Consider the following 283,828-nt stretch of genomic DNA (forward strand, 5'->3'; position numbering starts at 1 on the left):
TCATTCTTTTAAAACCTTTGAGTCACAGAGAGATGTATTTTCAAATGGTAACATAACCTGTGCACTAATCGAAATGTCCCCAATCCCAAAGACCTTACTAATGTCTACACTCTAATACCTGAGGCGTTATGAATGTGTTGTCTGATACAGCCAAAGGAATTGTGTAGATGTGATCAAATTAAGTTTTTGTTTGTTTGCACAGGGTCTCTTGGAATCCAGGCTGGACTGCCTGTATTGCTGAGGTCCTCCTGCTTCCAACTCTCAGCTGTTGAGGTCACAGGAGTATACTGAGGTTAAGGACTTTGAGGTGGGAGTGTCCTAAATTACCAGAGTAAATTAATGGACTCCCCGGTGTTCTAATAAAAGGGAGGCAAGCAATCCACCAACAGAGATGTGAGCATGCCTGATATCAAAGCTGTCAGGACCCTGCCAGCTTAAAAAAAAAAGGTTCTGGAACAAACTCTTCCTGTCCCAGGGTTTCAGCCTCATAGGATGAGTGGGTGGACGTGTTTTAAACCAAGATATGGCAATGTGCTATAGTAGCAATAGGGAAATTATACACAATAGAAACATAGTGTCAGGCCAAACTCCTGATGTACGGCATTCACTGGCGGGCCAGGGCCACAGGGGTCTGTGTGGGATTGGATAACCAACAGGGAAGTCCAGATGTCCTTCAAGGTGCTGACATCTGTTGGGGATGGGGACCAAGGCTGCCTTGTCACAACAACAAGCCATGGTCAAAGATAAAATCAAGCATGATCTCAAGTTCCCCATTCACCACTGACATCATCAGTTTATTTGGTACTTTTTTGTCAAACGAAAAATAAACAAGAGTCATAAAGGGACCTGAGTTTGTGAGAATAGCTTTTAATTTAAAACTATCAAAGCAATAAATTATCCATCTCTTTCCAACACAGGCAAGTGCTCTCCCAAACACTTGAAGTAATTTCCACACCAACCGTGACTAGTGCAAAATAAATAAATACCAACTCTTCCAGCAACCAGCAACAGCAACAACGCTGCTGGGCAGGCTCAACCTCTGCCAAAGCTGAGGAGCTCTGAGATCCACCCAGCCTTTACACACACACAGCTGTGGACAGATAACACGACACCCAGGGAGGGGAACTACAAGAGAATGTTGCCTGAGGTGAAAGTGGTATTCGAAAAGCCCTGCCACGGCTAACATCCTCAGCACCCTGAGGATGCTGGGAAAGCAGGCACCAATCCATAGGGCAGTTCCAAAGCCAGGGTAAAGGACAGCCACTGGAGATGCCCTGCTTTTGTCTCTAAACTGGGAAGATGTATTTTTTTTTTAAGCAGAAGAATCTTGTAATTGTTGGGGCATGTCCAGTGCCTCGTGTGTTTGTGTAGCTTCTTTGATTTGAAGCCTCTGTAGAAGTCTCTTCTTACACATGGGATGTCACTGCCTACCTCACACTGTAGCACTAATGGAAGAGCCATTAGCCACAGATCCAAATGATTCAGGAGCCACACAAAATCAGATGGCAACAGAGCAGAATTAATTTAAATGTGAAATTACCATTACGTTAATCAATGTATACCACATCATTTGCAATCAATATGATGAGTTAGTCATACTGTTTGTTGAAGCCTTCATGTTTTAGTGCAAATTTTATGCATGCAGGACAACTTTAGTATGGACTGGTCAAATCCCACCACCCTGGAGGGCTACAGTGTTCAACAAACTCTAAGGATGATTCATTGGTGTGCTGATTAAGTTTTGTTTGTTTGTTTTTGTTAATTTGACCCAAGCTAAGGTCATCTGGGAAGAAGGAACCTGAATTGAGAAAATGCTTCCATTAAGATTGACCTATGGGAGCCAGGCATTAGTGGCACACTCCTTTGATCCCAGCACTGGGGCAGAGGCAGGTGGATCTCTGTGAGTTCCAGGCCAGCCTGGTGTACAGAACGAGTTCCAGAACAGGCTCCAAAGCAATACAGAGAAACCTTGTCTTGAAACCCCCTCCCAAAAAAAATGATTAACCTGTGGGCAAGCATATGGGACATCCCCTCATTAATGATTGCTGTGTCCACTATGGGTGGTGCCACCTGTAGGCAGGTTGTCTTGCATTGTATAAGAAAGCAGGCTGAACAAGCCATGGAGAACAAGCCAGTGAATGGCACCCCTCCATGGCCTCTGTCCCAGTATTTGCCTTCAGGTTCTTGCCTTGAGTTCCTGCCCTGACTTCCCTTCATGGTGGACTGTGAGTTATAAGGTAAAATAAACCCTTTCCTCCCCAGGTTGCTTTTGGTCATGGTCTTTATTACACCAATGAAAAGCAAACTAGGACACGAGGAAATCCTGGCAGGATCAGGTAGACAGTTCTACCCACCAACTTATCAACACAGACCTTGTTCTGTCAGCTGGGAGTTTTACCCACAGGCAGAAGCACGTCTATCTAACCCATACTCTGTTCTGCCCAGTCTCCTGGCAGCCCCTCGAAGGCTCTAAATACCCACGGTGAGATTCAGCAGCCGTGGTGTCAATGACGACAAAGACAAACTTTCTAAATACCCTTCTTAGGACAGACAGCTTTGTCAGCACTTATCTGGGGGTGGGGCTGTCTTCAGGGGAATCAAAATTTTAAAACATTTTTCTTGTTAGACTGAGCTGAAGGTCAGTCGAGATTTTTCCAAGAGGGTATCATGAATGGATTGCTTTGGGGAGGAACAGTCACAGAGGGCCTCACAGACTGAAGGGTTGTGAGCTCAAACGTGGGAGAAATGGGATTACCAAAGAAAAACAGACCAGGAACAGAAATGGGGTGTATAACTAACAATGACAGGGTCCTACAAACAAATAAGCACAGACTTGACATCTAAATTCTGATTGCCCAGCTCATGTCTGATTCAGGTTATAATTACAGAAAAGTAAAACCCAAATGGTTTTAGGACCGACGGGCACTTCCAGTTACCAGGTCTAACCTCCTGATCCACAGACAAAGGCCCACAGAGATAAAATGACTCAGGCAGATCACACTATAAGTGTGTATTTCAGGTCATGGGAGCCCAGAGGGATTCAAGGGAGATAGCAGGCACATTTTCTTGTAGGTTTGGGAAAACAGACTAGGCAATTTCAAAGTACTGAAACAACATTCATACAAAATGTCACTAAAATATGATTCTTCCCAGATTCTTTCCATTTAGAAAAAAAAGAAAATCCCTTCTGTATCAAACTGGATTTCTGACTAGTTATTTGGTTATTTCAGACCAAGTGACAAAACAAAACTTTGATCTATTTTCCAAAGACACACTGGTAGTCTACACAAATGGATATCAAAAGATATTTACAGAAAGAAAGCTCTGTCCTTCACACAGATGCCTACACTCAGAGAGAGCCACACAAACACACCACCACATTCTCACACAGAAGACTCCTGGCAGGTGGGTCAGTAGACATAAACCACACACTGTTCCAGTTGCAGCCACACGCATGTCCTGTCTACACACATGTGTAAGGTAAGCAGTCCATCCCACTGCTACTCCAGAGAAGCCTGATTTGCATATACCAGGAGACAAACGCAAGCACATTTTTAACTAGAAAGCTGCTGCTCACTCCAGTACACCCAGCTCCCCATATGAATGAATAGAGCAAATACAAAACCTTGCCATGAAATAGCCCTTGTGTTTGTGAAGCGGGGGAGAGGCAGCCATACTACACTTTCTTGAAGTATGTCTCAGCATCAGAAGGGTTAATTTGCTCAGTCTACTTAATGAAATTAAGTGGTTTATAGTCTAATTTTTTTCTAAATTTTTAATGTGGATTTTACACCATTGATATTGCAAAGGTTTTATAAAAATTTTTATTTTTTTCAAAATATACATGCTATCTTTGACCACATTTGAGTTCAAACCTCAGAGAGCCCCTTATCACCACAAAAGGCCTTTGCTTTGTAACACTGCAAACCAGCCACTGATGATGTGTGTCATTATTCTATGACATGTGGCCCTCTAGGGAGTGGGTTTTGTAAGGCTGCTTAGTGTGGGAATTCCCACGGGGGTAGGGGGAAAGTTGGTCAGGGACATACAAAACAGACACTTAGGACCTTGAAGTCAAGCCTAGATGGGGCGTCAGTGGGACAGTATTGTAGAGAATTACTGCATCACAGGCTCCCTCCCTCTGCCATGTCACTTGTTCAAGGTGGAAAAAGCATCAGCAGAGTTGAGAAGGCAGGGATGCACTGCCCTGGCACCTACCATGTTCCTCCTCCTGCTCTCTGTGAAGGTTCCTCAGCACAGATCAAAGCCTGCTAAAAAAGAGATGTCTCACCTCATCACCATGTGGATGAGGAGAGTGAGGCACGGGAAGAGGAAAGATTTGCCAAGATCCATAGCCAGTTGAGGCAGCACCCAGGTTTCCAGGCCTCTGGCCCCAGGCTCCACAGCCCAGACTTATAGTACATATGACCTTCCTTGAGACAGGGCCACAGCTTAACAGAAAACCGGCTGTTCAAACTCACCACATCCTATCCCCAAGCCTCTGCTTTACTCAGCCCATGTTGGTTCTGCCTCTTTATTCTTCTGCAGTTTCTAGAAAGATCTTTTCAATCAAACAAGCACACATTGGGCAGACAGCAATAAATCCTTTTTCACTTCATTGACTAGTCTGAACTAGAAACTTCTGAGGCTGGAGTTTGGTGAAAAGCTCCAAAATGATAGAGAGCTCATTCCTCCCCATAGCACATCCAGAGCTTGGTTCTGGTCTCAGGCTGCAGCTAAGACACTGAAATGTCCAGGTGGAAGGGACAGCGGTCCAGATGTGTCTCTGCAGCTAACATCCTTAAAGTGCCCAAGGTCACACTATACGCCACAGCAGATAGGCAGTAAAGGCAAAGGTGAGACTGGCCCCAGAAATGTAGAGAAGTGAAAACCTAAGAAAGTTCAGGGACCAGAAAGTCAAGACAAAGCCAGGGCATTTAACATGATTCCAGGGAGTAAGCACAAGGCTAGAAACCAGTTACCTAACTATGAATAAACACGAAGCTTTGAGGAGCTACGCTGCTGAGGAAGAGAAGCCATCTGCCTTTGGCAAAGCACAATAGGACAAGACTTGGGCACCTGGCATTGATGTCAAATGGCATAGACCCACATGAATGCCAGACAGCACTTAGAGGCCACAACACAGCCCTTTGTACTTCTTAAAAATCCAAGTGGGGAACTAATTTTTTAACAACTGTTCCTGAGTTATAGGTTTGTGAAAATGTTTGCCTGCCTTTTCCAAATATGCTTAATGGCAACTACTTAGCCTTTGAACACCAACCCATCAGATTTCCAGTAGACTACAAAGGTCACACGTACACTCTCACACACATTCACACAGTGTATTATTAACTCTGATATGATTTAAATTAAAAATGGCTTCCATTGCAGATGTCCTAGTACACATAGCTAGGTCAGAAATTATTGTGGGAAATGAAAACATGATGTCACAAATAAAAACAAGCCCAGGTTTTGATTTCCTATTTGGGGGCATTTTTCACTGTAGGTGAGGCCTCACCACTGACCCGAAAAGTAGAAGAGGGAGGGACACTCTGTATCTGATGTGCTGGTGGCCAATGTCATTGCTTACATCACCCACTCCCTGAAAAATTACAAACTTCCCTACAACAGAGTATTGCCACCAACAGAAATTTCTTCCCAGTTCTTCTCCAAAAGGCGTCGAGTGGAGTGGCCCCAGTCTTGAAAGAAGCAATAAATAGCTATGTAGTCCTCTGTGTCCAGTTTTCCAGACTTTTTTTCCTTTATTTTTCTTTTTTTCCTTTTTTTTTTCTTTTTTTTTTGGCAAATTAAAAAGGTGTATGGCTTCTTCTAGCCAACTCTTGTGAGGTTTAGCTTGGTATCCTACGGTAAAAGTACATATATCCCAGGTCTTTGGGGGGCCTTTCTGAGGCACAAACTTTGTGGTCATTGTAGATCACCCACCTGAAAACAAAAACAGAAACATGCGGTGGGTTTGTGTCAGTAATGAGCATGGCAGAAAGAAGGCATTGTACACTATGGAGGGGCGCCTTAGAAAGTCACATGACCATGGCCCAACCATCACATAAAAGGAATAGAATTTTGATGAATAACTCTCCACACCCCAACTCTTTCTTTCTCCAGACAGGGTTTCTAACCCCAGACTAGCCTCAGATTTTATAGGTAGCCCAGGATACCCTTGAACTGTACACCATCCTTGGTTTATGTGGACCTGGGGACTGAGCCCAGGACCTTGTACCTGCTCAACAACAGTCCTCCAACGGAGTATACCCCTATCTCTGCTTTTTGGTTCTTGAATTCAATCAAAAACTAGTTACTAAAATGTATTGGAATTCTTCAAGTTGTTTAACTTTTCCATTCCATAATTCTTTTTGTGGAAACCCATAATCATCTTCAAAAAGCAATCCAAGAACTATATACAGTGATGTGTATTTAAGTCTTGGTATAGAACAGCCTACAATTCAGAAGTAAGCATGCCTCAGTGAACTATTAAATAACTGTAAATATTTCTTCAAAAAATGTTTAATAAAGCAAGAAAATAATCACAGTATAGTATGAAGATGAAATATGGACTAACTGCAATACAATATGGAGGGGACAAGCAGGTTATATTTAGTAATACATATGTATATACATATATGCATGCAACAGCAATTAATCAAAACAGAGGCCAAGAATTTGAAAGGAAGCCAAGAGGGGTATGTGGGAGGCTTTGGAGGGAGGAAAGGGAAGGGAAAATGTTGTAATTACGTTGTAATCTCAAAAAATTTAAATAAAAAAACATAAATTCTAAGGAAAAAAAACCCAAACAACCAAAAACAGGGTACAATTCCTTGCACATACTTTAAGGCTTCAAAAAGGTGAAAGTACATGTGCATAAATATGTATACATGTGAGTGTGTGTATGTATGTGTGCCCTCCCCAAATGATACCAACAACAAATTAAATAAATAGATAAATAAGTTGATAATGGCTATCCTTACACTTACAGCGGATATATTCTTTGCATTGTTTTGTACTGTGCTAATTTGTTACAATTATTTGTACTGATTTCTCTAATTAGGCCACTCCTTGAGGTCATCATGTATGTAAGTCCCTGTGTAAAAAACACATTGTCCATTTTCAGCACAAGGTGCATTTAGGTTGAACTACACTACTGATCAAGGGTCCCTCTTTCCCATAGTTCACAGCTGCTTGTCTCAAAACCCAGGAGTTTTAGAAAGGACTAGGTCTTTTGCTACAGACTGAACCCAAGATTTGAAAGGGCAGTCTCAACTGTTCATTGGATGAGGCTATGACATGGGAAGTTTGGGATAAGTCCCAGCCAATAGAAGTTGACAGTTGGGCAACTTGAAAAACCACAGTCTTATGCCAAATCAGTCCACCAGACATTTTTTTGCCTTTTCTCCATGCCGTATCCCCTTCTACAAACGATATGTTAAAAACTGCTCCATTTTCACTAGCCTCTTGAATTTGTTATTATCTTATTTAAAACCATAAACCTGTGTTCTCTGCTTGACTCTACTGACCACACTAAGAAGCTAAAACGAAAAAAACTGGAAAAAAAGAAGAAAAGAAAAACAATTGAATCTGGATGGGAACAAACCATCTAGGTCATGGGAGACACGTGTGAAATGTCAACACCCTACCTGCGTGGGCAAGCCTATATGTCATACCAGTGTCCATGTGATGTGAACAAGCCAGAAAGCCCACCACAGGCTATAACAGGGAATTGAAAGAAGGATACCCAAGAAGAAGGCATGAGGTTAGACCACCTCACTCCTACCTCATCACAAACCTTGATATTTGACTCAAGAAGCTAACTTATAGGTTGGCATGAACAAAATACCTAAGATTTGGGGCTGCCAGGTAGAATACAAGTTACCCAGCTGAATCAAGTAAACAACAAATAACTTATTCACATAAATATGTTCATGTAATATTGCAAATAGGCAATGTTAGAAGCACACTTATACTAAAAAGTGTTCATTTTCAAAACTTAAAGTAAACAGGCCATCTTTGTTCTCTTGTTTTGATGGCTAAATTCACTATTCTATGGAGGTTCCAAATACAGCCTACCTTATGCTATAGGTGCACCTTTATTTGGGGATGTCACCTTGGCACAATAAAGTGACTTTGAATACCAGTTCCAGCATACCTGACAACTAACTAACCTAAGTCCCAGGGTTTGCATTTGTAAAACAGTTAAGCATACAACGCATCAGGCATATGTGCATGCCTGTAATCCCATCACTCCACTGGGAGGCTAAGGCAGGAGGACTGTAAGGGGCCGTTTCCTGCATTATAATGGTGCCTGAAGACACCAAGATGTAAATTACTTCACAGGCGCTGGGTAATCTCCATTCCTTTGATCTCTGCCTATCCCGTGGCTCATTTTGGCCTGAGGAGCTAAAGCCATTCATAGGGTAACATGTCCCAGGCGGCTGGCCAGCCTTTATAAGGGATGGTTTTCTTGGTTTAGTGTCTCCGCTCTGGGAAGCTTATGCTCTTTCACTCTCAAGACGCATTAAAGCTTGTCTGCAGAAGGATCCGAGTGTCCCGTGTATGATTTCTTGCTGGCGAGAAATACAGAGCGCGCGGGACATCTGGTGCCGAAACCGGGAACATGTGAACATCTCCAGCACCGCTAACGAGGCGGATTCAGAACTGCAGGGTGGTAAATTCGGAGAGGTATGATTTTTCTGGACTTTGGCTTGGGAATGTTGCTATTTTGGGAGGTTAATATAGAGGCTTCTATGCTTTTACTAGGAGCTATTTTGACTTTTCTCACTGTTGTAGCAATCTTAAAGAAGTCCAGAATTACATATCAGAAACCGAATGTAGTGAGAGATGGGGCGCGCCTAACAATAAAATATAAGAAAAAAGGACCTCCCGGGATGTCTACTGACAAGGGAGTGTGTACAGCAACAAATAAGAAAAAAGGACCTCCTGGAATGTCTACTGACAAGGGAGTGAATAATTTGTTAGATGATTCTGTAAATAAGTTTAAAGCTGTAAATCTTGATAGCTCTAATGACGCTAAAAGCTCAAGAGATGGGGTTTTGGAAGGAACAGCTCAGCTGGATGAGGGAGAGACAGAGAAGGAGGGAGAGAGAATAGGGAATGGCCGGTCACACCCCGGTAAATTTAGGAGAGATGAGGACTCGAAACCTAGCCTCTGCCCTGCAACGAAACTGGAAGCCTTGGAGCTGAGCAGCTCAGACTCTGAGATTTTAGACTCTAGCAAGGAAGCAGAGCTAGAGAAAGAAGCAGCACGATACCACCCCGATAGATATCGGCTGCCAAAAATGCCAGCGGGTGTGCTTCCATCAGCACCCCCACTATTTGGTACCGACTCCTTTTTACCATCAGAGGAGCGGAGAAAATTACAGATGGCTTTCCCAGTCTTTGATAGGGGAAAAGGCCATGCCTACTATTCAACACTTCTTAAAGGCCTGGAATGCCTGGGGCTTTAAAGCCTCATAAACATTGACGCTCGGGCCAAGCGTCTCACCTCAAAACCTAAAAGGCCAAAAGGAAATGGTAAAATGGAAAGATATCTTAACTGATCTTTGGAAAGGCCCGGATCCTATTCTCATAAGATCCAGGGGAGCGATATTGTGTTTTCTCACAGGATGAAGAAAATCCCCTGTGGATCCCAGAAAGACTCAACCTGAAGAGCCTCTTCGGACCTTCAAAAGTCGGAACTCCACCCTCCCCCCGGGAATTGAGAGCCGCTATTGTTATCCAGATTAACTCCTGCCCTTGGCGGAGAGATTGTCACTGCTTAAGGGGTGGGGTGTGATTGTTTGATGCAGCCGCTTGCGGATTGCTGTTACTTTTGACTGGCATGTAAGCTCCAGGGCTCAAACCAAGAGACCGCCCAAGCGCTTATATTTTGGCTAACTATGCTTAAGCAATAGGCCGCCGGCCAGACAGCTCTTGCACACCCGGAGCCTAGGCTCATTGCACAGGGTAGAGTGTCTGGTCTGGGCAGCCCAATGAGGGATGCTGAGCAAAGGCATCGCACAGAGTTGCCTATTATGCAGGCTTCTCTGGGAGGTACGTTGACCTGCATAAGGGTTACCTGCCCTGAGACTCCCTTTCCCAGAAAAACGGCAGAGGACAGGTCGAGAGTACTTCGGGTCAAGCTAACAGCCTGATGGTGACTCCCGTACACAGTCTTAATGTTTGATTTTGGGAAGGTACAACCTCTACCTCTATCCCTCAACATATGGGTGACCTATTTGCTTGTAATAATATAAAGCCTTTTCATTAATTAATAAAAAAAGGGGGATATGTAAGGGGCCGTTTCCTGCATTATAATGGTGCCTGAAGACACCAAGATGTAAATTACTTCACAGGCGCTGGGTAATCTCCATTCCTTTGATCTCTGCCTATCCCGTGGCTCATTTTGGCCTGAGGAGCTAAAGCCATTCATAGGGTAACACGTCCCAGGTGGCTGGCCAGCCTTTATAAGGGATGGTTTTCTTGGTTTAGTGTCTCCGCTCTGGGAAGCTTATGCTCTTTCACTCTCAAGACGCATTAAAGCTTGTCTGCAGAAGGATCCGAGTGTCCCGTGTATGATTTCTTGCTGGCGAGAAATACAGAGCGCGTGGGACAGAGGACCTCAAGTTAAATACCAGCTAAGACTACAAAACAGGTTCTAGGGTGACCGGAGCTACAATAGAGACTCTAGTTTTAAAGGAGTGGGAGGGAGAAATAGAGAAAGAGGCAGAGAGAGAGACAGAGACAGAGACAGAGACAGAGACACTGTGTTGGTGCATACCTCTTCAAGACCAATGTGAGATGTTGAGCATGGTGGTACATAGTACACACCTTTAATCCTAGCACTTGGGAGGCAAATGCAAGCGGGAATTTTGAGACCAACCTGCTCTACATATCGAATTCCAGGCCAGCCAAGACTACATAGTGAGAGAGACCCCCATCTCAAAAAAAAAAAAAGGAAGGAAGGAAGGAAGGAAGGAAGGAAGGAAGAAAGAAAGAAAGAAAGAAAGAAAGAAAGAAAGAAAGAAAGAAAGAAAGAAAGAAAAAAGAAATGGAAAAAAATCAATGTAAGAACCAGAAATAACATAGACAACACTAGTACAATAGCTGAATCCAGAAGAGGCTCAACAACACAGCTATTTACTATCTTTCTAAAAAGACTCACCGTCCCTCCTTTTTGATATGGCAAACATAATGGCCACTCATTGTAGATGTTCCCATGTGACTGATGAATGCAAATAACTCGTACACTAGGGAAAAGAAAACAATTGGGTTACAAGGCAGCAGTTAAGAACACAAAATACTCCTGAGCATCACCTGGCTGTCCAGACTCACAATTCCAGTCAGTTAACTAGGCTGTGTTGATCACACGAATTCGTGTATGCACACTCGAGTGTGCACACACACTCATGCACTAACATTTGTACACACACACACACACACACACACACACACACACACACACACACACTGATTTGGAGTTCCACTAGCAAACAGGAATAAATTGTCAAAGCACAGGAAGCACTACTAGTGCTAAACTCAAATCCAGAAGCAGGGTTACCCCCACTCCCTCCTCCCCCATCTCCACCCCTACCTCCATCCTTGAGTCTGCAGCAAGCCTACGGGTCTGAAAGATGCATGACAGTGGAAAAGTTGTTCCATCTTTTTGAGTCTGCGTCAATCATTGAGTTTGAAGAAAACAGAAAAGGGAGGAAAGAAAAGGAGAGAGGAGAGGAGGAAAAATAGGAGAAGAGGGGGTTGGTTAAAGGAGAGAGGGAAGGCTGGAGGGCAGAATGGAGGAGGGGGAGAAGGAAGGACAAGGAAACTGAAACACCATCCACAGTGCAGAGCTTTGTGAAATCTAGAGTCAAATGTCATGAACTGCCAGGAATGTGAGGAAGACCACTGCTGTTAGCTTTAGAAAGGGCCAATGTATCACACAAGATGACTGACTAATGCTACAACCTATGGGTATCATAGGACATCAGCTTCCTGCTTTTCTGGAGATGTATGACCCCACAGAGAGAGCAAGGTTATGTTTATTCTCTTCTCAGTAACTACGGTCACCAAGCTCAGTGCTCTGATCAAGTTCTTGTTGAGTTCGTTTCTGTTGTGGAATATTATTTTAAGATGTGTTACATTTGTTTATGCTGTGTAATATTGATTTAATGATTCAAAGATGCGCTGCATTCTTTTATGCTGCGTTTCTTTACCTCTGTGCAGCTATGTTATTTTGCCTGTCTAAAATATCTGATTAGCCTAATAAAGATCTGAACAGTCAATAGCAAGGCAGGAGGAAAGGATAAGGCAGGGCTGGCAGACAAAGAGAATAAAGGGGAGGAGAAATCTGGGAAGAGAAGATCATGGAGGAGTAAGAAAAAGAAGAAGACATCAGGGGTCAGCTATCAAGCTACGCAGCAAGCCATGGAGTAAGAAGTAAAGAAAGGTATAGAGAAAAAATAGAGAAAGATAAAAGTCCAGAGGCAAAAGGTAGATGGGATAATTTAACTTAAGAAAAGCTGGCTAGGAATAAATCAAGCTAAGGCCAGGCATTCATAAATAAGAATAAGCCTCTGTGTGGTTTATTTTGGGATCTGGGTGGTGGGTCCCCAAAGAACAAAGAGCAAAAAAGAGTAACAAAAAACCAACTACAAGTTACAGTTCATGTTGCCTCTACTAATCCTAGACTTACACATCACAAAGTGAACTCCATGGACAAGTACCTGCCCACTCAGAAAACTGTTGCAGATTATGGTGAGATAGCTAGAAGGCAGAGCAAGCATTTACAGACTTTCACAGTCACAAGTTGGCAATATTCCTATGTGAATAAGAGATGTAAAAATTGGAATTGCATACCCATTTCTACTACTCAATTTTCATTATCTTTTTTCCAAAATAGAAGGTTCTGGACCCATCCTCATCTCAACCTCCTCTTCCCTACTCTCCCACTTGCTTTTTACCTGCTGACCAATTCTCCTTACCCAAGTACTTGTCCTGGACATGACCCCTTGCTTGCCTATATGCCACACTCATGGTCTATCTGTCCCATCTGCTTGCACCTTCTCGTCTCCTTACCTACCAAAGCCTGTAGCTTTTATATCTCATATTTACCCCCCCCCATTCAGACATCCTCTTTCTGGTTAATCTCACCCAGTCTCCTGGAGCAAATGCTATTGCTTTCATATTTTCATTTCTAGAATGCTAATCATTCATACATAGCACAAACTGTTTAGGAATGGGGGACCATGCCTGTAATTCCAGAATTCAGGGGGCTGAGGCAAGAGGATACAGAGTTTGAGATGAAACCCTAACTCAAAAAAAAAAACAAAAAACAAAAACAAAAAAGAAAAGAAAGAAAATGAAACAACAGCACAACTGTGAATTTTGTGCCTTGAGTATTTCCAGCAACCTTGCAGTGCCTACTTATCAGTTCCAAGACCATCCATAGATTTCTTAAGGCTTTCCACATGTAAGACCATGTCACCTTTTATTGAGTTGAGGAAGTTTCCTTCTGTCCCTAGTTGGTAGTTTCCCCTCAGCCTTACCATCTCAATTAATGGCAAGACTTTTCTTCTAATAACTTGTGTCAAAAATCTTGGTATCTCTCTTGCTCCTTATTAGCATCATCTCCTTCAAAATATATACAGAACCCAGTCATCATACCCTTCCCCACTCATGCTCTTAGGCCTGCGTCACCATTGCCCTTCTCAGGACTGGTTACAAATCTCTTAACTGATCTCTGTCGAGGTCCCATGTCTCTGACACTTGGAATACTCTCAGCATGGCTCCCAGAGTCTTTTACTTTACTTTCTCTTTTTTTAATGGAAGTCAAATTGTGGTCATTAGTCCTCCCAATGCCCTCTGGTGACTTCCTGCAGACCACAGTAACTTCTGATTCTTGCAACAGCCCACGAAATTTTCCCCCAACTTTTTCCCATCTTTCCCCATACTTCACTCTAGCTACTCTGGCCCCTAGTAGTGCCTTGAGCACACCAGTGAGCTCTGCCCTCAAGCCTCCACACCTACCATTCCTTCTAGCAACAACTTTGTCCTTCAATCCTCACATGACTCAAGGCCACAGGTAAGATGCCACCTCATCAAATACTCACCTACCTACCTCCTCATCTCACTCCTGTTGTTCCCTCATCCTGCCTTATCATCCAAACAACACAGAAGGCCAGATGCTGCCACATACTTATCATCTTCCAACTGTTAACCCAGTCTAAAACACAGCTTGACAAGGACAGAGAGTTCACAGTTTTTCTTAAAATATTCTAGGCACAGAATAAAGGTGACTTTAATGAGATAATTGAATGTTTTAATCAATAAGTGAAAAGGGTAATTGTTATTATAGCTTCCCACAGCTGTTTGGCCCCAAATAAATACACGGATGCTATATTAGTTATAAAACTGTTGGCCAGTGACTAGAGCTTCTTACTGGTTAGCTCTGTCTTAATTATAAACCCATTTCTATCAATCTATGTATTCCCACTTGGTCTTGGCTTACTGGAGAACGCCTGGCGCATACTATCCTCCAGGTCTACATGGTGACTGTGTGGCAGGTTCCATCTGCCTACCTTTCCCAGAATTCTCCTCCCCTAGTCCTGCCTATCTCCCTGACTTATTGGCCGAACAGTGTTTTATTCATCAACCAATAAGAGAAACATATATACAGAAGGACAACCCCATCAGGTAATTCTTCTCATGTCCACACTTGTTTCTATAGCTTTTTATATTGTATATTTTCTTAGAAAGCTTATGACAACATGTAAATTTGGGTGTAGACTGGTAGATCAATATTAACAGGAAATTAATCAACTGCTAAGGTTAGGCTGCTATCATACTGACTGGCTGAAATGGAATCCCAGTTTAGAAATCAGAAACCAGGCAAAACAGGTGTCATGGCAGTTATCATACCCTGAACTCAATTTTCAAAAGAGGGGTCCAGAAAATTTACATCTGTCTGCCTCCTCTGAGCTACCCTCCTACATAAAAACCCAGTCTGCCTCAGTAGGCAGGAAAGACTATGGGGGAAGCTTTCCTTAATGCCGAGCAGTTTTGCAGGCAAACATCCTTTGGAATAATTTCCTATCAAATCCCAAATCTTCAGCTGAAGAGACACAATGCTATTGTCCCCAAATGCAGCTCCCCCTATTTATGTTCATGAAGACAGGACACAGCTTCTCAAGGCTTACCCCTCCCAACACACACATACACACACACACACACACACACACACACACACACACACACACTGTTCAGTACATTAGAACACTGAAGGAGCCCTCCCCACCCCAAGTCAGGACCACTTCAATGTCAAGTGATTCATACACCCACAGAGCACAATACCCAGCTAGATAAAAATGCACCCAAATGTTATCAAAGAAGCCATGTATTAACTCCTGTCTTAGTTAGGTTTCTAATGCCATGATAAAACAACATGACCAAAAGTAACCTGGAATGAGAAGGATTTATTCTAGCTTATGATTTTCAGGTCACAGTCCATCATCAAAAGAAATCAGGGCAGTAACTCAAGGCAGGAACCTAGAGGCAGAAACTGAAGCAGAGGCCATGGAAGGGTGCTACTTACTGGCTTGTTCCTTATGGCTTACTTAGCCTGCTTTCTTATACCATCCAAGGCCACCTGCCCAGAGGTAGCAACGTCCACAGTGGGCTGGGCTCTCCCACATCAATCAAGAAAATGCAACACAAAGTTGCCTACGGGCCAATCCTATAGAGACATTTTCTCAATTAAGATTCTTTCTTCCCAAGTGACCCTAGCTTGTGAGTTACATAAAATTAGCCAGCACAATCCCCAGAGGCACTTTCCCCTCTTCAGTTAAGAACTAAATATATGTGTACACTTAGAATCATAAAAAATTAAAGTGTATCCACTCAAAATCTTAAAAATAAAAGTTTGAAGTTTAGCATGAATCTCTGGTCTCATAATTTAAATTAACCATGTTTATCAATATAAGCAACTCCCCCATGCATTATTCAAAACCTCCTGCTAGGGACTGATAGCAAAAGAGAGAATCCCTTTCAACACATTTGCAGAAGCTAAGCAGGCAAGGGTTGCCAATTTATATTGTTTCCAAAAAGACTGAAATGAGTAGAGCCAATGGGAAAGCTAGTTGGTTCTTCTCCAAGTCCCCTGAGATCCTGGCCCAAACAACAGCTCCATCCCTGGGCAGAGAGAAAAGGCAGCTTGAGTCAAAAATAAATGGTTCAGAAATGCTGGCTTTCAACTGAAAAATGTTCAAAACACCTGGAACAACTTGAGATGCCTGACCACTGCTATGTCTTCTATCCCTAGATAAGCATCTAAACAAACAGGCTCAAGCTACATGTGGAATAAGAACTCTTCTCCCCAACAAAACTTGGCTCTGCTTGAACTTTATGAACACTATCTCAGCCTTACAAGTAAGGAAGGGTAGTTTGTTTGTTTGTTTGTTTGTTTGTTTGTTTGTTTGTTTTTAAAATCACATGGTACCCCCCATCCAACCTAACACCAATTGTACTCTATTTGTGTTTACTATCACATGGTACCCCCCCATCTGACATAACACCAATTGTACTCTATACTATTGTTCTTCAAGAAAGCATCTGTCAGGAAAATTCCATGGAAGCTGAAAGGTAAAAGAGCATTTGAGTGTCATATGGAGAAAGGTCACCCAGAGATCACCCACATGATAGAGATGCATGAGTCAAAGCCCACCCTGGACCTGCTTTTGTTCTGGTGAGATGGGGAAGAAAGAAATGAGAGGATAGTGACACAGCTGTGAACATGACTGTCAGAATCTGATCAGCATGGGGTGAGGGAAACAACTCAGGATCACCCAAAGTGATAACATCCAAGCAAGTCTTCCTCCCCCAGTCTAAAGGGTCAACTTGGCTTGTCTCACCACTTACTGCTCAAGTCCCAAATTTAAGAAGTTACAGTTGCTGTCCTGTGGGACACATAAAGTCAAGGGTGCACAATCTGAGCACATCAGCCTTTGCCCTAACTCAGGCAAGCTTACCCTAACCTTTCTTTGCCAACTCTTTCTTAAGTAGCCCAGTATGCTGGGCTAGAGCTGTGACTCAGAAATAGAGCTCTTGCCTGGTGTGCACAACACCTTGGGTTCTACTCTGAGCACTGTACAATAGGAAGTAAAAACAAGTATCTTAGATATTTTTATGTGCTATACAGTGGTGATGTTCTACCATCAATCACCTAATCTGTGAGGTATGTCAATTTCAGATTCTTGAAAGCCATGACTTTGCCTTCTTGAAAATCATACTTGAACTACATGCTATTACCCCAATCAACCCCAGCTTTGGAACATTTTGACATGAACCCATTGTCATAGCAATTACTATATACAACAGGCACCAGTGTCTCCTATGGATATGAACCCAGTCTGCACTAAAAAGAAGGGGCTGGTAGACCATTCAGAGGCTGTGATGATCAATTGTTCACTCCCATTAGCTGTACTGTGGGGTGTAGGAAGCCGGTTCCTGCATTATCCATTACTATAATAGGTGCCGGAAGACACCAAGTTGTAAATTACTTCACAGGCGCTGGGTAATCTCCATTCCTTTGATCTCTGCCTATCCCGTGGCTCATTTTTGCCTGAGGAGCTGAAGCCATTCTTAGGGTAACACGTCCCAGGCGGCTGGTCAGCCTTTATATAGGGATGGTTTTCTTGGTTCAATGTCTCTGCTCTGGGAAGCTTATGCTCTCCTCTCAAGATGCATTAAAGCTTGTCTGCAGAAGGATCCGAGTGTCCCGTGTATGATTTCTTGCTGGCGAGAAATACAGAGCAAGCGCGGGACATATGGTGCCGAAACCCGGGAACATATGAACATCTCCAGCACCGCGGAGACCCCTTGGCTACAAGGCGGATTCAGAACTGCAGGATGGTAAATTCGGAGAGGTATGATTTTTCTGGACTTTGGCTTGGGAAAGAAGTCCAGAATTACATATCAGAAACCGAATGTAATGAGAGAAATTCGGAGAGGTATGATTTTTTCTGGACTTTGGCTTAGGAATGTTGCTATTGTGGGAGGTTAATATAGAGGCTTCTAGGAGCTATTTTGACTTTTCTCACTGTTGTAGCAATCTTAAAGAAGTCCAAAATTACATATCAGAAACCAAATGTGATGAGAGATGGGGCGCGCCTAACAATAAAATATAAGAAAAAAGGACCTCCTGGAATGTCTACTGACAAGGGAGTGTGTAAAGCTTTAAATCTTGATAGCTCTGATGACTCTAAAAGCTCAAGAGATAAAGTTTTAAAAGAAACAGCTCAGCTGGATGAGGGAGAGACAGAGAAGGAGGGAGAAAGAATGGGGAATGGCCGGTCACACCCCGGTAAATTTAGGAGAGATGAGGACTCGAAACCGAGCCTCTGCCCTGCAACGAAACTGGAAGCCTTGGAGCTGAGCAGCTCAGACTCTGAGATTTTAGACTCTAACAAGGAAGCAGAGCTAGAGAAAGAAGCAGCACGGCCAAAAATGCCAGCGGGTGTGCTTCCATCAGCACCCCCACTATTTGGTACCGACTCCTTCTTACCATCAGAGGAGCGGAGAAAATTGCAGATGGCTTTCCCAGTCTTTGATAGGGGAAAAGGCCATGCCTGCTATTCAACACTTCTTAAAGGCCTGGAATGCCTGGGGCTTTAAAGCCTCATTAACATTGACGCTCGGGCCAAGCGTCTCACCTCAAAACCAAAAAGGCCAAAAGAAAATGGTAAAATGAAAAGATATCTTAACTGATCTTTGGAAAGGCCCGGATCCTATTCTCATAAGATCCAGGGGAGCGATATTGTGTTTTCTCACAGGATGAAGAAAATCCTCTGTGGATCCCAGAAAGACTCACCCGAAGAGCCCCTGCAGACCTTCAAAAGTCGGAACTCCACCCTCTACCCCCGGGAGTTGAGAGCCGCTATTGTTATCCAGATTAACTCCTGTCCTTGGCGGAGAGATGGCCACTGCTTAAGGGGTGGGGGTGAGATTGTTTGATGCAGCCGCTTGCGGATTGCTGTTATTTTTGGCTGGTCTGTGAGAAAAGGGGTGGGGGTGAAATTGTTTGATGCAGCCGCTTGCGGATTGCTGTTACTTTTGACTGGCATGTAAGCTCCAGGGCTCAAACCAAGAGATCACCCAAGCGCTTATATTTTGGCTAAGCAATAGGCCGCCGGCCAGACAGCTCTTGCACACCCGGAGCCTAGGCTCACTGCACAGGGTAGAGTGTCTGGTCTGAGCAGCCCAAAGAGGGATGCTGAGCAAAGGCATCGCACAGAGTTGCCTATTATGCAGGCTTCTCTGGGAGGTATGTTGACCTGCATAAGGGTTACCTGCCCCGAGATTTCCCTTTCCCAGAAAAACGGCAGAGGACAGGTCGAGAGTACTTCGGGTCAAGCTAACAGCCTGATGGTGACTCCCGTACACAGTCTTAATGTTTGATTTTGGGAAGGTACAACCCCTGCCTCTATCCCTCAACATATGGGTGACCTATTTGCTTGTTATAATATAAAGCCTTTTCATTAATTAATAAAAAAGGGGGATATGTAGGAAGCCGGTTCCTGCATTATCCATTACTATAATAGGTGCCGGAAGACACCAAGTTGTAAATTACTTCACAGGCGCTGGGTAATCTCCATTCCTTTGATCTCTGCCTATCCCGTGGCTCATTTTTGCCTGAGGAGCTGAAGCCATTCTTAGGGTAACACGTCCCAGGCGGCTGGTCAGCCTTTATATAGGGATGGTTTTCTTGGTTTAGTCTCCGTTCTGGTCTCCACTCTGGTAAAATGCATTAAAGCTTGTCTGCAGAAGGATCCGAGTGTCCTGCGTGTATTTCTTGCTGGCGAGGAATACAGAGCGGGCGCGGGACAGTGGGGAACACCTTTGGCATTTGCAACCCAATGCTAACAAAGTCTTAGTTCAGAAACCAGGAACCCTGGCTACCTCAATCCAGTTGACACCAACCATTGCCTTTGAGACAGGGAATGGTGACACTATGGTAAACCTGGAGAGATCACTGGAGCCTTAGCTCATAACCTGTGACACCCTGAAAGTGTAGCACGTGGTCTTCCCTACACACTCACTCTCCCAACAGTCTTAGCCATGGAACCCAGGAGCATAAACGCCAGGTGCTTCTGCCATAATATCTCCAATAACAAGCCAGCTGAGCAAATGAGATTACTGCAGATCCCCCAAAAGGACAGGAGGTAAACTAACCTCAGGGTCTTAGTCTACTATTCACAAGAGCTCTGTGTTTTCCACACCTACCCATATGCTCTCCTAAGAGCTTCAGTGACCTGTACTTGTCACAGGCCTGGCCAGGCTGCCACACAACCAGAGTGTCTTTTCATGGCACTTCTGACAGCCCTTCTTCCCCACCAGCACTCTCAATTCTGCTGCAAGCCTTTATCATTTATCACAGAAGTAGCAACTAATATTCTAGGTATCAACGTCAGAATATTTGTTAGTATGAATTCGAATGTATATAGAATATATACTGGGTGCTTGGTATCCCCAAATAGGCCCCAGAGGAAGGAAATTCCATCTCAATGGGGCTGCAGCCTCCAGATCTCACACTACAGAGCCTTAGTTTTTCCCTTTGATATAACACTGAGAAGCCTAGACACAGGGGCGTGGAGGTGGAGAGGTGCTTGGTCCTGCCTCAATGAGATGATGGAACAGACTTACCCTTTCCAAGGAGCAAATGGCAGGTGGGGTGGGGGAGATTTGAGGGGAGAGGGAGGAGAGGATTGAGGGGAACTGGGATTGGAATATAAAAAATAAATTAATAAAAAAGCAAAGACAGAGAAAGAGAGACAGAGACAGAGACAGAGAGAAGTCTCTTTCAATCCATTAACAGCACCATGTTGCAGGTCACATCTCCCACCTGATTTGTGAGGCTCCCACTTTTCTCAAGATCTTATTGGCCTTCCTGGCTCTGAGAGATATGCATGCCCTAATGTCAGAGAGTTGTTAAATGTGCTTGTGGATACAAAGAAACTAGAAGACTTGTGGGATGAAGAGGCACTTTTAGAAAATTTTGAGAAGGAACTTTAGAGGACTTTTTAGAAAGAACTTTTGGAGACTTTTTAGAAGGAACTTTTAGAGAATTTTTAGAAAGAACATTTTTAGAATTTTTAAGGAGAGCCACTAAAGAGAACTTTAAGAGAGCCTTTAGAGAAAGAACTTTTGAGGAGACAACTCTTCGAGAGAAATCTTAAGAGAGCTTTTGAGAGAGAACATTTGGGAGAATTTTTTTTTGAAAAATAAAGAGTTGTGAGAATTATATGTGTATGATCTGATTCATTGGCCCTCAGATCAGACCTTTTAGCCAACCCAACCCACCTGCTGTAAGCCTCCTGCCTGAACCTGCCTATGGGGCCCTGCAGCTCTTATTACTGACACCCCGGTGAGAAGGAATTTCCTTTCTCTGGGGCCTATTTGAGACTACAAAGCACCCAGTATATATTCTATGTACAGTCAAATTTGTAGTAACAAATATTCTGGAGTTGATACCTAGAATATTAATTGCTGCTTCTGTAATAAATAATAAAGGCTGGCAGAATCTCACCCTTTTTCAGTTTATTTCTTAAAAAAGTGTGTAAATCTCTCTCCATGGGCAGTTTAAACTGTGGATAAATAAAAGTCTGAACATGACTTAAAGTAGAATAATTGATTAATACACTTCTGGGGTTATTTTGGATGAATCACACTACGGAAAAGGGGAGTGCTATGACTTCACAATGGTTCTACAGAGATGACAGTGACTATTCAAATGGCAGGTATCCCCAAGGCTTTGCAAGTGCAGTTTCCTCCAGCAGAATACATGATGATCTCGCTGGATCAGCCTAGTGATTTTGTCAATTGAGATCTCATCCTATGATCGCTGTGGTCTGTAGCACAACTCCATGGTCCAACCAAGTGTCTTAAAAGATACCTAAAAGAAATTTTATGGTGTCCTGCAAGGACAAAATTCAACTCCAGCAAGACCTGGGTATCCTTGCATGGCCCTAAGGTACAGTAAGACTGAGGGATTATGTGTCTGTCTTTTGTAATTATTGACCCCTCAGAAGAAAGGAAACCCTGAGGGTCAGAGCCCCTGCTGTCCCAGCCTAATGTTGTGGCAGCTTTTCAACAGCCTGATATTGAAGTCCATCCTTCTGCCAAAAGGGCTCAGCATCTCCAAAGGCCATCATGGACATTGATGAAGCAGTCAACCAATGGAGCAGAGTGTGGAACAAATTATGCTTTGAATCACTGAGAACGTGTCTATTAGAGCATCCTGTGTTTAGGAATTCTGGTTTCTGGAAAGAAACATAAAACCTTGTAGATGAATATGGGAGAACTGTTTCTTATCCTTTTCTTACTTAGGGGGAATGAAGAGTTTCAGCGGTAAATTCCCATTTTATAGAGGAAGGGGGGGAGGCATATTGAGGGGAATGAAAGAAGGAGGAAGAAGAGAAGAGATCATGTGGCCAGTGATGGGAGTGGGTGTTTCACAAATAGGGATTCACCTGGCAAAGGCCTGGAGCAGGCATGGAGAGAGGGTGGTGGCTGAGTGTGGTGCTGTGGTACAATGACAGACATCTAGGCGGCAGAAAGAAGGATGCAGAAGTATCAGATGTGGTAGGCTGGGTTGTGACTGTAGGACATGTTTAATGGCAGGATAAAGAGCCAAATGTCATCCCACAGGAAATAACAGCCCCAAAACAGGGTATCATGATAAACATGGATGATGGATCTGAACTTGTCCCCACCTCTGAAGAGCTGTCTGACCTTAGGTACTGTACCTACTCTTCTAACTCCATTTTCTCACATGTGAAACTGGCTATGGAAAGAATTTAAGGAGTGTTTATATACAAAGTGCTTACAACAGTTCCTGGCACTCAGCCACTACCTAGTAGTTGGCTCCGGAAAGATATAACACTAGTCTGTCTGTGGAATACCACTTCTAGTCATCTTGGAACAGCTCTTCAGGAAACTGCCAGCAGGCAGCCTGGAAATGGGAGAGTCATCATGGATCTAAGATTATTTTTCCATATTCAAAGCATTCCTCTATGAATATAAATGCTTCTTTTGGTCAAGCTGTCGTCCTTCATGAAGAAATGTCAGCCTCACTGGAAAGGACAAAGTTGGGTTGGACATGTAGCTCAATAGTAGAGTGCTTGCCTAGCCTAACCAATATCCAGCATACACAGAAAGGAATATACAAAGTCTAAACTGGTACCTAACACACATGCACACTCATGCACACACATACCCACAAACACACACACACACACACACACACACACACACACACACACACACACCAACACTTCTGTGGCATGGCATTACATTATCTGATTTTTATCAAACCATGGCAGGATACACCATTTATGAGATGTTAGCTCTGTGATTAAGTTGAATGATGTCAAAGTTCTGATACACAGAAGGTGAAGAAGGTGTAATCTAAAATAAATTCATGATTGCTGAGATGATGTCTTGGGCAGGACTTACTTCCAGATCCATCCTTGACTCTGGGCCCTTCAGGCTTGGCCTCGGACATGATGTTTGCATTGGCATTGTTCTCCATCTCAATCATGAAGTCACTGTCCTCTTCAAACTCTGGGTGGCTGAAGATCCAGTCCAGTGCCCTTTCCAGGTTATGATTCTGAAGAAAGGAAATCCACAATGCATCCAGAGTCCAGGCCTCATCATGTCTCAAACAATTGTACCAGGTGTCAAGCAGCTAGGCAGGAGGCCTGAATTAATTGGTCCTAAGCATCTCTGAGTGAGAAGCTCAGACTTTTGTCACTCTCCCACACATACCCTATGACAGCAGTGACCAGAAAATGAGCTCAAAGTCTCCACTTGTCTTAGCTCAGCATTATTGCAGGCTGGCGCCAAAGATGAGAATGCAAAGTGCCCAAGGCAAGGCAGTGTTTCTGCACAGCCCTTTCTACAGCCACAGTAATTATATATACTGTTCTCTCTACCATTGGCATCTTTGTAAGGTAAAGGTGACAATGTACACACTGCATTAGTGCCTCCTTGCCTTAAATACAGGAAGAATGCAGAACAAATGAATACCTTGGTTAATGGTTGCCTTAATGGAATCCCATATGGTTCAAATCAACTGGACATGAAGTAATTTCCACCTTCACATTTGTGACAAAGAATTTGTTTATATATAGAAACTTCAATAAAACAAAGTAGGGTTCATGAAAAGTACCCAAGTGAGAAAAAGTCTGGTTAAAACATTTTAAGAATTTTAAAAGAAAAATTTCCATGACCTGGTCAAGACTCACCTCAGCAAAGGGCCCTAGCAAGCAACCCAGTCAGATCAGGCAAAAGGACTTGGGAGCAGACAGCCACTCAGAATGAATTCTGATATGACAAGGGATGGTGGGTTTTAGCAAGAGTACTTCCCTGACCATTAAAAAATACCTACACCACCAACCCATTGTTGCATAGTCCCTCCTGTTGAATTGAGACATTCATAACTACAGAAGAAACTCCACTCTGCTGAGGAAAACAGTGGTAGAAAATCCCAAGGACTTTTTACAAGGATCTTCAAGACATATTTTTCCAAGATCTAGATATCAAAACAGCATAATTTCATCTTAAATACTTTCTTACCAAACCAGAACCTTAGCACCCTCTTTGCTCTGAAGCTGGCAAACTCCAAGCAGACCTGTGAGCCCTGCTATGGAACATTCAAGATGTTGGTCATATTGCTCCAGCTCCACACCCCCTCATGCCTAAGCTCACCACATGAGTACCTCATTCATTCAGTTTAGTTTTGTGTATACTACATGAAAAATCTTCATGAAGTGTGATGGGACACAGTCAAAAATAACTTGGAATGACCAAAGGACACTGGGAGGTCTCTGTTGCCAAGGACCAAACTGAAACCACCTCCAGCAAGGCCAGAATTCCCTAACTCATAGTCACCAATGCTCACCGTTGCTCGTAGGGCCTGCACTGCCTGATTGCGCTGAAATCCCATGGAGGTGATGATAGCTACAATTTCCTCAGGAGGTTGGTTGTCCAATCCAGTAGCACCATATACAGAGGCTCCAGCCCCTCCATACCCAGGTATGGCCAAGGGTTCAGCAAAATCTGAGAAAAATAACTGTACTAAAATTTTTCTGGCTTTTTGCCTTGAAAACAAACATTGTAGAAGAAATGTGGAAAAATATACAAAACTGTATAATCAAGGGATCCTAGAACCAGATCTGAGGCTAGACATACCAGTCGATTTAACAGCATTAGAAAGTCCAAAGACAGGTGATTTCCAAGCAGACTTTTCAGCAGGGAAAGACATGGCTATTTGCATACAAAACCATAAAGACAGAGGTTCCTCCTCATGTAACACAAAATCAACTCAAGCTGGATCATTGTCTTAAACACAGGAACTAAAAGTATTAATTTTAAAAATTAATTAAAATAATTTTAATTTTTTTTAATTAAAAGAGAAAACACAAGATTCAGTCTTTGTAACATTGGGTTAAGCAATGATCCCTTGTATATGACACAGAAAGTAGAATTCATAAAACAAAGTAGATGTATCATACCTCATCAAAATTGAAAAACTGTCTACTTGAAAGACATCATCAAAGAAGTGAAGACATAGAACAGAAAAATATCTCTGCAAATTATGTGTCTGACAACACTTAGGAGGCAGAGGCAGGTGGATCTCTGTGAATTTGAGGCCACCTTGGTCTACAGAGCGAGTGACAGGATAGGCTCCAAAGCTACACAGAGAAACCTGTCTTGAAAAACCAAAAAAGAAAAAAAAAATGTGTCTGAGAGGAAACCTGTATCTAAAATTTAAAAAGAACTCTTAGAACTTAACAATAAAAGGCAAAGAACTAATTATACCCACAGTGTTATTAGTCAGTAGGGAAATACCTCTTGAAATCACAGTGACCACCATGGTACACCCAGAAGCCACTATAACAAAACTGCTAATGGTGAGAATTCAGAGAAATTGAATCCTTCATTCATCATGGGTAAGAGTATGAAATGGTTCAGCCACTGGGTAAAATTGACAATTTTTAAAAAGTTAAATATAGAACTACATCAATTCTGCTCAAGAGAAACAAAATCATAAATCTATATATGCACAAAAGTTTATGTTTACAGCCCCATTAATAAACACCAAAGAGCAGAAAAAACCCAAATGACTGTCATCCTCTGATAAAAGGGCAGACTGTGGTATGGCTATACATGGAACACTACATGGCCATAAAAGGGAAGTGCTGTTCATGCTACAGCATAAGACCCCTAAATACATTATGAAAAGCGGTAGAAACCTGACACAAAAGGCCTCATGTTGTACAATTCCATTCATATGAATTATCAAAAATAGGCAAATTCATAACAATTGTAGGGTACCCAGAAAGTAGATTAGTGAAGATTAAGCACTGGAGAGAGTAAGAACATGGGAGAGGCAGTGTCTTAATTAGGGTTTCTATTGCTATGAAGAGACACCATGACCTCAGCAACTCTTATAAAGAGAACATTTAATTGGGGTGGCTTGCTTATAGTTCCAGGGATTCGGTCCATTATCATCATGGTGGAACATGGAGGCAATCAGGCAGACACAGTACCAGAACTGAAAGTGCTGTATCTTACAGGCAACAGAAGTAGACTGAGCCACTGGGCAGCTTCCTGAGCATAGGAAACCTCAGAGCCCACCCAGATAGTGACATACTTCCACCAACAAAGCCACACCTTCTAATAGTGCCACTCCCTATGAGATTATGGGGGCCAATTACAATCAAACCACCAAGATACCTCCTATCTAGCATTTCTTTTGTTATACAAAAATATTCTAGAATTAGACAGTTGCTTAATTGTAAAGTGACTAAAATCCATGTGAATGTACACTTCTGATAGGTGGATATATAAATGACATCTTCAGAAAGTAGACAAAAGAAGAAGCTGAGGAAAGGGCCTCCATTTCTTCAGTTTTCTATTTCAAGCTTAAAATAAACACCACATCTTTCTAATGATCTTTTGGTCAACGAAGTGTGGACACCTTTAAGGAGGAAGTTATTCCAAGAAAGCTGTTGTTTAAGAGATTAAGATTGTGACTTTGCCCAAACAGTAGCATGTTACCATCTGAAAACTCATCTTTGGGGACACATCCTTGGGGACATGAACTCCAAAGTACTCCCATATGGCCACCTACCAGGTTCCTCCATGTGCACGATAATCCAGTTGAAGGCCACCTCAGCTCCAGTGTTTCCAGTGAAGTACACAGCCTTCCGGCAGGCTTCCAAAGGAAAGCCCATCTCAGCCAGCTGCATCACGGAGGATTCATCAATGTCTGAGGCTACAGAGCACAGCAGGATATCCCACCATGAAAAACAGAATTTTCCACTTCCTCCTGTCTTCATTACTCTTCAACCCCTTATCTAATCTACAGACTACCTGAAGACAGATCCATTTTGTTGGGTCTTAATTTGACTTCTTTTTATGTCATCTAACTATTGAGCTATTCATGAGAAAAAAAATGGTATTATTACCTCAGTTTACAAATGAGGTAATTGAGGCCTATAGAATAAGAAACAAATTGTTCCAGGCCACACAGTCCTAAGCAGCAAAACCCCACAGGACTGCAAGCTTTCAAGCCTACACTAATCCTCCTGAGCAATAAGGGATACTTAAGCAGCATTTCATTGGTCTACATTTGTTGCTTACTCAACTTACAGACAGTTCCACCCAGGAACAACCACATATATCCAGGACAGAACAATGCTACTTTGCTGAACTACTACTTAAAAAAAAAAAAAAAAGTTACACTATGAGCTGAAGAGATGGCTCAGAAGTTAAGAGCACTTACTACTCTTCCAGAGGCCCCAGGTTTTTTCTGTTCCTAGCACTCATATGGTGGCTCACAACCCTCTCTAACCCTAGTTTCAGGGAATCTGACACCCTTTTCTGGCCTCTGTGGGCATCAGGCATTCACATGGTACACAGACATGCACACAGGCAAGACACCCATATGTATAAATAAAAATGAACAAATCTTTAAAACATATCATACTAGCAACAACTGTAAGACACCAAAAAACACTTTTAAAGATACCTACGGTCTATCAACTGGTTCATCAGGCGATCTGGAAATGAAAGAACAGATGATAAATAAGAGCTAGCCACCACCAATAGTTTTAGAAAAAAGAAACTGCATCAGTCCAGGATATTCCCAGACCCTCTCACTCCTGGTTACCCCACACACACTACCTGCAAAACAGTTCATTAATTACAGTAATGAGGGGAAACAGCAGATTTTGGGCAAATAAAACAAGAAGTTTTGACATCTCAGTGAGATAAATAATTTCAATCCTTGCATTTATTTCCAAGAGCAAGGTTTCTGGCCTGGACATGATTTATAGGGGAAGTATGAAAAGCCATCCTGGCTTCCCTACTGCTCACCACTACCTGTCTGTAAGCCCTTTCAGGAGCCTCTGCCACCAGGGCCCAAATCAATGACTCATAGTGTATGAGTCTGAAGTATACAGTTGCAGCCATGCTTCATTCCTATGTGTCTAGGTCAAAGACAGGGAGCAGTTTAATGGTGAAACAGTAACTCCTCCTGGCTGGAAGAGGGTGGTAAGGAAAGAGTATCCTTCCAGTAGGAAATGGTACCTTTTGAGTCATCAGGAATGACTATAGGGGGACTGATGTCTGGAAGCTCCTCTTCTCCTGGCTGTAAGCCCCTGGCTCTAAGATGGCTGATATCTAGTAGGTCTGGCATATCAATAGAAACATCTGCAAAACAAAAGATTATATTCACTGGACTCTCTAGAGCCCAAATCAGCTCATTATAAATCTGCATGTGTTCACTGCATGCATGTATCTTGGCAGCCTAAGGGACACAGAGCACAGCAGATTTGTCAAGCCACATGAAAGTTAATGGAGGGCTCAGGGAAAGGGCAGAGAGTGGTGGGACAAAGGCATCACACTGGACAGCAATAGGTCAGATAAGCCAGTGTTCACAGACTAGCAACCAGGCTATCTGTGGTCTGGACTCATTCCATTTTGTGTTTCTTAAAATATGGACATGATTTAAATTTAAAATTTAGACTTCTGGATTTCAAAAACCATGAAGCTGCAGCACATTCTCCCATGTAAACAGTCTGGGTTTCCCTTTAACTTCTATTTTGGACAATGGTGGCCTCTGTGACCATTTCACACTGACCCCACAGCTCTGGACTGTCCCAAACATGCACATCATGCATATGGGAGAGGATGTCTTTCTGAACTATGTTATTACACACAATGGAGCCCACCATGAGAGGAGGCTGTGTAGGCCTCTACCCGGCAGCTCTTCTTTCCTGCCTTTTGCTTCCCTATCCTTGTTGCACATTTGGGTTTGAAAACTCCTACCTAATACTTTTTTCAAATTGTGGCAGATACTGTAATGATTGTAAGTTATGAATTATAAAGCTCAAAAGAACTTGACTGAATCTTAAGTGTCTATCCCTGGACGCTCTGTGAGGAAAAACAAAACCCTCTCGGCTCAGTTGCTATTGCATTTGACTTACTCAAATGCAAGATTTACAAGCCGAATAGCATCTGAGATGCAGTGCTGCATCTATGCAAACAGGAACAGAAGTGGGTTCAACTACAATTTCAGGGTTATGTCCTTCAGGCCTGAAGGATAACTGCCTCCAAATGATTCCAGATATGTAAATCCTACTTAAGACAACCAAGCAGGCTGGGCATGGTAGCACATGCTGTAAACACAGAACTTGTGAAGTGGAAGCAGGTAGATCAGAAGTTCAAGGCTAGCCTCATCTACACAGTAAATTCAAGGCCATCCTGGGATACATGATATCCTGCCTCAAAAAATAAACAGATAAGTATAAATAAAACAATAACCCAAGAACAAAAGTTAAGTCTGAAAAGTTAAATTTTAAGGACGAGTAAAACTAAACACAAGGTCAGACTCACAGAATTGATACAACTGTTCCTCAAGAGAAAAGTCCAGGCCCTCCTTGTGACTCTTTTAAATTTAGTCAATAAAATTTGATTTCATTTTTGTTCCTTCACAAAAATTCCAAGAACAACAGTAAAAAGAAAGAAAACTGTCCAAAGCAATCCAAAATTTTCTATCTCAAATATCTAGTCTCTCCCAGAAGCCGGTAGAGAACAGAGTGGTCAGCTCCCTACCCTCAGACCCTCTCTGCTGCCTAAACTCTTCAGCAAGAAAGCCTAGGGTCTCCTGGGCCTTGGGAATGGCACAAAGGAAAAGCAAGCAGTCACTGTGTGCCCACCTGCATCAGGTTCCCTAGAAAATCACCCTGGATGGTTTTCCTCCTCTCTCCCTGTCCCTTGCACCAGTGTCTGGATGACTTTCAAGATTTGCAATGTCTCCTTTCAGAAGTTCATAAACACAAATCTGTAAGGGACTAGCAAACAGTTTGAAGTCCTTGCTTGAGAAGCTATACGGGGTGAAATACACGTTCTTCCACATCCTGGAACCACTTAAGACCCATCAATTCAACCCTGGTAGTGGAGGAAATGGCCTTTATATCTTGTCTGGAAAATAAGCTTCCACAATGACCAAGGGCAAGTCTGGGAAAGCCCAAACCACATCCTTCTTTCAACTGTGCAAGCAACTGTTTCCATATGTCTGTTAGTAACAGTTATATGACTTAGATGAATGTCAGTGGCACCTACTGAATCACAGAGGTGGGGCAGGCTGATGAGAAGAGCCTGTCCCCCAAGCTACCTGCTACTCCAAATGTGGTGTCTAGACTAGCAATGCCAACCCAAGGTTGTGAGTCCAGAAAAAAAGTGGGTTGGGTTAGAAACACAGTCTCTCAACCCACCCTGCATCTGCCAATTAGCATCCCCATGTTCCAATGACCCCAAGTGACAAATATGCACAGTAACATCTGGGATGTGCCATTGTGAGGACCGTGCTTTCCCTCTTACAACATGGTCCTTCCAGAGCTCAGTAGTGAAGGGGTGGTTAGCATGTGGCATTTCTTACTGTTGGTGTTTCTCATAGGCTGTGAGTCCCAAGAAAGGTAGAAATAACAGAGAAACAATGGAATGGGCATGATGGGGGCAGATATCCCCACAGCCTCTTTCACATGCCATGTCTTGTTAAGTGGCTCACTCTATAGTTTAAGCAAAAGCATGCAAAGGATACCTACCAAATTTTCTGGGAACCCAGTCAAGACCAAAAGTGAACTTCTTTATCTGCACTACCAAGTATTCAGGGAATGAGGCAAAGCGAGATGTTCTGGGAAACACAAGGGGAGGAGATCAATCAAACAAGGCAGAAAGAAAGGTGAATGCAGTCTACGGCAGGCAGGCAGCCTCGTCTGAGGCACCTGGCAATGCCTAGGACTGCCCTGTGAGGAGGAACTGGACAACAGTCAAGTACACAGCTACTCGCACGCTCACTCCAACCTCCTAGCCTCTCCACAAAAGAAAAGGCTGGATGTAGGACACAGTGAGCATGGAGTGCAGCTGTTTCACGGCAACAGCTTTGCTGCAACATTCTGGTAAGTGCTTTTCAACCATTTGCTTTCCCAGCATTCTTGCAGGGTTTCCATGTATGTACTTGCAGGTGTTCTCAGTTGCGCACGATCCATGTCTGTGACGTTCCCAGAGTAATGCAGAGAAGCCTTGCTTCACTGCAACTGAGAATCACTGCATCCCAGCAATGGGCTGGTACAAGGGAGGCTTGGCAGAATTGGGTTTAGGCTGCCCTTACAGAGCCTCCTTAAATACCTGAATCTCTGGCAGCAAGAGTCCTACAGACAGCTCTATTTTGGAGTAATTATCTAAACTATCCAAATCTAAGTCTTACTTTTAAAAAGGTTTTAGTTTATGTGTATGAGTGTTTGCCTGCATGTGTGCATATGCACTACACTCGTGCCTGGTGTCCGCAAAACAAGCAAAGGGGGTCATGTCCTCTGGAACTGGGGCTAAAGGGAGTTATGAGCCACCTTGTGCATCCTGGGAACCTCTGCAAAAGAAGCAAGTGTTCTTAGCTGCTGAAGTATCTCTTGAGTCCATTAAACCTTACACTTTAAAATTAATACATGTTAATTCTGAGTTCACTTTAAACTGAAAGACGAAATATCTGGGGCTTGGGCTTATCACTTTCGTGCATAGACTGACTATTCAATTTGTACATCAGAGTCGTGCCTTTGTTCCAGCTCATTCAGTCACCAGTCACCATCTTCCAGCATCTGCTTCTGTTTGGCTGTCTATTTAAACACAAAGTGAGCCACATCATTTCTCAGCCTTTTGGCTAAAATCAAGTATAGAAGCTGAGCCATGGCTGGTACAATGGGTCCATTTTAAAACAAAAGATTCTGAGCTACCTCCTCCAAAGCCCTCTTTTTGAGTTAGATCCATTGCCTTCTATTTGGAATACATCTTTTCCCAGAAGCTACAAAACAAATGTTAATGATTACTGCCCTCTACTGCAGAACAGTAGACACAGCACAGGGCTGACCATGGGCAAAGAGTAGAAAAGTGCAGCTTTGGGTCTTCAAATAGGCTCCTTAATTCACTCCAAACCTGGGTAAACCACAAGCCCCTCTGATACTTTGCCTGTATCTAGAAACAAACTTACTGGTGTATCTGCTGCCAGGGCTGTGCAGTGCTCACACTAGTGAAAACCTTTTGACCCAATAGACAATATTGTACTACAGAACTGAAGTGAATGCCGTCAGCCCTGAGGTCTTGGACACTGAACTGGTCCATCACTGGCCTGTATTTTCCCCTCAGACAAGTTACATAGCCTGCTGTGTCTCAAATTCTCCATCATGAAGACAGTAGAAGGGAACAGGCCATAACACAAGGCAGCCACGAGAGATTGGCCTTGCCAAGGAATTGATCTAGGATTGTTCTGGCTCTTGAAAAAAATTTATAGTCCCTCCAATCAGGTTCTCTGGTTGTCTGAGAAGCATCAATAAATATCATTTTCACTTCTGTGAGGCCAAGAGCTCCGGTTTATCATGAACAAAAATAACCTGCAACTATGGCATTTTCAACTAACACAAAAAAGTTATCTTTTAGCTGTAATGTGGGGTGGAGGGGAAGAGGAGAGAGAAAGAGAGAAACATGCTCATGTATATGGACACAGCATGAAGGTGTATGCCAAAGGCCAACACACCAGTATCTTCCTCTCTCACTCTCCATTTTGTTTTTATGAGGTAGTCTCCACTGGCCCCCAGGAATCTGCCTGTATCCACTTTCCCAGCACTGTGTTTGCAGAATGCACCACCGTGCTCGGCTTTTTACACAAGTACCATCGGACCAAATGCAGGCAGGCTCTCTCTCTCACACACAGGTAGGCTCTCTCTCCTCACTGACAGGCTCTCTCTCTCACACACAAAGTCTGTCTCTTTCTTTCTCTCTCTCTCTCTGTCTCTCTCTCTTTCACATGCACACACACACAAACACACACACACACACACAGAGAGAGAGAGAGAGAGAGAGAGAGAGAGAGAGAGAGAGAGAGAGAGAAACAGGCAGGCAGGCAGGCTCTCACTCTCAAGCAGCAGATTCTTTACTGACTGAGCCAATTCCCCTGCCCCAGACCTTTTCTTCTCATACTAACATAAAATCTGGGGAAATTTCACTAAATCAATGATATGAAAATTGTGACTCCAGGAGCCATGGCAGTTGCAGACTCTATGCTAAATAGCTGCATGAAAATTTGACTGGTGAAAACAGGGTTCAGGCAATGGACCAGTTTGAAGTTGGGACAGAGGATGGGGAAACATTGAAGACATGACTCTGCTCTGGGTAACTACCAACCTAAAATACAAGTCAGCAGAGTAGACTGTTAACCACATTTCAAATGTGAGTGTTTTCAAAACCCAGGTCTTAAACTCAATCTCACTTGCAATAACTGCTCCATATATGTCTGTTCAGTCTCATCTCAAGAGAGACAGAACATCAAGTTTACAGTTAAATCTAACAATGTCATAAACTGTGCTTTTATAAAAGAAGAAGAATAAATATAAATGAATTATTTTTGCATACTCCTGATATGGGATAATGTTCTTGTTCACTGTAAAGATTTGTCACTCATATTGCTTTAATAAAATACTGATTGGCCAGTAGTCAGGCAGGAAGTATAGGCAGGGGCTACCATACTAGGAGAATTCTGGGAAGAGGAAAAGCGGAGTCAGAGTTGCCAGTCAGGCAAAGAGGAAGCAAGATGAGAATTCCTACTGAGAAAAGGTACCAAGCCACGTGGCTAAACATAGATAAGAAGCATGGGTTAATTTAAGTTGTAAGAGTTTGTTAGTAATAAGCCTGAGCAATAGGCCAAACAGTTTATAATTAATATAAAAGCACCCCCCATGTGTTTATTTGTGGCTGAATGGCTACGGGATAGGGTGGTACACAAAATTCCGTCTACATACCCCTTTATTCCTAAACTTAATCTGTATAACTTTTCTTAGAAAGCTATGCATTTTTAATAAAGACTATCAGAATATAAATCCAAAAAATCTGTATAGATATACAATTTACCTTTTAAAAAAGTTGTGGTAAGCCGGGCGGTGGTGGCGCACACCTTTAGTCCCAGCACTCGGGAGGCAGAGGGAGGCAGATCTCTGTGAGCTCGAGACCAGCCTGGTCTACAAGAGCAGTTCCAAGACAGCCTCCAAAGCCACAGGAAAACCCTGTCTCAAAGAAAAAAAAAGTTGTGGTAATTAAATAAGTCAGAACACAGAAAATGCTCAGAATAGGACTTGGCACTACTGCTGGGTTAGCAGTTATCTAATGCGTATTAGCATTATATAACACATAAATTGTTAACTTATTACAACTAAGACTAAAATGGTATGAAGACATTTATTAAGAAAAAAATGAAAGCCGCAATGACCTGCTCCGTAATGTTGAAAACCTGCTAAGTAGAAAAGAGTACTAAAGAGTTCTAGTCCCTTTCTACTAAATGTGCCAAAAATATAACTAATCAACCACATGCAGACCACATGATCCAAGGCAAATAAACACACACACACACACACACACACACACACACACACACACACACACACGATAGACTACAATAATGACAATACTGACACCACCCATCCTGCTGCTACTGACAGGTACCATGCAAAGCACTTGCTCTGCTCAGCTCCTTGGACAACCTCAGTTCTATAAATAAAATACTTCTGTTATCCCTGCTTTAGAGATAGGCCAAGGTCTCATGGCAGCTGACCTGGAGAGTCTGCTCTGGAGTCCACACTATGCTCATTTCTCCCAAGTGACAAAGAGGAAACGGAAATCCCTCCACAGCCACACTGGCTCAAGGACAAGAGTTGCGTCTTGTCCACTCTCTGCCTTGGGTGAATGGATTTTCCAAACAATAGTCTTCCCAGACTTGGTGTGTCAGAATCATTTACACCAGTGGTTTGAAACCTTCCCAGGGCCTCCACTCTTTAATACAGTTCCCCATGTTGTGGTGACTCCCAACCACAAAATTATCTTTGTTGTACTTCATAACTGCAATTTTGATACTGTTATAAACTGCAATATAAACATCTGTGTTTTCCAAGTCTTAGGCAACCCTCGTGAAAGGGCTGTTTGACCTTCCAAAGGGGTCAAGACCCACAGGTTGAGAACCACTGACTTAAAGGATCATTTTATCTGGTTCATCCTGACCTACAGACCCACCAAGATCAACCCATTCTGTTTTTGTTTTTGTTTGTTTGTTTTGTAATGAGAGGTGTGTATGTAGTCTAGGCTGACCTTGATCTCTCTCTGTTGTCTAGGCTGCCCATGAACTCACTGTCCTCCTGCCTCAGCTTTCCAAGTTCCAGGATCATAGGCATGCACTACCACACATGGCCACCAAGGGTACCTTTTGCCTTTTTCTGGCTTTTTGCACTCTGGGTCTAACAAAAGGAAAGTTTACAACCTTACATTAACAAAATGTCAGTCGAGTCATGGCATACATTGCTAAAAATAAAAATGAAGAATTCCCAAAGTTCACTTGCTGGCTTTGCCAAATGCCAAAATTAGCATTTGAGATGTTATAAAGTATAATAGGAACAGTGAGCCTGTCTACATACAGACAGGAGCATAATTTGGTGGGTAACACAGGTAAACCTGGCTTAGGAATGCCATCCCTGAGCACAGCCAGACCAGCTCAGTCTCCCAAGCATGCCACTTGCCAATTGCTTCTCCTTTCACTGCCCCATATGTAAAGTGGGAGACTAAAGGAACCTACCTCACACCACTAAGAGCATATAAAATGTGAAAACTGGTGGGTAGGAGGCTGGGATACAGCAAGTTCCTATCTCAAAAAACAACAAAGATAATAATGAAAGAAACAGCTGGTGGCAAGTTCATCACAAGCTTCTCAGTAAATAGTAAATAGTGGGTATTTTAGCAGCTCTAGTCTTTCTTTCCCACAAGGACTGTTTCCTCAAATAATAACAATTGTTATGCAATACTAATTCTTTTTACACATGCAGGTTGAGGAATTGACTCTTTGGATAAACAGCTCGTCCCATAGGTTTGGGGGCCTGGGTTCAGATACCCAAAAACCATGTAGTGCTAGGCAGTGATACACTAAATCCTCCTAGTGCTACAGTGAGGAGGGAGGTGGAGACATAAGAATTCCTGACAGTTTGCAGGCCTACCTGCAATATGGCTGAAATATGCAGTGACAATAAAAAGAGAAGCCATGTGTCAACAAGGTAGAAGTGGGAGAAGGTTCTGACTTCCACATACACACTGAATAAGTGTGTATGTATATGCATGTACACACACACACACACAGCTACAAGCAGCAGATCACACAGTAATTATAAAGCTATCATATCATGAGACAACTCAGAAAAATTAGTAATTCTAATAGATTAAACCAATACAAAAGTTGTATTTAGTATTATAGTCTTGTGAATGAATTCGCTGTGTCTTGCTGTAGATTCTTCCCGTAGCTTATTCCTTTCTGCAACAAGCTTGGGATTTACTTCCCACAGTTCAGCACTATCTGATCATTTAATGGGAACAATTTCTCCCCTGCATTTGGAGTTTACTGATTATATTTCTTAGCTATGTTTGACACCTGTTTCCCACTATCAGGTCCTTGTTCCCCATCCTATGTGATTGCAAAGATCTGCCTTCCTGAAGTTATCCTTATCGACAAGCATTTGGTCAGTGCTTGGGGCCCAGGCAAAAGCATTCCATCTAAGACACTCCCAGATATCCAAGGACATAGAATTACTATACACCCAAAGTTGTTGATTCCTAGAAGGATAATAAAATAAATAAATAAATGAATAAATGAATAAATAAATAAATAAATAAATAAATAAATAAATAAATAAATATTCCCTGGTTTTACCTCCCTGGCAGACAGAGAAACGATAACCTAAACTAACCCTGCACTAAAAGATGGTCAAACTTCTTGTTGTATTAACTCAAGATTTTAGCACAGAGATTTGCTGCTCCCTCCTGTTTCCGCTGATAAGATAAAGACAAAGGCCATCAGCCCATTTGCTCATTCTCAGGGAAAAGTAAACTTTGCTGGAGACTCAAGCTGCCACAGAGCCCTGGAAAGTGCCAGGTTTTGTTTCTTGTGCAAATTAAACTTAGACCCTCTCCTTGACCTATAGCCCTAAGCAACTGGTGCTCTGTGTGTAAATCTTATCTGCCTTGTGGACCCTGAGAAACGCAAGCCTCTCACTGTATTGCAAAAAAATTACTGTTGCAAATGTGTACACTTTCCTGTACCCCCCAGAACTGGGGAGAGAAAGAGATGAAGAAGAAAGGAAAAAGAATAAAGGAACATGTAGAGAAGCAATTGTGTGGGAGTCAATTCTTCTTTCCATCGGAGGATTTTAGTGCCTTCCCTTATTTGTGGCTCCTTTTTTTGAACCCTGAAGAAACATTTTTAGAAGCTGGCCTTCTAAAGTTTTCGATAACACACCAGCAGTACCTGCACCAAAACTTACCTAATGATTGACAGCTGATAACAGAATGAATGGCTACTAATCCTCACCTCAATGTGGGGCTATTGATGGGTTTTGTTTTATTTTGTTTTGTTATTTTGATTTCTTTGATTTTGCTGAGGCCTATAGGGACTGGGTTTTGGAGTTGCTGTTGTTTTGGGGATTTTTTCACCCTATAGTTCAAATCCAGGGCCTCACACACAACAAGCAGGCACTCTTCCTCTGAGATGTATCTCTAACCCTTAGTTTTTGAAATAAGGCATTTTGTTTTTCTGTTTCTGGCATGTGAATTCTATTATGAATCAAAGCATGATCTCAAGGGTTCTGCAGACAGCAACTGATGGCAGGCTTTTCTGCCAATCAGGTTGCTGAAGGAAAAAAAAAAAAAAGTAGGCCACCATAGCTCTGCACTCTTCCCTCTGTCAACTCAGACCTCAGTCTCACCCTTGAAGAGGAGGCCAAAGAACATTCCACAGTAGTAAAATTCCAGACAAACTTCCCCGGGAGCTAAGAATATAGCTGACTGACAGCGTGCTTGTTCAGCATCTATGAAATCCTGGGTTTAATATCTAGCATGGAAAGGGGGTGTAGAGAAGGAGAAAGAAGACTTCTCAAAAGGCAGGGGGAGAACTGAATAGGCGTAGCTTTCAGCAACCCTTTATTCCATGTCTCTATAAGAACTGTTTCCCAACTCAAGTGGCAATATGAATAGTGTCAGCAAGGACAGACTGTATCAAATCATTAAGTGGAGAAAAAATTGCATGTACCTGACAGCCAGTTCACAATATGACCATGAGGTAACTCCTGACTTGATTTAATCAGCTCACCATGCAAATGCCCATGCCTATCTGGCATGCCCAAGACTCCCCTGAGAGGCACACAATCAACCAAGGCCTATGCTAAATCTTAACTGTAAAATTACAAGATAATGCAGTGGTATTTCCATATCGAAGGAGTAGTTTTGTGATTTCAGTTATCATTCTTGCCATGTGGAAGTAAAGGGTGTTTCTCAACCCTACTCTCATGGCAAAAGAAAAAAAAAGGCAATTTCAACTGCAGAATAAACCATAATTTTGCTTTAAGAAAAAGGAGGTGGACATTCCCTCACCCAACACATAACCCAAATCACAGGACTATCCTATTGGTCAGGCTCATCAAGTGAAGTGAATGACAGCTACAGGTGTATTTCACAATCCATCCCCCATCCCACCCTCATGAACAACATTCACTGACTCTCAGGACACCCAGCTCCCTCCCCTGCCTCAGCCAGGTCCCTCTTTCCCATTAACAGCCAGCCTTACTCACTTTACTCCTGCAGACTTTGCCTGCAGGGCACTGCTCCAGAAGTCATCCACATTGTCTGGTTCAGCAAAGGCCTGAAGGCAGGCACTGAATGGGATCTTGGCACGCACAAGCTCCGGAAGGGGTCTTCGATTTGCTTCTGCTTCCCTTCTCATCAATTCATAGGCGATCAGCTCATCTGAGGAAGAACAAGGAAGGAACCTGAAGTCTCTCCTGCACAGGAGTCACACCCCCTTGGGTAGCATGTTTCCTTGTAGGTCAAGGTTGCTGCCTGTCTGTCCCAGAGAAGCCTGCCCAAAGACCATTCACAAGACTAACAGGCTTTGTGGAGTCAGAAACACCTTTTAATTCTATGTTTGTTTGGTTGGTTTTGTGAGGAAGGGTTTCTCTGTGTAGCCCCGGCTGTCCTGGAACTCACTCTATAGTCCAGGCTGGCCCCACCTGCCTCAGCCTCCCAAGTGCTGGGATTAAAGGTGTGGACCTTTAATCCAACTATTACTTGTATATTTTTTTATTCTTGTTTATTTTTGCTATTTCATTTTGAGACAAACAAGAGGGAACCAAGCCCAAATTAGATCGTGCATGAGACATCAATGACTTGGGGACCTGCTGTTCCATTTTCCCACCCCACAGTGACCCACGTACTGCTCTTCTACAGACTTCACACCAGAGTGTTCTGCAGCTGTGAGGGAGCCAAGGGCTCTCCTCTCCCCAGGCCCTTCATTTCCCTGATGAAGAAACTGAGGCTAAAGGTCAAAACTAACTAATCATTGGCAAGCCTAGACTTAAAGACCTGGTCAACAAACACAGATAAGGCCCAAAAGGGATGTAAAATCCATGCAAGGGATCAGATTTTCCTAATGATTGGGGACTTGGGGTGGGGAGCTGTTGCCAACTTCAAATTGTCTGGAAAATGACATGACCAAGGAAAAGAGATAAAATCTGGAGTGTCACTGAGCTCCAGACAATGGCCAGATTTGGTGTCATGTGCTTCCTTGATTTGGTTCCTGTAGCAGCTGTGATTGTGGTCATGGGTTCCACAACGGCATGAGGTCAAGGGGAGTATATGTGTAAGCCTGCCCTTATCCACCAGCACCGTCATGGTACAACCAACACTGATGAAACATCATCCAATCAATCAACTGCCTGAAGGCCTCCTAGGGCAATAACACGGGGAAAGGAGTGAGTGTGCTGGTGACCCTTTAGGGCCAGAAATCTGCTCCCATTTTGACTCCAACTACAGTTAAAACATCACAGGTACTTTGTCATTTCTGGTTGACTGTTTCATAATAGCAACAACAATAACAATAATCCCACCAATAGATTGGCTTGTGCACATACATATTTCCTAAAACCCCTCCAGAAAGCTTTTAAAGGCCCTTCTTCGTCCATAGTCAGTTTACAGCATAGTACTTCTATCTAGCCTACAAATGTTAAATGTTACTAGAAATCCAGAAACTAAATTATAAATTTCTTTTCTTTTCTTAAAAAGATTATCACTCATATAGTACAGGGAATTAGGAATCACAGAACTTCGAAAGCTATTAAAATCCAAAGGGATTCATTCATTACCAACTAACTAGGGAAAGCAAGTGTTAAATGGGAGGGGGAGGGGGTCTTATGCTTCTACCTGACAATAAGAACTCTCACAAGAGGACTTGAGCCACAGCTGGTGTGGATGACACTTCTGCAGTGCCACCTGCTAGGCCTGAATGCTGTGGCTCCTACTAACCCTTAGCCCAGATTACTGGATGCTACTCACTCATCACAACTCTCCTCATTTTGCATTTAAAAAGGTCCCTCTGCCTCACCATCCTTGAAAACACACACGACTTCCTACAGAGCATGTGAATTCTCTTTGCATTGAGACTCTCAAACCAACATTAATTTTACAGAACACTCTTTGTCACCAAGGATGACAGAAGGGAACAGAGCTTGTAAGTGTGAGATGAGCAAGGAAAACCCATTGTTCCTTCTGATGACTCAGGTGATTGGCAACTTGACAGGCTCTCCCATCATCTAGAGTAAAGACTCCAAGCACAGCTATCAGGGATTATCTGGATTAGTTTCGCCCCTGACCATGCCTGTGAGGGACTATCTTGATTACTTTCATTGGAATGGGAAGATCCACACTAAAAATGAGTAGCCCCATCAGCATCCTGACTCCCAAGAAGAAGAAAGCAAGATGAACACAAGCAGTCATTTCCCTCTGCTTCCCAGCTGGAACATGACTTTCCTATCATGATGGATTATATGCTGTAACTTTGGCACAAAATAAACCCTCCCTCCCTCTGTTCCTCCTTCCCCTCCTCCTTCCCTCCCTCTCCCCCTTCATCACTTTCCAATATCATAATAAATTAACTTCCCCAAAAAGTAGCAATAGGCACTTGGAGAGGATTTTTTACAAGAATGGCAAGTAGCCCCAAAATGAGCAATCCACCAGCCATTTTGCCCTTTCCTTCTCTAAGACATGAACGCTAAGGAATACCATTCATCCATCCTGCCTGGGAAGAATCAGATCATGCTGAGAACATGAGAAGAAGCCATGCCCTGAAAGGCTACATGGTGGCACCTCTCCTGCCTTTCAAAGTCCAGTCATTCTCCTATCGGGCCTCACTGCTACAGAGTGGCCTGCCACAAGTAACTCCCAGGAGGCCTGCCATAAAGACAAAATAGAAAATGTGGTTGCTTCCCAAGACCTCTGATTCCAATTCTGATACCCAAAGATGCATTTCCATCAAACCTTATACCACAACGTATTAACAGTGGCACGAGAGCACCCCGCCCACATCACCACAAGCAGCACAACTGTGCCCACTGCAGCTAACCATGAGCCACGTTTCTGGGTTCTAACATAGCCCCTGTCCATAGCTCCTCCACAAAGCCTGCCACGATAAATTTAGCCTCCTCCACAGACAGTCACATAAGAACTTGGAAAAACATGAGAAGGGCTATGAAACCCAAACACATCATCAAAGTGAAACATCAAGCCCCATCCCAGTGATTAGGCACCTTATCGGCACCTTATCTCTGGTGCAGGTCTCCCCCCACAGGGAGACAATGTGGCTCTTTTCCCTTTTGGGACTAGTACCTTTGTTGGTTGCTGCCTCCATGGCCACAGGTAACTGCATCAGATAATCCACCCTCTCTGTGTAGCGGACCTTTCGGGTCTGACAGCACTGAATGCGCTCTTCCACCAAAAACCGGAAGACATCACTTGGGTTTTCTGAGCCAATTCGGTTCCTCTGAAGGTCAGATAACATCAGGTTAGCAGATGCAGGGGAATGAAGTCATGAATAAAAAACAGCAGTGTCAACTCTGATTCTGGCATCAAGATCTTGCTTTACGGAGCATTTTTTCTGAACATCAGAGTCAAACAGACTAAGACACTGTGATTTATATAGTGTCCCAAAATGAGGGGTTGAGTAAATAAATTCAAGTTCACCTGTGAAGTAATATTACAAAGTCTTTAAAACCATATAAGACAGATGGATATGGCTGGAATTAGAAGAGGGAAGAAAAATAAGTTAATAAAATAGAAAGAGGGGAAAATACTGTCTTAGGAAAACCAAGGTATGTTTGATACAATTTCAAATGCACTTAATGTAAACTATATGTAAATAAAGAAACCATGTTATATTAGGATACAGAAGGATATGGCAGCATCCTTCCAACAGGCTAAGGGAAACCACTACTCATAGCACAGAGAATTCACAGGATTGGGAAATTACTGAAGCTGCTATAGTGTTAAAGCAGCAGTTGCTGTTATGACAGCTCTGATTTCCTCCTCTAGGTTTTCTCCTTTTTCCATAAAGAACACTTTCATAACCAAGGAGGAAAGGCTACTGTTGTGTTTTGTTTGTTTTAAGCTGGATTATTCATGGTTTCCACGGGATTCAGCTCTGCTACACTGGAAGCAAGATCACTTGAGTGGTAGCTGGGTATCAAGTACCTGGAGGTGCTCTCAAGGGGCTCTATCCAGAGACCAAGCACACCCAGAACACACACAGCATGAAAGCCGTACAAAGCCAGCAGCATCTGGAATCCAAATGTAAGAGGCAGCCACATCAACTGCACAAAGTCAAGACAGCCACCAAGAGGCTCAGTGAGTGACTGATGTAAAAAGAAGGGCATTTGGTCAAGCCATCACCAGGGTAGCTGGTGCATTTCTGACCAACCTTCAGGATGCTCTCAAGACTTACCTCTACCAGATTGACCAAGTGCAAGAAAAACTCCTGGGCATCTTGTTGTCTATTAGAGGAGAATTCTGGGTGGCTCTTGCTGACAAAGGCCTTGAACATGCGTGGAGAGATCCCATTCTGCTGAGGCTAGAGTATAAAGGCAAAATTATCTTCTATAGGTGAAAACCTTCTACTATTATTCTGCTAAAGGCACATATTAACAAAAAGACTCGTGGTGACATAATGCTATACCCATAGCTAAAAGTATCACTCAGTCCACATCAGAGAAGCTTCTTGCAGTAGATGGTAATTTCCAGAGTCCCACAACTGGCCCATGGCAGAGAATGAGAGACTTTACAGAGTACCCAGTCCTAAATGGTAAGTCATTATCAAACTCTTCCCTTCAAAGCTCAAGGATCTATGCAGAAGAGGAAGCAAGAAAATTACATGAGTCAGAAGTAATGTATGACGCCAAAGAAACAGCATCTTCCAGGCACGACAGGACTGATGCACATACAAACTCACAAAGACTGTGGTAGCATGCACAGGACCTGCACAAGTTCAACCTAGATAAAATCCCAGCACTGAGAGAGGAAAGTGGACACATGATCCCACCTCTAACAAAGAAACGGTCTACAATGACACTTGCTGATGCAGAAAAATCAGTTCTCTTCAATGGAGCAGCACTGGATACATCAATAACACTCTAGGGCAGGCCCTATGGCCAGGAATAGTTGGCAACAGGAAACAAAGTTCATGTTTTGTTTTGTTGGTGGGTTTTTAATGGACTTTTTGTCTTGTTGTGTTTTGGATTTTTGTCTTACTGTGTTTTGTTTCTTTGGCTTTTTTGTTTTTTATTTTAGAGAAAGAAGAAAGAACATTTAGTTGGATAGGTGGGAAGGATCTGAGAAGTGTTAGAGGAGGAAAAAGAATATAAACAAAATACATTGTATGAAATAAGCATATAAATAAAAACACTAGATAAAAAAAGAGAATAAATCATCACATAGCCTGAATGGCAAGTGGATCTGATCTAACTGTGAATCCCACCTTTCAAATGAGGAAAAAGGTAAGCATGACAAGAGCCACCATTGATCATCTGGACATGTAGACATTGCTCTATAAACTTTATGAGAACAGGGCTGGCTCAGGTGACAAAGTGTTAATCTGGCATCCATGAAGCCTTGGCTTCCCTCCCCAGCACCCCAGAAAGCCGGTATGGTGATACATATCTGCAATCCCAGCACTCAGGAGGCAGAGGCAGAAAGGTCAGAAGTTCAGTGTCTTCCTTAGCTACACTGCAAGTTCAAGACTCACCTGGGATCCATGAGACTGTCTAAAAATATAGAGACACATATGTACACATATATGTGTGTGGATGTATATATAGATATAGACACACATACATAGTGAAAACTTATGTAAGAACAAATTAGAACTCTTCCTGAAGACTCAGAGCTCAGAACAGTGGATGGCCAATGCACCACTTCATCGACAGGCTTGAGGCCCATCCTTATAGGACGTGTGACACAGTGACCAAACCTCAGAAGGACTAGAGATGCACTATGGAGAGGAACTTTGGCAGAAGTGTAGAGGGGGAGCTCCTGGGGCTGTAGAGGTGAGTTAGTGGTTAAGAGCACTCACTGCTTTGCCAAAGGATCTGAGTTCAGTTCCCAGCACCAGTTCCCAGGCTTCAGGAGCTTCAGAGGCACACCTGTTCTCACAAAAATTGAATACTGATACCTGTCAGTGCTCAGAAGGTTTGTGGGAACGAATAATGCTTTCTCTCTACACATGGATGCAAATTTGATCTTTTTCTTTCTCTTTTTCTTTTTTAGTTTAGGTATATGTTCATATGTGTGCACAAATGTGTGAGCATGCACGTGGAAGCCAGCGGTCAATGTTGGCTGTCTCCCTCAGTCACCTCATCACCTTATTTTTTGAGACAGGATTTTTTACCAAACCTGAAGCTTATTCACCAGCTAAACTGCTGGCCAGTAAGAATCACCCTGGCTCTGCCTCCCCAAAACTGGGACTAGAAGTGAGTGCTGCCTCCTAGTGTTTTATTCCCAAAGCCCTACATCCAAGGTTGTTCTCTGACCACGAAATGCACAGGACACATGTCACGCTCTGCACACCCATGTTCACTCATAAACTGGACTCTGCAAATGACAGTTTCTAAAAAGCCAAAAAAAAAATTGAGCTAAGGAAGTCACATTTTCAATTTGGCAGTGGCCTAGTGACATCACCTAAGTGTTACTACAGCCCTAGCATGTAAAATAAGGACAGAGGATGCAACATGGCCTGCTGTCTTGGTTGTAAGCTGTCTCTTGACCACACCCTTTGTAAAAGGGTGGCCCAGGTCTCCAGAATAGCAACCACCCAGGGAGCCTGTGGTACGACCAGGGTACTGTACTTCTTTCTCCATCAGCAAGAGAAAAACAGACCAGCTAAAATTAGAGAGAGGACTCCAGAGCCCAGACTCTCCCAGATGCTTGCACGGCACCTTCTAATGCCATGCTTTCACACAGCCAGTGTCCACTCACTTCCCAGAGTCCAGTGCCTTAATTAATAAGCAAGCCGTGAGCTAGATGGATCTTCTGGCACATCAGAGCTATGCCTGAAGATATTTCTGACCACAGACTCAGCTCAACCTGTCACTAACACACACGTTTTCAAGACAGTTGCTGGTCAGTTTCAGCACTGTACAATATTTGGAGAAAGAACAGTTAGCATGATCACTCTGAGTAACTAACATGATAGGAACAATTCAGTGTGTGGAGTAACAGCAGCTCATACAAACATGAATGGCAAGTCCTGCTGGCAGCCTCGTCCTCCAGCAGCCACACCTCAAGCCCAATTGTGAAAGTGCTAACACTGAATCTTAAGCAGTCTTTCCTCCTCCTGTTTGTCTTATCCTCTGAGTTAAAACAACCAGATTGAAGTTGTAACACTGGGAATCTTTTTTATAGATGAAATGGTTTATTAGCCAAGACGTTATTGCAAATCTAGGATTTCCCTTGATCTGTAGCAGATGATTTAACCTTGGGATGTGTACCTGTCAGGAAAGAGCCAAGATACAGGACAAGAGGGAGAGGTGAAAAGTGAAACACCCACTCTATTACAAAGCTAGCAGGTCTTTGTTATGCAACAACTCAACACAGTGGAGGAGGGAACCTTGAGAAAGACTGTGCCTATGGTTTGACTTACTTAGAAACATTACTGTCTCGTACTTATGTGCAATGAAATGTGGTGGGTTTAGTTTCATGTTAAAGAAAGACAAGGATTACATTTGCCCAACAGAGGCAAATATAAATTAAAGAGCGCAAGCTCCATGCTTAAAGCTAAAATCCTATCACCTCAGTATGACAGAATGCTGGTTGCCTGGGGTGATACCAAAACCCACAATAGTGTCAAAATTATTTAATTTGGGAACCAAACTGTCCTGGACACAATTTCTCAGGATGCACAACTACTTCAAACATGCTATTTGCATGGGGGGAAAGCCTGAAAGGTTTCCACCTTTAAATTGTTTGAAAGCACTTGTCCAGCTCAAACAAGGATCTGAGTGTGATCCTCAGTAAAAATAAACAAGTAAAATAAATAAATATCAAGAGCAAACTCTTAAGGACAAGGTAGAACCCAAATCAAACATTGGGCTGGAGAGATGACTCAAAAGTTAAAAGTGCTTAGTGATCTTCCCAGGTTCAGTTCCCAGCACGCATATTGGGCCTTTCACAACCACCTAATTCCAGCTCCATGCAATCCAAAGCCCTCTTCTGGCCTCCACTGGCATCTGCACATATGTCTGTCTGTCTCTGTCTCTCTGTCTCTCTGTCTCTCTCTGTCTCTCTCTCTCTCTCTCACTCACTCACACACATACACACAAACATAAACACACAAATAAAAATAAAATATTCTTTTAAAGAAATTAAAATACTGGATGTGATTGTTGTTTTTTGTCAATATGACACAAACTTAGACATATCTGAGAAAATGCCTCTTCAAGAATAGCCCATAGGGAAGGGCCTAGGCCTGGCCCAGGATAATGTGGTAGACTTTGGAGAGCCCCTTTTGAGGGCCTTACCCTGCCTGGGGAGTGGAGGGGGGATGGCTAGGGGCAGGTGGGATGTTGGGGGGAGGGGAGGGAGAGGGAGAAGGGATTGACATCTGAAGCAAGCCTGTTCCTAATTTGAACTAATAAAATAAAATAAAAATTTTTTAAAAATTGGCCCATAGGTCCAAACCAAGCCCTCGGAATGTGGGTACCAACTAAGAGGCCAATACAGTCTATATGACCTCTAACAGTCGAGCCAGTCTTTAACCCTAGAGCACAAATAGACTTTGGGAGCCCATTCCCTATGGAGGGATACTATTGCAGCCCAGATACAGGAAGGAGGGCCTGGGCCCTCCCCCAAATGATGTGTCTCCCTGGGGAGGGGGTGGAGGGTAGGTTGGGGGGTTGGTCGGGAGCATGGGAGGATGGGAGGGCAAGGGAATGGGGAGATGGAAATGTAAATAAGAGTACTTCTAAAATAAAAAAATAAATAAAAATTAAATAAATAATAAAAATAAAAACAATGGCCCATAGGCAAACCTGTGGACCAGGCATTTTCTCAATTCTGATTAATAACGGGAGGACCACGCCCATTTTGGACCACCAGGGCAGGTGGTCCTGGAGTGTACAAGAAAGCAGGCTGAGCAAGCTATGAGCAAGCCATGAGCAAGCCAGTAAGCATTATTCCTCCATGGTCTCTGTATCAGCTCCTGACTCCAAGTTCCTGCCCTGTTTAATTCCCTCAGTAATGGACTATTAGCTGGAAATGTAAGGCAAAATAAACCCTTTCCTCCCCAAGTTCCTTTGGTCATGGAGTTTTAACACATCAATAGAAAATATAACTAAGACACTGGGAATCTTTTCTATAGATGAAACGGTTTATTAACAAAGACATTACTAAAAATCTAGGATTTCCCTTGGTCTGTAGCAGGTGATTTAACATCAGGATGTGTACCTAGCATGAAAGAGGTGAGATACAAGAAAAGAGGCAGAAGTGAGAGGTGGAAAGCTCGAAGGTAATCCGCATACTGGTAATCCGTCCCACCCAAGCAAATGCCGGAGCGGGATCACACAGCTGTCCAAAGCAGCTGCGCAGGCACCAGATGGCCTGGGGCAATTCCCACATCTACAGAATTCTACCTTTGCAAGACCTTTCTGCATGGATTTTTGTTTCCACCAAGGAAGAGCCTGGCCCCCAGCAAGCACAATGCGATGTGAGCTGTTGGCAGAGAGTAATTCCCTGCACTGTCAATAGAAGTAAATAAAGAGTTCTGCTGTGGGCTATTAGTCTATTTAATAAACTGCTTAAAATCAACATGCCCTGGACCACAAAACAAAACATATGCTCAATCCCTGTTCTTTCCTAAACGTCACAGGAGCCATAGCAGTGCTGAACCAAAAACTATTTCTACCCCCACCCCCAAGACAAGACCTTTTCTCTACCTCCAGGGAACACACTGGTGCTACACATGGCCAGGGTTTTATTCTTTTTAACTTTTGGGATTTATTTTTAGGTAAGGCTGTGGAATATTTCTTTATATTGAATGAATATGTGTCGCTATATGAATATATATGACTGGGTTAATAAAGAAGCTTACTGGGGTTAGGTTAGGCAAAAAGAGATCTCGAAGAAGAAAGGGAGAAGTCACAGATTCTCAAGACATGGAGAGAAGGAAATGAACTTGCTGTACTGAGAAAAAGTACGCAGGCACATGGCAGAGTGTAGATAAGAAATGTGGGTTAATTTAAAATGTAAGAGCTAGATAGTAACAAGCCTGAGCTATTGGCCAAGCGTTTATAATTAATAACAAGTTTCTGTGTGGTTATTTGAGAACTGGCTGGTGAGAAAGAAAAGTCTGCCTACTCAGGGCCTTGTTTAGGCCGGGTTGGCCTTGAGCTCACTTATATATCTTGAATGTATGATCACTCTGCCTCCACCTCCTTTGTTGTCAGAACATGGTCCAGCAATGGAGTCATGTGTTGAGAATTTTGAGTGCTTTCGAGAAAACTCCAAGAAAACATAACCTCATTTCCTCAAAACACGGAATTGTTCTTGGAATGTGCTTTCCTGTTCCTCCCAGGTGTAGCAGACAGGAGTGGATTTACTTCAGATTACTCATTATTGCTTACTGTTGTTTTTTAATTAAGTGTTTCAATGATTCTTTATATGCCTCTATGAAAAAACATGTTTTTGTCATATGTGGTCTGTCCTTGTGATTGTATACAGTTTGAACTCATAGGAACTTTACTCTTGTGATTTTGCTTAGCCCTCTGAGTATAAACTGTCTGATACTCTGAATAAAGGTAGCTATTGCATGAGACTTTAGTCTGCTCATTTATCGGCTCCATTCTCCCAGGTTGCACCTCCTATAGAACAATGACACTTAGTGATGGGATTACAGCCCTGCACCACCACACTCAGTCTATGCAAGGCTTCGTGCATGTTAGGCCAACACTCTACCAATTAAACACCCAAAACCCTTTAGGATGCTTTCTTCCATGCCACCAGGTCCTAATTTTACACTGCAGGGAAGTGTTTTCTAAGTCATCTAAGAGTCACAAACCCAAATGCCAGGAGCACTAAATAGGTCACAAGTCACTGGGATTGGAGTCAGCTGGGAATCATGTCTTTCCTCATAGTGGAGGGCTGTCAGTGGGCTCCAGCTGCCACTGAGGGGCTTGGGCTTGGATATTATGCATGAAGCAAGAAAACACACTCAGTCCAATGTGGTCCAAGTAAGGCCAGTCATACCTCAACCAGACAGAGCAGGGGTTCCCACCTGCCTGGCCAGCTGATAACAGCAACTGGATCTGATGCTGAAGAACAGATGGGGCTACAGGCAGCTGTTTGTGAGGTGAATAAACACTGTACCCTGGCCATCCCAAGAGCTACCTCTTCATCAGCGGTCAAGGACATCATGATAGTAGCAAAATTCAGTTTAACTTTTCCAGATACTACTCACCTGAAGAGTTTATATTTCCTCAAATAAGAAGATTCTAAAAGCACAATAATGGCCATAAACACATACAGATTTAACCATCAATAGGAAACTCCTGAAAGTATCCCAATTTCAGCCATCTGAAGGCAGTGGCTTGATGACCTGCCGGCAGTTGCACAGCCCTGCCGGACCAGGCTCCTTGTCTCCAGCAAACAAATCGGAGGCTGCCCCCACAGAGCTTGCCAAGGCCTAACACAGCCTAAACAACGTTCCAGAATAAAGAGATCAAAACACAATTTTGTTTTGTCAACCATCACTCCTTCAAAGTTTCATGGAAGAGAAAAGATTGGTGACTCCCTAGACAAACCTCCCCACCCAAACCCCCCTTCCCATGTGTCCCCAGTGAGGATTCCCCATGTCTTGGTGGATTTGCAGCCATTATCTTGCAATGTTGAGTAACAGGACAACCTGAGAAGGTGTACTCTCCCCTGTCCCACCCCCCTAGTCTCTCCAGGGCTCTCTAAGTCGAAACATCTGCTCCCTCCCTTCCCCCTTCCTAGCATACTTTCCTGACCCCATCTAGATACCTATGTGAATATACTCCTTCCATCCCCCACACACATCCCCCTTCTCTCCTTTGCCCACTTCCACCAGCAGCTGGCTCCATATGACCAAGTATGAACTCACTTTCCCCTCCTGCTCTTAAATTACCATATCAGTTAAGGACAGCTGACCTAACTGGGGAGCGCAGAGGTCAAACACTTGAGACCCAGCATGGAACAGGCCTGAGCACTAGAGTGCACAGGTGAATGGGGGTACTCTGAAGAGACAGTAGGGTGGAAAACAGATCTGAGTTTCACTCAGGACACTTGTGGCCATCAGTGTGAGGCATGCTGAATCCATCTACATAGACTGTGCACTACCAAGGGCACCCACCATTCGGAAGAAGCGGGCTGTAAGCAGTGCCCTCTGGGGCTAGTTAACAGTGAAGCCTGGAAGGAGATAACACCCCAGTGTGCACACAGAGACCCATCAAACCCATCCTTCACTTAGTCTACCTATTAGCAGCAAGCAGCCAACTGACTTTCCACCAGCAAGAACTTAAAAGAAACTCTTAATCCTAGGCTCTGAGGAGATGGCGAGAAACCCATGTGCTGTGGTTTAACAAAAGAGAACTTGTAGCAAGCATTGTGGAAACTGAAGCAGGAAGAGCAAGGGTTCAAGGCCAGCCTGGGAATCTGTTGTATAGCTCCTAATACTTTCTCCCAGTTGAAACATTCTCTCAAGAGATCATACACTCAGGAAGTTCAGGAAACTTACAAGACCCAGGAAGGTTCGAGACTTACAAGACCCTCCCTAAGGTGCATAAGCAATGAACCATCCGGAGGGAAAGGAAACTCTTCAGCAGAGCTGTCAGCAAATAGGACAGAGCTATAGGGATGCTGCCTTCTGAGTGATTGCCCATCCTGGGGTGGGCTGCCTTTGAGGAAGCCACACTCCTGTCAGTCATCTCTCATCCATGTTCCTCCCAGTACTCCCCAAGAAACTCGTTGGATTCCCAAACCAGACTTAGGTAAGCTATTATTGTGGCCCTACCTCCAGTGAGTACACACTATTCCTATCTCTGAAGAAAAAGTTATACAATGTGTACTGAGAGACTCCTTCAAGCAGGAAAAAAGGGCAACAGGGAGGGAGTGGGGTTGGAAGAGATGAAGAAATGGAAGGAGGGAGACAAGAGGACCTAGCAAGAACATCTGGAGCTTAAGACAAACACTGAGAGGCCCAAACTGGATAAGGGAGGGGGCAGTTTTTATGCTTCATGCCTCCAATCCCAGCTCTGCCTTAAGAAAATCATAAGTGAGGGCACAAATCACCATGTGTGACCCAAGTTAGTGGGAACTGATGCTATTTCCGTCCTGTTGTTTTTAGGAACACAGGGACAAAGCACCCACTCACAGCTACCCGGACAGCTCACTGAATTTCCAGCAGCCTTTTGCCAACACAGGAATCCCACATTGCTGACCCAAGTCCCACCCATTTATATGTCAACATGACACACAGCGACACATACCTTGTGCTCCTCCTTCATCACCTGCTCAATGAGCTCGGATTTCACAGGAGGCTTCGAGTACTGGCCAGAGAGGAGGCCATGCCCCAACTTAGTCCTAGCCAGGAGAGAGACAAACAATAAAGAGGCCACTGCTGTTTCCCACAGAGATGTGAAGGTCACCCATGAGTCCTTGTAGCGGGCTGCTCTAGATCCGGATTCCTCACAAACAGCTTGGTTTTTGCCTCTGCTTGATTCTGACTCCACTCTCAAAGTTTCCTCAGTACTTTATAACTTTATTAATCTCTTCTTACAAAGGTAATACACACCCATTCTAGAACACTTAAAAATACAGAAAATAAAGAAGAAAAAGGAATTGCCTTCAACTCAGCAGTAACCAATGCAAACACCCCACCCGAAACGTAAAGCACAGCGTTGGGCACTTACATCTGTGTGTTGAAGTCCTGCGTTGGATCTAACGGCGAGTAGTCAAATATCCTAGGGAGGTTTCCTACATACCTAAGAGACAACAGGACAGTCACCACAGAAACGGGACAACAGAAGCAAGCTGTCGCTCTGCAGACACCCACCCAAACAAAGTCTTTTCTGCGTTTCTGGCTCCACAGCATACTCATGAGCCATTCCCAAATCCATTGACAGGTTTTACCCTCCCCAGAGGCTCTGTGAAACAGCACCCTTCCCATGTGCCCATCTCCTCACCTGAGACACAAGCCTAAGATTTTGGAATTCTCCCAACAGCCCACCCATGCCATTCTGACACATCAGAAACCATGTCACCATAATAACCACCTCAAAAACAAATGGTATTCAGCAAATGGGGAGGTTAAGGCAAGACGGTTGCAAGTTCAAGGCCAACCTACTTGTGCTACACAGAAAGACCCTGTCCTGAAAAAAAAAAAAAAAAAAACAGGTAAGGTGACTAACAGCCTTCTTCAGCAAACATGAAGATCAGACTCCAAACTCTATGCCTGGCTTAGCTGTGGGCTTCCCTCTCTGTCCTTCCTTCGCTGAACCTTTTATGATTTTTGGTTTTGCCTGTGAATTTTGCCCTGTTATTTTATTGAAAGTTCCCATCCTCCATAATAGACCATTATGGCATAACATCAACAATATTCTGATTATGGGATTTTGCCATAAATCCTATATCCTTATGTTTTCTCACAATGATGCTCCTCCCCCAAGCCTGCCCATGCTTGTTGGTTAGAAATCTCTACTTCTCGTTGAAGTCATGGCCAAGTTCTTTATCATGTTTCCCATGGCCCATCTTATACCATCTTAGCAGGTGTTTATACATTTTCCTTTACTGTTATGAATTGGGCCAGTAATTTCAAAATGAAGGTAACAGCAATAACAACTACTCTAACTACCTTTCTTAAGATAAATCTCTCTTGATAAAATACTTCTGTGAGGCTGAGAAATTCTTCACTATATCCCATGACCCAGGGGTTGATATTGTCATTATCCCATGAGGGAGATAAGAACTTGAAGTGCAACTTTACTAGGTAGCATTTAAGCCACCCAGGCGTAGGCAATGGACACACACACACACACACACACACACACACACACACACACACACACACACACACACACACACACACGCCTGACTCCAAAGCTGAGTTCTGAAATTCTGCAGGCTGTCACTATTTGGCCTTAACCCTGACATCTAATATTAACACATAGTCACTCCCCCACTCCCACAGTTCATTTCCTAGTCACTCTCTCTGCTTTTTGTTTTTGTCTTGTTGTGAATTATTTGAAAGAGGGTATCACTCTACAGACTAGGCTGGCCTTTGTCTTCATGAAGTCTAACCTTGCCTACTTTTCTGATCTCATTTGTAAGCTCTCTCCCCTACCCATGATGCTCCGGCTTTTCACTGAGCACACCCATGCTTCAAGACCAGGCCATCTGCTGTTTCTTTCCCAGATGCTTGATAAGGCTTCCTCGGGTAGGTTGAAAGCTCCTTCCCAGGCTGGGCAAAAGGAAGAATGGCAGTTCAGCTTCCCTCTGACTGCTTAGCTTCTTAACCTCCATCACTAGCTGGAATCATACAGTTTACTTATATTCTTTGTTATTATCTGTGACTCCAGATTTCATACTAAAATGCAATCCGTGTGAAGACAGAGACTCTCAGCAGCACCTACAGTAAAAGAAGAGTTGTCTGACACAGGAAAGCATTGGTACCCATCTACTAACTTAATGGACTCATATGATCTGTAAACTGAAGGTCCCAGGAAAAAAAAGAAAAGCCATACCTGTGCAAAACACTCTACAAGAAAACGACTGAACTTGAAGATTACAGGGAGTTAAAATGTAGCAGACCAGAGCAAAATTATCTTAGGCTATTTTTAGTCCCTTTGAAAGTCGCTCATTGCCCACTCATGTAATGCATCTAACCTAATGTACTGTAACTGTTAAGGCCTTTAAAATGTTTAAAAATCTTTAAAAAGCTAAAGATGTCATCAGACAGTATCTGTAACTATGGCAGAGGCTCTCCTGCTTTGCTGCGACCTATCTACTTGTGGTTCTCAACAATGCATCCGGTAAATACTCCCATTTATGACCTTCTTCGTTCTGTAACTAATAAAATTTCATGTGACCAATCCACAGTGAGCATGTCTCTTGGGGCAACATGAATATGTGTTGTTAGCACATGCCACTCACATTTGACTTACGCACAAGCTAGCTCTATTCCTTTTGAGATGTAAGCTGTGCTTACACATTGAAACATCACATGGCTAACTTCAAAAAACGACTACCAATAACCAAACAGGAAATGCACTGCCAAGCCTCAATGCCTGTCCCCAAAGGACACATGTTGTTAAAGGATGGGTCCCCTGCCTGTGGCATTACTGAGAAGTGGTAGCACCTTTAAGAGGTGGGTCCTGGTGGGAAGAAGTTAGTCACTGGGAAAGTCCCTTCAGAGGAGGCAGTGGAACCTCTCCACACCACACAAAGCACCCCCAAAGTGAATGAATCTCCTCCAGCGCAAATTAGTACGACCATGTACCATGCCATCAAAGGCCCAAAGCAATGGGGCCGATTGGTCAAGAACAGAGACAATTTTAAATCTTGTATTCAATACCCAGGCATGAGTCAAACATTCATTAAAGAAAACAGGTACAAAGATAATTATTTGTCATACTTTACAATGTAGAAAAAAATTTCCTAGATAATAAAGCACTAAGAATGTTGAAATTTGAAAGAGCACAAGTGTCTTCTATTATAATTTAAAATAAATAATAACTATAGACCATGATCCAGAAGGGCATTTCACAAGCACGTCAAAAAGAAATCTTGGAGTATACATCATGTAAGACAAACTTACATTAGCCCATACCCAAGAGATGATAAAAGACAGAAACATGGGTAAGAATGTATAAAACTATGATGATACATGGCACGTGCCTCTGAAAAAGTTCTCCAAGCTAGAACTTCAAATTTTCTGCCACTCTTTCCATCCCTCCCACTCATCTGTTACCGTGTATGTATCTCCTCCAACTACCTTCTTCCTTTCCCCTTCATGGGATAGATCACCTTCATAACTACCTTCTTATGCTCATCTACCCAATCTTTGTGTGTTTGCTCAAGCCTGATGTAAGACTCCTGAGTTTACTTTTGAAGCACATACACCACAAACACACACACACACACACACACACACACACACACACATACAACATAGCTCATTCTTTACTGGACAGTGGAAAAGAACATGTGGGAAATTGACAATATATTTTCAAAGCCAGAAAACAGCAATGAATGGTTAAGTACTCAAATTCTGAGAGGAGAGGGGAGATTGTCTGACCTGATATACACTCAGTGAAGCACTATGTAACCACTAGGGCTTCAGCTCCATGTAGAAAAATACCACCTGGTGCTGCTCCCAGCATGCTCTCTGCTAGTCAGTGTATCTCAACATGAATGCCCTCTTCAGTACTTAACCCACCGCCGAAACCTACCCACTCGAGAATCCTGGGCTGCAAGGCTTCTTTTCCTAAGCACAACCCAATGCAGAAATTGCCCACAAACACGGCAATTATGTTGAGAAACACAGGGAAAGGAGCCACCTTCTGCCTGCAGAATTAGGAAGCACCTTAATTAGTGTGCCCAAAGAGTCTGCCTGAAGAGCCAAATTTTCCAACTCAGATAGATGATAGCTATCATGAAAACAATTAATTGGACACATGAAATGCCACATATAAGATGTGGTGATATCAAATCACTAAATAGTCTCTAGGAGTTTAATCAACTTACACCCTTTCCTTACTACAGACTCACACCTAAGCAGCCCAGGCCATCATCTTGGAACCACACTCCCAGTAACAAAAACTAATATCCTAAAATCCTCCACAAAATTCACCTCTGTAGAACAGATACTGACCACACAGGTCACTAGCTCTCTAGTGGCCCATCAACAGAAAGGATCTGGCAGGTGTCCTATGACGAGGGATGGCTGATATATTCTTGGCACACAGAGTATGGTCTAAGAGCCATGATGACTGACTGTGAGATGTCGCTCAATCTCTAAGCACTCTTCATCTCAGCTCATCCTGCAACACTGGATGACTACTCTCATGGGGCCTTGGGATGAGAAGTCACACTTCCAGTCTCCAAGGCAACAACAATGGACTCGCACAGAGAGACTGGCAGCACAGTGGTCCATCAGTAGTGGGGCACACTTACGCTCTCTGGAACTCTGGGATGCTAAAGATGGCCTGCATGACAGAACTGAGGTAGCAACTATTGCCCAGGTTCTTCAGGCCTGTGTACCCTGGTCCATACATCGGCTTCAGCTTAGTCCCCGATTCTTGGATCACTTCCCACTCACTGACTCTTGGCTTGATGTCATTGTCCCGGAGCCCATTCTCTGTCTGAGACATCATTAAAGAGAGAGAAAAGAAAAGGGCTTTAAATGGGAGTCACAATCAAAACTTATGTCTATGAATTAATTCTATGTAATGGTTATTTCTGCCATTTGCCTCTAATTACATGGAGAAAATGAATAATTATTTAAAAATATTAAGAGAGACAATGATGATTACATAAGAATGTAAATGTACTTAATGTCACAAGAAAGTATACTTTAAATTAGCTAAAAGGACATATATATATATATATATATTATATATATATAATATATATATATCCATAATGTTTTAAAACATGAAAAGGTTTTGGGTTTTGTTTTGTTTTTCAGGAAAGAAAAAGAACAAGAAGGAATGAGGCAGGAGGCATACAAAAAAAAAAAAAAAAGAGTCAACACATGAAAGAGGCAGCTTAAGCACTTCCAGAGCATGAGTCAAGTCCTGGGTCCCATCCCCAGCACTGCTGTGGAATATTATTTTAAGATGTGTTACATTCCTTTATGCTGTGGAATATTTATTTAGTGATGCAAAGCAGCTGTGTTCTTTTATGTCGCATTTGTTTAGCTCTGTGAAGCTGTCATACTTTGTCTGTCTAAAACACCTGATTGGTCCAATAAAGAACTGAATGGCCAATAGCAAAGGAGGAGAAAGGATAGGCGGGCTGGCAGGGAAAGAATAAATAGGAGAAGCAATCTGGGGAGAGAGGATGAAGTAGCAGGAAAAGGGGCCAGCCACCCAGCCGCACAGCCAGGCAGGGAATAAGAAGTAAGAAAAGATACACAGAAATAGAGAAAGGTATAAAAGCCAGAGGCAAAAGGTAGACAGGATAGTTTAAGTTAAGAAAAGCTGGCTAGAAAATAAGCCAAGCTAAGACTGGGCATTCATAAGAAAGAAAAGATTCTGTGTGTGTATTTATTTGGGAGCTGGGTTGCAGGTCCCCCAAAAGAACCAAAGAAAAAGTAAATAAAGCAACCAACCACACAGCACCACATAGCCTAGACATGGTGCACACTGGTAATCCCAAAACTCATGAGACAGGAAGATCCCAAGTTCATGGTCGTTTTCAAATACAAAGTGAGAGGCCACCTGAGGTCACCTGAGACTCACAAAAACTAAAAGCAGGCCAGGCGGTGGTGGTACATGCCTCCTAGCACTCGGGAGGCAGAGGCAGGCAGATCTCTGTGAGTTCAAGGCCAGCCTGGTCTCCAGAGTGAGTGCCAGGATAGGCTCCAAAGCTACACAGAGAAACCCTGTCTCAAAAAACCAAAATAAATAAATAAATAAATAAATAAATAAATTAAAATAAAAAAAACCTAAAAGCAAACAAACAAAACCTAGGTAGCAAGACAAGAGAACAATACAGGACTTTCTGTAAACGAAAAGGCAAGAAAGGGAGAGGGGAAGGTGAAATGAACAACTGGGGCTTTGGAGCACCTGAGAGAGGAAGGAAATGAAAGGGAGCACATAGACAGAGTGCTTGCCTGGGAGGGAGAGAATACAGCCCCACACTGAAACAGGCCTCACAGGCTAAACTACTCCATCATCGAGTTGAATGACATCAGGTTGAAACAAGCAGTGAAGCAAAGCTTCATTATTCTACCACTACCCAACAGCCCTCATCGCCTTTTGGAAATTAATTAAAGTAATGTAGGACACATATTATTTTAAAGCTCATCATCCCGTACTTTCTCCCTCTAGTGATAAAAAAGAGGGATTTATGCATCCACCCATCAAAGGAGACAAAATTTTTGCAAGTAAACCCCAAATAAACCAAAACTTGATAAACACCAAAATTCTAAGTTGGTAACCCAAATGAAATATAATAAACTAAATTCAACAAACTAATGCAACAATTAAAGCAAAATCTACAAAGATGCAGAATTAGTAGAAGTCTATATTAACTAAATGAAAGAACCCCCACACACACACCCATCACACAGTATAGAATTAGAGACAAAAGATTTCCTCACCCCGTTTGTATGAAGCATGTCGATCCCGAAGTGTGCTAAGTGTTTGGCCAAATGAGGATCCAAAACAGGTCCCTCTTCTTGAAAAGAATAAACATCTGGAGGGCAAAGAGAAAACAGCGCTAAGGTCTGTCCATGACATCCATGCAACACTAAGTATATGCTGACTGAGCCTACAGAGGAGCTGGGTGTACCAAAGATCAGCCCACAAAAAACAGACATAATAAATATACATATTTTATAAGCACAGAATTCTTTAGAAAGTCTCAAAGACTTAAGAAAAAATGGCTTTTCTAAAGCCAAGTGAGGGGAAAGAGCTGGAGGTAAGATAACTTCAAAGAGATAACTATGAACAACTAACTAACCTTTGGACTTTGTAACTAATACCCATGAAGGCATAATTCTAAGGTTGGGAAGCAGAGAGAAAAGGGGTGGTTAGAGAGTGACAGCCATCTGCCAGGGCAGAAGACCCATGGCATAGATGGAGTATACAGACCCTGAGGTGCAGCTGAAAGGTGAGATGTGGTCATACAGGCTTCTGTCTCTATCTTTGGGGGCTCTGTGCCTCTCCTTTCCCTTGGCCCCTCTCTCTTGCTGTAGTGTCTATGATTCACAGAGGTAGTGAGAGATGAAGTGAGAATGCAGACCCATGCAGCTTCCCAAGATGCACTCACCTATCAGTCCACATTAGAACTGAGAGGCAGGCATGCTCACTCTGTGACTCACACCAGAACTGAGGTGGGCAACATCCATCACCCATGACACCACTGAGAAAGTAGAGATGTACTCACTCAGAGCTTGTGCTCCGGGACTGAAGTGATATGCTCACTCTGAGGCCCACACTGGACCTGGAGAAATGGACACATGCTTACCCTAGGGTCTTACACATGTACTGAGGAGGCAAGTGACTGAAGTCTCAAATGCTATTCCCCTATGACTGGTGCTGGAGGGCGGTGATATTAATTCAAGATATTAGTATCCACAGGATAGCATAATGTTTTGGGTAAAGCCCTACCAAATGTATAGGGCCTGGACCAGGAGTCTGGCGCTCCTTGGAAATGAAGGGTCTGGGCCCCACCCCAGATTTGCCCAATCAAACTCTTATCACTGTTATCAATAAGACCCCAGAGACACAAAGTTTCAGAAGCTCTGTAGAGCCCTATCTGTCCTGAGAGAGCAATGCAAGGAGGGAGAAGAATGCCCATTTCCTGTGTCTCATGGAGAGCCTAATAAAGGATAAATGATTTGTCCTCACATCTCCCATGTGGCCCAGAACCCTGGTGTCTCACTCCTGTCCCATCCACTGCCTTCTATCTCAGTATATGCAAGCTATCTCAGGACATGGATGACGAAGCGCCATCCAGGTACATCCTAGGAATGGAGACCCCACACCACAGTCTCTTTCCTCCTAAATTTGGAAAATAAAATGCTATGAGAAAAGTAGATACAAAGACAATATTCTTTAGGACAGTCTCTTCAGTACTGCCTAAGGAGTTTTCTATTCCTGGGGCCACTATGGAGGACTGAGAGGGAGAGATGCTATGTAGATGCTATGATGCTAGGGTGATCCTCTGACCTACATCAAGCTAGGTGGAGACTCACTGCCGGGCAATGGTAATTGGCCTTCCTGTCACAAGCAGATTGGTAGTTGTAGAGATTTCTCTCCTACACTTTTTATTGTGGGTAGCAGCTTTCACTGATGCCTGCTTCACCATCATTCGAGTGTCCTCAAAAGCAAAATCAAAAGATGAAATCCCCCAACTCAGTTAAGACGGTTTCCAGAGACTAGTGGTCTATGAAGCCTGAGATACAATGGAGACTGTCTCTGTGTGAAACCTAAAAGATCAAAACAGGAAAAGACTTTATCACAGAGACAGAAGTAGAGAAGACTGTTAAAAACCCACGAAGGAAGAGAAAAGATTCTGGAAAAGAGTAAAAACAACAAGTTTCCAAAAGGCTTAAATTTAAAAAAAAAAAAATGCTTTCTGAGCTAACAATTTGAAACAAATACATTAACATTTTTAATCAATGCAGGAGAAGAAATAGAAACATATGAAATGCTTGCCAGAATGTGAAAATGACAGTCCTAAGGTACTTCTACTCTACTCTCTTCAACTGGTGAGACAGTTTTGAAAGCTTAAGTCACAGCTCTATTAGAAAACAATGAAACTCCTAGAATCACCTCCCACCCCACAGTGACAATGCCCTGATCCTGAAAGAAGTGAAAAATCACACGGCCTCCAATAGATTTCTCACATTAAGGAAATACCATTTCCTACCCCAGGTGGCTAAATGTCCAAAGATAGCACATGACTTGGTCAATATGATAACCATTTCTTTTGCCAATAACAAAACAATTCAGGGAGTTCAGTACCAGAAACTGAAAATGAACTTGATTTCCTGTGGCAATGATGAAGAACTGTACAAGTGATGCATAATGTACTCAGATGTGAATGCTGCTCCCAGATTTCCACTGGAAAAATCACTTGACCTCCCAATTCAGCTCAGCAAAACTGCCTTAGAACTATCATAGCATAGAAGTATTGCTGATCGGGATGCTCCCACATGAAAGGTTCAGGCATTATGCTGGCCTGTCTCTGTTACCTGTCGGAATCCGTTCAGGCAGTACCCAGTCAACCCAGGGGTCCATGAGAACTAAGTCTGCAAGCAGGTGCAGAGGACCTCTTTAAAAGACAGACCCCTGCCCATTTACTCTCTCTCTCTCTCTCTCTCTCTCTCTCTCTCTCTCTCTCTCCTCTCTCCCTCTCTCCTCTTCTCTCTCTATGCTCCCACTTACTCTGCTCTCTCTCTCTCTATGGCAACCAGCCATGGCGGTCAGCCATTAACCCTGTTTCTCTTCTCTCTTCGTCTCTTTACTCTGACGGGCCAATAATAAACTGCTTAATATGTCTCTTAGTCTCAAGTCTCATCCTGTGCCTCTTCCTTTTCTTCTTTATTTCTAATTTAAACAAAAATCTAACACCACACTCCTTGCTGTGGCCCAAAACCTGAGTAGAAGCTGCAGTGATGAAGCCCAGGGAGAGGCTCCTGGGACAGTCCAGACAGTGCTCAGTATTAGCTGAGGTGGGTTACCGTTCAATGATAAAGTAAGCCAAAGAGCCAGAGGGTTCAATCCGCATGGGAGGAAAAAAGGAGAAAGTTAGAGTAGGAATGCCCCATGCATGTGAGAAGCATGTTATAAAATAATTTCGAATGACAGAGAAGAAGCAGGCTAGTAGCAGAAATGGCCACTGGGACTGAGTGAAACAAGAAAGGGATCTGCAAGAAATAACCAAAACCTGAATAGAAAGATTTGTTTTACTTTTTCTCTCTATTTTCTCATATTGATTGTAGTATTTTAATTGAAAAATACACACATGGACTGGAGGTGTCTCGAAGTTGGTAGCATGATTACCCAGCATGCATAAAGTCTTAGGTTTGTCCCCCAGCACTGCAGAATCCAGGCCTAGCAACACAAACCTGTTAATCACAGCATTTAGGAGGAAGTGGCAGAAAAAGAGGCATCAGGAGTTCAAAGTCATCCTTAGCTATATAGCCAGCTCGGGTTACATGAGACTCTGTTTTGTTTTTAAGTTTATAAGTAATTCTCACAACTTAAAACAATTAGCTTACCTAGTATGTTCTTAGGATCCAGAGACCTCTAGTCAAACTTGTTCAGCCACATTGATTAACTCACTCATTCATTATAGTCAACAAACACAACTGAACACAAAATACACACATATAAGAAGGCACACTGCTGGGTGGGTAAGATAAGCAGGGCCATTGCTCTTGTGAATTTAAAGTCTAATATCCAAAACCGTCTTGGAAGTAATGCTAGACAGTGGTGAAGGACCACAGGCACCATCTTAGAGAAGGTTTCTTTGTGTGACCCACGCTCTGAACCTCAAGGAAGATCTCATGCTCACAAAGGAACAACCACATAGTTCCACTGCTGGGCCCCCAACTTAAGAGAGAGAAAACCAGAGACCATGTCAGCTACCAAGGAGGACAACAAAGGCTAAAAAAAAAATGCAAGCTGATCCACAGAGCCGTACCTCCCATCAAGAGCTACCTGTGTCCCACGGGCTATCTACCATCAACAGAAAAGAGAAATGACAGGCTGTTCCAGGAATTGCACTAGAAAAATAAACACAAAATGGGTGTACCCACAGCATATGGCCATCCCAGGGGTAAGCAAAACCTACACTGAAGTCAGGAAAGGAAGCCTGCTGAGATTAAGACATCACTCAATACAAATAAGGAGCGCCATTACTCTATGTGCTCACTGCACAAATCCTTACCGAGCAGCTACTATGTCCAGGGAGCTAGAAAAGATGGTAGAGCTAGAGAACACAAAGATGGTGTTCAAGCTCCGTTGTGTCCCCGACTACCTCAGTTACCTATCTGCCACAGGGTCCTATAAAAGCTCCCCTGGGAAACAGCACAAGGTGCTTCCAGCATCTCAGAAGAGGACAAGCCAGCTTAAAGCTAATATAAAGTAACCAAAGCCTTGATTCCAACCCTGCAGGCTGTGAGAAATGTAAAGGATGAAAAAAAGCCAGAGAAGGAAGGAAGGCCAAGGTGAGGAGCCATTCGGCTGGCACACCCAGTGAGATGAACCGGTTCACAGCTGCCTTGGGCATCTGGATAGTCTGTGTGCAGACATCCTGGCACAGAAGTACGTTCCCAGGTAAACAAATGGCTTCCGTGACTGGATTAAAACAACCCTTTTCCACCTCCAGGTCATCTTACCCCCTTCCTGACAAGAACCCTCCTGGCTTGGACAGCAGGGTGTCTCCTCCCACACGGGAGAGCTTGGTTTGTTTGTCTGGTAATCTGGTTCTTGTTTTGTTTGTACTGTACCCATGGGGACCCAAACTAGAATTGGATACAGGGTCCATTTTTGTGGAACATGCCATCACTTTGGCCTAGCCTGGTGGGTCAGGGCTTCTTGGGAAAGTGAAACCCTAAGCAGAGGCCTTAACAATGAAGAGGGTCTCACTGAGCAGGTACAATGTCACTGGGAACGGAACCAGGGTGGGCAGACCAGGACACCACTGGATATTTGAATGCACAACCTTAGATTCCATGTCCACCAAGCAATCTTCTAAATATAATTCAGCTCCCACAGGGAAGGAATGTACTGGTTGAGTTGACATAAACAGCCCACAGATTTGCAGTAGTGGCTCTCATTATGACCTAAGAACACATGCCCTGACTTTGAGACTTGGTCTTTTTCACAAATTAGCCTGAGGGACCTATTGAATAGAGAAAACCATTCCTCAGTCACTCCATCCTTCAGCAAGATTACCTGCCCCAGAGTGTATCCCATATCCCACAGTAGAGGCCCCCTATCCTTCTTGCTTCCATATCCTAAAGGGTCATTACTGAACCCTTAAGGAAACTTACACTGTTAGGGGTTTATTTGGCTTGTAAAGAAGTAGAAAGTTGCAGCTAACCACCTATTTTAAAAGATACAAGGGAAGCCACCTATTAAGAGGATATAAGGGAACAAGCATTGCTGCAAAGGAAATGAGTATGGGACTGAATCAAGACTTTATAAAAACCTATACCATACAACAGTGGTTCTCAGCCTTCCCGATGTGTGACCCTTTAATACAGTTCCTCATGTGGTGGTGACCCCCCCAACCATAAACTCATTTCATTGCTACTTCACACCTGTAATTTTGCTACTGTTATGAACCATAATGTAGATATCTGTGTTTTCTGATGGTGTTTGGCAACCCCTGTGAAAGGATCATTCACTCCCCTAGGGGGTCTCCACCCACAGGTTGAGAGCTGCTGCCATTCAACAGACACAAGAAATTAAGGTTGATCCTTTTCCAAAGTACGAATTCAGAAAGTCCCATATGGGGAACACAAGCAGTTTGCTAGACTACCCAGAGTTTCAGATTCTACATGGAAGACGTAAGAACATACATTCAAATGACCCTGGCTGTCCTGTAACCCCAGCCTTCAAAGTTCTCTAGTTCTCCACCTTAACAATAGCTGTGACAGGTAATAATGAGAAGAGTCCATAAGACCTAGTAAAAATGCCTACACATATACTGACAAGAGCCTAAGATGCTAAGCTCGGCAGTCTACAGCTATAATTGCAGACTTAGGAGGATCACGAGTTCAAAGACTTCCTGGGTTTCAGAGTGAGTTCATGGCCAGCCTTGACCATATATGCACCAAGACCTTGCATCAGAAAAAAAAAGTCTAAATTTTCATTAAAACACACACACACACACAAATAGCCAAGAATATAATGAAAAGCTAGGTGTGAGGTACATGCCTGTGACCCCAACACTCAAATTCAGAGGCCAGATGGTCAGGAGTTCAAGTTTAGCCAGGACCTTACCTCCAAAAAAAAAAATCAAAGAATATAATGAAAACTGACCTCAGTAGAAAAGCAAATTCACAAAGATGGCAGGTCAGCAAAAGTTTTTAATAATAACCAAATGTTGTGGGACAATTTGCACTGTGTAAAAACATATTGCTGTGATTGGTATAATAAAAAGCAGAATGTCCAGTAGCTAGGAAGAGGTTAGGTGGGACTTCCAGGGACAGAAAGGATTCAAAGAAGAAAGCCAGAAACTCAGAGACACCAAGGAAGCAGGATGGGTGGTACATGACAGAACATAGATTAACAGAAATGGGCTAAGTTATAAGAGCTAGTTAAAAACAAGCCTAATCTAAGGGCCAAGCTTTCATAATTAATAAATCTCCATGTCATTATTTGGGAGCTGACTGGCAGAACAGAGAAAGACCCATGTTACACCAAAGTCATGTAGGTTTTGTTGGAAGAGGTGTTCTCATACACCTCTAGTGTGTGAGAAATGGCACACTCTAGTTACACCTCTAGTGTGTGAGAAATGACACACTCTAGTTATACACCTCTAGTGTGTGAGAAATGACACTCTAGTTACACCTCTAGTGTGTGAAAAGTGACACACTCTAGTTACACCTTTAGTGTATGAGAAATGATACTCTAGTTACACATCTAGTGTGTGAGAAATGACACTAGTTACACCTCTAGTGTGTGAAAAGTGATACACTCTAGTTACACCTCTAGTGTATGAGAAATGACACACTCTAGTTACACCTCTAGTGTGTGAGAAATGACACACTCTAGTTACACCTCTAGTGTTATGCAAGGATAACAACTTAAAAAAGAGAAACTTGGGGCTGGGAAAACACCTTAGTTGGTAGGGTGCCTTCCACACAAGCATGAGGAGTGAGTTTGATCTTCAAATTCATGTTAGAAAGCCAAGCATGGTAGCATGGAGCTGTAATCCCAACAGTGGAGAAGTAGAAACAGACAGATGACTGAGTTCACTGGCTAGCAGCCTGGCCCAATCAGCATGCTCAAGGTCAAAGAGAGGTCATGTCATAAGAAAACAGCAATGGTGACTAGAGAAATACGCTCAAGAATGACCTCTGATCTCAACACACACACACACACACACACACACACACACACACACTACATCTGCACACATGAACCCAGACATTAAATAAATGTAAAATATACATACACAGGAGAATTAACCTGTGTTATCATGACAGATTCACTTAGAGGCTAATTATTTAAATACTCATCAATTGGTTAACAAAAATATTTGTGTCTAATATGCCTAAGATATTGTACTGAATTCAAAGATGAGTGAGGCGTAACCCTTATTTCAAACTACTAGTGTCAGAGTTCCGTTTTACACAAATCCAAGGAAGACTTAGGGTCACTCCAGGGTGAACGTTGACTTAGCAGAGCAGCAGGGGAGCCAGCTCTGGTGAACTGACTGTCCATTGCTTCACATAAGACCTTTTTATGGTTAAACAATTCGAACCTTAGCAGGTCAATTTCTGCATACCAAAACCTTTTCTGCAGTGTTTGAAGAAACCAAATGCTAAAGCAAGTCTCAGTCTTGGTTTGCCAAGTCCTCTGAATAACCAAGTTTTGCAAAGGCCTTGAACCCTTCAGGAAGAACTCAGATAAGATTCAAACACTTCAAACAAAAGGTATCAGTGACAAAGGCAACATCTCAAAAGGCAGTTCAAAGCCTAGGTGCTACCACTCCGGAATCCAAGCCAGAAGCCAAGCTCTGATGCCTTGCAGGATCTCCCACAACAGGTTAGAGTTGTAAAAACCCACTTTGCAGATAGGTGAAAAGTACTGGTGCTGTATTAGCCCCTTGTCAGTACTATGATGAAACGCCTGACAAAGGTGGGTTAAAGAAGAAAGGGAATCATGGAGGCAGGACTGTGAGGCAGCTGGTCACATGGCACCCACAGTCAGGTAGCAGGCAGGGATGAATGCTGATGTTCAACTTGCTTTCTCCTTGTTTTGTAGTTTGGGATCCATGGGGTGGTCCCATTCAGGGTCAGTCTTCCCAGTAAATTAACCCAAGCTAGAAAACCCTCACAAACATGCAATAGGGTCTGCCAGTTGACAAGAGAAACCTCAGTCAGATTGCTCTGAGAACCGGGTTTCTTATATACTGGTCTGTGCTGACCAGTTTTATGTCAACATGTGCTACAAACTGCAACATCACGTAGTAATTATACAGCCATCTCTCATGAGATAACTCAGAAGAGTTAAGGATTCTGCTGATGGATGAAACCAGCACAAAGGCTGTACTTGGTGTTATAATCTCATGAATGAATTGGCTGTTTATTGCTGTAGATTCTTCCTGTAGCTTATCCCTTCCTGTAGCAATCGTTTATTGAGAACAAATTTCTCCCATGCATTTGGAGTTTTACTGATTACACTCCCTAGCTATGTGTAAATACCTGTTCTCCATTAACAGGTCCTGGTTTACTGATTATATTCCTGAGCTCCTTGTTCCCCTCTCCATTGTAATTGCAGAGATCTGTCTTCCTACAGTTACCTTTATTGACAGGCATTTGGTCAGTGTTTAAGGCCCAGGCAAAAGCATCCCACCTAGGACATCCTCAGAATCCAAGGACATAGCACTACTACACTCTCAAATCTGTTGATTCATAGCTGCCTGGATGGATAGAAAAAATAAGCATGCCCTTGGCTTTTCCTCCCTGGCAGATAGAGAAGCGATAACCTAAACTAACCCTACACTAAAAGGTTCTCAAACTTCTTGTTGTACTAACTCAGCATTTTAGCTCAGAGATTTACTGCTTGTGTTTCCCCGGAGAAGATAAAGACATAGGTAATCAACCCACTTGCTCATCCTTAGGGAAAAGTAAACTTTCCTGGAGACCCATGCTGTCACGGAGCCGGAAAGGCACCAGGTTCTGTTTCTTGTGCAAATTAAACTTAGACCCTCTCTTTGACCTACAGCCCTAAGTAACTGATGCCAAAAGTTTCTCCTAGCAGTTTTAGTTTATTGCTCTGTGTATAAATCTTATCTGCCTTACTGACCCTGAGAAACTCAAGCTCACACTGTATTGTAAAAAGAATTACTATTGCAAATGGGCATATATACCTGTAACCCAAAAACTGGGGAGAGACAAACAGAAGAGAGAAACAAAGAAAGAAACAAAGAAACAGAGAGAGACAGGGAGAGAAAAAGAAGAATAAAGAACATGCAGAAGAGCAATTTTGTGTGAGTCAATTCCTTTTCCCCTCAGATTTTAGTTCCTTCACTTATTTTAGAAGCTGGACTTTTAAAGCTTTTGAGAAACTTGACACAAGTTAAGGTCATCTGAGAAGAAGGAGCCTCAATTGAGAAAATGCCTCCTTAAGATCAGGCTGCAGTCAAGCCTTAGGGTATTTTCTTAATTAGTGGCTGATGGGGGGGGGGCTCATCCCATCATGGGTGTTGCCATCCCTGGTTCTATAAGAAAGCAGGCTGAGCAAGCCATGAGGAGCAAGTCAGTCAGCAGCATCCCTCCATGGCTTCTGCATCAGTTCCTGCCTCCAGGTTCCTGTACTGACTTCCTCCAGTTATGAACCACTAGTGATGTAGAAATCCAAACCAAATTAACCCTTTTCTCTCTAACTTGCTTTTTGGTAATAGAGTTTCATCGTAGCAATAATAACCCAAAGACATGGCTCTATAAAATACTGCCCAAGATGGCACAGAACATAGGAAAGTCTAAACTGTAATGTTCTCTTCTGGTAGCAATTGCTTTTTAATAATGATAAAATAGAATGACCAAGGCAACTTACAGAAGGAAGAGTTTATTTGGATTTATGGTTATAGAGGACTTATCTGTAATAGTGTGGAGGCATGGCAACTCGTGTACAGAGCAGAAAACAAAGATCACGCCTCAACCTCACAGAGGAAGCTAAAAGAGTGAACTGCAAGTGAAGCAAGGCTATATACACTTTCAAAGCCCACCACCAGTGACATACTTCCTCTAGCAAGACTTTGTGTTCTATGCCATCACTTCTCCCAAACAGCATCAGCAACACAGGACCAAGTGTTCACATATTTGGTCTATTTCTCATTCAAATCAGCACAAAATCCTGCATTGAGAACCTTTCCACTGCCCCCCAAAGGACACAGAGGAGGCTTTTTGTATCAGGTACCCTCATTATTTAGTACTCATTAACTATCAGGCAGTACTGTTGGTTATAGTGTTGCCCATCACCTGTCAGTATTGCGGCAGTATTAAGCCTCCCTCCCCCCACCCAGTGCACAGCCTGAATTTCTCTTTAAATCCCAGAATACTCAGAATTAAACTTGATTTACAGAGCAACTCACTTAGATGGGAAATGTTTCATACCTGCAACTCATACATCTGCAACCACTTTTCTTTTGGATGGATAAATCTGGGGCCAGTCTAAACTACATAGTGAGTCTGAGGCCATCCAGATACAGAGTGAGACTGTCTCAAAAACAATAATAACAATAATTCCATGAAATTTGGAAGCGGTAACATTCTCCAAAATGTGAAACAAAAGAATCTTAACATGAAAAAAAGAAGAAAAGAAAAAAAAAAGAATCCTAACATGACCTAACAGCTAGCACTCAACCATAAAATGAATGGGAAACTAAACCTCTTCTCTAAGCTGTGATGATGGAAGAAGAATTAAGACACCTGTCTTCCCTCTTTCCTCTGCTTAGAGCAGAGAAGAAACAAACACAAAAACTGAAAAGATGGAGACACCAGGGCTGGATTCTGCTCCAGATGTGAGGTTAAAAACTGTTTGCATGATTACAAGATGACAGGTCCTCATAGCCACTGCTCATTGTTTAAGTGTTGTGTCTTGACATAGTAGTACTTCCCTTTCCCATCATAGAATGGTAGGAGGAGTGAATGAGAGGAGGTACAGATGTGGTCCAAAGCTAACCATTTAGAGAAGATGACTTGAGAGCAGAGAGAGACAGCATAGCTGGCTGTCCAGGCAGGAAGCTGGAGACATGAAGACATGAGAATCATCATTGCTGGGCCTCACGGCACAGGAAAATTTTTTTTATTTGTTTTATTTTCACATTTTCATCTATCTATCTCTATTTACTTGTGTTTATGTGTACACACACACACACACATGCATTTGCAGGTATACACTCTTGTATGCCACAGCACACATAAGAAGATCAAAGGACAGCATGTGGGAGCTATCTCTCTCCCTCCACCATGTGGGTCCCTGGAATCAAACTGTTTGGTAATCAAGTTATCAGGCTTAGTTGTAGCATCTTTACTACTGAGCCAGGTATCTCCCCAGCCCTACTGATTTCTCATAATATCATTCATCCCTAGCATTATGGTACTAATAATGTCCACAATGAATTCTAGGGTTGCCTTCTGCCCTCTTTTAATAGAGGATTCAATATGCACATTCACTTCCTAGACCCTATTTCCTGCTTGGGCCCCCTTAGCCCTGAGTTAAATGATGACAGCTAATTTTTATTCGCACCTTACTGAATGCTACTGGGCTTGATGCTTTAAGCTTGTGAATAAATGCAAGAGAAGTTCCATCAGCATCCCCAAGATGAGGAATCTCAAGTAATCATTCCGCAATTAGTAAGAGATGAAGCCCAGGTCCGGGCTGAGCTGAGAAATACAAGATGCCAGCCATGCAAATCCACACTCACCTGCCCCATCAGGTGTGATGGTGCCCAGCTTCACGGCCAGAGGATAGCCCATGTCTCTGAAATGCTCCAGTGCATGGCCATTGCCCCCAGAGCTGTCAAAAAACCACTTCCCACACAGAACAGAGCCGTCAGTCAGATTCAGCCAGAGGTTCTCCCGCAGGTCACACCGGGCACACTTCCAGCCACTAGAAAGTCACACAGAACAATCAGAACAGCTAACACATCAGCAAAAGATTGTCATGTGAAAAAATGAACAGCGCCTCCTACTGGCATCACTCCCCCCACCCCCAGGTTCCCACCCCCAGATATTATTGCTCCCCATCCAGAGCACAGGACCAGTGCGCTGACTGCCTACCACACTGGGCCAGAGACTATCAGCACCTCCAGCATGGCTCTTTAGAAAACTGGTCCATGATACAAAGGGCAAGAAAGAGGCCATGTCCTCCAAACTCCCACTTGCAGGACAGTGACTCCTAAACAGGGCACAAACATGGAGGATCCCATGTGGAAGACATTTCCAAAGCATTACCCATATGGTAAAACTAATGTGGATTAAAACTATGCCGTAGTCCAATTTGGGCATATCCCAGGAAGGCCCATACATTAAAGGTACAGTTTCTCAGTGTGGCATTATGAAGCCAGCAGAGTTTGCAAGTGGACATAATGTACCTGTAAAACAGTTGTCTAGATATTTACATCTGGGGTTGCAGATTATTGGTACAGTCAGCTTTGGCCAAAGAGGCTTCTCTTTGCAGTGGGCAGCAGGGACCATGGAGACTAATAAGTGGTCAACATGCTGAAAACAAGAGACTGCTGAATGCTCAGCCATACATGGGACATCCACATCACCTCCTCTAGGGAAGAATACTACAGAAAGAATATGAGAGGTGCATGTCCTGGAACTCTTTCTTCTGGGAATGACACAGCCACTGCACTCTTGGATTCATAGTTGCTGTGACTACAAGATTGGGTCCATTCCATCATGGAGTAGGAAGACACTCATGAGGCCTGCCCCTCCCTGAGAACTTATAGGTGATAGTTTCTCGGGAAGGGAAAAACGTTTTCTTCAATGGTGTACTCACTGGTAATGTGCCATTGCTCCCATAAATAACCCTTCACCTGTTCTCCTCTAAACAACCCTAATTAAACTTATGGAGTTCCAAAGAAGAGAGTCATTAAAATAGAAGGGACTAGTTTAGAAGAGGAAGGGGATCCGCAGGAGTGGTAAGAGGATGACAGAGGGTAACAGGAGTGAATGTAAGCAAAACAGTTACACATTATATATGAAAACATCAATAGTGCTGGCTAGTTTTTTATGTCAACCAACATAAGCTAGAGTTATTTTGGAAGAGGGAATGTAATTGAAAAAAGGCCTCCATAAGATTGGTCTACAGGCACATATAGAGCATATAAGGCAAAATGATGATTGATGTGGGAGGGCCTAACTCACTGTGCGTGGTGCCATCCCTGGGCAGGTGGTCCCGAGGTGTAGAAGAAAGCAGGCTGGGCAAGACTTGAGGAGCAAGCCAGTAAGCACTACTCCCCCATGGTCTCTGCTCCATTCCTGCCTCCAGGTTCCAGCCCTGCTTGTGTTTCTTCCCTGACTTTCCTCAGTGATGGACTGTTACCTGAAGTATAAGCTGAAATAAACCCTTTCCTCCACAAGCTGCTTTTGGTCATGGTGTTTTATCACAGCAATAGAAACTAAAACAACAATGAAACATGAATCCCATTATTATGTATAATTAATATACTTTGAAAAAATGTTTTAAAAGACATATAGCTGAAGAGAAAGTTTTGTGTTCATTGAGTGTACTTTTTATTTTTAAGATTTATTTACTTTTATTATTTTGTGTGTACAGTTGTTTTGCCTGCATGTATATAAGTGCACTGTGTATGTGCCAGTGAAGGCCAGAAGAAGGCACAAGATCCCCTAGAAATGGAGTTACAAACAGTTTCAAGCTGCCATGTGTGCACTGGGAACCAAACCCAGGTCTTCTGCAAGAGCAGCAAGCACTCTTAACCAAAACTAGCACTCCAGCCTCAATTGGGAAATACTTATAAAGAGAACATTAGAACTCAAGACATCCTTTTCTCTCTCCTTTCATCCCACCATGAGCTAAACAGCCTGCACCACCACGGGTACCACACCTGATGTGCCATGTCACTACTGACTAAAAGCAATGGGCCAACTAACCATGAGTGATACCTCCAAAACCATGAACCAAGACCAACTTTCCCCATTAATGGCTGACCTATCTCAAGTGTTTGCTATAAAAGATGACTTGCATATCCTACAATACTACAGTTTTAAATTAAGAAAATAAACGACCCAAAATGGAGACTAAATGTCAGTTATGGGTCAGATGGCTAGCAGAAAGTCCTATCATCTAATTTTAGAAAATTCTGCTCAATGTTAGTGTCACCATCCTTCTTTCTACAGAGGGAGGAAACGAGGCCCAAAATTGATGTGCTTTCTCCAAACCTACTTTCTTAAAACAGACAGCAGTGCAGTCACAGGTCAATGAAACTGGACATCCTTCTAAGTACTATCTGCTCCTTCCCCATGAGATCTGCCTTCAGAGATGCTACTAAGCCCCAAAGAGCATTCTAGCCTACTGGAGACAGTCCAACACTGTGTCAAGTCAAGCCCCCTAGAATGAACTCAGACACATAGATCTGGATGTGTGGACGCTGATCCCAGCAGAATGGGGTGACAAATAAGAAAGAGCAGAAGCCAGCAAAAATATGTCCCCAAGTAACCACAGTGGAGACCTGGAGCTCAGGCCTGATGAGGAACTCGGAAGATAAGTGTTCTCCAGAGGGGCAGGAGGCTGAGTGTTTATCCACCCACTCTACGGCCAGTGTGTGGTCCCAGAGGACAAGAACTTCAGTTTGCATGTCTGACCATCCCACATACTGCATAGCTGATGTTGCCAAGGACAAAGTCCCCGTGCAGAGCTGCATGTGTGTGCAAATACCAGCTTTGCTTCAGCGCAGGGCCTGGGCTCAAGGTTGAGAGAGCTCAGCACCTCCTGCAAAGGTACAGGCATACCAGGAAAGAAGTTTATTTTTATTGGGTTTTTTTCTTTCTTTCTTTTGTAAAATAGTTTTTAAAGTTATCATACAAAAGGGTGGGTCTCATTATGACATTGTATGCATGTGGGTCATTACAGTTTATTCTAATAAGTCTTCCTCCACAGGCCCCCTCACGTCCACGCTTCCCCCTCTGCTTCCGTATCATGTGTGTTCCATTGTTCTTTTCACTCCATCACTTAAGATCTCTTCCTGCCACCATGATCCCCTTCCAAGTTTCATACACAGATATACATGTGCATGTGTGTATATGTATGTAAACACTTAAACTTAAATCTAAGTCCATATATCAGAGAAAACAGGGATTTTGTCTTTTGGAATCTGACTTATTTCTGTCAACAATTTCCAGTTTTTATTGGATTTGTAATGAAAGGCATCTACTAAGAAAATATAAAACTGCTAATTCAGAGAAAAGGTAGAAATCAGATGTTTCTTTGACCAGTTTGGGGGACTAAAGTTCCATTTTGCTAGCAGACTCTCACCTGGGAGGAATCCTGACCCCATTGTCCAGCTGGGCGAGATTGTTGGCATACTTCGATACTGGTAGTTCATTTTCCCACGTGTCTGGATCCTGCTTTGTGTAAGGTGACTTGGAGCTGAGCACTGCATCACAAGCAATTGTTACCTATGAGACAAAGCCAGACAGGACACTGAAAACTCAGCTTCTAGAAGTGAACACAGAAGCTTATAAAGAAATGCAGCAGCCTCACTTCTGAAATTCAATTATACCACAGATAGGTTCATTCCCCTCGATCTGCCTAGATTTGACCCAGGCATGGGGCTGGGGTACTGATGATGACATGAGAGCAAGGAAGCAAATGGCATTCAGCAACTCAAGCTTAGTGTTCACACAGAATAATCCCTATCACTTAGCAATGGGGTGTAAGGGTGAAGGAGCAAGTTAGGAACAGGAATGCCCAGGATCTGCAGGAGGGCTGAGTTTCCTCCTCATGTACCAAGATATCCAATATCCTCAACTCACATGGCATGGGGTCAAGGGCACTTGAGTGGAATGCGTGCAGTACAGCTCCACTTCCTAGTCTAATGCAGAGATGATGCCTATGCTACATGTGTCCTCTCACAAGCAGAGGTGCGATGCCTAGCTTGATGCCTTCTGCTTTCTCTCAACACATGTGCCTAATGCTGCAAGCTATTCTCTAGCTCCCATAAGACTTGAATTCTGCTGGAAAGTAACAGTACAGCCACTTTGAAACCAGTCCTGTCATTCTTCAAATGATCAAACAGTTGCCCCAGGACCCAGCAGATCAACAGCTAGAGATACACCCAAGAGATGTGAAGCATTAGTTCCAAGAGGACGGATTAAGAGATAGCTGTAATAGCATTTCAGCTGTAAAGCAAAAGCAACCCAAATGTCTATCAGTGATAAATAGAATGAAAACAAAAATAAATGTAGTATGTTCACACGATAGGATTTTATTTGTCAATAAAAAGAAGCAGGATTCCAATATATGATGCAATGTGAATAAATCTGGAAAATGTATGCTGAGGGAAAGAAGCCAATCACATTCTATGGGGCCTCAGATAGCATAGCTGGGCATAAGTCGATTGTTAGACCTTTCAAAATGGGCACCCCTACTCTTTCTGTCATGTATACAACCCACAGTGAGTTATCCTGTCAGCCCTCACAATGCATCTCCCACCACCTGGCAGATTCCATGCTTGGACCCCGAAGCCTTAGCATCTCACCCTGGCAACCAACGTCCTCATTGCAGCTTCCCCTCACCTGCAGCAGCTTGTTTTCCCAGCTGCCTGGATCGCGTGCCATCCTCCTATGTGCTTTCTCCACACAGCACACACACATTATTGACAGGGGGTTTGACTTACAAAAGTCAGATAAAATCTTTTTTCTTTGAATATCTGCCCAGGAGACATCCAACAAAATTTCCTCAGGCCCCTGGGGCCACCATAAAAAAAACTAGCCTGGTGTCATAGTAAATCATCCTTTTCATGGGTCATGGCTGAAGTCAAATTGATGATCCTATAACTACACTGAGTTTGTTCCCCCTTGAGTTGATGCTGGAGTGAAGTGAGGAAGACCTGGACTCTACCTCAAATCTCAGAGACCTCAAATCCAGTGCTTCCCTGGAACTGGCTCAAACCGGGCCCTGGGAACTGACTGCTAAATTTTAAGAAATTCAGCATCCCTATGTTTGCCATGGTGCCATTCTCAATGGGCAAGGAAAGAGAAAAAAACTGAGTGCCTATCACCTAGTGACTGGGGGAAAAATGTGATGCTTGCATACAATGGAATACTATATATCCATGAAAAGTAATGAAATCCTGCCATTTGCAACAGCATAGATAAAAGTGAAGATGATTGTATCGAGTAAAATCAGCCAGGCACAGAAAGAAAGTACTACATGTTTAACAGTAGTGTATGAGGAATGAGTCTTCCTTTGTTTTTGAGTTTGGGGGAGGCTTTTGTTTGGTTTGGTGGTTTTTGGTTTGGGCTTGGGGTAGGTTTTTATTTGGTTTAGTGTTTTTTTGGCTTGTTTTTTGTTTGTTTGTTTGTCTGAGACAGGATGTTACTCTGTAGCCGTGAACTCCTAGCCATCTTCCTGCTTCAGCCTCCCCAGTGTGGAATTACAAGCATGATCACTTTGAGGCTCTTTCTTAATATTTACATTTTTTTCACATAAAAACCTTCATATAGAAAAGTGAATGAATAAAAATTTTCATGACATATATTTACAATATGCTTCTTTACTTCCTTTCCTACAGCAAAACCAGAATTGCTTTGAACTGAAGCAGTAAGAACTCTCAGCATTGGGGATGGAGAGATGGCTCAGGGTTAAGGACCCCAGTCCTTTCCCCAGCACCCAGATGGCAGCTCACAACCATCTATAACTCCAGTTCCAGGGGATCTGACACCTTCACACATACATGCAGGAAAAACAACAATACACATTAAATAAAAATAAAACACTTCGGCCGGGGGATGGTGGTGCTCGCCTTTAATCCCAGCACTTGGAAGGCAGAGGCAGGAGGATCTCTGTGAGTTCCAGACCAGACTGGTCTACAAGAGCTAGTTCCAGGACAGCCTCCAAAGCCACAGAGAAACCCTGTCTGGAAAAAAAATTGAAAATAATAATAAAAGCACTTCAGATTCTGACCATTTTATCCACTACTGTTATTTTACTCCTGGTAGCAGCCATGAGTCAACATTGGAAATCTGAGGAAGCAACAGTAATTCACTTCCACAAGCGTCGCTTAAGACCTCATGCGGAAAAGGATGCCTTACATTTAGTAAGTGGGAGGGCTGCAGCCGACAGATGAACAGCACTCTTATTTCTATGGTCTTAAATTTAGCTGCATGATATATCAGAAGAAAATAGGTTACACTAGAAACCCAGCCCCCCTGAACATGGAAACTCTAAGTCCAAACATCCCCTTTTGGCAGGAGCAACTGAGCAGTCAGTTCTCACTGGTCAGGGTCAGTTAGAAGGTTCTGGGACCCACAGGCCTGCCTTTGGTTCTAGTGGAGTTTGAAGAGGGTAAAATGAACTGGCATGTCTTAATTTAGCCCACCTTGCCCCACTGCTATGGGACAAGACTATAGAAAACAGTGGTATCCATGCACGAGGTGAAAAGGAAGGGGACAGAGTGTTGGAAGTCACGCAGGAAGTGAGGGAGAAGCAAGAAGGACATCTTGGGTCACAGGAGCCCTGTGACCTCTCTCTGAACTCCAGAATCAAAAGCAACAGGCATCTTGCCCATCCTGCCACCAACCCAGCACCCACTTCCTCCAGGAAAAGCAAGACCCTTCTGTGAAACTGACTCTGAGAAGAACACAAGAAAGAGGAAGGGAGTAGGGGTGGAGGAGCTCACTACCAAAACTACAAGAGTCATCTTGGTTCTTGGAGGAGCGAAGCAGAGGCAAGCGTGTCTCTCCCATGCTCCCCAGGCCGGGATGTCAAGCACCTGGTTCTTTTATAACTGCTGCTGCTTCTGCCATTCCAGCAGGCAAACTCTTCTAGTCTTCAAATGAAATCTTTCACAGAAGGGCAGCATGAAAACCTGGCATACACATTGTCATCCTTCCAACCAAAACACAGTCCCTCTCCAGCTGTCCCAGCACCTGTGAGGTACATTCTAGGACAATCCCAGCAACACACTGGCCAACTCATAGGAGCCAGCCCAGCCTAGAGAAGCCCAGCCTCATGGGCACCGAAAACCAAAGGGGGTAGCACAATAAAGAAAGGCCACTCTGTGGGACCTCAAAGGAGAAAGATACTCCTGTTCACACTGTTTTATTTATTTAGGGGTTTTGTTTTGTTTTTTGAGACAGGTCTCACTATGTGGCGCTGGGTGGCCTTGAATTATTTAGCCCAGGCTAGCTTCAACCTCACAGTTCTGCCTCAGCATCCTCAATGCTGGGATAACAATCATGTGCCACCACACCCAGCTTTTGCTCCATTTTATCCTCTTCTTCTGGACTGGCCTTCCCCACCCTACCCCATCCCCACACAGAACATACAGCCACATGCACACCCACACAGTCATGTGGGCACTCACTGACCAGGGCTGGCAACTCCTCGATGTTTGGAAGGGCTATTTCATAGTGGTCTGGGAATATAACAAGTTTGGCTTCATCTTCATATTCATAATCATCACTATTTAAATCATCATCCATATCTAGATCTGAGGAGAAAATAAAAACAAAGAAAAGAAGTGAGGACAGGGTGGCTCAACCCTCACAGGAAATCCACAGGGTTAAAACACCAAGGACAGGATCTGACCCTGACAGAACTGACCATCCTCCTGGCCCACACCAGGAGAAACAAGTCCTGCCATCTTTCCTAAGAGGTGTGTACTTGTTAATCAATGATGGGTCACATCATAAAGACACACAGAGTGGGCATACATGCTAAAAACTGAATGTACGGGCTTTAAAGAAACATGTTTCCACTATGATTTTAGGGCCATAACTTCACCAGAACAAAGAAACCAAAGTGTGTGTGTGTGTGTGTGTGTGTGTGTGTGTGTGTGTGTGTGTGTAAGCATGCATGTGTGCGAAGGCCAAAGGTCAACCTCAGGTATCATTCCTCAGGGGCCATCCACTTTGTATTTTGAGAGAAGGTCTCTCACTGGCATAGAGCTCACTGACTCAGTAAGACTGGCTGGTGAGCTCTAGAAACCTGCCTGTTTTGGCCTCAGTGCCAGAATTACAAGATATACCACCACACCCATTTGGAGGGAGGCTGTCTGGGGACCAATTCTGGTCCCTGTGCTTGCATAACAAAGGCTTTACTAGCTGAGCCATTTCCCCCACCCAAAAGCACATGGCTTTGAGAGTGGGTAAAGCTGGCTTTACTGCTGGCCCACACATTTAATACAACTTTAAGAAAACCATGAACTCTAACCTATGTACTTCTTTCATGTTCAGCATGGAAAGGGTAGTACTCCTCTTCCAAAGGAAAGAAATGACATGGTAGAGAAGAGGCCCAGCACAAGGTAGGTCTCCAAAAAACAGTAGCTGTTACTTAGAAATCTCCCTCATGGCCTCTTCCTTCTCTCTGTTCTCCCCATCTCTAATAGTGGTTGAAACCAGAAGAACCCATCATGTGAGCAGTCCTATTTTCCTAGAGAATTCTCTATAAGGAAAACAGGCCTCTCTGGGCCACCCCCTGCCAGGCCACCCTCTGTGCTTGCTTGTCTCATCCCTGGTAAAGGTTAGGTGACAGCTCAAGGAAATGTCTGGTCATAATATTTCCATGGATAGCACAGCCTTGCCCTCACAGGGATGCCAGCGTTCCAGGTCATGTTTGTATTTATATGTTTGGGACTATGGTGATGAAAAACAGTGAAGTGATGTTCCATACACATGCAAAGCCACACAAATAAATGGACTCTGTGGACAGAAGAAAATTACTGGGTTACACTGCAGCAGGCACCTGAGAAACAAGAGTTTAAATCCCATCACTACCTTTAACACTGCCCTACATCCATGTACAGCTCTGGCTTTCACTCTCAGAAGCAGGACCATGTCAAGGAAAAAATAAGACACAGCAAAAATATAACCCAAACATAATAAAAGACTCTAAATCCTAAGATTCACCAAAATAAAGACTAACTTAAGAAAAGGCAGTTTCAGAGGAGAGTCTACTTGTTTAGGAAACAATCAGGAAACTTATTTAAGGGGAATAATTTAAAAAAAAAAAAGACTGTTAGTGTCCAAAATTCCAGATATTTTTTCAGTTTATGTTTAAATATTTGAAAATGTTGGGAACTAATATAAAACACAAAATTCCTTTGTTTCATACACACTTTAAAAAAAAAAATAGTGTGCCTGCCTCTGACTGTAGTTCATCTGTGATGGTTTGAAAAAAAAAAAAGTGGCCACAAAAGGGAGTGGCTACTACATGGTATGGCCTTGTTGGAGCAGGGGTGACCTTGTTGGAGAAGTGTGTAACTTTGGGGCTGGGCTTTGAGGCCTCATATATGCTCATGCCATGCTCATTGTCTCAGTTCACTTACTATTACCTACAAATCAAGATGTAGAATTCTCAGCTCCTTCTCCAGCACCACGTCAGCCTGTATGCCACCATATCCCACCATGATGATAATGGACTGAACCTCTGAACTGTGAGCCACCCAATCAAATATTTTTCTTTATAAAAGTTTCTGTGGTCATAGTGTCTCTTCACAACAGTAGAAACCCTAACTAAGACACTGTGTCATAAAAGATTGAGGCTCCATCATCCATAACAAAAATTAAAACAAAAATATTCAATGAGAAACATGGCCAGTTCAATTTTACTCAATAGCATGGGACCCTCAAGGCAAGAGCAGGTTTCTACTATTCCCATGCACAAAAATTGGAAAGGAAGGAAGGGAAATGAGGAAACAAAAGTTTCAATGAATCGTTCCACTTCATGCTTCCTTTTTATTAACATATTATACATATAGCAGCTTTAAGAAACAGAGTGTAAATCTTAGGCTTTTGTGAATGGACTCCATACACACAAGATATTACCTGCTTCTCTCCTATAGAGAACACATTCAATTAATTCTACTTCAAAACCTGGATTTCATTAGTTCAACTAGGCTGGCTGGACAGTGTGTTCCTGGGATCCACTGCCCTCTCTGTGCTCCCTGCCCCCAGTGCTGAAATTACAGATGTGCCACCACACCTGATGTTTATTTGGTTGTAGTTGCCAAGGATCCAAACTCAAGCTCTCATGTGGGCATGGCAAGCCACAGTACCAACTGGGCCATCCCCATCCCCCAGTCTCTTTTCACTACTATAACAGAGAAAAGCTAGCTGGGTGTGGTGATGCACATAGTAGTTCCAGCTACTTAAGAGGCTGAAATGGGAAGACGACTTAAGCAGAGGAATTCCAGGCCAGCCTGGGCAATATGTGTCAAACAAACAAAAGGTTTAAATATGGATAAGAAAAAAGAAAGCCAGAATCAGGTCCTTCTTAGCATAAGAAATGAGCTACGGTCAGCCATGTGCAGTATGTTCTCCTAGACACTGCCAGGTTTCAGTCAAATATGTACATACGTGTATATTATACACACAAAAATCTGTGGCTTCATCCACATAAGTGCACACACATACATATATATATATATATATATATATATATATATATATATAAAGACATGCATGCATACATGCTCTTATGCACATGAATGTAATAGCATGTGCATTTGTTTTTACTAAAATGAAGTCACACTATGCAAACAGTTTTGAAATTCTTTTCAAATAATAACTGTAGCCATTCAATAGACACACACACACACATGGTCAGAAACATCAAATAATTTTGTATTGCTGAGAAAACCATAGCAGATGATTAAAACAAATCTTAGGCTAATTATGTGATTAAAAATCAGAAGTCATTTGCATAAGCAAAACTAGCTCTTCTTAATGAAGAATATCAAACAACACTACCAATCATTGTTGCAGGCAAGAACTACTGATGGGTGCTAAAATTAGTGGGCAAACCCAACAGGTAATACCTCAGGGAGGTTCCTGTGTGCACATTTTATTGTGTGTAGTTGTATGCGGCCATAATCCTTGTGCTAGGGAGGCATAGACATGAGGGTACCTGGGGCTTATTGACAGCCAGTCTAACTGAATTGCTGAGCTCCAAGTTCAGTGAGAGACCCCATCCCAAAAAAGTAAGATGGAGAGTGATGAACTCATCCACTAGGCTACATGGGGTGGGGTAAGGAGGAGATGACACAGAAACAGAGACAGTGAGACAGAATAAGACACAGAGAGACACATTCAGGAAGCACACAGAAAGAGACCAGAAGCAGGACTGTAATTCCTCTCTAGCTGCCATAATTGCTTCAAAGCCTGGGATTCCACTCTGTTCTCAAAGCACCATTCACTGTCAGGGAAATAGAAAGTGAAGGCAGTGTTTAACCCAGCATAGTTCATCCCTATCACCAGAGATAAGACAGAGAAAGACACAATATAACTGTTACCTAAAAATAACTTGGAATTCCTTCGTTTGGGTAAGGCTCCAGCAGATGCTGCTCTTACCTTCTGAAAAGAAAACAACAGATTATTAAAACATAGTCCATAAAACAGTCTGCTAACAAGATGTCTGACCCAGAGGTCCTCAGTTAAAGCCAAGAGGAAACTGGGCCTCCATCCTTATATGGACCATTCTCTTGGCCCTACGGATTATTTTCACTGAGTTATAAAGTAATCCCTCTTGAAAAGGGAAGTACAAACCAGAGGTGGAGATGAAGCTGGATTGTGAACTCTATGGTCAGGGCTCCCTCCTGGGAAAGCTGGAGTTCATGCTGAGGGATGGATGTGAGCCACCTGTCCCCATGCCTATACAAAGATTCTCAGCCCTTGGTCCTGGGTATATTCAGCACTAACTGTTTAAGGGTCTATTAGCTATTATATATAGTCACTGATATTCTGATCATCTGAAAATATAAATCGACTCATCTAAATGGTTTTTGGAGGACCACCATTGGGCAAGCTGCCATGTCAATCTCCACATGATCTCGGCCATTGGTGGGAGTCATCAAAAACAGTGAATTTCCATCAGACAGCTGGACAGTAGCAGTCAAACATAATTATAATAATTTTCTTTCACTCATCTATTTCCATACCATATACATACATACATACATACATACATACATGCATTCATGTGTGTACTCGCGCGTGCGTGCGTGCGTGCGTGTGTGTGTGTGTGTGTTTGTGTGTATACATATAATCTTCCTGGGTGTTAAGAAGAATTCAGATTCAGTAAATGCAGGGTTCATCCCCAGCACCTCTCCACACAGTCACATGAGTTAAGGCCATGCCATGTACTCAGTATTTGTTTTCTCCCTTCTTGTTTTGGGAGAAGTCTACTTTCCCATATTTTATTATTTGATCCTGAAAGCCAACTCATCTTTGCAATTCTCATACTGTTTTTATAGCTTCTACTATGGGTTTACAGTTCTCCTCAAACAATCTCAAAACACTCAGCTGAAAAACATGGCTCTCCAAACTCTAATGTCAACTGTGTGTATTCTGTTTTAGAATCCCTCTCCTCCTTAATCCCAGCGCCTCTGTCCCCTCCCTACTACTCACCTTCCTCAAAAAAAAAAAAAAAAAAAAAAGTGGGATAAAGCAAAACCTGGAACAGAGATTCACTTCACAATCCCAGGGTCACTTGTCTCTACAAACACTGTAGATTCTTGTCTCTACAGATGTCCCTCTCTATTTCTGCATGATGGAAGAGGAAAATGAAAAAGAGGGTCTACATGGAAACTGGCTGGAATATGTGTCTCTCCCTAATGGTAGGTTCAAATCTCAGACTCAGATTAGAAACACCCCCTGGGGGTGGGGGGTACAATAGGACTTCCAACTGAAGACCTTTGCTCCTGATCCTATGACAGAGCTCAAGCACTAAAACTCCTCCCTTAGCAAACAAACACTGTGCCTGTTTGTCAGGTTGCGTGTGAGAGCAAATGGAACAAACACAGAGTCTTCTCCTGAAAAGCTCACCAACACAGAAGATAACTGAATGCAGGCAGAAAGCAGAATGGGATCTGAGAAGTACTAAGAGAAGTCCAAGAGAGAATATAATTAGTGGAGATGCTTGGTTTATCTGGAGGTTGAGGCATGATCAGGACTGATCATGTAAGAAAAGCATTGGTCCTCAAATATAAAAGATACTTAGTATGGGATAGATCGTAAATGAATAAATAATTAATGGATGGATAGATGGACAGGTGTGTGGATTCATAAATGGATAGGTGGGTGGGTGGTGGGCAGATGGATAAACAGATGAATGGATGGAAGGATGGGTGTATGAATGGATAGACTGGCAGATGGGTGGGTGGGTGTTTGGGTGGGTGGATGGATAAACAGATAGATGGACAGATGGATGAATAGGCAGGTGGATAGAATAAGGCCTAAGTGGATGAATGGATACTTTTAACTGCAGAGAATACAAAAGGTAAAAGGGAAGTAAGGAAAGAAGTAAAGAAAACACGTATATGTAGAGAACACATGCACATAGGCAGTAAATTGTGGTACATTCCAGAAATAGCTATGTGGAAAATACAAATTTGATGCAGTAAGAAAGGTTTGAAAAGGCTGTGGGGCCCAATTATGAGCACCGTGTAATCACACTAAAGAGTTTGGACTTCCGGCTGAAGGCAGGTCAGATGGCACAGGTAACAGTGGTATCCACTTAGAAAGACCACAGGGTAGGTGTAATACAGCCTGGGTGGTAGTGAAAGCTACGTCTAAAGGAAGGTGAATCAGCAAGCTACAGGACAAGTCTACCACAGGAGCAGGAAGAACTAAGCAATGATAGCGGGGTTGTGGACAGGATGGGCTTCAGGGCTGTGTGGGAAGTTCAGGTAATGAGACCTGGTTACCAGAAGGATCCACAAGGAAAACAAAACCCCAAAACTATCTGCATTTCTGGAATTCACAAGAAAGGACAGTGTTGACAGAGAATATCATGTGTAGTCTGGCATGCTGAACCTGAGGAGCTTATGAGATCCTAAAAAGAAAACCAGAGGTCAGATTCAGTTCCAGGAAGCTATTAACTTGGAAGCCTACACTTAGAATGGCAAAACAAGGATATGGAGAACACATGAAGATGATCATCTTCAAAGAAAGAAGGCAGCCTGGCTAGCCAAATAGCATCCTAGGAAAGGCAGGTGATGACTGACTAAAGTAAAGGAAGGGCATGAGCTTAAAAGACAATCAGAAAAGGGTAAGCAACAAAGAATGATGCTGAAGAAAGGAGGGTGAGACACAGTCTCAAATCTTCAAATACCTAGAATGTAAATAATTCAGACCTAAAAATGTATCCAGCAGGTATGGCAACCAAGCTCTCCCTGACAAGCCAGGCACTTCCAAAGACCAGCAGCATTGCTCAGTCAGATATAGTGTTAGGTCCTCCCTCAATCCTGAAAGGAGACACAGTGGTGACTGGGAAAAGAGAAAAGTTTTTTAAGAGGCTTCAATTGAAGATCAAAATCTAACTACAGCAGGATAGAAAGGAGAGGGACCATTCTGTGGAGTGCTCTATGGGAAGACTGGAGGTAAGAAGCCAAGAAAGAAAAGCTGAATTAACCAGAGTAGAGACCGGAGGAAGCAGCCGATGCTCAGTGGCCACTCAGAGGAGCGGGAGAGGACACAGTAAGTGAGGGAACCTAACGATAGTGCCAGGCCAGAACTCTGGTACTGATTGCTAAGTTTCAGACATTGTGTCTCCTATCTCCCCTCATGTGCTAAGTTTGGTCCTTTGCACAGTACTGGGCATTTGCTTGGGTATTTGGACATTTGCATTGTGAGAACTTTAAAAATGAGGCCAATTGGAAAATCAGGGTCTATCCCCAGAAGGAACTGTGGAATCCCAGTCTCTGTGGTATCCTGGTTCATAATGTGACTTACACACACACACACACACACACACACACACACTGCCATCTACGAGTCTTCCATTGGGCTCTAATTAGGACCTATACAATGCTTTTGGGATTTTCAGACCCCAAACTATGAGGTAAATAAATCTCGTTTCATTATAAAGCTGAGCTGCCTCATGATAGTGATACAAAATAGACTAATATCATCCCAAAACCCACAGTGCTGGGAGAGTTCCAGCATTTGTGCATGGAAGCACCAATGTATCAACTGGATAACATCTGGAGCATTGTTAAGACAAGGTCAGTTAAGGAGACTGTTGTTGATACAGTGTTTTAAGCCATGAGTCATAAGAGGCAAGCTGAGCAAGTGACAGGCCTAGAGGCCCAGAGCCCAGAGAACAGCAGATCAAAATAGGAACACACGAGCAAAAGGGCAAAAATGAGTGGAGGCTGTCACCAAAGAGTGGAATGTCTAACTTAAAAGCATAGATGCAGAAATACACAAATGAGGTCACTAGCAACCCACCATACCAAGACCAAGCAGACTCCCGGGGCCTCAGTTTTAACTTCATCACCTCACACTAAGATGTAAAATGACCTGAACTTTATAAGAATTATCTCGCATCCCAACAGCAGAAATACGTAAGCTACATAATAGCAGGACACAATCAAATTATTTCAAACCTGATTTTTGAAACTGTGACTTCTCAGAGTATCAGGTAGGGTGACATGGGAAATTAAATAAAACTCAAACCAGAATTGACTAACTTAGAAGATACAAGATAAAAATTATTATAAATTATTATAAATTATTAAAACTATAGAAGATGGATATTTGAAAACTACCAATATCAACAATCTGCTGTGGAACAATCTTTGTACACTATAAGTGTGCATTGCCCTCATTATTAATAAAAAGCTGATTGGCCAATTGGCAAGAAGAGATTGGGTGAGACAGCCCGACACAGAGAGAATTCTGGGAGGAAGAGGAGATGCCAGCCAGCTGCCGAACAAGCGGGATGTGTAAAAAAGTGAGGTAATATAAATAGAAATATGGGTTAATTTAAGTGTAAGAGTTAGCTAGTAACAAGTCTGAGCTATCAACCAAGCATTTATAATTCATATTCAGGCTCTGGAACCAGCAGGTGGAAGAGAAATGTCCCACTACAACAATGAAATAAATATGCAATAAAATAAAAGTGGTAACAAAATGTAAGGTTGGAAAACTAAAAAGGTAAAAACAAAAATAAAAGTGGTAACAAAAGGTAAGGTGCCAGAGATGGCTCAGTGGGTAAAAGCACTTGCCATATGAGTCTGATGACCTGAGTTTGATTCTAGAAACACATGGTATAAGAAGAAAATTGACTTTCAAAAGTTGTCCTCTGACCTCTACAAGCATGCATGCATGCACACACACAAAAATCTGTCTGTGGTGGTTTGAATGAAAATGATCATCATAGGCTCATACATTTGAACGTTTGGTCCTATGGAACTGTTTTGGGAAAGATTAGGAGATATGGACTTGTTGGAAGAGGTGTGTCACTGGGAAAAGGTCTCTCTCTCTCTCTCTCTCTCTCTTTCTCTCTCTCTCTCTCTCTCTCTCTCTCTCTCTTCCTTTTGTGGATCAGATGTAGTATTTTTCATAGCAATATAACAGTAACTACAGAAAAGTAACTAAGATAACATTCAATGATAATCATAATTTTCTAAATGGGTGATAAATACATGAGAAAATAGTCAATCATCACAGAATGAAATGCCACATATATTTATGTCACTTCACAGCCGTTAGATTGGCAAAGATTGAAAGTCTGGCCAAGGAATGGTAAGGGTGTGGATAGACAGACATCCCTCACCACTTAGACAGGAAGACACACTGACACAAGCACACTGGGGAGAATTAGTCTTCTCTTGACAAAAATGAAGGTTGGCACCCACAGGCCAGTGGGATCACTAGGTGGGTTTCTCACAAGGTTGATACAAGGGTTTCTATAGAAAATGTGTTAAAATGTTCACTGTTGGATTAGTTATCATAGCAAACACAAGCAATCTAAACGCTGAGCAACAGGAGAAGAAAGGAACTTAAAAATTATTCCAGAAGAAAATACTAGTCATCTCTTATTATGAAGTAAAAAAAAAAAAAATCCACAGGTATCTCAGCTGGCTGGAGTCCAGAGCAACACTTAGAGGTGAGGCGCTATGCAGAATCATAGGCCAAAGTGTAATGGCATGCAATCATATCTTTAAAACACAGGCCATACTACATACTATCCATACAGAAATGCCATTAAGACATAATGACATGCATGAAAGTAACAATGAGAATGAGTGATGGTCACTTTGGGGGAATGAAGGGCTCCAGAGGGAACTGCTGATGTAGCTTCATTGACAGAGTGCACGCCTGGCATTCACAAAGCCCTCAGGTCAATCCCCTGCACTACATAAACTGGCCTTGTGGCACACAACTATAATCCCAGAACCTAGGGTGGGTTAACCCAAAACAAAGGATGTATTAAAAAGCCTTATATGGAAACCCACAATTAGTAAGCTAACTTCAAAATATAACTTAAAAAAGAGTTCAGTCACAATTCCTGTGCATCAGAGGACAATGACACTCCTAGACAACATGGTGTCAAGAACCCCCAGAGGTGTCCAAAATAGCACAGGTTATTGCCATTGACCTTGGTCAACCACCATAACTGCATGTTAAGACCCTACTGCTGAATATGCCACACAATCAGGCTGCAGGACATAGAGAAATAAAACAAACCAAGAACCATCCTCCCCACTGGCTAGATAAGCTTCTGAGAAAGCAAAGAAATCATTGGTCTTATTGAATGATGGACCCTGCATGAGGAAATATCAACCTGCCGGGCAAGATGTACTTACTGGTGCAATAAGGGCATGACAATTACAGGGAAACTAACTGCTTTCTGCTTGGATTTGAAGCCTGCTCCATAGGAGAGAAATTCATGCCTGATACTATAACCCTAGTCAAAAGCCCATAGCTAGGGGAGGTCATAGGCCCTATTATTATTTTGCTAAATGGTCATGTTGTCACTGCTTTCTAATATTCATGTTTATACACAGACCTATACTGCCCTCAATCTTGGTCAAAGAAACTTCAGTCTGAAGTGTGCAATCGGTCAATCCTGAAATCCACAACCAGTCAAAGTGCCCAGAAGTACGGCATCTTTATCCACCCTTCACCACCATGGCTGAGGGAACATGGTGGAAGAAGAGAAAGAATGTCAGAGCTGGAGAATGGGAAGCAGGGCCATGGCTTGGCTTGGTATTGCCCTCATCACCTCACGGCAGCAGTGAAGACCTGCACAGACCTTCACAAGAGCCAAAGTCCCAGCGCAGGTGAGGCATGTGCTCTCCAGGACACACTGCTTGCTGGAGAGGAGAGGTCACTCTCTTCTGCACTGGTACACTTCCCATGCTTTCAAGAAAGTTTTTCTCCCATCTAAAGAAAACACTGGGATGCATTAGGTTTGTACTTTTCCCTATTTTTAAACTTAAAATTACTTTTTCCAATCAATCAGCCACATAGCTTCTTAATTCCAACCAGTGGCTGAGAAGAAGAGAAAGAAAACTGGCAAAGGTAAAGACTGGGGTAGGAGGGAAACCCTGGGTATCTACAAACTGCTGTGGTTTCCTGGTGAAGAGAATTCAGAGTTCTGAGGTATAGTAAATTCTCTATGAGGAGCATGCAGGGTTCTCTCCAAAGATCCATCTCACCTCTCGCATGTGCCTTTTCAGGTGCATGTATACGCTTTGTCCAGTCTTTCGAAAATGTCTTTCAACGTGTTCCCTTCCAAAGGCCAAAAATGTATTCATGCATACATAGAGTCCACCTTCAGAGTTCTAGAAGAAAGAGACAGGGTACAAAGTTACCGAGGACACCTGGCCAAGATACAAACAAGTGAAGATGAAGGAAGGTAAACGATAAGGGCTACAATGACTCCTGGAGGTATCTGCTGGAGCCTGGATAGCTTTATACCCACCCCTACAGAGCATCACGCTTATTGGGTCCAGGCTACTTTCACTCAGGTGAGATACTGCAGGCCCTAGAAACCTGACATTTCACACAGTGCAAGGGAAGGGAGACAGAAAGGAGCTATGCATTGCAGTATGCCATGAAGTGCATCTCAGTCTTCAGTTTGAGTTGAACTTCCAGGAGAATTCACTAAGGGGCGAGACCTGTCCTTACCATGGGTTGCAGCAGCCAATAGGCCAGGGGCTAGATGAAATAAAAGAGGAGGAGGAGGAGGGGAAGCCTGTAACACAGTCATTTTCTCTTTTTCCTGAATGCAGTGAGGTAGCAACTTTGTTTTGCCACACACCCCCACCAGAGAGCCAGCCACCCATGGACTGAGACCTCGGAAGTCATCAGCCAGAATAAATTCTTCCTCCATTAAACTTTTTCTTGGGTGTTTGTCACAGAGACAAATCTGTGTCAAACCAACATGCCTAGTATGATGTCCAAGCGGCTATCTAATAGCTGCTTCTGTTAGTCACTTCAAGTTATTTATTAATATGTCTATTTCATGCTTTACAAAATTAATCCCAAGTCATTTTCCCCACGTATATACAGCCTGGAAGTTTCAAGTAAGATTTCAATCTATTTCCCCTTTTATCTCTCCTTGGCACATTTCAAAACACGTTAGGTTACTTCACTAGAATGAAGTCAGGGTTGATGTTCGCGTCTAAGGTACCTGACTTCCTATCTCAGTTTCACATCTTTTCCTCTCACTTTGCCTAACATGACTCTCTGAATACTTAGTCTATAAAACTACCCAGCCTTTCGTCAAAGGAGGAGGACCCTGTTAGACCGCCGATAGTCTCACCCCTCCAGAGAAAATAAGAAAGGGATGCGACAGGTACAGACATGCATGCAGTAAAATACCCATGCATGTGAAATAATATAGGAAAAAAATAAAAGGAAAACAAATCCAAAAGGTAAACACTTTCCAGCCAACACATATCAAGATTCTTTATACACTGGCTGTAGTAAAGTACACCTGTGATCCCAGCACTAAACGAGAGGGGAGTGGGGAGATTGTGAGTTGGAAGCCAGCCTGGGCTACAGAGTGATATCAAAGGAAGGGAAGGAGGGAAGAAGAAAAGAAAAACCCTTTAAGTAAAGATAGCATTCACTTGATCAATACATTAGAGAAGCCTTCAAATGTTTTTCTTTTAAATAAATATGTTCGCTAGCATAGTTGCATGCAATAGATACATAGAGATATTATACACATATAATATCAACAATAGACATTGATTCATTAAATCAAGCACCATATTGTGATCAGGAAAAAAAACCACTTCCATTTGCTCTCAATAAAATGTAAATTCAATGAAAGGATCTAAACCATAAGATACAGGTCAAGGATAAGTGATATATGGCATTTGGAGAAGCAGTCCTGATGAGCCAGCTCTGCAGCTTGATGCGAGTGCCAAGAACCTTGGGCTCCATGTTCTCTGGAAGCAAGGCTTTGGTAACTCCCACCTCATGAGGCTGCCTAAGTAGAAAAGAAAAAAAACCATACCAAAGAGCTTCCTGTGCCACAAAACATTACGTAAATGTTGGCTATCTGCTGTTATGAGGTAACTCTCCTACCATGCAGTCATTTTATAATCAGGGAAAATCAGCAGAAGGATGATACAAAGCCATTCTCACAGCCATGTAGTCTAGGACCAAGAAATACCCTTCAGTCAGAAAGAAAACTAGAGGCAATAGTGAGAGGACAGAGAAACTGGCAAATGGAAGAATGAAGCGCTATCTGATAACATTTTCCTATCTGTAACATTTTAGGAAAATGATAACATTTTCCTAAAGACAAATATACAACTGCTCTACAATGCAAATTCAAAAGTAATAGCCAGGTTGGTCCTCTGATAATCTCTCAAAGCCATCTAATAGTTGCATGTTTGTGTTTTAATTTCTAGTGCATTTGATAGAAATTGAATACACCAAGCACATGGTATCCATCTCTATCTAGGGCTGTGTGGCATTGTTCCAGAGTCCATAGTCAAACAGAACAACTCTGGACAAGAGAGAGGAGATGGGGAAAGGGAGCCGGGGGAGGGAGGATGGAGACTGTTAGAAATATCCACAGACATCTTTCATCAGACACACAAGACTGGCCTCTAGATCAGGGAGGGGCCGCTGTGCTACTGTGAAGGTACTTCATGGGGAACTTGCCAATGGGTGTAAAGTTCAGGGCACACAGGAACAGAAAGCTCTGTCAAAGCTCCCAGCAAAGGATCAACAAGCAGTCATGTCTAATGATCTACATGCTCATCCCTCTTGCCTCATTAATGTTTAAATCCTGGTCTGAGCTAGGCATGTCTCTAATCTCAGCACTCAGTAAGCTGAAGTAGGGGAATAATAGTAGGGTACAGTCAGCTTCAGGCTAGCCTGAGCTACAAAGTGATATTCCATCTATCCAGGCTGGGTTTTTGTCAACTTGACATAAGCTAGAGTTATCTGGAAAGAGGAACCTCCTTTAAGGAAATCTTCATCCAGACTACCTGTAGGCAGTCTGTGGGACACACACACACACACACACACACACACACACACACACACACACACACGATTGATGTGAGAGGTCCATCACATTTTGAGTGGTGCCACTCGTGGGCAGGTGGTCCTCACTTGTTTATACAGGCTGAGCAAGTCATTAGGACCAAGCCAGTAAGCAGCTCTCCTCCATGACGTCTGCTTCAGTTCCTACCTCCAGGTTCCTGCCTTGAGTTTCCTCCCTGAGTTATGATGTGGAAGTGTAAGATGAAACAAACCCTTTCCTCCCAAAGTTGCCTTTGGTCATGGTGTTTTTGTTTGTTTGTTGTTGTTGTTGTTGTTGTTGTTGTTGTTTGGTTTTTCGAGACAGGGTTTCTCTGTGTAGCTTTGGAGCCTGTCCTGGCACTCGCTCTGGAGACCAGGCTGGCCTCGAACTCACAGAGATCTGCCTGCCTCTGCCTCCTGGGTGCTGGGATTAAAGGCGTGCACCACCAACGCCCAGCTGGTCATGGTGTTTTATCACAGCAATAGAAACCCTAATGAGACAGACATTAGTACCAAGGCATGGGGTATTGCTGTGAAAGACCAGATCATGTGTTTGGGGGAGGATTGTGGGAAGACTTTGGAATTTTGTGCTAGAAAAGCCACTGAGTGACCAGCATTTAATGAGCTATTGTGAGAACTTAGAAGATAACGCTGAGAATATGCCAATGATAAAGTCCTGGATGGTGATGTTTCGGAGAGAGGTTTGAGTGTCCCTTAAAGGTTTATCAGGGTCACTCAGTATTTTAAGACTTAAGAACCTGTGGCCCTGGGTCAGTTTGGGCTGAACTGTGATAAACAGAAGACCAGAACCATTAAAGTTGTTCTTTGCTGGCACGATCAGTACTAGTCAACTGGGGCTGAAGAATCAGCTGTGATTTACAGGAGACCAGCATCGCTGAGGTGACATCTTCTGTGAAGTGCTTCCTCAGGTCAGCACACAGCAGCTGTATCCCAGAGGCAGCCAAGGATGTACCTCATGCTGGCAGCTGCTCTTGCAGATATATAACAGTCTCCCAGAAGGTTCCTGTTTTTGAAGGCTTGTGGAGAACAGCTGAGGCTTGGCATTGTGAGAAGTAGGAGAGGCCGTTGGTGAAAGTGAAGCCTCGTTACAATAGAAGCGCCAGGACTGGAGTGGTCATGGAGAAAAGTTGAGGCTTGGCACCATGTGGCAGGCCAGAGACCCTGAAGAGAGCCCAGGAGAAGCCATTGGTGAAAGTGAAGCTCCCTTGCAGTAAAATCCCAAAGATTGGAGTGGTCATGGAGAGTTGAGGCTTGGCACCATGTAGCAGGCCAAAGATCCTGAAGAGAGCCCAGGAGATGCCACTGGTGAAGCTGAAACCCAGGTACAGTGGAAACACCAGCATTTTGGAGATGCCAGTACCATGAGAGGACCACTAACAACAGCAGAAGTGGAGCCCACCTGAGCCTGTGAGACAAGCTATACACACTGTGGATGGCAGAGCCAGAGACCTGCAGCTGCTCAAGCCTTTGGGTCCCAGAAGATCATGAGTCCCAGATGTCAGACACTGAGCTTCACACTGTCATACTTTGGTTTCATGACTTTGGTTCATGACTGTGCCCTGTTTATTCACTCTTGGAATAAGAAAATACTTAACTTTTTTTGATTTTACAGAAATCCACAATTATGAGACCTTGGATATTTTAGAGAAAGTTGGTAATTTTAGAGAGATTTTGAAGTTTCAGAGAGACTTCAGAATTGTATAACTTGATTTTCTAGAGAGATCTTGAATATTTTAAAGACTGTAGACTTTTAAGTATTAAAAATTTTAAAGACTGTGAGACTTCTAAAACTTGGAATGCTTTATATTGTCATATTAATGATGACTTGGGAACAAGAAAGGAAAAGTAATGGTTTAATAGTGATGTGTTTGTGTGTCAGTGTGACAAGGGTTGGATTTTTGTTAATTTGCTTATTTGTTTTATGTCAATCTAACACAAGCTAGTGTAATCTGGGAAAGAGGAACTTTAGTTGAAGAAAATACCTCCATCCAGATTGCCTGTAGGTAAGTCTTTGGGGCACTTTCTGGATTAATGACTAATGTGGAAGGGCCCAGACCCTTGTGGGTAGTACCACTCCTGTGCATGTGGTCCAGACTTGTGTAAGAAAGCAGGCTGGGCAGGTATTGAGGACCAAGCCAATAAGCAGTACTCCTCCCCAGCCTCTGCTTCACTTCCTGCCTCAAGTTCCTGCCTTAAGTTTCTTCCCCAACTTCTCTCAGTGATGGTCTACGTTGTGGAAGTGTAAGATGAAATAAACTCTTTCCTTCCCAAGATACTTTTGGTCACAGTGTTTTAACACAATGACAGAAACCCTAGGACACTATCTCAAAAAACATATAATAGGTCCATTCAGAGCATTTTTAGACAGAGACAGCCTTCAATGACAAGTGCTCTGAACAGCTTCTTTCAAAAATCATGATGCTCTGAGGCTGATGAAGTTCTCCCATTCACTTGTAGCAAAGTACACAGGTCCAGAGATAAGCTGATGAGAGCTCCTGGCTCACAACCTCTTCTTCTCATTGGCTAGTTAGCCCTCTCTCCTAAGTCTGCCACCAAGGAGACCTGGTGCCTCCACACCACCTTCATTCACCAACTACATCTGGTGAATGAGATATAAATAAAGAATATGAAGGCAGAATACAAAAGCATACTTTAAAAAAAAAAAAAGCAAGGACAAAACCGGGGGCTGGCCCAGTGGGTAAAGCACTTACCAAGAAAGAATAAGGACCTGAATTCAAATCCCCATCACCCATATGAGATACACATGGGTACAGTAGCATCCATATGCAATCCTAGTGCTCCTCCAGGGAGATGGGAGGCAGAGACAGGAGGAGCCAAAGATGCTCTCAGGTCAGACAGCCTGGTACAAGCATCAGTGAACACCAAAAGAGACCCTACTTCAAGCAAGGTGGAAAGTGAGAACAGACACCAGAGGTTGTTCTCTGACCTCCTGAAAGAGAGAGAGAGAGAGAGAGAGAGAGAGAGAGAGAGAGAGAGAGAGAGAGAGAGAGAGAGAGAGATAGAAAATAAAGGTGTGCTGCAGGGAATGAAGAGACTGCCCAGTAGGCAGAAAGATGTAAACTGTTATGAATAAAGTCCATATCCACACAACAGCCAAGCTGACACAATCACAAGGCATCAACACTGAGGTTCAACTCAGTAAGAGGTTGTTTCTTTTTTTTTTTTTAATTCATCTCTCATACATTACAGCCCAACTGGAGTTTCCCCTCCTCCACTCCTCCCAGCCCACTCTCTCCACTCCCCCTCCTCCTCAGAGTCATTGCTCCTCCGTTTCCCTCCTGAGTAGAGAGACTTCCTAGGGATACCAACACAACATAACATAACCAGTTGGGCTTTGGAGGGAGATGGTGTTTGTCATTAGTTTTGGATTTTTAGAGACAGAGTATCACTATGTTGCCCAAGTTGTCCCTAAACTAATCATGTAACTTGGGCTGGTCTAGAGCTACACATGCTTCTCCCTCAGTCTCTGGGATTACAAGTGTGTACCACCACACTAAGCATTTTGGTATTAAATGTGTAAAAAATAAAATATTACCTCCTCACATTCTCACAGCCTCCTGAAGGAAAGGCTACTAAGACAGTCCCAGGCCCACAGTGACAGGGCCCCTGTCTTCTGTGTAGCTGAACATCCACCTTCCCGTTCCTACGGCTGGCATTTATATATCATGGGACAAACAACAGTAACCTTGGGTGGAAATGATTTACCTCCCAGCTGTTCTTACACACACACACACACACACACACACACACACACACACACACACACACAGTTATACACGAAAAAAAGATACACTGTCAGAGCTCTGTGATGAATTTACACTATACCACCTCCTACACAGCAGTGTCAAAAGTTCATGTAATGCTTCTCAACATGTGTGTGGCATTTACATGGCCATTTACTCACTACTTATGTAGTACCCTCCATGCTATTCATAAAGATAATGGGGGGATGGCCTAGTTGATGAATAAAACACTGATTGGCCAGTAGCCAGGCAGGAAGTACAGGTGGAGTTACCAGACCAGGAGAATGCTGGGGAGAGGTAGCAGAGAGACAGCAAAGATACACCATGCTGCCTAAGGAGTAACATGCCGGATTTCAGGTAAGCCACAGCCTCGTGGCAACACATAGATCAATATAAATGGGCTAATAATTAAGACAGAACTAGCCAGTAAGAAGCCCTAACCATCATCCAACAGTTTATAAATTAATATAAGTCTTTGTGTGTTTATTTGGGGCTAATAGGCTGTAGGACCAGTCTGGAAAGAAACTCCGCCTACACAAGGACAAAGGTATTTCTTTTACATTGTCTGCCATTTAAAACAAAGGTCAAGGTTACATGTCTCCAAGACACATGTGAATGAGTCAACAGTCATTTCAAATAAAAATACTCCACATTGTCAATCAGCATGTGTTCAGAGAACTCTGTTTATGAGGGCATTTTCTTGGAGGCCAGCCTCTCTGGCAGGCAGAAAAGTAGAATGTTCCTGTGAGAGTGACAACTCAGGAAGCTGGGGACACTTCCAGCTCTCCTGTGGAAAACAACTGGTCACTACCATAATGAGCATGACACAGGGAGCTAGAGTCAGCAGAGGGCCACAGCCAGGATGGAGACTGACCCATTACAGTGGAAAGACAAAAGAGACAAGGGCACAGTATCTTCTAGAACACTGACTTCAAAATAAAAGTAGAGACGAAAAAAATAACTAAATCAGCTGTTTGGAATCATGAGATGAAATAACATTCATGACCCATCCTTGAAATGTCAGCCATTAAAACAGACTTGAGAGGACATACTGAGGGAACACACATGTGATTTTCCTGCAAAGAAAAGATAACCAGCAAACATAGTGGTACACACCTGTAATTCCAGCGCTCAGGAGAGTAATGTCCAAGGTTAGCCTGGGAAACACAGGAAGACCTACCTCCAAAACAAAGTAGATATCCAAACTGAGTATCTCTATATTATACACAATACACATCCTCTAGCATGTGACATTTTCTTCATGTGATGGTGGGCATAATGTGAGATTATTTTCTTCGTAGTCTTTTATGAGTGGACTCAATGCATGTGAGTACACACGTGCAAATGCATGGGTGTGGGGTACCTGTACAAGTGTGCACACATGCATGTGAAGGCCAGAGAGCAACCTTGGATGTAGTCTTCAGGCACAGTCTTCCTTGTTTTATTAAGAAAGGGTTTCTTGTGGGCCTGAACTCACCAGCTAGACTGGCTGACTATCAAGCTCCAGGAATCTACTTGTCTTTGCTTACCCAGTGCTGGGGTTTAAGTTCATGCCTCCACACTTGGTTTTGTATATGAGTTCTGAGGTTTAAACTCAGGTCTTTGATTGAGCTATCTCTTCAGTCCTCTTGGCATTTTCTATTTGTTACTCAGGAACATATATTTTTTCTTAGTTTAAAATGAATAGAAATTGGGGTTCTCGGCTAGAAACCCTGCAGAGAGAGAGAGAGAGAGAGAGAGAGAGAGAGAGAGAGAGAGAGAGCGCCTAACCCAGAAAGAAAGAAAAAGAAAGAAAGAAAGAAAGAAAGAAAGAAAGAAAGAAAGACAGACAGAAAGAGAGAAAGAGGAGAGGAGGGGGAGGGAGGAGGGAGGGGGGGGAAAGAGGGGAGGGAGGGGGGAGGGAGGGAAGTTGGGGTTGGAAAAATGGCTCAGCAGTTAAGCGCACTTGCTGCTCTTACAGAGGACCTGTATTTGGTTCCCAGAACCTACATTGAGTGGCTCCTATAACTCTAGCTCCAGGAGATCAATGCCATCTCCTAGCATCTAAAGGCACTGCACTACTCACCTGCACACACACACAGGCAATGAGAAGAGACCAGGCAAGCAAATATGGACAGGCAGCCTAACCAGATGTGCAGTAAGCCAAGCTCTGATGATCAAAGAATAAGACAGACAATGAGGATGTAGCTCAGTTGCCACAGCACTGCCTGTAATCCCAGAACTGGGAGATAGAGGCAAGAGGCTGGTCAGTTTAAGATCCGCATCTACATAAGGAGTTCAAGATCCTGTCTCAGAAACAAACAAATAAGAAGGAAATAGAGCAGAAGAAAGCCAGGGTACTGTGCTGAAGGAGCATGAGACCAGAGAGGACAGTAGAAGAGGGGTAGAGGCCTGCAGACACAAGTTCTTGGTCATCTTTACACTGTCAGGTGTGGATTTCATCTCAGGGAGCAGGCCTTAGAACCAATCAGAAAGCAGTCAGTTACTCCCATAACATGTGTACCACTACTGCACCACTCAAGCCGGTCACTATTGTAACTTGCAGGGTTCAAAACCAGATAAAGTTAATGATTACTTTTCTCTTCTGGTTGCATGCATAACACCGTCTAGCACTGGGAAGCTAGCCAGTAGGGATGAAGCTTCTTTGTGAGCTTCTTTGCAACTTAATTTCTCCATTTTCGGTTACTCAAGTGTCTTAAGCAACACAGTCCCATCAGCTCACGAGAGTCCCAAGAGCACTGACATAGCCCACAGTGTTTGGTGTTTATGGGACACCACTGGCCCCAAGTTCAAAAAGAGATAACCCACTCCTGGAACTGAGGTTTTTATTTATTAACATGTAATATCTAGTTGGGGTATTGTCTTGCCCATCTTAGTAAGTTTCTATATGGCTTTTTCATAATGGCTTTAGTGTTAGCCCTTCGTATTACTTCCTCCACCCTGCCCTTCTAGCCCCTACCACATTATAACCTTTCCTGTTCCATTACTCACCTTAAATCTTTATACTATTCTATCTCCTCCTCCTTGAAATTGCCTAGTTCCCAAAGCCCCTTACTAATAAATTCCAGACCTCTATGGGTATTCCAGATGAAATGCACACATCTGAAAATTCAACGTTAACATCCAGGAATGTGATGGGTCTGGGTTACTTCCCTCAGAATGGCTGTCTCCAGCCCCATCGATTTACCTGCAAATTTCATAACTTCATTTTTATTAACATCTTAGCCTAATTTTAATTATCCTTCTGTGTGCGTACATTTGCATGTATCTACACTCATATAGAAGCCAGAGGTCAACCTCAGGGGTTGCTACTTAGGCATCACCCACCTTTTTCTTTTGAGGCAGTCTCATTGTCCTGGAACTTGTCCAGTAGGCTAGGCTAGCTAACCAATGAGCCCCAGCGACCCACCCATCTCCATCCTCCCTGCACTACACAGCCTCACCAAGCTTTAATGTGGGTGCTGGGACCCAAACTCAGTGCTTTCAGGCTTGAGCACTTTCCCCAGGGAGCTGTCTCTACAGCCCATGCCCAGCTTTTCTCTGACATGGATTCTGAGGCTCACACTCAAGCCTCATTCCTTCAAGGCAAGCACTTTTACCAAATGTCTTGAGACATCTCAAGACCCTAATTTCATTCTTTATGTGAGATGGGTTCAGGATGCAAGTCCTCATCCTAACTAGACTCTGTAAATGTGAGGAGTGAGTTCCCAGGCAAGCCCATAAAAGCCTTTCTTGCTAAACTGATATGAGTATGATCAGTATTTCATGGGAGTCCTCCCAAAAAGCCAGCAAATACTAAGTCCATAATTCTCAGAGTGGGCCCAACATCTCACAGGATCACTGAGAACACAGTGCCTATGTTTGTCAAGCCCAGTGGTTCTCAACCTCCCTAATGCTGAGACCTCTTAATATAATTCCTCATGTTGTGGGGACCCCCCCAACCACAAAATTATTTTCATTGCTATTTCATAACTGTAATGTTGCTACTGTTATGAATTATAATGTATATAACTGATATGCAGATGGTCTTAGGCAACCCCCATAAAAGGGTGGTTCAACTCCCAAAGGGGTTGCAACCTACAGGCTAAGAGCTGCTGCTGGTCAAGTCCAAGACAAGATCTTGTGGGTGCTGTGTCACTTTCTTCTCAAAGGGGACACACACACATACACACACACACACACACAAATGATCATGGATACTGTGGTGGTTTGAGTAAGAGTGGCCCCCATAGGTTCATATATTTGAATGCTTAGAGAGTAGCACTATTTGAAAGGATTAAGACATGAGGCCCTGTTGGTGTAGTGTAGGTGTGTCACTGTAGGTGAGATTTGAGGTTTCAAAAGCCCATACCTGGCCCAGTCTCTCTCTTCCTGCTGCCTGTGGATCAGGACGTAGAACTCTCAACTTCTCCAGCACCATATCTGCCTGTGTGCCCATCATGACAATAATTGGCTAAACTTCTGAAACTGTAAGAAGCTCCAATTAAATGTTTTATAAGAATTGCCATGGTTGGGCTGGAGAGATGGCTCAGCCATTAAATAAATATAAGAATTGCCATGGTCATGGTATCTCTTCACAGCAACAGAACACTGGCTAAGATAGGGACTATGCAGAATAGCAGGGAGCCATGTTTGACAGGCAGCAGGATAACACAGATCCTAGGCTGGGGACCCCTAATTTCCCATAAACATACAGAAATGAAGCCCCTGATGAGGTCACATTACTACTAAGGAGTAGGGGCTAGACTGAACCAGGCTAACCTGCCACCCAAGGCTGCCTAGTGTATCTGAGAAGCAGATGTCATTTTGTTGGCAGGAGCCAGGTGTGCGGCTGTTGGCAAGCATAGTAGTTGCTGTCAGGGTTTGCAAAAAAAAAAGAAAGAAAGAAAGACAGAGACAGAGACGGAGACAGAGACAGAGAGAGAGAGACAAAGAGGGGGGGAAGAAAGGAAGAGAGGAAGAGAAAAAGAAAGAAAAAAAGAGCAGCTTTTCCCTTCCGGGCTGTTACATTTGGGGCAGAATAAGCAGGTCCAGCTATCCGACTAGAGGAAGGGGCCTGTGCCAGGCATTCTGCCAGGCTTTCCTGCAGAGGGAGGAGTGGTGCACCCTTCTCAGATGGCAAAGGGCAGTTGGCTCCCTGCAATGTGGCCACTTGCCCTATCCAGAACAGTGCTCAAGACTCCAGGGTCTGGGCTGGAAGATGCTGCTGAACTACCCAAAGGCTTGGCAATCCTTAGTCCTTCTGCCCTCATCAGCTATGTCCAGAAATTAAATGGGGGTTCTGGAGAGATAATTCACACTCACTGGGAGCCACACCACAAAGCCTCAGGTTGGAGACTTGTTATCCAATACAGTGAACCCCAAGTGGCCATGCAAATGAGCAACTTGACAACTTCACCCTGCTTCTTGTACTCCCACCTCCATATCTCTGCTCTCATGTTCTCTTTCCTCCTAGCCAGCCAATGTTCTGATCCCACCACCACCAGCAGACTACCAACCCTATTTCTAAGAACAGCCAGAAACAGGGACATCTATGTCCAGGTTGGGATCTGGGATCCCTCTTCCACAGTCACACCCAAAGAATTAACCAGTGCACAGGAACCAACATCTGACTTCACTAGGAGAAAGTTTGTACAATTTCAGCCACATACAGAGTGTCTTTTAAGGCATTTCTCCTTCCTAGCTAATTGCATACACAGGTACCCACAGCAAATCTACTCCAGGGCGGTTTTAAGTCACGTGTATTCTGCCCACAACAGCCTGTGATAGCCTGTTTACATGTCTAACTCCTGGAGGAAATACTACCCAGGTTCCTGCCTGAGGGTCCCTGAACTTGAGCCAGTCAGAGGAAAGATGAGAAGGACATAGCAGGCACTGTTTCCTCCAAAGTGGGTGACAAGATTCCAGGAACACAGGTGGCGGCTCCCAGGAATACAGAGGTGGCTTCCAGCCTCTCATGAATCCAAAGTACTCAGACTACCACATTCCCAGAACCCAACCTTGGCCTCTGAGGTCCCTACTGTTCCTAACTTCCCAGCCAGGACAAAGTCCCAGTGCACTTGTACTCAGCTGCCTCATTTCCTCATGGCTGCCCTTGATACACTCCATGCCCAGCATACTGGCCAGGAGTCCTCTTCTAGTCATGTTCTGTAGACTCAGTCACCAAACTCTCCTGGCTTATCACCTGCTCACCCAAGCTCCACCTCCATGTCCACTGCCCTGATGAAAGGGTACCCTCCAGTACAAAAGCAACCTATTTGGCAGCTGGGCATCAGTGGTGCACGCCTTTAATCCCAGCACTAAGGAGGCAGAGGCAGGTGGATCTCTGTGAGTTCGAGGTCAACCTGGTCTACAGAGCGGGAGCCAGGATAGGCTCCAAAGCCACAGAGAAACCCTGTGTCAGAAAGAAAGAAAGAAAGAAAGAAAGAAAGAAAGAAAGAAAGAAAGAAAGAAAGAAAGAAAGGAGGGAGGGAGGGAGGGAGGGAGGAGGAGGAGGGAGGAGGAAGGGAGGGAGGGAGGGAGGGAAAAGAAAAGAAAAGAAAAGAAAAGAAAAGAAAAGAAAAGAAAAGAAAAGAAAAGAAAAGGAAACATATTTGGCCCCTTTGCTCCAGATTTCCAACTCCCGGCATTCCCCACCAAGTCTATAATCCACTTCTAGAAGAGCAGCCACCTGATCTCCAGCCTCTATTCCCTCACTCCTAAGTGGCCAGCCCATCTGGACTAATCTTGTTTTGAGACAGAGTATTACATAGCCCAGGCTATCCTTGAACTTGCCTATGTAGCCAAGGCTGGCCCTAAACTCTTGGTCCTCCTGCCTTTACCTCCCATGTGCTAGGATCATAGGTATCTGTGACCATTGCCAGATAGACACCAGGTCTAATCTTATCAAGACCATGGTCCTCTATAGCCCCTGGAATGATGACCAGCCCTGCTGCCCAATCTCCCCACTGTCACGCTCTTCCAGAAGACAATTTACTGTCTCAAACATGTGGAAAGACCTCCTACCTTCATACGGGACCCATCCAGGAGTCCAGGCCTATGCATTGCTTGTTCTCAGGCCTGAAATCTGCACACAGATGTTTTAAGTTCCATATTTAAATATCCTATGAGTGCTCTGATCACATAACACATCAGACCTTACATCAAATCTCTGTTATACACGGAACTCTGAATGAGCTCTTGAAGTCACCTAACCTCTCTGACTGTTTCCTTACCTGTGAAACAGGGTAGCAACAGTAGCTATCTCCCCTCTGCAAGTTGTTATGCTCATAGCACACAAGAGGATGTGCAGAAAGTCCCCAATGCTTGTTGGATCCGGAATGGACACACTGAAGTAGAATTAACAGACATCTGTCACTTTCCTCCTGCCCATGGACCTCTGTCTCCTCCATTTATTCACATCTCTGCCACTATGTCACCCACCTATGTCACCAGGCTGAATGGTGAGGTCTAAATAAGAAGTGACAGTGACTCACTGAAACAAAACTTCAACTTACTACCTATCGGAGGAGGACCTTGAACTCCTGATCCTCTTGACTCCATCTCTCTAGTGCATCAAATTTAGGACTTTAACAATAATATAGCAAAATTCAAATACCACACTGGCCATTTTTAGGAACATTTTTCATTCCAAAATATATGTGCAGGGTTTTAAAAAGAGGCCATCAGAAAAGATTCAGGCTTAGTAACACAGACTCACAAACAGTGTAATTTTCACTTCTCTGTTCTTTTCCCATTAATCCTCTATTCTGGTCTTACTTAGTGCACAGTTTGAACAATCTGTATCCCACCTATGACAGCAACAAAAAGAAAAGGTGCTTAAAAATAAATGAAAGCAGAGGAGAAAAAGCAAAGTAAAAGTCTTAACTAGCTCTGTGGGGTTGGTTGGAGGGTGATCATAACAGTCGACACTGACCAGCTCTAATGAAGTGTGACTGCAGTCATCCCAGGGGAGAGTGTCAGAGAAGGTATTCTGGCTAAGTAAAGAGCCAGAATATAGGTAGGGGTAAGTTGTGGTGCTCCTGAGACTGGAAAGGCATCTGGGAGCTAAACACAGGATAGGTGGCTCAGCAAGGTATAGTGAAGATGTAGTTGTGTTTCTTTTTTTTTAATTACTCTTTTGGGAAACCCACCACCCTTCTCCCAAGTAAATCACATGGAAGCTTATTCTTACTTATGAATGCCCTGACCTAGCTTGGCTTGTTTCTAGCCAACTTTCCTTAACTTAAATTATACCTTCTTCCTTTTGCCTCTGAGCTTTTATCTTTCTCTTTTCTATATACCTTTCTTTTCTTCCTCCATGGCTGGCTGTGTAGCTGGGTAGCTGGTCCCTGGAGTCCTCCTCTTTCTTCTCTTGTTTCTCAATCTATCTCCAGATTTTTCTCCTCCTATTTATTCTCTCTGCCTGCCAGCCCCACCTATCCTTTCTCCTGCCTAGCTATTGGCCATCCAGCTCTTTATCAGAACAATCAGGTATTTTAGGCAGGCAAAGCAACAAAGCTTCACAGAGTTAAACAAATGCAACATCTTTGAATCATTAAACAAATGGTCCACAGTATAAACAAATGTTAAACATCTTCAAATAATATTCCACAACAGAGTAGCTGAGGTACAGTCATCTAAACAGCAGCACTGGGGAGTTCTGGGAAGGAAATGAAATCAAACAGGCATTTTAAAAGGTTACAGAGAACAGTGTGCAAGACTGGAGGGAAGGTCATTGGTTAAGAAGCTTCTGGAAGCACCCAACAAGAACTGATGAGGGCTTGAGCATTGGCATGTAAGGGAGAGGAGGATACCCCAGATCTGGTGACTGACATTGTGGGGTATTAGGAAAGAGAGATGCTATGCTTGTAGAGAGAGAATCAATCCAATGCCCCCATGAACAAATAAGGAAGAAAGTTAGTATCTGTTTACGAAATGGAGTAATATTTAGCCTTTAAAAGGGAAAAATCCTGACATATACTACAGCATGGATAATGACACCTAAGTGAAACACACCACACACACACACACACACACACACACACACACACACACACACACACACTTACTTACTTCTGTTATATGAAATACCTAGAACAGTCAGAACAGTAGAGGCAAAAGTAGAATGGTAGAATATGAAAGTAAAAAGGGACTAGTTGGGGAGAGGGAGGAAATCAGCAGGGCCTGGAGGGGGACAAGAGAGAAATGGAGTGAATATGATCAAAATTCATTACATACATGCATGAAAATCTCATAATGAAACCCACTATTATGTAGACTTAATATACACCAATAAAATACACTATGTTAAAAAGTATGTATCTCTGTGTGTTTGTGAATGAGTATGTATTTGTGTGCTAGTATGTGTACATGTATGTGTGTTCGCCTGTGTTCATGGGGGGTATGCATCTGTGTGTGTGTGTGTGTGTGTGTGTGTGTGTGTGTGTGTGTGTGTTTATGCATCTGTGGGGGGTTATGCATCTGTGTGTGAGAGTGTGTGTGTTTATGCATCTGTGTGTGGGGGTATGCATCTGTGTTTGTGAGTGTGTGTGTGTGTGTGTGTGTGTGTGTGTGTGTGTGTGTGTGTTTATGTGACTGGGGGGGTAGGTGGGCATTGTATATGCACAGGGAGGCAAAGGTTAATGCTAAGTGTCTTCCTTAATCTTTCCTTATCTTTTGAGGCAAGGTCTCTCACTACGCCTGGAGCTGGAAAATTCAACTAGACTGGCTGGCAAGCGAGCCCCAGGGATCCTCCTGTCTCCCAGCACTGGGATCATGGCACTTACCACCATGCCCAGCTTTTTACATGAGGTCCTAGGATCCAAACTCAGGTTCGCACACTTGCATGGTGTGTATTTCACTGACTGAGCCATCTCCCCAGCCCTTAGGAAACTGTTTTTAAAACAGCGAAAACTAGTCTCCTATGTCTTTTCTATTTCAGAAGATCTGGGTTGGGATTCGTAAATTCCCATTTCTAACAGTTCCAGGGTGTGTTGGTGCTGCCATCTGTGAACTCAGGTAAAGCGCGTATGAGGTACTGCTGCTATTAACAACACCTGACACAGCAGCAGGTGTATCAGTGACATGTGGTGGAAAGTTCAGGAAGATTTACCAAACCCCTAACGTGAAGGTTTCCCACAGGGAGATGTGCTCTCGGGTCTTTCCTGGCTAGCTAAGTCAGTCATGACTACCAGGCCCTTCTCCACTAGAATTTTACAGCGACTCCCAGGACGACAAACAACCAGTCATGACTTCGCCATCTAAGAAATTCGGGAAAAGGGAGAGAAGTTTCTTCTTTGCAAACAGTCCTGCTACTGGAAGGAAGGCAAGAGGTTCTGGGACAGCCCTCAGCTTCTCTCATCTCCTGGGCACACATGGCAGCCCTGCCTGTGAGTTGCCTGTGAGTTCTGGGCTGCTGCTGCTGCTCCTGGAAGCCTGAAGCACTCACTGAAGAGGCAGAACAAATGCTGAGTTGGAAAGTGAGGGTGTGTCCTGGATCAACACTCACCCAGCAGGGGGATGGGGCTGAGAGCCAGAAGATAAATACTCTCTCCCTCTGCTGCACATCAAGTGGAAGGCTGGAAATGCATTCCACAGCTTCCCCTCCCTGGGACTTGATGCCAGCTGCTGGCTGTGGAAGCCAGGGCTTTCCTTCCTCCTTGTCACTGTCCCTTTTCCTTCCCTGAGACAGCTTTACAACAAGAACTACCTTATTCTGAAGCCTTGTCTCACCCTCCCCATCTTCAGTGATCAAAGATCAGGTCAGTGTGATCTTCTACGTTGACTGTCAATCACAGGAGACAAACCTCTGGCCATGTCATTGAGGGGGATTCTAGGCTGGGTTAATTGTGGTGGGGAGACACTATCCCATGGACTGGGGTCCTAGACCAAATAAAAATGAGAAAAGCAACTAAACACCAGGGGTCATTTCCCTGTATTCTGCCTGAGGATGCAAGGTGACTAGCTTCCTTGAACTCCTACCACCATGACTTCTCTGCCAGGATGAACTGAACCCTTGACCATAAGCCAAAACAGTGGCTTTTGCCGTGGATTTTGTCATAACAAAAAAAAAAAAAAAAAAATGGTTGAGACAACAAGGGAAAGACAAGAGGCTCAATCTTGTCTTTGAGCCTCTCACTGCATTGAGTGGTGTGCCCTGAACAGAACCTCCTGCTCTGTCCAAGACTTTAAGTGATTCAAAAATAAGAATTAAAGAGATAAAATAAACTGAAAGAAAGGCAGAATGGAAGAGGTGATACCAAAGTACAGGAGCCTGTATACAACACAGACCATGCCGTGTAGGCACTGGGGGCAGGATGGAGTCAGAGTGGATGAGAAAGAACGTTGATAAAAGATCACCAGGGAAGGCAAAATTAGATAGACAAGGAAATGAGTGTTGCAGAGTGAAAAGCCATAGATTGGCCTCACTCGAGCTATGAACACAAGAGAACAAAGTGCACAACATAGGGAATAACTGAACCTTAAGGAGCCATGCTGGGTTCATGAAGGAAGTGACTAGATGTGGGAACCAACAGATCCCCCTTTCACCTCACTAAACTTTCAATTTACTATCTGACATACAGCTCTGCTAGGAAGGACATTTCAGACTTCGTAGGCAAACCAAGTTAAGGACAGGTGAACTGAACACACCGGGAGCCAGAGGCCAGATCTGGCCAAAGCCAAAGAGCAGGGGAGAAACAAACTCATCTTTAGTTTCTGTTCCCTACTAAACTCTAGAGCAGTGGAGTTGACTACTCTCCCTTCCTGATGCTGCAGCCCTTTAATATAGTTCCTCGTGTGGTGGTGACTCCCAACCATAAAATTATTTTCATCGCTACTTCATAACTTTAATTTTGCTACTGTTATGAATCATAATGTAAATATCTGATATGCAGGAGATCTGATACGTGACCCCTATGGACATCGAGACCCACAGGTTGAGAACCCCTGCTCTAGAGGGAGGAAAGGAAATGAGGATTATAGAAATGAGTTTTACACTGTCCAAAGCACTACAGCCTACAAAGTTCTTAGGATTGTGCCTAGGGCCTGATACAAGCACTTGGACTCACTGCCTCCAATCTACTTTGCAGTACTTCTTTACATCACTGTATTCAACTTGAGGTGAGGGATCATTATTTATCTTGCTCGTGGTCACATGACCTCATGCATTTGGGGAGAGACAACACAGTGGCATAGGCGTGGAAGAGAGTAGAGGTGCTTCCTACCTTCTGGCAGACAGGAGGAGACAGAGCTGGGAAATGACCAAGGTCAAGGCCCCCCATCAAAGATCCACTCCCAGTAACTCTCTTTCTCTGGTAGATCTAATGTCCTGAAGTTTTCAGAATCTCCCAAAATAGCAATAGCATAAACTGGGGAATAAATCCTTAACATGAATCTGCAAAGGATATTTCATATTCAAACCATAACATACATGCAATCATGTTACCTAAAAGTAGCTCAGCAGACAAAAGTGCTTGCTACTTAACCCGAGAACCCAAATTCAATCCCCAAAACTCAAGTGATAGAAGAGGAAAACAGACTCCTTCCTGTTTGCATGTTGTCCTCTGACCTCAACAAGCAAGCCATGGCTCATGTGGGTTCCAGAGAGAGAGAGAGAGAGAGAGAGAGAGAGAGAGAGAGAGAGAGAGAGAGAGAGAGAGAGATTAATTAACTAAATGTTTTCTTTTTAAAATAGCTTTCTAAGCTAGGGATGATGGCACAGACTTGATGCCAGCTATTTAGGAGGTTGAGGTGGGAAAATCCCAAATTCAAGGTCATCCCAGGGTTCAGAGTAAGCTTAAATAAATTGTCTCGGCCACTCAGTGAGACCCTGTTTCAAATTATAAAAGAAAATCTAGGGATATAGCTCACTGGCAGAGTACTTGTCTACCATGTAAAGAACCTAAGACCAATATCAGGATAGAGCAAGATATTAGCATGTACAAAGCCCTGAGTTCAAACCTAGCATCAAAAGATAAACAAATAAATAAATAAAAGATTAAAAAAATAAATATCAGATACTTTTTCAGAATTCAAGGTCCTCTTTCTACTCCTTGGTTCTGAATTCACATCTTACTTGGTGCTATGATTTGAGACCCCCCTCTCCCCAGATGGTGGCACTGTGAAGGGGTGGGGTAGGTATAGTCTGCCTAGAGAAATGGGTCACTGGGGGCTATTACATCTGCTTCCTTTAGCGGCCCTACTGCTTCACCATGCCACTGAGTCTAATGCAGAGGGCACAGGGAGTCAATGCAAATCTTGACTTCCCACCACTGCTCCTGTCAGGGATTTCTATCTTAGCAGCCAGAAAACGACTGGCCAAACCAGTCTTTTTGTTTTGCAGTGCATACAGGCAAACAAGAAGGAAAAGTTTGCGTGTTTGCCCCATGCTCGAAATGGCCACCTCCTTTACCTTCTATCTTTAGCTATGAGACTTTTCAAAACTATCCAAAAGGAAGATGTCTTCCCTCACCTCCACCCCAATGTAACTGTTTTTGACCTTTTCTTGAAGCCCCACAGCACTTATGAGTGAAATTTTTGCTGTGTTTGGCACCACCCAACTGTGTTTCTCACATGTGTCAGTTGGTAAAGTCAAGTGCTCAAAAAACACTGGCTTTTTCAAGGAACTGTTAAAAGTGCCACACGAAAAGACTTCACATTTTCAGGCACCCTGTTCTAAGTTATCGGGTTATAAACCCTCTTCATCTTCCCTGAAATACAGATAATGAAACAGGATGATTCACTGCCCGAAAACTGACCCAGTCTCCCCCGAGGAACTGCGGCAACACGAGTGAAATCATCACTCAAACGGGCAAGAAACTTCTAGAGCGCTGTCTGGCACACAGAAAGTTCCAGCTCCTTCCGATCTGTGGAAACCAGTTACAACAACTGGGTATTTCTTACACCTGCTCCGAAGGAAAAGTCTATGAGTAGAGCTTGACAAGCAACCAGTCCATCTTAGAGAAAGCCATTTTACATATTCCGGGGAGTTAGGCCACCTCTAAGCCAGACACTAGCCATGCTCCATTCCGGAGTTTTTAATATAACCTTCTCCACAAGGTCCACACAACCTGAAAACGTCTTTCCCAGGATGCAATGACGTCACTGTGAGTAATGTCAAAATATGCTATTAAATGTAATCTTTCACTCCACTCTACCTGGGTCTTTTTAAAAGATATAAAAATAAATAATTAACAAATTTGTTCATTATTTGTAATTTGTAATCCAAATCATCTGGAATAGCATAATAGAAAAACAAAACAATCCTAGAGAAGTTAATAACGCCAGAACACCAGTGTACACCAAACAAAATAATGCTCACCACCCAGAACTCCAATGGACACCAAACAAAATAAGGCTTACACCCACCCCCAAATCAACTCACAGGAAAAAAAAATTTCTGAGATTTTGCCGCTCATTTGGGGGTCCTCTATAGTCTAAGAATAAAATATGTTGGGCAAACTTCTGTGAAACCTGCCTCTCCCTCCAACCCATCCACCTCGCGATGCCCCAAGATCTGCTGGGTGACATATGAGATCCAAAGTGGAGGGATAAAAATAGCCTGGTCCTCAAAAAGGCAGATAGCCGCCAGACAGCTGAGTCACTTTGAAGCCCATTTTGACTGCTGAAGGGGGCATTTCGCCCTGCTTCTGTTTCGCACGCTTTCACAACCTCACAACCCACCAGGTTGGAACGCTCCACCAACCTCCCTGGTGGACGGCCAGGATGCCTTTTAACTTCCCCTCCTCCTGCGGGGTCATGATTCAGGAGTGAACTTTTAATAATTCACATAGCGCACACACGTCAGCCCAGTGACTCACTTAGAAGGGAAGGATGTAAGGCTTTAGGGAACCATCATAAGCTAGCGACATGCCCCTTATTTCTGTTGCCCTAGTGGACCACCCGGACCTGACAATGGCCAGAAAGGAATGGGATGGGAAGTAAGAGGAGGCGAGCTCAGAGGCCATCAGCATTGTCCCGCAGTGGGAAACCATGGGCAAAGAAAAGCTTCTATACTAAGAGAGTCTGATTGTGCGCGCTGCGGACTAGGGGACTCTCACCTACCATGTCCCCGCCCTCTGTCACCCAGGAAAGCAGCTCAGAACCCTGGACTAACTCTTCCTTGCCTTTCTCGGTGCTGGAGTTGTGGGCGGGATGCTGATGACCCGGGGCCCTGGCAGCCCAGCCTCAGGCTAGCGGAACGAAGGCCCCAGAGGACCTTGTCTTCGGCCACCGCAGCCCGGGGTCGCTCGCTTGGTGCGGGGGAGCCAAACCCTGCGCCAGGAGAAGTAGCAGGAAGAGAACGAGGTCCCGGCCCGCAGCTCATCTGGTCCCCTGCCCCGCGCGCCACCCAGCTCCTAGGCCGCCGGTTGCGCGACCACGCCGGGGATCTTCCTTACCGGGGAGTCGTAGGAGAAGGCGCACTCGTTCTTGTAGACGCGGTCCCCGGATCTGGGCACGCGAATCGTGGGCATGTGAGGTACCAGCAGCTCGCCCAGGTCCCCTGCAGCCATCTTCCTGCCGCCGCCCGGCACGCTGAACAGGGCGCCCCGGCGCTGCATGGCCGCGGAGCGCAGCGGGCCTGGGGAGGAGCGCGGCGCAGCGGGAGAGCGGGACCCGGGCTCAGCGGCCGTGCCGGCTGGGGATCCGCTCCGGCTGGGGATCGGCTCCAGCTGGGGAGGCTCGGCCCTTGCCCTGGCGGGCGGGCAGGCGCTGCTATTTTTAATCCAATGGCGAGTCGCCGGCCCAGCTGCAGCGTCAGGCGGGGCGCACGCCAGCCGCAGCGCCGGGGAGGGGGATGCCTAGCGGGTGGGAACACAGGAATCGGAGCCGGGGAGATCCGGGGGTGCCCGAGCACGCAGCCCAGCCCGCCGTGGGTCCCACCTCCCGGATGCAATCCCCAACTGCCCAGGACCAGGTCCGGGGAAGCCCACACAAAAAGCAGTGCGCAGCGCAACCTCCCCCATCTATCGGGAGGGGGTGGGTGGGACTTGAGTGTTGCCTCGTTTATGTTCTTCCTTGCGCCTCACTTTTTAACATGCAAAGCTTCATAAAAGACACTAGGATCCAACAAGGCCTAGAGAGGAGAGGTATATATTGTTTTCTTGCGATAATACAGGGTTTTCTTATATGTTGCAGGGGGGGTGGCTTTCAGGATAAGGGAGTCTATTTTTCTCTAGCTTTACAGTATCTTCTGTATGACTCAAGGTCCCCTGTTAAACATTTGATGGCCTGATTTGAGGATCTATGCATAAATGTACATAATTCTGCCCTAGATTGTAGATTGGGGAGGGGGTTAATGTACCAACAGAGCATGCCCGTGGCATATACTCTGATTTCTATCGTTTTCTTTTAAAAAGAATAAATAAGTAAATGACCCATGCAATCAGGAGTTGGAGACCAGAGGGTCAGGAGCTCAAAAGTAGCCTGGGCTTGGCTACATGAGATGCTGTCTTATAAAAACAACAAATAAAAGATACCCACCTTTCCAACAATGCAGTTTAGTTCCATTCTTACAGCACAGGTCCTGTTGCATTGAGATTAGCTAACTACATGCTACTACGTTTTAGGACCACATAGCACTTCACCATACCTAGAAGCAGCAAATCCAGACAGGACGGTCCTTAAAGTCGTTGTTGTTGTTACTAAATTTCTCTTCCTCATATTGCTTCAGAACAAAGAATTAGACATTTCTCTTAGCTTCCCCGCTATCCAGTAGGATCTGTGTCTGTTCACAAATAGGTTATAGAGAGAAACTTGATTTAAAATGTTCAAAGCTTAAAATCCAATAATAGATTGAATGCAAATCAAATAAGTGAGATTTGTTTCTCATCTTGGCAGCTGATAAAAGATTTACCAAATCAGTCCAGGTTTGAGAAATGCCCTCATACACATTGTTGGTGGGAACAAAAATGCAAACCCCTGAAAAGAGCTTTTGTTTTTATTTTTGTCATTATTTGAAACAGAGTCTCACTTTGTATCCCAAGCTTATCTTGAACTCCTGGTGATCCTCCTGCCTCTGCCTAACCCATCATCCTCACTTGGTACCTCAAAGCTAGAATTTCAGGCCTGTGCCATCACACCTGGCTTTCTGGAAGGAAATTTAATAACACTGATGTTAATTTTATATGAATATACTGTCTTCCTAGCAATTTCCTATGTGGCATTTATGGCACATTTAAATTCAATCTGGGTAGGCTACTTGTTGGAGCACTGTTTACAGCAGGAGACCAAGAACAAAGAAAAGCTCCATCGATAGGCAGAAGTTACTGTAGAGCACTACTGAAAAACTATGAAGTCACTCTGCACTGTCATCGGTCACATCACTAGATGGAAACAAAATGCAATTCAGTGTGTGAAAGCCAGGGATGTGTGTGAGGCTGGCCACCTACAGTGTCCTGATGGGCCTTCCTTCCTGTCAGCTCTGCCAGTTCCTGTACACACTTGTATGCATGCCCTCCGAGAGGCCCCATATATCTCTCAGAAAATGTGCAAGCTATATAATTGTCCAAACGGTGGAGAGCAGCAAAAAGAGCAGTCACAGGGAATGCATTACCACGCTGTACTTTTTATATGATTGTAATGGTCATATTTCCCTTTGCTTGTCTGTGACATTGGGATTGAACCTAAGAGCCTGTTGCTACTAGTCAAGTACTCTGCCACTAAGCTACGTCCCAGCTCTTTTTAAAAATATATATATTGAGACAGGGTCTAGCTAAGTTTTTCAGGCTGGCCTTTAACTTGCCATCCTCCTGCCTAAGTATTCCCAGTAGCTGAGATTACAAGCTGTGATCCCCATGCCCAGTTTCAACGTTTTATTAGGTACATGCATTACTAACTAAAATCAGACCTGATGGTATGACTCAGCAGGGAAAGGTGCATGCTGTTTAAGCCTGACGACCTGAGGTCAAGCCCTAGAGCCCATATGAAGGTAGAAACAGGATTGACTCTTAAAGTTGTCTTCTGACCTCTCCACACTCAAAATGGCAGGACACACACACACACACACACACACACACACACACACACACAGAGAGAGAGAGAGAGAGAGAGAGAGAGAGAGAGAGAGAGAAGATTGCTAATAAAAGAATTAACTAAATATTGCAATTATAAAAAACACCTTGAGGCTTGGGGGCTGGAGAGATGGGCTCAGAGTTTAAGATGGCACTGACTGCTCTTCCAGAGGTCCTGAGTTCAATTCCCAGCAACCACATGGTGGCTCACAACCATCCGTTATGAGATCTGGTGTCCTCTTCTGGTGTACAGATATACATGGAAGCAGAATGTTGTATACATAATAAATAAATAAAATCTTTAAAAAAAAAAAAACACCTTAGGTTCAATTAACCAGTAACAGAAGTTGAAGGCCATCACTGTATGAATGCAATGCACATCACCCCTTTTCATATAATGACACAGATTAAAATGACGGGGCAATAAGTAAGTAGTGTTACACACCTGTAATCCCAGCAGGTGGGGGCAGAAGGTATCATAAATTCAAGGCCAGCATTGGCTACACAGTGAGTTCTGGGCCAGCCTGAGCTACAAAAGGAACCCATCTCAAAATAAAACAGATTTCAGGAAGTAATGTTTGTAGAACACATCACAAAGAGGCTTCCTACAGCAGAAGTAACTAGTTTGGTGACTGTGATAACTTCAGGCCCCACCTATGACCGTCCAGAGAGCTAATGAGTATGTGTCAAGTATTCTAGCATATAAACATAGACATTTACATATATGTAAGTATCATATACAGAAACAGATAGATGTAAAATCTGTCTGATTAGCACAGTGGCACCACAACAGGGGGAAATAGGCAACAACTAAACATACAGAGATAATTAAACTACATACATCTACTCAAAATGCAAATCTTAAAATGATCCTTATGAATTTTTGTCTTAATATTTTTACTGTATCTTGGTTAACATACAATTCTTGTGTAATACCATTGAAAGTCACTTACATAGGACCAGGCATAGTGGCACACATCTCTAATCCCAGCACTGGGAAGGCAGAGGCAGGCAGATCTCTGTGAATTCAAGGCCAGCCTGATGTACAGAGTAAGTTCCAGGACAGCCAAGACTATTACACAGAGAAACCCTATTTCTAAAAGCCAAAAAAAAAAGTGACTACAGTCAGTTAAACAAACACATTTGTGACATTACTAGAAAGATAAAATTTAAATTGTTCTGTTTGGAAGTTGGTCATAGGATTTTGTTTCTGTTTTTAATTTGTCTCCAACAAGATTACATGTGTTGTATAATATAAAACATTATAAAGACAAAATTTCAGTAAAGTAAACTTCACTGAATTAAGAAAATGTCTTAATCAAGACATTTTAAGGTTGGACATAGTGGAACATGCATGTAGTCCCACCTGCTTGGGAGGCTGAGGGAAATGGATATCTGGGTCCAGGAGTTCAAGACCAGTGTGTGAAACACACTGAGTGCACCAAAATGAAAGAAAAGAAGGAAGGGGAAGGAGGGAAGAAGGGAAGGAAGGGAAGGAGGGAGGGGGAGGGAGGGAGAGGAGGGAAGGAGGGAGGAAGGAAAGGAGGAAAGAGAGGGAAGGAAGAAGGAAATGAAGACATAGGAGGAATCTCTGGCTAAATTTCTGCAAACTGTTAACGTAGTTTTTCAAATTCTATATATGAACTCATAACTGAACTGCCTTTATTTCAAGGCCAGTTTCTGCACATAGCCCTCAATCAACAAGTAGGCTGAAGAAGCAGTGCAAATAAACACTTGACTTCTAACAAATCCAGTGTCTCAACATTTCAAAACTCACTTTTACCAGATCAAAGGACGACAGTCACAGGCCGTTCTGCTTCTGCCAAGCTTCTCCCATGATGTTCTGGCAAAGCCCAAAAGCAGGCAGCAGTCTGGGTCTCCTCCCCTGCCCTTCAGAGTCCACCTTACGACAGTGCTTCTGAAGACATCAATTTATTGTTCCCTAGCATCTGCCACCTCAGTCCTTTCAAATACAGTTGTTTTTCCATGAAGTCCTTTCTGACAGCTCCAATAACTCTGAGATCCACCCTTACAAATGATAGCGGTGGGCTCAGCAGGTGAGAAAATATACTACCTTTGTAAGAGACCCAAGTTTCGTTCCCAGCACCCACACCAGGCTCACAGCTACCTGTAACTCCAGCTCCAGTGCAATCCAATACTTCTCACCTTCACAGTGTTCCTGCATTCACATGAGTGTGAGAGAACATGTGAGCATGCATATAATTTAAAACAATAATAATAAATTACAGCATCTTGGTGGAGGAGAACGCTTATTTAACATATGCAGAGCCCTGCATTTGATCCTGAGCACATTAAAATAAATGCCAACCAAAACTATAATGCTTGTTGCCTCTCATCAGAAACTCCATTATGACATGTCTTGCTCCTTAGCATGGGTTCCATGCCTAAATCTGTGAGCTCTGTATTTGTGCAATGTTGACTGCCCTGAATAGTTCTATTTGGGGCATTGAATAAGTCCCTGACAAGCAACTGACTCACCTTAGTGACATTGTAATAAATGCTCTCTGCAGCCAGCTTTGTGCTTTTTTGGTAAAATTCATTGCTGCACAAATGTTATTCCAAGAACTGACAGAGGTTATATCAAATGTGATATGAATATTAGTTATAATGACTAATGGCAAAAGGGAAAATTGAGGGAATCTACAGAGTAAAAATGATATCATAATTATTTCAATTAATGAAATATCTCTTGGCCTTAGAGGTTTGCCAGTAATGTCAGTGATCCCAAAAAGCCACAGAGGGTGAACCATAAGATCATCTGTCCTGTGACAGATGAGACGCACCATTTGTTAACTGGGAAAACAACAGGCACTGATAAAAGAAAATTGTGGTGTTTTCTCCTTGAGACAATTCTACAAAGCCATGAAGCTTACATAGTTTATCCAGGGGCTAGGGAGATGACTCGGTGGGTAAGAGCACTTGCTATGCAAATACGAAGACGCAAGTTCAAATACCCAGTGCCCACATTTATATTAAAAAAAAAAAAAGATGGATATTATTGCTGTTGATTGCTTACCATAACTAGATAGTTGAACTTTATGGCTGAAATATACAACACCTTTGGCTGCAGAGCATGGAAAAAATCAAGCCAAAAGTGACCTGAAAATGTCTTCCCTGCTGGCTAGCTTTCATTGTGATAGAAGATGCTATGCAGGTCACTGAAGCAGAAAAGGTATCAGTGATCTTAGCCAGTGGTGAATACTGAATGCCACAATACCAATCTTGCAGGCAAGACATGGTCACTGGTGCAAAAGTGGCATGAATATTATGGAGGCAATCAACCACTTTCAAATCAAATTTGAGGCCTGCCCTCAGGAGAGAACTCATGACTGATACTGTAAACATAGTCAAAAGCACATGGGCTCAGGAAGTCATAAACCCCAGCAGGGAACCTATTAATGTTATTTAGCTAAATGGGCATGTCAAACTGCCTTCTAAATGTATATGTTTATATCAGTAGTACAGTTCTCAACCTTGGCCAGAGAAATGTTTTCTGCAGTAAGCAGCTGTTAAAGCAGACTCATAACTGTTCAACTTGTCCAGAGTAAGTGACTGTTGCAAGCTCAGCCCCATCAACAACATCAAGGAAGAAGAAGCAGAATGGAAGAGCCAGAAGGTGGAGAGGAGTGCTATGGAAGGCTGCCTTCCAGGAATGGCATAACCATTGCACTCACAGACACACTGCAACTGTAGTTTCCTGCACAAGACATGTACAGGATCAACCTAGCAATACCAAACAACACAGCACATGCCGCACTCCAAGGACTCAGCGGGTTAGAAAACAAACAGTGGCGAAGTGCATCATAAGTGGAAGCCAAGGCAGGAACTGAAGCAGAGGCCATGGAAGAATGCTACTTACTAGCTTGTTGCCCAAGAATTGGGTAGATGTTTCCTCTGAGATGGAGACATTTAATTCTTCAAGGAAGCTTCTTAAGCCAGAAGGTAAACAACTCAAAATAATTTCAGGAAATCCCTAGAACTGATCAGACTCACGCCCTTCCAAGAGCAAACAAGAAAGGCTGCAGAAAGTCACTCTCAGACAAGCCAAGCTGCAAAGACTCTTAGACCAGACCAGCTGCCTGGAAGAAGCAGAGACCAGCTGGGAAGCCTGGAAGAGGTTTAGAACTTCTGAGTCACCTAATGATATTCTGCTATAGTCATAGGTCAGTGTGTTATTCAGTCATCGTCAAAAAGGTTCCTCCTGCAGCAGATAGGAGCAGGTGCAGAGACCCACAGCCGGACATTATATGAAGAGAGGGTCTAAATGGGATCTCTCCATCAGATCTCTCCCCTCAGAGCTCAGGGTGTCCCACAGAAGAGGGGGTAGGCCAGCCAAAGAAACCCATTTTGGCCCTGACACCAGAGACAACTCTGCATCTGACCAACTGAAACATAGAACCAACCAATCCTTGAGCACCCTGACTCTGAACCCAGAGCCAGTGAAAGAAACACACCCAGGATCTGAAACCTGAGCCAGTGAAGGAAACACTTTATCCCTGAACCCAGAACCAAAGAAAAACACCCTTACTATGAAACCAGAGCCAAAGAAACACACTTTGTCCCTAGAATCAGAGCCAGTGAAAGAAATACATCCTGGTCTTAAAATTAGAGCCAAAAGATTAAAAAGGACCAGTGAGAAAACACAAGATGGCCCTGAAATCAGAGCCATCTCTACCCCTGATCCACTAAAATAACCAATCCCTGAGCAGGAAAAACTAACCAATCCCTGAGCAGAAAAACCTCTCCCTGGGAAAACTCTGCCCCTAAGAAGCCCTATCTAAGCCCCTCTGCCTGTTCAGTTGCAGGTTGTCCTTTCCCACACTGGCAAAGGCAGCCATTCCCCTGGAGTCGTCCTTCCCAAATAAATCTCCTTCTCAAAAGAGTCTTGGATGAAGATCTCCATTCACAGGCACAGAATAAAAGAACTTGCTCAGATGTTCCCTTAGGGAACTGAGCAAGACTGAGAACAGAAGAAATTTGCTGGGGGCTTCCCTTAGGGGGCTGAGCAAGTCTGTAGCAGGAAAGTAACAACTTTTCGCCAGAGCCTGAGGTGATTGCTACTTTTCTGCAGGGGCTTCCCCTGTAGCAGACTGTAGCCAAAGAAGAGTTTAGCTCTGCTAGGACATTCCCTTAGCAGAACATAACAGAGATCAGCTGTAAAGGATCTTTCTAGAAGAGGAGAAGGATTGCTATATCCCGCGGGGAGACCATCCTCCACCACACACCAGCCTAGGTAGCCTGGGTTCCTGATAAGTCAAGACATCTTTCCCTCCAGGGCTGAGCTATTACAGCTTTAGGTAGCCTGGCTTCCCAATGAGTCAGGACACCTTTGCAACCCCAGAGCTGTAACACTTACACTCGCTTACATTTTGTTGCCAAAATCTGGCACTCATGTTCACTTACAATTATAGCTTTCTCCTTAATGTTTTTATGGGACTCCTGAGTGTAAGAATGAGTGGGTCTCTCATTCTTGTGCTTGCCCTTAGGACTCTTTTCCTTCTGTTGGGTTGCCTTGTCCAGACTCAATGTAATGGTTTTTGCTTTATCTTATTATAAGTTATTTTGTCATGTATGGTTGTTATCTCTTAGAAGGCTGTTCTTTTCTAATAAGAAACAGAAAGGGAGTAGATCTGGATGGGAGGGGAGGTAGAGGGGAACTGGGAGGAGTAGAGGGATGTGTCACTATAATCAGGATATATTGTGTGATAAAGGAATCTATTTTCAATAAAAGGGGGGGAGAACATCTGAATCACTAGGAAAGGACACTCTCCAAACTGTTGAGCTGCCTGCAGGCTGTGCAGTGTGCTCCAGGTTCCCCGCTTTGTGAGCTGTCACCCATGCTGGGTGGGCTTTGATGATGCAGCTGTCTTTGAGTCATTTCTGCTCCTGTAACTATCCCATCACCCATATTCCTGTAAGTAAACCCAATATAACTCATTGGTTCACTAAGTTGGACTTTGGTGGTATCTGTGCTTTGGTCTGAACCAAAGTGAGTCAATGTGTATGTAGTGTCTCCCCAAGAAGTCTCGTCTCAGCATGCTTTCTTATACAACCTGAAACACCTGTCCAGGGATGGTACTGCCCACATTGGCCTAGACCCTCCCAGGTTAATTATTAATCAGGAAAATGCCCCACAGAGTTGCCTAATCTGACGGAGGTAATTCCTCAACTGATGTTTTCTCTTCCCAGGGGACTCTAGTTTGTGTCAAGCTGACAAACACCAGCATTGGCATCTATTTTTAATGAATCCAAGGGAAGTGTTCATTTTTGTACAGTGTTACTGATGGTGTCAATTTTTCCTCTGCTGGCTCTTACTTGCCCCTTTTACCACACATATAAAAGTAAGCCAGTTTCTGCTTGTTAAATTCATAGGACCATTATCTGACTAGAGGGCAGGCTTGTGTCAGAATGAGTGAACTCTGAGGAGAAAGATTTATCTGAATACGAGCAGTACCACTCACTCCCCAGGGACTGTCATCCCTCATACACATATCCTATGTGGGGAGGCAGCTGAGCAAACCTTCCCTTTTCTCTTCTTCCTGGCCAGCATCATGTCAACTAAGTTGCCTTACCGTGCCCTCACCACCATGATGAACCGTGAGCCAAAAATAAATCCTTCCTCCCCTAACAGCTTAAATTGTTTGTCAGATATCATGGTCACAAGGACACAAAGGTAACCAAAAATTTCTAACCCCTCCCCACAAAATTTCACCAGATGGTATGCCCTGCATTTCTTCAGTTTTCTCTCTCACCCACTGCCACTGGGCACCTACCACTTCTGTCCTGGGTCCCATCTGCACATTAGCATCACTGTATGGATTAGCATTATGTCCTGTGCAGGTTGATGGGAGAGACCAGGACTGGGTAGGTGGCCTCTGTTAGAGTTGAAGCTGCATTCCTGCTACAGCAGTGAAGCTGAATAGCTGTATCACATATCTTATGGCCTAAGAAGCAAATATATTTATCATGAAACCCTTTACAGAAAGGGTTTGCCAAACCATGGCCAATGTCTCTGAAGACTCAGATGGGTAGTGAGGGAGTAGGTTATGTTACTTATCCTCAGCTTTAGCTTCCTGAGAAACCAGTAGCTGCAAACCAGCTGCAAGAAATATTTTAACTCGCTTCAGGGAGATCTTCTCTGAAATAACTAGACTGAAGTCACCATAGTGTTCTCTGTTGGTTGGTCATTGGTTATCATCATAGTTTTTCAGTCTAAAGCCAAAGATAGATCAGGGGCATAGTAAAAACAACCATGTCCACTTCTTGATCTTTGGAAATGGTGCAAATTCCAGGACTGCAGTTTTTATCACAGTTGTAGTGTGTTAGGGGAAGGTGTTATGTTTTTATTTAAAAGGAGGAAATGAGAAAGCTGAGACATGGACATATTGACTAGTTTATTATATGGGTCCGGCAGAGTAGGGAGACTGAGAAGAGGAACAGGGATAATGGCTGACCGCCATGGCCGGTCGCCATAGAGGCAGAGAGAGTATATAGGTAAGAGAGAGACAAGAAGAAACAGAGAATGTAGAGTAGAGAGGAAGCAGAGAGCGAGAGAAGCAGGAAAGTTGGGACTTTTAAAGGGAAGACTGGACATGTGCATTGAGGTTCCACGCATGCCTGTGGCAGGTGACGTGGTGATGACTAGCACATTTCCCTGTGTGTGCCCTGAGTATTGTCAGGGGGCGGGGTCTGTCTCTTAAAGAGGTAGAGCTGATCAGCGTCAAACCCTGAACCTTTCATTCCCACCTCTACTTATTATTTTAAAAGGTGAGGTATTAGACATGGCAGGTTAAGGAATAAGGGTGTCGAATTCTCAAGACTGCTTCCTGCTGACGTGAGGGGCGTTGACCATCTTTGGGGGACCTGAGAAGGTTGGGGTGCTGCCACGTCCTGGGGTAGCTGGTTGTTTCATTGCAGTCCAGGCTGTACAGAACTCCCTGACGCCTCTTAGACCTGTTTGTTTGGATCCAATTCAGCTCCCTGGAACTTACAAGAATCCTTAGAGTTTGTGGAAACATAAGTATTAGACACATTAGCAGCATATTCTTGTTAGAAGCAACTTGGCTGAAAGCATTAACATTTTAAAATTGACAGATATTTTTAGGACAATGAAAAGCATCTTAGTCTTGACTTTGTAGTTATGATACTATAGTGGTATTGTAGAACTTTACTATGAACAGTAGCATGAGAAATAGAGAAATCAGAAACATATTTCATTCTTTTTAATGTCTCAACTCACTTAATCATCACTTAAGCCTTTTTATCCTCAGACCTTCATAACTTTAATTCATACATTTTACAGAAGGGATTACCAGTTCGCCTTCCTGGTCCTTTCCACTAATGTCATTATTTCTCAATGGGTCAGAGATCCAGTGTGGAGACCCTGGGCAATGGATTCCAATGACACTTCCAGAAACTCAGGTACCACCTACAAGACGAACTGAGGGTCCTACTGGGCCCAGCAAGAGATGTGCTAGCCCCAAAGGATAGGCACCTAAACATGATCCACTTTTGCTCAAAGTCAATTTCCACTGGTCTCTAAAGAATCTGAAACACATAACTCCTTGGGGAGTGGCTGCAGAAGAAAGTGGGAAATGTCCACAGTGTCTGTATGCAATGATAGTGTGGTAGCCTGGCCTCATCTTCCACCAAGGAGCTCTGGGGCTTTCAATATCCTTATGGCTATGACCACTAACTACAGTGTGTGGTGGCTTGCCTCAAGCCATCGTTTGTTAGTGAGAGAGGAATGTGACAGCTTAGTGGAATGCCTGCTTCCCTTCATTCTTCTGAATCTGTGATGAACTGTAGGCAGAGCTGTGTGAATTTGTCTACCTCTGAGATCCATTGCTTACACTTGGGTCTCTGGCTGATGTGATAATAAGCACACCGAATTTGCTTCTGGCAGAGAATCACTACCACCCAGGATGGCCACCCAGGCCTCTGTCAACACCACAGGCATAAGAAAGTGGGCCACACCAGTGACTTCTGTCGCTAGCATTCTGAGCCAGGAGGACAAATTAGTAAATTGCCTTGAAAAGATTCCAGACCCTGTTGGAAACATACTAGACAGGCTGGACTCAGCAGCTCTGTCTCTTGAGTCCCTGCTCCTGTGTCATGCCAAGAGACTTCTAGCCCTTGTCACCATGTAGCCTGTTCCAGGCTTTGCACCAGGCATCCAAAGCTAGCCTCAGAATCCTAGTGCATGCTGAGGCTATCTGTAAGTACATCATGATCAACAAAATTTGATGGATTTAAACTTACAGCTTGCATTCCTATGTCAAACATCTTCAAAATCTAGCCCTACAATCATAACCCATTTTGTAAAATGTGTTGATTTCTACAATTTTCAGGATAGCTGCTGGGTTTTGTTTTCTCCACACAGAATTGTCACATGAAATGGTTATCCATAGAGAACACAGAAGTGTTGGACAATGGGAAAAAATGTTAGCTAGCTCTAGGAGGGAAATTTTGGATTCATTCCAGAAGAAAAATGCCACTTGTTCAGAAGAACTTCTGAATTGGACATCTACCAGTCCCTGCACAGTCCTAGATGTCTCTATTTTAATTATAACTAAATATAAGGACACGTGGTACTCTTATGTGTCATAGACACAAAGGTAACTCCTCTCTCTCTCTCTCTCTCTCTCTCTCTCTCTCTCTCTCTCTCTCTCTCTTCACAGGGTCCTCCTCCTACCTCAGCCTCCTGAACACTAGGACTTCAGGTGTGTGCTACCACATCTAGCTGGAAATGAATTCTATTTTCATCTTCACATAGACAATAGATTCATTGTACTCTTTGAAATTTTTAAAGATTTGAGCATGTCTGACCCTTGCATTACATTATCTAATATCTTTTAAAAGAGCTCTGTTTTCCCTCCTTCCTCTCCACTGTATGTCTAGGATATTGGATACATGTCTGTGGCTCTGGCATACAGCCTCAGACAACACAGATGCTAACTTGATTGACTGACTTCACATCTGAGCACTGTGGTCTGCAACTTGCTTATTGGAAACTGAAGTGATAGCCCCTGTCTTCCATCAGCTCAGAAGTGAAAGTATTGCAAAACATCCTTCCTGTCCCCAAGGTTCTGCAGTTGGTAGCACGTTCTCTGAAACCAACCAGGGCCCTACCACAGTAAATGATAGAATCTAGCTTTGAATAATCAACAGGAAGAGTTTGGTGGGAGAGTAAGAGTGACTCTGGCTCTGAAGGCCAGGTAGCTAAAGCTAGACACTCAGCAAGACAGCATCTACTTAAGAGGCTTTTCTTTGGCTGGGCATGTTGGCACACACCTTTATTCCTAGCACTCAGGAGGCAGAGGCCGGTGGATGTCTGTGAGTTTGAGGCCAGCCTGGTCTAGAAAGTGAGTTCCAGGACAGCCAGGGCTGTTGCACAGAGAAAACTTGTCTCAAATGGGGAACAGGGGAGGCTTTCCTTCTGGTCATGCCCATCAGCTGATGCAATGCCTTCCCTCTTCAGACAGCCAACCCAAGATCCAGGTTTCTAGAAAACAATCTACTTAGCTAAGCCTCAGAATATACTGAGCCAGACTGATGATTGGGTAGGAGTCATTCATCAAAGAAGAAATGAGGCCATTATAAATAAATAAGACAGTAAATAATGATGCCTTGAAAACCTGTTGAGGATAGGAAACATTTGCAAAACACCTAACAGCTGGCCTGAAGCTGCTGCCTGTTCCCCTTCCAGCATCAGACCAGCTGCCAGTGCTTTACAAGTGTTTCTCATCCTAGTAACACCTCTAAAACTGAAGTCTTTAATGTTTTTCTGAGAAATACTGTACCATCCATGCGATACAAGATGTATTAAGATAGTCTCTGCTCTTGAGTGTCGTCTTGAAATCTAGCTAGGAGGGCAAAGGGCACAAATAAAATATGCCCTAAAAGTTATTTTATTGTGTGATGAATGATGGATAGTGTGTCTACTAGAGTTTCTAAAAATGTGGGGTGAACAGAATTTAGAAAAGTGACTAAATGAAAGAGAGCCTTCCAATCAGATTCATCATGAGCAAAAGAGCAGAAGCCAGATCGCCAATGAAGGTACCAATGAGCACTAATTGGATCACATTAGAGGTTCATGCAGAGAAAGACAGCTTCCCCAAATCATCTGCAGCTCAGCCCTAGAGAAGGCAAAATGGCTCCTCAGAGGCACCTGTGCCCTGATCCCTGTGAAAATGACCTCACATGCAAAGAACATCTTCAATTAAGTGCTGTGAAATAATCCTTTTGTACACAGTGAAGATTTGTCACTGAGATTGGTTTACTAAAAAGCTGATTGGCCGGTAGCCAGGCAGGGATTATAGGCAGGACAAACAAACTAGGAGAATGATGGGAAGGAAGAAAGCAGAGTCAGAGAGACACCAGCCAGCCCCAAGGAGGCAGGACGTGTAGAAAATGAGGTAATAAGCCATGAGCCACATATCAAAGCATGGATAAGGAATATGGGTTAATTTAAATTTGAAAGTTAGGTGATAACAAGCCTGAGTATTGGATAAGCATTTGTAATTAATACTAAGCCTCTGAGTAATTATTTGAGAGTGGCTGCGGGACAAGAAAACTCTGCCTACAGTTAAAAGATCTGGAGGTGAAGAAACTAGCCTAGATTATCAGAATCAGCCCCAAAAGTAATTGTGAGTGTCCTTATGAGGTAAAGTGGGCTGACACATGTAGGGGAAATGTTAGCCACACCCTCCCGGGGGCTGGCACAGGTGACACAGACCACACACACTAAGGTGTGGTCAGTGACGTAGCCAAGACCTTAAATAGGAGAGTCGCACGCAGGCTGCTCTGTCTGTTCCATGGTTCACCTGGTGTAGAGGACTGACTCCTCAGTGAATACTTTCCTATTAAAACATCTGTTCATCCCAACTTGGTCTGGCTCCTTTGAGGTATGCATTATTTGTGCTCCACTTTAGACATGTGCAGACGAGAGAAGAGAAATGTGACTGTAGAGGCCAAGATCTTGGTGCAGTGGTACTGGTTTCAGATTCAGCCTCCAGAACTGGACAGAATAGATTTCCATTGCTCTAAACTGCCATGTCTGTGGCCCCTTGTCACAGCCATGGGAAACTAATCTAATACTACTTGCCTTGCTGGATGCAATAAGCAGATCTATAACATCACACTCAGGATACTGAGATGGGAGTATCACAAGTTCGAGGCTACCTTAGACTAGATGGCAAGTTCTAGAACAGCCTGGACAAATGGAACTCTGACTGCACACTGCAGTGGCTTCATTCATAAAATGTTCTCATCACCTTCTCTGTTATTGAGTTTAAACTCACTCAGGGAAGAGCCTTCCTGAAAAGCTGAATTTACAAAAGACCAAGCTAGAGAGAACTTGAGAGAATAAGAGGAAGTCACAATGGATTAACATTAACAACAGAGTCATGAGACTCTGTTTCCAGTCACGTTTCATCCAAAGCAAGTGGTTTGCAAGAACAGTTTAGATAGTTGGATATCTTTCAAGAAGTTTGTCCTTTGAAAGTGACAAGAGAAGAAAGGGGCAAAGTGGTCAACAAGATGACTCTGCAGGTAAAAGCACTTGCTGCTCAAGCTTGGTGACATGAGTCGGATCCTCAGAACCCACAAAAAAGTGGAAGAAGAGAACCAACCTCACAGTATTATCCTCTGACCTCCACACACAGGCCATGTGTGGCAGTTTGAATGTGAATGTCCCCCATAGGCTCATATGTTTGAATATTTGGTTCTCAGTAGATGGAACTGTTGGAGAAGGATTAGGGAGGTGTCTTCATTGAAAGAGATGTGTCAATGGGGTGGGCTTGCTCCAATATCAAGAACTCTAGCAATCTGGAACAGTAATCCAATTAAATGCTTTCTTTTATAGGTTGCTTTGGTAATAGTGTCTATTACAATAGAAAAACAACTAAAAGTCTATGACATATAACGGGCACACACACACACACACAAACACGAGAAAAAGAGAGAGAGGAGAAGGAGGAAGTAATGATGAATAACATTAAAAATACTTTTGAGAGATAATACATAACCCTATTTGGTTTTGGAACTTATTATATACAGCAAGCTAGCCTTGAATCACAGAAATCTACCTGCCACTGACTCATGACTGCTGGGATGTGCTACCAGGCCCAGCTAAAATGCATTTTTAAGAAAAGAAAGAAGAGGACTGGAAAGATGGTCTAGCAGTCCTGGCTGCTCTTCAGAGGTCCTGAGTTCAATTCCTAGCAACCACATGGTGGCTCTAAACCATCTATAATGAGATCTGGTGCCCTCTTCTGGCCCACAGGCATACATGCAGACAGAACACTGCATACATAATAAATAAATAAATAAATAAATAAATAAATAAATAAATAAATAGATTTTAAAATAATAAATAAGTAGATCTTAAAAGACAAAAAGAAAGAAGTAGTGACAGTTTAAGGAAGAACATCAAGGGGGATGTATAGGCACACCTTGGTGCTAAGAACTGATTGCTGTCCTATAGCAATTCACTCTGAACTGAAACACTCCAAACTGGATCAAGGATCATTAGGAGTTGGGAAGTAAAGCAGATGTAATGCCAGAACCTAGGAGACAGAGACCTGTAGATCTCTGTAAGTTTGCAGTCATTGTAGTCTACTAACCTAGTATGGTTTCCATTATTATGATAAATACCATAGTCAAAAGCAACATGAGGAGAGAAGGGTTTATTTCAACATATAGCTCACAGTCCTTCATGAAAGGAAGTCAGGGGAAAACTCAAGGAGGAACCTGAAGGCAGCATATGAAGGCCATGGAGGGGTGCTGCTTACCGGCTTGCTCTCCATGGCTTGCTCAGCCTGCTTTCTTATACAACCCGGGACCACCTTTTTAAGGTGGTAGCTCCCACAGTGGGCTTGGCCTTTTCACATCAGTCATTAATGAAAAAAATGCCCCCACAGGCTTTCCTACAGGCCAACCTGATAGACGTGTTTACTCACTCTATGTCAAAGTGACAAAAAAAAATCTAGCCAGTACATCTACATAGTGAGTTCTAGGACAGCAGGGCTACTGAAACCCTGACTCAAAAAGAAAAGGAGAAAGGGGAAGACAGCTTACAATCAGTTTCATGCATCAAAGGGCCAAGTTAAATGTGTAATCCAAATGGGGCCTAACAGTATGGAATCAGGGTGCAGACTCACTCATGCATGGCTTTCTCTTTCATGTTTCCCTGTGGACAGAGTATTTTCCATACCCCAATGCTATGGAGACACTTGTTCAACCTAGAGACTTGGAAGGAGAAAACATTAGTAACCTCCCCAAGAAGAGCCCAGTCAATCCCAGCAGATGCAAAAGTAGCCCTCAACCTCATAAACAAGAATAGTTACCTATTATTGTAAGTCACTGTAAGTTACCCATTGATTGTAAGATCATCAATTACCATAGCAAATGGCTACTGGTCAAGCTTAAATGTGTCTCACTGCTACAGCAGTCACATTCTGACTAAACGTTGACCCTTTTGTTGTTATTTTTATGACTAAATGCTATATCTTCTAAAACTACTTTTTGTATCTTTCCTGTTTCCTGCTCTTGAAGAATATAGATAAAATTGAGCCTTTTGAAATCTCAAAGCCCATCCACAATGACACACCTCCTCCAAAAAGGCCACATCTCCTAATCCTTCTCAAACAGTTCCACCAATTGGGAACCAAGTACACAAACATATGCACCTGTGAAGGTCATACTCTCTGCACTGGCTGGTTTTGTGTGTCAACTTGGCACAAGCTAGAGTCATCAGAGAGGAAGGAGACTCAGTTGAAGAAATGCCTCAATGAGACCCAGCTGTAAGGAATTTTCTCATTCAGCGATCATTGAAGAAGGACCCAGCCCATGGTAAGTGATGCCATCCCTGGTCACGTGGTCCTGGGTTACATGAGAAGGTGGGCTGAACCAGCCAGGGGAAGCAAGCCAATAAGCAGCTCCCTCCCCCCATGGCCTCTGCATCAGTTCCTGCTTCCAGGTTCCTGCCCTGTTTGAGTTCCTGCCCTGACTTCCCTCAGTGATGAAGAGCAATGCTGAAGTATAAGCCAAATAAACCTTTCCTCCCCAACTTGCTTTTTGGTCATGGTGTTTCATTGCAGCATTGGAAACTCTAAGACAGCATCTCACATACATTTAGCTCCAAATGAACATAAATGGGAGATGTAACCTGACTTTCTCTCCTTTCCTATCTTTCTCTCTCCAAGAACCTGACTGAGGTGACTCCATCCCCACCCCAGACCCTCATTTGGTCAAGATTTGCCTTGCCATCTAGGTGGTGTCAATTCTTCCCTTTCTCTGGAGTATAAGATCTAAAAAGAATTTTTTTTAACTTTTTTTTTCAAACCAGGTAATTTGATAGTTCTGCTCTGCAGGTCTGTAAGCCTAGAGGTTCCAACAAGATGATCACAAGTTCAAGGCCAGCCCTGGCTACATAGTGAGTCGGTGGTGGTTTGAATAGATATGGCCTCCATAGTCATGTGTTTGAATGTGTGGCCTATAAGGAGTATGTGACCTTGTTGGAATAGGTGTTGCCTTGATGGAGGAAATGTGTCACTGTAGAGATGGACTTTGAAGTCTCATATGTTCAAGTTATACACAGTGTGACACACAGTCTCCTTCTGTTGTCTGTGGATCAAGATGTAGAATTCTCAGTCCTTCTCCAGCACCATGTCTACCTGCATGTTACCATACCTCTTGCCATGATGATAATGGACAAAGCCTCTGAAACTATAAGCCACCCCAATTAAAAGTTTTCCTTTATAAGAGTTGCCATGGTGATGCTGTCTCTTCACAGCAATAAACACTGGCTAAGACTCTTGGGCTTCTATTGCTGTGATAAAATACTAACTAAAATCAATTTGGAAAGGAATGGGTTTATTTGACTTACAATGTCCATCACTGAGGGAAATTAGGGAAGGAACGTGGAGACAGGAACCGAAGCAGAAAACATGAAAGAAAACTGCTTATTGGCCTGTTCCTCCTGACTTGTTCAGTTTAATTTCTTACACAAGTCAGGACCACTGGCCCAGGAGTGGCACTACCCACATCAATCATCAATCTAGAAAATGCCCCCACAGGCTTGCCCACAGGCCAATCTGATAAAGTCTAGCTTTCCACTGAGGTTCCTCTTCCTAGATGACTCAAAACTAGGACAGGTGTAATTAGAAGTCCTGTTAGAGCTGAACACAACATATGCTCATTTTCTCCATATGTTAACCAGTCATGGGTCTTTGCACTAATTGCCATCCACTACAATTAATTTGAGTAGGGGTGAAAGATGCCCTAATCTATGGGTATTCAAGTAAGAACTCAGAAGCCAGTTTATTACTTTGCCCATTTAGAAAGGTAATACTATTGGGCTATACCCTATGACACAGCCAGCCATGAGTTTCTGGCCCAATTAATAGTACAAAGCATGAGTTTCATCTTGTGGATCAGATTCAATGCAAATTCTATTCTGCCGGCAGAACAGCCCATCCAGAGTCTGCCAACGTCGAGGTGCTAGTCCCACCTCCATCCACTGGAAGAGGAAAGACATCAGAGTATTGGACTTGCTTGTACCCACTGGAAGAGAACCTTGAACCCTTACCCACCAGGAGAGGGAGAGATCCCAGAGCACCCAGTGGAAGAAGGGATAAGAAGATGACAGTATAAGAACACATTCAACAACAGAAAGATCAATATGATACCACCAGAGTCTAGGGATTCCACACCAGCAAGACCTGACCATCCCAACACAGATGAAGCAGAAGAGAACAACCATGAAAACAATTTTATGAAGATGATAGATACTCTCAAAGAGGAAATGAGAAAATCCCTTAAAGAAATGGAAGAAAAGTCGGGCGTTGGTGGCATGCGCCTTTAATCCCAGCATTTGGGAGGCAGAAGCAGGCAGATCTATGTTAGTTCGAGGCCAGGCTGGTCTCCAGAGCGAGTGCCAGGATAGGCTCCAGAGCTATACAGAGAAACCCTGTCTCGAAAAAACCAAAACCAAAAAAAGAAAAAAAAAAAGAAAAGTGGAAGAAAAAACAAACAAAAAATTCAAGAAATGGAGGAAAAGACAAACCAAAAATTTCAAGAACTAAACAAATGTCTTACAGAAAACAAGGAAAGCCAAGAAAAAACAACCTAACAAGTGAAGAAGACAATTCAAACAGTGCAAGGCTTGAAAACTGAAATATATACAATAAAAAAAAGTCTGAGGGAATGCTGGAAATAGAAAAGATGCAAGCATAACCAACAGAATACAAGAGATGGAAGAGAGAATCTCTGGTGTTAAAGATACACTAGGAGAAATAGATTAATCAACCAAAGAAAACCTTAAGTCCAACAAATCCCAAACACAAAATATCCAGGGAATATGGGACACTGTGAACAGGCCTAAGAATAATAGCTACAGAAGAAGGTGAAGAAACGCACCTCAAAGGTGCAGAAAAAGGAATCAAATTGAAAACCCAGATATTAATCCACACACCTACAACTGATTTTTGACAAAAAAGCTAAAGTTATACAATGGAAAAAAGAAAGCATGTTCAACAAATGGTGCTGGCATAAAAGGATGCTGGCATGTGGAAGATTGTAGATAGATCCATATCTATCACCATGTACAAAACTTAAGTTCAAATGGATAAAAAAAAAAAAAACACCTCAACATAAATCCAGCCACACTGAGCTGCTTAGAAGAGAAAATGGAAGGTACCGCTGAACAAATTGGTACAGGAGACCACTTCCTGAACATAGCACCAGTAGCATAGACACTGAGATCGACAATTAATAAGTGGGACCTCCTGAAACTGAGAAGTTTCTGTAAGGCAAAGACACAGTCAACAAGACAAAATGGCAGCTCACAGAATGGGAAAAGATATTCAACAACCCCACATCTGACAAAGGGCTGATCTCCAAAATATACAAAGAACTCAAGAAGCTAGTCACCAAAACATCAAATAATCCAATTAAAAAGTGGGGTACAGAACTAAATAGAGAATCCTCAATAGAGGAATCTAATGGCTGAAAGACACTTAAGAAAGTGCTCAACATCCTTAACCATCAGGGAAATGCAAATCAAAACAACTCTGAGATACCATCTTTCTCCAGTCATAATGGCTAAAGTCAAAAACACCAATGACAGTTTAGGCTAGAGAGGATGTGGAGAAAGGGGAACACTGCTGGTGGGAGTGCAAACTCACACACTTTGGAAATGAGTATGGTGGTTCCTCAGGAAAATGAGAATCAGTCTACTTCAAGATCCAGCAATTCCACTCTTAGGCATATACCTAAAGGTTGCACATTCATACAACAAGGACATCTGTTCAACTATATTCAGAGAAGCATTATTTGTAATAGCCAGAACCTGGAAGCAACCTAGATGCCCCTCAAACAAAGAATGGATAAAGAAAATGTGGTACATTTACACAATGGAGTATTACTCATTAGAAAAATAACAACAACAACAACAAAAAACCAATGGAATCTTGAAAATTTGCAGGCAAATGGATGGAACTATAAGAAACTATCCTGAGTGAGGTAACCCAGTCACAAAAAGACAAACATTGTATGTACTCACTCATATAGATTTTAGACATAGAGCAAAGAATTACCAACCTAAATCCACACCGTCAGAGAAGCTAGGCAACAAGGAGGACCCTAAGAGAGACATGCATGATCTCCGGGAGATGGTGAAAGGGATAAGATCTCCTGAGTAAATTGGGAGCATGGTGGGAGAGGTGAGGGAGTTAGGAGAAAGAGAAGGGGAGAAGAGGAGGGGAGAGGAGGACAAGAGGGAGCAGGAAGATGGAATTGGGAGAAGAATAGAGGAGAGCAAGAGATACCATAATATAGGGAGCCATTATAGGTTTAAAGAGAAATCTGGCATTAGGGAAATATCTGTAGATCTACAAGGATGACGCCAACTAACAAACTAAGCAATGGTGGAGAGACTACCTTAAATGCCCTTCCCTATAATGAAATTGATGACTTTCTTATACGCCATCCTAGAGCCTTCATCCAGTAGCTGATGGAAGCAGAAACAGAGATTCACAGCTAAGCACTGAGCTGAACTCCTGGAATCCAGTTTCAGAGATCGGGGAGTGATGAGCAAAGGGGTCAAGACTAGGCTGGACAAGCCTACAGAAACATCTGACCTATACAAGGGGGAGATCATGGACCTCAGACTGATAGCTGGGAAACCAGCATAGGGCTGACCCAGACTCTCTGAATGTGGGTGCCAGTTAGGAGGTCTATGGGGCCTCTGGTAGTGGATCAGTATTTATCCCTAGTGTAAGATCAGACTTTGGGAGCCCATTCCACATAGAGGGATACTCTCTCAGCCTAGACACATGGGGGAGGGCCTAGGCCTTGCTCATATGCTATAACAGACTTTGAAGGCCCCCCATGGAAGGCCTCACCCTCCCTGGGGAGCAGAAAGGGGATGGAATAGGGGGTCAGTGGGGGCCAGGGGAGGAGTGGGGGAGAGGGAACTAGTATTGACATGTAAAACAAGGTTGTTTCTAATTTAAATTTTAAAAAGAGAGGGGAAAAAGTTCAAAGACTCTTCTGAGATTCATGTAATCTCTTAACTGCAATCCCCTATATATAAAATCAAAATAAAAAGGCAGATCACATACTTCCAACGTACAATGGTACAGGATATACATTATCATTCCAAATGGAGTAAAGGGAACATGGTAAGAAAATACTGGACCAAAGCAAGCCAAAAAACCCAGGTGGGCAAACTCCAAACTCTGCATCTATGAGTCTGATATTGAAGGGCTCGTTAGATCTCCAACTCCTTTCAGCTTTGTTGATTGCAACACACTTCTTTCTCTTGGGCTGGTTCCACTCCCTGTTAGCAGCTTTCCTCAGCAGGTATCCCACAGCTCTGGTATCTCTATCATCTTGGTGTCTCCAAGTCAATCCATGTTTCACCTTCACAGCTTCACATAATGGTCTCTCTAAGCCTCCATTCAGGAACACCTCTGACATGGGCATGGCCTTAGTGGCTTTCATTAGTCAAGGAGGTAGATTTCACAACCCCTTTTTCTATGCTTGACTCTACAGCTAGAACCATGTAGCAGAAACTATCAAGTTCTACTGATTACTGGGGCTGGAACATGGCTTCCTCATTCAATTACATCTTCACCAGTTTTCTATTTCTGAGGGTTTCCTTCAAGGCCTAAGCTTAGCTGTCCTGGAATGCACTCTATAGACCAGAGTGGCCTCAAACTTAGAAATCTGCTTGCCTCTGTTTCCAGGATGCTGGAATTAAAGGCGTGTGCCACCAGACATGGATCTAGCTAATCCTTAATTCCTTTTCATAGATTGGAAGTTTAGATGGGTGGGATCTTGCTCTGAGGTCACCATTCTCTTTATTCCATTTCTTAATCTGTTCATCTCTTTGAACACGGGATGTAGCTCCATTCCACTTCCTGGTGCCCCTTTTCTCCTCAATCTGTACATTTTGTGTTTGTGTACCTGCTCAGCTTGCTCCTCTTCATTATAAATCTTCATAAGAGTCAACAATAGTAACCACACAACAGAGTCTAAACTAGGCTCTTTTGAGATTTCCTCTAACAGAATTAATCCAAAACTCTTCACTTAAGCCTCAGGCAGACTTTTGGACAGGGGCAAAAAGCAACCACATTGATCACCATACTATCCCAAGAACAATATCTAGGCAACATACTAAAATTCTTCTCCTCTGAAATCTCATGAGCCAGGCTCCCACAGTTCAAATCAGCCACAGCACCACTGTCTTCTATGTTTTTATTAGTATGGCCCATTAAGCAGTGCTTAAAGCATTCCACTGCTTTCCTAACTCAAACTTCCCAAGTTCAAATTTCTTCAAACAAAAACGTAGTCAGGCCAATCACAGCAAGACCCCATTCTTGGTAGCAACTTCTTCTGCCTTTGATAGATTTTCTATTGCTGTGAAGAGACACCATGAACATAGCAACTCTTATAAAGGAAAGCATTTATTTGGGACTGGCTTATAGTTTTGGAAGGAGGGTTAGTCCATCATCATCATGGTGGAAACAGAGCAGCAGGCAGGCAGGGTGCTGGGAAAAGAGCTGAGAGCTCTGTATCTTGATCTGCAGGCAGCAGGAAGCAAACTTTCCCGAGCTTCTGAGACCTCAAAGCCCACCCTTTAGTGGCACACCTTCTCCAACCAGCCACACCTATACCAGCAAGACCACAACTCCTAATAGTGCCACTCCCAATGGGCCAAGCATTCAAACACATGAATCTATGGGGTCATACTTATTTAAACCACTACAGTTTCCAGATTTTTGTTTTGTTTTTCTAGACAGGATTTCTCTGTGTAGCTCTGGCTGTCCAGGAACTCATTTTGTAGATACCCAGCTGGCCTCAAACTCAGAGATCCACCTGCCTCTGCCTCCCAAGTGCTCAGATTAAAAGCATGGGCCACCGTGCCCAACACAACTCTTTGCTTATGATTTAGTAATTTATGTAAATTTGTGTTTTGCCTTCGTGAGTCTGTGTGGGAATGTTACATCCCCTGAAATTAGAGTTACAGACAGTTGTGAGCTGCCATGTTGGTGCTGGCAATTGAACCCCTGGAAGAGAAGCCAGTACACTTAACTGCTTAACAATCTCTCCAACCCCTCTATATGGTTTCTTAGCATTTATAATCCATCTTCATATTCCCTCTTTTACCTTACCCTCCCATCTTTCATCCTATTTAACATTTTTGTTCTCATTATTCCTCTTTCTCCCTTCCTGTAACCTGCATTCTATCCCTCTTTATTTGAGACCACTACCTGTGACTCCTTATTAGCTTTCTGACTTCTGTGAGTAATTCAATGTAAGTACACATATCTAAAGATTTAAGACTAGCATCACATATGAGAGAGAACATGCAGTAGTTTGTCTTTCTGGGTTTGGGTTACCTCATTCAAAATGATTATTTTCCGCTCTATCCATTTACCAGCTGTGCTAGTTTAAATGAGAATGGCCCCCATAAGCTCATATGTTTGAATACTTGGTTCCCAATAGGTGAAACTGTTTGGGAAGAATTAGGAGGCATGGCTTTGAGGTTTCAAAAGACTCTTTCCATTTCCACTGTGATCCTTCTGCTTGTGGATCAAAATGTAGGTTCTCACCTATTCATACCATCACGCCTTCCTCCACTATCATCAATGCTCACCCTGTGAAACTAAGTTGGCTTGGTCATGATATTTTGTCACAGAGAAAAGTAACTAAAACAGAAATTGGTGCCAGTGAATGGGCAATTACTGTGACAGCCTGGAACATGTAGTCTTTTGTTTGTTTGTTTGTTTTTGTTTTTGGAGAAAAGCTGAAGACTTTGGGACTTTGGACTATAAAAGTGGTTGGATGTTATAACTGTTACTTAATGGGCCATCCTCCTAGAAGCTTGAAAGACAGTGTTACTGAGAGCAATGTACATTGTGGAGGCTGAGCTCAAGAGCTTTCAGAAGAGAGCAACTTTAACAACTGGGCTAGGGACTGTTCTTGTGGCAAAGAGTGTGGCTGCCTTTTGCCCTTGTCTTACAAATTTTCCTGAGGCTAAATTGAAAAGTAATGAAATTAATTTGTTGGTGGAGATTTCATGACAGCTTAATATTGACTGACTCTGTCACAAGGTTATTAGTAATCATTCCTATGCAAGTCTACAATGAAAACTAGCAAGGGATGCAAAAAGAAATACAAAATGTACAGTTTGAAAAGAAAAAGATCACCAGGAAATTTAGTGTTAGTGCCAAGGCTTGTGCTGAGAGAAAAAGATCAAGATGAAGCCTGACTTGCTTTGGGTGGGCAAGACCCCACCCAGCTAAGCATTCAACTTGTGAAAACAAAAATGTCCAAAGAATTATCTGCTCCCCAAAAGCAACAACAACAAAGTGCTGCAAATGTAAACCATTGTGACAACGATCCTTTCCAAGTGGGCAGCCAACCTTAGCATTGTTGTCCACATGGTCTTAGCTTTAAAGTCGGGAAGGAAACTCAACGCAATTTCAGAATCCTCCAAGGTTAAGGAAAACAGCTGATGCCAGACCTGCTGGAGAGTCTCTACACAGAGGCCATGAGAAGCCATTGCCTGAAACTCTGAAAGGGAAGCCTGAATTGAGATAAGAGATACCATAATAGAGGGAGCCATTATAGGTTTTAAGAGAGATGATATTAGAAATACCAGAGCCATGGTATTTTTTCCTAGGAGAGATTCACACAGGGAGTGGACCCAATAAAAGAGAGAGAAGTTGTGTTGCAGTAGGAAAAGTCAGTAGGGCACAGTAATCTAAAACTTTGCCATCAGACATGGAGCTACAAGAGTTGGAATTTATTCTGCTGTGATTTGGTCACACTTTGGTCCAGCGTTTCCTCATTGTGCCTGTTCCTCTATTTTGGAATGGTAATGTATATTCTGTATCATTGCAAGTTGTGTGCAGGTAATTCATGTTCTAATTTTACAGGGGGTTACAATGAAGAAATTTCCTTAAGGCTCAGAAGAGGTTTTGGCTTTATGCTTTTAAACAATGCCAAGACTGAAAGACTTTTGAACTTGGACTAAATATATTTGCATTACAATGTGGCCATGAACCTATGCAGTACAGTGTGGTAATTTGAATGAGAATGGTCCCCAAGGACTAGTATGTTTGAATACTTGGTCCCCTGTTTGGGAAGGATAAGGAGATGTGGTCCTGTTGAAGGTGTGTCTCTGGGGGAGACACCATTACGAGTAAGGTCTGTCTGCCTCCTACTTGCAGATCAAGATGTAAGTACTCAGCTCTGATTCCAGTCTTGTGGAATAATTCTGTTCCTAGTGGTCCATGAATTTAACACCTGGTTTACAAAAGGTGAATGTATACCATATGAAACTATTGCTTCTTTAAATCTCTTTAAATATAACATTTCTATAGGATCCCAGTTAACTTCTGAATAGCCTTGGGGGTGCCTATCATCATTATTTTTTGGTTTTGTTGGGTTTTTTGGTTTTTTGAGACAGGGTTTCTCTGTGTAACAGCTCTGGCTGTCCTGGAACTCACTCTGTAGACAAGGCTGGCCTTGAACTCATAAAGATCTGCCTGCCTCTGCCTCCTGAGTACTGGGATTAAAGGTATTTACTACCACCAGGCCTGGTGGCCATTCTTGAATTGCAACTGGATAAATTAAGGTTGGTTTTCTTATATTTTTAGTTGTGAGCCCAACCTTTAACTGAGCCATCTCTGCAGTCCAAGGTTGGTTTTCTAATAACCTTGGGCCACTCCTCTTCAGTTCCATAATGCAATGGTGCAGGTAGGTTCTGCTCCACACTCCTCTGTCTCTGTGTGAATTTTTCTCTTAGTTTCATTAGTAGGTATTTCTAAGAATTGTATCCTACCAGTCAATTTCTCATATTTGGCACCTATATCAAGCAACATTTTAAGGATAAAAAATGAATTACCAAACTGATAATGATTATAATTGACCCTATATCAATCCTGGATAGTTGATTATCCCTTCATTTAATTGTTCCATTTTCAAACCATCCATTGTGGAACCATACAGAAACCTAAGTCCCTGCATCATAATATTGTTTCCCATTCTTAATGTGGGGGGGGGACTTTTTTAAAACTAATTCCCCGCTTAAGAATTCCCAGGTGTCTCACCAGATCTGCTGACGATGACAGTGAAGTGTAAGGCTGGCTGTCACTGCATAGCACAGTCGAGCAGAAGGAACACAGGTGGTGTACAGCTTGGCTGAAGGCAGCTGCAGCTGCTCGAGAGTAGTGGGGGCTGAGTGTATGGCAGATGCAGCAGCAATTTGTTTTAATGATACAAAGATGAATTACATTCTTTAATGTTGAATTAGTTTAACTCTGTGAAACTGTGATACTTTTCCTGTCTAAAACACTTGATGGTCTAATAAAGAGCTGAACAACCAATAGTGGGGCAGGAGAAAGGATAGGTGGGGCTGGCAGGCAGAGAGAATAAATAAGAGGAGAAATCTGGGAAGAAGGAGGAGGAAGATCAGGAGCCAGTCATCCAGCCAGCCATCCAGCCAGCCACAGAGTAAGAGTGAAAGTAAGAAAAGAAAAAAGCCCTGAGGCAAGAGGTAGTCTGGATAATTTAAGTTAAGAAAACCTGGCAAGAAACAAGCCAAGCTAAGGCTGGGCATTCTTAAGTAAAAATAAGACTCTGTGTGGATTTATTTGGGATCTTGGTGGTGGGCACCCCAAAAGACCAAAGGGAAAAAGACAAAAATAAAGAAAACAACTATACATGCCTAATTTTGGTCAGCTAGTAGCTAGCTCAACCTTCTGATTCCAAGTAAACTTATTGGCAGTCTTGGGAGTGTCAGAGTCTGATTAAAATATCCCACAACAGTCAAAGGCCGTTGTTTCACCTACAAAGGTTTGTCATTTAACCATTTTAAAGGTAAGACTATTAATACATTTGAAAGACCTACAGCTGTTGTTCCCTGCTTTTGTACAACCGTAATACTCTGTGACTGTTATTGATAATATCTTTTAATACTTTTCTCAGAAGCATTCTTTATTTTATGGTTTGTTTTTGAGATTGGAGGAATGTTAATCTGTGGTTTTCATTGCTACAGCAAATCATGTCCCCATAAATTCATGGCTATGTTAGCCACATATGGCTTTAATTTTCCTATCTGTCCTTCCAGCCCTATACACTCAAACCCACCTTGTACTTTTATCTGAGATAAAGCTCCAATTCTTAGAAGTTGAATATTTACCTCCTGAAGAAGCCAGTCTGGATGCTCAGATTCTTGTTGAAAGCATCATTATATCTGTGCCTGTATCAACCAAAGCTTCAGCTGGAATGCCATATATTTGTATTTTTAGCTTTGATCTCTGATCATTTATAGCAGTTTGCCAAAAATACTTGTTTATTGGTCTCTCCTGAATTTTTTGTTTTATCTACTCGAGATATTCTGCCCTTGAGCATATTGAGCAGTGTTGTTCTTAACAATAGACATTAAATCTTTTTTCTTTTGTAATTTTTTATTTAAATTGAAAACAATCTCATTTTACATACCAATCCCAGTTTCCTCTCCCTCCCATCCTCCCATTCCCCCCACAATCTCCCCATCCCAACCCCCATCCACTCTACAGAGTGGGTGAGGCATCCCATGGGGGATCATCAAAGTCTGTCACATCATTTGGGGCAGGACTGAGGCCCTGCTCTCTGTATCTAGACTGAGAGAGTATCCCTCCATAGGGAATGGGCTCCAAAAAGTCAGTTCATACACTAGGGATAAATACTGGTTCCACTGCCAGCAGCCCCGTAGACTGTTCAAGTCCCTCAACTCTCAACCACATTCAGGTGGCCTGGTTTGGTTTTATGCAATTTCCCCAGTTGTCAGTCTGGAGTCTGAGAGCTCCAACGTTCTCAGCTCAGCTGTTTCTGTGTGTTTTTCTAACATGGTCTTTGCTCATCACTCCTCTTTCTCTACAACTGCCTCCAGGAGTTTGGCTCAGTACTTAGCTGTTAATCTCTGCTTCTGCTTCCATCAGCTACTGGATGAAAGTTCTAAGATGGCATTTAAGATAGTCATCAATCTCACTATAGGGAAAGGGCATTTAAGGTAGCCTCTCCACTATTGCTTGGATTCTTAGTTAGGGACATCCTTGTGGATTCCTGGGAATTTCCCTAGTGCCAGATTTCTCTTTAAACCTATAATGGCTCCCTCTATTATGGGATCTCTTACCTTGCTCTCCTCTGTTCTTCCCCCAACTCCATCTTCCTGCTCCCTCATGTCCTTCTCTCCTCTTCTCCCCTTCTCTTTCTCCTAACTCCCTCACCCCTCCCATCATGTTCCCAATTTACTCAGGAGATCTTGTCCCTTTCTCCTTCTCAGGAGTCCATGTATGTCTCTCTTAGGGTCCTCCTTGTTTCCTAGTTTCTCTGGGGTTGTGAATTGTAGGCTGATTATCCTTTGCTCTATATCTAATATCCACTTATGAGTGAGTACATACCATGTCTGTCTTTCTGTGACTGGGCTACCTCACTCGGGATGGTTTCTTGTAGTTTCATCCATTTGCCTGAGAATTTCAAGATTTTGTTTTTCTGTGTAAATGTACCATATTTTCTTTACTCATTCTTCAGTTGAGGGACATCTATCATGCTTCCAGGTTCTGCTATTACAAATAATGCTGCTATGAACATAGTTCAACAGATGTCCTTGTGGTATGGACACAGGGACACAATGAATGGAAAAGCCTGTGACACACAGGGAGGGCTTTCGGATAGAAGTGGAGCAGCTCTCTATTATCTAAGTTGTTCTGTTACCAATAAAGACTCAGGAGTCAAATATTGACATGAAAACATGATAGATCAAAGAAACAGAGAAGGAGTGATCATGATCAGCTGACTTCCCCCTCCTTATTTTTCCAGAAACCCAGCAAATGCCTCTGTCTCCATATGGCACAAATCAAAGAGACTGTGAAATCTCTAAATCCCTCCCTATTCCCTCCTGTATGCCTTATCTATCCATATTCATGGCTTCTTTGTTGTTAATTCTGGTCATCAAGTCACTGGTTCTGCCCCTTGATTCAAGGTTAACTTTAAAAAAACAGTCTCGGGATACCACAGTGCAATCAAATATCCCACAACATTATATAACACATATCAGATCCCATATGTGTCTACCAGGACCTCTAACACAAGGTAATGAAATTGATCAGCTATTGGTAGGAAATGTGCTAGAAGCCTCAGAATTTCATAAGAAACACCATGCTAATAGCAAAGGTTTAAAGATTTTTCTAGCCCTTGGCAACAAGCCTAGGAAATTAAAAGGAAATGCCCTACTTCTTCTCTGTATAACCAAACTCCATTACCTGCAGGAAGTAACCCAAAAGGTACCCAAAAAATGAAATCTGGCAAATGAATGTGTTACATTTTGCAGAATTTGGAAAATTAAATTATGTGCACCATACCACAGATACATATTCAGGATTTCAATGACCAACTGCTTTGAGTCCTGAAAGACTGATTCTGTAATTACACATTTATACAAAATCATGACCACTATAGGAATGCTATACAAGTTAAGACTGACAATGCTCCAGCATATATGTCTCTAGTAAAATGAAAGTGTTTTGCATATTACAAAATAAATCATATTACAGGTTTCCCACATAGTCCCACAGGACAAGCAATTATAGAAAAACCTAATCACTCTTTAAAGATATGCTTAAGAAAGAGAAAGGAGTAATAAATACCCCCATGGTAGCCCATGGTTTAAATCACAGTAGAGAGATATATACCCCTATAGTTAGTTGTTTTCTAAATTCTAGAATTCTGGTGAGCCAGGTGGTAATGGCACACCTTTAATCCCACCATCCAGGGCTAACACTCAGATACAGCTTCTAATTGGTATGTTTGTATACTAGAGAAATCACATATCATATTTACAAATTATTATAAAAGCCCTCCACATGGTTACTAGAAAGGCTGAAATTTAAAGTGAATATAATAAATTTATATTTAATACACTTAAACCTTGAATTTATATATAAAAAGAAGGGGGAATATAGGTGTACTTATCCACACATACTAAAGTATATTTAGATTCAATTTTCCAAAACAAAACTTTTTTAAATTAAAAGATAATACATTTTCTGTTGTCAAATAAAAGAATTTTTTGCCCTAGCAAAGATATAACCTGCCAAAAATAAAAGGCATGCCCCCCAAAGTTAGTATTGGGGCAGGGTTTTGTTTTTATCTTTCTAGGAGAATAAAAACACCCAACTAAGGAATCCAGAGATGATGGGGGAGGTCCTTCTTTGTATATGTTTGTCTTATTTGTTGATAAATAAAGTACTGTTGGCCAATAGGGAAGCAAGTTAGGCGGGGCTAAGAGTCAAGGAGGATTCTGGGAAATGTAATAAAAAGAAGTCTTGTGATCCAGGCAGGAAGTGGCATAGCAGGCAGACTCAGAATATAAGCAGGGACAAGCAAGAAGTCGCTCTCTTCCTCTTCTTCCTCCTTTCTTCTCTGTGGAGATGCCATGTGATCCCAGAAAGAAGACACATTCTGGCAGCATCCTCGATAAGATAAGTCTTTATAAAATATATAAAGAAATCCTAGTCATTGGCCAGCAACATTGTAACTAATATAAGTCTCTGTGTGTTATTTTGGGCACCCACATGGCGGTGGGGCTCAGGCAGCTTGGCAGAAAGATTTATCGTTACACAGAGACCACTGGGCAAGTGAGACATCTGAAGAAGGATGGACCAACAAGAGAAAATTTCCCAGGAAAAAGATTAAGTTGACCAAGAGGTAACACCCAACTCCAGCTGTAACACAAAAAATAAAAAGACCCAGAGACTGATAATGGGGTTCAAGCTTCAAGCTGAAGATCAGAGAAGCGAAGCAAAGCAGCCAAGCCAGTACCCATACAGATGGTTCCACTCCATCTTCGCTCAAGGACAGAGAGTTCAAAAAATGTCCTTAGTAAGTCATAAGACCTAAAGGTCAAAGGTGTGGCTACAGTGGGATATCCAATATTGGCCTTGGGTGTCTTATCTAAATGACAACAGACCTGGTCTGAGGTGTGGTTACTCCTGACCCTCAAAGCAGGTAACAAGAAGTTGAATCTAAGGTGCAGTTACTGAATCCTTGAAGAAATGAGAAAGAAAAGTCTGTTGATACCATGTTCCCCTTTTTGGTTAAGGTGTATAAGAGTGGTGAAAAATAAACTTGTATCTTTCAGTATTAACTGAATCTGCCCTCCTGACATCTATTCTGTATCTCCTTTCTCTTAGTGTCATTATCTGCCCTTCTTCAATCCACACTCCCCATCTCAGGTATGAACCATGGGCTGCCCAGCTGGCTCCCACTGCAGCCCGGCAAAGACAGCCTTCCACAATGGCACAGCATCATGGGGCTAATAAAGAGGGACAATATGGACTTGAGCATGGGGCACAGAAGCGATGGAGACCACAGAGGAATAGACACTGCTGTTGTAGAAGAGTGATAAAAGAATTGTGGTGAGTTACCATCAGGAGTAAAAATGCATACAATCATAGATAGGAAACAGAAAAATATTAGTCAGATGACAAAGAAGTGAAGTGCAGTGAGTTAGCCTTGAGAGTAAAAATTATAGATATGAAACAGAAAAATATTAGTCAGATGATTTTATATTTACTTGGGTATATTTTAATGGTGAGGAGAACTGGAGTAAAGCAGAAGCAAATACAGAAACTTTTAGAATTTGTAAGTTTTACAAGTATCGTTCCCCCTCACAGAAGTCACCACCACAGATGTCTCAGAGCTGCACCGGGGCTGGGGGAAGTGAAGGTTCACCCCAAATATGGCTCTATCTAGGTCAGCAGGACCTGTGGGTGCCAAGAAGTTAGAGTTGTTACAGTGGTGGCCTTTGACTTTTCAAGCAGCTGCAGCCACTAAGCATGTGATAACTAACTGTTTAAAATGGTTTACTTATGTGGGAGTTCCTAAAATTGTAAAAATGGACAATGGATCTGGATATACTAGTAAAGCATTTCAGAAATTTTGCTCCCAATGGAAAATTGAGCACAAAACAGGCATTCCTTATAATCCTCAAGGACAAGGGATGTGTGGAAAGTGCTATAGCTCCTTGAAAATACAACTTCAAAAAATAAGTAAAGGGGAGCTGTGCCCCCAGTCCCCACATAATACATTAAATCATGCACTCTGCATTTTAAATTTTCTAAGTGTGGATGCCCATGAGCAATCTACCTCGGATAGATTCTGGCATGAGCAACTTTTGCTCAAGCCAAATAAAAAGATCCTTGCACTGGATTAAGGAAATGACCTGACCCTGTTTTAATATGGGGTTGAGGGCATGTTTATATTTTCTTGCAGGAAGAAAACAAGGCTGGATGGCCACCACAATGCCTGGTGAGGTGTGTGGAGCAGAGTAATGCCAGACCTATAACAGCTGGAGCCCACCCAAATGAATTCCAGTGAGATCTGCTGAAGCTGTGTTCCTGACCCTCTGATGTCATTGAGTCTACAGTCGGAGAAGGAAAGAAGACTGACTATCCTTGGAGATTTCCAGTTTCTCAACAAGCCTGCTACTTCAACTTCCCAGACCTAGATTTCCCAGGGTTTTCGTCCTGGATCCAGCCAAGGATACAGAACTCATTTTTTTCTAGTCTTCCCCTTTGAGGGAAAAGGACTCAAAAGGATCATTGAACACTATTGTAGAAATGATGTGTTGCAAAAACCCCTCAATATATAAAGAGGGGATGGACAAAAGTCTTACAGCTGGTATTCAGCACTCAAGGACTGTGGTATCTCAAACTTATCTTTGGAAATTACAAACAGCAGTACATTGGACTTTAAGAGAGGGAAAAAGAAAGGTTCAGAATTGTGGAGTTATTCATACTTCACCCACCATGAGAACACTTAATTGTCCTTTGATTGATTTAAAATTATGAGAATTGTAATCTAGTCAATTATGAGTCAATTGTTAATAATCATACTGGGATTATTAATGTTTACAACCTTTGCAATACCATGTAAGTGTTAATGGATGAAAAAGTCAGAGCTCTTTCTGTTAGGAATTTGATGTGATGCTTATGAGTCATTAGATACAATGCAATTAAGAAGGCAGATTTAGATTTTGATACAGCTAAAGCTACTCCAGACATCCCAGACCAATTTTAAAAGGCCATTTTATTTTGATCATCCTTTATTCCTTTAATAGGAGATGTTGTAGCCACAAAAGCATATGCATTGCTTAGCATTATCAAGCTTGCTTGTGAACTTTCAATGAAAAGTTGGCTCAGAGGTGCATGACATCAAGCTATGCACTATCTCCTAACATTTTTATTTACAGAGGCTGGTGGTCAAAGACAGGTGAGATCTTTTTGCCTCCAGGCGACCTAAGACAGGTCACACATGACAGACTGTGTGTTCCTATGACAGGTAAGGCTGGAAGGTGGAAGAAGACAACCTAAGACAGACACTGTCATCTGTCCTGTAGCAGAAGCACAGGTATTATTTAATTATATTAAGAAGGGGAAATTTGTCAGTGCCCATAAAGATAGCTCCACTCCATCTTTGCTCAAGGGCAGAGAGTTCAAAAAATGTCCTTAGTAAGTCATAAGACCTATAGGTCAAAGACATGGCTACAGTAGGATATTCGATCTTGGCCTTGGGTGCCTTATCTTAATAACAACAGACCTGGTCTGAGGAGTGGTTACTCCTGACCCTCAAAGCAGGTAACAAGAAGTTGAATCTAAGGTGCAGTTACTGAATCCTTGAAGAAATGAGAAACAAAGTCTGTTGATACCATGTTCCCCTTTTTGGTTAAGGTGTATAAGAGTGGTGAAAAATAAACTCGCATCATTCAGTATTAATTGAATCTGCCCTCCTGACAACTATTCTGTATCTCCTTTCTCTTAGTGCCTTTATCTGCCCTTCTTCAATCCACACTCCCCATCACAGGTATGAACCATAGGCTGCCCGGCTGGCTCCAACTGCACTCTACCCACACTCTACCCAGCTGAAATGGCAATCTTGTCTCCATGAATCCTAATAGGCAAAAAGCTCTAAATTCCTGCCTCCTACTCCTTATATTCCTTTCTCTGCCCAACCACATCCTCCTGTCTCCACCTCCTTCGTTCTGGGATTAAAGGTATGTTATCCAAAGTGCTGGGATCAAAGGTGTGAGCTCTGTTACTCTTCACTCTTGTGTAGGCCAGGGTGGCCTTGAACTCAGAGAGATCCATCTGCCTGTCTCCTGAGTCTTGCAATTAAAGGTATGTGGCACCACTGCCTAGCTTCTTCATCTAATTAGTGTGACTGACTTTGCTTTCTGACACTTCAGGCAATCTTTATTAAATCATAAATAATATGTCACCACATCCAGTCGCTTCTACCACCAAATTCTGCATAAACAGTGAACACTTTTGAGGTCTCCAATAAAATGATGGGGCCCCCGCAATGATAAATCCACCTGAATTGTGGTAACGCTACTAAGTTGACAAACATCACACAAAGATGGACTTCAGAGTACAAACTTCAGACTATAAACAGGACATTCAAATTGCTGAGTTCATATGAGATTGACAGGAACAGTTTACAGAACTTTGAATTCAGAATTAGTTAATCCTAAAACTGACAAGTACAGCCAAGCTGGACATTGCAGAGACCTTTGCATAAATAACCTCATTATTGTAAATAGTTTTACTGTGTTAGATACAATCTTTTCCTTTTTATTTAGACAAAAAGGGGAAAATGTTGCAGGATATTTGTTCACACTGTGAAGCCTGAGATTGTTGTTTAAGCAAAATCAACCAAAGATCAAGAGGTGGAGCAAGCAACCAATTGCCTGGAAGTAACCATAGAAAGTGAGAGGAAGTACCTGAGACAATCCATTTAAGACATAGGTTTATTTTCACTCATGATAAGGGATTTTACAATTGATTAGTTGTGAGAGTCTCTGCAACCTTCACAGCAGACTGACAAGCTGAGGGAGGCAAGAAGGCAGTTTAGCACAGCACGGCTCAGTAGACAGTGTTGATTAAAACTTCAGGAGTCTGACCCCAAGTGGTTTATTTGGGGCATATTTAAGCTCAGCACAATCCGGTGAAAACTATTCTTGTGATGATTATCTCAACCCTGTGTGCACAACAAAGCATACCTAAATCTCTTTGATGAATAAGTAAACTAAATACAGTCCAAATGTGACTACATCGAAACTCTTTGGAAAGTATATGTGACATCTTCAATAAAGATAGGTTCTATACATTGGCTGGAAGAGGGTCCTGTGCCAGAAAATGTCCAGCCACACAGATTGTACAAAGGCCACCAAGCTAGAAAGCATGTCCACTCCAGCCCTCTAGGCAGAAAACAAAGTTCTTGCAATCCTTCTCTTGAAGGACCAACTCTGTGTGCTTAACATTCCAGGCTCCCCTCATATGTGCAAAGACTTCCATGTACCCTACAACTAATCCTGTTGCTTTTGGGTCTGTGGCAAGACAGTATATCAATTCATGGGATTGTCTGGTGGAAGCAGTTGCACCTTATTGCAACAGGGATGTGAAAAGGAAGAGGAGTTTACAGGTCCCAGTGAAGCAAGCAAGCGTAGGGACTAGCATAGTAACCTGGGACTCTACTTAGTTTGGTATCTTATATGCCCTTCTTCTAACAATGCACTTGAAAACCTAAGATCCTAATCCATGTACACACATTCTTCTCTAAACAATTAATCTAGCCACCTGTTAGCAACCCAGAACCCTCATCCACATCAAGCTGCACTTACCTACTTAGAAGTAGGATAAACAATGGGTAAGTTTCTCCTCCCATTAGTAATCATCAAACAGTTTCTATTCAAGTGTAGTCCCACTACATTCATCTAAGAAGGAAGGTTGATCTATTCTGAACTGGTCTTGGATGCCTTGCAATAGGGTAAACTGTGTCCTCTAAATGAGGCTTTAGGGAGAATCACCGATTTACCATCTCATGCTTATGCATAATTAGATATGCTGCTGTGGAATATTATTTTAACTAGGCAAAGATGTGTGACATTCATTTATGCTGCAGAATATTACTTTAACTGTGTAGAGGTGTGTTACATTTGTTTATGCTGTATTTGTTTAACAATGAAAGGATGTGTGTTTAATTATGTAAAGATGTGCTGCGTTGGTTTCATCTTGCCTGCCTAAGACACCTGATTGGTCTAATAAAGAACTGAATGGCCAATAGCCAAGCAAAGAAAGGATAGGCATGGCTGGCAGATGGAGAGAGAATAAATAGGAGAAATCTAGGCTCGAGAGAGAAGAGGGAGATGCCCAGAGCTGGAAGCCAGGCAGCTGCCACAAGAAGCACAAGAAGGGAGAAAGAAAATAACCCGAAGCAAAAGGTAAAACTAAACTGGGTAAGTTAAAAGAGCTAGCCAGAAGCAAGCCTTATCTAGGCCAAGCATTTTTTTCCTCTTTTTATTTAAATTAAAAACAATCTTATTTTACATACTAATCCCAGTTCCCTCTCCCTCCAGTCCTCCGATGTCCCCCACCAACCCCCAATCCCACCCCCCCATTCACTCCCCAGGGAGGGTAAGACCTCCCATGGGGGATCATCAAAGTCTGTCACATCATTTGGGGCAGGGCCAAGGTGCTTCCCCATGTATCTAGGCTGAGACAGTATCCCTCCATAGGGAATGGGCTCCCAAAGTCCATTTGTGCACTAGGGATAAATACTGGTTCCACTGTCAGAGGCCCCATAGACTACACAGGCCTCTCAACTGATACCCATGTTCAGGGGGCCTGGTTCAATCCTATGCTGGTTCCCCAGCTGTCAGACTGGGGTCCGTGTGCTCCTACTTGCTCAGGTCAGCTGTTTCTGTGAGTTTCCCCAGCATGGACTTGACCCTTTTGCTCATCAATCCTCCTACTTTATAACTGGATTCTAGGAGTTTGTCTCAGTGTTTAGCTGTGAATCTCTGCTTTTGCTTCTATCAACTACTGGGTGAAGGCTCTAGGATGACATATAAGTCATCAATCTCATTATAGGGGAAGGCATTTAAGGTAGCCTCTCCACTATTGCTTAGATTGTTAGTTGGAGTCATCCTTGAGGATTCTTGGACATTTCCCTAGTACCAGATTTTTCTTTAAACCTATCACAGACCCCTCTTTCTCTTTTCTTGATTTCTTTCTCTATTCTTCCCTTGCCTGATCCTTAATGTTCTCCTCTCCCCTACCCTTCCTCCTACCTCCCCCCCTCGTGCTTCCAATTTTTTCAAGAAATCTTGTCCCTTTCCCCTTCTCTGGGGGGACCATGTATGTCTCTTTTAGGGTCCTCCATTTCTAGCTTCTCTAGGTCTTTGAATTGTAGGTTGGTTATCCTTTGCTCTATGTCTGATATGGACTTATGAGTGAATACATACCATATTTTCCTTTCTGGGTCTGAGCTACCTTACTCAGAATGGCTTCTTGTAGTTCCATCCATTTGCCTGAGAATTTCAAGATTTCATTGTTTTATTTTTCCCCGCTGAGTAGTACTCCATTGTATAAATGTACCACACTTTCTTTATTCTTCAGTTGAGGGTCATTTAGGTTGCTTCCAGGTTCTGGCTATTACAAGTAATGCTGCTATAAACATAGTTGAACAGATGTCCTTGTTGAATGAATGTGCATCCTTTGGGTATATGTCTAAGAGTGGAATTGCTGAATTTTTTTCATTTTTTAAATAAAGTTAGAAACAAGATTGTTTTACATGTCAATCCAAGTTCCCTCTCCCTCCCCTCCTCTCCTGCCCCCCACTAACACCCTACATATCCCATACCCTTTCTGCTTCCCAGGGTGGTTGAGACCTTCCATGGGGGATCTTCAGAGTCTGTCATATCTTTTGGGATAGGGCCTAGGCCCTCCCCTGTGTGTCTGGGCTGAAGGATTATCCCTCTATGTAGAATGGGCTCCCAAAGTCCATTCCTATGAGTGGATAAGAACTGATCTATTACCAGAGGATCCATAGATTTCCAAGGCCTCCTCACTGACACCCACATTCATGGGGTTTGGATCAGTTACATGCTGGTTTCCCAGCTATCAGTCTGGGGTTCATGAGCTCCCCCTTGTTCAAGTCAGCTGTTTCTGTGGGTTTCACCAGCCTGGTCTTTACCCCTTTGCTCATCACTCTTCCTTCTCTGAAGCTGGATTCCAGTTCAGTTCAGTGTTTCGCTGTGGTGTCTGTTTCTACTTCCATCAGCTGCTGGATGAAGGCTCTAGGATGGCATATAAATTAGTCATCAATCTCATTATCAGGGAAGGGCATTTAAGGTAGCCTCTCCACTGTTGCTTAGATTGTTAGTTGGTATCATCCTTGTAGATCTCCAGACAATCCCCTAGTGCCTGATTTCTCTATAAAGTTATAATGGCTACCTCTATTGTGGTATCTCTTATCTTACTCTCCTCTTTTCTTCCCCCCACCCAACCTTCCTGCTCCCTCGTGTCCTTCTTTCCCCTCCTCTTCTCCCCTTCTCATTCTCCTAGCTCCCTTACCCCTCCCTCCATGCTCCCAATTTGCTCAGGAGATCTTGTCCCTTTCCCCTTCTCTGGGGGACCATGTATGTCTCTCTTACTTCTCTGGCGGTGTGGATTGTAGGCTAGTAATCCTTTTTGCTCTCTGTCTAAAATCCATATATGAGTGAGTACATATCATGTTTGTCTTTTTGTGACCGGGTTACCTCACTCAGGATGGTTTCTTCTAGTTCCATCCATTTGCCTGAGAATTTCAAGATTCCATTTTTTTTTTTCTGCTGAGTAGTACTTCATTGTGTAAATGTACCACATTTTCTTTATCCATTCTTAAGTTGAGGGCCATCTAGGTTGCTTTCAGGTTCTGGCTATTACAAATAATGCTGTTATGAACATTGTTGAACAGATGTCCTTGTAGGAATGTGCTTCTTTTGGGTATATGCCTAAGAGTGCAATTGCTGGATCTTGTGGTAGACTCATTCCCATTTTCCTGAGGAATTGCCATAATGATTCCAAAGTGGCTATACAAGTTTGCCCACCAGCAGTGGAGGAGTGTTCCCCATTCTCCACAACCTTTCCAGCATAAACTGTCATTGGTGTTTTTTATTTTAGCCATTCTGACAGAAGTAAGATGGTACCTCAGAGTTGTTTTGAGTTGCATTTCTCTGATGGCTAAGGACGTTGAGCACTTTCTTAAGTGTCTTTCAGCCATTTTAGTTAGACTCCTCTATTAAGAATTCTCTAGTTCTGCACCTCACTTTTTAATTGGATTATCTGGTGTTTGGGTGACTAGTTTCTTGAGTTCTTTGTATATTTTGGAAATCAGCCCTCTGTCAGATGTGGGGTTGGTGAAGATCTTTTCCCATTCAGTGGGCTGCCATTTTGTCTTGTTCACTGTGTCCTCTTGTTCACTGTGTCCTTTTAGGTCAAGCATTCTTAATAACAAGTCTCCATGTCATGATTTGGGATCTGGTTGGTAGCTCCAAAGAAAAAGCCCGGTACAATATGTATATTACTAAAATCTGATGCATAATGGGAAGGAACATGAACCATTGATCATGCTACTTACATTGTCCAAGTCTTTCCAAACTATATCCCTAGTCACTGAACTCCAGTCTTTGAACCTCATAAAAAGTAACCACAATGAGTGTCCTCATTCATACGGCAGGCTGTAAGTCTCAATAGTGTACCGGTCCTGAACTGTCACCTAGTTTTGAATGAAGTCACCTTGCTGCTTTGTAAATTCTGTATGTGCCCTTACATCAACCTTTTGAATAAGAGGCCAAGAACCTAGGCACAGGCAGCCCAGACCTAACCCCAGTAACCTTTTTTGTCAAGCCAGCCAGGAGCCAAGAAAACATTTTTTTTCTGTCTTATTGAAGAAATCCCTGAACTGTGGTCTAGTGCTTTTTCATTCCAGTGCCTGTGGTGACAGTTGGCCCAACCAGCCAGCTTTGTCAGAGAGCTGTCAGTCCATTTAACAGAGTCATGTCAGTTCATGGGAGCTGTTTTTATCTTTGTGTTGTTTTGTGCCCTGAGAAGGAACTTTATAAAAATCATTAATGTCCTAAAAATAAACTATTTTTTGACATATACCTAATTTTAAGATCTCTCTCTCTCTCTCTCTCTCTCTCTCTCTCTCTCTCTCTCTCTCTCTCTTTCTCTCTCTCTCTCTCTCTCTCAGGTGTGTATATGTGTGTGTAAATATAAACACTTGGGGATGATTTCTCAAAATGTATTATTATGTGTGTTTGAGTACCAGCTGTGCACAACACAGCACACACATAAAGCCACAAAACACTTTCAGGAGTTAGTTATCTCTTTCCACTTTGGGATTCAGGAATCAAACATAGGCTGTTAGGATTGTACACAGCAAGCACTTTTCACCCCTGAGCTGTCATGACAGTCCAGGGATGACTTTTTAAAAAGTTTTTTTTACATTTACATATGTGTGTGTATGTATGTCTATGTCAAAGTATACATGCAGAGGTCAGAGGACAATTTGCAAGAGTTTGTTTTCTTCCACCACAAGCCTGGGAGAATTCATAAGGAGGCCTGAGGTTGATGTACGTATGTGCATATATATGTATGTCTATCTATCTATCTATCTATCTATCTATCTATCTATCTTTATAGAGCTGAGAACTGGATGTAGGGCCTTACTATATCTTATTTTTTCAAAGTCTACCACTGAACCTAGAGCTTGATTGGCTCGAAGCTAGTCTGGCCAGTGAGCTACCAGGATCTTCTTGTCTCTGCCACTCAGTGCTGGGATTACAGACACACTCCACCCAGCCCATTATAAATGCATGTCAGTATTTAGCTATGAAATAAAAGGCAAAACAACTGTTAGGAAAAGGATATCATTGAACAAAGTTTGTACATCCAAGGAAAGGGGCTCACAAAACAGGTATGTCCCAAGCTCGGACAAGGTGCTTCCTTCCTAAGGCTGGTGTCATATTTTACTGGTGGAGGGTGCTTGAATCCACAGCCTTCAGTAGGCTCAGCACACACTCACCTCTGGCCATGTCTTCAGTCTCCAGTGTGTGTTTTTAGGAGGCTGATATAGGGCTGAGGATTTGGGAAAATGGCAGAGTGCTGGCTCAGCACACATGAAGCCCTGGGTTTGGTCTCCTGTACTTCCACCAAAAAACATCCCCAAAGAACTAACTTTTAACTCCCCTCCAAAGGACATAACTTTTATCAGATGTAACCTAATGTGACTTATTCAACTTTTCAAAGCCCATTAAAGTGAGAATGGTGTGTGTAAACATGGTTGTAAGGAGTTAAACAAAATATGTTGAGTTTCTATTTGTTATGTATTAGACTTAATGATAGCTACTTCTAATAGGACTGCATTCTGTGCCATGCTTTCCTTATATTAATAGAATATAAAGAATGACTTGTCCCTCATATTAGTAGAATGGCAAAGTAAAATCTACTACTGGTTGAGGGGGCACTGAAAGGAGTAGAGGGAGGGGAAACTGAGGTCCAAATGTATGAAAGAGTAAAAAAATAAAAACAACAAAAGACCTATAGTCCATAAAAGATGAACGCTGCCTCTAGATCCAACACGTCCAGGGCCTTCTTTCCTATTTCTCCTAAAAACTGGTTTGCATAAGCAGGGGCCTGGAGACCGTATGCCCTTCTCTCCGTCAGTAGGCAGAATTATGAGATGATAATTTGACTGCATAGGGAATCCTTACAACAATACTTCCGGGTAGTGGGGTGTGTCCACCCCCTTCTGGGGAATCAAGGAACTGCAAGCACTCCAGAAGCCCTTCCACTTTCATTTGTTCATTTAGGTAGTAAGACACCTTCCTGTGTGGCCAAGGACAGCACCTGGAAAACCCCTGGCTTGAATCTACACAATCTGAGTTCACTTCACCGTCATGAAGAATGAAATGAAGCCGGGCGTTGGTGGTGCACGCCTTTAATCCCAGCACTCGGGAGGCAGAGGCAGGCAGATCTCTGTGAGTTCAAGGCCAGCCTGGTCTCCAGATCGAGTGCCAGGATAGGCTCCAAAGCCACAGAGAAACCCTGTCTCGAAAAACCAAAAAAAATTAAAAAAGAATGAAATGAAGACAGAAAGCCTGTCCTGAGTTAAAGATGAAAACCCTGGGAAGGAAAGAGTAGACGCTAGACATGTCTGAAGTCTCTAATCCTCACCTGTAAAACAGAAGGCGTTAACTTTCACTCACACCTCATGCAGTAATAGAGACCAAACTCAGGGTTTCATGCATGTTGGATCAGCACTCTCCCACTCTCCCAAATCTTCAGCCCTACCTCATCCTTCTAAAGGATCTAAAAGTAAAAATAGATGCTGGAGACTGAAGACATGGCTAGAGGTGGATGTGTTTAGCCTACTGAAGGTCCTGAGTTCACACACCAGCACCAGTAAAAAAGCACTCCAGCCTTAGGAAGCAACTTTACTTCACATCACTACTTCCCAGTGTTTACAAAACAGCACTCTAAGGAAGTTTAGTGGCTGTGTCTCAAGTGTGCATGTGTGTCTGTCTGTAGTTTTAAAAGAAATGATATGCACCCCACTCTAAAAAAGCAAGATGTCACATCATAAACTTTAAGACTAGTTTACTAAAATTTGTTTATTGTGGTGCTAACTTTTTTATATGGTTGTTCTGCATTTCTCATGAAAGTTAAAATTCCAAGTAGTCCTGAATAACCCTCATTTTCAATGCAGTACATAGATGACTACAGTTCCTGACTATTCACAGTACCCGTGCACTTCTACCTGCCAGACAAAGAGCACGGCAGCCTATCAACAGTGTCCCAGACCTCCAGTTCTTATTACTACCCCGTAAATGTCAACAGAGCAGCTAAAAAGCCCACATGGAACTGAACCACATGAAGAAACAGCCATGGAAGCTTGTGTGCATCACAGTAAAAATACAGACTATTTATTTATTCATTTTTATCCACTAGGGAGAACATGCTGTTCTCAGACAAGTGAGTTATCAGTTGTCAGGTGTTGCTTTTGGAGAATAATCAATGAATTCCTTCTCAGGGGTTGGATACTGAAACCAGGGCCCATCACCCCGGGAACGCATCAGTCTTCGAACTTCAAGCTCCTTCTTCCTGAAACAAAGGGAATAATAACAGTGTGAGAACAGACACAGAAGCAGGTGCAGCTACTACAGCAGTCAGCACAGAGGTTCTCAGAAAACAAAACAAGCACCACAGGACACAGTTATACTGCTCATGGGTCTAAGTCAGCAGACCAGACACATAGCTGACCATCCATGTTCACAATGGTTAAGATATGGAAGTGGCCTAGCCATCCATCAATAGATGAATGGATAAAGAAAATTTGGTACATGTACACAATGGAATTCTATTCAGTCACAAAGAAAAACACAATCACGCCTTATGCAGAAAAACGCATAAAGCTGGAGATCATCATGTTAAGTGATAAAGGCAGACAAGCATGACATGTCTTCTCTCTTATGTGGAATCCAGAGTTCATACATACTGATATATACAGATATACACAGGATATAAAAGCAGATGGAGAACTACTAGGGGCAGAAAGGGGCCAGCTGAAGGGAGGAAGGAAGGCAGGAAGAGATCAGGAGGAGGAGAGAGGACAAGAGAAGGTAAATGGTAGGTAAAGATGAGTAATACACACTGAAATATGTTTATACAGATGCCATCAGGAAAACCATTATTTTATACACTAAAATTTTAAAAAAAATGAAAAAGAAAACAATCTGATAATCCTAGCTACAGATTTGATCATTGTATACATGAGTGTCTGGCTCCTATGCACACAGCCACATGGAAACAGACATCCACTAGACATCTACAAACAAAGTCAGGGATTCATGACTTTGACCATGTCACTTATGTAGTTAAAGCATCAATTACATCATCACACACCCTGTTCCGTGGCTGTGTGACAATGCCTGTCTGTCTTCCTACCATCTCATTGTTAGTACAACTGGCTAGAGAATACCTATTAATGTTCCCATGTGAGAGTCCTATGCTGTGGGGTGACATGACTGCCCTTGTGGAGGGCCTGCTGCTATCAATGTTAGGAAAGTGAACTTCTGAATGGCCTCCATTTGACATCCTCAACCCAGAGCCCCACTTGGCTGTCATCCTTTAATCTGGGTGATCTCGACTACACAAGATGCCTTCCTGTGCTTCATCCAAGGCCACTTCTCCATCAACCCTTGACCTTCTGAAATACAGAAACTAATCTTTTTATCACCGGAAATGTGCAACTATATAGCCATGTCATAAGCATTAACCAGCTTTCTAACCTTACTTATGAGATTATATACGTTTGTAACCGTGACCTAAAGACTAAATATAATCCTTTTTTTCCCTACTCTTTTAAATACAATTACACAAAACGTGTAACTATAGTGATTGAGGAGAAAGAGTTCATAAATTTGAGAAGGAGAGGGGGGCATGGGAGAAGTTAGAGTGAGGAGAGGAAGGGGGTAGAAATGATATAAATATAGCACTCATGTAGAAAGTTCTTATAAAAATAAGATACAGCCAAAAAACAAAACAAAAAACCCAAGGCTGAAGAAATGGCTCAGTCACTAAAGTGCTGGTCTTGCAAGAATATGATTTCAGCCTGAAAACCCATGTAAAATCATCTGGGCTCATATTCCAATGCTGAAGATGTAGAAACAGATCGTGGGCTTGCTAACCAGCTGCCAGCCTAGTTACTTAACAAGCTCCAGGTCAGTGAGAGACCCTGTCTCAAAATTAAAAACAACAAAAAAAAGGTATACAGAGGGAGAATACCCGAGATTGCTCTCTGGCTTCCTTAGGCATACACCCCCACCACATACACACAGCTATATACACACTTATACATATACCCACACACAGACACAACAACAACAACAACAAATCAGAACCAAACAAAGAAAAAACAAAACTAAGGCAATCCCTGAACTGAGAGAAGCCCAGTATTCCAGGCACACATCATCACAGACATATCCTTAGCTGAAAGGTACAGTGCTAAGCAGGGTCTGTATGAGGGCCGTATCTGCACTGATGTAACTTAACATTAGACAAGTATTTTCTAAGAAACAGGTTCACAGGGTTAAAGATGGTAGGTGTTTTTTTTTTTTTTTTTTTTTTTTTGGTTTTTCGAGACAGGGTTTCTCTGTGTAGCTTTGGAGCCTATCCTGGCACTCGCTCTGGAGACCAGGCTGGCCTCAAACTCACAGAGATCCGCCTGCCTCTGCTTCCCCAATGCTGGGATTAAAGACGTGCGCCACCAACACAAGGCTACATATGGTAGTTTCTAATGGCTGTATAGGGCAGTTTCTAAAGATGTGGGCCAGAGGAAATCAGATGTGCAGAGTGCGCCACTATGTGCACAGAGCAGCTTATTGAAGAGTTCCTTTCCAGGGCAGCAGTGATGGCTCAGCAGCTAAGAGCACTACTGCACTGATGTCTGGTGGCTCACAAAGGCCTGTCACTCTAGCTCCAGAAGATCGGATGCCCTCTTGTGACCTCCATGGGCCTGCATACACATAATGAACACATGTACACAGAGACATATACCCATAACCAGAAAATAAAAAAGAAGAACATTCCTTTTGATATGAGCGATCATCTCCCCAGTCAGCAGCACAGTCCTCCCTCCTACCAGGTGAGCCCTCTCCCCAGCGTCATGCTCTATTAATCCTTCCCATCCCTTTCTCCTACCGTAATTCAGCCTTTTCAGATTCAATCTGGAGGATAGCCATGGTTTTTTCATAATTCTTTTCGGGGCAATCATAGAAAGTTCGGGCAATCCATCTTGATATTGGATGCTAAGGAAATATTGATTTAAAATCAATTATCTTCGAAGGATGTTTGTTTTTCTGGTTGACTACTGTTTGAAATGACTAAAACACTATCTCCCAACAACTTCCACATTTTTAAACAATTTTAACCACTAGGTTCACACTATTTTCCCCCACCTTTGAGATAAGCACCAAGGTAGTAGCATTTGGCCAGAGCCTGTGTACTCCCTTTACTGCACTGAGGGGCTGCAGCTCAAGGGCAGCGCAGGGTAGGGCAGGGCAAGAGGCAAACTAAATTCTACTGATCCAAATGCAAATACCTTTCCACCAGACTGCAGAAATAAGCATAGTCATAATTTTTAATGAAAAAGTACCAAGAATCAATACATATAAAAAATTAAAAAATATTGTGGGCCAGAAAGATGGCTGAACAGTTTCTTGCAGAGGATCTGGGTTCAATTCCCAGCATCCACTTTTTGGCTCATAACCTTTAGTAACTCCAATTTCAGGGGATCTGATACCCTCTTCTGGCCCCCTTGGGTACTAAGCACACATGTGGAGCATGTTCATATATTTAGGCAAAACACCCAACCATAAAATAAATCTAAAAAAGAATTTTTAAGTTAAAATGTATCATCTAATTGACGTGAAAAACTATATAATAATTGCCTAATTTACCACAACATTAACAAGCTATCCAATAAGAATTTTAAAGAGCTATTTGAACCTTGTAATACTCCCAGTGTTCTGGGATGTAGCCTTCTGGGATTTCTGCAAGTTCAGCTTCACCTAATTGGAGAAAATGACAATGGCGCTCGGTTAGCAGCACTGACAGTCACCAGCCCCACACCAGCTCGTCCACAGCAGTCAGCAGTCAGCTTCTCATGGTTCCAAGAGCTGCTCCCTCTAATGCACTACAGTACTGGGGGAAGATCAGTCCCTCACGAGGGTTTCCAGCATCTCAGCAGAACTTCCCATGTTGCTCTTATGCAAGACATAGTATAAGACACACTTTTTATTTTTTGTTCCTCTCTGTATCAACCAGACAGAATATTCTAAGACTCAAGACAATTCAGCATTTAAGATACTGCTCAGAAGATCTTTTACATGCATTTGATGCTTAGAGACTCCAGGACGAATTTCAATACTGTTTCTCAGTCAGTCAGTGCCTCCCTCCTGCCCCCCCTCCCCTCCCTCTAATACTGCCCCCTCAGTCAGTGCCACCCCCCTACCCCCCCACACTGTTATTCATTTTTCTGATCCGGCTTGTCAAAACTGGTTTTGGAAAAGGAGATGAAGTGGTTCGAAGAAGAATGATTCCCTAGGCTCATATGTAGCTGAACTGTTTGAAAGGATTAGAAGGATTAGAGGGTGTGAGGTTTCAAAAGTCCACACCAGGCCCAGCTTCTCTTTCTGCTTACGGATGCAGGACCATCTTGTTACTGCTCCAGCACCGTGCCTGCCACTGTGCTCCCACTATAATAATGGGCTAAACCTTCGGAACTGTAAGCAAGCCTCCAACTCAATGCTTTCTTTTATAAGAGTTGCCATGGTCATGGTATCTCTTCACAGCAATAGAACAGTGACTAGGGGAGAGATGGAAGATAAGGTTTCAGAAGCCACCACCTCTGTAGAAATGTCCCCACAGGTGCACATGCTATTTTAAAGGTCCCAGAGCTTTTAGGAGGTAGGACATGGAGGGAGGAATTAGTGTCTAGGAGCAGCATTTAAAGGTCAAGACCACCCTGGTTCCAGAAAGCTTCCTCTGCTTCCTGGTACCCCTCCCACTCTAGCATCCACCTCATGGCAGAACAATGGCTCCTGAAACCATAACAAAATGCCACCTTCCTTCCTTAGACAGTCTGTGTTAAATTGTTGGTCACAGCAATGTGAAAAGTAACTAATGTAAATGTTCATAATTTCCTTCTTAAAAATTTTGTGTATATCATTTCACGGAGTGAGACCTAGATGAGGGACTTACCAATAAATATATTCACCATTGTTATGCCAATTACAACTGGAATCCCAGTCAACAAAATGTAGAATCTCTATGAAAAGAAAAAACAAAAAGGTTTCTCATGCTCTTTCCTACTTCTCCCACCAGAATTATCCTCATTCAATTTCCTTAATGTCCTCACTAAAAACAAACATGTCAATTTGGGAATCTGAATTACTAATTTCTGTCACATTCCTCTGATTTGGTTCTTAAACACAAACTATTTAGTACAGTACAATATATATGAAAAAGCTTAGATCTCTTGGTTAAAGCAACACAACAAAGAAAATTCTGTATTGGAACAAAGTATGAAAATAATAGCATTTTAGCCACTGAATGTCACTGGAGTTGGTCATGATAAGAAAAGAGGACATCCACTTGGTGTGACAGCACACATGTGGGGAATCCAGCACTCAGGAGGTAGAGGCAGGAGGATCAGGAGTTAAAGGTAAGCATTGGCTACATAGCAAGTTTGAGGCCAGTTTGGGATAACAAAAGGTCCTGTGTCAATTCAAAATAAATAAATAAATAAATAAATAAATAGAAATAAAAGAGGGCTAAGGAGAGGCAGTGAGAGCAGTAGGAGGGAGAGGGGATCTTGGGTGGCTCTGTTGATGAGCATTTCCAGGGCAATGGCAGAGTCCAACAACTCTTCATTTTTAAGCTTCTGGTCGGTACTCTTTTAGAACATGAGATAGACAAGTAGCATTCCAAATAAGCAGATTATTTGTACTACTGCTAAATTAAGAATGCCACCTTAAAACTAGTACTCAAATAGCATGAATTTAAAAAAAAAAATCACATCCTAAATTAGAGGTGCTTCACTATAAGTCTTCCAGTGGGTCTTTTGCTAATCACAACTGTCTTAGTGATACAAATAACCAGCTGACTGGCTCAGCTTTTAAGTTCTGAAACCTTCAGTTTTTCATGGTGCTGGGAATGGACCATAGGGCTGAGGCAAATATGCACTGAGCAACCATTACCCTTGAAGAGGAAACACACATTGGACTTCAGACCCCATAACTCTGAGCAGAAGGAATAGCTGGCACTTGACCTGCAGTCAGCATGAACCCTTGTTTTGAAAAAAGGGTTCTAACTAACTTTAAAAAATTCAGTAGCAAATCAAGACCTTACTACACAATCTCAGTATCTCCTGGGGTGAGGGGTAGTAATTTTAAAATGAAAGATGTCTCCTAAATAGGAATATCTCCCCTCCCCCAAATTTTGGAGTTAAGACTATTTCAACTTACCAGTAACTTTAAAAAGCGATCGTCATAGTATGAAGAAGACTTGATGACAAACAGTCTCTTGCCATGGTCCCCACTGTGCCGCACAGGAGCTGCAAATGTGAGACTGTTTAACAGGGCTCATGTAGGGGGTGGGCAGAGAAGACCATGGGACACTGTGGGTAAATGTGCTTTGCTTACACATCAGAATGGGTAGGACAGGGTTCAAACACTGACAGGCTGCTCTCAAAGATAGCTGTTGCTTTGTTTTCTTTTCATTTTTAGGAGTAACAGGTGAAGCCCAGTCTTCACACACATGGTAAGTGTTCCACAGTTACAGTGCTGCTCACTTCAATTCCTGTAGCAGCATCGAGCAATCATGCAGTGTACCTTAGAAGCAGGCAGGGAAGGCAGACACTCCTGACAAGCTGTTCACCTTTGTTTCTCCGACAATAAACACACTACCACTACCTAAAAATCAAGGTTGAAGGATGCCTCTTAACACAAGAAAGTGGAAGGCAGGAAGGTGCTGCAACACAGATGGTCAGGACTGGCAGTATCTATTCCAATCTCCAGCAGAAACTTGATTATTACAGACTACACACTAGTGTGTGTGTGTGTGTGTGTGTGTGTGTGTGTGTGTGTGTGTGTGTGGTGTGCGCTCTGGGCTAAACTCAGTCCTATCAACTATCCTGATCTACTTCAGAGCAGTCAACACCCCACAGCCCTAGGTCTCTGTTTGCTGATGCAGGAGGGTATCTGCTCACACTCTGAAAACACTAGGATGAGCACAGCTTACAGGCCTCAGTCTTCAATAAATGATTGTTTTTAATTTTAAAATCATAATTTTTTAGGTGTGGGTGGGTATATGCAGGTGAATGCAGTTGTCTATGGAGGTAAGAGCCATGGTGTCCTATAGTGGGAATCTAGTAGACTCACTGTATCCAGGGTAAACAGAATATAACAGTTGTTTCTCACAGTATCTAGGGTAACAGCAGAATGTATTAGTGTTTGTTGAAGGTACCTACACCTTGAAGAAATCATAGTAGAGAACTATGACTGTTTTCTATGATTTATTGAGATGTTTTTCTGAGGAAGTTTTCCATCCATTGTAGGACTTTGGTCACAAAACTATGCAGGCACACTTGGAGGTCTTGAATTATTGGGTACTGCTGATAGTACACAATAAGGACTAAGGTTGTGGGGGGTGTGATGATTTCCTTCAGAGAACATACAGAATAGCTCAAAGGGACTTTGGTATGAGGAACTTGTGCCCCAAACACAACCTTTGTGTAAATCAGTAAGTATACTTCTGAACAGAGGTTCGAGGTTCAGTTCACAGAAACTGTTCCTCCCTGCTGCCAGAGATCCTAACATTACATTCTGGGGTGACTCTCCTGCTTTGAATGGCCTGCACAACACAAAACACCTGACAGGGTCCCTCTGAGTAATAGGCTGTTGTAAGATATGCAATGTGGGTACTGGGTACTGAACCCAGGATTTCAGAAAGACCAGCACTATTAACCACAGAGCCATCTCTCCTGCCCCCTGCAATAAATGGTTTTTAAATATGCAAATCACTCAGGAAAGTTATTTAGAGTTTTCTGACTGTAACTGATATCAAGATTAAGACAATATAGCTAACTTTCTGCTTGTGTTTCAAACAATCAAAAACTGGTTATTCATTTATTGTCTTTTTCTGTATTCTCAGTTAAAAGCACCATTTTAATTACCTGGTCCAAAAATCTAAGTCCTCCTGCCAGTCTTTCATCACTTATCCATGACATATCAAAAATGATCCTGAGAAGGGCTAGCGAGGTAGCTCAGAATGGAAGGGCATTTTTTACCAAGCTTGATAACCTGAGTTTGTCCCCAAATCCCACATAGTAGAAGAACTGATTCCCACCAGTTACCCTCTGACCTCTACATGTATAGGCACTTAGGCTTTGTCTAGGTCCTCCTCCACCCCAATCAGGTCCTAACCACCTTCGGCCCCACTCTCTCAACACCTAGGTCTTCCAAAAGCCCTGCATCCAGACACCAGAAAACCCACCACTACTTCTGCTAGTTTCCCTTGTTAAAATGATTCTCATATTCATTTTACACATTGTATATCCCTGGTCTGAGTTCACAGTACTTTGTTCATATATCTGTGATACATTAGCTTTAGAATCAAAAGGAGTTCAGTGTTTCCCATTCATACAGGCTCTTGTGTATGAGCCTGTGGCAAAGCATGATGGGGAATATGTAGCATAATAAACTGCTCATCTTCTAGAGGCCAGGAAGCAGACAGAGGAAGAGAAGGGGCTGGTACCCCAAATATTCCCTTCAAGGGCACAACTTCAATGACAAGAAGATGTTAGATTGGAATTACACTCTCAGATGCTCAATCCAGCTACTTGAAGGATTGGGGCAGGAACATCACAGGTTCAGTGCTGTGGAACAATCTTTGTACACTGTAAATATGTATTATTCTCATTGGTTAATAAAGAGCTGACTGGCCTATAGCTGGGCAGGAAGTGATTGAGCAGGAGAGTCAGACTAGGAGGACACTGGGAAGGACAGAGTCTGAGAGTCACCAGACAGACACAGAAGAAGCAGGATGTGCATAAAATGAGGTAACAAGTCATGGGCAGCATGGCAGCAAGCAAATAAATAGATATGGGTTAATTTAAGTTGTAAGAGCTAGTTAGTAACAAGTGTAAGCTAAAGGCCAAGTTTTCACAATTAATAATAAGTCTCTGTGTTGGTTATTTGGGAACTGGCAGGTGGGAAAGAAAAGTCTGCCTACAATTCAAAGCCAGCTTGTGATGCAGAGTGTATTCAAGACCAGCCTGGGCAACTTAGCCAGGCTCTGTCTCAAAATTTCATAAAGAGAAAGAAAAAAGAGGGCTTAGGGATGCAGCCCAGGGAAAAGAACTCAACTGAACAGCATATGCAAAGGCTTGTATTTCATCAGCAGTACCAAAGCAGCAAATAAATTAAAAGGCAAATTTCATGCTGTGTGTATTTTATAATTTGTTTTAGAAAGACTAATGCATGGGTGCAGGTACATGGGTACAGATACATGGTACATGGGAACAGATGAATAATGCATGGGTACAGGTGCATGGGTGCAGAAGTGTAATGCATGGATACAGGTGCATGGGTGCAGGTGCGTAATGCATGGATGCAGGTGTATGGTGCATGGGTGCAGATGCATAATGCATGGAATCAGGTGCATGGTGCTAGAAACATTTCCTACGCAACACTTCACAACACCGTGGCATCTATGATGATCATCTTCTAGATGAGGAAATGAAGATCATGGCCAAGTGCCTTCCACTTTAGCTTCCAAGAGGTGTTGACTCAAGGTCATAGAGCTTCTAAATTCTGCAACCAGGATTTGAATCTAGGCAGTCTAGTGCCAGAGAAAAGAAGATGGGGGCAGGGCTTAACAATCTTTCTGGGATCCTCAAGGAAATGGTGGAAGAGATGAAAACTTTCACGAGACAATGACACAGTATGCCTATGAAAGCAGTGATACAGCGAAACAATCACTATCAGAACAAGCAGCTAGTAGACATTCCCTTTCTCATTAGAAAGGACATCTACTCCCTATGATCCTCTCAAAACTGCAGGAGTGGGAAATAGTACAGAAAGAGGAAAAAATGGTTTGCACAAAGATTTTACTAGGTAGAGTTAGCACATGGAGTTTGCATGAAGTTTAAATTCCTGCTGGAAATTTTTAAAGCACTGATCTTTTCTAGCATATCCGGAAGGTCTCTATGCATACTGGATGTTTAGAGATTGGAGAGAATGTTTTTTGGTTTTAGGGTAAAATTTTCATTTCTCTGTACTGCACAAGGCAAATAAACAGTGTATCTCTGACCAAGGAGATTAAATGATTTAATACTTAAAACAGTGCCTGGCACTTAACAGATAGATGCTCGATAAACATTGGCCACCACTATTGCTAATGTAGTAGAGTGGTGTATTATTTTTTCACATTAATTCTGTTTTTTTGCTTTTGTAAAATGAGGGAGTAACATTGCATTTACTTTCCAGAGTCTTTGGAGAGAGGAAATAGATGGAATACTAAAGCTATGTTTACTCTTCTAGAAAGCAGAAGGACCGGGGCAGGTTTCTAGGCCATCACTATGACTGTCCTCAGACTTGAGCTCTTTAGTCCTCTTAGGCTCCTTTCTAGGAAGTGGTTCTCAACTTTCCAACTGCTGTGACATTCTAATGCAGTTCCTCATGTTATGGTGACGCCCCCAACCATAAAATTATTTTTGTTGCTACTCCATTATTGTAATTTTGCTAGATATGAATCTTAATGTAAACATCTATTTTCCGATGGTCTTAAGAGACCCCTGTGACGTCTGAAGTCGTGACCCACAGGTTGAGAACCACTGCAAGATAGTAAAATTACGACTGCATTAAGAAACAACAGATACAATCTGAGCTGAACTCATCATCACACATTCATTAACACTATAGTATTTTTTTAAAAAACAAACATTTTCGTGGACTTCTAAAACGTCGTGAGCTACGCGGGCAGAGTTACTGCAGTGCCTAATGGAGCTGTCACCTGGAGCCTTTTTCCAGTCGTGCCTATGAACATTACAGCCTTCACTTCAGTGCGCTTCCCAGCAACTTCCTATCTGCGGGTTAGAACCAGCGGCAAGTGCCACCTATCCAGATTGCGCCGAGAGCCGGGCGAAGTGGCGCAAGCCTATAATCCCAGCCCTCGGGAAATGAGGCCGGAGGGTGGCAAGTCCGGACCTCCGGGGTCGCACTAGCCGCCGAGACCTTGGCTCAATGCGTTGCCCTTGGAGACGCGGGCCGCAGCTCCACGCCGGTCTAGCCCGGCCGCAAGTAAGCAGCACCCGGCACGGTGAGCGACAACGTGCTTCACAAAGCTAAAACAAGGCCATGGATTTCTGCAGCAGCCCCTCACACAGCCAGCGCCGCGCCTCCTCTAGAAACCCCAGGCCAACTTTGTCCCTGCTCCCTTCCCTCAGAGGTCCCCAAGGTCACCTGGAAACAGCCCTCCCACCTCTCACCCGCGTCTCCAAGGCCTGCACCCACCGACAATCTTCGGAAAGGTCCGTGTGAGAAAACTTCCGACTCCGAGTCTAGTGCCAGCACGGCGGCCAGACAGCGCTGTCAACGCGGAGACCGAAGCCCGCTGCAGCAGGCTCATGGCCGCCATGGCTACTCTCGGCACGGGAGGAAATGGAGTGAGCAACGGGAGCCGGGAGGGACAATCCGCCTATGACGGCGAAAGCTAGAGGCGGCCATGTTGAGTAAGGGCAGCGGTCCGGTTCCTGTTCGCTTCATATGTAGGCGCTCGCGGACAGAAGTGACGACATCGTAGGTGGGAAGCGCGAAGCAAGCCGCTAGGAGCTCCATGGTGGATTGAGGGTGGGTGGCGGGGAGAAAGCAGTGAGCGCGGCCGTGTTTAGTAAGGGCAAAGCCTTTTCCTGTTCGCTTCACTAGTCCGCACGCAACAACGGAAGTGACATTGTGGGCAGCAGCACAGTGGGCCTACTTTAGAATCATGGCTGCTACCAGTGTAGTGGGTGTTTGTAGAAGAGTCTCAGCGTTCCTGAAGGCTGTGGGTTCCCTAGCAAATCCTCAGGCCCCCGCTCCTTCCGGGTAAGTGATGAAAGAAGGGATGACTGCCCCCGCCTTTGGGTACCTAATGCCGAGAGCATTGCTCAGGGACGGAGGCCGCCTCGGGGGCAGAGGGCGTGACCTTGGAGTCGCCCACCCCGGCCAGCGTTCTGGTGCTGTGGGCGGTGGGTCCGGCCGCCTGGGAGTTTCAGATGCTCCGGGTTTACTCGGACACGCTCTGTGCTGGGGCTACGTGGGTCGGGAGAGACGTTTCCGAGGAGTAGAGCTGGGAACGGAAGGCTTTGCCAGGTGTGAGACAGAAAGGGATTGGTACCGTCGGGTTCGGACCCAGATTGTCCGGCAGATACTAAGTGGTGAGAGTAGCCGGGTCAACAGGAGGTGTTTCTGCAAGTGTGAGAAAGAGACAACTTACTCTCTGTTGACATTTGCCTACACGAGCCGAGTTTTCTAATTGAAGGAAGCAACCCATGTTTGGTTGAACACACAGCTTCTGTGCATCTATTGTGCTCTTTATTGTTAACACTAACTTCGGAAATTAGCTTTTTTAAAATTTTTGCAGAGCTGTTAACTTGAACAAGGTGGCAAATGTGAATAAATCATTCCGTCTTTCATCATTCCTTTTTTTTCTTTAAAAATGATAATAAAATAATTTGGGGCTCAGTGGTTACTAGAACTTGTACTTACAGAGATTCCTAGCACCCACGTAGTGGCTCACCAACATCTTTAACTGGGCAGAAAGGCCTTCCCTCGAACCTCTGAAGGCATCAGCCAGGCACTCGTGGTGCTCACATATGCAAAGAAAACATTCATATGCATAAGCATTAAAATTTTAATGAAATAATTTTAGTGTGTTTTTTTTTAAATAAAATAAATACCTATCACTCAGAAGATGGTAAAGGCAGTTGTGGATTACCAGATGAACACATTGCCATTTGTCCTTTAATTTTGCAGGTAAACACACTTCACTTACCATTATTTCCCCAGAACAATAGAAAAGTTATCAGAGTAAAACAGTAACTATATGCTCTTCACCCAGACTCATTGGCATTTCATCACATTTTTCAAAACCCCAGTGTTTATGCTCCTTTTTCTGCACTATTTGACAGAGGTCAAATTTCAGATATGGAGCCAAGAACATTGCCTTACCAAGTATGACCCAGTGGTCACCCTCAGGAATACACTGCTGTTATTTAGCATGCAATCAAAAATAAAGGTGAAAATTGCACTAGTAATTCCTTTCTTTATTCTTTTAATGTTTTTTTGTTTTGTTTTTGTTTTTGTCTCCAGTTCCATTCTTTTGTTTGGGACCCAATGAAGGATCATTTATTGCCCTAGTTGCCATTAATCCATTATGTTTCTTTATACCTTTGTTGTGATGCTGGCATTTTGGGTAGAATTAGTTTTTTGTTTGTTGTTGTTTATTTAGAACATGCCTCCATTTGATCATCATTAGATTCAAGTCAAGAGTCGGGATGTAGCACAGTGGTAGACCACTTACCTAACATGCCCAAGGCCCTGGGCTCAATCCCCAGTACACATAAAAACAAATGTAGAATCAAGGCAAATACTCTTGGTTCACAAGACAGCGCTTGAGAAACATTTCACATTTTGTTTTTAGGTCATTATAGCAGGTCATTAAATAATTTTAGAAACGTAATTTCTGCATAAGATTTTCATGCAGTTGTACAGTTATTAGCAGTTGTTTAGTTATATGTTTATGTAATTCACAATGCTTTGAAACTACATTTAATTCCTTTGTAGACACCTTAACCTGTGAGCTCCCATCTCTGAAGTTAAAAATCTGTAGATACAGAATTACTGGCTTAAAGGAGAAAACATTGTGCCTTTTTAATGTTGCAAAGTTTAATTTCAGAATGGTTTTGATCTACTCATAGATGTACTTGCTACAGTGGATGAAGCATCTAAAAATGTTACTCTAAAATATAATCGTGGAGGCCAGCAATGGCTCAGGAGGTAAAAACTATTTGCCATTCAAGCCTGTTGACCTCAGTTTGACCCCAAGAACCTATGTAGTAGGAGCTGGATGCAGTGGCACACATCTGCAATCCCAGCATTCCTATGCCCAGATAGGAGGCAGAGAAAAGAGAAGTACCCAGAAGCTTTCAGATCTGCTAACCTGGAGTATTCAGCAGAGTAGTATAAGCTGGAGACTCTGCCTCAGCTAGATGGAGGAAGAGAACTGAGGTTGTCCTCTGACCTCTACATGTGTGTCATGGCATTAAAAGTTATACATATGTAATTGTGTAAATATGTTGTCTGTGAAACAATAGGGTAGCAATCTGTACAATAAAAGATGCTTTCTTTAAACTTTCTTTAAACTTTCTTTAAAAGTTTACTGCTTCTGGAATCAAAATCCTGGGTAGAATTTTTTTTTAATGCAAGAAAACATTTTACTGTTGTACAATCATGTTCTGGTGGATTGATTGTTTACAGAATATTCTAAAATAAAAGGACTCTGGAAAGTTTTCATTGAGGATAAATTGCCATAATATGATTCAAACTGTGCTTCTCTATGATAATTATAATACAGAGGTTCCATTCAATGCAGCCTGTACAATAATGTATTTAGTCTAACACAGTGGACCCTATTTTTGACACTTCCATTGTTTAAAAGTACACATGGATAAAACCTATATGCTTACAGTGCACCTAGAGCTTTTTATAACAACCTTTTTTTCGTTGTTTGTTTGTTTTGTATTATATATATGTGTGTGTGTGTGTGTGTGTGTGTGTGTGTGTGTGTGTATGTGTGTGTGTTTGTGTATTTCTCATTTAGTGCCACTTTAGCCAGAATCTCATTACTGCTTCATTTTTGTAATAACATTTAATTTAGATATTTTTATATATTGTCCCTGCTAAAATAGAATATAGCATCTTTCATATGGTAGGAACCAACAAGGAAACTTTCTTTTAAACTCCCTTTTTACATTTTCTGGTAAGTAGCAGGAAGAGAAATGCATTTGTAGATCATTTCTAGGCAAATTGTGAAGCTAACGACCAACCTGTTTCTACCTAAACTCAGTCTTTTGTTTTACTGGAAATGGGAATCATGGCCTCTTGGAGAGAAAAAAAAAAGTCACCATTCGGCGTTTAGCTGTATCCATATATTGCATACCTATATTTTTTTGTTTGTATTGTAAACAAATTCACGTAATAAACAATGTTGTGATGTAACAAAGTGCAGTGTTTTGCATATTCTGTAGTAGACTGACAAGTTGGGAAGAAACTTGAATTGCCTCTGGTCTGCTGCATGACGGTCTTGGTTTGCTTGTGCATGTGCCAGTGCTCAGAGTGCCAGCACCCTGAGCTGTTAGCTAATGCTTGTTAATAAGTTACATCTAAAAATGTTTTCTAATAACTGGGTAGAATTTTTAACACTGTAATAAAGAAATGTTTCTTGCTTATAAACTTTAACCATTACTTACTTGTGTTCAATTGCAGGTTTTCTCTTAGTTTGTTGCATAAGAATACACCACATGTCACATCTTTTCTCCAGTGTAAATTACTTCACACCACGTTGTCAAGGAAAGGACTAGAAGAATTTTTTGATGACCCAAAGAATTGGGGGGAAGAAAAGGTCAAATCTGGTGAGTTCTTTAAAATGGTCTGAATTAAAGGATCGAGCCCTCCATCATCCTACGATTATCCAGTTTAGGATCAGTTTAGGATTTCCTCTTTTGTGGTTTTTCTCTGTGTAGCTTTGGAGCCTATCCTGGCACTCACTCTGGAGACCAGGCTGGCCTCACAGAGATCCACCTGCCTCTGCCTCCCAAGTGCTGGGATTAAAGGTGTGCACCACCAACGCCCAGCTAGGATTTCCCCATTAAATTTCCTTTGCATTTTAAAGGTCATTCTCATAACTGAAGTAATACTTCCCTGGCAGGATGGTGGCAAGTGTCAACTAGCATGAGGTTTGGGCTTATTTTAGTTGGCATTAAGTAATAATTTAAAATAAATTGTAGTGGCATTAGGGAATAGAAATGCATTTGACACAAATACCAGCAGCCCTTGAATGCTGTTACTGATAATTTCATGTTACTTAATTGAATTCTAGCTGTATATAATATAATAATTCTGTCCCACGTTCTACAGAAACAGATTTCAAGATTGGGTAATTAGCTAAGAGCAGAGTTAGAAGCATCATTTAATTTACACATTTCTCTTTTTCATAGGAGCTTCATGGACCTGCCAGCAGCTAAGAAACAAAAGTAATGAAGACTTACATAAACTTTGGTGGGTGTTCTGCATATTGAAATGTTACAATTTAACAGTGGGGTCAAAACTACACCCTTGTGCTAAAGAATTGGGCAAAATGATTTGTTTCCTGGTACTGTGGGTAATCATATGAGCTTTGTCGAAATATGACAGATGTTTCACAGGTCAAAGGTAGTAGGAAATGTAAGGTTGTGCTATAAGAGGCAGACTGACGCCCTTAGACTAGTAGTGTCAAGAAACACGCTCAGAAAAGGCATGGGGACTGGTTGGCCACATTTACACTGCCTTCCTTTTTCCCCTTCCCTGTTAATTTATTATTGCTTAATATAAATGCTGACAGAAAGCAGTTAAGACCTTATATTTACAGCCCAAAAGGTGACTCACCTCCTACTTATTAAAATGAACCCTGTTATCTACAACTCATAGGAGCCTTGAACCTTAATTAGACACAACAAGAGGCTGAGTAGGTTTCCAAGACAATGAAGTAACAACCATTTAACAGAATGTGTGGTCTTTGATACAAATAGCATGCACACAGAGAAGACAAAACTGAGAAAGAAGTCCCTAACCCTCTAAAAATCTGCAACAAATGGAACGTGGACTTCTGAGATCCAGAGTTCTTTGCCCTAAATACATTCCTGTTTCTTTTCCCACCCCATTTGCTTGGAAGGCTGTTTAAAAACTAGGAATATTAAACAAAAGAACAGATCTATTCCATTTCAAGCAGGGTTCTTTTTCTCTGTTCTAAAAGAACATTCAGGAGATAATGTCTCCAACCAAAGTCTCACCATGGGCCAGATCATTCCCAACTTCTGCCTTCCTTTCTATTCCATTTCATAGCCTGTAGTTTTAGCCTATTATCCCGGTGGCTTGTGTCAAAGGGTACGTTAATTGTGAATGTAGGCACATGACCCTGGTAAGTCTGAGGCTGTTAAGACAAGGTTACAGTCTAGTATGTAGCCCAAAGCTATATTGTTTAAAACATACTAGTTTGGGGAAAGTTTCACATGATATATGTAGGCTTTTGGCTTTTCTTGACTATATATTATAGACTCTCTGACAGTACTGGTCAGTGTGTGCAGCAATGCCTTGCCAGCTCCTCATCCGTCTGCTGTCACTCAACCTACTGCACTCATAATTGTTATCTGCTGGGCGCTCTAGTAGACATTTAATTCTTTATCCCAATTTAAAGGGTTATTTCTCTTTCTTGGCAGATTAAAGAATTACATAGTGTTTACAAAGACCATTCATACTATGCTTATTTGTTATAGAAAAGTAAGTTTTACTTAAAGCACTGTTATTATGAGTAATCATTAAAGGTGAACATAGAGATGTTTCATCACTCACTGTGCTAAAACCAGTGTGTCTTCTGCCACTCCTTCCCCCAGGACTATAGACCCTATTATAAAGCTCCCACCGGTTCCTTTGCCTCACTTGCACTGCCCTCCACAGTTACTGCTTTAATTCTGAATGGGGCATTCACAGCCCCTCTCCCCAGCTCAGCCAGGTCAGTGCTCTACATATGTCTTTGTCCCCTTCCATCTTAAAAGCCTCAGTAGGAAGCTTTCTCTGGTCTCCTTATCTCTAGAGGAGGTGTCTCATGTCACTCCTTAATTGTAATACATGTCATCTCCCTCACCCAATGAGTCACTGTGGAGTTGCAGGCTAATGGTAGAATTTACACAGAGGGTCTAAGATTTGAATCCAGAATTTGCTTTGTGACCATTGTCTTCATTAGAGAGGGGGCTTTAGTGTGCTGACTCCAAAGGTTGTGAAGAGACTGGAATGCTCAGCACTGGGGTGTGAACTAGCTCCTCAGTAGATGTTACCTCCCTTCCCTGTGGGATGGATGATGGTGGCTGGTGCTTTAATAACACTCCCCCATACCTCACAAGGTGCACAGCCTGGAGGACGGCTCTTCCTAATGCTGCCCTGTGTGAGGTTCCCAAAGGACTTCAAGACTTTGGGGGGTTTTAATTTTGATGTCAGAAATAACTGTAGAATAGCATTGTGGCTTTGTATTTGGTACAGGTATGTCCTTCTGAAGGAAAGAAACATGCTTCTAACTTTAGAACAGGAGGCCAAGCGACAGAGATTGCCAATGCCAAGTCCAGAGCGGTTAGAAAAGGTAGGCTTGTGGGACCTAAGACTCTGGATGGGGTGAAAACTAAAAGGGAATGAGTATATGGTTCTTATATTTCTTTCAAATCTTTTTTCTATTTGTATGGTTTTTAGTAAATTTGCAGTTTTATACACCTTTGCAACAGTTTCACTTGAGAGCATTTTGTCACCCCCCCAAACAAGTGTCATGCCCCTCTGCCGTCTCCTTATTCTTAGTTGAGACTTCCAGCCTACAGATGGTATTTATTTTGTTTAGCTTGAGTAGCTACCTTTCTGAAGCAGCCATGTATGGTAAGCACGTGCCATGAAGCCCAAGTTTGATGTTCCATGGCAAAACACCTATACACATAAAAATAAAAATCAGGAAACGAACATTGATGTGATAGTCTAATCCATGGGTCTTATTTCCTTTGTATAGAGTATCTTAACAATATCATTTATAGCAAGAGAATCCTGGATCATGTCGTTTCTGGTTTTGTGATCCCTTTAATCCAGAGATTCAATCTTTATATTTCATGACAGGGTTGTTTTTGAAGAGTATAAGCCATTCCCTCTGTTTGGGGTTGTTTGATGATTCTCATGGTGAGGTAGATAGACCAGCTGGGCTACATTCTTGGCCGTGTAAAATTTATAAACTAAAAAGCCTCTTTGAAGGAGGCTTGCTTTGAGTGAGGTATACCTAATTGGTATGTGCTGATATGTGTCCCTTTTGATAAGCTTGGGCCAGTAGTATTTCTAGTTTGGGAGGATTTTGTTTTGGTTTGTTTTTGTTTTTAATTTGGGAATATCAGTTTGTAAGACCTCAGGAAAGCTCAGGCTTCCAGGATCTTATAGCCCAGGACCGCGGCCACCCCAACCACCAGGCAGAGGCGAAAGCTTGATGCAAACTGCATGAGGCTTTATTGTTGTTTAATGAGCTAACCCCATGTTATCTCGGGTCTTTCATCCACCCGCCATGGCAGATGGCTACAAAAGACAGTTCGAAGGGGCTGCATAGAGATCTTATAGGGCAGCATAAGGGGAGTGTCTAGGGGTACGCACAGGCTCAGGATTGGCGTGCCTCCAGGCTTGGAGGGTTTGCCCTGTGTTGATTGGTCAACTGGTTGTTATGGCCCATAGGCCCTCCCAGGGTGGTTGCTATGCTCTGCCCGTCATTGCTATGCGCTTGTCCGTAAAGCACACCCAGAGCCATAAAGCATACTTCTGATTGGTTCCTTGCCACGAGGCAGGCATCTGACCTCTCGTGACCAAGGTAAGGTCAGAAAAGCACGTGTCCGACTGTTATGGCTGCCAAAATGGGGAGCTGGTCCCTTCAAGTTGATTATCCCTAACCTGAAATCCAAAATGCTCCACAGCTAAAACTTTGAACATTGAAGTGCTGGTCTGCTAATAGACCATTGGTGTAAGCATGTAATGATGCTCTACTGATAGAACCCATTGGTGTGAACATCTAATGCTCACTCTGTGGACTTAGCAGCTGTGGACTTCCAACCTCAGTAGAGTTCCATTGGCTCTCAAGCCCTGCCAGAGATAAAATAAAAATCAGGAAACGAACATTGATGTGATAGTCTAATCCATGGGTCTTATTTCCTTTGTATAGAGTATCTTAACAATATCATTTATAGCAAGAGAATCCTGGATCATGTCGTTTCTGTTTTGTGATCCCTCTCAAGGCTTTGGTAGGCTCCAGTGTCGTCCATCAACAGCCATATTACAGAAAGGTCGGACAGTCCCTCAGAATTTCCTGCTTCACAGGAAAGTCTATCAAATATGCTAGAGTTGTAGGCCAGAGTTGAATGCCTCAGTGTTACAGAGGAACTTTGGGTGACTGTCCAGGGAGCCTGATATCCCTGCCATTAGGTAACATTTCACCTTTGTGGGGTCTTTGATGGAATTAAAAACTAAATAATTAAACTTACAGTTTTCCTTAGTTATGATAGAAAACAAATATAAAAATTTAGACTCACCAAGATAAGATACATAATAGAATATTTTCTTTAATTTTACCAAATATAAATGGGCTGGATATTGCAATGGTAATTCTTACTATTTTGTTATGTATAGTTTTATTATATTAAGGTTAAAAACCTTTTTAATTAGACAAAAAAAAAAAGAGGAAATGCTGTGGAATAACCCTTTTGTACATTGTGGATATGTATTACTCTCATGGGTTAATAAAGAAGCTAATTGGCCTATAGCAAGGCAGGATGAAGTTAGGGTGGACAATCAAACTGAGGATGCTGGGATGAAGAAGCAGGGAGTCAGGGAAACACCAGCCAGCTAGCCTCCGAGGAAGCAGGATGTGTAGAAAATGAGGTAACAAGACATGAGCCACATGGCAAAGCATAGATAAGAAATATAGGTTAATTTAAATGTAAGAGTTACGTAATAACAAGCCTGCGCTGAGCCTTTGTAATATTAAGACTCTGAGTGGTTATTTGAGATCCGTGTGTGCCAAGTCTTACTACGACTTGATATACCATATTTGATTGATATCCCTAGGAGGCCTGCCCTTTTCTGAAGGGAAACACAGAAGTGGATCTAGGGGAGAACTGGGAGGAGAGGAGTGAGGGGAAATTGCAATCATGATGTAATATTTTAAAGAAGAAGAAAAAAGTATCTTCTTGCATCTTAATGAGTCTTAACATCCTTCCCTGAGAGAACAGGAGTTGCCAAGCAGGCCAGAGTACTTGCTGAGCATGTAAGAAAAGCAGTGACCTGTCAAGGGCAGAAGTGTGTTTTGCTCTGACAAAGGCAGCAGTGGTTATGCATCACCTTAGCTTACTGCATTTCCAAACAGCATTAGAGCTGTGTCCATTCCAAACAGATCGGATACATGTAAACCAATAATTAAAAAATGAAATGATAAAACGTTAAAGAAGTTACAGAAAGTTATACTGTAGACACCCATGGACGGACACACACACACCTGTGCCAAAAGGACTTCCTAGGAAGTTACTAGAAAGAGCAGTTTGTAAATAAAATGTCATAAATCCCCTGCTTCATAAATCTTGAGTTCTTTTGGATTGCAGTTGTAGTTGATGGCTGAAGTTAGCTGTCTTTTTGTCACCTCAGGTTGTTGATTCCATGGATGCCTTAGATAAAGTTGTCCAAGAGAGGGAAGACGCTCTAAGGCTTCTTCAGACGGGGCAAGAAAAAGCAAGGCCTGGTGCTTGGAGAAGGGACATCTTCGGACGAATTATCTGGTACGTGATTACACTATGACTTCTAAGAGTGGAGATCGCTTGCCTTGTTACCCCTCTCAGTGCCTTTCAGACACTTCCTCTCTGGATATATTAGAGAGCTTATTTAAGAGTGGTCTCCATACCCTAGAGCAGAAAATGTGCACCAAGGTTGCTTTGTCTGGTAAAAACGAATTCCAAACCACACAACTCCTCCCCGTGGGTTCTTGTCCTGTGTGAATCCTGGATCCTTTCAAAGATCTCATAAAAGTTAGATACTTATGACAGAAAAATCTGCCTGTACACATAGAATTTTGGATTATAAAACTCATACTCCTTTGCCCACCTTACTCAGGAAGAACCTGAAACTTGAAAGTTCCGAGTAACAAGGTCAGTTTATGTCACTGGCCATCAGGATAAGCCCTGGGCCAAGTAATGAACAGTTTACCTCCTTCCGGGGAAGGATCTGGGTGTCAGCATGGACTCTGAGGAATAAAGGATAAACTGACATGTACTGTAAGCATGAGTCGGCAAGTGGGGAGGCTTAAGGTGTCCAGACACTCTCCAAACCTACATCTTACAAACAGCATCTTCTCACTTGATGTGGAATTTCAGCCACCCAGTCAGGAAACATCTAATCACTGCAGAAAGAGAAATTGCCAAAACCTCTTACTTAAAGTTCTTCTGAGGAGCTGGGCTGTGGTGGCCCACACCTTTAATGCCAGCACTTGGGAGGCAGAGGCAGTTGGACCTCAAAGTTCAAGTCCAGCTTAGTCTACAGAGTGAGTTCCAGGACAGCCAGGGCTACACAGAAAGATCATGTCTTAAAAAAAAAAAAAAAAAAAAGCAAAACATCAACAACAACAAAACTCTTCCAGGGATTTAGGGATGTAGACTATTTGAAAAACCTCCAGCATGCAATTTTAATTGCATTTTGTAATAACTAAAAACTACTATTACTTTTAGTTAGTACTTTGTTTGTTTGTTTTCGAGACAGAGTTTCTGTGTGGCTTTGGAGGCTGTCCTGGAGCTAGTTCTTGTAGACCAGGCTGGTCTCACAGAGATCCGCCTGCCTCTGCCTTCCCGAGTACTGGGACTAAAGGTGTGCGCCACCACCACCCAGCTAGTTAGTACTTCTTTTTAAATTTTTTTTCTCAGTGTTATGATTTTACATTATTTATTTCCTCGTATCGATTGGAGCTCAGATTCAGGGCCGCCCAGGCAGAGCCAAGGAGCAAGACCTTTTGATCAGAGGGGAGACCCTTTCCTGTAGGCTTCGAAGCCATGGTGATCTACGGCTGCCTCTCTCTGTAGGTCTTTCCACTCTTTTTTTTTTTTAATTAGTTCAAATTAGGAACAAGCTTGTTTTACATGTCAGTCCCTTTTTCCCTCTCCCCCACCACACACTAGTTAGTACTTCTAAACACTTTACCTATTTGTATGTGTACTTGTATGTGCTGTGGCACATGTGTGGAAGTCGGAGCGAACTTGGCAGGAGTCAGTTCCTTCCTCCTCTTCACACACATCCTAGGGATTGAACTCAGATGGCAAGTACCTTCTTGCTTAGCTGTCCCACTGGCCCCATTTTCTAATAATTGTTATTTAGATTAACTTGTTTAGGCCAATTAGAAAACAATGGAAATTTTAAGTAAAAATGTATGAAATATTTTGTATAAAGCAATAATTTTTTTTGGCAGGCACAAATTCAAGCAGTGGCCTCTACCTTGGTACCTAAATAAAAGATACAACAGGAAACGGTTCTTCGCAATGCCTTATGTGGATCACTTTATCAGGTGAGCACAATGCCCTCAGCTATCTTTATACCTTGATTTGCATTATATAAGTAATACACTTTCATTACCTTAAATAGCACTAGGCTAAAAAAGAAAATTGAAGCCATATATGTGAAATCTTACCCTCCATAAAGTCACTGTACCAATAGTTCCTATCCCTTTGAAAGTTCTATGACTTCTATATGTCTGGAAATAAGAGGGAAATCTTACTGTACCATATGGAGTGTAAGCTCCTATTCCAGGGTTTATGGAAAGGGAGGGGTCTGAGATGATGCCGTGCTACATACAGGCTGTTATCTCAAGCATTTCCCGTGGTAGATTCTGCATTGAGTTTTCATGAGACAGGGAGAACATGGTGCTTGTTTCAGGATTGTAGTTGCCCAAGAACCATCAGCTGATACTTAAGAAACTAGGTAAGGTTCTTCTGAAAGCTACTTAAAACTTGAATCCATACCCAAAAAATAGACAAGCCTAAAGACAGTTTAATCCCCAAACCTCAGTTAGGAGACAGGGAGATGCAAGATTACAGTGTCAGAATGATAGGTGGCATGCCCAGGAGCATGGGACAGAAGTACCCTCTAGCTAGGTAAACCTGTGGCACTGAGGAGGCTGAGGCGGGACTGGATTAATCTTTTTGCAAATAACCAAAATCTGCCAGGAATACTTTCTGCTATCAAAAAGCTTTTCATAAACTGATGTTTCTGCCCAAAACTTAATCCAGGGAAAAAGTAAAACTTAATTTGTGTTTGCCCATGTGTGAGTGCACACACACTACCTTAGCGTGATGATGTGTGTGTGGGAGTTAGAGGACAGCTTGCAGGAGGCAGGTCACCCTGTAGTCCAGGTGCAGGAGATCAGAGTCAAGTGCCTCCACCTGCTGATCCCTAACACCAGCCAGTAGCTTTATAGAGTGAGCATTAAAATGTATGATATACTTTAGAATCAATTTGAACTTTTCATCTTCGTCTCTGAACCAGCTTCCTTTGGTTTTTTGATTGGGTCTGTGCAGCCCTGGCACCTGCCATACCAGGGCAGCCTAGGACAGAGATCCTGCTGGGATTCAAAGTGTGCACACTCAACTTCATTTTTTTGTTTGTAGTACGCCTCTGCAGTGAGGACCCTAAAACCACCTCTTATTTCAGTACCAGTCTTGTGGGTTGTCTGTTGTTCAAATTCTTCCTGCCTTGTTCAGAACTGCCTTCTTCCAGTGTCTACTCTAGTACAGCCCCTTGCTGAACATCCTCACTCCACACTTAGGCTCCATGATTATCAAGGCTTTTATCACATTGTTTCAAACTATACACTAGCTCCATGTCTCCAAACTACAGCCATACCCTGTACCACCAACTCTAGTTAGATGCTCCCTTCATCAGTGACAACTTTTACTGTCCCCTAACCCCTTGCTCATTCCCACTCCCTGATGTTGATCCTAAACCTTGCAATCTGTCCACACTTAGCAGTTAATATGCCAAGTGGTTAAAGAACACTTCTCTTCAGTTTCTGCAGGCACAGTATTGAGATGGTTTGACTTCCACTATCTTGTGTTTGTAGTGATCACCAAGTAGTACTGCTGACATGACTGTGACCTTTTTTTTTTAAAGAATTTATTTATTATGTATAATGTGATTCTGCTTCCATGTATATCTGCACACCAGAAGAGGGTACCAGATCTCATAATGGATGGTTGTGAGCCACCATGTGGGTGCTGGGAATTGAACTCAGGACCTCTGGAAGAGCAGTCAGTGCTCTTAACCTCTGAGCCATCTCTTGGCTTGGACATGCTTTTCGAAATGGAATGGTTTTGTCTAATTGCTGTTATGTTTTCATTCTAGACTGAGACTTGAGAAACAAGCTCGAATTGAAGCAAGAAAGAAAAGTTTACAGAAAAAGAAAGAAAAAATTCTGCAGGCAAAGTTCCCACATCTATCTGAAGACCGGAAGTCAAGTACTGTCTAAAATGAGATCCAGAAGTCCAGTTCTGATATTGAAGCAGTCTGGGTCCTGATGTGAATGTCTTTTAAGCAGCTTATAAAAAAAAAAAAAAAAGCTCTTGTTCAAATGACATCACTTGTTCTTCTGGATAAGTGGCATGTTAATTAACCCTAGAAGTGGTGCTGCTTCTACCAAAACCAGGCATAGAGTTCAGGTTCAGTTCCTACTGAACAGGTCCTGAGCTCTAAGCAGGCTTAATAACACCTGATGTCTTGGTATAAATCTGATGCTAGCTGCCAAGTGATGCTAGAACCGAAATCCGTTTGGGAGTGCTGTTTTCACCACTACTGTTAAAAATGTGAAGAGGGAGGAAGCTGGAAAGATGGCTTAGTGCTTAAGAGTACTTACTAGTTGCTCTTCCAGAGGACCCAGATTCAATTCCCAGCACAAACATGAAGGCTTAACAACAATCTGAAACTCCACTTGGAGGGGAGCCAACACCCTCTTCTGGCGTCTGCAAGCACCAGGCACAAGTTTTGTGCAGACGAACATGCAAATGAAATACCCATACACAATTTTTTTTAAGCATGGAAGGGACATGGATACTGTTAGCAAAACAGTGATTTGCTTCCTATCATCAAAATAATGGTAAAAGCACTACTGACAACAGCAAGTCACAACACAGACAAGAATCCAAAACCCTTCTAGGACGGGTAGTGATTTTTATTTAGTTTTATAAGCCTAAGGTAAAAAGCATAGGCAGTAACTTTTACTAGTCAATAAAAAGTAACTCCACCAACCCACAGGAGAGCTGGAAAGTACTTACTGAAAGAAAATATTTAGAGAAAATAGACATTCATACAAAATTATAAAATGCCTGTAATAAGAATAAGTGCATTTCAAGGAAAGCACAAACTCATTTTAATTTATAGAGCCAGTTAAAGCCTTAAAAAATTTAAGTGGACATTGAAATATGCAAACATTTATAAACATTCTACAAAAGATGTCATCTTTTCCTGAGTGTACTAAAGCTACAGACGTGAGGTGATGGGCAGGCAGGGTGGGACCCTTCAAGGACATTTCCTTTCTACACACTGCTTCCCTCCTTCTTCATATTCCTGTTTGGAAATCCACATCTGTTGAAAGGTACCCTGTAAGATGGAAAAAAGTATTACATAATTATGCCTCACCTTTTATTAGAAGGTAGTGTTTTTACTCATAATGTCTTTAACAACTGCTAAACTATTAAAATCCCTCCTCCAAAATAGTACTGCCCCCCCTATTCTTTCTTCCTTCCTCTAAGACAGGCCAGAGACACTGTTTAGCCTACTCTAGCCTTTTGGGTCTGAGAGAACACTAAGCCCCTCTATACCTGTTACAGTGAGCAGCAATTACAAAGTGGCTGGTAAAGACAAGACAAAGGGTCCTCAGACAGTAATGGAACCTATCATTAGGCCCATGCAAGTATTTCAGCTCTTAGAAGAAAAGAGGGAATGCTCTACTTCTGGCCTCCCAAGACACAATCTCCTGAGCTTTCCCTCAAGACTCAGCAGAGTAATCTCACTTGGCCCACAGAACCAACTCCTGATAAGTCTTATCAGGAGTTGGGGAATAACAAACTTCAAGAAGGAATGACAACTAAATGCATTACACCTAGGTCTGCCCAGTGCCAAAATAGGTGTTACAAGCAGGGGCTCAACTGCTCTCCCTGAAAAGGGAGTCAGTATAGGCTGACAAAGGTCCACTGATGAGGTGTTCTGTTGTACCCCAATATGGAGCCAAGTGTGCCGATGCAGACCTGTAGTCTCAGTGTTCTGGAGGCTAAGGAAGAAGACTGCAAGGTGGAAGCCACCTGAGGTTGATGGAGGGTGGGGTGTCATCCTTATATGTAAATGTCCCCCACTCATCTGTCAGTTTTTAAGTGCAGAGACCAATAAGGCACTGAAATCATTCTTAGTATTTTTTTTATTAAACTTAGTATTTTCAATGGTATATTTTAAGTCAAAGAATCATTGTTTTAAAGGAAATTTCTGCTTGGATTAAAAATTTATAATTCAATATTATAATAAATAAAAAACCACTACCAGGAAAACCACAGTGCTGTTCTGGTAAAAAAAAAAACTGAGTTGGGGAGGGTTACTAATAGTACCAAGAGAGATATTTATCGGTACAGAATAAATATTAAACAGCATTCTTGAGCTCCAACAATAAGAACCAGGAGAGATGTAATAAATAATTTTTCAGAGAAAAGATGGAACACTGTCAGATAATAAAATTCTCCTCATAAACTGCTGCACATCAATCCCATTCTCACAGCTCTCCTCTCAAATCTTTATAGTTTTTTGTGTTTTTCAAGACAGGGTTTCTCTGTGGCTTTGGAGCCTATCCTAGCACTCGTTCTGGAGACCAGGCTGGCCTCAAACTCACAGAGATCTGCCTGCCTTTGCCTCTGCCTCCCGAGTGCTGGGACTAAAGGCGTGTGCCACCAACACCCGGCTTCAAATCTTTATTCTTATAAAGCAGCTTATCTACTAACCAAAGATGCTAGAATGGAGCCTCCGATCCATGAACTGAACCTCCGCTCCACCGTCGTGTTGTTTGCAATCAGTTTCAACCGCATGCTCTGCAACAGAAGAAGCATTAGGATATTAGGACAGCCACAACAGCCAACCTGGGGCTTCAGTGCTGAGAAACTTCCAGGGCCTTGCTAGCACACACACTTAATCCCTGCACTTGGGACACAGGGACAGGCAGGTCTCTGAGTTTCGGTCCAGTCTGGTCTACAGCCAGGATTAGATAGCATCCATATCACACACCCCCACTCCCTCCATACCACCCCCCCACATGCACCTACACACAAAGAGGGAAAAGTACTTGACACCAAATAATTTTACATATTGTCAAGTAGCTAGGCTAATAAATGACACAGGTTAGGTTAGTTCATAAGAAAGGTCTCAATGAATATGGGGTTAAGAAACTATATAACTCAGAATTGGGCAAATACAGGCAGCCAGCACCTTGCCAAGTAGGAAAACACTGGCCTGTAAAAACTGAAACCGAACTCTGGCTGCTCATAACTTGACTGAATACTCTCAGCATGACACTCCCCCTGGGAATTTTCATTTCTGCAGCACTAAAGAGATTACACAGAGCTGGAAGTCTACTTCCCTTGAACAGCTCTACTAAAAATGTTTTATAAAGCTCCTTTAAACACTGTTACTTTGTAATCTCATTTAGAGATGTAAAGATAGAATTTATGTGTATCTAACTCAGTTGTTAACAAATTGACAGATAAACCAATATAAACAAAAGCTTTTAAAACTGCATAGTAAAGGGGCAGCACTTACAATTCATACATATACTTCAAAAGGTACCACACTAGGTGTTTAATTCATTGTCACCTGAAGTCTCCCATCCTACCCATCAGAGCACCCTATATCTCAACTCTACCCAATCAAAATGCCAGATTGTGTAACTTTTGATTCATACTGCTTGTCTTCCAAATCTACTAGTAGTGTGCCCAGCATTCAGGCTGAGGGGGCAGAATGCTGAGTTAAGCTAGTCTGCTCTACAATGGTACTACAATGTATGCCTCATCTCAAAAAACTAAAAACTTAGTGCTTCTGTTTTGGACATGGTATAGCCAAGCTGACCTTGAACTTACCATCTTTCTCCCTTAGCCTCCTGGTAGCTGCACCAGGCCTGATTCAATACTGCATTTACCTCACTTCCTATAATAAGGGACATTTCCCTCCTCCCTAGGAATCTGCCTCTGGGGATAATTTTCAAGGCATCTATGCCAGATACACACTATACAACACATATGTGGAGTATTTCACAGTGAAATAAATGTATGTGGTGGGGTAGAGCACAGGACCAGGGAAGGTGCTGGTACAGGTGTCTGTTCCAGTATGAACTTTTCTCCTGACATTTTCACTGATTTTAATTACTTCCTAAAGGACAAGAGTTTCTAAATTACTCTATAAAAAGAAAGAAAAAAAGTCCCATTATCTTAATTATGTGTATGCCTCTGTGAGGTATGTGCATATGAATGCTGGTGTCTGAAGAGACCAGAGAGGGCACTGGACACCCTGGAACTGGAGTTACAGGAGGTATGACCGGCCCATGTAGGTTCTGGCAACTCAGGTCCTCTGCAAAAATAGTTACCTGCAGCCCCTAAATTCCTCTAAGGCAGACCTTGTACCATTCATGCCTATAGTTGTATTTATAGACTTTTTATGAAATCCAATGGTCAGAACAAGTATTGCAGCTTCCTCTTTAGGGTCAAATGACCATTTTACAGGGGTTGAATATCAAGTATTTACGTTACAATTCATAACAGTAGCAAAATTATAGTTATGAAGTAGCAACAAAAAATGTTATGATCAGGGGTCACCACAACATGAAGAACTGTATAAAAGGGTCGCAGCAGTAGGAAGGTTGAGAACCACTGTCTAGAGCATCATCTCCAACAATGCAGTATGGTGAAGGCAGATGTCAACCATGGAAGTGTATAGACACCCAAATAGCACTTCTAACTATAAACATACAGCATGTGTAAAACAGGAGTAGCCAAAAACAGACAATTTCTACAGACACACATAACACCATTAAAAGCCTATTACACCTGGTATTATATTAATGTATGTAAATTACCCCTCCAGATTCTCCTCTCCTTTGAAAATTACCATTTGCCCTGTGAGTGTATGTGAATGCACATTCTTGGGTGCCCACTTATATGTCAATGTCTATGTGTGCCAATAAGGTGGAGAGATAGAAGATACCTAATTTCACCTGTGGCCTCCAGACAAACATGCAGGGAGAATGTACCCACACATGTGCACACAGCACACATAAACATTAAAGAGATTCAAGTAATAGAAAAGGAACAATAGGTGTTACGTAGGACATCTTGATTAATAATAGATATTATTCACACTGTAAAGGCACACAATTATCTAATAAATTCCACAAAACTAAATAACACAAAGAACAGAAAAAACTTACTGGTGGAGTTTTCTGAGAAAGCTCTCTATTTAATCTGTCAGTGAAACTCTGTATTAGCGTGTTTCCTCCTGCTACAATCACACTGCCATAGAGACCCTAGAAGAGAAACGTATCATTTCCAAATGTTTCCAATAACCCTATAGTATCATTTGGTAGCTGGACCCAGCTACCAACTTCATTGTTTTCCCAATTTATTTATTTAGTGTGTGTGTGTGTGTATGTGGGTATGGGAGAGAGAGAGAGAGAGAAAGAGAGAGAGAGAGAGAGAGAGAGAGAGAGAGAGAGAGAGAGAGAGAGAGAATGTCATAGTTTTTGTGTAGAGATAAGAGGAACTTGTGAAAAGTGGGTCTTTTTCCAGTATGTGGATTCTGGGGATCAAATTCAGGTCAACAGGCTTTGTTGGCAAGCACCTTTACACACTGAGCCTTCTTGCCAGCCCAGAGCCACTAACTTAGAACAAATATTCTTCAATTTGTAATTCTTATTGGCAGACAGAAACTAATGATAGAGGTATATTTGATACTTATCTGTATTCATCTGGAAGTCATGGTATTTTAAATAAGACAATTGTTTTATGATCATGAGAGATAATGATCCTTTGTTCTTTCTCTTTTGTGGGGATGTTGCAAAAATTTAAGAACACAGGCTGCACCTCCCAAATAAAACAACTTCATATTCATAGGGATATATTTATTCCTGATTTGCATGTATTTATCAAAATGTAAATGTCAGCCTTCTCTTTTAACTTTTAACTGTGTTCCTAGTTTTAAAACCTATCCCAAGCATCTAAAAGTCATCTAAGTTTTGAAACAGAAAATGCAAAATTGGGACCCACCTGCTAACATTAAGTAAATAGAAAACAATCTCAGTACAAACAGCCCCATTCTTGCAAATTTATTTAATTCCTTGCCCTTACACAGAAGAAAAAAAAAAATTTCAAAACTTAAAGCAGAAAAATAGCTCAGTGGGTTACAGGTGATGGCTATGTGTGTCTGGACACGAGTTTGATTCCTGAGACCCGTGTGATGTTCACAAAACTGACCCTTCATACATAACACACAAAAAAAATCATGTTTTTGAAAATTCTAAACTAACACTTCCACTGTCCTGGAAGTGGTACAGGTTGCTAGGTCACTTGAAAGATATTATTTTCATGGTCACTCAAAAACCTTTTGTGAGTACTTTGTTTATACACTCAAGTCTGTTCATGCCATACGTTAAGCAAATTAACTTGAAGAAAACCAAGGTAGTATGTGGGTTGTAAACAAAGTAGATTATGAAATAAATCTATAGCTTAATAAATTATAACTAATCTAAGTAAGTACAGTATATAATCAAGTCAATATAGTATACCAACAGTTTAACACTTGACAGAACAAATACAAAAATAATTAATATAATCCATGTAAAAGCTGCATATTTTAAACCACACCTTTCTGAAAACTACAAGCAAATGTCAAGAAGTCACCAATTTCTGTGTACTTTGATTTACTACATTTTAGAAATCTGAAGCAGCAATGTCCAAAGAAACTTTGTAAAGATGGAAGTGTTCTAGGAATACGCTGTCCAGTAGAGCACCTACAAACCATGTTCACAGAAAAGAGAGTGCAGTTCAAGATCTGAGCTGAGTGTCAGGGGCACTGGGTGTCATTGGTCCCACACCCCTTTCCTGGTGTCCATCTCATTACACATGGTTACCAACAGCCCTCAAGGCTAGTGGCCAAAGCTGCAGCCCTAATCTGGGTGGGACATTTCACTGCCATAAGAGACAGTTTAACAGGAGACTGGCACTTACTGGTCTGATGTCAATGTCACACATTCCAACACTTGTCGTGACAACATGACTGACTCCCAGCATTGTGTTCCCAGATAATCCCTGGAACGAGAGTGCAAGTGTTCACATGGAAATTCCTATTGCCAAAGTTAGTCTAAGTTCTCCACACAGGAAAGCCACACTTTGCATGAAATGGTCATATAAACACACACACACACACCACACACCACACACACACACACACACACACACAACACACACACACACACACACACACACACACACACACACACACACACACGACCTTATCAAAGTCATATGAAATTGGCTTCACACCTTTACATTGGAAGGGTCAAATAATCCTTCAGGAATTTTTAGCCGCTCTGCACCAAAATCACAGTTGTAACCATTGGGGAATTCGTAGTGGACAGTTGGCATCTGCGCAGCCACTCTGCAAACAGCAAACAGTATTTCACAAAAAGTAACTAACCCTATTCAAACGATAAACCACCTATAAGGAATTATCAATCTGTGAGGAGTCAGAGTACAAATACCTAAGAACAGCATCAGAATATACTTTGTTTTTAGGCTACACACACTTCAACTCTTTGTTTGTAAACAAACAAAATCCCTTATTTCTGAAGTACAGTCACAGAGAAAACATACTGTTCGTCGTAGGTGGAGTCTGACACCTGAAGGACTGAAGCTTGAAAATCCTGGATGACACACTGTGGACAGAGAGAAGAAAGAAACAAGGTGGAAAGTTGCCTGTGTAACCTGCACTCTATGTATCAGACTGTGAATGACATCAGATCAGCTTCACATAGCTAAGTGAGTATCAAAACACCCAATTCTATGGTTACCTGGGATTTACAACTTAGAACAGAAATTAAACTCATTTCTGTAGTTGCAATTAAACAATTTAAGTACATTTCAATTACAATACTTATGGAATAACAAAGATTAAAAAACAACCAGGAACTTGCACCACTGCCCCATCATTCTTTTCCTTAAAAATTCCTTGATTTTAAAAGCAAGATTTTTATCACCTGAATATGTGACATGCAGACAGGTCACATCTCACACACAGAAATTTCTATTGACTACAGGCTGACATGGGAAACCTTGTCTGATGTCTGCACAGAATCATCAGCACACATTCTAACACATATAAACTTGGATGCAACATGCTCTCAGAATACACTTAGTCAATTATGGCTTTCATATTCCTTTACTCCTAGAAATTAGAATCTATGGAATGGCAAATATACCAACCTCTCACCCACATAGGTCTACATATTCAGACACAGATTTTCAGTAAAAAGTCTCATTGACTCATTGTTGAAGCAATGAGACATACTCCTGAATGTCTAATTAATGCTAGAGAAGAAATCATACCTAAGTTATACTAAGTTTGACATGAACTAAAAGCATCTTCTTTTTTGTTTTTAGAATTTCTCTGTGTATCCCTGACTGTCCTGGAATTCACTCTGTAGACCAGGCTGGCCTCAAACTCATGCTCAGTTAAAAGCATCTTAAAAATGCTATAGTGTGCTATAATAGCACACTATTATAAAATAGTGTGCTAAAACTATTTCTACCCTAAAACCAAAACCTCTTCCATGTATTCAAGCTGCTATATTTGTCTGTAGGGACTGCTTTGATAATATGGCAAGTGCTCCCCACCCCTAAGGTATTCATTTTGTCAAATGTTAAAAACATGTAACTTAGAACCAACACTCTATAAAGACAATAGGGGTTACTCACATTGCACATGTAATTGTGCCAAGACCTTGTAACCTGGGGCAATTTCTCTTTTCTTTTCCAGTTGGCTGGAGAGCCTTCCCGAACAGCCTCCTGAGAACACCAAGAGCACATGCTTTCTAAGAGGCTTCCCCACACAGGAGCAGAAGCACAAGGCAGGGCTCACTAAGAAACTTCTCATGCTGCTTACTTTTGATGCAATCATATATGGAGGAATGAGCTCTATATTCATTTCCTGGAAGAGTTCTCTGCACTGCATGGTAATGAAGTCTCCAGCAAGAGGGGATTTCACAATGCCTGAGAATCAAATCAAACAAAGCTGAAGATGCCAAAAGTCTGAATTCCTTGGGACTGTGAATGTGTTGGCATATGTGTAGGTTTCTTTGAGTAGAATTATCCAAACTATCCTCTCAAAGCATAAAGCCATGCATTCACTTAAAACATATTCACTTGGGAATGAATGGCTCCAATAGAATTCCTGATCTATCTTTATTATCTGTGTCCTCATGACAGGGAAAGTAATCTTGTGCCCTCATTAAGTAGTTACCTTGTTGAAGGACATAGCCATCGTGGACTGGAATTGCAGTGGTGTGGGTGGCTCCACTGTCCAAAATCAGTCCAGTAGAACGACCATTAGCAAATCTAGTTTAAAGCATTAAGGAAAAATAAGCATCGAGGCTCCAAGGATAGTGCTGATTATGACAGGCTGGCTCTTGTAATGTTCAAGCCAGTTCTTTAAACATACTTTATCACCTGCATTGTATAAAAGCTTGTCTAGTACATGGGGAAGGGCCTAGGCCTGGCCCAGGATGATGTGGTAGACTTTGGGGAGCCCCTTTTGGGGGCGTTACCCTGCCTGGGGAGTGGAGGGGGGATAGCTAGGGGCAGTGGGATGTTGGTGGGGAGGGGAGAAAGAAGGGGGAGGGATCAACATGTGAAGCAGGCTTGTTCCTAATTTGAACTAATAAAAGAATTAAAAAAAAAAAAAAAAAGCTGTCTAGGGAGAAAAATGGGTGTCAGTAATTAATCTATCTTGAAAATGAACTTCCACAAGGAGGACTCCCAGAGCAGTTTCTATGCAGAACCCTTTTTTAATTAAGCGGGTCAAAACGAGCATATTGAAAACTTCTACAATTGATCAAAAGGCTTATAACAAATTGAGAAAATTTTTTTAAACAAAATTTACAAACTTGACAAGAACAGCAAGAGGCTGTGAGAACCTTGGGTAGAGAGCTTGGAGAAGCACTGCAGTGATATGGCAGCTAGCTGGTGGTTCCAGCCTCTACCCCAGTAAGCCCAACAAGCAATTCCAGGTGGACTCAACAGCTGAAAAAGGCAGGTTCATTTCCCCCAACTACACACGACAACCCATATGCAAGTTTATGAGTTGGGCCTTTCACTGGTTCCTCAACTTCTATTACGTCCTCCCGAGTCTGGTGACTAGTAACATTTCAGAGGAGGTAAACGACAGAGATGGGTGGGGGTGGAGGATACAACAAGGCTGCCACTAACGTTCCTTAAAGACAAAGGATTCATAAAACTAACCCAAGCCATCTCTGCCCTAAAGGGTATCTTGTTTAGTAAAACAGAGGTCAGTTTATCTGCAGAAAGAAAAGCTTGGCATGTCCTGGAAAAATGAAGAACAGACCACCCAGCCTATTCCTGGGACTTCAGCAATAATGGGGGAGGGGGTGTAATGTGGATGGAGAAAGAGCAAGAAGGAGATACAAGAGTCAAGAGAACATGGTGGGCACAAAACAAGTTCAGCACAGCCTCAAAGTAGAGAAAAGGAGCCCAGAAAACCATCCTAACAGCACAAAATGATTTTAGAAAGACTCCAGAAGCACATACTACCCACAGAAATTGCAGACAATCTGCTGGATACACATCAGACACAGGATTACTATCTGAATACATACCTAACTCAAAACACTAGACCAAAAACAAGCAGGCTAATCAATAATAGCCTAATGGCATGAATACAAAGCTCTTAAAAGATGAATTACCAATGGCAAATAACCAAGAGAAAATGCTCAACACCCTTAAATCTACCATAAAAATACAAATTAAAACCACAATGAAATTTCATCTCACCTGAATCAGAATGGCTATCAGCAAAAGAACAGACAGCAGAAGTCGATGAGGATGTTGGGAAGGAGAACTCACTGCCAGTTTGTAAATTAGTCCAGCCACTATGAAAATTAGTAAAGAGGGTCCTCAAAAAATTACAAAGTTACTTAGTATCCACTTAGACCTACTAGGTCTATGCCAAAAGAACTAAGTCAACACAGCACAAGATACCTGCATACTCACACTCATGATAGCACTACTTACAACAGCCAAGTCATAAAGTCAGCCTAGGTGTCCATCAACATGAAGAGAACTTGGTCTACACACACATGGGAGATTTGATTACCCGGGAGGAATGAAATAATGCTGTTTGCACAAAAACTGAAGAAAAAAATTACATGAGACAAGGCAAACAGATACTACATGTACAACGGTATTTGCAAATCCAAGTATTCTTCACAGATACATTAAAAACACATGCATTTGTGTGCATGCATATGCACCCACCCTGGATGGCAGAGTGGAAAAAGAAAGTAGGGAGACTATTAGAGCATGCAGGGGAATCTAAGGAGTCGGGTGAATATGGTCCAGGTACATGATATATTTGAAGGAGATTGTGATTATGAAACCCAGCACTGTGTACATATACCAACAACAGGGAAAAAAACTTAAAAATACTCAAAGATAGGTAAAAAGCTAGAAAAAAAGGAAAACACATCCTCACTAATATCTTACAATCACAGAGAAAAGCGGTCACATTGTTTAAGGATACGCCGTCAAAACTGCAGTTTTGCAAAGGAAGAATGCAGGGATGCTGTAGTGTTCGAACATCAACTCTGTCAGTTTCTCTCTCTTTGCCCTGGTGTTCCACTGCAGAAGGGAGGAAGGACCCCAGTTATTCAATGTGTAGTAATTAAAGCACTGGCTAGTTCATGCTATATTACAGAGCCATATTGGCAAAAAAACAATGTTAAGAATGCCCTTTTTTAAAATAAATCATAAATTAAGCTATTATTAATCAGGTATAACTGTCAGCTGCTTTGAGTTCTCCAAATACTTTTCAAATCACAGGAAAATCAAGATTCTAAAAACCAAAGTATTATTACACATTACATCTGGTAACTGAATTCTAAATATGAATTTAAAACACCCAATTACCCTCTTGTAACTGGTACTCACAAAGCCAATTATTTCATTTGCTGAAATGTTTTAACCATAATAAAAATTAAGCTTTCCACAAATTTCTAAACTCAAAATGTGAATTTCGATGACTTTTAAGAGGGCCAGCAAGAAGGTTCAGCAGGCTTTCACCACCAAGCCTGATAACTCTAGTGAGATCTCTGGGATCCACATGGTAGAAAGAACTATGCCTTCAAGTTGTTGTCTGACTTCTACATGTGTGCCTGGCACATAAGCATCTATGTATATCTAAATACACACATGAAAAATTAATAAATGAATCAGTTTTTAAAAGAAAGTCTTCAGGTGACTGGGAAGTAAAAGAAGAAGAAAGACAGCGGGTCTCACCGGTGCTTCTGACATGAGAACAGGATGCAGGCTGGCTTCAGATTTGACATGCATCTTATAGGTATGATCCAAAATGGCCTGGAAACTATCCCAGTCTTCAACTACAAGAACATAAGAGTCATAGCCTGAAACAAAGCTTAGCCAACGATAAATGAATGAGCATCTTCTAAGGTGGAGACTGTGTCTGTGACTTTCAAGTTAATGTCTGAATATACAGAATCTACTTTGTAACACAGCACTTTACAAAAGAGGCCATCATCATTTTCTACTTATAAAATCTCTTCTTGGTTCTTCCAGGTGGGCCTCAGATCTGCCCTAAATATAAGCAGAGTGCTTAAGAGACACAACAATTCTAGCTAGAGGCCAGGTGAGTGATCAGAAGAGAAAGAGGACAAAGGAAAGGAGCTCACGGGCTAGACACAGCTACACTTGGAGCTAGGAAAACAAATAAACAACAACAAAACTTGCTATCAGAAAAATAAGATTTAAAGACATTTTAAGAATTCAGAGAGTACCAGACATGACAGTGCACACCTTTAATCCCTGTACATAGTACTGGGGAGGCAGAGGCAGGCAGGTCTCTGAGTTCATGGTCAGCCAGGACTACAGAGATAAGCTTTGTCTCAAGAAACAAAAGAAACAAAAACACAGATGTCTTCTGGCAACCCCTTCTTCTGTTCATGAGGTACTAGTTAACTGGTGACAGTTCCATTGGACAAATAGTAATTTCAACTGCATGTGACTGTTTGACATTACTTGGCACTGTTTACAATGGTTTACAAATGTTTTCTCCCACAAACCCATTTGATCTTTTTTTTTTTTAAATCTGTGGACTTCACCAGTAGCTGGGACCTATGTTGCCCTTAGTGTAATCTCAACCCACCTCTGAGAAAACTGACCACCACTTGACTCTCCCCCTACCCCTAACACAAGACTGTTCATTCTCCTTCCAGAGCACTCCTCTCTACTAGCTAAATACTGAACATGTTTTTAACAGAAAGCCCATTCTTAACCTCTTACAAGTTCCAGTCCTTTTTGGGTCATATAGTGCAATTCCACATCTTCAATGTTTCCCCATGACTTCATTACCAATGTCTCATACACCCTGAAGTCAGGCCATTTACTTGCTGTGTGGGAACACACAAACCTGACCCTCTACTGCTGTCTGGCACTCAAATACTCAACAGTTTCTGGCACTGACATCAAACTTTCCTTGCATGGTAAGAGCACCTGTTTGCACAAAGTGGCTTAGGTTGACTACCACTTCCCTCCTGGGTTCTAGAGCTATGGCACATGACAGGAGGAGGTGGTCCTATGTGACCAGCCTCAATTAAAGCCTTACACACAGAGTCTCTGCTAATCCCTTGGTGGACAATACACTGTGCAGTTGAGTTAGGAAACACATCCCACATATCTACAGTGAGAAGGCTTGGTCTCCTCTGGATTTCATCCCCTTTCCCTTTTTCCTAGATGACTTCCTCATGTGTCTTTTCAGTATGGCCCCATGAGTCAGTCCTAAGAGTATCTTACCTCCAAGTTTTATCCCAAGACTATAACCCATCTTCCTCCCCCTTTAATTCTTACCTCAGTGAATTTATTTATTTGTCCCCTCAACTGAAGTTCTAAGAAACCTTCTCATTCTCTACTTTCTGCCTCTTCAAGCTCTTAGTGCCACCTGTCACCTGGATCCCTAAAAGCCACTTCAGGATCTCTGCCATCAGTGGTTTAAACCCTCATTTCCACTGGAAACTTCCTCCTGTCCTATCACTGTGGTGATATTTTGTTTGTGCTTTAACAAATAAAGCTTGCCTGAAGATCAGAGTGCGGAGCTAGACAGTAGGTGGCCATAGAGGTCAGGCAGTGGTGTCACAAGCAGAGGCAGATGGATATTAGTGAGTTTCGGGCCACCTTGGGCTATACAAGATTGATCCAGTCTAAAAGAGAAACAAAGCCAGGCAGTGATGGCTCACACATTCAATCCCAGTACCTGGGAGTCACATGCCTTTAATCCCAGCACTAGGGAGGTGGAGACAGGAAGGGAGATGGCTGGGAGGAGAGAGGAATATAAAGCAGGAGGAGACAGGAGCTCATTGCATTCAGTTTGAGGATTCCTAGAGACAGGATCACTTTCAGTCCAAGAATTTGTAGACAGGATCCTGCCCTTTCAGGCTGAGCAGTTGGTGAAGTAAGAGGTGCCTTGCTCCTTTTTTCTCAGATCTTTCAGCATTTACTGTGATAGCTAGCTCTGGGTTTTTATTATTAAGATCAATTAGAATTCAAGCTACATCTCTCTAATACCATTGTTTCCTTACCACACCTACATAGTTCTTACCCAGTATACAATAAACAGTTTTCTGTGCATATATCAAACTCTCCAGACCAAGTTTAAGGAAAAGAATACTTCCTACTAATCTTTGTGTTCTCAGTACCCAAAATATTACTTTGTGGAATTAAAACAAACACACACCTGACATCCATCAGTTACCATTTTATATCTAAAAGTACTGTGAGCACTATTTATAATCAAATCCATACCCATTCCATTCTTGAGTGGTGAGATGGCTTCCATGTTCTCCCTGGGTACTCGGAGGGCATTGGTATCTATGTAATAAGTGGGACCACCCTGTTTGCCTTTGTCACCATCTATTTCCATCATGGTGCTTCCATCATCTCTCTCCAACACCATACCAATAGCCGTGGGGAAATCAACCTGGGAGAGTTAAACATGGTATGAAGTAACATCCACTTTCACTGGGCAGTGTTTCTAGTATCTACTGCCATTTTTGTTTTGAGTTTCTGTTTGAATTTAATTTTGTACAAATGACTCTTGTCTATCTAAAATAATTGTCATCACTGTTCTTACCTTGGGGCAGTCCTCACCAGCATAACCAGCCCTCACTGTATATGATCCAATGTCAAAAACAAGGGCGCCAACTTCATCTGAAAAGATTAAAAAACAATTACACATCCCATTGAGGGAGGCAGGGTAGAGGCAGACAAATCTCTGAGTTCCAGGCCAGACTGATACACAGAACTAGTTCCAGGCAGTTGGGGCTACACAGAGAAACTCTGTCTCAACAAAGCAAACAAACAAACCAAAAGAGAGAGAGAGAGAATTACGACTAGCAACTAACATATTTTATGTGTATAAAATGAGAATATTTAAAACTTTGCAAAAATTCATTATGTTCATATATCATTAAGCTAGTTTTTGTTATTGTTGTTTTGAAACAGGGTCTCTATGTGATGCTAATTGTCCTAGAACTCACAGAGACCCACCTGTCTCTGCCTCCCAAGTGCTAGAATTAAAAGCAAGCATTACCATGTCTATCTGGCTAAAACCTGGTTTTAATATACCTCCAAGATTTATTTAACCTTGTTTACCAGTAGAGGTTTAATCAGGAAAGACATGGTACAATGACAGCAAGTAGTGAAGTTCCCTTACTAAAGGGACTGTTCATAAACACCTATAGTCACAAAGGACAACAGAATAAATAAATAAAGGCAGAAGGGACAGCCCAGTGCCCTGGCAATCCTTTAAACTGAGGAAATAAGAAGGAATTGTTACCAGAACTTCAGAGAGAAGATTTTGTGTGGGGAGAGCAGTTGGGGGCTATGACATTGCAGTGAGCTATGGCTGCCTGCTCAGGGAGGGAGGACCAAGCTCATAAGACTCCAACCTCCAGGGAGACTCTATAATCTAGCATCCAAACTGGAACACTTTTAACTTGGGTCAGGGGCACCAGCTTTTAATGATTACACTAGAACAAAAGGTACAGGCAAGAAGTACAGTTATCCTACCGTCACCAAATCAAAGCTAAAACCAGAGACTGAGGCAGACCACTGAGGCTATCTCTATAATAAGCACAGAAGAATGCAAATGACAACAAGGGGATCTGGTGGCAAAAAAAAAAAGCAAACAACAAAACACACACACACACACACACACACACACACACACACACACACACGCATGCACACACACAACAAAGTGTATCAAAGTACCATTTAATCATATGTAAGAAATTATGTTTCATGTAATGAAGAAACACAACAAAACATGAAAACTGGAGAGCATGGAGAATCAGAGCTTACAGTGTATAGAGGCCAAATAAAAAGCATTAAATGAAGGTCTCATTAAGGCTACACATCCTAGACATTAGGAGATGGTTTAATGCTGAGTAAGAAAGCTGGCAATTTTTTTCAGTCAAATTCAGGGAAAGGCCTCCATTCATCTTTTTCAAGTACTTCACCCCAAACAGCAGGCATCCTAGAATAATGCACTTTGGCCTTTCAGTGTTGATTTGTCAAAGGATTTCTTCCCCAACATTTAAAATACCAATGCTATTTACCATAATTCAATTGCCAAGGCGTTAAGAGAAGCTCTTCTATAATGCTAACTAAAGCTATAAATCACAACAGCCACCATGTGCAATTCAGTGCTAGCTACAAAGAGGCACCCAAAGAGAAATCACACAGCTATTCAGACATCCAGTTTAGTGCAATTCCTATTTTAAAAGGAAACATACATGCTATTGTTTCAATGAAAATGGTCTCCTATCACCTATGATATTTGGCGAGACTTAGAAAGTATGGGCTTTGATATAGGAAGTAGTCACTGGGCACAGGCTTTGAGTTTAAGGGCTTGTCATTCCCAGTTTGCCAAGTTTGCTTTCTCTGCTTCATGCCTGATTTCAGTATCTGAGCTCAGAGATTACTGCTCCTACCACCATGCCTGCCATGCCTCCCTGTCATGATGGACTCTTTTCCCTCTGGAATCATAACAATAAAAATTAGCTAATTGTAATTATTACTGTCATATTTCTTGCCAGGGAAAAGACATATAAATTTAGCAGTTTCTAGAAAAAAAAGCTACAGTTCATTCATACAAAACCCTACACAGCAGTTAAAACCAGTGGGCATTGATCTACTGACTCAATACAGAAACATATTTGTAGTGTGTGTGACGATACTACTGGGTGCATGTTATCGTACACAGCAGAGAAAGAAATGGCCTTTCTGAAATGCCTTTTCCTCATCCCAGAAACTATTTGCTCCCAACTTACAAAGGAATCTTTTTTAATTTTTGGCTTGTTGTTTAACTTTTCCAATACTTTCTTCATTAACGCGGGGGACAGCGGCCCCATCTTCTGTCAGCATCCAAGCAGAGAAGAGTCCCTAACTAGTTACACGTGAATAAACAAGTACTTGGGAGCCTTGATTTCGTTACCACCAATCTATAAAAGGCTCCTGCCCATTTGGACGGGAACAGCAGCGCGTACCTCAGCGCTCCGCTCATCTAGAGACCGGACACACCAGGAACCAGATCTAGTCGGGAGCAGCTGCTGCACCATCGGGAGCAGCAGCGTCAACACCGGGTGCGACTCGCACCCAGAGCCCACACCGAGGGCCCGAAACCTCCGCGAGCTGCGGAGGACGAACACGCGGAGGAACCGGTACGGAAAGGGACCCCGCAAGCCAGGTGACTGCCATCAGAGTCCCGCCGGTCCTGGAGCCCCAGGGGCAAGATGCGGCAAGGTCCTCCCTCGAGGCCATCTCCGAGAGCCCACTGCACGCGGGCTCCGGGTCCGAAGAGGCGGAGAGGCCCTGACCCGAACGGGGACCGGAAGAACCGGCCAAAGACCGGAAGGGCCCGCCGGGGACCGGAGGGAAACGGAAGCGGCCAGGGACCGGGCCGGTCGTTCCGGCCCGCATGCCCCGAGGCACTGCCGCGCTCACTCACCTCCGCCGTACACGCCGCCGCTCATGGCTGTTGTCGGGCGGGGACTGGCCGAAGACTACCGAGGGAAAGATAGCAGCGGCCGCGGCTCCACTTCCCGAGAACGCTGGCCCTGCAACTTCCAACGCCGCCCCCTCCGGCAACAAAGCAGCGGCCGCACGCCCGCTGCACAGCCACTCTTGCTGGTTTCTCGTATCAACCAATGACAAGGGGCCCGGCTGAGCCTTTAGCCAATCAGAATGTGGCTCTGCTGCATCCCCGCGCGGTTTAGCCTTTTTAGCCAATGAAAGACAGCTGTGGGGGCGGGGAAAGGTAGAAACGACGGAAGAAGGGAAGGAGTTGGGGTACGGGCAGAAGGGGGCGGGGCTTTGCGGGCCGGTGAAGTGGGCGGAGGCTCGCGAGCGAGCGAGCGGTAGAGGGGGCGGAGCTTCGACAAACAGATGGGAGAAAGTGAACTCCGTCGCGCGCGAAGACGGTGGAAGGGGATTTTCAGGTGGGCGGGCAAGTGGGAGGAACTTCGTTGGGGAGTGGGCGGGGTTTTGAGAGCGACTAGGTACTTGAGAGTTGTGAAGCCAGGCTGGGCCAGCAACCGCGCTGGTCGTGGAGAGTGGCTGACCTCAGGAGCCAATGGGAACTCAGGAGGAGAAAGGCGGGTGTCTGCAAGGAGTGTGGAGATTGAATTAAAATTACCTCCTAGAGGATACTGGGGGGCAGGGGAAGGAGAAGGAGAAGGGATTGACATCTGAAGCAAGCTTGTTCCTAATTTGAACTAATAAAAAAAAAAAAGGAATTACCTCCTAGAAATCCCTGACCTTGGATTGTGATGAATTAGGATTTTTTTATCAGAAAAAAACTTGAACATTTATACTTGAAAAGTGTGTTACACTTTGAATTGATCAACAACTCAGATATAATAATAGATTGCAGCATTTTTTAAAATGTCTATAATAAGAGATAGTATATTATTTCAGCTAGATTCAGATACTACTGAAAAAATCGTGACATCAATTTCTTTCATTCTGTGAAAGTCATTCCACCAAGAAAAAATGGAGCGCCATTCAAGGAAGCACCCAGATCTAAATATATCCCCAATCTATGTCTACTTTCTTACTCTCCATGTCTACCAGCGTTGTCCAGAACAGTGTCTTTAATTCCCCAGATTACTGCAACAATTTTCCTCTGCCTCTTCAGGCTTTTCAGACAGCTTGATCTATAAAAATACCCAAACTTGTCCTGCCATTCCAATACTCATGGTTTAAGATTACATAAATCTTTGTAACTACTAGCAATGCTTAAATTGGAGTGTCAAGGGTCTAAGGCTCATAGCTACTCATAACCTTAGGAAGGTTGACTAAAACCCCATCTATCTCAGTGCCAGCAAGATGGCATAAATTGACCTGTCAAGAATGGGAAATTCAGCTATAAGATAACACTTTCCTGTTAACTGATACTGTGTGCAGTGAGCAAACAATGATGGCTCCAGTCGGGGTTTTTTTGCAACAAGGTTTCACTGTGTAGGCCAAGCTAATCTCCAAACTGTAATTCTGCCTCTGCCTCCTGAGTGCTAGTGCTATACGTGTGTGCCACCATGTATATCATTACATTTTAAGTGGCTCAAAAACATTTTTAAGAATCCTATGATACATGTCAGTAAACTTACAATAAGTTTTGTTGGGGCATAGCCAAGTTTATTCACTGCTTTGGCTCTAACAGCAGAGCATAGTAACTATGACTGAGGCTATGCGCCTTATTACACTGTAGATTGTTTACTGCCAAGTGACCCTCTGGGAGGGTTTGCTTACTTCTCAGATGTTGAATGTGACACCTAACACAGCCTGCCGGACTGCTATGTGCTGTGGTACACGCCATGCTCACCACAGATTAGCCGTGCTCACTGCACATCAGCACCCCAAAATTGTTCTGTTTCCAGTTCATGTTTCATGTTTGACTAAAGAAAGCTGATGAGTTATAAGGGACTGTGATTCCAAGGTGTGATGGCACACACTTCTAGTCCCAGAATTCAAGAAGCAGAGGCAGGTGGATTTCTGTGAGTTTGAAGTTAGCCTGGTCTACAGAGTAAGTTCCAGGCCAGCCAGGGCTACATAATGAGACTCTGTCCCTCTGCCCTACTCCCAAACGGAAATAATAAGAGAATATGCCCTGGAACAATAATACATCTTTGGACTGAAGAAGAATCAAAAATTTGTCCCACTAGTCCAGAGTTCAACAGAAGTCAGGACTGTTCATCAGGGCTGATGATGGCATTCTGAGCTAGCTGCACATAACCCAGAGAAATCCAAAGCCTAAGTGTAATGGAAAAAAGTCAGTGAAAGAACACCCTAGCCCTGAGACCAGAGCCAAGGAAACACATCCTTCCCCTAAACAACTCAGGACTTGAAATCCAACCAATGCAGAGCACAAAACCCAACCAATCTCTCAGCTTGTTCCAAGCTCAGGACTTGTGATCCTACCAATCCCCACCCTGAAAATCTTCACCCTAGAAAGCTCCACCCCTAAGAAACCCTGTTCAGTTGGGGGCTGCCTTTTTCTACCCTGACAGAGGCAGCCACTCTCCTGGATTCCTCCCTCCCAATAAATCTCTTGTGAGGTTTGTTGTCACTACTTTCTTTCACCAGAGCAGAGCAGAGCAGAGCTGTAATGGCTCTCACTGCAGTGGAGCAGAACTGCTACACTTCCTTAGAGAAACTTTCCCTTAGTAGAGCAGAGCTGTAACGACCTTTGACTTGCCAGAGTGGAGCAGAGCTGCAATAGAGGAGATCTATAACAGTTTTGCTGGAGCAGAGTTGTTTACACTCCAGGAAAGCTGAGCAGAGCTGGAACACTTCTCCAGAGTAGAGCTGAGCCAGAGCCCAGCAAAGTTGTAACACTTCTGCCAGGATACCTTTCCCTTCTGAGCTGTTGGTATTCCTTGAATTCCAACTTCCAGGATACCTTTCTATCAGAGCTGTAGGTATTCCTTGGCTTCTGACTGCCAGGATACCTTTCCCTTCAGAGCTGTAACACTTAAACTGAGAGCAAAGAAGACAGCTTGAAAGATTGTTGGGAAGCTGTGCTTAGATGTTTTTGACAAAGTAAAAGATAAAGATATTAGAAAATAGATCATAACTTCAGCTCAGCTGTCTCTTGATATATCACTGGAGTAGTGACTTCTTTTAATGAACTTATTTGGTGAACTTCAAATTAACTTCTTCACACTGTAATGTGTCAGGACTAATCACATGTTAAATACATGAAATCACACACTTAAATCTCTGATAATTCTTTTTTAAAACAAGATCTCTTACATCCAGGCTGGCCTTGAATTCACTATGGGGCAGAAGATGGCCTTGTTCCTCCTGCCCCCACCTCCAGTGTTCTAGGCACGGACCACCACACCTACACCTTGCTTAACACTGTGCAGAGGGTCAGAACTAGGGTTCCATAATGCTCGGTAAGCATTCTGCCACATCAGCTAATTATTGAAAAGTGAAACAAGACACTAAAATTATTGACTCTAAAGTGTTGAATTGTAGAAGAATCTGTTGGGAAAGAAAAACTAAGAAGCAGCATAAGAGAACTCAGTAATGATAGCATTACTTCCTCATATGATAAAGTATGCCAGCGCGTGTGTGTGCGTGTGTGTGTGTGTGTGTGTGTGTGTGTGTGTGTGTGTGTGTGTGTAGCTTGGGGACTTGGGGTTTTGGAGACAGTTTCTCAGTGCACCCCCGACTGTCCTGGAACTCACTCTATAATAGAGACCAGGCTGGCCTCAAACTCAAATATTTGCCTGCCTCTGCCTCTGCCTCTCTTCCTCTCTGCCTCTCTTCCTTTCTGCCTCTCTGCCTCTCTACCTCTGCCTGAGTGCTGGGATTAAAGACGTGCACCGTCATGCCCAGATGCAACTTGTGGTTTTTTAATTCTTAAATATTAGGAAATTTAGCTGGAGAGGTGTTTAGTGGTTAGGAGCACTTGTTTCTCTTACAGAAGACCGAAGTACAGTTCCCAGCACCCACATGGCAGTTCACAATCATCTGTAACTCCAGTTTTTGGGGATCTGACACCATCTTCTGACCTCCCCAGCCAGTGAACACACATGATGCACAGAGATACATGCAGACAAAACATCTATACAAACAAAATATGTCTTCAAAAATTAGAAAACTGTCAAGTGGTGGTGGCGCATGACTTTAATCCCAGCATTTGGGACGCAGAGGCAGGTGGATCTCTGAGTTAGAGGCCAGCCCATAGAGTGAGTTCCAGGACAGCCAAAGCTGCACAGAGAAATCCTGTAGTGGAAATCCAGTAGAGTCATTGTATCTAGGGTAAACATTAGAATAAAAGGTTGTTTCTCACTGTATCTAAGCTAACAATAGAATGTATTAGTGTTTGTTGAAGGTACCTAGACCTTGAAGAAAACACAGTAGATAACAGTGACTGTTTTCTATGATTTATAGAGTTGTTTTTCTGAGGAAGTTTTCCATCCAGTGCATGGAGCCACAAGATTAGTCAAGCACACTTGGAAGTCTTGAATTACTGGTTACTCCAAATGGTGCCAAATAAGTGCTGAAGTTGTAGGGGTGTGATGATTTCCTTCAGAGAACATATAAGATGCATCAAAGGGGCTTTCATATGAGCAACTTGTTGTGTACAATCAATAAAAACTTCTGAATGGATGTTTGAGATTCAGTTCATAAAAACTGTTCCTCTCTGCTGCCAGAGAGCCTAAAATTATATTCTGGGGTTACTTTCCTTCTTTGAATGGTCCATTCAACACAGAAAACTTGACAAAACCCTGCCATGGAAGGAAGGAAGGAAGGAAGGAAGGAAGGAAGGAAGGAAGGAAGGAAGGAAGAGAAAGGAAAGAAAAAAGGAAAGGAAAGGAAAGGAAACTACTATTCAATACATTAAAAAGAAAAATACTAATGCTGAGCATTGGTGGCGCATGCCTTTAATCCCAGCACTCGGGAGGTAGAGGCAGGTGGAGCTCTGTGAGTTCGAGGCCAGCCTGGTCTCCAGAGCAAGTGCCAGGATAGGCTCCAAAGCTATACAGAGAAACCCTGTCTTGAAAAAAAAAGAAAAGAAAAGAAAAGAAAAGAAAAGAAAAGAAAAGAAAAGAAAAATACTGGGCCTGATCCCCAGCATGCCACAAAACACCAGAGTGTGTACTATATGGTATGGACAATATCTGAGAGCTGTAGGATGTTTTTTGTATGACTATTTCTCCTCTGTAGCCTCTTGTCTACAGTCTTGGTTGGGTCTCAGTCAGTGCTACTAATAGCTAGTCAGATTAAAGACCAAAAACAACTCAAGACCATTGGCTGTTTCTTTACTTCTCACAGGTGCACCTATCACAATGGAAGTGCATGGGATAGGGGAGTAGCTCAGTGGCAGTATGCATGATTAGCATGTGCAGGGCTCTGAGCTGGATTCCCCAGCACTACAAAAGAAAGCAATCCAGTTGTCTCTATTCATACTTGGGGCACTTCTTCCTAAACCTGGACTCTAGCTAGGTACACCAATCCAGAGGCGATATACAGGGAAGACCCGTGTTAAGTAAAGTCATCTGGCCAAACAGCAGATGCTCAGTATGGAAGTAATTGGCCCTCATAAGCTTATAGGGAGTGGCACTATTAGGATGTGTGGCTTTTTTGGAGGAAGTGTGAGCTTCGAGGTTTCCTATGCTCAAGATAATGCCTAGTGTCTGAGTCCATTTCCTTTTGCCTTCTGATCAAGTTGTAGCCAGCAGACATGTCTATCTGCATGCCTGCCACCACACTGCCTGCCACCATGCTCCCCGTCATAATAATAATAATAATGGACTAAGCCTCTGAAACTGTAAGCTGCCACTGTAATTAAATGTTTTCCTTTGTAAACGTTGTCATGGTTTGTTGGGAAAAAACATAGAGACAGCAGACCCAAGCTAGTGGGAGCTCATGGACTATGGACTGACAACTAGGAAACCTGCATGGGACTGAACTAGGCCCTCTGAATGTGGATGACAGTTATGCAACTTGATCTGTTGGGGGAGGCTAGCAGTGGCACCAGGACCTATCCTAGGGGCATGAAGTGGCTTTTTGGAGCCCATTCCTTATGATAGAATACCTTGTTCAACCTTGATACAGGGGGTGGGGCTTGGTCCTGCCTCAACTTGGTACACCAGACTTTGTTGACTCCCCAAGGAAGGCCTTACTCCCTTTGAGGACTGGACAAGGGATGTGAAGGGGGGAGGGGAGGTGGGGGAGAGAGAGGGAGAACTAGAGTTGGTATGTAAAATGAAAAATAAAATTTTAATAGAAAAAAGAACAGAAAGAGTTGCAATGGTCATGGTGTCTCTTCACAGCAACAGAAACCCTAACTAAGACATTCAGAGACTGACTCTGAGTCCAAATCAATAGACATTGCACTTTCAAAAACCTCAGTAATATCCAAGCATGAAGAATTTCCTGTGTTCCTAGGTGCAACTTCTAGTTTCGCCTCATGGGGGCGCTGGTCTTCTATCCTTGGAGTACCACACCAGTTATCACCAGCCCAGCCAGTCCACACAGCAGTCAGTATGTAACCTAAAAACTTCCTTAGTTTTTATTAAATTCACTGTTGAAAAAGCTACAACTGTTAGACACAAGCTAGGAAACAAATTCAGAAGACTATCTCTGTCAAAAAATAAGAACCTTTTAAAAAAGAAAAATAGGTATACCTAGAATTATTTCACACTGTAAAATAGACAAAACAAGCAATAAAAGGTGAATTTCAACATAGATTTTTTTGCATGGATACATGTATATATGGGAGGCATAGAAAGAACCATCTTGTTCACTGACATTTTGTGCAATCATTGCTGAAATAACAGGTAGCTGAGATATAGGCTTCTTACCACAGGGGTGTGGTGGATTGAATAGGAATGGTTCCCATAGGATCTTAGATTTGAATGCTTGATCATTAGGAAATAGAGCTAATTGGCAGGGATTAGGAGGTGTGGCCTTGTTGGAGTGGGTGTGGCATTGTTGGAGGAAATGTCCCACTGGAGTGGGTTTTGGGGTTTCAAATGCTCAAGCCAGGGTCAGTGTCTCTCTTCCTGCTGCCTTCAGATACAGATGTGGAACTCTCAAATTCCATGCCTACCTATGTGCCGCCATGTTCCCCACCATGAGGATAAAGAACTAAACCTCTGAAACTGTAAGAAAACCTCGATTAAATGCTTTCTTTTATAAGAGTTGTTATAGCCATGGTGTTTCTTCACAGCAATAGAATGCCAACTAAGACACTGGGTCAAATTTGCACGTGTGCTTGCCATTAGGATAAGAAGACTTCTACTAACCATTTCACTTATAGATCAAATGGTCCTAAGTGGTTTATGAAAACAGGTCAAGCAAGTCATGAGGTGTAGCTGGAAGCTTTTCTGTGTCCTATCCAGTCCCACGGCCACTTGTAAAATAATTACTCGGAGGATTAATATTAACTGTAATTTCTTGGCCAATGGCTCAGACTTATTACTAGCTAGCTTTTACATTTAAATTAAATGTATCCCTGGATTTTCCCTGGATCTCTGTTTGGATTTACCGCCTAGCTATAGTTTGCCCAACCATAGGCCAAAGCAGCTTTATTAATCAACCAATAAAAGCAACACATTTTCACAGCTTACAGAAGGATATCCTACATCAATGAGGAACAAGCCAGTAACCAGCATTTCTCCATAGTCTCTGCTTCAGTTCCTGCCTCAAGGTTCCTGTCCCAAGTTTCCTGCCCTGCTTGAGTTCCTCATCTGATTTCCTGTAGGCAGCCACTCCCAAATAACCACACAGAGACTTATTAATTATAAATGCTCAACCAATAGCTCAGACTTGTTACTAGCTAACTCTTATATTTTAAATTAATTCATATTTCTTATCTACCCTCTGCCATGTGGCAGTTCTTTCTTTCAGCATGGCACATTCATCTTGCTTCTCTCCTTGCCTCCTTGAGACTCCTGTGACTCCACCCTTCTTCTTCCCATCATCCCCCTAGTGTGATTCTCCCACCCAATTTCTTCCTGGCCAGGTATAGGCCAATCAGCACTTTATTAGCCAACAAGAGTTATACATATTTACAGTGTACTAATATTGTTTCACAGTAATTTTATAAAAGAAAGCATTTAATGAGGGCTTGTGTACAGTTTTGGAGGGTTAGTCCATTAGCATCATGGTGAGAAGCAGACAGGCATGGCACCAAAGCAATAGCTAAGAGCTTTACATCCTAATCTGAAGTCAGCAGGCAGAGGGAAAGAGACACTAGATCTGGAATGGGCTTTTGAAACCTTAAAGCTCACCCCCAGTGACACAACTCCTTTAAAAAGGCTATACTTACTCAAACAAGGACACGTCTTCTAACCCTTCTCAGACAGTTTCACTAAGTATCAGTCAAGCATTCAAATGAGCCTTGGGTGTGTGTGTGGGGGGGGTTCTCATTCAAACCTCCACATTATTAAAAATGTGCATGGTGTGCATATTTTATCACCAAAATAGAAACCCCAGTGTGACACTAACAGCCTGGGATCAAGCTGTTGACATATTTCATTTCTTCTGAAGCCTCTCTTGAGTTGTCATTGGCTGCTTCCCCTATGTATGTGTTCTTGTGTGTCTTTGCCCAAACTTTCATTTCTACAATATTGGGTTAGATCCCACCCTGAAAACCACAAAGTAACTTCACTTAAAGACATTATCTTCACAGATGGCCTCATCTGAGGTACTGGGATTATGACTTGAACATATGCCAATTCAGATGATACCATCACCCCTATGTCCTGGTGGCTCCCATTTATTTTTAACTAATTTATTTTATTTTTTACATCCCGGTCACAGTTTCCTCTCCCTCCTCTCTTCCTCCTCTCCTCCCAGCTCCTCTCTCTCCCATCCCCTCTGTGCCCCCCCCATCTATTACTCCATTTCTATTCAGAAAAGGGCAAGCCTCCCAAGGATATCAACAAAACATGGCATATCAAGCTGCAGTAAGGCTAAGCACCTCCTCTCATGTTAAGACTGGACAAGGTGACCCTGTATGAGGAACAGGTCCCCAAAACTGGCAAAAGAGTCAGGGACAGGCCCTGCTCCCACTGTTAGGAGTCCCACAAGAAGACCAAGATACACAACTGTAACATATATGCAGAGGACCTACATCAGTCCCATGCAGGCTCCCTGGCTGTCAGTTCAGTCTGTGGGAGCCCTTATAAACCCAGGTTAGTTGATTCTGTGGATTTTCTTGTGATGTCCTTGACCCCTCTTGTTCCTACACTTCTTCCTCCCCCTCTTCCACAGTGTTCCCCAAGCTCTACCTATTGTTTGGCTGTACGTCTCTGCATCTGTTTCCATCAGTTGCTGAATGAAGCCTCTCTGATGTCAATTGGACTAGGCACCAATGCCAGCACATCCCATAGGAAGGACAGACTGTAAGCCTAAAGTTATGTGACTGTGTTGGTGTCCCAACCCCTCCACTGGAAGTCTTGCCTGGTCATAGGAGATGACCAGTTCAGGCTATGTATCCTTATTTCTAGGTGTCTTAGTAGTCTAGTCAGTCTTGTAGATTCCTGGGAGTTTCCCTTGGACTAGGTTTCTACATTACCCTGAAATGACCCCTACCCCTTCCAGTCATCTCTTTCAGTACTCTCTGACCCCATCCCTCATATTTCCATTCCTATATGCCCCAGTCAACCTATGAAATCTATTTCCCCTTCCTTAGGGAGATCCAAGCATGCCCACTTGAGCCCCCATGTTACTTAGCCTCTCTGGGTCTATTTATTTTACTTTTAATTACATGCATGGAAGGGTATGCGCATGTGTGTGCAGATACCCTCAGAGGCCAGAAGAGGGTGCCACCCTGGTGTTAGGCATTTGTGAGCTGCTTCACATGGGTACTGAAATTTGAATTAATGTCCTCTTCAAGAACAGTATGTGTTATGTGTCATTTTGGTTACATTATGACAATAAAGTTTGCTTTAAATCAAAGGGCAGAGTTAGTTACTAGCTAACCAAAATTAACCATAGAGGTTTCGGGAGGACTGGGGACAGATAGGCACAGGAAGTAATAGGGCTTAGAGATGGTCTTGGGCTTCTTTGGATGGAGGAATGAGAGAGATAGATCGCTGATTGCTTGTCCACTGCTTCACTGATCATTCGGGTTCTTACCCAATAACTGACTCCCGAGATTTTATTGGTAGAGAATAATTAGATAAGTGCATCAAGTATGCATTCTTCACTGTGGAGTCATCTCCCCAGCTCCTCTCACATAGACTCTGAGACAGCCCAACTAGCCACTGGTCACTCCCTGAGCTTTGTTGCCATTGGCTTCACTCACAGCCCTGTATTCTTTCAGAGTTCTTGATGTCTGCATATCTAAGCCAGTCTTCTTCTCAGAAACCAGCCCAGCCCCTCCACATCCTGTAGTCCTTCAAATGGGTAGAATGTCTCTCGTAAGAACTCAAACAGCACTTAAAATGTCTCTAACATTCTACCTATTTCTGTGGCCATTTCATCTTGTCTAACAAATTATTATTTCAGGGCACTACATATTTATTACCAATATTTGTGTACCAGCACCAGCTCTACACACACACACACACACACACACAGAGGATTTAGAAAAGTTTGCATCTAATAAAGTACTCACCTTCAAATCCTTTTGTTCAGATTCAGCACAAACACATGCTGTTTGTGGATAATTAAAATGATCTCAATGTTCCCTGGTCTGAACACATTTTACATGCCAGCCCTGATCCTTTATGTTGCACCGTGTCACTTCTTGTAACCTCAAAACAGTTTGTCACAAAACTTGACCCTAACATCTACAGACACAAGCTGATCTCTCCTGGGTGCTGGGCAGAGGTAGGGACTGAAACAGCAAGATACATCTGAAGCACGAGCCCTTTGGGCAGGACTCATCTCGTGCCTCAATGAAAAAGCAGAATCAACTATCCCAACAGCTTCTGGGTCGCCCCAGAGAGAAAAAAATCCAAGCCTCACTATACTGTACCCAAAGTTCTGCCAAAGGGCAGTCACATCTTGCTTACTCCAGAAGCCGTAATGCCTCTGCCATGAGCCCTGTTTGTGGTCACAGTGCTCATGAGAACCTCTCAAGAAGAACCAAAGCAGCCACAGCAGAATGTATCTGGCTTTGCCTTTAGGGCCCACTTCCATCCCTGCTCCCCAGGCTGCTGTGGATGTTTGAGCTCTTAACTTCTGTTCTCAGCTCCATATCCTCAATGTATCCTGGGACTCAATGAAGAAGTGGCCAAGGAGAGAGAGTTCTGTAAGCCAAGGCACACATACATCATTTCCTTTTGTAATATTGTGTTGAAGGGGGTTGTTGTTTTGCTTTGGTGCTTGCGTGTGTGCTTGCATGCATGTGTGTGTGTGTGTGTGTGTGTGTGTGTGTGTGTGTGTGTGTGTGACTCATATAAGATAGTCATCAATCTCATTATTAGAGAAGGGCTTTTAAGGTAGCCTTTCAACTACTGCTTAGATTGTTAGTTGGGTTCAACCTTGTAGATCCCTGTACATTTCCCTAGTGCCAGAATTTTCTTTAAACATATAATGACTCCCTCTATTGTGATTATCTCTTTTCTTTCTCTCCTCTATTCTTCCCCCTGACTAGATCTTCCTGTTCTCTCTTGTCCTCCTCTTCTCCCCTTCTCTTTCTTCTAACTCCCTCTCCCCCCACCCCACCATGTTCCCAATTAGCTGGGGAGATCTTGTCCCTTTCCCCTTCTCTGGGGGACCATGTATGTCTTCTTGTTTCCTAGCTTCTCTGGTGGTGTGGATAGTAGGCTGGTAATCCTTTGATCTATGTCTAACATCCATATATGAGTAAGAACATACCATTTTTGTCTTTTTGTGACTGGGTTACCTCATTCAGGATGGTTTCTTCTAGTTCCATCCATTTGCCTTTGCATTTCAAGATTCCATTGTTTTTTCCCTGCTGAGTAGTACTCCATTGTGCAAATATACCACATTTTCCCCACCCATTCTTCAGTTGAGGGGCATCGAGGTTGCTTCCAGGTTCTGTCTATTACAAATAATGCTGTTCTGAACATGGTTGAACAGATGTCCTTGTTGTATGAATGTGCATCTTTTGTGTATATGCCCAAGAGTGCAATTGCTGGATCTTGTGGTAGACTGATTTTCCATACTGATTTCCAAAGTGGCTAAACAAGTTTTCACTCCCACCAGTAGTGGAGGAGTGTTCCCCTTTCTCCACATTCTCTCCAACATAAACTGTTATTGGTGTTTTTTATTTTAGCCACTCTGACAGGAGCAAGATGGTATCTCAGAGTTGTTTTGAGTTGCATTTCCCTGATGGCTAAGGATGTTGAGCACTTCTTATGAGTCTTTCAGCCATTTTAGATTCCTCTATTAAGAATTCTCTATTTAGTTCTGTACCCCACTTTTTAATTGGATTATTTGGTGTTTTGGTGACTAGCTTCTTGAGCTCTTTTTATATTTTGGAAATCAGCCCTCTGTCAGATGTGGGGTTGGTGAATATCTTTTCCCATTCTGTGAGCTGCCTTTTTGTGTTGTTGACTGTGTCCTTTGCCTTACAAAAGCTTCTCAGTTTCAGGGGGTCCCATTTATTAATTGTCGATGTCAGTGTCTGTTGTACTGGTGTTATGTTCAGGAAGCAGTCTCCTGTACCAATTCATTGGAGGGTACCACCTAATTTCTCCTTTAGTAGGTTCAGTGTGGCTGGATTTATGTTGAGGTCTTTGATCCATTTGGACTTAAGTTTTGTGCTTGGTGATAGACATGGATCTATTTGCAGTCTTCTACATGTTTGCATCCAGTTATGCCAGCACCATTTGTTGAAGATGCTTTGTTTTTTCCATTGTATAACTTTAGCTTCTTTGTCAAAAACCAGGTGTTCATAGGTGGTTAATACCACGGTTTTCAATTTGATTCCATTGGTCTACCTGTCTATTTTTGTGCCAATACCAAGCTGTTTTCAGGACTATACTTCTATAATAGAGCTTAAAGTCAGAGATGCTGATGCCTCCAGAAGTTCCTTTATTGTACAGAATTGTTTTGGGTGTCTGGGGTCTTTTGTTTTTCCATACAAAGTTGAGAATTGTTTTTTCAAGGTCTGTGAAGAATTGTGTTGGGATTTTGATGGGGATTGCATTGAATCTGTAGATTGCTTTTGGCAAGATTGCCATTTTCACTATGTTGATCCTACCTATCCAAGAGCATGGGAGATTTTTCCATTTTCTGGTATATTCTTTAATTTCTTTCTTTAAAGACTCAAAGTTCTTGTTATACAGGTCTTTCACTTGTTTGGTTAGCGTTACCCCAAGGTATTTTATGTTGTTTGTGGCAATTGTAAAGGGTGATGTTTTTCTGATTTCTTTCTCAGCCCTTTTATCTTCTGTATATAGTAAAGCTACTGATTTTTTTTTAGTTAATCTTGTATCCTGTCACTTTGCTGAAGGTGTTTATCAGCTGTAGGAGTTCCCTGGTAGAGTTGTTTGGGTCATTTATGTGAACTATAATATCATCTGCAAATAGTGAAAGTCTGACTTCTTCTTTTCCTATTTGTGTCCCCTTGATCTCCTTTTGTTATCTTATTGCTCTAGATAGAACTTCAAGGACAATATTGAAGATGTATATAGAGTGGACAGCCTTGTCTTGTTCCTGATTTTAGGGGAAACACGTTGTGTTTCTCTCCATTTAATTTGATGTTGGCTGTTGGCTTGCTGTATATTGCTTCTATTATGTTAAGGTATGTTCCTGTTATCCCTGATCTCTCCAAGACCTTTATCATGAAGGGGTGTTGGATTTTGTCAAAGGCTTTTTCAGAATCTAGTGAGATGATCATGTGACTTTTCTTTCTCAGTTTGTTTATATGGTGGATTACATTGATGGATTTTTGTATGTTGTATCGACCCTGCATCCCTGGGATGAAGCCTACTTGATCGAGGTTTTTCTGATGTGTTCTTGGATTTGATTTGCCAGTCTTTTATTTAGTATTTTTGCATCAATTTTGCATCATGTAGTTCTCTTTTTCAGTTGTGTATTTGTGTGGCTTGGGTACAAAGGTTATTGAAGCCTCGTAAAAAGAGTTTGGCAATGAACCTTCTGCTTCTATTGTGTTGAGTACTTTGAGGAGAACTGGTATTAGCTGTTCTTTGAATTTCTGGTAGAATTCTGCTCTGAAGCCATCTGGCCCTGGGCTTTTTTTGGGGGGGGGGGGTTGGGAGACTTTTGATGACTGCGTCTATTTCATTAGGGGTTATCGGTCTATTTAAATTGCTTATCTGTTCTTGATTTGATTTTGGTAAGTTATATCTATCCAGAAATTTGTCCATTTCCTTTAGATTTTCAGATTTTGAGGAGTACAGGTTTTCAAAGTATGACCTGATGATTCTTGGGATTTCCTCAGTGTTTGTTGTTATGTCCCCCTTTTCATTTCTGATTTTGTTAATTTGCATGTTCACTCTCTGCCCTTTGATAAGTTTGGATAAAGGTTTGTTTATCTTGTTGATTCTTTCAAAGTAGCAAGTCTTTGTTACATTGATTCTTTGTATTGTTTTCCTAGTTTCTACTTTATTGATTTCAGCCCTCAATTTGATTATTTCCCGGTGTCTACTCTTCAGTGGTGAGTTTGCTTCTTTTTGTTCTAGAGCTTTCAGTTGTGCTGCTAATTCTCTAATGTGACTATTCTCCAGTTTCTTCATGTGGGCACTTAGTGCTATAAACTTTCCTCTTAGCACTGCTTTCAAAGTGTCCCATAAATTTGGGTATGTTGTGTCTTCATTCTCATTGAATTCTAGGAAGTCTTTAATTTCTTTTTTTATTTCTTCCTTGACCTAGGAATGGTGCAATTGTGCATTATTCAATTTCCATGAGTTTACAGGTTTTCTGCAATTTGTGTTGCTGTTGAATTCTAACTTTAAAGCATGGTGGTCTGATAAGATACAAGGGGTTATTCCATTTTTTTGTACCTGTTGAGGTTTGCTATATTGCCAAGTATATGGTCCATTTTAGAGAAGGTTTCATGTGGCACTGAGAAGAAGGTATATTCTTTTATGTTCAGATGGAATGTTCTGTACATGTCTGTTAAACCCAATTGGGTCATAACTTGTGTTAGTTCTTTTGTTTCTTTGTTAAGTTTCTGTCTGGTGTTCCTGTCTACTGGTAAGAGTGGGGTGTTGAAGTCTCCCACTATTAGTGTGTGAGGTGTTATGTGTGATTTGAATTTTAGTAATGTTTCTTTTACGAATGTGGATGCCTTTGTATTTGGGGCATAGATGTTCAGAATTGAGACTTCTTCTTGATGGATTTCTCCTGTGATGAGTAGGAAGTGACCACCTTCATTTCTTTTGATTGATTTTAGTTTAAAGTCTAAATTGTTAGATATTAGGATTGCTAATAGCTTGAGTCCATTTGATTGGAAAATCTTTTCCTAACCCTTTACTCTGAAGTACTGTCTGTCTTTGAAGTTGAGGTGTGTTTCTTGTATGCAGAAGGATGGATTCTGTCTTCATATTCATTCTGTTAGTCTGTGTCTTTTTATAGGCGAGTTAAGACCATTAGTACTAAGGAATATTAATGACCATTGATTATTAATTCTTGTTTATTTTGGATTTGGTGGTGGTGGTGGTATTGTGTGTGCATTGCCCCCCTCCCATTTTTCTTTTGGTTGTTGGTGAAGTGGGATTATCTATTGCCTATGTGTTTCTGGTTGTAGTTAACTTCCTTGGGTTTGAGTTTTCCTTTCAGACCTTTCTGTAGGGCTAGATTAGTGGATATGTATTATTTAAATCTGGTTTTGTCATGGAATATCTTGAAAGCTTTGGTTGGTATAGTAGTCTGGGCTGGCATCCATGGTCTCTTAGTGTTGGTAGAATGTCTATCCAGGACCTTCTGGCTTTCAGAGTTTCCATGGAGAAGTCAGGTGTAATTCTGATAGGTTTGCCTTTATATGTTACTTGGCCATTTTCCTTTGCTGCTCTTAATATTCTTTATTTATTCTGTATGTTTGGGGTTTTGATTATTATGTGGCAAGGGGACTTTTTGTGGTCCACTCTATTTAGTGTTCTATAAGCTTCTTGTACTTTCATTGGCATGTCTTTTTTTAGGTTGGGCATGTTTTCTTCTATGATTTTGTTGAATACATTTTCTGCACCTTTGAGGTGGGTTTCTTCACCTTTTTCTATATCTATTATTCTTAGGTTTGGTCTTTTCATAGTATCCTATATTTCCTGGATATTTTGTGTTAGGGATTTGTTGGACTTAAGATGTTCATTGGTCGATGAATCTATTTCTCCTAGTGTACCTTCAGTGTCAGAGATCTCTCTTCCATCTCTTGTATTCTGTTGGTTATGCTTGCATCTGTAGTTCCTGATTGTTTACCCAGCTTTTCTATTTCCAGCATTCCCTCAGTTTGTGTTTTCTTTATTGTCTCTATTTCAGTTTTCATGTCCTTCATCTGTTTGATTATTTTTTCTTGGTTTTCCTTAAAAGATTTGTTGATTTATTATATTTTTGGTTTGGTTTTTCTTCCATTTCTTTAAGGGATTTTTCTCATATCCTCTTTGAGGGCCTCTATCATTTTCATGAAGTTGTTTTAAGGTCATTCTCTTCTGCTTCATCTTCGTTGGGATGTTCAGGTCTTGCTGGTGTAGAGTCCCTAGACTCCGGTGGTGTCATATTGTTTTTTCTGTGGTTGAATGTGTTTTTATATTGTCTTCTTCTCATCTCTTCTTCCAGTGGGTGCAGAAGGAGTCTCTTCCTCTCCTGGATGGTATGGGACCAGCATTCCCTTCCAGTGGGTGCAAGTAGGTCCAATACGCTGATGGCTCTTCTCTTTCTTGTTCCGTGGGCAGAGAAATTAACTAGGGCACTGGCAGACCCTGGGTGGGCTGGACCCCACCAGGATGGGACCCACAGTGTGCAGTCCCCAGGTCTCAGGTAGCTCCGAGGAGGGCACCAGAAGGCAGGCTGGAAACAGGCCCAAACTTCCTAACTAGTTCTTATAACTTAAATTAACCCATGTCTTTTCATCTACATTCTTTTATGTGGCTCAGTTATTTTTACTGTGTACTCCCCATGCTGGTGACTCTGCCTTTTATCTTCCCAGTGCCCTCTGTGTCTGGCTGTCCCACCTACACCTCCTGCCTAGCTGATGGGACCTATTCTTAAGTATAGTTAATATACCCAGTGAGACTCCATTAGAGAAAACTAATTTTTCCTTTGCAAGTGGGTAACAGTTGGAAATAGCTTCTTGGTTAGGAATGGGAGCTCATGTCCATCCCCCCCCCCTCAGTGCTAGGAAATATCTGGTTGGACATGGCAGACCTTCTGTATGCTACATAGTTTCTGAGAGTTTATATATGCATCAGTCTATTGTGTCTGGGAGATACAATTTTCTTGGTGCTTTTCAGTCCCTCTGGCTCTTTCAATCTTTCTACCTCTTCTTCCTCATAGCCCCCTGAGCCCTGAGTGAGGAATTTGATGAAGACATTCCATTTAGGACAGTGTTCCAAAGTGTCTCTCTCAGCACATTGCCAGGGTGTGGGTCTCTGAATTTGTCTCTGTCAGCTACAAGATGTTTCTCTGACGATGGCTGAGTGAGACACTAATCTATAAACAGTAGGATGTTGTTAGGAGTCATTTTATTGTTATGCTCTTTAACAGAACAGAGTATTTGTTTTTTCCCTGGGCCTGTGGCCTATCTAGTCTCCATTCTTGGCTACACAAGCAATGTAGGCATGGGTTCTGTCTTGTGGAGAGAGCCTCAAATCCAAGCAGAGGATGGTTGGTCACTCTCACGGTGTTTCTGCTTCATTTGCACCAGTGTGTCATGCAGCAAGGCCATGCTTGTAGCTCACTGAGTTTGTAGCTGCATTAGTGGTTACCTTTATCCTGTGATAGCATGCAAGCTACCTTTCAGTACCATGAGCACTAGTCAATAGGGGTGAAGACTATCTAGTCAGGCACCAGCTGAACTCTCCATGTTCAATGAGGTACATACATGTTTTTAGCAATAGGGTCTTGTCATCAGTTTGTGGATAGCAACCAATAGTCTTGGCAATAGCCTGTATTGTTTGGGGTCTCCATGGGGCCCTTTGGCTAATGACTCAATTAGATGTAACCTATTTCTGGTGCTGGAAGTTTTACTTGGTGGTTAAAAATTGTCTTCCTTGTAACTTGGTGACTCCATTTAGAGCCATATATGTATATATTTTAAGAAGCTTCTACAAGAGTAAGTTTCCATATGACCCCTCAAATGACTCTTAGTGTTTCCTTCCCCCATCCCCTTTCTTACTCCCCCTTTCCCTATCTCTCCATTTAATTTTCTTACTCCAGTTTCCCCACTCTCTCCATAATGATATATTCTATTTCCCCATCTTTGGGTATATCCTCTTTTCTCACCAGTCCCTCATGGGATACCCTACCCTCTATGGCTATAGGGACTGATGTATGCCTATCAAAGGCTTAAAAGCTAACATACCCATGTAAGAGGAAACATACAATAGTTGTCTTTGAGGGCCTGGGTTATCTCACTCAGGATGATTTTTTTCTAGCTTCATAAATTTATCTGTGAATTTCATAATTTCATTTTTAACTTTGAATAATACTTCATTGTGTAAATGTACCACATTTTAATTCATCAGCTGATGGACATCTAAGCTGTTTCCAATTTCTGGCTATTTTGAATAAAGTAGCAATGAACATGGATGAATAAGTATCTCTGTAGTAGGATATAGAGTCCTTTGGGTATATGCCCAAGAGTGGTATAGCTGGATCTTAAGGCAGATCTACTCCCAGCTTCCTAAGGAACTGCAGTACTGACTAATATGGTGGCTGTACAAGTTTGCACTCCCACCAAAATGAATGAGTGTTCCCCTTACTCCACAGCCTTGCCTGCATGAGATGCCACTTGTTTCATTGATCTTAGCAGTTGTGACTGGGATAAGATGGACTCTCAAAATACTTTTGGCTTGCATTTTCCTAATGACTAAGGACATTGAACATTTCTTTGTTTCTCAGCCATTTGCGTTTCATCTTTTGAAAACTCTCTTTTTAATTCTGTACCCGTTTTTAATTTGGATTGTTTGATTTCTTGATGCTCAGGTTTTTAGTTCTTTATATATTTTAGACACTAACCCTCTGTTGGATGTGTAAATGATAAAGATCTTTTCACATCTTGGGTGCTGTTTTGTCTAAATGATGGTGTCCTTTACCATACAGGAGCTTTTCAGTTTCTGAGATCCTGCTTATTAATTGTTGCTCTCAGTGCCCGTGTTATCAGTGTTCTACCAAGCAGTTTTCTTAAGGGTGGACCTCAGCAAAATTTTTCTCAGCCACCCCTGCAACCAGCCTATTCCCGTAGAAGACCTTGGCTTCCCTTTCCCCTTTCTCATCTAAAACCCTCTTACTAATGAATTCTATTTATACACAGAGTTCCCCACACATTATAGTCTTTAAACAAATGCTCAGGTGAGTTCTAACAAGTGCAATAGAATTGACAAGAAAAAATTAGGAAAAGGTCAATGTTGCAATATGGTTAAGATAATCATACTGTGGCCTCCCTTTCTTCATAAGCAGAAACCCAGAGATCCTCTCTTCTTGTATCTGTTGAATATTAAGAAAGGAGTACTTTGATTGTCTTCCATTAACTATTTAGGGCTGCCCAGTAAACTCCCCAGGGATATTGGAAGTTTAAAATAGATGCTGGTAAATTAAAATAAAACCCATCTCTACTTCCTTGGTTAGGATGTGAAGAAACCATTCTTTCTTATCTTTGATTTTAATTTGCATTTCTTTATACATATACAATATTATAATTTTACATTGGTAAGCACTCTCACATCATACATGTTGGACTTTCTCCCAATTAATTTTTGGCCCAGCTCCCTAACTTCCAGTTCTCCCACGGAATCCATTTCCTGTGGTTGCCATGACATTGGTGGCTTAAACACAACAGACAACAGACAACAGACTGTTTTGCAGTTCTAGTCTACAAACTCGCAGCCCTGGTTGAAAACATGTCATCCCTCTGGAAGCCACTAGAGGGGATCTTTACCCAACTCGGCCAGCTTCTGGAGGCCACCCCAGAGTCCCTGCTTGCACCAGAACTCATCAGGCCTATTCTTTCTCCTTTGTCTGGCATTGTCCTCCCCTGTGAGAAGATGTCTTGTCCAAGTTTCCTGTTCTTATATGGACTCTAGTGATGCCGATTAAGTCTGTCCTTAAATCCGTATGCATAAACCCTTCTCTCCATGGAGTCACAACCTCAGGTAGAACAGGTTAGGTCTTTGGTCTATCTCTTTCCGAGGGGAAAGGGGCACACAGCTCAGCCCGTTACACCCCCAGCCCATGCTTCTTTTCCTGATTTGGAGCTCAGTCACTCCTCTCTTGCTCTCCCGGCTCCCCACACCTGCAGGGAGTGTTTCCACTTCTCCTTTTAATTATTTATTTGTTTGTTTTGTGGAGAAGGGGAGTGCAGGGCCAGTGTGGAGGTCAAGGGAAAGCTTACAGGACTCTGTCTTCTCCTTCACCATGTGGTCCTGGGGATCTAATTCAGTCTTCGTGGTAAGTGCTCATACCCATGAGCTCTCTTGCTAGCCCTCTACATTACATTTTTGAGACCAGGTCTTTCACTGAACCTGGAGAGCACTGTTTCACTTAATTGGCTGGCCAGTGAGCCTGCAGGAGCCTCCCACCTTGCCTCTCAGAGCCAGGCTCACAGGTCCTCTAGTCCTATCCCCTCAGGGCCAGGTTGACAAGTCATCCAGTCCTTCCCCTCAGGGCCAGTCTTACAGGTCCTCCAGTCCTTCCCCTCTGGGCCAGTCTTACAGGTCCTCCTGCACTTTCTACTGTTAGTGTTCAGACTCCAAACTCAGGTCCTCAAACTCTCACAAGGAACACTTTCAAGCCCTTCACCCAGGGATCATCTTTAGCTCAGATCTCTTCATCTTGAAGAGAAACACAATCCCTTGGACCCTATCTTAGGTTTGATATTTGCCTCCCTTTCCATACCCCTTCCTGGTACCCCCTCCCAACTTCAGTCTTGATGTTTGGATCAACAGCATGGCTTCATCTTGATCATGGGCAGATAGGATTCTTACAGACTAACCCACCCCACCCCGGCCTCTACCTTGATGTCTGGGCTCTATTCTCCACAGCATGGCTGCAGGCTGCACCTGGACTGTGGGTAACAAGGCTCTCACAGAAGTCTCTCTGCTTTTCTGAGAAGGCTTTCATATCCTTTATTTTGATGAGATGTACTGAAAGGTGCACATGATATTTTGGAAAGGGGAAGTTTAATACCTCAAACACAGAAAAACAAGCAAACTTTTCCCATCTGCAAAACTCCCCTAAATGCAGATGCCCATTCTTTTGAGGGATTCACAGTTGGGGGTCAGCCTGAGTCCAAGGTCACTTATAGTTCAGCAGTTCATCCCAGCAGGTCTGACCAGTCCACCAAAGCAAACAGCTGGGCTGAGCCTGACAGCTGGGCTCCATCCTGTCTGCCCCAAACTTTCCCTCCTGTTCCTGGGAGAGATGCAGGGTGAGATCTCCAAACCAGCAGTGGGCAGATGAGCAGATCAGGCCTCTCAGAGTCTCTCTTTAGACTTTTCAAAACTGTCCCCTTAGTAGGAATCTGTGTATTTGACTCTGGGGGCAGCCCTGGGCCTTTTAACCAACACAACTTCCCAAGAAAGAGTTCAAGGCAGGGAATTCCGACAGCTCTCACTTCCTGCCTCTTAGAGCCCCTGGGGCCCACTAGTGCCCACCCCTTCCCCAGCAGTTGCAAAACAAAAATTTCCATCTCCCTTATACTATTTTGGGTTAGACTTCTGTCATCAACAACCAAGATTCCTTGTGAGGAATGTTCAGTCATTCCATGCCCTCACTCAGAGCAAGAATGCTCTAGCCTGTGGCTTCCTCCATCTTCACAGCTTTGTCTCTATCCTCTGCTTTGCTTTTCTGCATCTCTGTGATACTGAGGTTGAGACTCTAAAGCCTGTGTGCAGATTTACCCTTGCAGATAAGCAGAGGTTGGCAGCTGCTTGAATCAAATACTTTTCTCTCTCACTTGGAACAATCTCATGTGGCCCAGGCTGACCTCAGGCTCATGATAGTCAAGAATGATCTTGAACTTCGGATCCCTGCCTTTACCTCCCAGTGTTGCACTTACATGGGTGTGTGTCACTACACCTAGCTTACGTGGTTCTGAAGATGGAAGCCAAGGCCTCAAGCCTGCTAGGCAAGCACTCCACCAACCAAGTTGTATCCCCAGAAAGAGAAATGTAAACATATATTTCCATTTCAATATGTATATTTAATATATAATATATATATATATATATTATATATATATATATATAATAAAACTCTGCAGCAGAGGGAGCCATTTTACCTAAGCTGACATAAAAGAATAAAAGTTGAAGAAATCTGTTGAGCTACCTAACATGAAGACTGTAACACAGACCAGCCTTTGTTCTCACTTGTTGCTTCTGAAGGCCACTTTCTGAGAACGGCACAAGGACTGTAGTGTGAAAGTGTCGCATTGTGAAACAAAGAACACTCTTATGAGGAGTACAGAGACGACACATTTCCTCAGCAGCTCAGAGCCCAAGTAGCCTAAATCCAAGACTTCTTTTCCCACAGTTTATCTTGTCATCTTCTTAATATGATACTGTTGGGTTTTTTTTAATTGCATTCACACCCAGGCAGTATGTACTATTCAGAAGTATAATAGGCGATTTAGGGCAATAGGGTAGTTCAAGGAATGCTGTCAAGTTTGGAAAGGAACCTTCATGTATAAAAAGTGAAGTATAACTATATCACAGTAGATTTGTATTTTTATTTAACATTTTTATTATTACAATATATACGTGTGTGTGTGTGTGTGTGTGTGTGTGTGTGTGTGTGTGTGATGAGCATCACATGAGACTACTATGGGGGGGTCAGAAGACAACTGGCAAGGTTTCCTCCTCCCATCATGTGTGTGCCAGGGATCAAACTTAAGTCATCAGTCTTAGCAGCAAACACCTTTATCCACCAAGCCATCTTGATGGCTCACAATAAACCATTTGTAAAAATCATTTACTCATAAAAGATTTATGGAACAGCCATTGTGCAGTGGATACTATGTTTTTACTTAGTATCAGTGGCAGATAGAGGTTAGTTCCAGCCTTGGCCATAGTCTCAGTCTAGAATGTGAGAGAGGTTAAAGGTACCGTAATCATGTATGTCCATGTGTATGGTCCCCAGGGCTTCATTTGTCTCTGTTCTGCCCTCATATCTGACATATCTGTGGACACCCTCAGCTGCTGAGAGCTGGCTCCATCCACCACTTCCTGAGGGCTGTGACACATAGCATCATCTGCTCCAGCCGTGCTGGAAGTCAAGTTGCAAAGTAGTCTCATGACCCCTGAGGGAAGGATAGGTCAAGAGTGATGATCAGGGCAGCAGCAGGTCCTGGGGTCCCAAGGATGTGGTGATTTGGGGGCCTCAAGAGAAGTTCCTGGACCATCTCCTATGGCCATCAACTGTACACCAGACACCACACATGCCTGGTCTTTTTCAGCTCTGTTGACTCCCCCGCCCCAGGGGAACCATCCTCTTCTTCCTCCACTTCTCTTTTGATTAGTATGAGTCTCTTAGCAATGTTATCCAGTCTCATCAAATCAGGAGTGGTTACTGCTGGAAAGGGACCACTGAGTGGAGGAGGATTCTGTGGTTTGTCCACTCCCAAACTTATATTAAAATCTGATGGTCATTTTAGTGATGCTAAGAGGCAAGGCCTTTAAGGAATCAGATGGTCCTCTTGAAGAATCAATGCTTTTCTCACTGAGGGAGTTCTTGCTTTCCTAGGGCTGGAGAAGATACTGGATGAGTGGGTTGTATAAAATAAGATGGCCCTCCCTCCATGCCCACTAGCCGTTCCTATTTCTACCATGAGCTGAAGCAGCAAGACCCCTTCAACAGAAACTGACCAGACTCAGATGTCCAACTTTGAGGGCTTCTGCTCCCTCAGAACCCTTTTCTTTATAAATTAATACTGACTCCCAACAGAAAGTATATAAGGTATACGCCTAACAAGAGATAGGACTCCTCCCCATCTTCTTTGTGTTTGGTGTGTTCTGAGCGTGTGTGTATGCATGTTTCCATGTGTATGGCTGTTTCCACATGTGTGGTTGCACACACTAGCACATGTGTATGTAGAGGCATAAGGTTCACATGGGGCATCATCCGTGGCACTCTCCCACCCTAGTCACTGAAGCAGCCTCGCAGTCAAATACAGAGCTAATCAAGTATGGCTATTCTCATTAGCCAGCTTGCTCTGGGATCTCCTGTCCCCACTTACTGAGGTCTCCACACCACCCAGAATTTACATAGGTTTCTGGGGATCCAAATTTCCATCCTCATGCTCACACTGATCCATCTCCCTAGAAACTCAAGCAAGAGTCCTAGTGGAAACTTCAGGGAGGGGGCCTGCGGAAGGAAAGCTCCTGCCTTTGCCTGTCTTGTTTCTGACCTGCCACCAAACAGGCTGGATCAAGCAAGTAAGAAACCGAATGGATGGAGTCCACTGACTCAGGGCATGGAAAGTGGATATGGTATTGTGTATGGATGTTGCAGATAGCAGACTCTCGAATTTGTACATCTTCAACCCCATGTTCCAAGATGAATCACAATGGCCCACCTGGATGCCTCCGTATGAATTTTTACATAAAGGTCCCACCCCAAATTGTGTCCCTTATTCCCTTTCCTTCTGTCTCCCCACCCCACTTTCATCACTCAGTTGCATTAGCCCACACAAGGTTTCTATCCTGCAGACTCTCCTTTGACTCCTATCTATGACCAAAGTGCTAGGAAAAAATGCTTCAAATCTGGGTGCTTCTTGCCACCTCAAAACTCTGTTGGGGCTGTTCATGTGATATTCTGAACTAAGAATCTAAGGTCTCTGTTCAATTTAGGCTTAAGACTATGCTGTGATTAATAAGACACTAACATCACTTCACTGAAGCCTATGCTTTACTAGGGCAATTGATGGTGGTCCGCTGGAGCCAAACCATCAGCGTGATGAAGCTGAGACCTGCCTAATTGAGGTGAGATCTTCTGGGAAGCCGGCCTTCATCATTCACACACAGAAGCACAGGCCCAGGTGTGTCAAGATCACATTGAGCTGTTAGCTGAATTTGATAATATTTAAGAGTCTCTGTCTTAGTTAAGGTTTCTTTTGCTGGGATAAAAAATAACTTGGGTTATTTCACCTCACAGCTTATAAATCTGTGACAGGGAAGCCAGGTAATAACTCTGAGGGCACCTGGAGGCAGGAGGCCATAAACGGGAGCTGTTTACTAGCTTGCTTCTCATGGCCTGCTTAGCAGCCTGCTTCCTTTCACCACTGAGGACCACCAGCCCAGGTGTGGCACTGCCCACAGTGAGCCTGGCTCTCCCACACCTACCCTAACCAAGAAAACACACCATGGGTTTTCTCCTAGGCCAATTTGGTTGGAGTATTTTCTCAGTTAAGGTTCCCTCTTCCACAATGACTCTAGCTTGAGTCAAGCTGATATAAAAGCTAGCCAGTACCACTGACTTCTTAATAACAGGACACACAAACACATTATAGTTAAACCATAACCTTCCCTTTATTGTTCATTGCCAAGATCACATATTAATATTAATATCACAATATAAAACATTCCAACTTTTAAAAGTCATAGTCTTTACAAATGCAAACACTTTAAATGTTACATCTCTTTAAAACTTCCAAACTCTCTTTCAAAGTTCAAGGCCTCTAAAATATCCAAAGTCTTTCAAATATCCCAAATCTCTCTAACACTGCAAAATATCTCTCAAACTCTCAACTGTGGTCTCCTGCAAAGTCAAAATAAACTAAATATTCTCTTACTCCAAGAGGGCATGGTCACGATCACATCAAAACCAAAGTCCAACAGTGTAAAGCTTTGTTCATATCTGACACCTGAGAGTCGCTCTCAATCTTCTGGGCTCCTCCAAACGGCTTGGAAAGCCATCCACAGTGAGCTTACCTCCTACCCAGCATGGTCTCAAGCTGGTACTGTTTCTGAAAGCATAAGGGGTCATTGAGAGCAGCTGAGGCTTGGTGCCACACTGTAGAGTCAGAGTCCCTGAAGACAGCCTAAGAGACAGGCTATTGGTGGAGAAGGTGCAGCTGAATTTGCAGTAGAGATCCTAGAATTGAAGAGGTCATATAGAGAAACTGAGGGAGGTTTGGCATGGGGAAAGGCCTGGAGAAGCCATAGGGAAGGTGCAGCCCCCTTTGCAGTGGAGACCCCAACGTATTAGTGGTGTCAGGACTGTGGGATGACCACCAAGAACATCAGTAGCTGTGGAGTGGAGCTACGCTGAGCTTAGGGCTGTGTGTACTGCAGATGACAGAGCCAGAGTGGATTTGCTCAAGCCCTTTGGATCCAGAAGGTTGTTAAGTCCTAGATGCATTGCGCTGTGGGATTTGATTACACTGATGGGAGTTGGTTTTGCTCTGCTCTTAGCATAGTTGTGCCCTGGCACTTCTCTCTGAGAATGGGCAAGTGTGTAAACTTGCTTCAATTTTGCAAAAGCCCACAGTTAAGACATTTGGGATTTTAAAGGATATCTGGGACATTTACATGATGAAAATGTAAAGGCTATGGAAACTGTAAAGTTATACTGTGTTTTATATTGTGATATTAACATGAGATCTTTGGGATAAACAAGAAAAATGACTGTGGTCTTTTTCTCATGTGGGGGCTGCAGGGCCTCACACCTGCTTGGCAAGCACTGCACCACCAAATGACACCTATACATTCCACTTCTGATGGCATCTTTTTAATTTTCAAGTTCTTAACATTTTGTACTCGTTTTTTGTTTTCAGTTTTTTTTTTTTTTTTGAGACCCTACTCATGACTACCATACTCTGTGTAATCCTGAGTGTCCTGGAACTCACTATAGACCAGGCTGGCCTCAAACTCACAGAGATCCACCTGCCTCTGCCTCCCAAGTGCTGGGATTAAAGGTGTGTGCCACTAACACCCAACTAGTTGCTTATTTTTTAACTATGTGTAAGCATATGTGTCTGTATGTGCACAGGAGTGGAGTGCAGGAGCCTAAAGAAACCAGAGACATTGGATCTCCTGGAAGTGTAATTACAGGCAAGCTGCCTGGCATGAGTGCTGGGAGGCACTCTCAGGTATTCTGGAAGAGCAGAACATGCCCATAACCGCTGAGCCTTCTCTTCATCCCCCCTGGTTCCACATTCATTATCACTCCACAGGCTGCTTTGTGAGCTCCTCTCAATGTCGTCGCCTGTGTGGAAATGTCAGCATGGCTCATCTTTTCCTTTGGTGAGGAAGCTAAATTGGAGGAGGAAAGTGAGCCAGATGGGGCTCTGAGACTGAGACTAGTAGTGTGGACGCTTCTTCATGGGAGTAGTGTGCTCTTCATGGGAGCAGTCTGCCAGAACCAAGTGTTCAAAAGTGTGGCTAAGTGAAGTGAGCAGCAGAAGTGAGAGCAAAGATGGCATTAAAGCCAGAAAGGGGTTTTGAGCAAGTCACCACTAGGATCCAGAGCATTGAACACAGAGCTCCCATGCCCATGAGGGACAGGAGCTTAGGGTAGGTCAGACTGTATCTATATCTGAGTGTCACACTGGTTTTCACAGGGTATATAAAGTTGGACACTTCAGAGTATAGGAAATAGTCCTGGGCAACTCCAGGCACCAAAGTGGCATCTCCCAATAGCCAATAACAAGCTATCTGACCTAAGTGATGACCAAGGGATTCATCACAACATGTCTCTTACCTTCAAAATTCAACCAGAAGGGTTCAGAAGATCTGAAAAGGGAACCCAACCCATTGGTTATTTCAAAGTAATAACCTCCTCCTCCTTTCCTGTGCCAGCAATTCTACCTCCCAGGAAGATGTTATAACTCAACGCACAGTAACCCACTCATTTGTTTAAAGAGAAAATTGAAACTGATTTTCACACTTGAATGAACACTGGGTTATTCTCTATCTTAGTTACTGTTCTATTGCTGTGAAGAGAACCATGACTCAGGAAACTTATAAAGGAAAGCATTTAATTGGGGGCTTGCTTACAGTTTCAGAGGGTCAGTCCATTATCATCATGGCAGGGAGCATGGCAGCAGGCAGGCAGACAGGGTACTGGAGAAGGAGCTGAGAGCTCACATCTGATCCACAAATTGCAGACAGAAAGAAAGAAAGACACTAGGCCTGGCATAGACTTTTGAAACCTCCTCTATCAAGGCCACACCTCCTAATCCTTCCCCAACAGTTCCACTAACTGGAGACCAGCATTTGAATATGTGATCCTATGGGGGGGGGCATTATCATTCAAACCAACACACCTTCTGAGATGTGACGAAGAAGCTTCCAAGTAGAAATTTGTGTGTGGTGTATGCACATGCATGTTTTGTGCATTCACTCAGACAAGCACAGGAGTGTGCTTGTATGTGTGCATGTGTGTCTTTGGAGGTCAGAGGTTAACATCTTGTGTTTTTCTCAGTTTCTATCCATATTAACTTTTTGAGACAGTCTGTCACTGAACCACCACTCACTATTGACTGGTGAGCTGGCCAGTGAACTTTGAGGATCCTTTTGTGCCCTTCCCCCACTCCTGCCCAGTGCTTAAGTTACAAATAGCTTCTATGTACGAATTGGTTCTCATGCTTGTGCCACAGGCACTTCACCCATTGAGCCGTCTCCCCAACCTTTCAAAGCAGAAATTCTGCAGTAACACAGTGACAGAATACACTCCTGGGCTATGTTATACAGGACATCCTCTGAGCCAAACCACCTCCTTCTTCCACAGCTCAGCTGGGTCTGCTTTCAAGAGATAACCACAGCTGGATATGTTGACTGTTGACATTCCCTCACAGCAGGAGGGCAGGAGGGTCACAGTACCCTTACCTGAGTATCTGCCCACCCCTCCTGACAAGTTGTATATAATTCTGCTCCAATTTGCACATGTCCCTGAGGAGGCTACAATATATGGTCTGGGAAAGACTGAGGGAGGAAGCATCCCACTCCAAAGCTAAAGGCCAGCTATCATCCACATTGTAGGGCTGATGCTTTGGGGTCACCTACATTCTCAGCTGAACTCCTCACCCATTGCTCTGTGAGTAAGTCTACTGAACTCCTCTCCGGTTCCTCCAGGTGAATTTTGCTGTAATAAAAGCTTGTCTTGTCTTTAGGAATTTTCTGAGGAGGAATGGGAAGAGATGTTGCCTAGTCACCTCCAGAATGAAAAATTCTCTAAAGCATGTTGTTCAGGTTTGTGTAGCTGACAAGATACATGGCACGAACAACTCAAGGGGCAAAATGCTCTTTGCTCATGGTTTCTGAGGCTCCAGTACTGCTGTTTATTGGGCTCAGGGCCCCGTTAACCTGGAATCATGGTGATGGGAAACTTAGGCAGGGGCCACTCACCTAATGACAGACAGAAAGCAGAAAGAGAAAAGGATTTGGACCACCCCTTAGTGACCTACCTCCTCTAGTGAGGCTCTGCCTTCTAAAGTTTCCATCACCTTCCAAAATAGAGCCTGTAGTCCCAAGCATATGATGCATGGGCCTATGGGAGATAATTTCATTTTAAAACCATCCTAAGTGGTTTGGTTTTTAAACTCTGAGATGACAATCTCAACAAGTAATATCGTAGAAAAGTGAAGACACATTCTGAAATGTGTCTTCATGCCACTCCTAACAAAATCACTTATAACTGTGTTCCTCAAGGGTTCCTGCACTTGTGCATCCATGGATATCCTGTAGACCATGGTCTTCCAAAGCAATGGGCCATGGAATGAACATAGTAGTGTATGAGGCATGTGTGCGTGCATACACACACATACACACAACACACACACAGTAAAAGGAGATTTATTAGGCTGACATACAGAACATGGCCCAGCTAGTCCAACAATGTCCGACTCAGGACAGACAGGCTGATAATCTGGTAGTGCAGCTCAGCAGCTGGAAGTCTGAGCAGTCCTCATCTGGTGCCAAAGTCCTGAGAGATCCCTGCGGAGTGGCTGGTCTTCAGTCTGCAATGAATTTAATACCTGCCACAGCAACAGGAGAGTGAGAGTGAAGGCAAGCAGGCAAAAGCCAAGTTTCCTTCTTCGCTGTCCTTTTACGTGGCTACTAACATACATCATAAACACATATACAATAATAATTATATATATATATATTTATGCATGTATATATATACTTGTCAAATGCATAATGTTGGAAACCTTTGTATCAATATGAAACTTAGAATTGTGATGCAATTGATATGTCTAGGTAGAAATGTATCAATTAACAATGCTGACTGAAAAAAACTCAAATATTATTTTAAGTCATTTACTGTGGGACTTAAGAAATACTTTGTTTTTAACTTTTTGAAATTTCACTTTGGCACGAGAAAACGATTTAAATTTCTTCTTTGGCAAACTATTTAGCCTTCAAAGCCCATGTATGTGTTTGTAAAAAGACGAATAGTTTGTGAAGCTGAGACTATCCTCACATGGTTCTTGAGAATTATATGAGATGGTTACAAACCTTCTCATGCCACTCTTGTGTAAAAATGTTAAATAAATGTTAAGTATTTTTGTCATTATTATGTAAGGAGACTTTAGCAACTGGGTTCCTAGATGTCTGGGCATCCCAGTTCCCACTTTTGTGTTGCTCCATTCAAATGTTAAGGTTGGGACTGTGTTCTGGGCACAGTGCCTGTGTCTCTCAGCTTTAGCTTCACTCTGCACTCGACTCATTTTACACTTTTCTGGAGCAATAGGAAAAGTTCTCTGGCCAATATCTTGAAAGAAAGCCTTCCAGGCAGAGAAAAGCTAAGAATCTTCCCTCTGGCATCCTGTTCCTTCCCCCTCCTTTTGGGCCGCCTTCCTGCCAGCAGGAGTCATTGACTTCACACTTCCTGTCTCCCTGCAGAATACGCCCTCCAGATGCAGCCAGCCCTCTGCGCTTTAACCATTTCACTGCTAAAGACCCCTTCTGCAAAGCAGTGGGTAAACTTACAACTTCCTTTCCCTCGTCTTGCAGAGCTGTTCGCTGTAGTCTCATTAAATGTAGGTTCATTTAAGCCTGTGAACCTTATAAAGCCCATCTGTACTAGTCAAGTAGAAAATTACTTTGTTTTGTTTTGTTTCTTTGAGACAAGAGTTTCCCTGTGTAGCCCGGACTGTCCTGGAACTCACTCTTTAGACCAGGTTGGCTTCAAACTCACAGAGATCCTCACCTACCTCTGTCCCCACCCTCCAAGTGCTGGGATTAAAGACATAAGCCACCACGCCACACCCAGCTTTTCCCTTCCAGCTCAGAGCTGTTTATTGGGGATCTTCTATGTGTAACACTGGAAGCATCGCCAAATAACAGAGGAGAAAAGAAGAAGTTGTCCTCTGCTTTTCGGAGTTTATATAACTCAGTCTAGAGTGTAAGAGCTGTCTTGGCACAGGCCCACGGCTCTGACTTCTGCAATAAAGATGTATGTCATCAGGATGCAGAGTGGCCTTGGCTTTCTCTCACCCAGAAACTGTTGTTGCCCTGTGTGAGGGACACTTGGCCATATATGCAATTGGAGTCGGAAGGAAAGAGTCTGGAGAGAGTTGGAGGCCAAATGTTCATCACGTCACATGTAGCCAAGATGTCATCACAAAATTCATTTTCCACTGAGATCGTGAGTCACATCTAAAAATAAAATCCTCTACGAGTGGCCAGAGGGTTTTACTTCCTCTTAGCGGCTGAATAATAAGGTCAAATGTCTAAGGAGATTAAGTGGATTCCCAACTTAGTTTTGAGTTTAGTGTGGCCTCTTTTATCTGTATGACCTGGAGCCGGGTGTTTCTCCTCCCTGCTCGGTATCCTCCTCGGCACAGTGGGTGATGATAATAACTAACTAATGATGATAGTAACTAACCTAGGACTGTGTGAGAATTCAGTGATCAAACCACAAACAATGCTTGGAATCCCAAGTGATACATTGTAAACATGGTCTGAAGGAGTCAATTTCATTGTTGTGATTTTTGCCAAAGAGCCTTCCAAGGAAGTCACTCAGAGTGCTGTGTGACTTTGGAGCAGTTTATGGAAGGAAACATTCTGAAACCATGAGTAAGTACTGACTTAAGGCTGTCAAACTAAATAACAATAAAACCCAGAAGTCGGTCTGGTCTTTCTTGCTCAGATGGAGCAGAATGTGTGTGTAATAAGAACAATTCAGTAATTTTGGCTTGACTCTTGCAGGCCACTCTGATAGATGCATAATGTTTTGAATGAAAAAGAACATCAAGGTCTGGAGATGTAGCTGCACTGGCTGAGTCCTTGCAGAGCAGGCATGAAAGCCTGGCTCCTGTCCCAGCACTGTAGAAATGAGATGTGCTAGGGAGCCTGAAATCCAGAATTGGGGAAGTGGAGACAGGAGAATCAGAAGTTAAAGGTTATCCTCAGCCAGTTTGAGGCAAGTCTGAGCTGTGTGGGAGCCTGTCTAAAAATAAAAAATATAAATATAAATTAGACAGGTGGTAGTGGCTCACACCTTTAATCCCAGCACTTGGGAGGCAGAGGCAGGTGGATCTCTGTGAGTTTGAGGCCAGCCTGGTCTACAGAGTGAGTTCCAAGACAGCACCCAAAGCTACAGAGAAACGCTGTCTCAATTTTGAGAATAACTAGGTAGGAAGAAGACAACTGATATTAGAAAACAAGGTTAACTTTAAAATGCATTGTGCATGTAGACAAGAGGGTAAATAGAGAGAGCTGTGGAGGTCCCAGCAAACACATAAGCAGAAGTGCTCATCCAAAAAACAATGAACATAAGGTTTGTAAACTTGTTTCATCGTGTGTGTGTGTGTGTGTGTGTGTGTGTGTGTGTGTGTGTGTGTGTGTGTGTGTGTGTTTAAGTATGAAGTCAATGCTGGATGTCTTCCCTAATCTCTCACTACCTTATTTGTTGAAATAGGATCCCCCACTAAGGCTGGAGTTTGCTAATTTGCCTCATCTGGCTGCCCAGCAAGCCCCAGGGATCCCTCTGTTACTGCCTCACTGCCCTGAGAGTACAGTTATGCACAACTGTACTGGGATTTTATGTGGGTGTAGGGTGAATGGGTGGGGGGAATCAGACTCAGGTCCTCATTCTTAAGTAAAAATACTGAGCCATCTCCCCATCCCCTTCTTTGATCATTTAAACAGGGTGCCCACATAAGAGATGAAAATAAGACTTTTTTGTTCATTTTCTTATATATTTATTTTTCAAGACAGTGTCTCACTATGTAGACCAGGCTGACCTTGAAGTCACAGAAGTCTACCCGCCTCTGCCTCCTGAGTGCTGGGATTAAAAGGCATGTGCAACCATGTCTAGCCCAGATAATAAAAACTTTAAATGAAAATGTTGTACATGACAAATGCCTTAGACTTTCTTTACTAAAAATGTGAATTTTACTGCATACTGAGCTGGTAACTTAACATCTCTTCTCTTCATCTTTTGGTCTTTACCTCCAGAGAGAAAGTCATCCCAGAATCCAGGAGTTGTGGAGAAAAAGTAAAGATTGTTTTTGAAACAATAATTTAAAAACAGACACACAAAATTTTTCAGTTATAACTAAGGTGAGATAAATATTAGTAGAGTACATGGTAACATGGCTGAAAAAAGAAGAAAGTAATATCTATTTCAGACCATTCTTCAGTCAAGAAAAAGGAAAAGAAAGAATTTGCCCTGTCTCTTTATGCACATACACAGATTTTATCTCCACAAAGCTGAATTCACATATACAGACACACATATACACATACTCCAACTAAGAAACATTACTTATATTTATGTTCATTTCATTTAATATTTATGTCAGAACCTAAAGTATTGCCAGTTTCCTTCACTGTACTTTGATCCCAGAAAACACTGGAATCCTGGGAAGTCATGAGGCTGGCTTACCAAGAGTCCACTCTTGCCAAGGAACACAGTGAGTGTTGTCCTCTGGGAGAGAAAGAAGCCATTTAAATTCAGGGAACAGATTCTCAACACTGCAAACTATTTTTAGCTAAAACTGTAGTTTAATTTGGAAACCAAGCAGTTAAGGTCTTGCCTTTTTCTTGGTTTGCCTTTTTAGATGGCAGTAGATAGTTCTGCATGTGGAAAAGTCAGTCTCCAAACAGAGCATCTGAAACATTTTCAAAGAATATATAATTCAAAAGCTGGTGAAAGCAAAGTTTATGCTGGGGCTTTGGAAGTTTGGTTTATCTTCAGACCGTTGTTTTTAAATTTGTAGTGCACTGTCCAAAAAAATTAATAAACTTAGTCCACTCTAAATGGATTTACTTAAGCGCCTTTCTGGGGCCTGGCCAGCCTGGGCAAATACCTAACAGAACAGCGAATTGATGTCTGGCTGCCTGGGAGTCCTGATCAGAATGAAGATGAAGGGAATCTTTTGGTTTTCCAGACTCCTCAATACTCAGTTTAGAAGTGGTCCCCAGGATTTCTGGACCCCTGCAGGGATTTCAGCTCCAGAGTGTCCTTCAGAGTAACCTAAATTCAAACTTAATTAAGATGATAACTCATGTTTCTGGTAATGCCAGCTATACTGCAAGAGTTGGGATGAATGAGGCTTGAGGCTTCTGGGTTGAACAGGACATGGTCTTCCTATAGCACAGTAGTTCTGCTGAGAAGCTCTGATCTTTGTGAACGAGAAAATACCACTAGACCACTTTAGGAAAAGCACTAAAGAAGGCACCAAGAGACATGGAATTCAGATTTTTCTAGCCACTCTTTTACTTTTTTGAGATAAGGTCTTACATAGTCCAGGCTGGCCTCAAACTCATCATGTAAAAGAGGATGACTTTGAACTCCTGATCCTCCTGCCTCTACCTCCTGAATGCTGAGATTACAGGTATGTGTGACCTCACCCAGTTTGTGCAGAGCTGGGGAACAAACCCAGTCTTTCCTGCAAACACTCTAACACTGAGCCTCATTCCCAGTCCACCTCCCCTTCCTCACCTCTCTCTTTTTAAACAAATACACAGTGCAATGTAGTATTCAGTGTGTACTCAATAGCACCTGAAATGAAAAGTCTAATCACTGCATGAGCTACTATAACTAACTTTCATGTGAGGCAGCTCCTGCACTGTGGGTTATACTCTAACTAAATGTGGGGTTCACAAAAAATTGGGCACCTGGGGAAACTTCTGAACACACAATCAAAAATTAATTCAAAACGTAACATGGAATGAATGTGAGGTGATTCCAGCAACGTTGACCCATGTTGTGTCACATGATGTCACTGCAGCCTTGCTTGTGAACACACAATGTGTACACTTTGCACTGTGCATTCATCATACCGAGAAACACTAATGAACACTGACTGGGACACTCCAGCTCAGATTTGAGACTGTTGTTCATTTTAAAATGCAGTGATTTTACTAAGACTTTACTATGCTTTTACAGAAGCATAATGGTTTATCTATGAAAAGCAAAGAATATTTTTCCACCATAGTCCCCATCATGTAATATACAACTCATATTATATAATATATATATATATATATATATATATATATATATTGTTAGCATGGTTAATTTGTAAAAAAAAAAAAATGTTGATGCAAACAGGATTCAAGAAGGCATCAAGAAAATCATGCCAAGTGGGTCTCATTCCAGAGATCCAAGGTTGGCACAACAAATATACTACATTATGTACATCTCTGAAAGGGCTGATTCTGTTATTGCACACCCATTAGAAGTAATGGTTATTATGGATATACCCACACAAATAAAAACTGGCAATGCTCCAGCATATGTCTCCAGTAAATTTGAAACAGTTTTTTTAAAATATTACAGCATAAAGCATATTACAGGTATACCACACAATCCTACAGGAAAATAAGTTATTGAGATATCTAATAGAACCTTAAAGGAAATGCTCTAAAGCAGGCAAGAGGAACCAAGACCCCCCAAAACAGATAGTATAATTCCTTATTGACTTTGAATTTTCTTAATGCTAATGAGAAAGGAACAACAGTCAAGGAAAAACATTAGACAATAGAAAAAATTTCTGAGCTAAATCAACCGATGTACTTTAAGGATATGTTGACCTCAGAATGGAAACCAGGATATATGCTATGTTGCAGAAGGGGTTTTGCTTCTATATCTACAGGAGAAAAAAGGCTATGGATATAATCAGAGCTAATTGAGATTCGATTTGAACAGGAGAAACCCCTTGATGAGGGGAAATGATAGGTCATCCACCAAGGTAAATCCCACAAGATGTAAGGAAACCTCACAAAGGTCGGGGCAGGATTCTGTCCTTGTCTTTGCAGGAAAACAGAAAATACCCATCTTCAAGAAGCCAAAGGACATTGGACATGCAGATGCCTAAAGAAGAAAGGATAGCTATTCAGAAAGAATCACCAAACGAAAAGGAATCTGACCTATGGACCAATATCTATACAGGGTAAAATCTCTCTACTTAAACACTTATATCTCCTTACTTCCCAGTACAGTAGTAGTCCCAATTCATGTAAAAATCAAATCTGGCTTTGGAATTGGATTTGGCTTTCCTTCTCTAAATTCAAGCATGTTGTTAAAATAAAATTCAGAGTTTCTGTCTCATATCAAAAGAGTCAACTGGTATGAGACAGAAAAAGATTCTGTTATCTCTCAAAAAAATCCTAATTTTCCTCATACTTATTTTCATCCTTATTGATACCTTTCCTAATATGCATACCTGTAAAATTTAAAAATTTTAAATTTAATACTCCTGACAGCACTGAGCTATTCCCGAGAGTATGATGGGAACACCCATTTGGAGTTCTTTTTCTTCTTGGCTATACTGGCCTTTTAGGCAAAGAACTGTCCATGCCTTGACCACTGACTTGGGTACGCTGTCCTAACTGGGCTAGCAGGAGATAAACTTAAAGAGACTGTTAAACCTTGCCAAATCAGGAAAGGACAGTCTTTCAAATTTTCCTGCTTCTAAAATGGTCTGTCAGATACTCTAAGCCTTAGCCAAAGTTGGTTGCCCTGATGTTACAGTGAGACCTTGGGTGACTGTCCAGGTATACTGCTGTTAATGTCATTTCTTGCACCTTTAGGAAGTTGCCCACTTGTATTTCTGCTTACCATAGTATTGTTATTTTCCCTCTCAAGTTTTTATGAAGTTGAAGACTAGATAGTCACAGCTAATATCCTCTCTTATCTTAGATAGAACATTTTAGGTACAAGACTTAGACTTTCCAGATCAGGACAGCAATTGGAGTAATCTCTGTTATATGCCTGGGACTGGACATTCAGTGTGTGTATTGCTTAATGTTGCTCTTGCTGATTGTAGGTCTAAATTCATGTATGTTTTTACCTTCCTTCTCCTGGACTATACTTGATATTTGTTATCACTGAATGTAGTTTTTGTATCATGCTAAAAACCCTCTTATTTAGACAAAAGGGGAATTGTGGTGGCATTTTGTTTTGCTGGTGAACTTGCAGTGGTGGCCACACCCTATGGGCATGGTTTCAGGAGTTTAGACATGACCTCGTATAAGGTAGAGGAAGGGCTGGCTCAAGCTCTTAGGTTGCAGTGAGAGCACTGGAAGGGCAGAGACTGCATCTTCTGGAGCAGGAAGACCTCGGCAGTTATTTACTATTATCTGTGTAAGTGCTTCCCTAATAAACACCCAATTATCATTTATTTTGGGTATGGTGGACTCATTTAAACCCTGTCTTTGCTTAAGGACAGAAACCACATGACCATCTAAATATAGAGACTAGAAAGGCATCTGACAAACTTCAATATACCTTCATGATAAAAGTCCTAAGTAGTTGGAACATAACTCAAAATAATAAAGGTCATATACAACAATCCCCATGGCGAGCATTACAATAAATGAGGAAAACTGGGAGCATTTTCTCTAAAATAGCAAAGGAGTTGATGATGTTTTAGCTATGGCACTAAGACAAGAGAAATAAAAGTGATAAACACAGGAAAGAAGTCAGAGTATCCCTATTTATAATTGATGACATGATTTATGTCTATATGTAAAAAAAAAAAAAAAACCCTTTAGACTCTAACCAGAAAACACTTAGGTCTAATAAACTTTCAGTGAAGTTACAAGATATAAAATCAATATACAAAAATCAGTAGCCTTCATTTGTGCTGATAATCAACTTTCAGGAAAAAGCGTTAGGAAAAATATCTCCTTCACAAGAGCCCCAAAGATTAAAAAAGAAAAGAAAGGGGGAAAAAAAAGGTGCCTAGGAATAAAACTAACCAAGTGTGGTGATTTGAATGAGAATGTTCCCCATAGGCACATATGTTTGATTACTCAGTTCCCAGTTGGTAGAACTTTTTGGAAAAGTGTGGCCTTGCTAGAGGCGGTATGTCACTGGGGTGGGCTTTGAGGCTTCAAAATACTTGTACCATTTGCAGTCTCTCCTCCACAACTCCTCTCTGACTCATGGCGGTAGGTCAAGTTGTAAGTTCTCCTGCCATGTCTTTGCTCTGACCCCCAGATTAAATACTTTCTAAGTTTACTTGGTCATGGGGTGTTTTACCACAGCAGTAGGAAAGTAAGACACTAAGGAAGTTAAAGATCTCTACATTAAAAATTTCCAGACTATAAACAGAAGCAGACACCTACAGCAAACACTGAGCTGAACTCTGGAATCCAGTTGCAGAGAGAGAGGAGTGATGAGCAAAAGGGTCAAGACCAGGCTGGAGAGACCCACACAAACAGCTGACCTGAACAAGGAGGAGCTCATGGACCCCAGACTGATAGCTTGGAAACCAGCCTAGGACTGTCCCAGAACCCCTGAACGTGGATGTCAGTTTGCAGGGCTTGTTAATCTATGGGGCCTCTAGTAGTGGATCAGTATTTATCCCTAGTACACAAATGGACTTTGGGAGCCCACTCCACATAGAGGGATACTCTCTCAGCCTAGACACATGGGGGAGAGTCTAGGCCCTGCTCCAAATGATATGACAGACTTGAAGATACCCCATGGAAGGCCTCACCCTCCCTGGGGAGGAGAAAGGGGATGGGATAGGGGGTTGGTGAGGGGCAGGGGAGGAGGGGAGGGAGAGGGAACTGGGACTGACATATAAAACAAGCTTGTTTCTAATTTAAATTTAAAAAAAGAAAAAGAAATAATTTCCAGACAATGAAAACAAAACTAAAGATACTAGAAGATTTAAAAATCTTCTATGCTCCTCCGCTGCATGAATTAATATTGTAAAAAGCAGCTATTTACTAAAGTAATCTAAAGATTCACTCCAACCACCACAAAAATTCCCAAGCCTTTCTTCACCAAACTCAGCTGTAATGGCAAGATGGCTCACTTGCTGCCAAGCCTGAGGACCCGAGTTCAGTCCTTGAGACCCATATGGTCGAAGAAGGGGCCTGACTCCAGCAAATGATCCTCTGAACTCCACATATGTGCAATTGCTTGTGAGCACATGTCCATGTACCACATGCACACTAAATAGATGTAATTTTAAAATCATTCTCATGGCTTGAAGAGATGGCTCAGCAGTTAAAAACATTAGCTACCAGGCTTCAATTCCCATCTTGCACATGTCTGTAACTCCAGTCCCAGAGGACCTGACACCCTCACACAGACATATATGCAGGCAAAACATGAGTGCATATAAAGTAAAAATAAATCATTTAAATAAAATAAAATGAATCTATTGAAAGTCATCTTAAGTGGATCAAAGGCCTCATTTCAAGCCTTGGGGGAGAGTCTAGAACACTGAAACTGCTAGAGGAAAACATTTGGGGTTAATCTTCAATATTCTAGTGTGGGCAAAACTTTCTGAACAGAAGTTCAGTAGGAACCAGCCCCAGAATCAACAGATGGGACCACCTGAAACTAAAATCATTCTGCACAGCAAAAGAAACTATCAGTAGATCAAAAAGCCTACAGAGAAAATCTTTGTCAGTTATACTTCACACAATGGGCTAATACCCACAGTTTACAGATCATTTCAGAAGTTAAACACACACACACACACATACACACACCTGCCAATCAACAAATGGGCTAATAAATCAGATAGTTCTGAAAAGAAGAAACACAAATGACTAGAAAATTATTTTAAAATTGTCCAACAGCTGAATTTAGTGGAACAAGCTATTAATCCTACCACCCAGGAATCAAAGGCAGTGAATTCAAGGCCAGCCTAATCTACACAGCAAGTTTTAGGATAGCCAGGGATACATAAAGAAACCTGAGTGATGAGCTACTACAACTGATAAACACTTTCAGTAATGTAGCAGGATACGAGATTAACTTAAAAAAAAAAAAAAACAGTAGCCCTCCCATATACAGAAGATAAACTGGCTGAGAAAGAAATCAGAGAAACAACACCCCTTACAATAGCCACAAATAACATAAAATATCTTGGGATAACTCTAACTAAACAAGTGAAATACTTGTATGACAAGAACATTAAGTCTTTGAAGAAAAAAATTGAAGGAGACATCAGAAAACAAAAAGGTCTCCCATAATCTTGAATAGGTAGGACTAACATAGTAAAAATGGCAATCTTACCAAAAGCAATCTACAGATTCAATGCAACCCCCAGCAAAATTATTTACAGACCTCAAAAGGACAATATTCAACTTCATATGAAAAACAAAAAACCCAAGATACTCAAAACAATCCTGTACAATAAAGGAACTTCTGGAGACATCACCATCCCTGACTTCAAGCTCTACTATAGAGCTACAGTAATGAAAACAGCTTGATGTTGGCATAAAAACAGACAGGTAAACCAATGGAATTGAATTGAAGACCCTGATGTCAATCCACACACCTATGAATACCTGATTTTTGACAAAGAAGCTAAGATTATAAAATGGAAAAAAGAAAACATCTTCAACAAATGATGCTGACATAACTGAATGTCAACATGTAGAAGAATGCAAATAGATCCATATCTATTGCCATGTACAAAACTCAAATCCAAATGGATCAAAGACCTCAACATAAAACCAACCACACTGAACCTCATAGAAGAGAAAGTGGGAAGATGTCTTGAACACATTGGCACAGGAAACCACTTCCTAAATATAACACCAGTAGCATAGACACTGAAAGCAACAATGAATAAATGGGACCTCCTGAAACTGAGAAGCTTCTGTAAAGCAAAGGACATGGTCAAAAAGACAAAACAGCTTCCTACAGAATGGGAAAAGATCTTCACCAACCCCACATCTGACAGAGGGCTGATCTCCAAAATATACAAAGAGCTCAAGAAACTAGACATCAAAAGACCAAATAACCCAAATTTTAAAAATGGAGTACAGATCTAAACAGAGAACTCTCAACAGAGGAATTTCAAATGGTTGAAAGACACTTAAGGAAATGTTCAACATCCTTAGTCACCAAAGAAGTGCAAATCAAAAGCACTCTGAGATACCCTTACACCTGTCAGAACAGTCAAGATAAAAAACTATGATGATAGCTTATGCTGGAAAGGATGTGGAGTAAGGGGAACACTCCTTCACTGCTGGTGAGAGTGCAGACTTGTACAGCCACTTTGGAAATCAGTATGGCAGTTTCTCAGAAAACTGGCAGTATCATTTTGGGCATATACCCAAAGGATGCACACTCACACCACAAGGACATTTGCTCAACTATGTTCATAGCAGCATTATTCATACTAGCCAGAATCTGGAATTTCTTAGCAAATCCTCCTTCTCTTCCTCAAAGACCCCTGAACCTTAGGTAGAGGAGTTGTATTGTAGATGTATGATCTGAGACTGGACTCCACAACTCTGCATTTTGATTGGTTGTGGTTTTCTGTAATGGTATCTGCCTGTTGCAAAGAGAGGTTTCCTTGGTGAGGGGTGAAAACTCTGCTTACCTGTGAGTATAAGGACAAATGTTTAGAACGTAGTTAGGGAATATGCTGGTTTAATAATGTAGTGGTTGTAAGTTCTCCCTTAAGACATGTGACTTCATTAACCCTGGGGAGCTAAATAGATTTCTAATACCAGGCATTAAACACCATGATGAATAGTTAGTTGAGGAGGAAAGGGTTTATTTGGCATCTACTTCTTAAACAGAGCAGGAACCTGAAGGTGGGAGATGATGCAGAGACCATGGAAGGATACTGCTTACAGGCTTGCTCCTCATGGATTGCTAAGCCAGCTTTGATATAAAACCCAGGGCTTCTAGCCCAGGCATGGTACCACCCACAATGGGCTTGGCCCTCCCACATAAATCATTAAGAAAATGCCCGACAAACTTGCCTGCAACCCAATCTTATAGAGACATTTTCTCAGTTGAGTTTTGTGTCATTTGTGTCATTTTGTGTCGTTTGTGTCATGTTATCATGAAAACTAGCCAGCAAACAAATCAAACAACTACTAATATTAAATAAAAAGTAGAATTATTTAAAATATTTCTGTAGTATATATTATTTATAAAGATGAAAGTGAGTTTGTGTATGAATCCATGGATGTGCTTGTGTGCTGTTTCATCAAAGCAATAGTAACCCTAACTAGGACAATATGTAAAACTATCTTATATATCTATATACCTGAGGTTGTGTAAACATTTTTCAGGTGAAAAGGGATCATAGTAGAAATGTTTAGGCAGCCCTGGTCTAAGGTCTTTCCCCCTGACAATAGTCCAGGACCCATTATTTTATACAGTGCAGGTAGTGATTAGTCATTGCTTCTGAAAAAAAATTCTGAACTGACAACTTTTGGTTGTTTTTTAACAATATATTTATTTGGGGGTAGGGAACACACGTGCCATGGCATGTATGGAGGTCAGAGGACCACTTGAGGGAGTCCTTTCTCTTCTATCATGTGGGTCCCAGGGATTGAATCAGGTCATCTGGCTTGGCAGCAGGTGCCTTTACCAAATGAGGTATCTTGCCAGTCCCTCCCAGAACAGCTCTAAGGAGAAAGCTGGTGTTTTCAGAGGTGTTTGTCCATCTTGGCAGGAGGGTGTCAGGGCAGAGCAACTTCAGAGAGAGGATCATACTAGGGACTCAATGTAACTTTCAAAGGCTGTCCCCAGTGACCCACTTTCTCCAGCCAGCCACACCTCTCACCACCAGCAACTGGAAATAACATTTAAAACAAGGAGCCTGTGGGGGACAAACCATAGTAAGAACCTACTCTAGGGATGAAATTGTATTAGTTATGTTCTCATCTCTGTGACCAAACACCTGACAAGAGTCAAGGGAAGGAAGGAAAGAAGAAAGTTAGGGAGGGAGGGAGGGAGGGAGAGAGAGAGGGAGAAAGGGGTTATTTTGGCGACAGTGTGAGTATTCAGTCCTTCATAGCAGGAAGGCTTAGTGGCAAGTGCCTGATAGCAAGCAAGACCACACCCCCAGAGACACACTTCCTCCAGCTAGGCTCCTCCACCTCCAAAGCAGAACCTCCAGCTGGAGACCAAGCATTCAAAGACTTGCATCCATGGGGCACAGTTCTTATTAAAAAGCAGACAGTCTACCCTTACATCCACAGATAGAGGCATTAACCAAGCACTGGACTACATGGGAAATCGAAGCACAGAGCAGTGTTACCTAGGATAAGCTTGGGGTACTGAGAGTGGTCAGTGAGCCTTGCCTAGGCCAGGGAGGCCTGAGTGGGCTCCTTTGTGGAACCTGAGAAGAGACCAGGTCATTATCAGGACCCCTGCTGGTCCAGATGCTGCCACCCAGGAAGTGACCAATTATACCTACTTGCCTTTGTGACAATAAAGTTGGAAGCTGTGAGTGAGCAGGACAACAAAGAAACAATATTTGCCACCCCTGGGCCACCCTTCTGTAGGTGCCCAGATTCTTATCTCCCTGGCAACCAGTGCTGGGCTGACGTCAGAGTTAAAAATGGAACACAGGCTAACATCTGTAGCAGAGATAAAAAAAAAAAAAAAAAAAAAAAACCTCGGTTTCAGCCTGTGCAAAGCTCATACAACGGGTACATGGGCCATGCCCTGGTTAGTAGCTACAGTGTATGGCAAGGACAATGTGTGCAGACTCAACTAGGACACAAGGTGGGAAAGACTGCATTAGAGATGGCTTCATGGTGTCTGGTTTTCAAGGATCTTTCTCCAGAAAGGAGGATTCTCAATTGTATAAAAGGGAAATGCATTTTTATAAAACAGGTGGGAGGCTGGAGAGATGGCTCAGTAATCACGAGCACTGACTACTCTTCCAGAGATCCTAAGTTCAATTCCCAATACCCCCATGGTGGCTCATTATCACCTGCAATGAGATCTGATTCCCTTTTTTGGTGTGCATGAAGACAGAGCACACATCTGTAAATAAATAAATAAATAAATAAATAAATAAATAAATCTTTAAAAAAAGATTTATTTAAAAAAAAGTGGGCTGGCCATGTAGCTCAGTGGTTGGAGAGCTTATCTAACATGCATAAAGTCCTAGGTTTGATTTTCCGTACCACATAATCAGGGCAGGCAGCAAACACCTGCTGAGGCAGAAGTTCAAGGTCATCCTTCACTCAATGGCAAATTCAAGGCTAGCTTGGCCACATCAGACTCCGTTTCAAAAAGGAAGGAAGGAAGGAAGGAAGAAGGGAGGGAGGGAGGGAGGAAGGAAGGAAGGAAGGAAGGGAGAAATGGAGTAAACTGGCCAGGAATGGAGGCACATGTACCTTTAATCCCAGCACTCTGGAAGCAAAGGCAAATGGATGTCCATGAGTTAAAGGCCACCCTGAGTTAACAGGCCATCTGCATCGCTTGTTCCAGAACAGCTGGGACTACATAAAGAGACTGTGGTGGTGTGAATGAAAATGTCCTCCATAGGCTCATATGGAGTGGCATTATTAGCAGGAATGGCCTTGTTGGAACACCTGTGGCCTTGTTGGAGGACATGTATCCCTGGGATGGGCTTTAAGGTATGAAATGCTCAAGCCAGACCCAATGTCACTCTCTCTTCCTGCTGCCTGCCTGTCTAAATGGAAAACTCTCAGCCACCTCTCCAGCACAATGTCTGCCTGCACAATGCCATGGTGATAATGGGCTAAACCTCTGAAACTGTAAGCCAACCCCAATGAAATGTTTTCCTTTTTTAAGAGTTGCCACGGTCATGGTGTCTCTTCATAGCAATAGAAACCCTAACTAAGGTATAAGTTGGTATCAGGGACTGGAGTGTTGCTGTGATAGGCCAGACCATACTTTTGTTTGGAGGAATATGAAACACCTTGGGACTTCGGATTAGAAAAGTGATTGGACACTTTAAGCAGGGTTTAACAGGTCATATTAGTAGGAGCACGGAAAACAGTGGTGCTGAGGGTGATTGTGTTGTGTGTGTATGGGGGGGGTGGCTTAAGAGATTTCAGAGGAGATGAATATTCAAGTGGCTTAGAGACATTCTTTTTTGTTGTTTTTTGTTTTTCTTTATTTTATTTTATTTTATTAGTTCAAATTAGGAACAAGCTTGTTTCAGATGTCAATCCCTTCTCCCTCTCCCTCCCCTCGTCCCAACATCCCACCTGCCCCTAGCCATCCCCCCTCCACTCCCCAGGCAGGGTAAGGCCCTCAAAAGGGGCTCCCCAAAGTCTACCACATCACCCTGGGCCAGGCCTAGGTCCTTCCCCATGTGTCCAGGTCAAGAGAGTATCCCTTCACAAGGGATGGGCTCTCAAAATCCCTTCTTTTTTTTTTAAGACCTTACATATTTAATACAATGTGTTACCTCTGTATAAATTGGAAAAAAATTAAGTTCAACATTTCTAGACCAATATGGCTATTAATTTTTGTACAATGCCAACTCAACACGGTAAACTGGGATACTTTTTCCCAAAGTTGACAGCACAGCTAAAGTTTCCAAAAATTCAAATTATATATATATATATATATATATTTATATATATATATAAAGACCAATAATGGCAGTATGTTATGCATCAATAGCAGCAACAGCTTTTCCAGGTTCTGCAGTCATTTGAACAAAATTGTAGAGACATCCAGCACTCTCCATTAAAAACAAAAAAGTAAAAAAATCCCAGAAAAACAGCACAGTTCTGTTACTCTTGTGGTACCTGGCACCATTTTTTTTTAAATTAGCTTCTCAATCATCATCTGGAAGGAAACCATTCTGTCATTAAAAACAGCTCTGATAAAGCATGGTCACTACTATGTATCATAAAGCAGGTCCACATATGAGTACGTACATATCATGTTTGTCTTTTTGTGATTGGGTTACCTCGCTCAGAATGGTTTCTTCGAGTTCTATCCATTTTCCTGCAAATTTCAAGATTCCATTGTTTTTTTCTGCTGAGTAGTACTCCATTGTGTAAATGTACCACATTTTCTGTATCCATTCTTCAGTTGAGGGGCATCTAGGCTGCTTCCAGTTTCTGGCTATTACAAATAATGCTGCTATGAACATGGTTGAACAGATGTCCTTGTTATTTGAATGTGCTTCTTTTGGGTATATGCCTAGGAGCAGAATTGCTGGATCTTGTGGTAGACTGATTCCCTTTTTTTTTTTTTTCTTCTAAAAGAAAGCATTTAATTTGGGGTGGGAATCACTGTTCCAGAAGGTAGTAGATAGAGCTCATGATCATCATGGCAGGAAGCATGGCAGCAGGCAGGCAAGCATGGTGTTGGAACAGTAGCTGAGAGCTTATGTATTGATGAGACATAACTGAGAGGCAGAGAGAGAGAGAGAGAGAGAGAGAGAGAGAGAGAGAGAGAGAGAGAGAACTGTGAATTTTGTGGGCTTTTATAACATTGGCGCCCACACCCAATGACACACCTCCTCCAACAAGGCCACATCTTACAACCCTTCCCAAACAGTTCCACAAACTGTGGACTAAGTATTCAAATATATTCAAAGGCACAGGCAGGTGTGTGCTCACACACTTGCACTCAACCACAGGTACAAACCCATATCACACATATGAAACCACATACACTATATAAGTGTATATTAAATTATATCTGTATATAACGTAAATTAACTGCTGATCACTGTGCATTTTGGAGAAGACCTGGAGAGGCTAACATTGAAAAGAATTGTCAATGCTTGCATTTTCATACTACTTGGTAAGATGGTCCAAGTTTTTCTCCTATTATTATTCTTGGGCCAGACATGGTAGATTTTTTACCAGAGCAAAAATCTACAGCAGGAATCATGTTGCCATTGACTCTCTGTGACCTGCAGCTTCATTGTGGAGATACAAAGTGACAGGTTGACCTAGATGGATTTAGGGTGTGCCCTATTCCCATTTTCTTGAGGAGTTTCCATACTGATTTCCAAACTGCTGTACAAGTTGGCACTCCCACCAGCAGTGGAGGAGTGTTCTTCTTTCTCCGCATCCTCTCCAGCATAAGCTGTCATTGGTATTTTTGATTTTAGCCATTCTGACAGGAGTAAGATGGTATCTCAGAGTTGTTTTGATTTGCATTTCCCTGATGGCTAAGGATGTTGAACACTTTCTTATGTGTCTTTCAGCCATTTTAGATTCCTCTATTGAGAATTGTCTGTTTAGTTTTGCACCCCACTTTTTAATTGGGTTGTTTGGTGTTTTGGAGAATAGCTTCTTGAGTTCTTTGTATATTTTGGAGATCAGCCCTTTGTCAGATGTGGGGTTGGTGAATATCTTTTCCCAGTCTGTGGGCTGTCGTTTTGTCTTGCTGACTATGTCCTTTGCCTTACAGAAGCTTCTCAGTTTCAGGAGGTCCCATTTATTAATTGTTGATCTCAGTGTCTGTGCTACTGGTGTTATGTTCAGGAAGCAGTCTCCTGTACCGATTAATTCAAGGGTATTTCCCACCTTATCTTCTAGCAGGTTCAGTGTGGCTGGGTTTATGTTGAAGTCTTTGATCCATTTTGACTTAAGTTTTGTGCAGGGCGAAAGGCTTGGGTCTATCTGTAGTCTTCTACATGTTTGCATCCAGTTATGCCAACAACATTTGATGTTCTCTTTGTTCCAGCATATATATTTGGATTGTTTGTCAAAAATCAGGTGTTCGTAGGTGTGTGGGTTAATTTCAGGGTTTTCAACTCTATTCCATTGGTCTACCTGTCTATTTTTGTGCCAATACCAAGCTGTTTTCAGGACTATAGCTCTGTAATAGAGCTTAAAGTTAGGGATGGTGATGCCTCCAGAAGTTCCTCTATTGTACGGGTTGTTTTGGCTATCCTGGGTCTTTTGTTTTCCCATATAAAGTTGAAAATTGTTCTTTCAAGGTCAGTGATGAAATGTGTTGGGATTTTGATGGGGATTGCATTGAATCTGTAGATTGCTTTTGGCAAGATTGCCATTTTTACTATGTTGATCCTGCCTATCCAAGAGCATGGGAGATCTTTCCATTTTCGGGTGAGACATTCTTTTGGTATTTTGACTGACAAAGAACATGCTCAATTTCTGACTTTGTTTAAAAAAAAAAACAAAAAAAAAACTGCCTGAAACTAAATTGAAGCACTAGATTAACAGCCTTGACAAAGGACCTAGTAATTTACCCAGCTGGTTTTCAGTCTTGCTTTGATCCAGTATTTTCTCTCTATGCTCCCTTTATTCCCTTTGGGAAGAGTAATGTTTATCCTGTGCCATTGTATGTTGGATGTATATGATCTGCCTTTTTATTTTGATTTTATAAGAGATTACAGTTAAGAGATTGCCATGAATCTTCGAAGAGACTTTGCACTTTGGACTTTTAAACAGGGTTGAGACTGTTATAGACCATGGAGACTTTTGAAGTTGGACTGAATGCATTTCTGCATTATGGTATAGCAAGCCTATGGGGGTCAAGGATTGGAATGTGGTGGTTTGAATGTAATCGACCCCCATAGGCTCATAGGGTGTGGCACTATGAGGAGGTGTGGGTTTGTTGGAGTAGATGTGGCCTTGTTGGAGGAAATGTGCCACTAGGAATGGGCTGTAAGGTCTCAGATGCTCAAGCCACGCCCAGTGTCTCACTGTTTTCCTGCTGCCTGTGGATTCGGGTGTAGAGCTCTCAGCTACCTCTTCAGCACCATGTCTACCTGCATGCTGCCATGCTTCCTGCATGATGAAAATGTACTAAACCTCTGAACTATATACACCAGCCCCAGTTAAATGTTTTCCTTTATAAGAGTTGCCATGGTCATGGTGTCTCTTCACGGCAATAAAACTCTAACAAAGACAGAGTTTGTGCCTGAAAAAAATAGGGGAAAAAAGGTGGTTTTTTTTGTTTGTTTGTTTGGTTTTTTTTATGGTGTGAACAGGAAACCTGCTCTGACAGGGCTTTTTCTTCACCTCTGTACTGGAGCTCTTCCCCTGGCTCAGGTTGCAGGTCTCTTTCATTTCAGGTTGGCTTTCACTGGTTCATCAGGAAGTAGTACATGAGGCCAAGAGGGAGATGCTCTATTCTGGCCTGGAATCTGGATGCTACTAGACAGATGACGTACTCTGGAAGTTAACTACTGAGTGTGTCACTGGAATCCAGCTGAGTGAGTGTGTCACTGGAATCCTGCTGATACCTTTGAGCCAGAGCTGCAAACTCAGCACCTACAAAGCAGCCAGGCTGGTGACAGAAATGAATGCAGAGGGTGCAGAGTGTCTGTGGTGACTGGGGTTTCGTGCTATCTCTTCACTCACTGATGGTTCTCTAATCTGTTCTTCCAGGTTGGTGTTTTCCGATTTTTAGAAACTGAAGTGTATTTTCATATGAAATGTGGGTAACCGTGTTGTGGGCTGACACTTCTGAGAAGACAGATTTGATCTTTTGCTGTCTGAGGTGTCTAGTCTTAAAGTTATAGAGAGAGGCCGTGATGTGAAGGTGGGTGACCAGCAGAAATACACAGTAAAGGGAGAGCCTGCAAGCATCCTCTCCAGCAGCAACTGCTCCTGAGGCCTGGTGTGGAGGTGCTTGCATCAGGTGGGTGGCAGGGATCACCTAATAGCTATGCTTGGGCTTGGTACTCACCAAGCTCCTTCTGCCTGTAATTCAGCTTCCCCAGGTCTGTCCACAGACGTAGTATCCAGTTTGTTTGGTAGTTTTACTTCTCTTTCTAACCTAACAACCAGGTGTTCTGATTTTACAGATTAATTGCTTTTCAAAATAAACTTTATCATTTAAAAAATCTTGCAAATAAACAAAACATTAAACACCAATATTCAATACAAATTCCCTCATTAGCTGCTTTTGCATCGATCTCCATCCTCATCCCCTAAGCCATGGTGATGACCTGGTTTCAGTGTAGTGGTCTTCTGACCTCCGTGGGGAAGCTCAGCGCTGTCTGTTTATATTTAGAGACCTAAAATCACTCATGTCTCCAAGGAACCTTGGTTGCTTTAGTGGGAAGTGGAACTTAAAGGCCACAGCTGTGCTGCCTTTAAGTCTAGGCCTTTTCAGTGGACATTCAGGAAATGCAGATTACTGGACCCTTTTTTAAATCACAAGTTCATATTGATATTTCCAATTCAAATTTAACTCTGTGTGTGTGAGTTTGAGTGTGTGTGTACACATGTGTGTGTGTGTGTGTGTGTGTGTGTGTGTGTGTGTGTGTTAGTGCACACACATGTGGTGAGAAGACCATCTCCAGTGTTGTTCCTTAGCAACCACCCATATTTATTTTGAGATAAGGTCTGCCTTAGATGGGGTTTCCATTGCTATGAAGAGACACCATGACCACAACAACTCTTATAAAGGAAAACATTAAATTGGGGCTGGCTTACAGGTCAGAGGTTTAGTCCATTATCATCATGGTGGAAAGCATGGTAGTGCACAGACAGACATGGTGCCTCTCCACAGATTTAAAGTCACAAGGCCATTGCCACGGACTAAAATCTCAATAAATCCTCACTCAGACAAAGCCATTTCATTCTCTTTATTTGCAGATTGTCTCAGGAGCACCACTATGGATATGGGGAACTAGCTAATACAGCATTCATTTCTATTTCTTTTTTTGTTTGTTTTTAGCATTACCTTTTTAAATCAAATATATAAATATTAACAAGATACCAAGTCTAAAGCCATTGGAGGATATGCTTCAGTAGAAGCACCCGGTTTCCATTTTTATTAACTCTGGCCCTATATCCCCCATCTCACACAACTCTATGAGGAGGGTCAGCCTGGCAGCACTGCACCCATGGTTCCTCCACCAGTGTTGACCCAGCTGAGCCTACACATCTCCAGCGGTGCCACAGATCTGTGAGGACAGACTACTGTGGTCACATAAGAAAGTCTCTGCATTTGTCTCTTCCATGGGGATACAGTCAGTTAAGGTTCACCAGGGCTAACAGAAGCATCACCCTTCTCAAACTTCCTGTTTGCAATTTTTCTTCCTGTTTGCAGTTCTTCAGTCCTTCTAACCATCCAGTATCAAAACTCCTTCATCTTGTTTAGTCTTCATATCCTGCCAATAACCAGAGCACGTAGGCAGCCATTCAGTTAACACTAACAATCTTTGAGCATTCACTATATGCCAAGCCCAGGGTAAATTAGACATGATCTGAGATCCCTGCAACATTCACAACTGTGGGAAAGACACAAGAACACACCAAAGATGCCAGTGCAATGTTAAGGGTTGTGACTGAAACAGGAGGGAGGTTAGGGACTAGAAACCCTCACAAATCCGCACTCAAAGATGGTGTCTTAGCTGTGCTGGGGGAGGGGAGGTAGGAATTTGAGAAAAGCAGGACAAGAACAGAAGGAAAATGGGAAAGAGCATTCCAGGTGGGGAAACCAGATGTTGTTAATGAAGCATTCCAAGAATCTTAGACCTTTCAGTGTGTGTGGATAGCCACAGCTTGGCAGAAGAAGAAAGATGATTAGAGACCTGAAGATGGAGAGCTGGGTCTACTCACCATGGGATGGAGTGATTTATTTTGTTTTGATTAATTTGTATTTATTGTATGTGTGCATGCATACGTGCCACAGCACATATGTAGAGGTCAGAGAACAACTTGGAACAGATCAGTCTTTCTCTGTGGGGGATCCAGGGATCAAACTCAGGTTATCAGGCTTGGTAGCAGGTACTGCTATCTACAGAGACATTTCTCTGGCCCCTTTCTTTTTCTTCTTTTCTTTTTTTCTCCCTCCTTCTTTCCCTCCCTTGATTCCTTCCTTCCTTCCTTCCTTCTTTCCTTCCTTCCTTCCTTCTTCTTTCCTTCTTCCTGAACTCTCAGGGAAGCCTTCAAATGATTTAAAACAGTGAAGAGATATAATGAGAAATGCATTTTTAGAAACATATGCTGTGGCTGGGGATGCAGCTTGGGGAAAGAGCACTTGCCTAGAATAAAGCTTTGGAAGTCAATCAAAGAGAAAAGATTAGCAGGGCATGATGGCACTCATCTTTAATCCCCGAACTAGGGAGGCAGAAGTAGACAGATCTCTGAGTTTGAGACCAGCCTGGTCTATAGAGTGATTTCCAGGCCAGTCGGGGCTACCTAGTGAGACCCTGTCTCAAGAAAGAAAAAATAAAGATTGAGGATGGAAGATAGAGAAAGACACAACTAGAAGAGGACTAGTGCCATAATTCAGGGGAAAAACACAGATGCCTGAACTAGAATATTGCAGAAAGAGATGGGGTGGAGTGGGGGTGGGGTGGTTCCCTGAGAGGCTTGAAGGAAAGAGAACTGCAGAGTCTGAGACTTGGCAGGCAGACAGGGGCTGCAGGATGCATGCAGAATGCTAGTTTGGACAATTAAAGGGGTTGTGGCAACACTCATAATAGGAATGAGGAAGCAGCCACAGGCTGAAGGATGCGAAGCTGCAATGATAGTGTCCAGCTCGTGACACAAGTCCTACACCTGTGACGTAGGAAGCTCTGTGTTCTCCAGGGAGCATGCAGCAGATCACAGGGTAAGGGTGTGCAGACAGGACTGGGGGGCTGTGTAGAGAAAGCCAGAAAGCAGAGCGGAAACACGGGCATTAACAGGAATGAGAGCTTGTGTTTGGAAGGCATGGGTAAAGTATCATTTCAAGAGCCAATACGTGGACCTTAAATTGCTTTAGTGTAAATGAACGCACAGCACAGAGCACCTGTTAACCACTCCCTAACAAAGATTTCTTCACTATCCTTTCCATTCTTATCACTATCACCAGGCCTTTCCCTTCAGTTTAGTTTACTTTAGTATAGTTCTCTTCCTTTAAAAAAATTATTTTACAAGCTGAGTGGTGGTGGCCCACGACTTTAATCCCAGCACATGGGAGGCAGAGGCAGGCAGATCTCTGTGAGTTCGAGACCAGCCTGGTCTACAAGAGCTGGTTCCAAAAATCCAAAAAAATTATTTTACATGTGTATGTATGTGTCTGTGTGAGTACAAGTGCATGTGTGTGCAGGTATATATGCCTATCTGTGCATGAAAGAGCAGGGTGCCTGGAGTCGTTTTCCACCATTTCCCTGAGCCAGGGTTTCTTCCTGAAGCTGGGGATTCATCTCAGCTGGACTGGAAACCAGGAAGCTCCAGCAGCACTTCTGCTTCTAATCCTCAGAGCTAGGATTATGGGTGTTTGAAAGGACCCCCAGCTTGTTATGTGGGCTCTGGGATCCAAATGCCTGTGCTCCCAATTTTAGAGCAAGCATTCTTAGTGATAGAGTTATCACTCCATTGCCCTCTTTTGCCAAGTGCATGCTAGAGGCTAGAGAGGGTACAGATTTTTTGAAACTTGAGTTACAGATGGTTGTGAGTCACCATGTGGTTGCTGGGAACAGAACAAGGTCCTCCGCCAAAGCAGCAAGTACTCTTAACCTCTGAGCTGTCTCTCTGGCCTCTATTTGTAATTTCTAAGACGTATGTTATGATCCCTTCCTGTGCCATGAAACTGTTTATACTATCATTTTAATGACCTTACAGTAGTCTACCATATTCTATTAATTTGCTTACAGTATTTGGTGTTAAAAACAATGCAAATCTCCCAGCAGTGATGGGGCACTCATTTAATCCCAGCACTTGGAAGGCAGAGGCAGGTGGATCTCTGAGTGTTTGAGGCCAGTCTGGTCTACAGAGCAAGTTCCGGGATAGCCAGGGCTACATAAGAGAAACCCTGTCTCGAAAATCAAAAATAAAACAAAACAAAAAAACAGCAAATCATGCCACCTTTCCCTTCTCCAAATTTATAATGGTGTTTTCAGTTTACCTCTCATCACAACCAGTTTGTGTTTTAAAACACAGATAACAATAGAAACAATGACAATATAAAGTTGTTATTTAACTTTCTATATACTTGTACCTTAGCTTTGTTAAATATTGTATGTATCAGTCAGTGGAGGTCAGCTATGCCACAACAGCAAATAAACCTCCAATCTCAGAACCATGCAGTGTGAGGAACAAAGATCCCCACTCCATATAAGAGCACTGGAGACTCAGAGCAGCAAACATGAGGCAGTTTATTTTATGGCTTTGCAAAGTTGGGTGCTAGCCCAGAACAACAAGCATGATGACTGAGCACAGGGACATTTGTCTGTCTCTTAACAAAGACGAGTGCATGGGTTTGTCTCAGGTTTACGCCTTGTTTGTTTTAGAGTGTCTTGTGCCCTTGTTACATCTTCAGGGCTTTGAGAAAGCTGGACTGGGGCTGGAGGGTGGGAGGTACACCAGCAGACTCCAGCAGGGCTCCTGTGTTTTCTGTTCATCTGTAGCTGAGCCAGCACTGATTCAAGGCACTTCTGGAAATGAACCATACTTTTTATTTCTTATAACACCAACAATAAAAGATCTGTTTCTCAGTTTTGTTTCATCTTGGTTGTGGACTAGCAGTGGCTTACCTTCCTGAGTTCTTCACTTTCTGGTCAGACAGTCAATCTTGATCTTGGACACACTCTTCTTTAGTCTTAGAGAAGGGTCAGTGGAGATAGCTTGTGAAGATTCTTACAAAGCTTTTACTTGGCAGTATGGTCCATGGATTCTTGCTTGACTGTTTATTTTTTTCTTTTAAACTTTTTGTCAATCCTCATGAAGAACAGAGTAATTAAATGGACTAGGGACACAGCAACAGAAAATGATTCCTAGAATTCTGTTATAAGTATTACAAACATATAAAAATTGATTTTAAAAAACATCATGCTCACATACTCATCACACCTACTCTGTTGAACATTTTGTATTGTCTGCTTTATATGTCTCCATATGCTTGGCTTTCTATCCACACAAAAATCCATTTTTGTTTTATTTTAGACAGGGTGTCATGCATCCCAGGCTAGCCTTAAACTTCCCGGTAGCAGAGGATGGCCTGTACTATCAACCCTCTCATCTCCACCTTCTGAGCACTAGGGTGACAGGTGTGAACCATCACAACTGGTAACTTAGGGCTTCATGTGAATTAGGCAGATACCCACCTCCTAAGTGAGCTTCATCATCATCATCATCATCATCATCATCATCATCATCATCATCATCATCTTGTTGTTGTTGTTGTTGTTTTGAGTCAGGGTTTCTCTGTATTGCTTTGGAGCCTGTCCTGGAAATTGCTCTCTAGACCAGGCTGACCTCGAACTCACAGAGATCTGCCTGCCTCTGCCTCCCCCAATGCTGGGATTAAAGGCATGCGCCACCAATGCCCTAGCTTCATCATTTATCTTATTCTGTGTGCAGGTGTTTTACCTGCATGTGTACCTGTGCGCCAAATGTGTGCAGTAACTGTGGATGCCAGAAGAGGGCATTGGATCCCCTGACTGGAGTTACCGCTAGTTGTGAGCCGTCATGTGGGTGCTGGAAATTGGACCAGGATCTTCTAGAAGAGCAACAGTGTTCTTAACTGCTGAGCCATCTCTCCTGTCTCCCATTTTATTTTTTATACACTTAATAAGGTAAGTTGCTGCGTCAAAATAGCTCAGCGGGCAAATGCACTTGCTCCAACCTGATGACCTGAATTCAATCCTGGCACCCACTTGGTGGAAGGAGAGAGCTCTCAAAAGTTGCCATTGCAAGTTGTCCTCTTGACTGCCATAAACATGCTGAGTGCACATATGCACACACAAAAAACTAATTAATAAATGTAATAAACATCTTTTGGGTTTGAGAATCCTTGCTTTGTTATGACAAAATATCAACATTGTAAATTATATTCTTTTGAGATAAGGAGCTAATTGAACGTTTTCATTTAAAAATCCTACTAAAATTTCAATTTTTCATTCTCTTACTTTATATATAATTTTTAAAAATATAATTTGTTTAATTCTTGAGAATTTTAGGCATGCGTTCTGATTGTATTCACCCCCAATTCTCCTAGCTCTATCGTCACCTCTCCTTGCCCTCCAACTTCATGTCTTCTTTTTTTTTTAAGACTTTTGGGGGTGGTGGGACTAGGTTTCTCTATGTAGCTTTGGCTGTCCTCGAACTTGCTCTGTAGACCAGGCTGACCTCAAACTCAGAGATCTGCCTGCCTCTGCCTCCCAAGTGCTGGGATTAAAGGTGTGTGCCACCATGCCTGGCATTTTTTTACGGTGGCGATGAGGCTTATGCTACCTCATCAGATGACTTCACTGAAGTTCAGAGTGTATTCAAAAGCAGAATTTTGAAAGCCACGCTGAAGGCCACCATCACCTAGTCAGTTATCACCACATTCATTCAGTAAATACACTAGCAAGCTAAGTGCAGTCGGGAGAAGGAAGGAGGAGAGAAAAGACAGGGACAGACATTGCAGGTGGGCAATTCACCAGCAATAGAGTATCAGAAATACAATGCTAAGGGCAATGTGGCTTGTGTTAGGAATTAGTATCCTGCTACCAAGTTCTTTTTCCCTCAAGGAGGGATATCCTAGCTGAGGTGACCTGCTCTGGGTGTGAATCTGCCTTATAGTTGCACAGGGAGCCATTACAGTGCTGAGTTTGGACATAGACAGTGTTGGGAACCCAGAAGCAGGTGAGACCGACTTCTGTGTGGGGCACAGAAAGACTCAGTGAGTGTTGATGCCACTGCTTGAGACATCTACATGAGGCCTGGTTCTGGGTTAGTTTCAAACTCAATATATAAACAAAGGTGACCTTGAACTTCTGATCCTCCCACGTCTAACTCTCAAGGGCTGGGATTACAGGTGTGCACCATCACTCTTGGTTTATGCCATCCTAGATCAAACCCAGGTCTTCACACATGCCAGACAAGTACTGTACCAACTGAGCCACATCCCTAGTCCTCATCTATTTCCTTACTGACTGTTTTTCTCTGTTTTTTTTGTCTCAAAAATGTTTACCCTTACTTCTTAGAGCATTTTTTGTAACAGCTGTTGTAAAGATTTTACCAGTTAATGCTAATGTATGTGTCATTTTGGTGTTGGCATTTGCTGAATGTCTTTTTCTACAAAAGTTGAGAGTTTCTTGTTATTCCAATGCTGTTATTCTGGATTATGCTTTGACATTTTGTTATAAGGCTCTGGGCTATTTTGAAATCCTGTGAAGAGTGCTGAGTATTTTTCTTTCAGTAGTGTGTTAGTCAGGGCTCTCTAAAGAAACAGAATTGATAAAATGAATATAGACGAATAGGCAGACAGACAGACAGATAATAAAATGAATATACATACATATATGTGTATATATGTTGGTTACTTTTCTATTGCTGTGAAGGGACACCATGACCAAGGCAACTTACAGAAGAAAGAGTTTATCTTTCTTACAGTTCAGTTCCAGAGGTTTAGGGTCAATGACCATCATGGTGGTGAATATGTCAGAAAACAGGCAGGCATGATGATGGAACAGTAGCTGAGAACTTACATCCCAATCCACAACAGAAAGCATCAGTGGGGTGGGGGGCAGTGTGGCCAGTAACACAGCTCCTCCAATAAGACCATATCTCCTAATCCTTCCCAAAGAGTTCCACCAACTAGAGACCAAGTATTCAAACATATGAGCCTATGGAAGTTATTTTAATTTAAACCATGTATGTACACACACACACACACACACAGAGAGAGAGAGAGAGAGAGAGAGAGAGAGAGAGAGAGAGAGAGAGACAGAGAGAGAGAGACAGAGAGAGACAGAGAGACAGAGAGAGACAGAGAGAGAGAAAGGAAAACTATTAGAGAAGTTTACAGGCTATGGTCAGGGTAGTCCTACAGTGGCCATCTCTCAATGGAAAGGCCAAAGATCCAGTAGCTGTTCAGTCCACAAGACTAGATGTTTTAGCAGTCCCAATCTGGTGCCAGAGTATCAGGGAATTCCTAGAGAGCTGCTACATTCTTTAGTCTATATTGGAATCCTGAAGAAGGATGTCCTAATGCTAGTAAAGGGTTACCTTATCATCTGGGTAGATGAATTTGCCAGTGAGAGCGATGGCAAGTGGGCAAAAAGCAAAAGCTTTCTTATTCTATGTCCTTTTATGATAGCTGACCCCAGAAGGTGTGACCCAGATTTTAGTTGGGTGTTCCCACCTCAAAGAATCTAATGAAGAAAACCCCTCACAGGCATTCCCAGATTTCACATATAATCAAACTGACAACCAAGACTAGCCATCACAAGAAGACAATTGACCTGGCTGGATTCAGGATGCAAGTTTTGACCATGAGGTTAGCAGGTATTGGAGAAGGGAAAATGCAGTAGTGACTGCCAGAAATGCAGCTGTTTCCTCCGGATTGATATACTCCTGCTAAAGGGAACGGGTCATCTTGCAAGACTCACAAAAGTCACCAGAAACTCGGTAGACTCAGGAGGCTCTAAAAAATTACAGGCCCCCCTCTCTACTTCCTTGAGGTCCTACAAGCACTAAACATTTGCTGGGAGAAAGGAGACGCTCCAGTGGAGCCACTTGCAGGCTGGGCAGAGAACTCCAGGGATGCAACTTTGGTGAAATGTTGCCCACTCAGGGGTGGGCTTTCTGCTGAGCCTTCTCTGTCGCTGAAAGCAAGCCCTCACCCATATTCCTGTAAAGACTCCCGCTGACTTGGCTCGCAAAGCTGCCCTGGGATGCAGCTGTTTCTCTGGTCTGCTTTTGCCCTTCTTTCTGGACTGGATAGAAAGACCTTGGGAAAAGCCAGGCAACAAAAGATTACTCAAATTCAGGTCTTCACCAATCTGCTGACATTCAGAGTCCTAAATGAGCTACTTGATGAATTCAGTATAGGTTTTAGAATTAAATCGAGGGGATGAAACATCCTGAATTGTGTTTTCTTCACTGTACTCAAGATGGAAACTTGCTAACTCATTTTTTCAATGTACACCTTTTGTAAGAAACATTACCAAAAGTAGGTGAGTGTCTAGTAAGATCTCCGTAAGGTAATTTGATCAGTAGGTTTAACGTACTCAGGCACAGGGGTTGCCAATATGTAAAGGGGTATAGTCCTGAGGATCAGCACCCACATTTCATTAAATGGAAAATGACTTGACATCATGCTCACTGAAAGAACAATGTGTGTAAATCCACATGTAAACTCATATGTAAATTCCCCCAAATGTTCATTCTACCTCCTTTTAGAATCACCTGTGGAAAGAGAATGCTTTTGTTAGTCTTTAATCTTATGATGAGAGTTATTTAACTTGTTTTCTCTTCACACTTTGGCTACCAGAAAGCATTTACCTAGGGAGAAGAAAAAATCAGTATATGGGTCTGTTGAATTGATAATGTATACATTTTGCTCTATGCAATGTTTTTGTATCCTAGGCTGATACTATACTTACTATATAGCCCAGGCTGGCCTCGAAATGTCAATTCTCTAGCCTTCACCTATCAAGTGCTTGAAGTTTAGGCGTATAACACTATACTTGGCTTTATTTTTGTTAAAAGCATATTACATTTGTTTGTTTATTCTGTTCTTCATGAGGGTGTATATATCTCAATGCTTATGGAGGTCAGAGGACAACTTTTGGAAGTTTTTTCAGTTCCTGCCTCCAGGTTCCTTCCTGAGTTCCCTTGGTGATGGACTGTAAACTGTCCATTTTAGTTTTTGCATGACTTTTACAGTAAAATGTTTTAAAACTTTTGGACTTAGATAGAACATAGCACTAAAAGGCTATTGCATATCATGCCATTTATTTATTTATTTATTTATTTATTTATTTATTTTTGAAACAGGGTGTCTGTTTCATATGTAGCCCCAATTGTCCTGGAAGTTACTGTGTAGAACAGGCTGACCCTGCCTCTGCCTCCCAAGAGCTGGGATTAACTGCATGCATCATCGTTCCCAGCTTATACTGTGCCTTTTAATTGAAATAGCATTGACTGAGGTTAGTCAAAACAGGGACTGAGGCAGAGGACATGGAGGAGTGTTGCTTACTGGCTTGCTCTCTGTGGCTTGCCTATACTTTTCTTTTATGCGACCCAGCACCACCAATCCAAGGGTGACACTGCCCACAGTGAACTGGGCCCTCATACACCAATCGTTAAACAGGGAAATTTCCTCACAGACCTGCTTGCCTACAGCCGATCTAAAAGACTCATTCTAAGAAAAGAAAAACCATCACAACAAAAACAGCACACTTGTCTTCACTAAAATCTGTCTGCTATTGTCTGATAGATCTTTTCAAATTCAAGTGAAAACATCCATCTGAACCACACCATCTTATCTGCATTGCTCTTCTATGGCCCACTGAAAAGCAATATTGGAGGTTTATGTTTATGTTACTAAAGATTTCTCTAACAAATCAGGTTGAAATAATTAAGACTGTGGCTCTGTGGTCTTCTTTCAGGCTGTTAGCACCATCCTCATAGGCAACAGTTGCCTTTCTTTGTTCAACACTGTAGAAACTGGCCTATTAAATATTCTGTATTTTGCTTTCCAAGTCTAAAGACATTCATAGTGGGCACATCTTGCATTAAATGACTCTTATTTAAAATAGCTTTGGTTAGATTTTGAAATAATGAGTTGTCTCATGCTTGGATGAAAGCTTTTTCTGTCTTTCAAATTTTCCTTAGAAAGAGCTGTTTTTAAATAGATGTGTTTTCTAGCCGCAGGTCCAATTTCTTCAGCTTGATTTGTGCCAAGATGTTTTTATATGAGCTTCATGGCTATTTGTGAGGACAGACATCATTTACACTGTCTCCTCCTCCCCCCACCATCTTCATTTGAAGGCACAAGCTTACCTTTCATGGTGTAAGACAACTCCCTATTTATGGATTGAAACACGTTTTAAGCCTTAGCATTTCCCTACTGATCCAGCCTGGGGTATGGTAGCATTTGTTCCAGCCTGTGCTCCTTGACTCAGAGGTGACGCCTGATACTTATAAAGGGGACAGTTGGAGTCAACCTGTTCAGATAGTCCATACTGAGGTTTCTAAATGATTATACTTTGTCACACCAAATGAAAGAGGATCAAATTCTGGCCTGTATCACTAAAAACTCCTTTGGAAATACCACTAAAGTCTCTGGCTGCTCTCAGCTGACTACAGAATACACTAGACATGGAGTATTTTCTCTTTACATGTTTGTCAGAAAGATACTCTGTGAGTCTTCAATGTTATAGGCAGGGCTGTAAACGAGTTAGCATCCATGAAGCCCTGGCTTCAATTCACAGTACATCTTAAACTGGATGTGGTGGTACATGCCTGTGCTCTCAGCACTTGGAGACAGGGTGTGTGTATGTATGTCAGAAGTTCAATGTTATCCCCAGCCATGTAGTGAATTTGAGGTGATCCTGGGCTACAGGAGGCCCTGTGTCCAAAAATAAATAAATAAAAATTATAAAGGAAAAATGTCTTCTAAGGCTAATGATGACAGCTGGGAATTGGAATGGCTAGATGAAGAACCATGAATGTTACAATTTTAAAATAGAAAATCAATTTCACAGTTTTTTGAATGTCATTGAGAGGAAAACTTGATTCCTGTTCACAGAGGGCTGTGCCTACAGCCCGATGCAGATGGAGGCCCTGGGATGCTTACAGGTTGCTCAGTGTATTGTTTGGAAAGGGGTATGTACATAAATCAAATAGATATAGTTTTGTCTTAAGTTACTTTTCTATTGCTGTGAAGAGACCACTCCAAGTCAACTTATAATAAAAAGTATTAAATGGAGGCTTGCTTAGCTTTAGAGGGTGAGTCTATGACCATCACGGTGGAAGCATGGCAATGGGTGGTCAGGTATGGCACTGAAGCAGTGGTGAAGAGTTTGCAAGCTGAAAGAACAACCATAGGTAGAGAGAGAGTGAAAGAGCTAACTGGGAATTATTCTGTGAGTCTGTGACACATCTGAGGGCTGTGCGATGCTTAGGAGTGTTTGAAAACTAACAGTTCTGATGTTCACCCTGTAACATGGTTCTTAGCTCTCAGGGGAGCTTCCATGCAGACTCACATGTTTTGCGCTTACTGTGTCTTTGAGTTTACTTGAACAAATGAGAAAACACATTTATATAAATTAGAAAAATTCTTCTCCCTTACCTTGGAAAAATAATGTGGATTTGTGTTTTCGTTTGTTTGTGTCTTCCTAGTCAAGCTGCTTCCATCAGAGAGACAGAGCCAAATGTCTGCCTATGGTTCTTGGCCAGATACCTGAGGCTTTCTGGCTCAATGAGCACATTTGATGTTCTCCCAAACAGTAGAATTATAATGCAGGAGAACAGGCTTCGATTTCTTGTCAAACATCTGTTACTTGGGGTGAACCACAGGAAGTTAGAAAAAAAGGGATTTCCGTGTTATCAAAATAGAGAAACAGAAGGGGCAGCGGAATTGTGCTTCCCACTACTACAATTCAGAGGAGAGAAGGCTGTGACAGATTTACATTTAAAGGTCCTTTTAAGAGGAAATGGTGTCGGGGACAAAGGACATGCTTCCTGTGTCTCTATAATTATTCCAAAATAAAGAGTGGGTTGTTTTGGTTTGGTTTTAGTTCCTTCAGTGGGGAGATGGACTTCTGACTTTAGCATTATTGCTGTATTCTAGAATCTCCAGAGGGCAAGAAACGATGCCTGTGGTCAGAGTTCAGTCATTTCCAGAATAGATTGTGTATGCAGAGGTACTATTCTTCCAAATCAGCAGCAGTGGGCAGAGAAAAGTGATATGATACTTTTCATATTCACCAAAAGTACGTTCCCTGCTGGGCATCGTAGCACATGCCTTTAATCTTAGTGCTTGGGAGGCAGACAGGTGAATTTCCAAGAGGTTCAGGCTAGCCTGGCCTACAAAGTGAGTTCTAGAACAGCCAAGGTTATATAGAGAGACCCTATCTCAAAAAGTCAAAGGTCTCAGAGGCTGAAAAGTTGGCTCAGTCTTAAAAGCACTGTTGTTTTACAGAGGACTTAGGCTTGGCTCCCAGGACCCACGTGATGGTTCACACTTAAACACAAGTTTTTAGGGGTTCCAGTGTCCTCTTCTGACCTCCACAAGCACCAGGTACCCATGTGGTGCATATACATCCATGCAGACAAAACACACATAAAATAAAAGAAAGAAATGTTTAAAAAATTACATATGCTCCTAATGATGGGATGTGTCTTAGTGATAGAGGGAGGGAAGGATTGAGGAAGGGAGGGAGGGAGAGAGGGAGTTCCAGCCAAGTGCAGAGCACAGTAGTACATGCCTATAATCCCAACTACTTGGAAGATTGAGTTGGAAAGATCTTGAATTCAAGGCTAGCCTGGGCTACAGGGTGAGCTCTACATAAAGGAACTCTTTGTTTTGTTTTGTTTTGTTTTTTATAAAGGGTGAACTTCTTTACTAGCTCAATACTTGAAATCAAATGCAGTAATCAGGGTTAACAACTATATACTTGATTTTTAAAAAATTCTCAATGATAGAAATATCAAATGTTCATTATGAAAATTCAGTGAATATTCAAAGTCATAAATAACTTCCCCACAACTTACAACTGTGTGATAGCTACTTTTAACATTTCACTAAATCTTTTTAGTTGTTTCCTATGAATAAATAGTTCTGTATATAATTGGGATCCTACTTCACTTTTATCTGGTGACTTCACCTTTATCGTTAGCATATTGTGTGCTCTTCCAAAATCAAAAAAACAAAAAACAAGGTTTACATGGCTCCATACAATTTAACTGTGTGGCCACACCACAATCTCATTACTGTGTTTATAATTTCCATGGGTATAAATAAATACTGGCATGTGTCTGGTTTGTATTCATCAGTCTTTGATGAATATTTGGTCACCTACTAAGAATAGGTTCTCAGGGGATGAGGAGATGGCTCCAGAGAACCCAAATTTGGTTTCGTAGCACCCTTGACTGCCTGTCACTCTAGCTGGCCTCCAAGGGCAACATACACATGTGTCATGTACTCTCATGGACATATACACATATACATAAATAAAAATAAACACTTAAAAAGTTCCTAGAATGATGTCACTAAGTCATTTGGAATGGGGCAGAACCTTGTGGTGTGCATGCATATGTGTTTGCACGTATGGGCTCATATGTTCATGCATGCATGCTCATATGTATGCAGGCATGAATGATTACATGAGTGGGTACATGAAAGTGCATGCGTGTGTGTGTGTGTGTGTGTGTGTGTGTGTGTGTGTGTGTGTGTGTGTGTGTGTGTGTGTGCCTATGGTGGCATGAATCTGATGCTGAGTATCCTCTTGGTTGCTCCTGAAACCCAAGTGTGCCAATTCCTGCTAGTGTAACTCTCCAGCTTGCTCCTTGGGTCTGCTGCTCCTACAACACTGGGATTAAAGATGGCTGCCACAGCTGTCTGGATTTTACATGGTTCTGAGGACCCAAGTTCTCCTCCTCCCATCTGCCTAGTGAGTGCTTCATCGTCTCTCCACTTCCTGAAATATGCATGACCAAATTCTACAGAAAGGCCGTGGTAATCAAACACAGAGAAACTGAGAGCTCAGCTATCGATAGCCTCTGTGTTTCGCCCCCTCGGAGTGTGTTTTCACTTGCTCAGACCTGCCACTGTTTGTATACTGAGCATCTCCCAAAGTCCACACATTCGAAGCTTGATCCTATCTCAGAGCTCTCGGGACAGTAACTATCAGGTGTTGGTAGGAGGTCTTTAGGTCATCGGAGGTATGGTCTTGTGAAGAGTTGTGGATTTACACAGCGGGTGTGGCACAGGCCTTTAATCCCAGCACTTGGGAGGCACTGGCAGGCAGACTTCTAAATTGGAGGCCAGCCTGGTCTATAGAGCGAGTTCCAGGACAGCCAGGACTACACAGAGAAATTTGTCTTAAAAAACAAAAACAAAAAGCAGCCTGGCATGATATTGGACTGAGTAGGACAAAGAAACCTACACTCGGGCCTGGGACAATCCACACCAGGGCTCCAAGAGGAAAACACCAAGCCACCCAATGCCTTGTGGTGCCAGGAAGACAGGCATATTATGGTGAGCAAATGTGTGGTGTGGTATGGGGGATTGAGGGGGAGACAGAATGGTTCATGTCCTGTGGACAAAGGCATATCTGAAGAGGCTCAAGAGAACAATGGGTCAAGGTAGGTGGCTCCATTGCCACTGAGGGCCATGGTTACGTCTGGATCTAGGCTGCTGCTGGAGCCCATGTCTGGGTTCATGGCTCTCATGTAGTCACGGTCTGATACCACTAAAAGCTGAGAGGATAGAGCTGTACAGGGTTGGTCCCGCCCCTCACTGGCGGCAATACTAGGGAGAAATGGTCCTGTCCGTCATCAGCTGCAGCACTCGGGAGATGGCCCCTGTACCTTGCCTGGACAATACTGTAGAGCTGGCCCTAATGGTCCAGGTGTGGAAGTGCCCACCCTGAGGATGTGAAAGCAGGAGAGCTGGCCCCACTCCTTGCTCTTCACTGCAAAGGGTGAGCTAGCCTGGGCAACGAAGGAGAACTCACCCTGGTGGTGAAGATGCGTGGGGGCAGCTGGCTGACCAACCCTGAAACTACCTAGGCTCAGACCAGAGTTATGAGTTGTCCCACCCCAACATCCACCTCATCCATGATCTGCTGGAGCTCATAAAGGGACCAGTCCTGCAGACCCAAAGGTGCAAGATCTCAGCTACACACAGCAATATTAGTGTATCCAGAAGGAGTCCCAGTGGGGGCCCAGCATCAATAGGGCAGCAGAAACAGAGGCCTTGAACCAGACCAATGACTCTTTGCAATGAACACTTGTAAGTAAAGATACATAGATAAAGAGTTTACTGCGTGACTCACCATCTCACTACAGCTTCCATAAATGAGAGTTTTCCCTTTATCTTTCTTTTTTCTCTTAAATTTTATTAAATTCTTTTGGGGGGGAGGTTGCAAGGGTAGAGGGAGGATACAAAGGAATGGGAAAGAATGGGATTGAGATTCATGATGTGAAAGACACAAAGAATAAATAAAAAGAAAGTTAAAAAAAGAAGCATGGGATTCCAGTTTTGTCCTCTTTGTCTTTGTTTGCTTCTAAAACATGAGGTTTTACTCTAACATGTGCTTCTGTGACCATGTGTTGCCTCTCTCCTGGCCTGAGAGCAATTAGGGCAACTGATGATAAACTAGGGCCTTGGAAACTGTGAACAAAGACCACCCTTTTTCTTCAGAAGGTAATTGTTTCAAGTGCTTTGTTACAGTAATGGAAAGCTGGCTAACACAGCAGTTTCTTTTCTGAGGTAGACTAATAGCAAATATTGGCTAGAGGGAGCTAGGTAGGGACTTCTTGTCATAAGTTCCTTGGTCTTAGCAAGGTGCAGAAGACACCATCCCTTTCAGAAGTGCCTCATCTGCATATAGTTTTGCATTATCCAAAACCTGCTAGACCATGTTATTACTGGACACTGAAAAACATCAAATATTTAAGATTAGGGGAGAAGGGGTTTCAAGATCTTGGCATCTTCATGGTAAGAACCTCACTCTCTTTCTCACTCAATACTATGCCTTGTACATTTTAACACATTTCTTTCTGTGTCAGTACAAAATAACCTTAGGTGATATATCCATACCTGGTAGTCCAGACTTTTCTGATTTTTGTTCAGTTAAATATTTCTTTTGGGCTATGGGATGGCTCAGTGGATGAGAACACTTGCTGCCAAGTCTGATGGCCTAAGTGTGATCTCTGAAACCCACACAATAGAAGGAGAGAAGAGACTCCCAGAAGTTGTCCTCTGACCTACATATGTGAACTGTAGCACATTATATATATATATATATATATATATATATATATGTGTGTGTGTGTGTGTGTGTGTGTGTGTGTGTGTGTATGTGTGTGCATGTGTGTGTGCACATACATACACACATAAATAAAAGGAATGTAATAATAAATATTTTATTTGTCTTTAATCATATTTATATATTTATATTCCTTCATATTAGTATGTTTTATTTTTCACATTAATGTATAACTGATGAATAAAATTACATGTATTTAAGGTATACCAAGTTATGATTTGACATATGTATATATTGTCAAATAATGAACCAATCTAGATAATAACATCTATCCCATGTGTATATGTTAATCATATTTGCTGAGAACAAATCTCAAATATTCTCTTTTCATCTGTATATAGCAGAGACATAAGCACACACACACACTCACGCACATATACAGACATACACACACTAAAGCAGGGTCTCTCTTGAACTCACAGTTCCTGGATTCAGCTGGTCTAGATAGCCAGCTTGCTCTGTGGGTTTTGTATCTCCTTATCTTGAGTGCTACAGTTACAAATGGGCTGCTAATCCCATCCAGCATTTATATGAGTGCTGAGAATCCAAGCTCTGGTCCTCATGCTTGCACAACAAACACTTTACCCACTGAGCCATATTCACAGCCCCAGGAATTCATAACTAATGGGGGATGTCTTCTGTATGCTGTGCATTTACATTTCTCTTATTGGTTGATGAATAAATGCTGATGGGCCAGTAGCCAGGCAGGAAGTATAGGCGGGGCTACCAGATTAGGAGAATGCTGGGAAGAGAAACACAGAGGAATAGCCAGGGAGACACCAGGTAGCCCCTGAAAGAGTAACATTTACGGGTAAGCCACAGCTTTGTGGCAATACATAGTTTAATAGAAATGGGTTAATAATTAAGAGAGAGCTAGCCATAAGAAGCCTGAGCCATCTGCCAGTTTATAACTAATATAAGCTTCAGTGTGTTTATTTGGGTCTGAAGGGCTGCGGGGACCTGGCTGGAAAGAAACTTCCATCTACACATAACTTCCCAAAGAAGTAAATGAAGTCCAGAAGCATAGGCTACAGCACAAAACCTACACAGTTCCAAAATAGCAGAGGCAGGGTTTGAACTCCTGCTTTTCTAGCCCCTTTGTTCATTTTTTTGTTGTTGTTCAAACTTACTATTCTTGTTATCCTCAGACCTAGGACATAAACACACAGACTATTATAACTCCAGCTAAAGAAGACAGTAGTGACATCTCCTGTCTGTTGGAAGAAGAGTGACTCTAAAGAGACGCTTGTGTCCCCCTTCAGCTCTCCTAATTTTGAAACAGTGGACTCCAAAGAATTAAAATTTTCCCAGGAACCCAATGCTTGAGGAAGGAAAGGGTGGAAGCCTGGTATCGGTCATAGGAGAGCTTGCCTCCCAAGAACAGACTTCACACATTTCTGGAAAACACTTTGCAGGGGCTGAGACAGGGATGAGTGACTGACAGGTGAGACCACATCTTTACTGGGACTGCTTAGCTGTACATACCTCTTGACCTCATTTCAAACCTAAGCCTCATGTCAGTGTCCAAAGGTGGCTCTGAGGTGGTGGGGGTGTCACTGGACCTCTGCATTTGCTCCTCTTCCACATATGTGGCCATACTGTGTGAATTCCCTTTCCTTACTTTTCACTATTTCTTGTCTCTTTATTTGGCATATTTGGAATGGGTAGGCGAGCTTTGCTTGTGAGAGCTAGTAGGGCCCAGAAACTAAAAACTCAAAGAACAGTGACATCAGTGTAGAAGAGACATAGTAAAGTGCTACCACGACCAGAAACGGATGTGTTCAGCATGTGTTTGTGGACTAGATTTGAGACACTACTGTTTATGAGAACAAAATGAATGGGAACCCAGAACAGCTTCCCAGAGGTAGTGTAGAAGACTTTCAGTGGGATATACTTTTGTGCTGAAGCCAGAAAGGGCGGACTGAGATCAGAGCACAGAGGCTATGTGCCAGATGGTGCAGGAATGTGGGAGTCAGGAAACCACTACAGATAATTAGAGGTTCTTCCTAGTGCAGTAGAAACTCCCAGGATTCTACAAGGGTTACCCTAATGATTACTCCTAGTAATGGAGGAGCCTGAACCAGCCATCTTCTGTAACCAGGCAAGGCTTCTAGTAGTGGGATTGGAACACCAACTCAGCCACAAAACCTTTGACCTACAATCTATACTGCCTGTGAGATGTGCTGGGTTGATGGAGGTGCAGAACTTGTGGGAATGACTAACCAATGACTGGTCTGCTTTGAGGCAAATGCAATGCCTCTGTGAGAGGGAGTCCATGCCCAATACTGCCTGGATGACCAGGAACCAGAGGCTGGATAGCCCAGAGACATAGGATAGGAAAAAAATCAATAAAATGATTCCTAATGATATTCTGCTGTACTCATAGATCGGCAACTAACCTAATCGTCATCACAGAGGCTTCCTCTAGCAACTGATGGGAGCATGTGCAGAGACCCACAGCCAAACAATAAGCAGAGAGAGAGAGAGAGAGCTCAAATTGGAGATCTCTATCCAGTCCCTCCTCTTGGAGCTCAGGGAACCCTACAGACCGGGGTAAGAAAGATCGCAGAATCCAGAGGAGTCAAGGACATCAGGAGAACACAGCACTCTGAATCAACTAAGCAGAGACTGAAGCAGCAATCAGAGCTTGCATGGGTCTGAGCTAGGTACTTTGCAAATATATTATAGTCGTTAGCTTGGTGTTCTCATTTAACGCCTAACAGTCGGAGCAGGGGTGTCTCTGACTCTTTTGCCTGCTTTTGGAACACTTTCCCTCCTACTGGGTTGTCTCACCCAGCCTTGATATGAGTGTTTGTGCCTAGACTTATTGTATCTTGTTATGCCGTGTTCAGTTGACATCTCTGGGAGGACTATTGTTTTCTGAAGAAAAATAGAAGAGAAGTGAATCTGGGGGAGAAGGGAGGTGGAGAAGAACTGGAGGCAATGAGAGGGGAAACTGCGGTCAGGATGTTTTATATGAGAAAAGAATAAGAAAGAGAGAGAGAGAGAGAGAGAGAGAGAGAGAGAGAGAGAGAGAGAGACATGACCATACCAAATGATTGTTACAAGCTATTAAAGTTTATATGTGTTTATTCATCTCTTATATGATGACCTGTTATAAACTCAAGTATTAGAACCCCTCCAAAAAATTATAGATTCTTAGCCCAGGAGTTACTTCATCAAAACTGAATAGTAGAAACATAATTTTAACTGTAATGTGTCATATGGACTGAGGCAGGGAACATCTGAGAGTTTGCCAGAAGCCAGCGAGATTACAAGATGGGCCAGCAAAGCCTATGTCTTCCCCTTATCATGCAATGAGTTCTTTTTTAAATATACACTTGCACAAATAACTTCACTAGGAGGAAAAACTTGATGTCATCAAAATGTACAAGTTGGCAAAGTAATTCAACATTTAGATAAAAAATCTATGCTTTATTTGGCATAGGATAGATTTATTAGGCAGCCATTGTCTATGTGAAAGATTAAAGCTGAGTCAGATTTCATGGAAAATAATTAAATCTGAAACATTAGATTTCCTTGAAATTTGTATTCCAACATGTATGAGCTCAAAGGAGTTCTCGGTTCTTCTCCAAAGCCATTCCTTACAAATAATAATATGTAAAGCAATTTACAAAATAATACATCATGTTACCAAGTGTAATGGTACATGCAATTAATCCCAGAGCTGGGACAACAGAGGCAGGCAGATCTCCACGAGTTCCAGGCTAACCAGGGCTGTACAGTGAAAACCCATCTTAAATAATAACGAGAGTAATGCATGCGGGAATGCAAAAAGGCAAGTTCAAGAGTTTGGTTTTTAAAATGAAAGGAAGAAGAACAAGCTACTGTAAGTTTTATTTTTAGAGTTGCTGCCTTTTCAGCCAAACAGAGATGAGGCAGTTATTCATTAGATGACAAGGGCTTTTTGTTTCCTCCTTCAAGTCTCTTCTGAGTTAATACATCTCTGACTCAGTGTCACTTAAACAGGAACCTGCTTGCAGAGACTTGTGCAGCTGCCCCAGGCTCAATCTCTGCAGAAACGATTCTTATCTCTATGTGCTGTAAGAGTAAAAATGTAAAGCCTAGTTAATTGAATTCTGGGTTCAATTACAAATAAGTCAGATTTTATTGATTGCTAAGGGGAACAGAATTGTCTTGGGGGTCGAAATTTAAAGAAGTGAGGTGATCTGTTCGTTATTTGAAAAATTACAAATTTCAGAAACATGATTCATTTGCAATGGAGTGCATGCAATTCTCAGAGAAGTTGGAGAATGGCAGACCGGTGAAGGAGCACCACAGTGTGGAACACAGGATGAACCATTCCTAATTCAAATCTTCTAAGCTAGAAAATCCATCCACAGAAGGGCCAAGGGCTCCAGACTATTCCAGTGAAAACTAAACAAGAGCACTGCACAATAGCTAGAAAGTGGGCTGAGTGAGGGCAAGAGACAATGGGATGGGAAGACTGAGAAACCCATAGTGAAAACAGTTGTGTTACTCCTGGGGTGTAGGCTCCTGAGAGCTGGAATATGTGGTCCAGAAAGTTCTGGGTCCACGTATCAGCTCCACCATTGGTTAGATGACTGGTGTGGGTAGGGAAGTCTGTGTACTGTTGGGTTACTAAGGAGCTTTAGTGTATCAAGCACATTCCTCCTAGGTTGCACAGTTAACTTGGGAAGGTTGAATGAATGTGCATGTTTAGGAAGGGATATAGGGGTGAAGAACCCCCTGGTATATCTTAGGACCTTGAGCAGGGTACTCAGTTCTGTGAGCCAACTCTCTTTCTCTGTGTACTAGGGATAATAAAATCCCTGATAAATCTGCTAGAGAACAGAACTGAGGTCATAGTGGTAGGTCTTGCTTTTATTTACTCCATAAATGTATTTTAAATGTTGAACAGATTGAAGGATGGATTCCAAAACAAGACCTTTGTTTAATATTAGACTGTTGTAGAATATTATTTTACAAAGAAAGATAGATGTATTATATTTGTTTATGCTGCAGAATATTACATTAACTATGTAAAGGTGTGTTACTTTTGTTTATGCAGCATTTATTTAATGATATAAGGATGTGTGTTTATTATGTAAGATGTGTTGCATCTGTTCCATCTTGCCTGCCTAAGTCACCTGATTGGTCTAATAAAAAGCTGAACAGCCAATAGCTAGGCAGGAGAAAGGGCAGGCAGGGCTGGCATAAGAGAGAATAAAGAAGAGGAGAAATCTAGGCTTGAGGAAGAAGAGAAGAACAAGAGAAGGAGAGAATGAGGGAAATGCCTGAGGCAAAAAGCCAGATGGACACCAGCCAGACATAGAGAAGCAGTAAAAGTCAGATATACAGCAGTAAGAAAGGTAATAAGCCCCAAAGCAAAAGGTAGATAAAGAAAGCAGGTTAATTTAAGTTAAAAGAGCTAGCCAGAAACATGCCTAAGCTAGGCTGAGCATTCAAAACTAATAACACTCTCTGTCACAATTTGGAAGCTGGTTGGTGGCCTAAAAGAAAAAGTCTGGCACATTAGACCTCATCAGATTCTTTCTGTGCAGTAGGCAGTGGTTAACACAAAAGCTCATAACTGATCAAGTGCAGAGAATAAGTGACCATAAAGTGTGTTGTGTGACAAAACTTTTCCTAGGAAATGCTACACACAGGTCTACTAACTCCAAGAGGAAGCCCAAGACAGACCAAATATGGATACCACCAAAATCTAACTTGGTGAACTAATGAATTTTATTTGGGTTATTACAGGAATATGGGTGTGGGGTCACTTACAGGAGCAAAAATGACTCAAGGTCAGGTGCATTGCAAAGCCCACCCCAACACTGTTGACAGCTCACAAAATCTGGGAACCTGGAGCTCAGTCTGCAGGCAGCTCAACACATTGGAGAGTGTCCTTTCAAAGTGCCTCAGTTGGTCTACCCCTCTTCCAGGCAGTTAGTCTGGTCCTAGAGTTCTTTTGCAACTTGGCTTGTCTGGGAGTGATGGATGCCTTGATTGCTTTTTCTGTGCGGGAGAGGCCTAGTTCATATGGTCAGTTTCAGAGTCTTCCTGAAGCTACTTTTGGGCCATTTACTTTCTGTCTTAAGGAAGTTTTTCTGGGAGATGGAGTGTTTCGGTCTTGAAGGAAACCGCTACCCAAGTGTTCAGCCTCAAAAGGAAAACCTATATCATACCCTCTTCCCCAAGGCTTAAGGACTGTCATGAAAGAGTGTCCAGAATAAGAGCCAGAGATTGGGGGGGACTGAACTGAAATGTCACGTCTTCTGGATGTGACAGGACCGTTGTTGCCCTCATGAACTCACAGAAGCTGTGGTATCTGCACAAGGCCTGACGGAGACCAAGCCATTCAAAGCATGGAGAGGGAACAGGCTCATGAGTCGCCATTCCTAACTGAGAGGCTGTTAACAGTTAATGGTTTCTGGTAGGAGGGAGAGTCAGCTTTCTTTAAGAATATGGCCCCTAATAGGTCAATCATGCTCCAGGATATGGCCCCACATCCATATGTATATGGACAATACTAATTGGACTCAATGGGCTATCTAAACAAAAAGAAGGATATGAATTTATAACTAGATGGGAAGATGGATCTGGGAAGAGGTAAGGGAAGGAGTGGGAGTGAATATGGCCAAAGTATATGTATGCATGTGTTAAATTCTCAAAGAATTAATAAAATAGTATACTGAAAAATAATACATTTTCAAAAATTATTCTGCTTAGAAGGTTGCTTCTTAATTCTTCCTGTTCTAGAGTATTTTAGATACATATTTTCTGGAATTTGGCTTTGATAATTGATCCCTCCCTTTAAAGAAAAGTTAAAGCAATTACCATTTAATCCATCATTACCTTCTTAATACCATGGATCAGAGTCTCCAGGGCTCAGCTTCCCAAGGAGCACTTAGAAGCGGGAGACACTACCACCCATTAAAGCACTCTGGATGCATGAGAACAGGGACCACTGCTTCTGGGGAGAGTGAATTCTCTCAAAGGCTTCTTTAGCTACTATCATTTGAATTGGCTATCTATCACTCCTCCCATCATATGATGGACTGAAAGCGTCAAAGGTAGACCAGTTCTCTGTGTTATCTCAGAGTGATATAATGTATAAAAACCATGCCAAGTCTTTCCACTTGTGCCCTACTTTTACCCCTGCTCAACTGGGATAAGATCATGTTCCCAGAGCATTCAGACAAAACCAAGTGTTTTCGTTTTTCATCTTCGTTGTCCCTAAATAGCTGTGAGGTTACATTTCTGTCTGCAAACACATTAAATACTTATCAATGAATGAATGTATGAATGTACTCTGGAGACATACACCTAGTCTTCACTCATTCACTTATCAAGAACACCTTGAAGCCGGGCGGTGGTGGCGCACGCCTTTAATCCCAGCACTCGGGAGGCAGAGGCAGGCTGATCTCTGTGAGTTTGAGACCAGCCTGGTCTACAAGAGCTAGTTCCAGGACAGCCTCCAAAGCCACAGAGAAACCCTGTCTCGAAACACCAAAAAAAAAAAAAACAAAAACAAAACAAAACAAAACAAAAAAAAACACCTTGATGGCTGCAAATGCTGTGCTAAGATTGATAAATGTTGTAAGCCCCCAATGATGCAATTTTTACAGCAAAGAATCATACAATTATACATGTAGGGCATAACTGATAGTGGATCAGTATTTACCCCTAACATACAAATGAACTTTGGGAGCCCTCTCCACATAGAGGGATACTCTCTCAGCCAAGACACACTGACGACAGACTTTAAAGATCCCCCATGGAAGGCCTCAGCCTTCCTGGGGAGCAGAAAAGAGTTGGGATAGGGGAGTTGGTGGGGGACAGCGAAGGAGGGGAGAGAGAGGGAACTGCGATTGACATGTAAAAGAAGCTGGTTTCTAATTTAAATTTAAAAATTACAAAAAAGAAAACAATAACTTAAAAAAATAAATGTAGGATATAAAAGAATATTATACCCAGGTGCTAAAAGGGGGCATGAAATGACGGAAGGCTTTTCAGAGTGGGCTTTTCATGCATCATGCAACTTGTCCCACATGGAATTCACTATCGCTAATCATGTCACTTGTACTTTTTACAGTTGAAATGAGCTTTTGGAAACATAATTTAAATGTTGTGTTAGTTACTTTTCTGATGCTCTGATGGAATAGCCCAGCAAAAAATAAATAAATAAATAAATAAATACATAAATAATAAAAATAAAAAAATCTTAGGAGTGAAGAGATTCCGAAGGGATGCAGTCCATCATGGAGGGAAAATGTAGCAGAAACAGCAAGTTGACTGGTCTCATTGTCTCTAAACATGGGAGGCAAAGAGAAGTGGGGCCAGGCTATAAACCTGCTGGCTTCCTCTATCAGGACTCCATGTTCTAAAGGTGCCACAATCTCCCAAACAGCACCACCAGCTGGGACCAAACACCCAAACACAGGAACTTATGGGAACATTTCATATTCAAAGCACAACAGATCTCCAGGTCCATCTAGAGAAGACGGACAAAGAAGTCTGAACTCGGTGCCTTTTCTGTTAAATATATTTTAGGGGCAAAATGGAACGTTCAAAATCACTCTTTTTTTTAAGTCTGGCCATCTTATTATTTCTCTCTCTCTCTCTCTCTCTCTCTCTCTCTCTCTCTCTCTGTGTGTGTGTGTGTGTGTGTGTGTGTGTACACACACGCACGTGCATGCACCTTCGTGAGTTCATGTATACAATACATATGCAGCCTTTGGAAGCCTGAAGACACCCTCCAAGGAACTACAATTGCAGGTGGTTTGTGAAGACTCATGTAGATGCTGGGAATGAAACTTGGGTCCTCTGTGAGGGCAGCCAGTGCTGTCAACTGTTCAAGCCATCTTTATAGTCCTCAAACTAGAAATCTTTCTAGTCCTCAAACTAGAAAGTTTAGAATTGCATTCTAAAGAGCATGTTTGGTAATTTTTGTTGTCTGATATGGAGAATGGTGTTTTTTACCAAAAAATAAAAGCAGCTGTTCCACGGGGGCTCCTTTTCATCCTCTCTTGCAAAGTTTCCATTAGGAAACTATTCCTGTTATTTGATTGTGCCTTCTCAGCTTTCCTTGCTGGAGGGAAGTGACACATTGATGACAGCTATCAGAGCTCTTTCTGCTTTATTGGAAAATTACTTGAAAAATTACCATATCATTAAGTTCTTAAAAAGTTTCAAAACCCTCTCACAGAACTGCTAAGACAGGCATAAAAGAACTTTTCCCAGAGCCTCACTCTGTGTTCAGTAACTGAATAAAGCAGGTTGGCTTGGGGATGCCCCTCCAGTGGCTGTGATGCTAAAGAGCAAGTGGAACCCTCCCTTGCAGCATCCTCATTCGAAGGGCGGTGTCCAGTTGGATCACTGGGAAGGATGATTTCTGCTAGCAAAGTAGACTTGTTTTCCAGCCAGCTACTACCTGGTGCAGCACTTACTACCTGCCTACAAGGGCAAATTCACAGCCTGGAAACAAATGTCTACAGTAAATTGAGTGTTTCACAGTGGCCTTCTGGGTAGACTGGGGCAGGAATAGTGTTAGGTTTTTAATTCCTGAGAGTGCTAGGAGGAAGGCCAGTTTGGAGAACAGTATCATCAAGGACAGTATGGCGACCCTCAGAAGAGTAAAATGGGGCGGGGAAAGAGAATCAGGAAGTGCAACAAGGATCTGGAAAGAGATCTGGAGAATGATGCTACAAGGCCTTGCAGATTACGCGCTGAGTTTAGTAGATATTTGGAAAACATTTATTGTGTTTGTATATGAAATTAGTCTCCATAGGCTCATGTGTCTGAACACTTGGTCCCCAGCTAACAGTACTGCTTAAAAAGTTGTGGAACATTTAGGAGGTGGAGTCTCACTGGAGCCCAGCCTTGAGGTTTGATAGTTGGGATCCACTTCCTGTCCACTCCCTGCTACCTGCCTCTAGACAGGCTGTGACCAATTGCCTCATACTCCTTCCAACATGCCTTCTCCAGTAAGATGGATTGTATCCCCTCCAACCATGAGCCAGAGCAAACTCTTCCTCCTTTAAGTTGCTGCTGGTTAGGTATTTTGTCACAACAAATGAAAAAAGTAACTAATATAACATTGTAGGTTCCTTGCATCAAAAAGGGATACAATCAATGTTGATTTAGGAAAATTAACTAGAAAGAAGTCTAGCGATGGGGTCAGAGCAGGGAAGGAAGAAGGTATAGCATGCACCAATAATGCCGAAGGAAATACAAAAACAAATCATTCATTCATTTGCCAAATTAATACATATATGTACTGGCTAGTTTATGTCAACTGAACATAAGCTAGCGTCATCAGAGAGGAGGGAGCCTCAATTAAGAAAATGTCTCCATAAGATCTAGCTGTAGGCAAGCCTGTAGGGCATTTTCTTCACTGATGATTCATGGGGAGCATCCAGCTCATTGTGGGTGTTGCCATCCCTCCCTGGGCTGGTGATCCTGGGTTCTATAGAAAAAAATCATGCTGAGCAAACCATGGGGAGCAAGCCAATAAGCAGCTCCCCTCCATGGCCTTTGCATCATCTCTGCCCCAAGGTTCCTGTCTTGCTTGAGTTCCTGCCCTCACTGCTTTTGATGATGAACTGTTATATGGAACTGCAAGTGACATAAACTCCATTTGTCCCCACTTGCTTTTGGTTCATGGTGTTTTGTCCTAGCAATAGTAACCCTAACTAAGGCAATATCAAACATCATACATTATTGCTTAGTAATAAAAATGGACCAGTAGATAAAGCCCTGAAGACACCACTCACTTTGGACACAGGACATAGAGGAATCGACTTCAAACTGACCAGGAAACTTTCCGTGCTGTCTAAATTACATAATGCCAGAGGTGCCATGGAGGCTGCTGGGAGAGAAAAACATCAATGGGCTTAATATAAGCAGATGTAATAGTAGCATGATGGTTTCTGATTGGATATGAGACCTGTTCTACAGGAGGGATTTCATACCTGGTATTGTAGACCTGGTTAAAAGCTCATGACTGGGGAGCCATAAGTCCTAACAGAGTAACCTACTCTTGCTGTTTTGCTAAATGGAGATGCTATACAAATGCATCCTAAATATTTGTGTGTATACCTATAGATTTGTGTTGTTCTCAACTTTGGTTAGAGATACTTCTTTCTGCAGTGGGTAGTGGTCAAATGCAGAGACTCATCCGTCACTGGTCAAAGTGTTCAGCTGTGGATGGGTCATTGGCATCTACCTCCCACTAGAGGTTGGTGAATGTAAGAACTAATGGATGTGGAGGGGAGCTATGAAATGATAGCTCTGGATACAGCAGGGCTATTGTACATATCAACCCACAGCAGCTGTAGTTACCTGCTCCCGACCTGCACAATATCAAGCCAGTCAATATTTTAGCATATATGTGATGTAGGGAGACCAGGCCCTATCCCCGCAGGAGGAGCTATTGGCAGTTAATGGCTGCTGAGGAGGGAACATCACTCACCTCTAGTGACATGGTAAGTTACTCCTAGACAAATTGATAGCCACATCCCCATGTGCATATGGGCAGCACTAATTGAACTTGAGGTTATTAATAACAATAGAAAAAGAAGACATGGTTGGGGCTGCAGAGATGGCTCAGTGGTTAAGAACAAGAACTACTCTCCCAGAGGACCCAAGTTCAATTCTCAGCATCCACATCAGGTGGCTCACATCCACTGGTAACTCCAGCTCCAGGACCTAATGCCTCTGGCCTCCACAGACACTCACTCTCATGCACACATAAATACATGCACACATACACATGATTAAAATAAATACTATAAAAGAGGAAAGAGGACATGAGGTTGGGAGGGACACAGGGTAATGATACTAAGGGAAATTGGAAGGAGGTAGTAGTAGATGGGTATGATCAAAATACATTGTATAAATATATAGAACTTCCTAGGAAAAATATTATTTTAAACAAATGAACCATCATTTTATGCTGAATGAATGAAGCTAGTCTCAAAGTTTGCATGCCATGACAGTCTACTTGTGTAATATTCTCAAGAAGCCATGACCTTATTGGGAGTGGTGGTGGTACATGCCTGTAATCCTAGCACTCAATAGGCCAAGGTAAAAGGGCCATTATTTCTAGGCATCCTTGGTTACATAGAGAAATGCTTATGTTGTGTGTGTGGGGGGGTGTGATAAAACAAGACAGAACTGTAGGGATTGAGGACGATCGATTATTACTAGGGACTAGGGGACAAGGAAAGGGAATATAAGAGAATTTACTCAAGGGATGGCACTACACTTAGCATGGTTACAATGGCAGTCCCTTGAATCTGTGCAAGAATTCAAAATCACAGTGTTGTACACCAAAAGGTCACTTTTACAACATAATTTTAAAAATACAAATTAAAGAAGCAGTTGGCCAGGTGTAATTGCCTGGAAACTAGTACTCTAGAAGCAGCGGTAGGTGTCTGTGAGTTCAAGACCAGCCTTGTCTACATAGTGAGACGCTACCTTTAAAAAAAAAATCACATTAATAACTGGATATGAATGGTGGCTCATGCCTGTAATCTCAGCATTTGTGAGCCTGAAGGAGGAAGACTACTATGAGTTTAAGGCCAGCCTAGGCTATAAGACAAGATACTATCTGTCCTGCTTTCTGTTGCTGTGAAAAAAAAAAAAAAAAACAGACTGCATTAGTTACTTTCCGTTTGCTGTGATAATACACCATGACCAAGGCAACTTATAGAAAGGTATAGTTGGGGCTCATGGCTCCAGAGGAATAAGGAGAGTCCATCACCATCATGGTGGGGAAGCATGGCAGCTAGAGCAGCTGCTGAGGGCTCACGTCTCAAACCCACAAAAAGGAAGCAAAGTCAGTGAACTCCAAATGGCACATGGCTTTTGAGATTTCTAAGTCTACCCCAATGCATACTTCCTTCAGCAAGGCTATCTAAGCCTCCCAAACAGCACCACAAACTGGGGACCAAGTAGTATTCAAGTGAATATGGGGGGCATCTCATTCAAACCACCACAGTGACCAAAAGCAACTGGGGAGGAAAAGGTTTATTTTAGCTCGCGGCTGTAGTTTATCATGAAGGAAAGTCAGGGCAGGTACTGAAGCAGAGGCCATGGAGGAATGCTGCTTACTGGATTGTTCCCAATGGTTTGCTTAACTGCTCTCTTCCGTAACTCGGTACCACCTGCCTCCAAGTGGCACTGATCTTAGTGAACTGGGCCTTCTCACATAAATCATTAATCAAGGAAATGTCCTCAGACTTGTCTACAGGTGATCTGATGGAAATGTAATGTCAACTGAGGTTCCTCTTCCCAGATGTATCTAGTTTGTATCAGGTTGATCAAAAAAAAAAAAAAAAAAAAAGTGGGAGATCCCACAGAGCATCAGAGCTTGGCATCTGGCTTCAATTCCAGAGTGGTAGCACCTAGGCTTTGAACTGCCTTTCGTGATGTTGCCTTTGTCACTGATACCTTTTGTTTGAAGTGTTTAAATCTTACCTGAGTTCTTCCTGAAGAGTTCAAGGCCTTTGCAGAACTTGATTATGAGAGGACTTGGCAAACCAAGAGTTCTCCTGACTAAGACTTGCTTTAGCATTTGGTTCCTTCAAACACTCCAGAAAAGAGGTTTTGGTATTCGGAAATTGACCTGCTAAGGTGTGAATTGTTTAACCATTAAAAAGGCCTTATGTGAAGCAATGGGCAGTCAGTTCACCAGAGCTGGCTCCCCTGCTGCTCTGCTAAGTCAACGTTCACCCTGGAGTGACCCTAGTTCTTCCGCTGACCCTCCCAAAACAGAACACTGACAAAAACTACCAGGACACTGACCCAAAACCAATTTAGGGAGGAAAGAGTTTATTTCATCTTACAACTTCTAGGTGACAATTCATCATTGAGGGCAGGAACTAGAGGCAGGAACCCAAAGGCAGGAACCAAAGTAGAGGCCATGGAGAAAGCTACTTACTGTTTTACTTCCCATGGCTTTCTGTTTCCTTCTATGCCACAGGCATGGCACCACTCACAGCAGGCTGGGCCCTCCCACATCCATCATTAATCAAGCAAATACCTTCCAGACATCCTCATGGTCAACCTGATGGATTTCTCAATTGGGATTTCCTCTTCTCGGGTTTCTCTAGTTTTTGTTAAATAAGTAAGAAAAATGAGACATTTTCTACTGTTTGAAATACATGACAGAACATAGTACCATACATAAAGCTTGCACTATGTGGAGGAAAGAAAGACAAAACCATAGGTTATGAAACTGAGAGTTGCCTGGCAGGCTTGAGGAGCTTGTACTTTTACTGCTGATGGTGGGGTTTGGTACAGGTTTTTGGTTTTTTTTGTTTGTTTGTTTTTGTTTTTTTAAAGCAAGATTTCACTGTTCAGCCTATATTGAATTTTCGTGAGATATATACATAGCCTTAAATCTACAACACTTCTGCCTCAGATGTTAGTATGCTGATATTGCAGGAGTGCATGAACATGCCTGGGACAGAAGAATATATTTCTGAAGATATCTGTAAGTGCATGTGTCAGCCTTCATGTTCTCCTGGGATGAGTTATTTCATGAAGAAGTCTTGCTCCAAACACTCAAATCTGGCCAACCTAGACCAAGAGCATATGGGAAGCCACAGCTATGTCGTGTGACTGTCATCAAGATATGGTGCACTTCCTCCTTGTTCTCCAGAACACCTGCTCTTAGAACTCAGCCACTGGCCTGTGGGGAATTTGCAATTCATGGAAAGGCCTGTGAAAAAGAAACAGTTTGTTGCCCACACACATAGCTGGTTTTCCAGTCAACAGGTAGCTCTGATTTGGAAGCCCCGTGAGAGAGCCATGGCTAACAGTGTAGCTGACAGTGCAAAAAGTAAATAAAGGATGCTTCTGTCAAGCCACCAAGCCTGGTATACAAAGATGCTAAGGTGCAAAACAGATGGTTGTAGGGAGCCGTTCCTGCATTCTCCATTACAATGATGGTGCCTGATGGTGCCTCATTGTAATGGAGAATGCAGGAACGGCTCCCTACAGATGGTTACTGTTGTGACTAGCATGTTGTGTGACACTGCCAACACTCTCTCTCTCTTTTTCTCCTTGTTCGACTCTATTGTTTCAGGGTTGCTCATATGGAGCAAGAAAGAATTAATCAGATGTTTTCACTCACCAGTACACACAGGTCAGAGTGTCGTCCTAACATGATATTCAAAAATCTTCCTAGGATAGGGCCAGGTAATTAGTGAGTGTTTAACTGACCAACAGTGCCAAAAGTATTTGCCAACAATGTTAAAATTTAGTACCCTCATTGTCCATGATAAGGTAGACCCAATGCACACTATATTATCCAAGGGAGATCGTGTGTGTGTGTGTGTGTGTGTGTGTGTGTGTGTGTGTGTGTCACACATACCACCACCATCACCACCACCACCACCACCACCACCATATGAGCCCCACATATGGTCTTTTATATAATATGCAGTTTATTTTCTTTCCACTGTGCCAACTCCCTTTCCTACAGGATTCTGGGAACAGGAAGTACAAGATAAAGAACAGGTAACACGTGGCTGCACACTTCTACTTCCCTCTCATGCCTGTGATGGACATCATTAGTCCAGTGTAGCACTCCTCTAAATTCTCTGAGATGCCTAGGGAAGATGGATTTCAAATTGCTCTTGCTGAGTGCCTGTGTGAAATGATCCAGGAGCTGTAACCAATTCACAGCAAGAGTGTGTATGTGAGGGGCAGGGTACCACAAAGGTGAGCTCAAAACATGTGCAAGGGTTGGTACAAAAATGCAGACTGTATGAGCACCACGGAGGAGTCTGTATGACTTCTCTATGTTGAGAATGCCTGGTAGAAACAACACAAAACTCCCTTCTGACAGAATCTATGGAGTCATACTTTCTCACTCGTGTGAATGCAGGACCATCAGAGGCCAGGAGAGGGCATTGGGTAACCTGGAACTGGAGATACAGGGTGTTGTGAGCCACATGGTGTGGGTGCTGTCATAATTTGGCCACATAGTTCTAAACCACTCAACTCTGAGAGGGAGCATTCAGTATTGAATACTTTCCACTTTGCTGGTTCTATCATTCATAGCACACTAAGCTATGTAACAAAAAAGTAGCAAAACAAAACAAAACAAAACAAAAAAAAAACGAGCATTTCTAGAGTATGATTTAAAAATAGTGTTACAAACCTGTGGCACTGGAAATGTGAGGGCCACTCACTGTGAAGAGAATTCAAATTCACACCATCAGGATCAAGAGCAGAAAGTCTCTGAACTTGACCAAGGGGACACAGATCTCCTCTGTAAGTGACTGTCACTAACCCTAAGAACCAATTCCTTTCCTCTTCTGAGCGGGTTAAGAATGGAAAACGGAACAAGCAACATGTCCTCATCTGTTTCTTTGTCCACAAGTACCTAGCAGAGGCAAGACCTCCTGCTGAACAACGTCCTGGAGATGAGGGTAAAAAAACAGTGAATTTGTCTTTGAGGTTCTCCTTGTGCCCCATTAATAAAGTAGGGTTTGAGAATATGGACCTAGTGAGTTAGTGAGTCAGTAATCTAAATGTCTCTGTGGCACCCCCAAGGCATCACCAGGTTCAATCCTGAGAGGCAGTCTACACAGCCAGTAGCACCAAAAGTGAGCTCTGTGTGTGTGTTTCTGTGACTCTACCTGTCTCTTGTCCTCGGTATCTGACTCTGTCCCCCCCCCCACATATGTCTCTCTCTCTCTTCCTTCCCTTTCTGGTTTCTCTGCCCCCTACTCCCACCACACACACATGGGTTCCACAGAAACGTCAGGAGCTGTGACCGTGTATCCACACACTGTGCAGTTCTTGGTAATGAAAATCTCACTGACTCTACTTTCTGATACACAGTATAAGCTTAGTCTTAAAACTAAGTGTTCTTTTCAGAAAACTAAACAGGTGTGGCAAAACAGAAATATAACAAGAAATGGGTTTGTTTGGATGATAAATACTTCATTTTAATACTCAGAGTATTTGGCTAATATTTCTGTCCACATCAAATTTTCATCAATTATCAAAGATCATCAATTTTTTTTCAGTCTGTGTTTTGGAGCTGTTGATGTCTGGTCCCACCTGTTCTTCTCTAGAAAAGAATTAATACTCCAGTGTTTCCCACTGTTTCCCCAAATGCTTGTTTTCCAACACACAGTTGAAAGCAAAAACACTTCTCAGAATCCTACACTATGGTAGGTGCCAGTGCACCGGCTTAAGAGAGAACCCATCACAACAAAGGAAAACAGGCATTGGCGTTGGTCTAGTCAGGTGCCACATCCCTCGGAACTCCATATAACTTACCGAACCTTAAGGGGCCTCAGTTTGCTTATCTGTGAAAAATACTAGGAGGCAGGCTGAGGTAGGAAGCTGTAGACATACAGGCACTCTCTAAGTACCAGCTTCCCTTTGTTTCCAATGATACAACTCAGGATTTATTACTAAAACACACCATCAAAGATTAGCCTACTCAAGCTGCAACCAATCCTTCCTGACACTTTGATGTATAGGTCTGGCACTTCTTCGTTTTCTTCTTAATGGAGAAAAAGCACCCAGCATTACGGAAAACAAAACTTTGCGGGGAAACCATCCATTTCATCATCCTGGTACCTCGCATTTCCACATCTGTGGTGGTGTGGTCTTTACACAGAGGCCGCCTTTTCTTCCCAGTCACAGGCAGGGAGTTGAATTTGGCTTCCTTGCCTGTAGGTGTGAGTAGATTTTATTCCAGGTGATGCTGGGGAGCAGCTCACGAGGAGGGAATGGAAGGCCGCAAGGATGTCAAAGCTCTCCTGATTATTTTTTAAAACCTTATTCCAGCGCTGCAATCCTGTTACCCTGCACTGTTTCTTTAAATTGTTTGACGTCAGAGAGGGAATGCTATAGCAACCGTCTGTCAAAGTGGAATTAACTCCAAAGAAAGATGGGGGTGGGGACAGGAGCAATGCCCCTGCAGAAGAAGCAAATTGAAAGGAGACATTTATTTTGTGACATATTCAGT

General features: G+C 42.6%; 4 protein-coding genes across 8 annotated transcripts; 1 reads left to right on the forward strand and 3 right to left on the reverse strand.

The window, feature by feature from the left end:
- Nucleotides 1-2,995: 2,995 nt before the first annotated feature.
- Nucleotides 2,996-112,601, reverse strand: Usp13 (ubiquitin specific peptidase 13). 4 transcript variants are annotated; one of them, XM_027392004.2, is made up of 21 exons: nt 112,080-112,601; nt 90,082-90,207; nt 82,927-82,984; nt 79,004-79,125; nt 74,946-75,088; nt 71,368-71,552; nt 59,348-59,442; nt 57,196-57,383; nt 52,935-53,006; nt 52,512-52,605; nt 43,466-43,591; nt 42,355-42,508; nt 39,267-39,441; nt 31,176-31,264; nt 28,657-28,779; nt 28,101-28,127; nt 27,197-27,340; nt 24,962-25,119; nt 23,515-23,668; nt 11,174-11,258; nt 2,996-5,943 (listed from the first exon to the last, which is right to left on the reverse strand). In XM_027392004.2, the coding sequence occupies exons 1-21, from the start codon at nt 112,239-112,241 to the stop codon at nt 5,850-5,852; spliced, it is 2,574 nt and encodes an 857-aa protein (XP_027247805.1). In that variant the 5' UTR covers nt 112,242-112,601; the 3' UTR covers nt 2,996-5,849. The 4 variants fall into 4 exon arrangements, with proteins under 4 accessions (XP_027247805.1, XP_027247804.1, XP_035306655.1 ...); XM_027392003.2 differs by having other exon boundaries at nt 82,927-82,987; nt 112,080-112,600; XM_035450764.1 differs by lacking the exon at nt 90,082-90,207 and having other exon boundaries at nt 82,927-82,987.
- Nucleotides 112,602-156,055: 43,454 nt separating this feature from the next.
- Nucleotides 156,056-167,426, reverse strand: Ndufb5 (NADH:ubiquinone oxidoreductase subunit B5). The gene is made up of 6 exons (XM_027392009.2): nt 167,233-167,426; nt 162,184-162,272; nt 160,919-160,985; nt 159,665-159,726; nt 158,858-158,964; nt 156,056-156,259 (listed from the first exon to the last, which is right to left on the reverse strand). Exons 1-6 carry the CDS (start codon nt 167,354-167,356, stop codon nt 156,139-156,141), a joined length of 570 nt encoding a protein of 189 aa, XP_027247810.1. The 5' UTR covers nt 167,357-167,426; the 3' UTR covers nt 156,056-156,138.
- A 153-nt stretch (nt 167,427-167,579) lies between these two features.
- Mrpl47 (mitochondrial ribosomal protein L47) lies at nt 167,580-181,349 on the forward strand. Its single transcript, XM_027392008.2, has 7 exons — nt 167,580-167,802; nt 171,244-171,389; nt 171,975-172,035; nt 174,049-174,145; nt 177,214-177,344; nt 179,018-179,113; nt 180,946-181,349. Exons 1-7 carry the CDS (start codon nt 167,705-167,707, stop codon nt 181,067-181,069), a joined length of 753 nt encoding a protein of 250 aa, XP_027247809.1. The 5' UTR covers nt 167,580-167,704; the 3' UTR covers nt 181,070-181,349.
- A 388-nt stretch (nt 181,350-181,737) lies between these two features.
- Actl6a (actin like 6A) lies at nt 181,738-199,107 on the reverse strand. Of its 2 annotated transcripts, none has more exons than XM_027392005.2 (14): nt 198,931-199,107; nt 196,051-196,127; nt 195,723-195,897; nt 193,188-193,288; nt 192,433-192,530; nt 190,138-190,232; nt 189,781-189,887; nt 189,594-189,683; nt 188,493-188,554; nt 188,163-188,277; nt 187,848-187,928; nt 186,053-186,148; nt 183,582-183,668; nt 181,738-182,196 (listed from the first exon to the last, which is right to left on the reverse strand). In XM_027392005.2, exons 1-14 carry the CDS (start codon nt 198,953-198,955, stop codon nt 182,116-182,118), a joined length of 1,290 nt encoding a protein of 429 aa, XP_027247806.1. In that variant the 5' UTR covers nt 198,956-199,107; the 3' UTR covers nt 181,738-182,115. The 2 variants fall into 2 exon arrangements, with proteins under 2 accessions (XP_027247806.1, XP_027247808.1); XM_027392007.2 differs by lacking the exon at nt 198,931-199,107 and adding an exon at nt 198,470-198,726.
- Between the last annotated feature and the right edge of the window lie 84,721 nt (nt 199,108-283,828).

The sequence above is a fragment of the Cricetulus griseus genome, assembly GCF_003668045.3.
Source record: "Cricetulus griseus strain 17A/GY chromosome 1 unlocalized genomic scaffold, alternate assembly CriGri-PICRH-1.0 chr1_0, whole genome shotgun sequence".
Taxonomy (NCBI): Eukaryota; Metazoa; Chordata; class Mammalia; order Rodentia; family Cricetidae; genus Cricetulus; species Cricetulus griseus.

Excerpts from the sequence above, each read along its gene's own strand:
- Usp13 (XM_027392003.2), bottom strand. The coding sequence starts at position 112,241 with ATGCAGCGCCGGGGCGCCCTGTTCAGCGTGCCGGGCGGCGGCAGGAAG. Across the intron at positions 11,259-23,514 it reads AGTCAAGGATGGATCTGGAA|TGTACGAGTTATTTGCATTC; the intron begins GTAAGTCCTGCC and ends TCTTTTCCCTAG. Across the intron at positions 5,944-11,173 it reads CATATCAAAAAGGAGGGACG|GTGGGTGATCTACAATGACC; the intron begins GTGAGTCTTTTT and ends TTTTGTTTTCAG.
- Ndufb5 (XM_027392009.2), bottom strand. The coding sequence starts at position 167,356 with ATGGCGGCCATGAGCCTGCTGCAGCGGGCTTCGGTCTCCGCGTTGACA. Across the intron at positions 162,273-167,232 it reads GACCTTTCCGAAGATTGTCG|CTCCTGTGCGGCACAGTGGG; the intron begins GTGGGTGCAGGC and ends TCACATTTGCAG. Across the intron at positions 160,986-162,183 it reads ATCGCTTTTTAAAGTTACTG|AGATTCTACATTTTGTTGAC; the intron begins GTAAGTTGAAAT and ends TTCTTTTCATAG.
- Mrpl47 (XM_027392008.2), top strand. The coding sequence starts at position 167,705 with ATGGCTGCTACCAGTGTAGTGGGTGTTTGTAGAAGAGTCTCAGCGTTC. Across the intron at positions 167,803-171,243 it reads CAGGCCCCCGCTCCTTCCGG|GTTTTCTCTTAGTTTGTTGC; the intron begins GTAAGTGATGAA and ends GTTCAATTGCAG. Across the intron at positions 177,345-179,017 it reads ATCTTCGGACGAATTATCTG|GCACAAATTCAAGCAGTGGC; the intron begins GTACGTGATTAC and ends TTTTTTTGGCAG.
- Actl6a (XM_027392005.2), bottom strand. The coding sequence starts at position 198,955 with ATGAGCGGCGGCGTGTACGGCGGAG. Across the intron at positions 195,898-196,050 it reads CTGGTGAGGACTGCCCCAAG|GTTGATTTCCCCACGGCTAT; the intron begins GTAAGAACAGTG and ends TAACTCTCCCAG. Across the intron at positions 192,531-193,187 it reads TTCTCATGTCAGAAGCACCG|TGGAACACCAGGGCAAAGAG; the intron begins GTGAGACCCGCT and ends TCCCTTCTGCAG.